At 39.6% G+C, this 288,358-nt stretch overlaps 14 protein-coding genes across 23 annotated transcripts; 8 read left to right on the top strand and 6 right to left on the bottom strand.

Annotated features, from left to right (window-relative positions):
- Positions 1–7,130: 7,130 nt before the first annotated feature.
- On the bottom strand, positions 7,131–96,927 carry plcl1 (phospholipase C like 1). The gene is made up of 12 exons (XM_086091170.1): positions 96,157–96,927; positions 37,971–38,045; positions 36,537–36,824; positions 36,124–36,402; positions 29,788–30,179; positions 25,534–26,641; positions 24,557–24,733; positions 19,802–20,164; positions 17,755–17,958; positions 14,970–15,045; positions 14,712–14,821; positions 7,131–13,350 (listed from the first exon to the last, which is right to left on the bottom strand). Exons 1-12 carry the CDS (start codon positions 96,325–96,327, stop codon positions 13,150–13,152), a joined length of 3,444 nt encoding a protein of 1,147 aa, XP_085947296.1. The 5' UTR covers positions 96,328–96,927; the 3' UTR covers positions 7,131–13,149.
- Positions 96,928–109,173: 12,246 nt separating this feature from the next.
- rftn2 (raftlin family member 2) lies at positions 109,174–125,449 on the top strand. Its single transcript, XM_086091578.1, has 9 exons — positions 109,174–109,585; positions 117,417–117,597; positions 121,054–121,162; positions 121,262–121,439; positions 121,504–121,722; positions 121,997–122,103; positions 122,309–122,412; positions 123,415–123,496; positions 123,822–125,449. Exons 1-9 carry the CDS (start codon positions 109,447–109,449, stop codon positions 124,023–124,025), a joined length of 1,323 nt encoding a protein of 440 aa, XP_085947704.1. The 5' UTR covers positions 109,174–109,446; the 3' UTR covers positions 124,026–125,449.
- A 35-nt stretch (positions 125,450–125,484) lies between these two features.
- mob4 (MOB family member 4, phocein) lies at positions 125,485–131,277 on the bottom strand. Its single transcript, XM_086091579.1, has 8 exons — positions 131,187–131,277; positions 130,565–130,627; positions 130,140–130,240; positions 128,711–128,753; positions 128,525–128,611; positions 128,357–128,436; positions 128,173–128,284; positions 125,485–126,391 (listed from the first exon to the last, which is right to left on the bottom strand). Exons 1-8 carry the CDS (start codon positions 131,244–131,246, stop codon positions 126,257–126,259), a joined length of 681 nt encoding a protein of 226 aa, XP_085947705.1. The 5' UTR covers positions 131,247–131,277; the 3' UTR covers positions 125,485–126,256.
- A 1,480-nt stretch (positions 131,278–132,757) lies between these two features.
- Positions 132,758–135,682, bottom strand: hspe1 (heat shock 10 protein 1). Its single transcript, XM_086090495.1, has 4 exons — positions 135,516–135,682; positions 133,200–133,355; positions 133,020–133,109; positions 132,758–132,941 (listed from the first exon to the last, which is right to left on the bottom strand). Exons 1-4 carry the CDS (start codon positions 135,516–135,518, stop codon positions 132,891–132,893), a joined length of 300 nt encoding a protein of 99 aa, XP_085946621.1. The 5' UTR covers positions 135,519–135,682; the 3' UTR covers positions 132,758–132,890.
- Positions 135,683–136,048: 366 nt separating this feature from the next.
- On the top strand, positions 136,049–141,572 carry hspd1 (heat shock 60 protein 1). The gene is made up of 11 exons (XM_086090492.1): positions 136,049–136,217; positions 137,115–137,290; positions 137,411–137,746; positions 137,832–137,927; positions 138,522–138,615; positions 138,721–138,889; positions 138,978–139,077; positions 139,892–140,137; positions 140,206–140,380; positions 140,499–140,677; positions 140,761–141,572. Exons 2-11 carry the CDS (start codon positions 137,117–137,119, stop codon positions 140,920–140,922), a joined length of 1,731 nt encoding a protein of 576 aa, XP_085946618.1. The 5' UTR covers positions 136,049–136,217; positions 137,115–137,116; the 3' UTR covers positions 140,923–141,572.
- A 633-nt stretch (positions 141,573–142,205) lies between these two features.
- Positions 142,206–149,986, bottom strand: coq10b (coenzyme Q10B). Of its 2 annotated transcripts, none has more exons than XM_086090493.1 (5): positions 149,822–149,986; positions 145,647–145,802; positions 144,353–144,545; positions 144,054–144,155; positions 142,206–143,830 (listed from the first exon to the last, which is right to left on the bottom strand). In XM_086090493.1, exons 1-5 carry the CDS (start codon positions 149,917–149,919, stop codon positions 143,663–143,665), a joined length of 717 nt encoding a protein of 238 aa, XP_085946619.1. In that variant the 5' UTR covers positions 149,920–149,986; the 3' UTR covers positions 142,206–143,662. The 2 variants fall into 2 exon arrangements, with proteins under 2 accessions (XP_085946619.1, XP_085946620.1); XM_086090494.1 differs by lacking the exon at positions 149,822–149,986 and adding an exon at positions 147,873–149,808.
- A 2,898-nt stretch (positions 149,987–152,884) lies between these two features.
- Positions 152,885–168,433, top strand: sf3b1 (splicing factor 3b, subunit 1). Of its 2 annotated transcripts, XM_086090910.1 has the most exons (24): positions 152,885–152,958; positions 153,467–153,642; positions 153,775–153,876; positions 154,179–154,293; positions 157,339–157,418; positions 157,499–157,711; positions 157,779–158,241; positions 158,534–158,655; positions 158,792–158,989; positions 159,075–159,176; positions 160,027–160,206; positions 160,286–160,372; positions 160,843–161,113; positions 161,189–161,334; positions 161,589–161,735; positions 161,967–162,092; positions 163,155–163,376; positions 163,441–163,623; positions 163,698–163,809; positions 163,930–164,050; positions 164,135–164,266; positions 166,195–166,467; positions 166,581–166,797; positions 167,896–168,433. In XM_086090910.1, the coding sequence occupies exons 1-24, from the start codon at positions 152,931–152,933 to the stop codon at positions 168,052–168,054; spliced, it is 3,975 nt and encodes a 1,324-aa protein (XP_085947036.1). In that variant the 5' UTR covers positions 152,885–152,930; the 3' UTR covers positions 168,055–168,433. The 2 variants fall into 2 exon arrangements, with proteins under 2 accessions (XP_085947036.1, XP_085947037.1); XM_086090911.1 differs by lacking the exons at positions 152,885–152,958; positions 153,467–153,642 and having other exon boundaries at positions 153,834–153,876; positions 154,179–157,005.
- Positions 168,434–170,481: 2,048 nt separating this feature from the next.
- On the top strand, positions 170,482–204,654 carry ankrd44 (ankyrin repeat domain 44). 2 transcript variants are annotated; one of them, XM_086091091.1, is made up of 28 exons: positions 170,482–170,955; positions 176,308–176,391; positions 177,779–177,857; positions 177,925–177,995; positions 179,758–179,958; positions 181,981–182,068; positions 183,720–183,862; positions 183,940–184,152; positions 184,751–184,829; positions 185,025–185,139; positions 185,204–185,286; positions 186,570–186,633; positions 187,867–187,935; positions 188,164–188,304; positions 191,210–191,275; positions 191,520–191,631; positions 191,698–191,769; positions 191,913–192,114; positions 192,195–192,282; positions 192,355–192,472; positions 193,853–194,075; positions 194,152–194,239; positions 195,430–195,513; positions 195,656–195,801; positions 195,884–195,966; positions 198,542–198,624; positions 198,700–198,791; positions 200,602–204,654. In XM_086091091.1, exons 1-28 carry the CDS (start codon positions 170,929–170,931, stop codon positions 200,892–200,894), a joined length of 3,207 nt encoding a protein of 1,068 aa, XP_085947217.1. In that variant the 5' UTR covers positions 170,482–170,928; the 3' UTR covers positions 200,895–204,654. The 2 variants fall into 2 exon arrangements, with proteins under 2 accessions (XP_085947217.1, XP_085947218.1); XM_086091092.1 differs by having other exon boundaries at positions 200,699–200,878.
- Positions 204,655–207,842: 3,188 nt separating this feature from the next.
- pikfyve (phosphoinositide kinase, FYVE finger containing) lies at positions 207,843–244,281 on the bottom strand. 3 transcript variants are annotated; one of them, XM_086090991.1, is made up of 43 exons: positions 244,135–244,281; positions 242,328–242,527; positions 240,288–240,455; positions 237,083–237,192; positions 234,907–235,078; positions 234,620–234,827; positions 233,815–233,841; positions 233,570–233,659; positions 230,350–230,503; positions 230,108–230,265; positions 229,065–229,176; positions 228,848–228,995; positions 228,167–228,331; positions 225,682–225,744; positions 225,463–225,592; positions 225,108–225,288; positions 224,957–225,031; positions 222,230–222,337; positions 222,020–222,160; positions 220,185–220,311; positions 219,270–220,108; positions 218,665–219,078; positions 218,485–218,594; positions 218,326–218,397; positions 217,573–217,744; positions 217,329–217,507; positions 217,118–217,231; positions 214,888–214,996; positions 214,663–214,817; positions 214,494–214,590; positions 214,368–214,425; positions 214,163–214,300; positions 213,961–214,081; positions 212,547–212,642; positions 212,391–212,471; positions 212,233–212,318; positions 212,094–212,153; positions 211,832–212,008; positions 211,614–211,717; positions 211,412–211,540; positions 210,037–210,298; positions 209,889–209,963; positions 207,843–208,229 (listed from the first exon to the last, which is right to left on the bottom strand). In XM_086090991.1, the coding sequence occupies exons 2-43, from the start codon at positions 242,509–242,511 to the stop codon at positions 208,114–208,116; spliced, it is 6,285 nt and encodes a 2,094-aa protein (XP_085947117.1). In that variant the 5' UTR covers positions 242,512–242,527; positions 244,135–244,281; the 3' UTR covers positions 207,843–208,113. The 3 variants fall into 3 exon arrangements, with proteins under 3 accessions (XP_085947117.1, XP_085947118.1, XP_085947116.1); XM_086090992.1 differs by having other exon boundaries at positions 242,328–242,524; positions 244,135–244,268; XM_086090990.1 differs by lacking the exons at positions 233,815–233,841; positions 244,135–244,281 and having other exon boundaries at positions 242,328–242,524.
- On the top strand, positions 244,042–257,924 carry sgo2 (shugoshin 2). 5 transcript variants are annotated; one of them, XM_086090997.1, is made up of 10 exons: positions 244,740–244,869; positions 245,293–245,422; positions 245,517–245,692; positions 249,707–249,781; positions 250,737–250,804; positions 250,878–251,011; positions 251,867–253,537; positions 253,613–253,702; positions 257,566–257,635; positions 257,721–257,924. In XM_086090997.1, exons 2-10 carry the CDS (start codon positions 245,338–245,340, stop codon positions 257,743–257,745), a joined length of 2,394 nt encoding a protein of 797 aa, XP_085947123.1. In that variant the 5' UTR covers positions 244,740–244,869; positions 245,293–245,337; the 3' UTR covers positions 257,746–257,924. The 5 variants fall into 5 exon arrangements, with proteins under 5 accessions (XP_085947120.1, XP_085947123.1, XP_085947122.1 ...); XM_086090996.1 differs by having other exon boundaries at positions 257,521–257,635; XM_086090994.1 differs by lacking the exon at positions 244,740–244,869 and adding an exon at positions 244,042–244,185 and having other exon boundaries at positions 251,867–253,702; positions 257,521–257,635.
- Positions 257,925–258,036: 112 nt separating this feature from the next.
- On the top strand, positions 258,037–271,968 carry c9h2orf80 (chromosome 9 C2orf80 homolog). Its single transcript, XM_086090998.1, has 9 exons — positions 258,037–258,086; positions 258,297–258,388; positions 258,452–258,533; positions 265,449–265,531; positions 266,377–266,470; positions 267,104–267,181; positions 267,256–267,343; positions 271,145–271,263; positions 271,452–271,968. The coding sequence occupies exons 2-9, from the start codon at positions 258,348–258,350 to the stop codon at positions 271,479–271,481; spliced, it is 615 nt and encodes a 204-aa protein (XP_085947124.1). The 5' UTR covers positions 258,037–258,086; positions 258,297–258,347; the 3' UTR covers positions 271,482–271,968.
- A 5,824-nt stretch (positions 271,969–277,792) lies between these two features.
- LOC147164339 (gamma-crystallin M2-like) lies at positions 277,793–279,281 on the top strand. The gene is made up of 3 exons (XM_086090807.1): positions 277,793–277,889; positions 277,967–278,209; positions 278,944–279,281. Exons 1-3 carry the CDS (start codon positions 277,881–277,883, stop codon positions 279,214–279,216), a joined length of 525 nt encoding a protein of 174 aa, XP_085946933.1. The 5' UTR covers positions 277,793–277,880; the 3' UTR covers positions 279,217–279,281.
- A 1,891-nt stretch (positions 279,282–281,172) lies between these two features.
- LOC147164338 (gamma-crystallin M1-like) lies at positions 281,173–281,990 on the top strand. Its single transcript, XM_086090805.1, has 3 exons — positions 281,173–281,265; positions 281,338–281,589; positions 281,665–281,990. The coding sequence occupies exons 1-3, from the start codon at positions 281,257–281,259 to the stop codon at positions 281,938–281,940; spliced, it is 537 nt and encodes a 178-aa protein (XP_085946931.1). The 5' UTR covers positions 281,173–281,256; the 3' UTR covers positions 281,941–281,990.
- A 3,064-nt stretch (positions 281,991–285,054) lies between these two features.
- Positions 285,055–286,322, bottom strand: LOC147164337 (gamma-crystallin M3-like). Its single transcript, XM_086090512.1, has 3 exons — positions 286,171–286,322; positions 285,856–286,095; positions 285,055–285,384 (listed from the first exon to the last, which is right to left on the bottom strand). The coding sequence occupies exons 1-3, from the start codon at positions 286,183–286,185 to the stop codon at positions 285,106–285,108; spliced, it is 534 nt and encodes a 177-aa protein (XP_085946638.1). The 5' UTR covers positions 286,186–286,322; the 3' UTR covers positions 285,055–285,105.
- Between the last annotated feature and the right edge of the window lie 2,036 nt (positions 286,323–288,358).

The raw sequence follows: 288,358 nt of genomic DNA, 5'->3' as shown, positions 1-288,358 counted from the left end.
TTAATTGTGAGTTAACTAGTGAAGTCATGCGATTAATTACGATTAAAAAAAAATATTGCCTGACGCCCCTAATTTTTTATAACCTTTTATTTAAAAAAAAAAGATTATTAAAAATTAAAAAATATATATTTATGTTTTTTTTTTAAAGAAAAGATTATTAAAAATTAATCAGGCATCAGGCGATTACAATTTGTAATCTTAATTAATCGCATGACTTCCCACGATTAATCACAAATTTTATATCTGTTCTAAATGTACAAAAATATATATTTTCTAGATTTTCATACTCTTGTTAACAAAAATGAAAAAAAAAAAAAGTTAAACTAATAGAAATAGTTCAAATGAATTTTTGACGTCTATAGCTGTCAATGGCAGTGAATGCGTTAAGCAGGGGACCCAAGTTCAATTCCCGGTCTGAGTGGCATTTTTGCAGTTCATTCTTTTCCTCTCTATTGTATTCTGCTGAAACTTAAGATGCCCTGTTGCAAACAACAACAACAACAACAAAAACAACCTTTGAAATGTATCTACAAGTTTTTGATTAAATGTGATAGTAATGGGGGTCTCATCAAAGCATTTAAGTCATTAAGTTATGTTGAGAAATGATGATCTATTTCAAAGGCAAAATTTAAAAACAAACGAAGAATCAGCAGCAAAAAGCTCATTTGTACTTTTATACAAATTTTGAGGGGTTGGGGGTTATTCAGGGTTTTTTTTCCCATGATATTATTTCTCTCTCTTATAGCATACATTACAATTACATGATATGCTGATTGCCATTTGTGTAAATTAGGTGATGACAGACAGCCAATAGTTATACTTTCCTTCCTGCGGAGTTGCCAACACAAAAATACTTTTACCCATTAACTAATTACACAACAAGAGACACCTGGGCAAGACACACATGGCTGGAGGCATTGATTGGCTGACACAAGAGGGAGGGCAGACAGGCACAGGTGGACAAGATCACTCTTAACAAGATAAAGGGAGACACAAGGAAAACGCAACAAAACAGACCACAATGGAGCCAAAAGTAAACAAGAACACACAAAAACCCTAACCAGAAAACAATCCTAAACTTGTGGACCGGTACTATGTACAGGATTGGTTTGACTGTATTTGGCCACACAGATACTGGGCAGGAGGGGGGTGCGCAGATTAGATTCCAATCTGAGCAAAAAACAGTGAGCAAAACTTTTCAATAGAGGACAGATTATTCCTAAAATTTGCCGTTTATGTCAATTAAATGCCGAACTGCAAATATTCAGGGCTTCACAGTACACATTGACAATTGCTCCATGGGCAGTTAGTCTTGGGTGTTAAAATTTGTGCTGGATGTGGCTGTTTCCAAAATCAGACTTTAATAAATTGACTGGGTTGGCTTCAACTGCCACAAATCACATCGGTACCTTACACACAAGCAAATGGTAGCTTTCATGGATAGTGTAAAAAAGTGACTCAGAGTTGGATATCAAACCTAGATCCATTGTGAGAATTCTAGTTTACAGCCTTTGTTTTCTTTACAGCCGCATAAACATGTATTTTGAAATAATTTTTTGATTGGGTGGGGGGGGGGGGGGTCTTGAGTTTGACATATGCGGCCCAGAGTGAGCAGAACCAGAGGCCATCTCACCGGAGGCCTGTCGCCTTTGTATGCGTGCGGCTGGGTGGCAAACCTCAACTTGTATACATATTTGTTCAATTGTGTGTGCGTTGCTTCCGTAATCCTGCCCGCCCTCACGCACGTGTATACAAACAGGTAGTAGGCCGTCGCCCGTCGCAACCACCGAGATGGCAACACGAGCGGTGAGTTTATGCGCGCCCTTTTCGCCAGAGGCCCTTTATAAATAAGCAGAGAGCCCTTGGAGGGGCGCCGTCGGGCCGCCTGGCTCACCTGGTCCCGACGGACGCAATCAGGACCCCCGAGCTCCCTCCCCGCCGCACCTCTTACCTTGGTGAGGAGTGGAGCGGGTCTGTGGTGTGTGAGCCTGCCTGTTGTGACACAGCCGAGCCTTGGCTCTAATTCATTAAAGCAGCCTGCTAATATAAACAGCCATTCATTTAGCTGCCTGACATTGGGCCGTCTGGACAATGTGAAGAGCCCCGATAGAGCTGCCATACACGTGTGTGTGCGCACGCGTGCGTGCGTATGCGTGCGTGTGTGTGCGTGTTTTTCCCAAGCATGCATTGAAACAAACCAGAGGGCCTATACTTCATTACTACTAAAACGGGCATTTAACAAAAATGACATCTAATCCATATACAGTGCAAGCTAATTTAAGTCAAATGCCTCTGACTTCATACAATTGAACCGACATTTCCGGGAAAACATGCTTTTAAAGTGGCAAAAACTTCACCACCTCACTTCAGTTATGATTATGACCACAAAATATCTGTCGAGAATTTAGCTGAGTGATCATCAACAGGTTTTGCTTTTTATTGGCTTCAGGTGTAAACAAGGGTGCCAAATGGGGTCGAAAAGTCATAACGACTCTGAACAAGAAGATGACATTTGTCAATTTGCGGTATTGAGATTGGGGGTTCAAAAGTAATATTATCTTTATTGGGCCCCAAATCCTGGCAGTAAGCAATAAGACTTCACACATCATCACTTATTCAACTTTACTGTTCCCTTGTTTTGCAGTAGTTAACTTTCTTTTTGAATGTATTGTATGAAAATGAATCCCTTACTCAACTTCACATTACGCTTTCATCAGAGATGTGAGGGGATCTTTTTTTTCTTGTTTTTATGTTACCTAGACTGTCTGAAATGCTTATTTATTTATTTATTACTTCTATTACTGTTGCTGCCTGTATAGTTAAAGTGGAGCTAAACATCTATTCATGCATTCTCTGTCCCTCTTATCCTCACCAAGGTTGCAGGTGTGCCGGCGCCGATCCCAGCTGACTTAGGCGCCGTCCAGACGGAAGCAAAGCCGGCTTCGTTCCTCAAACAAATCTCGTACACACAGAAGCGTTACAAGACTTGCGTGTGTCCAAAAGAAGATGCTGAGGACGTTTAACGGCTGTAATGTATATGCCAAGTCTGGAGTGGCTCTGTAGCGCAAACACAGGGAGTTAACGGAAAGCGTAGAAGAAGAATCAACGAAGAAGATGAACGGCTATTCGCCATTGTTGTTGACAGACTGACGGTTCACGCGCAGTCACGCATACGTCATCAATCTGCGACAATGCGTCGTCATTGAGCTGCGACCATTACGTCATCACTGGAGGAGTATCCTGCATATGGTGTCCAGACGGATGCGTATTGCGTAGTGCGTGTGTTGAAATCTTTCCACTCTGGAGCCCGGTTTCAAAAGTGATCGGTTTCAATGTCCGAAACCGCGCCATCATGTAGACGACCGGCCTAAATGGTAAGAAACTTGTGAGGAAACATTGAAACTGGCTTTCGTGTGGACGGAGCCGTAGAGCGAAAAGCAGGATAGACCCTTGAACCGACTAATTACTAAAACTTTTACTCCTGTTTGCTGCTAAACTATTTTTATTTATTTATTTATTCATTTGCCTTTACTGATAGGACAGCTGAACTTTGGACATTTACTTCTCTGAAATTTGTATATGTTTTACAGAAATTGTTTACAGTCACGTGATCCACGAGATCAATTTCAAGGTCAATTAAAACAAAAGGTTACTAAAATATGCACCAATTTTTCTAAATGATTGCAGATTTGGAATCCTTGTTGAATTCCCTTACCAAAAATACCTGCTTTGTCAAGATTGACCCAGCAGTTCCTGGATTGAAAGGAAGGTGGTCACGCCCCTTTTTACAGAAAATGTCACATTTATGCGGGCTGTAGCTCCCAAACCACTGCTCCGATTGACCTAAAATTTTAGATTTAGTGTTGCGCCATCACTATCAACAAGTACAGCATGTTTCATTAAAATCTAGATCTGCTTGGTTAAACCTCTGTGTCATATGCTGCTAATGTGTTGTTGTTTTTAGAATAAATGCTTTGTAGATTTAAGTTAACACAAGCAGATAAATAAGATATGCACAATTAAAAATAGAATATAAAGTTTTAACATCATGGATTTAGTTCCGTTTTAAAGGCTATCTATCTATCTAGCTAGCTAATGAGTTCTTTGCTATGCATGTCATATGGCTAGCAACACAAGTTTTGACTTTAACTTTCACTGAAGTGATCAGCTACCGCATCCTTTCTCGAGGGGCTGAGTTCAACTGTGGATGTACCTCACTCGTGGTGGCATCTGGCCCGGGGCGAGAGGACGCTGCCGCAGGACCAAGAAGCAACGTGGCCCGGCCCCCTCCAGATGCTCGCCTGCATTAGGACCCGACAGGCTGTCATGTCAACACCTACGCTAACCACATAGTTCCATCACTTCCCATCTGCTGCCCAACACCTCCTGGGGGGGATCTGACCGCCCGTCAACCGCATAAGAGACAATACTTCAGCACATTAACACATATGTGCTGGGATAGCTCTCATTTAATGGTATGACGACTGCACCATATAAGTTAAGTGTTCACATACATTATTGACAGATGTTCCCTACATGTGTTCTATAATGCAACACAGACGCTATTAAAGTACTTATCACATTAAAGCAAAAAGTCAGAGGATGAAGCAACTAATTTGTTTAAAATGCACATTAATCTTTATTGCAGTACAACTGATCTACATACAGTCTTTTCTATATTACTTGTCGTTTACGTGTCAAAGGTGACTTGGAACCTCTGCCAGGTGAATTCAGGCATGAGGTGGGATATACCCTGGACTGCAGACGGCAGCCAATCACAGGGCACATAATATAGAAAAACAGTCATTCACAACTGAAAGCAATTTAAACTTCTTTTTTTTTATTAGCCAAATAAGCATGTATTACCCGGAGGATGCAAAGTGCTCCAAATTCAAACCCTGATCCTCAAAACTGTGAGGCAGACGTGCCAAGCACCGCCCCACTGTTTAAAACTATTCTATAAAATTCTATTGACATTCAATTATAAGGAAACATAAATTATGTGATAAAATAAAGTCGTTATTAAATGGGCAAAGTTACCTTTTATGCACATTATATGACTAGATTGACAAGATTGGATGTACGACCGCCTATCTGCAACTCACTTGTTAATGTTTGGCTCTCCCTGCTGGTATGACTGAGGATAGCCCTCTGAGAGCCACTCTAAAATTGAAGGGGGAAAACAGATCCAAATGATCAAATACTTGCGTATTATTATGTATTACAAGTATATGTGGGTCACATGTATTGGAATGCTTTCAGTTTAAATGTTTTAGAAATTTTCGGTTAAGATATCAACGTAGTATTCTATTGTGTAAACTACAGCATACAACCAAGTGAACGTTATTCATGCAAACACGATCTCTAAATGAGTCTGAAGTTTATATGAATCCATTGCTGAGCGCCAAGAAAAAAAGGTTTATTGTATCAAGAAAATAAATGTTTATCACTGAAATTTTTGTTTTAACTTATGACTATTGAGCCACTTTTATGGCACCCAAGCTAACTCACCTGCTATGTCCGTGTTGCATTCGACGGATGTTCAAACTCATTTTTTTCCCCTGTAGACTTAATTGGGCTATAAAATGAAGACAAAAACGTTTTAGGAATCAAGTTTCTAACTTCTTCAAACTAGGAAGTTTGACAGCTAACGTACATGCCGTAGGCCTACACTCATCCTCCTATAAATAAATAAATTGTATTAGTAGTAGTAGTAGTAGTAGTTTTTTGTTGTCTATTCGCCGGCACGGATATCCAGAGTCATTTTAGCAGTTTTGAGTGTGTTCCAATGTGGTTCTTATCAGTCATTGCTTCATATGAAGCCAACTTTATGCTGCCAAGAATCTATCCCCACAAAATTTCTCAAAGAGGTTTTTAATGGGTGCCACCATTTGATCTATTATTAACAGCTCACCAATTCAGAGTGCATGTAGTCACCTCTGCTTTTGAACACGCTGTAATCCAACTGCTTTTAAAGAAATCTATGCCTGATCCTTCTGATTTAAATAATTATGGACCAATTTCAAAACTTCTATTTGTATCCAAAGTTTTAGGAAAAGGCGACTTTCTACCCAGCTTTTGAATTGTATGTCTTTTAACAGCCTCTTTGAGAAATTACAATCTGGCTTTAGAGCTAGTCATGGCACTGAGATAGCCCTCCTTGGGCCTCCAACAAATAAAATGACCTGCTTTTAACAGCTGATAAAGGGGAGGGCTCAGTACACATTTTGCTGGATCTCAATGCTGCCTTCGATATAATTGACCGCACCATTTTCATTGATCGGCTTAAACACTGGGTGGGAATCAGAGATAAGTTACTCTTATCTTTTTAGAGTGAACATCTGCAGTCACCATAGGCAACTGCTGCAAAGCAATTTCTATTCTTGCCTGTGGTGTACCAAATTGTTCAGTGTTATGACCAATTTTATTTTCCGTTTGCCGCTTGGCCAAATTATTAAGCGCCATAAAGTGTCCTTTAAGTGCTACGCAGATGACACACAGACCTTCCCCCGAGACAAGAGAATATCAAAGATTGCCTCTGACATCAGTTGTGGATGGCTCACAACTTCCCCCAATACTGCTCAAAGTATTAAATGTCTTGCTTACAGATGAAGCACCACCAGGCAATATATTATAAGGGCATGTGAAGACATGTTAATTTATTTTGTTGATAGAGTTAATAAAGAAAGTTGAGTATAAAGCAGTATTGGTAAGATACGAAACAAAGGAAGGCAGTCGGTAAGAAGATAAAAATCAGGTCTGAACTCTGAAGTAAGGGAAGTGGAGGGGAATATAGAAAAGCAGGTAAAAGCAACAGAAGGGCTGATGTTTAAAGATAGATTCATAAAAGACAGTTGTAATGAAACAGAAGAGAGAAATGAAGGAAGGCTAAAAAGTATGTTTCAAATAAGGATGGACGGATGGATGACTAAAAAGCGAGACTGAGGAAGGAAGGAAGGAAGGAAGGAAGGAGGTTGAAAAGGAAGGAAGGTTTATTCAATCAAAAAAGTAGGTTTCAACCAAGGATGGACGGATGCATTAATAAAAAATTGAGACAGAGGAAGGAAGGAAGGAAGGAAGGAAGGAAGGAAGGAAGGAAGGAAGGAAGGAAGGAAGGCATATTCAATCAAAAGGTTTCATCATGAAAGGATTACTTTATTAAGCCTGGAATACACATGTCTGTTACATTAGAATTCCTGTCAGATAGAAAACACAATAGCTTTTTAAAATAAAAGCAATGTCCATTTAGGTATTAATTATATTTATTAATAGCTTTTAAAATACACATCAATAAATATTTCATCTCTTTTGGTCTTCAATCTATCTTACAAAATCAAAAAAACAACATACAGTGAATGTTAAAACATTTGAGGGACCAATATTGGGTCAACGCCATCAGAAACAATGCAGATGCCACATATGTGGCATTGTAATACATCTCCAACCAGTTTACATCACAATGACGGCTACAAGTCAACTTTACGTATATATACGAACGCATGAAAACACGAATGTAACGACGCGAAGCGCTATTGGAACACACGCCTGCAAAGATAGTTAGCATCGCACACAGAAGAGAGCACAGAGAGGTTCAAAAGGTTTAAGACACATGGGAAATGCGGAAAACTCCAAATTAACAGTCAGAGTCAAAGCTTTAGCGGTTCTCTGCTGAGGTTGTGCAGGGTATCTAGGCGGCGCTCGAGCCTCGCTTCGCAGTGACTATTCATCTGGTTCTTAAGTGCCCTTAGAAGAAGTAAACACACTGGTTTTAAATGCCGGAAACGTAATGAATCAGGGAGCGCGTTCAAGTTCAGAAACCTAGCAGAAGCTAAACCTTCACAGGACTACTATTTTTATTTTATTTTATCTACAAATCGCAATTCCAGTGAAGTTAGGATGTTGTGTAAAATATAATACAATGATTTGCAAATTCTTTCACTCTTATACTCAGAGACAAAATATTGAACTAATTCACTGCCATTGACGGCTATAAACGTCACAAATTCATTTGAACTATTTCTATTAGTTTAACTTGTTTTTTCCACACTGGTTAACAAGAGTATGAACACCTAGATTTTTTGAATTGTACATTTCAAACAGATATAACATTTGCGATTAATCGTGAGTTAACTAGTGAAGTCATGCGATTAAAAATTTTAATCGCCTGTCACCCCTAACATTTAAAAATCTTTGGTTTTTTTCCTAACCCTAACCCATTTATCAAATTGATAAACAAATGATGCCTGCAACACACCGCAAAAAAAGCTGGGACAGGAGCCACCAAAGATTGGGTAAGTAAGGAATGCTCAAACACCTGTTAATTAGAAACAGGTGAGTGTCATGATTGGGTATAAAAGCTGTTCACAAGCAAGGCTGGGGTTCACCATTTTGTGAACACTTTGTGAGCAAATAGTCGAGAAGTTTAAGAAAATGTTTCCCAATGTACAATTGCAAATAATTTAAAGGGAAATCTCTGCACGTAAAAGCGGCAAGGATGAAAACCAGCATTGGATGCCAGCGACCTTTCAAACCTCAGGCAGCACAGCATTAAAATCAGGCATCATTGTGTAAAAGCTATTTCCACGCGAGCTGAGGAACACCTAAGACAACCATTGTCAGTTAACACAGTTCCATCTACAAATGCAGCCATTGGAGAAGGACTGACGCAAAGCGGAAAAGTTTCTTGTGGTCTGACGAGTCTACGTTTTTAATTGATTTTGGAAATGATGGCTTTCATGTCCTCCAGATCGTATCTGCGATGGAATTGGGACGTTTTCGTGCCCATGGCATGGGTAACTTGACTTGCACATCGGTGACACCATTGATGCTAAATGGTACATTCAGGTTCTGGAACAACATGATTCTGTTCAATCAACATCTATTTCAGGGATGTTCCTGCTTATTTCAGCAAGCCACGTGTTGCAAAAGCATGGCCTCAGTAAAAATCAGTTTTGGGAATGTTACTTTATAAAAGTAATTGGCTACAGTTACTCATTACTTGCTCAAAAAAGTAACTGAGTTAGTAATTAAATTACTTCATAATAAAAGTCACTCATTACCAGGCAAAATAACCATTTTCACTACTTGAAAAAAAAGTTTTAAATCAAGTAATTTGGATTTTATTATTATTATTTTTAATACAAGGAATTCAAATTATGTCCAGGCTATAAAGGGTGTTTTCATAGATTTTGGTGACTACAAACGTCCCTGCTTATTTCAGCAAGCGCCACGTGTTGCAAAAGCATGTCCTCATAATAAAAAGTGTGAGTGTCTGCCAGCAGTTCAGACCTGTCCCTCATCGAAAATGTGTGGCACATTATGAAGGGCAAAATACAACAATGGAGATCTTGCACTTTTGAGCAATTCAAGTTGTACATCAAGCAACAATTGGGGAAAAGAAATCCTCCGACAAAGCATCAGCAATGAGTGTCCTTATAGAGTGTGTTGAAAGGAAACGTGATGAAACAGTGGTGAACATGCCAAATACAAATGATCAGTTTGAAGATTGAAATAACTTTTTGTAGTGTACTCAATTGAAGGTTGAAAAGGATTTGCAAATCATTGTATTCGGGTTTGATTTACTTTTTACACAATGTCCCAATGCCATTTGAATTGGAGTTTGTATTAACCGGCAGAGACCTGACACTAACGTAATTGTTGACACATCTTAATGTAAGGCATGAGTGTCGCTCATCTAAGCTAATGTAAATTTATTCTGTAAACAAACACTAAAATGCGGAACTCTACATTATACATACCGGGGCAACTGGATGTTTCTGTATTTACAAGTTCACACATATGTGCATTGGACTAAAAATCAATCATGTCTTCTTTGCTGAAAAACTCACCTATTTTCTGTTTTGTGATCAAGTCAAAGCAATAAAAGTATTACTTTGGTGCCATCTTGTGGCAACTTGGTGCCAAGGTACTAATGTTGAGATGTTGAGGTCAATTCAGGAGCTTCATTTAGATGCGAGTAGTCCTTTGCTACAATCCTCTAGCAAAGAAACTATGTTTAAGTGGAGTTTCATTTAGACTAAAGTAGTGCTTTGCATCTATAAGCAATTATAAGCCTTTTTGGGAGGATGTCAATTACTTACAGATTGTCTGTTCCTATCCCTTGCGAAGAGCAGGGGACGCCTTCTACAGATTTATCAAAGACTACCTTATTTCTATATTAAATATTGACTTTGATTATTTCATATACATTTCTTGAATTGATGAATTTGATCAAATTTGTTTTAAAAAATATATATATATTTCACTCAGGGTGTGCCACTATTTAAATTGAACTGCTGAAATAAATTAATTTTTCCTCAATGTTCTAATTGACAGACACCTCACAAATGTGCCCGCTAAGCGCTAATTGCATGTGATCACCATTTGGGATGACATCAGAGCAGGGAAATCAGATGCTCATACCGCTTTTAAGACTGCTGGAGAGTCCAAAATAACGCCCTCGCTTTTGAGATCCCCAAAAATACTAATAAAACAATCATCATATAATTCAATTTGATTTACACTCTCCATTCGCTAGCTGCTGACCCTACAGTACCGTTACAATGAACTTATTTTAAAACCAGGTCAGGCCTAATTACTAAAACCTAATGCCGCCGCGACCTGTCGAAAAGACTCATTTTGCCATGTGCCTGCATGCTATAGCATATAGCCTGAATGACCCTGTCCACGTTAGCAGCCTTGAGAAGCGGACCAGGAAAGATAATACTGTGGTTTGTTTTACGGGAGCGAATGCATCATTCATGTCAAGATCGTCCACAGGGTAAGAAGATCGCCAGAAAGAGATGCTAACAACTTTTTAGGATGTTAGATATTTGAAACCAAGGCTAAACTGTCGCTGGTTTCACAACATAGTCTTGCCATTTACTTTGTTTTGATTTCTATGGCAGTCCGTCTAAGTTGCAGGCTTGTTGGGCCTAAACTATTTTGAATTCTGGTGGCCGTTGCCAAGGAGCAAATGGTGGCGCACTACATTCTTGCTATTTGGCAGCCTGTCTAGCATTCAGGGAATCCATCATGGCTCCACGGAGCAGGTCGCTCTGACCCTGCAGCAACATAACAAGACATCAACGTAAACCTGTTTAGGCCTGCGTTTCCATCGCAGAATCTGGCGATGACGTAAATAGCTTGACATTGACATAGTGACATAGTGTTTTTAGTCCCAATCTGTCCCATGGGAAATGATTTCACTTCTGAGTCAGCAAATTATTTATTTACTACTAGGGGTGTCAGGCGATTAAAAAAAAATGTTTGTAATGAATTGCATGACTTCAATATCTGCTCTAAATGTACAATAAACACATGTACAATAAGTTTTCATACTTTCGTTAACATAGAAGAGTAAAAAAATGTGAAACTAATAGAAATATGGCTGCATGTTTTAGTCATTGATACAGTAATTTCATAAGAATTAATAATATTGAATTACAATTACAAAGATGTACTGTATGTACTGTAAAAACTAGGTCATTTTTCTGCCACTTGATGGCATAATTGCATTTGTTAAACATTGGTGACAGCTCAGTGCATTTTTCTTTCCATCTAATCTTTAACATAAAGTAACTTATGAAATTAGTTACTGCAAAATTTTGACATGGCCGTGTATGCTATTTGCTGCGTTGCGACTGGAATTCCCCAAGTACAGGCTTTAGAGAGTGAGGAGCGGCGATCATTAATCGCGCATTAAAAAAATTAGAGGGATTAAAGTAACTTTAAATGAACTCAAAATGAACGCACTAAATTTGACACCCCTATTTACTACAAATAATGACGACCAAGAGGTTTGTACATTTGCCCCACAATTTCTAAAGTTTTAGGTTCAAATAGGATGAAAAAAAAACACATAACAAGACTCAAGAAGTTTGGGTTAAAAGATGACATAATAATACAAGGAAACACACATTTACACTCAAAAGGCCAAAGTTAACAACCAGGCAGTTAATGTTTTTACACATTCAAAGAGTCAACATATTTGATTAGAAAGACACAGCAAACTAATCTATCTTCTTTTCTTTTCTTTTACCCACATCTCTACTGTTGTTATTGCTACATCCATTACATACAGTGTCGTACTGATTTACACCCTGTCGCACATGTCGCAGGAAATGGGGTCATGTGATCTACACATGTACGTCGTCCGGCAAACAACCTCTCCAATTACCCATCCTCACATTTCAACCTCTCACAGTCAACATGGAAAGAACCAAAGGCCACCGAACAACCTGCACCCTGATTGGGCTGCTTATGAATACTGTGTATGCGTTTTGTTTATGCAACATGATCATCTGTGAAATGACAGTGTTCCTGACACGATGTTATTGAGTTTATGTAGGAGTGGTGAAAACACCTTAAATTTACCATGAAATGAAAATCTGGGAATATCCAGCATCCGGAACAAAAAAAATCGAATTAGACTAAGCTTCATATGAACATAGAAACCATAAATTGTATTTTTCAAATCAATCATACAGAACGACTTGGGTTCTTTTTGTTGTAATAACAGTTTGCACGGGTTCCAAATGTAAAAACAGCAAGAAAAGATCCATTCGAAACACTTATTCAGGACCACCTATAATTTAATAAATAAATGTATTAAAATCAATATAGTCTCCTTACACTACAGTAATTTAAATGCTTAAAAATTCTACATTTCATACACTTATGACATTTTCAATGCTCTTTAAAATTAATTTATTAATTTATTGTAAACCTTTATATTAAATATGAATATTTTATTAACATTTAATTCTAAAAAAAAATGTAAATAACTTTTTTTTTGCCGTTTGGCAGGGAGAAATGAGAAATTATTTCTCTTGAACCCCAGAAATGGAACCAAATGTAGTTCCTCACCTGATAAACCAGCACACACGTAATCAAGTTTTTTTCTTAAGTTAAATTGACTACCGTTCTAAATCTTAAATCAAAGGCCAACTTCAGATGCTGCCTCCTTTTAGCCTCCTTAATTCTGCGTAATGAGGAAATTGCGCTTGAGTTAGACTGAGCCTGAATGTTCTGTCAGAAAATAAAGCCGGAATTTTTGCGCCATTCAGGAAAGGCCTCTCTTTAAGATTCACAGAGTGGACTCTTACTGCACCGGATAAAGGGATACATCCCACTCAGCAAGAAACCACGTCAGACGCGACCGTTGCTGTGCGTGCTGCTTCGCCGCCCGCTAAAGTTATGAGAGGTATAGTGCAACTCGGCGGTGGAGAAAGTGGATGAGTAGGAGTTGGAGGAAGGCGAGGTGAGTCCGGAGGCCTCGCAGGCCAGTGCCACCTGCCGCAGGGCATCCAGGGAATCCATCTTGGCGCCACGGAGCAGGTCGCTCTGACCCTGCAGCAACAGAACAGGATGTCAATGTCTTCTATATGATGAGCAAAAAACACTTTTTGTACTTTTTGTACTTTTTGTCCTGCACATTCATATTTGGTTTATGTTATTAAAAATAAATCATAAAATCAAAGACAAAATACAGCATGCTTCTTTTTTTTTTGGTATCTCTGCAGTTCATCTAGAGTATTATTCATGGGACTCTTGGCTGCACCTCTGATCAGTACTTTTATATCCTAATCCTGCTTTAAACTTCACAATGTTATCCTGTTTGCTCCCCAATATATTTTAAACAGACCTCTGAGACCATTACTTGGACTAGATTACTCACAGGACTGGACTCCATTTATCACAGTCAGTCATTTGGGTCAATATTGGATCATTCAGAAATCATCAGAGAACTTCTGGAGTCATTTGGCTGCACTGGGAGAAAAGGGGGTGAATATTTACGCATGTCCTACTTTTCAGGGGGGAGATTTATAAAGAAAAAAAAAGTTTAAAATATCATATACATTTTGTTTCACTTTTAGATTTTTAGATTTGAAGCCTGAAAAGTGGGGGAAAAAAGTTCAACGGGGGTTAACATTTACGCAAGGCACTGCAACCCTGCCCTCTCTAAAGCTAAAAAAATTCTGGATTAAACCCTCAAATTTAGAACTGTGAGGTTGATGCGCTAACCACCGATTTACACAAGTTAAATTAATTACACTTTACTTAATTGTAATAATAAAGCTTTATATATCCCTCAAGGATCAAAACATATTCTGATTCTGGAAGGGAAAAAAATCTGCAGTAAAATCTAAAACTCTTGATTAGCTGAATGGAAAAAATAATTTAATTTAATTGTAATCTTATTTAGTTTTTTCATAGATTTGCAAAAATATAATTTGTGTGTTTCATGATTCTGTTTACATACTGAGAGTTGTTTCTATTATTTGACTAAATAAATAAAGATGACTTGACTTGACCCTCTCATGCAGCTAACAACAAAAATATTCTTTAATGCACCGAAAACAAAAAATGCTGCTCTGACGGTGCAAAACTTGCACTATTTGAAAAGGCATAATTTAATGGTTAATTCTCCTGATGTAACTAATAAAGTGGCTGGTGAGTGGATATTGTAAAAGGTCAGCTCTCATGCCTTCACAATGGATTCATTGTTCTAATTAAGGGGAAAAGCCAACTTCTAAGCCAAATATAGCGTTACAATCAATCTGAATTGAAACATGCTTAGTAAGAACATAAATAATTAAATACAGGTAAATAGAAAAAAAAATGACAATGTAAAATTAGAACAAAAAAAAGAGTTTCATTTGAATATTTGCGTATTGTGTGTGTTTTCTATGTGCTTATATTTGCTAAACCTTGAGCACAGTGACGTTCCAAGTGAAACTTTCTACAGCTTTGCTCAGTTTACATCCTTTCATTCCTTCCTTCTCCGCCAACCGAGACAGATCTTCGTGGAATTCCATGCCTACAAAATGCACACACAATTTAGTTATCTGTTCAGTGACTTCAGCAATTCAAAATGAGGTCTCGGTACGCTGCAGTAGTATACCGCTACAAATGCAATAATAAACATATTGTCAAAATTCTCAAAAGTAAGAATTATTATCGTTTACCTTCTTTCTGCACCTGTGCAATCCTCTCCTGGACGCCATCGGCATTCTCAATCAACTGTTTCTGGGCCGCAATCATCTGAAACCAAATATTGAGTTGAAAAAAGACTTAAGTATTGGGACAGTTGACTGTTTCACTTTCATAAAGTCAAAGCAGTCGTTCCCAACAATTTAACTTGATGTTCTTGCAACGAAGACGAGAAGGGTTTTGAGAATTTCCGTCTCAAAACCAAGAGGAAAAAAAATGTTTCGATGAAAAATTACTGAATTAAGCAGTCTCTTCCAACCTTTACTACTCAGATGCAAATTGCCTAAATGGTGGCTTTTCCATCGAAGTATAATTATCTCCACCTATGGTAAGGAGAAATATTGAGCCGCCATGTATGACAATGTGCGTAGGTGTGACAGGCCGAGTGGTGACACAGGTGGGAGGGAGGCATCCCGAGATGGAGATGGAGCAGCTGGACGCCTGGGATGCGTGAGCTTGACGAGGCGTGTGGGTGACTGCTTCACGCGTGTCATCAAGTGTCTCTCTGCATACTCAATGCCACAACAGTGTGTGTGTGTGTGTGTGTGTGTGTGTGTGTGTGTGTGTGTGTGTGTGTGTGTGTGTGTGTGTGTGTGTGTGTGTGTGTGTGTGTGTGTGTGTGTGTGTGTGTGTGTGTGTGTGTGTGTGTGTGTGTGTGGCGCGCGCACTTGTAGGCACTGAAATTTGACGTTGTACCATTATAGAGTGTCAGCCCGGGGGAAGTGTTGTAGCGTTGCAAATTTTTTTGCTCCAATAACACTGGATGGATTTTAATCACACATTGTACTGAAGTGGAATTGTGTTTTGTATTAATTAACAAATATGTGAACTAATGAGATGAAATCGTCATCATGGTTTCAAAAACTGAAGCCTTTTTCAGTCAAGGAAATATTGCGACAGCTGTGTGTTCACACCATAATACCTCATCTCGCAATTTGCTGTCTTTGTGTTCAGAACAAAGCTACAAAAGTAAGAAGCAATGTTGAAGTGAGTTGAGGTGCTTCATATAGACAAAAGTAGTACTTTACTGCCATCTTGTGGCATCTATAGGCAATTATAACCCTTTGGGAAGGGCAACAATTACTCACAGATTTGTTCTATTACCGGCAGGGCTTGGTCCCTTCCCACCATGAATTGCAGCTGAAAAATTTCCCACACACAAACAGGCCTCTGTTATGGCTCTGATACGACCTTCGAAGGTCAAAAATGTTCTACTTCATCCCAGCATTGCATGTCAATGCCTTTTATACTGAACAGCAACACAGCAAACAAGCTCTAGATTCATATTCCAAGAGTTTGTCCTCAAAGCAATAAAATAACTTCAACCTCATGTTGATGTTACACTGGCTTGTTTTATGAGAGTGTCCTTTCTGCTGTTGCCACGGTAACCACGGATCACCAATTTTAAACGGTAAATAATATCAGTGAACCAGTCAGGACACCTGTCAGGTCTCAATTAGTATCAGAGGAAGTGCTGTCACTGATTTGAAGCAAAATTATTTTAGAACCCAGACAAAATCTGTTACTGTTTAGCATGTTCGTTTATTAGACACCATCATCATCATCATCATCATCATCATCATGTATTACAACTACAGCTTAACAAACGCATGTTTAGCACTGGTTATTGTTTTACCACCACTGTCTTAAAAGCCAAAAACACTTAAAAAAAAATATATAATAATAATAATAATTAAAAAATATAATAATAATATAAAAATATTTTTTATATTTTTTTTTTAAGTATTTGAATAGTAATAATTATAATTAATAATCCCTCATATTATTATTATTATTATTATTATTATTATTATTTGAGCCTGGGAACAAAAACAGTTTTCATTGCTGCATTAGAAAAAATTATCAGTATCCTTGGGGAGCTTTACAGAATGGCTTGTGGTGGTAATAAGTGGTTCCTATGAATAAAAACTCAGTCCTGAAAAATTTAGCTCATAGATTCGTTTGTGTGAGAAAAAAGTCTCACCATTACTTTAAAGTTACAGTGTGTAAAAGTCCGCCACTTGATGTCGCTAAATAATACAATGCAGCCGAATTGCATGCATTTCGAAGCACGCACCCTACGGTGTCTCAAATAGACCAAACTTTACAAACCTGCCACCAATTATATTTAGTGTGCAAGAGCAAGCATATTGGCCAATAAAAGCGACTTGGTGGGCCAGCGTGAACACTGGCGACCGACGCCAAAACACAGAGCGAGCCGAAGTTAGCCGAAGCAGCTAACAAGAGCAGCTAACGGGAGAAGCTAGTAAAAGCGGCGACAAGCGGCTAAAGTACGAATCACAGAAGTTAGCGATGACCAGCTGCAGGCCCCAGCTGCCATCAGCCATTAGCTACAAGCACCACCAAGGGCTAACTACTTTCATGAAGTCGTCCTTCAGGTATCCGCAGCAGGGAGATGACAACGAAACATGTCAGCCTTATGTAAGGCATTATGTAATATAATTAGCGATTACTAGACCTACGAGTATATAAAAAAATACATTCATGTGAGAATTTTTTTTTTTTGCGCATAATATTAAAATTAAGAATGTTTTTTTTAAATGAATGAATTCTTACTTCACCACTAGATGGCACTAAATCTTAACACACCGTCTCCTTAAGTAACTTTAAAAGTAGAATTCTCACACTTTAAAGGCCAATGCACACTCAAGGTAAAATAAGAATTTTTTTCAAGAAAATAAATTCAAGCAAATTCAAAATACCAATTTGAACACAGGAGGAGGAGACTTTTGTACTGACCGTGTCGTATGCAGAAAGCAGCTTGCGAGTGGGCTCGGACACACTGACGAGGGCCTCCAGACACGGGTAGCCGTCCTTGAGCACCATGCTGGCCCCCATGGTGCCCTCTGGGCTCTGCAGCCTGGTGGCCAGGCTCTGGATGCACTGCTTAAGTTTGGCCACCGTGGGGAGCCCACAATGCTCCTTGAAACTGGCGATGGTGCCCTGAAAGCAACAGCAAAATATGAATAGAAAAAGAGAGTTGCGGCCAGACCAGACTAGACGAATGCCACATGCCACCTGTGTGCGAGTGTGAGCATGTGTGTGATTTGCAGCAACGGAGGCGTGACGAATGATGGACTCTTGCAGATGAGTCCACAGTGTGAATGTGCGCGTGTTATGTTAAGTGGGTGAGTGGCAGTAAGGTGGGAGTTTCCAATGTTGCTGCTATTAATAAATGCTTAATAATCATCCATCACTCATTTTTTTAAAGAATGCTTTTCACTGCTGACATTTTGCATCATTATGTAATCTTTAGTTTCATTTCAAGAACATATTACAACTTTTCCTTTCCTCCATGGAACCCCAAACTTTCTATTTGCATGTACGTGATATGTTATGTATTGCCATAAAAAGAATAAAGAACAACAGTCATAAATCAATAAAACAAATATGAATGCTAGAAATACTTGATGATCACAAATTACTTTGTAGAAGCCAACATGTGACTTTTTTAATAGTAATATAGAACACTTTTAACCATGTGCCATCTTGTTTCTGTCAAATAAAGTTACCGAGTATGAGCCAGAGTAAAAAATAAAGTTAACAATAATGGCAAGGAAAACATACAAAGGATAACAATAAGTGTAAGGATAATATAACAAAAATGGTAGGATAAGAATAAGGATAATGACAAGGATAAAAATAACAATAAGGATAATGCCATTTGTGTATTAGAAATTAAAGCGAAAATAAAGAAAAATAGCAATACCCAAAAACTAAACAAAATTGTAAAAAAAAAAAATCATTAAATGGGATTGTGTTCATCTTTGACCTCTGCCCCGCCAGACGGTCAGCCATCAAATAAGTGTTTTTTTATTTGTTTGGTTTTTTGCAAGCCAAGACGAGTGTTCTAAAGAAACAGTGTGTAGAATTTAGCGCCATCTAGTGGCGACCTAATAATTCATTCAATTTAAACACCCACTATTAATTTGTACAACATTAAAAAAATTATGTGCCGCCACATCAACATACATTTTTTATATATAGGCTATATAATTGTAGGTCTCGCAATTGCTGAATATATCACGAGTTGCGCCTCGAAGGAGAAGAACTTTGCAAACGTAGTAATTGGGCTTGCGAAGTGTGGTCTTGCTGAGGCTCCGTAATTTGAAAACGTGTTTCAAAATATCATTGCATTCTATTAGTTCACCACTAGCTGGCACTAAATTCTACATAATGTCGCTTTAAGGAAAACAATTTAATATTTTTTAAGGGTAGGTAACTTTCTACGCATTTGTCAGTGACTCTGAATCTGTGGTGTGCGTAGTAATAATACAAAAATGAGTAAATAGCTGAAATGTTAATAGGATTACATTTTGTTTTTAAGCCAGTGCATTTACTAAACAGTTTGGCTGTATTGAACAGTTGGTGACTCGTAAGCACATGTGCCTCACAATTCAGAGGTTGTGGGTTCAAATCTGGCCTCTGGCCTTCATGTGTGGAGATAGAATGTTATCTTTGTGCCTCAAAATCTTTTGTGACAATTAATGGATGGATGGATGGACGGATGGATGGATGGACGGATGGACTGATGGACGGACTTACGGATGGACGGACGGATGGACGGACAGATGGACGGATGGATGGATGGATGGATTTAAGTTTTACGTACAAGTGCAGTTGTCTACCAATGCAACCACAATTATAAACATATTGTTCAAATGATCTAAAACTGAGCATTATTATCTTTGTAAAGGCAGAATCATTAATACAGTTTAAGTACCGGCATTGGGTCTTCTTCAGTGCACTTGCACCCATTGTAGCAAAACAATGAGAGTAACTTTACCTGAGCTTCTTCCCGCAGGTCCATCACTTCTTTCAATGGCGCGCTGGCTAGTTTGAAGGTCTCATCCACTGCCTTGATCCCCGTGTTCCTCAACGTAACATACTCGCGCCCGCGTCGTCCCACCCGTCTCACCGACAGACCCCTGCGGTGGGCCTTGCCGCCCCCTCGCCGGTTGGTGACGGCCACGTGGAGAAAGAGGCTGGCGTGGGGTAAGGGCTCCCCCATCAGGCCCAGCAGGGGCACGTTGCGGTAGCCGGACTGAAGGCACTCGAACGCCACGCTGAACTGGCCGATGAAATCGTCTCCAATGAAGTCGTCGTCCAGCACAACGAAGCGGAGAAGGGCTAGCTCGGGCATGTTCACCTGGAGACGGAGGAAAAGATGTGACCAAAGATGTTTTTATGTGATCATATGCGCACGTGTGCATCTTGCAAATGAAAATTGTGACCAATCGACAAATGAATGACAGGACGTTTTGAATACATACAAAAGGATTGGAACACATTGCAGGTTAATAGAATACAGATTTGCAGCAATAATAGCTTTCGCGCTTTAATTTATTTAATAGGGTCGGGGGGGATGAATGGACTGCTAACATTCCCCTGAGGATCGCCGCTCAAAAGTGTGTCTGACTCATCATTGCTTTGGATGAGTGTTGTGCAAAATCCTAAACATGACATAATTATGGAGAAAAAGTTTGGCATTGCAAAGTCACGTACATGATATGGACAAAAATATTGGGACACATCCACCTACAGGAAGTGAAAAGTGAAGAAAATATGACGAAAAATGAATTAACCTGAATCTTGTCCGTGAGGAACTACATGGACCGTGCTAGGACATTTTCACCACTTAACTCATTCACTCCCAGCCATTTTCAAGTCAAGTCAAGTCACTACAACCCCCTTCGCTCCCAGCTGTTTTACTGGCTTTTGATTGATTTTGCAAGGTCCACAGAATATTCTGTTCTATTGCTATAAAAACATGGAACCTACCAAAAGAAAGATTAGAGTCTCTTCTTTCATCAGGATAAAATAAAGGATAGTTGTATCTGTTTCCGTTTTTGCAGCAATTAGCATTCGAATATAACCAAGTTTTCAAAGTCATTATTCGCAAACCTGTTGAAAACACTGGCAAAAAGAGCTTGTTGCAACATGGCCCTGGTTGATCTCTTATACTCTGCTGCCACCTGCTGGACGTTTTTTGTAATAACTACCATTGATTTAAGTGACCTCTTCATGTCAGAAGCTGTATCAAAGCCTTCTGTATGCACTAGCATTAAAAAAACAACGTATAAATATGTTTTGGGGAGTGAAGGAACTTTTCAACCTTAATAAAATATTTTCATAACTCTTCTGATGAAACATCGACTTAAAACTAGTTGAATGGTAGCTTTGCCATGGCCTGAAGGTTTTTTTGTATAATTTTTACTGGCACCAAGCAACTTTGAGGAGGATGGTAGGAACACTGCCACACAAAAAACTACAAATGTGCTGACTGCTTTATGGCGTACGTAAATTCTCCCTTTCCCCATTCGTTACAAAGATGGAAGTCAATTTGAATGTCGATGCACAATTACTGCTTTCCTGGCATAAGCTGCAAAACTGACATGTTTTATCTGAGACAAAAAAGAAAAATGGAAGCTACCCGGATAAAAGGACAGTCAAAGATCAACATTGGCCCGAGTTTCACTCGCTGCCGTGAGCTCAGAAACGACGCAATGCGCTTGTCCTCATGAGAAATGTGGTCTTCCTTCAAGCATAACATAACCTTTTTTTCTATATGGCGCTGCCACAATCAACGCTTTAAAAAACATATTTATAAATTTTGGGGTTTGAATGAGTTAAGACCTTTAACCATACTTCAGGGAAGATAATTCGTAATATTTATCTTTACTTGAAAAGGTTCAACCTTTATAGAAAATGAATGGACCTGAAAGATTTCCCTGAAGAATTCCACTCAAAATTGCATCTGATTGATCATTATTTTGGATAGAAGTTGATTTGATATCATGCAAAATTTCCCTCTGGGGATCAGAGAAAGATTATCTTATGTTTTCTTACTTTATTGCATCTTATCTTATTTGAGGTACACACAGAAGTATTGAGACACCTACGGAGAATTTGAACAGATTTGAGACTTCTGGAAGATGCAGGATCAGAATGTCAGTGTTAATTGTCATGCACTCGTTCTTCCACATCAAACTCATTCATCCAAGCATGCCTTTGAGTTCTTTGCATTGAGCAACCGGGTACAGGATAGTGTTGACAGTTTTACTGAATGTATGGTATGTCTGAATGTAATACTGTCGTCTATTTTGCGTTTCTGCGTTTAGCTTTGAGAGGGAGAAGAATATGGAAATGAAAGAAAAGCTTCATTGTGTGTTCATAGTGCGATCATGTCGTCACAAAACTGTGCCACGCAGAGGCTCAAACAGAGTTCCCTGTTATGTGGTGTCACTTGCCGAGCCATCGAGGCGCAGCATCCACTTTAATTACACGCTACAATAAAAGGCACGGCCCGCCGCGCCGCACAGGGGCTTGCAATATTACATTTCACACATTTCCAACGAAGCCTTCGCACTAATAAGGCGGAGGGAGAAGCAGCGGAAAAGTCGCAGAAGAGCGAGTATGCCGGCAGCGTGACTCCGTTATTGCTTTGTGTGGATGAAGAAGAGTAAGCAATGCTCGGTGGCTGTCAATTAAGAGGTGTAATCGCGCACGCAAACACAAGTCATTCATTTTAAACAACCTACAGTTTTATGTACTAACTATACATTCTGTAATGCTTTATAATCGATAACGTTTCCATGATGTTGGTTGAATTCAAGTTTCAAAACAATTTTCCCCACTGTAGACAGAGGGAACTTCTACTATATCGCAGTTCGTCATTAGCGCCCCAGCTGGATTTTGGATTATGGATTTTACAGTAAACAGGGAAATCCAAATTTAGAACTGTACACTTGCAGTGTAGTGTAGTACCACATTGTGCCGAAACATTTGGGTAGCACTGAAGCCTTGCAGCATAATTAACGTTGTGCTGTGTTTAATTCATTCACTGCCATTGACGGCTATAGACGTCAAAAATTCATTTGAACTATTTCTATTAAATTTTTTCCCACTTTTGTTAACAAGAGTATGAAAATCTAGAATTTGTTTATTGTACATTTAGAACAGACATCAAATATGTGATTAATTGTGAGTTAACTAGTGAAGTCATGCGATTAATTATGATTACAAATTGTAATCGCCTGACGCCCCAAATTTGTAATAATGTATTCTCTTTTTTTTTATTCATTCATTGCCATTGACATTTCTGTTTTATATTATACATTAGTATAAAGCTGGCAGACCTCTGTTCAATGAAACTGTATAGATTGTGTCAACATTTTGGTGTTTTAACACAATGCTTATTCACTGTTGTTTTATGAGTGAATTTTACAATAAAACATGACAAATAAAATCTTGAAGCGAGCACACTTTGCTGTTATTTGGAGAACTGTGCAGGTAAAAAAGTATTTTTCGATTCCTCAAAATGATGTTAGACAATCGTTTTATATTTCTTGAAAGCGAGAGTGAGAAGTGACAGGTTGCTAAGCAATACAATAATGTTTTTATACATTTTACTACTCTACTACTCTCACTGTAAAACCTAAAGTAAAAAAAATAATTGTACTGTAGCAGTAAAAATAGGAATAGAAATGTTGTGTGTTGTTGGCTAGCATGTCTGGTTATTTTCATACTAGTCAATAGCCTTTATACTTTGAGTTAGATGTTAGTTACCTTAGCATCTGATTGAATGAAGGTTTGAATTAATTTGTGTATTTAGCTGATATTTAATCAATTGTGTTACTCATGTTGTAATGAAAACCCAGACCGCAAAACCTTTTCCATTTCTTTTTCTTTGCTTAACATTACAATTTACAATGCGCTTGTTTACATCGAACATATTTGATGTGCTATAACATTTTTCTTTCATAAATGTTTTCTAAAGTTTATTCGTGTGTGTGTGTGTGTGTGTGTGTGTGTGTGTGTGTGTGTGTGTGTGTGTGTGTGTGTGTGTGTGGGGGGGGGTGTGTGTGTGGGGGGGTGTGTGTGTGTGTGTGGGGGTGTGTGTGTGTGTGTGTGCGTGCGTGCGTGCATGTGCGTGGGGGGGGTGTGCGTGTTGTTTATGAATAATTGTGCTTTCATCTTCGCGTTTCAAAGAGTAAGTGCAAGCAGAAAAGTAAGTAAGTTAGAATGATTGGAAATCACTCAGGAAAGGCATCTGAGGTTGTCTTGAAAAAATATCAAGCGGTAAATATGGAAACACTTAAAATTATAGCAAAAGGTGATTGCTGGTAATTTTCTCAGATGTACAAGACGTGAAGATATAGAGTCCAAACCCTCTTCACATCTCTCTACAAATGGAATTTGGGGCTTGCATCTTTTGACAAACACACAGTAATTTATGGTCTGCGTTATGAACAGCACAACTAGGACTTATAACCTCACAGCCAGAGAGCTGAAATTACTGCCAACACTGTAACTTTAGTTGAATGCTGTTAGACCCGCCCGTCGATAAATATTAATCGGCACACTGTTGCTGGCCGCCATGCGCAAGCTCTTCCCCCAGCAACAAACAACGAATAGTAATCGCTCAATATTCCTGCTCTGTCTGCTTTTATCAAGCCCATGTTCCTGCTTTTTATTATATTTGCCAAATGTATTCAGATACAGGACAGCACATTTTATGGCAATTATGACAAAGTCTTACTTGGAATTCAAAGGTCTCGTCAAAGAGGGGGTCATCCTGGTTCTGCAGCCCAGTGCGTGTGCGCTGCTCTGCACAGTCGGCAGGTACGCCGTGTAGTTCCAGGACCACATAAGGGTCAATGACCTCTCCCTTGGTGCCTGATCCCTGAGGTTTAGGTAGGTTATGTGCGCTGATAACCTGTGTGGCAGAACATGACATCAGGGAGAACAAATTGCCCAAATTTGTCACCTAAGACAAATAAACAACGGCCAACAAATAGATGCCTCCCTCTTTCTTTCACAAGAACAATTCAGCCATGCCAAGTGGAGTAAATAAAGTAACTTTATCTATGAAGCACCAACAATGCCAAAATTATAAATAAATAAATAAATAAATAAATAAATAAATGTGAAAATAAAAATGGATGTAAAAATATAATCAAAATGATTCAAAAATTAAATACAAAAACTAAATATAAATGGAAATAAAAACACAAATATATAGATATATACATAAAAAAATAAAATAGAAAATAAGAGATTCAAAAAATAAAAATAAATATGAAAATAAATGTGGAAATAAATACAAAAAATAAATATATAAATAGATTTAAATGTCAATTTGATTTCTTGATCAAATTCAAGATCAATTTGAATAGATTTAAATATCAATTTATACATATTTTTTATTTATTTCCACATTTATTTTTATATTTATTTTTGCTTATAAATATATATATACACTGTATATATATATATATATATATATATATATATATACACACACATACATAGAGAGAGAGAGAGAGTTGTTTTTATTTCTATTTATATATATTTTTATTTAATTTTAGAATTATATATTTTTATATCCATTTTTATTTTTATTTTCATTTTCATTCATTTATTCTTTATTTTGGCATTTTGGGTCCTCCATAGTTATCGGCCCCTTAATCGGAAATATGAAAATCAAGCTTTCAAATATATAAAATGGAAATAAACCTTAATGCGAAGAGTTTGCGGTGGTACACCAGGCACGCAGCCATGCGTATGAGCGCTGAAATAAGACACTTCGTCCCTCATAACGGCCGGTCGCAGGACATAGCCACACCCTCCATTTTGAGAGAAGCGACCCCTGTGAAGGTCCAGCATGGCTCCGGGGGTCTGCTGGTTTAAGGCCACGAGCTGCACGCCCCCTTTCCAGTATCCCTGCGGGTTGGGGTTACTGGAGTCCAGGCGCACCGAGCTGGGCCGCACCCTGGTTAAAGTGCGCTTGGTGAACATGACAAGGTCTTCCGGGCTCTCTGTGGTCAGCCGCCCGGACTCCCCCTCGCCCAGGGAGCACAGCGTCCAATAGGGGGTCTCGTTCACCAAAGGAGTGCCGGGAGAGCCGGGACTGTTGGGCGGCGAGTGTTGCTTGTGAACGGCTCGTTGGGCATAAAAGTGGCGGCTGTCCGTGCGAGCAATGGCCACTAGGTCTGAGAGGTCTTTGTGTAGGCGAAGCTTCCTCGGTTGAGAGGGCGGAGGCACAACCAAGACCACACCCAGATCCTCCTCACCCGGGATGGTCATCCTCCGCCCGGCCAGAGGACCCCCTCCTCCGATCTCTTCTTCCTCCTCAGACACTTCCGCATCAGATCCTTCATGATTCGGCGGGAGCTTCTTGCCCACTATTAGGACACGCCCCTTCAGCTGCTCAGGGGAGGGTAAAGTGGTGGCTCGACCCCCAAGGCTGACTGGTAGGGACTCCGGAGTGTAAAGGCGGGAGCCGAAAACTTTCTTCAGGTGTTGTGCCATTGTACGCTGCTGGGCAGGTGAGCAGCGTTGGCACAAGTACACCAAGAGCGGATACCGCGAGGTCAGGAAAGCGTACTTGTTGACCACCTCCAAAGCGGAGCGGATGGTGACGGGGGCATGGTGGGGGTAATGCTGATGATGGTGGCAAGCGATGTCGGGACCATAGTCAACGCCGAGTAGAGGCTCCCCTTCAGGGCCGTCGGTTACTCCCAACTCCAGGCAGCGGCAGCCAGACTGAAGGGCTTTGATCAGCCCGCCGAGGTCTGCTCTGCCGTGGACCTGATCATCCAGAAGGTAGGACCGGTATGAAGTGCTGAGGAAACAGCCGGCAGAATTTGTCAATCATTGAACACATTATATTACAGTAGAATTGCATAAAGACAGCATTTCACGCTAGACCGAAGCTTACCACTAAACAAGTTAAGCAACAGATTTAGGGTTATTTTTGTTTGTTTTTCGGCCTTTTAGGATAGACTTCAACATGTCGAGTGTGTCAAGTGAAACTCCCGTATACTGTATTAATGGAATAGCATTCACAAATCCACCTACGGTATTTTGTGGATTTGGTTTTTTTTCCAAACATATCCCTCATTGATTATACGACGGCCTATTAGGGCCACGTATAAAGATATATATTTTTTAGAGGACAAGGGCAATACTCTGAGAGAAAAAACTCAAAAATTTGCGACTTTATAAAGTGGCAAATTTGCGATTTTATAAAGTGGCAAATTTGCGACAATAAAACTCGGAATATCGCGAGAATAAAACTCGGAATATCGCCCCACCCTGTAAAAAATAATATTTATAAGTGGCCCTAATACGCCGTTGTAGATTAAACTATTTGGTCAAAGAAAAAAAATTATGATTTTAGCACCATCTGGTGTTATCTTAAAGTCAATGAACTATGAGTTGAGGAGTTTCATTTAAACCAAAGTCAATTTACTTAAATGGACTACTTTTTATATAGCGCTTATAACTACACCTATTGCAGCCATCTTGTGGCATCTATAGGGTTGACACTCGTGGATTTTCGCTATTCTTGGCAGAGCTCAGTTCCTGTCACCCACAAATACTTGTAAAAGACTGTAGGAACAGGATATTTCATGAAGTAGGCAGCAATTTAGCAAACTTCAGAGTCACAATATCATTTGTACAACACCAAGTCAGACTGTTTTATTGTTTTAATGTTTTTGCTTGTTTTTATTTATTTTTTTAATAGCGATGGTCGGGTGCCAATACCAGGTATCAGGTCGATACCCAAACTTATTTCAAGGTATCAGTACTCATGAGAGCAACCGATACCAGTATCAAGTGCTGTGGCTATTTTACGATCAGGAACTAGAAATGAGAAGAATAAAAAATTGCCATTATTTCATGCAATGATAAGGAAGAATTCTATATTGGTATATATAGGTTTTTCTTTCAAATTATCTGTCGCCGTCCTGTTTTTGCAAATGGCATGGATCCAAACTACTAGTGATATCGGTAGCTACTTAAGAGTTGAGTACTCGTACTGGTATTGTATTGAAAATTCCAAGTTTTTAACTTATTTTTTCACTTTCACAGTGTCAACTTTTATTGTCTGTATTAAATTAAATGTCTTATGACAGTGACATTTTTAGATTCCTTTTACTGTCACAGTTAAGGTACCGTGTTGTATTGTTGTTGTTTTTGACATTATTCACTTCTTTGTATAAGTGTGTGACATTAGAAAATATTAAAAAATCTGCAATGCCTTCACAATACACCCTTGATATTTCAGTTAACAGGATTTTGTTGTTTTAATATTTTCAGTGGTTCACTTTTTTACATTTTTATGACAGTTAATGATGTTAAAATACATTGTGTGTTAGGGATAGACCAATTATCGGCTGGACCAATTATCGGCACCGATATTCAGCAATTTGCCGAAAATCAGGCATCGGCCTTTTTTTAAAATCTGATGGCAAATAATAGATGAATTTAAAATTGTTAACGTCCGTGAAATATTGTCAGTCGAAGTTGCACATTTAGTCGTGATTCAGAGCGCGATATTTACTTTAGTTGGAGATCGCTAGTTTCTTCTGTTGCATGCTGTTTTTACCAAGTTAATCAAATCGCCGACTTTGCCGGAATTCACAGTGCACGACCTATATCATTATGTAGTCGATGCCGTATCTTCTCCTTACACCGGGGCTGATTTAAATGCTCGTCACTGGCGGTCTCTGGGACGAGATGCTACGCTCACACCGGGGGACAATATACCTCATAATGCAAAGGTAAAACTTGTTTATCATGCTAACTGATTTATTTTTACATAGTCCGTTCTATATTGAAACGCTTTGATGATGTTACGTTACTATGTTTACTAGCATGGAATAAATGACTATTGTAGTGGCAAGCTATGTGGTAATTTCATGATTATGACTGCAAGCACAAAGACGAAATCCCCCATTATTAAACAGTCAAATGCACTTAATAGTTTTGAAGAAGGTGCATTTTAAAACTAATCGGTGTGTTCCTGCAGTTGGAGTGGACGCTAACTATCTGGCTCGTTAATGTGATTTGAAACACGCAATTCGAAACCTCTATTACAATCTTTGTTAGAGTGTACGTTTACTAGTAAAATGTATGAACATTTATCATCTAATTACAACATTTATCGACTAACAAAAAATGATCGCTGCAAATCCATGAATACTTTGTGGCCAGTCCTTTCTGGTGATTGCTGCTATTAATCGACATCTTTTGTCTTCATTAGTAGGTATGCGATAAAAAGCAACATTTGGTCTACTCCTTTGTCTGTCTGTACAACCGACCGCAAAGCAAGATATGACCATTTTATAAGATAATCGATTAGATAAAGGACTTTACGCTGAGATTCAATGGTTACAATACAGGCAAGTGGCTCTTTTGCCATCCAGTGTCCCCCAGGGGGCGTTCCCATGAGGGCTGTGACATCACATGCAAAAGGTCAATACTTAAAAACATTCGAACAAAATTAAGAATTGGAGTTTGTATTTTTTTTTTTATTAGGATGCCAATATTATTATTATATATGGGCTCCAAATATCAGTTATCAGCCTCCTTGACTGCTAATAATCTGTATTGGTCCTGAAAAAAAACATACCGGTCTATTTCTATTGTTTATACAAACATTGTTTGAGGCTGACAATTTGCATGACTTAAGGAAGCATGAATTAAGAACATAAAAATGTTTAGTCAATTTCCCATTCGGCCTTCATCCCTAAAGTTCAGACTATTTTGCTGTTGTTACATTTTAATATTACCAACGGTTTACATATTTTGACACTTGAATAACCGTTATTCATGTTAAAATTGTAATTATAAATTGTAAATACAGTGTGGTTTGATGTTGGATTTACGTTTCAGTGTTTAACTTATTTTACACTTGTGGAAAAATACAGTAGCTAACTTATCTCTACAAATGTTACTAAAGTTGTGTGACGGATCGGGTACCTAATGTAGTAGTGTGACAGTGGCATGTTCATGTCCTGGCACACCCCCTCGTGCTCGGGGTCCAGCAGCTGGCACTCGGCAGACTGCAGATAGCGAGCAAAGCCGTCCAGCCCCAGCAGACCCCTCTCCTTGCCCTGTGCCGAGGGCTCGTAGCGCCTCAGGAGCTCCAGGCAGCCCTCGGTGGTGGCCAACGACAAACCCTGCTCCGTCTCCAGGAAGAGGCGCAGGTCCTGAGGGTCCAGACATTCGCGGTCCTTGGCCAGCTGCACCATCAGGAAGTAGACGTCGGGCCGGGTGCAAAGCTCGCAGTAGGCCTCCTGGAACTCCTCGCGCGTCACGTGCGAGGTCAGCTTCTCCTTGCTGCGCTGAATCTCCTTGAAGCGCAGACGGACCTGTGAGGATAAATCGAAAGATGACAAGAGTGCCATCAGTGAGATGAATGTTAACAAACTTTCCTAAACTCTTGCCTCATTCGTTCTATGAAGTTAGTTGATCTGATTAAACTTTGGTTATTTTGTTTCGCCGAGGAAATGGAAATGACCCAGATACATGGCGGCGGCGGCGTAATAATATCGTCCCTATTACTCATCCTTTGTCCTACTCGCGCTCACTCTTTAATCTCATTTCTTTTCTTTTTAACATTCTTTCTCGTTATATGCTCCTTGTGGGGGGAATCATGTCTGCCTTTCTGACAGTAGAGGACACAAATGGATGAAGCAGCCAGAGAATCACTGCCAACAATGAAAACCAATAAATTGAAGCAAAGACCATTGGAATTTTTTTTTCTCATCAAGGCAAATTCGTTGCAGAGTCGGATTTGCATCTCCTCTCAATGTAATGTGAAAAGTTGGTCGCCTCCCTGAGGAAATTACCTAACATTTGCAAACAAAGCAGGTTCATTGACCTTGTTTGATTTTTTTAGAAGGGATGAAGTTATTTCGCACAGAGATCCACAAAAGAGACACATCTGAGCTTTAACTCATTCACTGCCATTAACGACTATAGACGTCAAAAATTCATGTGAACTATTTCTATTAGTTGAAAAAAAATTCATTTAATTTCATTTTTTATGAAAACCTAGAATTATTTTATTGCACATTTATAACAGATATAAAATTATCATGCGATTAATTACGATTAAACACCCCTTATTTTTAATATATATATTTTTTTTAATTAGGCAAGTAAGGCGATTAAAAATGTTTATTGTAATTAATCACATGACTTCACCAGTTAACTAACGATTAATCACAAATTGTATATCTGTTCTAAATTTACAATATTTTTTTTTCTAGGTTTTCATACTCTTGTTAGCAAAAGTGGAGAAAAAAATGTAAACTAATAGAAATAATTAAAATGAATTTTTAACGTCTATAGCCGTCAATGGCAGTGAATGAGTTAAAAGAAGATCCACTACACAGTACAATTACTTGCACATTTTACACAGAAACCAGCAAAGTGGGATCTTAAGTAATCAACCTGTGACGTTTGCTGCGTTCAGTGTAGGAGAAGAGGTGAGAACCGTGGTAGGACAACTCGTGGCTGCTGGTAAAGTGCGCTACACTAATGGGGGATTACTTTGAAAGTTGGCAGTTTGGATTTGAAATCTATCTTATTTCTATCCCGGGACTTTTCTGACACACTTCTTATGTAATGTTTGTAGGACAGCGACCATAGGCTGTGATCCTGCACATTTTATTCATTACAGTCGTGACACACAACAAAAATGGTACAGTGTCACGGCGTAATACGATCAGATAATTAGGCATCAGTGTCGATGTCTGGTGTGACATTAAATACTTATACTTAAAATAGCCTCTTTCACATAGCAATCCTGCAAAGTTGGCACATAAAAAAGGTAACCTCTGCCATTTATACATAACCTCACAAAGCAGGACATTGCAAAACTGTTTCACACAACCATTTTTTTCATCTCGACGATAATACAAGTGCTACACTGCGCCATTGATATCAATATTTGATATCTGAAAAGTAAAAATTCAACCCAAAAAATAAAAGTGCAGCTCATTCGAGAATCCATACGAAAAAATACTTTCAGCTAAAAGATCAAAGGTAAGCTCATTAAAAGCATTGACGGAGAAAAAAGTACATGATATCAGTGGAAGATCAAAGCACTTACACCTTGAGTGATATCGCAGCATAGTGATCCTTTTTTTTAAGTATTTTTTTGTCTAGTATCCTTTTAATAGACAGGTTAGGTTTCTCCAGTGTATAGGAAGGTCCAAATATATATTTTTTTAATGCACCACATTACATACCTGGGAGGCGGGTGGATCGGAGCGTGGGGATATCATTTCCCTCTGCTCCGGTTCACCTGCTCCCAATTGTAATGCACCACACACACACACTTGTATATACACTGGGTGGGGTCACATTCAAGGTTTAGGGGTAGAGTTCGCCAGTCGGCGAGCTGGCGGACTCAGTAACAGGGGTTAGCTTTCACTAAGAACGCTGGAGTGACGACCGGGGCCTTTCCCCGCTGGGCCTGGGGTTCGGGGGTGCCGGCCGTCCTCCGGTGCACCCATCTCCCCTTCTGCCCCCGGTGTTCCGTCCCTCCACGCGGCGGGGGGTGGGGTGGGCGCGGGTGCCCTCTCCGCTCCGCTGTCCGGCCCCTCTTCGGCGCCGATGCCTGGGTGCGGAGGGTCCCGGGGGCTGGGGGTCGGGGGCTGGGGGGCTGCCGGTTGTTCGGGTTGGATTGGGGTGGATGGCGGGGGTGGATGGGGGGCGGGGGGGTCGTGGGGGGAGCGGGGGCTGTGGACCGGTGGGGTGCCTGGCGGGCCTGCAGTGCCCCGTCCTGCTGCATTGGGTTGGGGGCGCGGGCCGTGTTGGGGTGAGGGGCGCTCCTGCTCCTGGGTTTGCTCTCCGGCCGGTGGCCCTGGCGGGGCCCGGGGGTCGTCCTTTGGCGCTGCCGCGGCCTGGGGGGCCCTGAGGTGTTGCGCTTGCTCTGTCCTGACAGGGGTCGACGGCTCCCCTCTTTGGTGGAGATTTTCATGCATGCCAGATCCACCACACCAGCATCTATCGAAACTCAGACGCAATCTGCTTCTTCCTCAGGTCATTGAATCGGTGGAGGCTGGTGTCTGTGGATCTCACTCTGCTTCGTTTGTCCTTCCTTCCTTTCCTCAGTCTCTCCTTTGGTCTCTTGAGGTCTCCCTGATTTTTTGGATTTGTTGGAATTTAGATGTTTCTGGGGTTGGTGAAGAACTCTGGTTGGTGGCCCGGTGGGTGGTGTCTGGTCGATGCTGGATTTCACCTTCCTTTGTTTTCTTTGGTCCTTCCTCGGGTCTCCTGACGGCGGTGTTCGGTTTAGGTGAACGGCATGGGATTTTTTTTAATAGGTTTTTGGTGAACTAACAAATACACACACGCACATACACATAAAAAAAAAAAAAAAGAGCAATGATGATGACATTACCGAATGAACAATACTGAGCTATTTTAGAGAAAAAATAAAAAATAAATAAAAAATAAAAAATAAATAAAAGGAAGGTCCAAATATACACTTGCAAATTTTCAGCATAGTACCTCACTTAGCCTCAACATGCTGGCAGCACTGAGGTCCGTTGGGAAAAAAACAGCCAAATTAACTTTTTTCTCACCAAAAACATTAATTGACATTGAGGACACGCCCACTGAGTACTGCCAATAACATAAATTGACGTCAACTACGTTTTTTTTTTCTCAATGGGCAGCACAAAGTCTTGTGCAGCTCTGGTTTGTGAATGGGATGGGGCGCGGGGGGTGGGGGGGGGGGGGGAGGACACCCACTAACTATGGCCAGCAGATGGCAGCATTGCATCTCTTCAATGGGCTCCCGTGTATCAAATTACATGAAAACAGGGCGGATCTTAGGAAATAGAACGTTTTCAAGGATGACGTGAATGATCAAAGCATTTTAGCACAATAAATGTAATTCACAGAGCGTCACTAAACAAAAAATATTTGTGTCAAAGTCACTGTAGTGCAGAAAATGTATCTTTGAAAAAAATAAAGCTCTTTTTTTTTTCATTTTCGCTTGGTGTCACTCAAATTACCTATTTTCAAATGGTGATTAGTGAAGAACGGAGAAAGGTAGAATCATGATTTTACTAATACATACATACATACTTTTTCTAATGAAAAAAATGGAATCCAATCTTTCATATGGCATCCACCATGTTTGCGTAGTTATAGCACACAATATTCTGTTTGCCTTGAAAGATGGATGAAAAAGCTCAAAATTGGCTGGCACTGTTGGGGTTGTCTTTTTGGACAACGTCTGGCAGTAAAAGAGTTAAGAACAAGACAGAGACAGAAAACAATAATTGCCCATATTGTTCTATGTTCTTTTTGGACATGGTGCAGCTCCGTTTCTGTTATTTAAAAAAACACACATTAAATTTAACATTTACAATTATCGTAAATACAATGCTAATTTACTTTAGCCTGTATACGTGTTTTGCTTCATATGTTAGCATTAAACTAGCAGTCTTCCATTAGACATAATTAAATGGTTTTATGAACATTAAAAACACAATTCCCAAAAAGTTTGGACACTATACAAATTGCGAATAAAAACTGAATGCAATTATGTGGAAGTGCCAAATTTCAATATTTTGTTCAGAATAGAACATAGATGACAGGTCAAAAGTTTAAACTGAGAAAATGTATAATTTTAAGGGAAAAATATGTTGACTGTAAATGTCATGGTGCCAACAAATCAAAAAAAAAGTTGGGACAGGTAGCAATAAGAGGCTGCTAAAAGTCAATTGCACTTGTAAAAAAAACAGCTGGAAGACCAGTTACCACTAATGAGGTCCATTGGCAACTTGATTGGAGTATAAAAAGTGCTTCTCGGTGTCTCTCAGAAGCGAAGATGGGTAGAGAATCACCAATTCCTCCAATGTTGCGCAAAAAGATAGTGGAGAAATATCAGATGTTTACCAGCGAAAAATTGCAAAAAGGTTGAAGTCATCATCATCTACAGTGCATAACATCTTCCAAAGATTCAGAGAATCTGGAACAATCTCTGTGTGTAAGGGTCAAGGCCGAAAAATCATACTGGATGCCCATGATCTTCGGACCCTTAAACGGCACTGCACTGCAAACAGGAATGCTTACTGTAAGAGAAATCACAGAAAGGGCTCAGCAATAATTCCAGAAAACATTGTGGGTGAACACAATCCACCGCGCCAGCCGCCGTTGCCAGATGAAACTCTACAGTACAAAGTAGAAGCCATTTCTAAAGCAGACCAAGAAGCGCAGGCGTTTCTCTGGGCCAGGGTTTATTTAAAATGGAGTGTGGCAAAGTGGAAACCTGTTTTGTGGTCAGACGAAACACAATTCGAAGTTCTTTGTGGAAAACTGGGGCGTTATATCATACTGACTAAAGAGGACAAGGACAACCCAAGTTGTTGTCAGCACTCAGTTATAAGCCTGCATCTGTGATTGTATAGGGTTAAATGAGTGCGTGTGGCATGGTCAGCTTCCACATCTGGAAAAGCATCGTCAATACAGAAAGGTATATTTAGATTATAGAACAACATATGCTCCCATCCAGGCATCATCATTTTCAGAAAAGATCTTGCATGTCTCAACACGATAATGCCAGACCACATGCAGCACCAATTACAACATCATGGCTGCCTCGGAAAAGGATCCGGGTATTGAAATGGCCAGCCTGCAGTCCACTTCTTTCACTTATAGAGCACATCTGGCGCATCATAAAGGGGAAGGTGCAACAAAGAAAGCCCAAGACAGTTCAACAGTTAGAGAGACGCGTGTTAGACAAGAATGGGACAGCGTTCCTATTTCTAAACCTGAGAAACTTGTCTCCTCGATCCCCAGACGTTTGCAGACTGTTGTAAGAAGAAGAGGTGATGCCTTACAGTGGTGAAAATGAAAATTTTTGAGATTTGTTGACATCATGGAATTTAAAATCAACATAGTTTTCCCTTAAAATGATACATTTTCTCAGTTTAAACTTTTGAACTGTTTTTTATGTTCTATTCTGAATAAAATATGAAAATTTGCCACTTCCACATGATTGCATTCAGTTTTTATTCATAATTTGTATAGTGTCCCAACTTTTTTCGAATTGGGTTTGTGCATCCAATGTATATCAGTTCGATAGAAAACAGTTTTACTTTTGTTCCCTATATATCATGGAATTTTACCTACTAAAGGTGGGTTTGGATTGTATCCCCCAAGATGAAAATGGGTTGACTGTATATCATGATTGTGATGATTTGCTGTGTGATAGGAGTCAATTAATTTAAAAGACAATTACGCAGCTTTCCCATGGTATTATGTGATAGCAAATATAATTAGTCGCACCTTAGCCTCCTTGATACCAGGACAAAGTTTCACGATAGTCGAGACCGCCACGTCCTCGGACACAATGCCGTAACCATCTTCGTCCACTCGAGCAAACTCGCTCGCCAGCCACTCGCTCCTCATCTTGCTGCCCAGACTGCCCCCCATCGTTCCTCCTTCTCCCAGACCGCCAACTCCTCCGAGTACACCCCCAACAACCAAGGGGTGCGCCAACAGGTAGCGGAGGCCTGTCACCCAGATATTGGCGACGTCTGCTGAGAGTGCCACCAAATCTAGAGACTGTAGGGATGAAATTGTTTAGGTTAAAAAAACAACAACGTTTAATGATTAATGAAATACAAGTTTGACTACATTTCTCGCTGTACTTTCCCTTTAATATCCAATACATTCAAAATAATTTGTCCCGGTCTTACCTGGTAGTCCTCCCCATGAATGATAGAGAACGCGGCGTCCTCAGCCAATTGTTCAGAGATGGGCCCGTTATGCAAGAAGGTCTCGGTGCTCTTTCCGGTTCGCACCTCTCGGATGCTGGAGACGTCCAGACGGGCCCGCTCCGCGTCCTTCTTGGACGGCTCCCAGCGCAAGCAGCTCAGGTCGGCCTCCAGCGTGTAGAAGCGGCAGTACACCCTGGAGTTGGGGCGCACCTTCTTCAGCTCACATCCGCCCTGCATGAAGGCCACGCAGTCGGCCGCGCTGTTGACCTGTTGAAGAAAATAAATGGACTGCTTTTTATGGAGAGCTTTAACTACACCATGTGGTGCCCAGTGCACTTTACAACTTCTCACATTCACCCGTTCACACACCAGTGGTCGGCGCCTGCCATGCAAGGTGCTGACAGGTCCATGGGAGTAAATCGGGGTTCCGTGTATTGGTCAAGGGCACTTCGCCATCGGACCCACAACCTCACATATGGGAGATGACTACTCTGCCACTAAGCCATGCCGCCCCCATTCCTTACATTTTTTAGACGATTGAAAAGGGGTGGAAAAATTCCAGCAAATTTCTGGAAGGCTTCTGATGAATTTAAATGGGAAGTTAAGATGGGAAATTTTGTAACTATTTTTGAATTGCTAGATAATAATAAAGTAATTCATGGGAATGAGCTGGGAATTAAGGGTAAATTAATGGCAAACTACCACATTTCATACACACTAAAAAAATTAATAGATAAAAAATACCTCCCCTCAAGCTTCTCAAGCATTGTTACTCAATTCTTAAGTGCTTGCATGTAATCCGGTTGCTTTAATCAGTATTATGAAATATAATTTCCCCAACTATATTTAAATTCCCTATTGCGATCCACCCTTTAATGTTGTACATTCCTGCTCTATTACTATTTATTCCAATATAATTCTCATAAATTCCCATGGAAAGTATCAAACTTTGATCATTCCCAGAATTTTGCAACTCTTAAGTACAGCACTCATTAATGCTTAAGCCACAGCTGCCCGAAATCAACAGCATTAGTAATTGCCTAGATATTTTTAGGTTTCTGCAATATCCAATATACATTACTTCCATTTGTAGAAGCTCTTTAAACCAATTTTGTTTGTAATGATAAATTATAATTACTGTATAAAAGGCTCTATTTCCCCCAAATACAGTACAGCACTTCATTATGTCTTGATGGATATGTCAAAAGCTACTGCATTCTTAGGGATGGCAGCGTTTCCGTGGTTGTAGATGTTATTCTCAAAGAAGCTGAGTGAAAAGGTGAACTTGGTTTAAAAATTCCACATTCCTGTTCAACGACAAGATTCTCATCAAATTAAAAGATTTCACATTAAAGCGCTTAACTATGTTGCATGGTATCTGCTTGTTATTATGAAATATGGTATAACACGTACCTTCTTCTCTGAGGGCATGCTGCTGAATGACACAGTCTTCTTTCTGCCTCCGCCCACCTTCTGCACCGAAGGATCCTGGGGGAAAAAAAAAAGTGTGGTGGTCAAAATGTGTGTGCATACCTGTGTAAGCACCCAGTTTACACTGAACAGTTTCAGTTTGGTTCGATATGCTAATAGCATCAGAAAAATGTTTATATGGTATACATGGGTTCACTTTTTACAACTAAGACTGTCAAGAACAAGATTTTGAGACTAAAATGCACAATGCCAAACACAGGACATTCAAAATCATTTGTTGACAAAAAGCTGGACAATAGCCGCTTGAACCGAGAGTCCAATCAAGTCAAGGGAAATGGGAACAGAAGCAGGAAGGAGAAACACACCACCAAGACCAGTAACTAGCTAAACATCAACACTTAATCATCTACATGATCTCACCAAAGTGAGAAGGTCTCAAATTTCTGCAGATATTTAATTGTATCTTTTCATGGGACAACACTGAAGAAATGATACTTTAACATAATAAAGCTTAGCAGTACACAAGCAGTGTCAATGTATTGCTCCCTCAAAATAACTTAACTCATTCACTTGCAGCCATTTTCACTGAAGCAACCCCCTTCGCTCCCAGCTGTTTTACTGGATTTGGACTGATTTTGAAAGGCCTACAGAATATTGTTCTATTGATATAAAAACATGGAACCAACCAAAAGAAAGATTAGTCTCTTCTTTCATCAGGATTTTTTTTTATATTTCTATCTGTTTCCGTTTTGCAGCAATTAGCATTAGAATATAGCTAAGTTTCATCATTATTCACAAATCTGTTTAAAACTGTGGGGAAATTAGCTTTTTTCAACATGGCCCTGGTTGATCTCGCTTGCTCTGTTTCCACCTGCTGGCCGTGTTTGTAATAACTACCATTTCTTCAACCATTCTGAGAGGCTGCATCAAAGCCTTCTGTATGCTCTAACATTACAAAAAAAAAAGTTAAAACATTTATAAATACGTCTTTGGGAGTGTGGTAATATTTAAAATAGAATGTATTTTTACGTGTTTGGGAGCAAATGAGTTCAAATGCAGCCATTGATAGCTGGCAACAAAAGTGAGTACACCCCTAGGTGAAAACGTCGATCTCCGAACAGAAGTTTTACTTTACTTTTACCTGTGGCTTTTTGTGACATTTTTGGGGACACTTAATCAAAGGCGATCTTGTTTCTAAACGAGCTACTATGAAACATCAAAAGAGTTTTTAAATGTTCATAAATTTTACATTTTACAGTTCTTAACGTTGCTTTTACCAAAACCTGACAAAAATTACTTAGACATTGCCGATTTTTTTTTTGCTTGGGACATGTACTTTACGGTGATGTAATGAAAACGAAAGAAAAAAAGAACAACAAATATTTTCATGATCTTGTACAATTATGATTGCATCATTGACCCTGGCACAGATTATTTACATTTCCATTATTTCCTCAAGACGGCATTTGATCCCCTATCCTGCTCAGCGTGCACCACACGATAATGACAAACGGACAGGTCACAGATCAGGAATAACAGTCATTGTGTGGAACATGCACAAAGATTGGGCGGGGCTTTGTTGTAGCCAGGCAGGATGTACAATTTTCTTTTCATCTATTAATACAAAAGACACGTGGCGAGTGATGAAGATTGACAAAGTGCGTGTTAGTATTGGCTTTCACTTGGTAATCCCATTTTCTAAATTTAGTCTTTTGTTTTCCCTCCATCTTCTTTACGCATGCACATCCTTATTTAGTCGCTGACCGGATGCTTTTCTCAAAGTAAGATGCCGGGATCTTTTATTCCACTCCTTTTGGAAGCAATAATTACACATACATAATTGGTTAAAATGTTCATGAAGATTAAATGGGAACGTCATTTTCATTGCAAAAGCTAATTATTATTATGGCCTGACATTAGGGAAACAGTTTATAATGGAATGATGAATGTCGGAATTCATTGGAATTTTTAAGGAGGCACGTGAAAGAACTGAGAATAAAATTATCATAACTCACAATTGGCCATGCAAAAAATTCATTTTATGGGGAAGTCAACAATAGTATGTCAACACTAGTCTAAATATGGTATTCTGGGTGATATTGTGTTAGTGGAATATGAGTCAAGCAGCAAAATCCAGCAGTTTTTATCCGTCTCAGGGGGCGGCCATTTTGCCACTTGCTGTTGAATGAAAATTACATCACAGTTGTGTAACAAGTAACAACCAATCACAGCTCAGCTTCACAAAACAGGTGAGCTGTGATTGGTCGTTGCCTGAGGCCTGAGCAACTGTCATCTTCAGTCGACAGCAAGTGGCAAAATGGCCGCCCCCTGAGACGGATAAAAACTGCTGGATTTTGCTGCATAACTCATATTCCACAAATCTAATATTAATCAGAATGTCATGTTTACACTAGTGAGATTACAAATAACATATTATTGTCAAGAAATGTTTAAGGATGACTTCCACTTTAAGAAAAACTGTTTAAAATGATCTTTTATTTCATGACAACAAGGCTATCATTGTACGAATGAAACTTCTCAACTCACTTCAACAAAGTTCCTTGACGTTAAGATGCAACAAGATGGAAGTTGCATTAGTATGCCCACCACACTCTCAAAAAAAATTTAAATAAAATAAGTATGACCACCCCACTGTATTTGCAATGAGTGTAAACTTATGTAGATTTTATGTGCGTGTGTGTGAGTTTGTGCATGTGTGAAATGTCAGGAAAGACCATCACACTAGGTCCTGAATTTAAAAATAGGTTGATAAACACACGCTGCTCACATGTCAGCTCCCTGCACTTACGATCACCCACCACCCAGACTTTGATTGACAGCTCCATCGCAGCATGGCGGGCAAACGTCGGCGCTTTGACAACCTTCATCAGCGATGCGGTGAGGAGGTGTCAGCCAGGGGACCCGCTAATAACTGCTCGCATAGCATAATGAGCGGCGGCGCTCCTGCGGAAGCAGGTTCGTGTCAGCAAAGCCTATGATGCAATACCTGACGCTGTCAGAGAGGTATCAATTGAGTAAGATGTATTACTATGGAGGTATTTTGGAGTGGCGTACACCGAAACTGCGTCATACTGAGATTGTATCTTAATTTGTCTTTTTTCACAATAAGCAACTATGCAGGCCTATCTTGAAACTGAATAAATTATGCATTTGTGTGTCATCTTTCGATTGTATCTTCAGAGTGTGTGAAGAGGTGTGTTACAAACAGACCTACATACCAAGGTAACCTGACATTATCATCATCATCAATAATGTAATGTAAGGGAATGCACGGGAAGCCAATGAGGGCAACCTGAGAGCTGAAAAATCTGCTTTGGTGCATCTGTGTTATTGGCATGTGCTACAATCTCGAATTGTGTCAGTGTCATGTACAGAACTGTATTATATGTCAAGCAACACACAAAAAGTGTGGTTGTTGTTGTTTTGGGGACACTGCAACAGATGAATGGCATTTTTATTCATCTCAATGGGAATTTGATACACAGTCCCCTTGTTTTGTTTTGTTTTACACCAAAAATGCTTTGTGCTGTTGGGGGGGCTGAAAAAATATTTCACAGGGGGTACATCATTGAAAAAAGGTAGGGAACCACTGTGCTAAACAACTCAAATAGAGCACCTTTTGCTTGTACTCGCTCTCTTTCCAAGTGAGCAAAAGTATTGGAACATGTGACTGATGGGTATTAATAGTTGGAGGTGCCTTTTAGATCGATTGCTTAAAAATGAGATAAGTGCTTGTTTTTGGCTTTGGCTTTGACCTGTGAGAACTGCATTTGCTGTTAAACAAGCATGGAGACCAGAGAGCTGTCTATAAGAGAAAAGCAAACCATTTGGAAGCTAAGACAAGAGGGAAAATCTATCAAAGCCAAACATTAGGCATAACCATTGTAACAATTTGGAATGACCTGAAATTTATTTACGTGGTCATTAAACAAATTACACTCATAAGTCACGGAGCCCTCGCAATTTACTTTAGTTCAATTTCTGCCCCAGAATTGTATCCAATACTACTCGAACATATTGTTTAATTTCACTAAATTGCATCCGTAATTGTATCTGGATTTGCACAGAAATTTGCATAAGATTGAACAGGTGTACTTAATGTAATGTCCCAACCGAGGATTTTTTTTTTTCATCCTCTTATTTGTACTTTCCTGATTCAGTCGCCCACCATCAGCCTTTGCTCCATTTCCCATCTGCTCTTTGACTTTTCCTGCGGACAGCAACTAAGCCAACGATCAAATCGCAGATGAACAATCCAAAGAGTGAGAGAGATCGAGAGTAGAGCGAGAGTAGAGGGCGGACCAGTGGATTAGAACCCATACAAGTCCTCTTGGGACAAAAGCCGAGTGCTGTATGAGAGAGAGACTACCAGACCGTGCTCACACAGTTTCCTGGATGGCGTTGTTGTCGTGCCCGGAAATGTCAATGTAAAAATATGCGACACTCGCACACATACACACGCTCTGGATTATCAGCCCACAGCCACAACATCAATGTACCCAAACGTCCGAGGCCCTCAGCATCATCAGCACAGCCAGGCCGCTCATGCTCGGGCCACCTAAATACTCGCTGACCTGCTTTCGCTAAGCACGTCTGTCCGACCCCGTCTGGTCAACTTAATGAAAAGACGTTTTCTGGCACGCTTGCGTGAACAAAGGCAAACAGTGCTCATTGACGAGGGAACGGCGGGATTGGAAATCCATACGTTTGCGTCACCGGCATCGGAGTTGATGACGATGTTTACCAAACAAGTGAAGTTGCGATCATTCGTGCCCGCCTGAAGGTCTCGCAGAAACTTTCAGACTCGATAAATGTCTGATCTTTGTTTCCGTTCCTCAAGTTGTTGCTTCTTTCTGCAAGGCCACTGATCAATAACAGACGCTCAGGAATTCTCTAGGCGACCACCGTGAATACTAAGCAATGACATGTTGCTTGAGGATGAAATATTGTTGCCTCTCATGGAACAGTAATGATACTCCAGCATCCGATATTGAGACGGATAACATAGTGAAGCTCTGTTTTTACTTTTTGACAACTTTCTTTTTTAACTCTACCACATTCTTTAAACACATTTAAGCTAATTAAAGTATTTCTTTGTTTATGTTCTCACTCTGTTGCTCGCAATTTTCCAAAGCGACAAAGCAGGCTTGCTTTGAACTATTAGTCATTCTTGTTACTAAGAAACTTTCAAATAAATCAGAAGAGAAATAAATATAGCTTTTTTAAACACCACAATGTTTAACCAAACAAAGGTTAAGTTTTTTTTAATGCTAATATAAAAGCAATTTATACAATAGATGGGTTAACAGGAATTTAAATGGGGTCACTTTAACAAACAGATATTCACATGCTCTAAACAACAAGAGTCGGCGTTTAGTTGAGGAACTTTACTCTTCTTGCTCTTGCTATTAGGTCTCATCTCTTCCAATAAACCTAACCCTATCAAGCCCGAACCATGAAATATATGAGAGAAAATTCAGATTTTTTTGTTGAGTATTCATTAGTCTTTTTGAACAAACAAAAAAAATGAAAATCACACTTCTACATATGACTTTTGTGTCATATTTGATACATCCGGTCACGATGCTTTAAATTCGTACATTTATAACTGTCAAAAATAGAATGATAAACAGGCATATCAAATATATTAGTACTTCCAAAAATCAGAAAGAACATTTCCGGTATTGGGATTTGAGAACTCGACTCGACTTTATTTTGAACCGCGGAAAGCCTCAAAACAGTTTCTGTTCTTGTTCAGGCAAAGGTGTACTTTGCATTTCTTGCAGTAGACATAGGCAAAGTGGCCTGTGCAGAACTTGCATCTCTGTCGTGTTTGTTATTTTGGGAAATGATCAATCATGTAATTGAAATATTTTATTAGTTTGGTTGAAAAATCAAGCTTTGAGGATTACATGGCAAATTAAAAAAAAAATCCCAAATTACAGTTGACTGATTCGGCGTAAAATGACTTTATAAACCTACTGTTTAAAATTGTATACACTTTTAACACTTTCAAAAATATTGAGTACTTCCACATCATATCCACCCATTCACTTCTTATAACAGGGGTAGGGAACCCTGGTTCTCGAGAACCACTGTCCTGCCTGTCTTCCATGTCTCGCTCCACCAACACAGCTGATTTAATGAACAGGATCGTTATCAGGCTTCTACAGAGATTGCTGATGAGCTGATAATATGAGTCAGCTGTGTTGGAGGAGGGAGACATGGAAGACAGGCAGGACAGAGGCTCTCGAGAACCAGGGTTCCCTACCCCTGTCTTATAATGTTGTCTACGTAAATTTTTATCAACTTTTGCTTACCGCAACCACTATATTTGACAAAGAACATTTTCAAAATCAGGTGGCTCTCCTTTCTCAATTGTGGCGATCTTGTATGGTCGCTGGAAAAGCCATCAGCTGGGTGATTACTGCCCTCTAATGGATTATCCGTGCAATGCATGTGTCAGATCATATACGTCAGGGTTTTAATGGGGAAAAAATATTATACTCGTGAAATAGTGGGATCAAAATGTCTTGTAGTTAATATGATACGTTTGGCGTTATAGGGGTTATGTGCGCAACTCTAAATTGGGACTATGCAATATAAAAGCCCATCAAAAGCAGTACGACGAACGGGGTAACAGTTTCATCGTCATTGGCATTCAGTAGTCAGCATGAGTCCGACCTAAGCCCAAATTGCCCGAGCTTGCTGTATGAAGCGCCTCTCGACATATCACCTACATACAAGCAGAGGCTGCTTGCTTCACCATGTGTGATTCATCAGACAAGACTGGAAGTTAAAAGTCAGGCTCGGGCGGGCTCACATCCGCCCTTCAGGTTCACGTTCAGTTACGTTACCTCCCCTTGCCAACCCTGCATTGTGTCCAGCCTCAAAGCACACAAAGTACGCCGGACGTGCACAAGCTTGCATGTTTCGGCACTAAATCAAGTTACTGGAGATAACTGTAAATGTTCCGTTCCGTTCCATCTTCAATTCCGCTTATCCGGGGTCGGGTCGCGGGGGCAGCAGCTTTAGCAGGGAAGCCCAGACTTCCCTCTCCCTAGCCACTTCAGCCAGCTCCTCCGATGGGATCCCAAGGCGTTCCCAGGCCAGCCGTGAGACGTAGTCTCTCCAGCGTGTCCTGGGTCGTCCCCGGGGCCTCCTGCCGGTAGGACATGCCCGGAACACCTCCCCAGGGAGGCGCCCAGGAGGCATCCGAACCAGATGCCCCAGCCACCTCAACTGGTTCATCTCAACGTGGAGGAGTAGCGGCTCGACGCTGAGTCCCTCCCGAATGACCGAGCTTCTCACCCTATCTCTAAGGGAGAGCCCGGCTACCCTGCGGAGGAAACTCATTTCGGCCGCTTGTATCCGGGATCTCGTTCTTTCGGTCACGACCCACAGCTCGTGACCATAGGTGAGGACAGGAACGTAGATCGACCGGTAAATCGAGAGCTTTGCCTTTCGGCTCAGCTCCTTCTTCACCACAACGGACCGATACAGCGTCCGCATCATTGCAGACGCTGCACCGATCCGTCTGTCGATCTCCCGCTCTAACCTACCCTCACTCGTAAACAAGACCCCAAGATACTTGAACTCCTCCACTTGGGGCAGGACCTCATCCCCGACCCGCAGAGAGCACTCCACCCTTTTCCGACTGAGGACCATGGTCTCGGATTTGGAGGTGCTGATCCTCATCCCAACCGCTTCACACTCGGCTGCAAACCGCTCCAGCGAGAGCTGGAGATCACGGCTTGAAGAAGCCAGCAGCACCACATCATCTGCAAAAAGCAGAGATGCAATGTTGAGGCCACCAAACCGGACCCCCTCGACACTCCGGCTGCGCCCAGAAATTCTGTCCATAAAAATTACGAACAGAATCGGTGACAAAGGGCAACCTTGGCGGAGTCCGACCCTCACAGGAAACGAATTCGACTTACTGCCGGCAATGCGGACCAAACTCTGACATCGGTCGTACAGGGACCGAATAGCCCGTATCAGGGGGCCCGGTACCCCATACTCCCGAAGCACCCCCCACAGGACTCCCCGAGGGACACGGTCAAACGCCTTCTCCAAGTCCACAAAACACATGTGGATTGGTTGGGCGAACTCCCACGCACCCTCAAGGATCCTGCTGAGGGTGTAGAGCTGGTCCACTGTTCCACGGCCGGGACGAAAACCACACTGCTCCTCCTGAATCCGAGATTCAACTTCCCGACGGATCCTCCTCTGCAGCACCCCCGAATAGACCTTACCTGGGAGGCTGAGGAGTGTGATCCCTCTAAAGTTGGAACACACCCTCCGGTCCCCCTTCTTAAAAAGAGGAACCACCACCCCGGTCTGCCAATCCAGAGGCACTGTCCCTGATGTCCACGCGATGTTGTAGAGACGTGTCAACCACGACAGCCCCACTACATCCAGAGCCTTTAGGAACTCCGGCCGAACCTCATCCACCCCCGAGGCCCTGCCACCGAGAAGCTTTCCAACCACTTCAGTGACTTCGACCCCAGAGATAGGGGGGCCCACCTCAGAGTCCACAGACCCTGCTTCCTCAAAGGAAGGCGTGTTGGTGGAATTGAGGAGGACTTCGAAGTATTCTCCCCACCGATTCACGACGTCCCAAGTCGAGGTCAACAGCACCCCATCTCCACTATACACAGTGTTAATGGCGCACTGCTTTCCCCTCCTGAGACGCCAGATGGTGGACCAGAATTTCCTCGAAGCCGTCCGGAAGTCGTTCTCCATGACCTCACCGAACTCCTCCCATGTCCGAGTTTTTGCCTCAGCGACCACCGAAGCCGCATTCCGCTTGGCCAGCCGGTACCTGTCAGCAGCCTCCGGAGTCCCACAGGCCAAAAAGGCCCAATAGGACTCCTTCTTCAGCTTGACGGCATCCCTTACCGCTGGTGTCCACCAGCGGGTTCGAGGATTGCCGCCCCGACAGGCACCAACCACCTTACGGCCACAGCTCCGATCGGCCGCTTCAACAATGGAAGCACGGAACATGGTCCATTCGGACTCAACGTCCCCCGCCTCCCCCGGGACAATGGAGAAGCTCTGCCGGAGGTGGGCGTTGAAACTCTTTCTGACAGGGGATTCTGCCAGACGTTCCCAGCAGACCCTCACAATACGTTTGGGCCTGCCTGGTCGGACCAGCATCTTACCTCGCCATCGGAGCCAACACACCACCAGGTGGTGATCAGTTGACAGCTCCGCCCCTCTCTTAACCCGAGTGTCCAACACATACGGCCGCAAATCCGATGACACGACTACAAAGTCGATCATCGAACTGCGGCCTAGGGTGTCCTGGTGCCAAGTGCACATGTGGACACCCTTGTGCTTGAACATGGTGTTCGTTATGGTCAGTCCGTGACGAGCACAGAAGTCCAACAACAAAACACCGCTCGGGTTTCGATCGGGGAGGCCGTTCCTCCCAATCACGCCCCTCCAGGTCTCACTGTCATTACCCACGTGAGCGTTGAAGTCCCCCAGCAGAACGAGGGAGTCCCCGGGGGGAGCGCTCTCCAGCACACCCTCCAAGGACTCCAGAAAGGGTGGGTACTCTGAGCTGTTGTTCGGTGCATAAGCACAAACAACAGTCAGGACCCGTCCCCCCACCCGTAGGCGGAGGGAGGCTACCCTCTCGTTCACCGGGGTAAACCCCAACGCACAGGCGCCCAGCCGGGGGGCAATGAGTATGCCCACACCTGCTCTGCGCCTCTCACCGTGGGCAACTCCAGAGTGGAAGAGGGTCCAGCCCCTCTCGAGAAGATTGGTACCAGAACCCAAGCCGTGTGTGGAGGTTCTCCACACACTGTAAATGTGACTTTGTACATATTTACTGCTTGCAGACATCCTGGGAGTAAATACAAGTGCAGACATTTTGTTGTAGGTAAAAATAAGGGCTGGGAGGGAAAAAATTGATGATGCAAATACTAGTGAAATTAAGCTAAAGCAGCGGCTAACTGTTTTTATGAAGAATCCGTAAAACGATCATCAAATCTAGCGGCCATGTTCCGCTCACATTAGATGGCGTAGACAAAAATGTGTTGCAAGTTATTGTGGCCCATCTATGTAGGATACACATGGTTGTCTTTAGATGAAATGCACGGAGGTGAGGGTAAAATACCGAACCACGGCCCAACTCAGTGCCGAGTGGTGAATCATAACCAAATCTGGGTTATTTCGTTTAAATCCATGCAATGCTTGTTTAATTTTGCTTAAATAAATGCACGTTTTTAAACTAGCTAAACTAAACTTCGACAAACCTCATTTCCAATTAATTAGTTGTATAAAATGTAAATAAAATAACCACAATATAACGATTTGCAAATCATTTTCACCTGAATACACTATAAAGAAAAATATTTGGAGAATTCTAAAGTAATTTGTGCACTTTGCAGAGCCAAATCCAAATAGCGTATTAGTTGTACGCCTTTAGCTGATCATCACAGAGCAAACTGCCCTGCTCAATTATCTCCACGGGGCCTGGCAAACCAATGCTGCTGGAGTGTGGCGCTCGTGAGCAGAACTAAATCTGTAAGCAAGAAGTTTCTAAATCTGTAAGCAGGAACTTTGACAAATTGTGTCAATGAGAAGAATATAAGATGCCTGTAAAGCTGAGTCTGCTTTGATCGTTTTGTTCAACAGTTGTATTTTACAGGAGAACAATTGTATTCAAAGACCAACGAAAACTATTGGAACATTCTTTGAATCGAAATATATTTCTATTTGATTATTTTACATTAATTCCAAGAGTTTACAAACTTAGTAGAAAATTGTAGTCAAAAATGTGATTAATCACAATTAATTATGGAATATTATACGATTTAGGTATTTTTGTTTTGTTTTTTAATTATCATTTGACAGCACTAGTTGCAACACATTGCAAAAAAGCTTGGGCAGGGGCAACAAAACACCGGGAAAGTCGAGGAGTGCTCAAAAACACTTGTTTGTTTTACACAACATCCCAACTTCATTAGAATCGGGATATCTAGTTACTGCAATTTACAGTCCTGACATTTCTGCTTAAATGAGAGTGCCTACCATTTTTGTGAGGCGAGTACCAGTACTTTTCCATTGGGCCACGTTATTAATCTGTCTATTGGTTTTTGTATTGAATGTCTGACTCTTACATGATCATTGTATCAGAGGCAATCAATCAATGGGCCCCAACAGACTGGAGTTCATATGCGGGTTTGAGGGTAATACTGGTTGGGGTTTCATGAAAATTGTTGTCAGAAGTGGGATAGGCATCTGAGACATGGTTTGTTTGAAGGACCCTTGGGTAGGTGACCGTCCGCTGTGAGACAGACCCATAAATCTCACTATCGCGCCAAAGAGCTTGACTCTCTGGTGTGCATGTTAAGTGTAAGACGGATTCTAGTAGACCCAGACTCAAAGTCGGTTTTGGAATAAAAGGAAACAGAAAGTGGATGGTCAGTTGTATGTGCATCAATTCCATGTTCTAGTTCTAATCTAGACTAACAGTTATCCAAGCACAAAAAATATTCATAGTCACATTCAAATATTTGTACAGTTTACAGTCTTCTGTAAATTTAACATGTTTTTGGAACGTGGGAAAAAACTGAAAACCTGGAAAAAACACTTGAACGTGAAAAGAAGAACAAATTCCCTGAAATTGAAACCTCGAACCCCAGACCTCTAAGGCAGACGTGCTAATACGCCGTGCTCCCAAGAAAGAACATAAATTGGGCCTAATTAGACTGCACAACATGTGCAATTGTTACGATGAAGAATGAACAATTGCACTACCGCCACATTTTACAATGTGTCCTCCTTGAGAAGAGTAAATGAGGGAGATGAAAAGATGCAAGGAAGGTGCAGCGGCAAAAGGCAAGCAAGAGGTGCTGTCAAAATAAATTGAGAAGACAACAGGTCATTGTAGTGTACATGGAGAATGTCTGGACAGCAGCTGGCTCTTCACTCAGGATGAATGAGTTCACATGACATACACACACTCAAACAGACATATCTTGTTATTCGAGAGAAAATTACTTTACTAGTGGGGAAAACAAACAAACTAACTAAATGCTAAATGTTAGCATGCTTTATTAGGAACCCCTGCAAGAGTACACACTAGGGATGAACCATTTAGAAAAATAATCTAATTGATTGAGCGATTTTTATATCATAATTTAATGTGATTACTTCATATTCCCATGTATTTTCGATGTTTCGGTTTTCTTTATTTTCGCTAATTTAGGACGCTAAGAAACTGCTACTTAACTACACCGTCATTTTATGATAAACAAATCTCTGACGTTAGTGGCTAGCAGATAGCTGTTAGCATTAGCAACACGTGCCTTACTGGTAACAGTAAATGAGTTTGACAGCTGGTACCTGCCTTGTTTTCTTCTTCTTCAATATTCTGGACCAAGGCTATTTGATGGAAGCAGCCAACCAGGAAAGCGCGTGAAACCAGCCCACCAATCAGAAGCACGCGTTTCCACAGCGAAATTTGCATATACCACTGATAGTAGCTTGCTTCCTGGCTCGAGGAAGCAGCCAACCAGGAACGAGCGTTTATTCAATAGGCAAAAGGTTTGAGATGTTACACATGCATATTCAGCATAATTTTGGGATAATTTTTTTATATATATATGCCAATGTATGCATTTTATGAGCACTGTTGAATTGTTGTTGTGTTTGAAGTAAAGGCAATAACAATAATGTGGCTATAAAATAAATGTTGTGAAACGTGCTTTTCTAAAAGTAGCTCACGGGGAAAAAAAAGTTTGGAGACCCCGATCTACTTCAATTAGAGTTGTTAACGTACTAAACAGTTTGACTTGCAGTCTTTTGTGGTAAGGCAATTTTGTATCACACATTTCATACACAAGGAAATCCAATGTGCTACTTGCAGTCTTTGTCTATTAAAAATTGCATTGTACAGTACTACACTGTGATGATGATTTGAATTTGATTAATTGTTCATCTTAAGTGCACAAAAAAAGGCATTTCAAGTCATAGGTCATTTATTATATATATATATATTTATTTTTTTATAAAAAATTTGTAATCATTTATTTTAGATGACAAGGACTAGAAAATCTGATGCTATCTGGCTATCATGCTAACACTTTTTGTTGTCATTCATAGTCACTGTACACGACCGTTCACTCAACACCGTGTTAGAATTTGATTCAAATCAGAGTCCCATTAAAATTGGTGACACAAGTGGGAGAGGCCATCTGTGGTATGCCCAGTTGGAAGGAGCCTCGGACAGGTCACATGCTACTGCCCCCTCACTTAAACACAAATTCCTCATTATCCCAGCTGACTTTGGCCAACATCCAACATTGGTCACCAGCCAATGGCAAAGCAATGTGGTGACTTAGTGTATCAATGTCCCGTACTAAAAAAATAATTTATACATTTTCTGGAATACTAGTCCTCCTGAGGGTTTACGACCTGGAGTGATCGCCACCAAAGACAAACAACCAGTCACAGTCTTCAACTAATGCATGTTTTGGAATTTGAGAGGAAGGATCCAGCTAAAACCCACACAGGTCAACGTGCTGCTAGAAAATTTAGCAGAATGTAAAAAATAGTTTGCATTGAATTGCTTGTTTGGATTTTTGACTTGCAAATGAACGCTTGGTAAATGTAATGGGGAAAAAAACACAAAAAAATAACACAACAATAAAAAAAAAAAGGCCTTGTGTTGAGTCGCGATAACCTTCAACAATCTCTCAACTGAAATGAACTGAGGGAGCCAATGGAACATTCATGTGAAAATCCATTTACAGCTGTGGCACACACACACACACACACACACACACACACACACACACACACACACACACTTCAATTTCCATTCACTGAGCGACTAGTTAACCTTGTGCATAAATCACGCACATGACTGACACACCCCCTGCCAACACCTGGCCGTTGCGTAATTCTGCTCCCAATCGGATCTCATGATCTGATGCCATAAATCCGGCTAATGATCCGCAGTCACACTGGCGGCAGATTAACTCAATAGATTACCGCTACAGGCGGATGCTAATCCAGTGCAACCGTGTATGCCACCAGCAAAGCACATGAGGCGGGTGCAACAATAACATTCTGTTTTGATTGACAGCTGGATATTTGCTTACATTGTTGGGTCAAAATATTAGGAACAGCTCTCAGTATAGAGTATAATAAAAAATATTGTTTACGTTACATGCATACATTTCTTTCAGGGTCAATAAAATTGAACATTATTATCTTTGTGAAGGCACACAAAGGACGAGACATCAGCTCTCCCTTGTGTCTACAATATTTATCTTCATCTACCTCCCTCCCTTCTCGTTACTGCTCAACCGCCCCCCTCCTCCCCTCTGTCCTTGTAGATCAACTCTTTGTTATTGTCTCATCCTTTTCCTTCCCTTGCCCTTTACTTCCTCCATCACACCATCCAAGCATTAACATTCTCCAGGGAGGCCCTAAAGGGGGGGGTCTTTTTTTGGATTGTGGCCACCGAGGGGGGCCTTTCTCCCAAGAGATGACACACTTCCAAGTCAAGAGGACGTTTGTTACGTAACAGCGTCAAGCTCGTCTGACTCCACCGAGTGTACACATGAGTGGAGCGGCAGAGGGGGGTTAGGAGGGAGAAGATTAAAACTGGAATGAATGGTGATGAAAAGGAGGGAGGAAGCGGGGCAAGATTGAGGGGGAGTGGCAGAAGAGCAGAACAAGATGATAAACTATCAGTTCTAAAATACAGAATTCTGACACAATTTTGGTGCACTTGCAGTTAAATGTGTTCAGACATTCACCATTAGGGAATACAGTGGTCGCTCGCTACTTCGCGATTCAGTTATCGCGAATTCCCTATAGCGCAGATTTGTGTCCAAAATTTCTATATCAAGGGGTTTATCTTGGGTTTTACCCCGCTAAAGCGCAAATTTTTCTGAGATTATTAACCCAACCCCCCCACCCCTTAAAAACCTGGCGCCACCACCCACCCCTCCCTCTTTATTTATGCTGCTATTTTTGTTATTTTATTTACAAAGTTAAAGTGTTTAGAAGGGTGGGAACTGGGTGGCGGCTTCATTATGGCTCAGTAGAAATGTAACTCGCCCCCAAAAACAAAACAAAAAAAACTTTCCTTTTTTTTTTTTTAAACGTACTTTACTTCACTGAAATTCACAGGTGGGCATGGAATGTAACACCGACGAAAAGTGAGGAAACACTGTATAATCAGTCAGAAGAACAAATTAAATTTAAAATGAAAAAAAAAAGAAGACATTTGGATATGAGGCTACAAGTGGAAAGAGACAATGGGCCCTATTTTGCATGCCCAGTCTAGAGCCAAATGTGGTCCACACAGGTAGTCATTTGCATATTTGTGCCGTTGTGGGTGTGAACACAGCCAACTTGCTTCCGGGCCAATGGAGGTGGCTCCTCTCATTCCCTTCACAATCAGCACAGTAGAGGTCTATATGGCTGGAGTTAATGCAGGAGATCGACATTTGTAACGTACTTTTATAAGGAACTGCAAGAAGATCTCCACTTGCAGGTGTTGTAAAATTGGCCAGGAAAATCACAGATCCCTTTCATCACTTTGGTAAAGGTTAAATGACTTGTCTTCTTTCTGCTCCTTTTCATTCAACGATGAAGAATATTGTTTTATATTGTCTTTTTTTCTTTTATAAATGAATGAAATGATTGAAATGTAAAAACAGAAACAAAAACAACAACAACAAAAAGAATCCTGGTCTCAGGAAAAAAAAAGGCCAAAGTATGGAGAAAGAAAGGATCTGCTTATGATCCAAAACACACAAGCTCATCTGTGAAGCATGGTGGAGGTAATGTCATGGCTTGGGCTCACTAGTCTTTATTGATTATGTAACATATGATGAAGTTTACAAATGCATTTTGTCTGGCAATTTATAGAAAAATACATCCAAACAGGAAAAGCTACATCATTAAACAAGACAAGGACCAAAAACACATGCTAACACAACAAAGGACTTCATTGTCATTTTTTAAATTAATTAATTAAGCACAGCTTACATGTTCAAAAGGGAGTAGGAAGAAGTAAAACACTTATCAAGTCCTACCCCCTTACAAAAAAAAAAAAAAAACACAAACTTACATCATTAGGGGGGGAAAGTGGAAGACAGCAAGTCAATCACCAGACCATAACCCAATAGAGCATTCATTTTATCTCCTGAAGAGGAGAACTGAAAGAGGCTGCAGTAAAGGCCTGAAAAAGCATTTCAGACAAAGAATGAAAGAGTCAATCAGTCGTGGGCTTGATGCAGTTATTGCAAGTAATGCCACCAAATATTTCATGTCTGTCCCTATAATTTTGCTCACTTGAAAAGTGGGTGGCATACAGGCCAAATGTTGGTGCGGATCCTGATAAAGGTGAAGATATGTTCAAGCTTGACGGTGATGAAGGTACTACAAACCCAATTCCCAAATAGTTGGGACACTATACAAATTATGAATAAAAACTAAATGAATCATGTGGAAGTGGCAAATGTGTATATTTTATTCAGAATAGAACATAGAGAACAGTTCAAAAGTTTAAACTGAGAAAATGTATCATTTTAAGGGAAAACTATGTTGATTTTAAATTCCATGGCGTCAACAAATCTCCAAAAATGTGGGACAAACCCATTTTCACCACTGTGAGGCATCCCCTCTTCTTCTTACAACAATCTGCAAACGTCCGGGGATCGAGAAGACACGATTCTCAAGTTTAGAAATAGGAATGCTGTCCCATTCTTGTCTTTCTAATTGTTCAACTGTCTTTGTTGCACCTTCTCCTTTACGATGCGCAAAATGTGCTCCATAAGTGAAAGAAGTGGACTGCAGGCTGGCCATTTCAATACCCGGACGGATCCTTTTCCTACGCAGCCATGATGTTGTAATTGGTGCTGCATGTGGTCTGGCGTTATCGTGTTGAGAAATGCAAGATCTTCTCTGAAAGTAATGATGCCTGGATGGGAGCATATATTGTTCTCCAATCTGAATATACCTTTCTGCATTGACGATGCCTTTCCAGATGTGGAAGCTGCCCATGCCACATGCACTCATGCAACCCTATACAATCACAGATGCAGGCTTATAAACTGAGTGCTGACAACAACTTGGGTTGTCCTTGTCCTCTTTATTCAGTATGATATAACGCCCCAGTTTTCCACAAAGAACTTTGAATCGTGAGTCGTCTGACCACAAAACAGGTTTCCACTTTGCCACACTCCATTTTAAATAAACCCTGGCCCAGAGAAACTTCTGCGCTTCTTGGTCTGCTTTAGAAATGGCTTCTTCTTTGTACTGTAGAGTTTCATCTGGCAACGGCGGCTGGCACGGTGGATTGTGTTCACCCACAATGTTTTCTGGAATTATTGCTGAGCCCTTTCTGTGATTTCTCTTACAGTAAGCATTCCTGTTTGCGGTGCAGTGCCGTTTAAGGGCCCGAAGATCATGGGCATCCAGTATGATTTTTCGGCCTTGACCCTTACACACAGAGATTGTTCCAGATTCTCTGAATCTTTGGAAGATGTTATGCACTGTAGATGATGATTACTTCAACCTTTTTGAAATTTTTCACTTGTAAACATCTTTCTGATATTTCTCCACTATCTTTCTGCGCAACATTGGAGGAATTGGTGATTCTCTACCCATCTTCGCTTCTGAGAGACACCGAGAAGCTCTTTTTATACTCCAATCAAGTTGCCAATGGACCTCATTAGTGGTAACTGGTCTTCCAGCTGTTTTTTTTACAAGTGCAATTTACTTTTAGCAGCCTCTTATTGCTACCTGTCCCAGTTTTTTTTTTTTTGTTGGCACCATGAAATTTACAATCAATACATTTTTCCCTTAAAATGATAAATTTTCTCAGTTTAAACTTTTGACCTGTCCTCTATTTTCTATTCTGAACAAAATATTGAAATTTGGCACTTCCACATAATTGCATTCAGTTTTTATTCACAATTTGTATAGTGTCTCAACTTTTTGGGAATTGGTTTTGTACTTCTCAGAGTTCTGTGAAAATGGATGTCAGAAGAGGGGTTGTCTATCTACCGAGAATGAGTGCAGCAATTTATGGGTGCATAGAGGGAGAAGATCAAAGATGGAATTGCGATGAAAAGGAAAAACGAAGCAGATTGGTGGAGAAAAATGACAGAAGAAAATTATGAATAATGAGCACTCTTTTAGATAAAAAAAAATCAACTTTTACATCGTCCTGTGTCAAATGTAAGGCAGAATTAATCCAAAATATATATCAAGAAGGTCCCCAAATAAACTCCAGTGGTTGCTCCCACTGAGCAGAGAGAACATACACCTGTGAGTATTTCATAGACTATTGTGGGTAAAACCAGGGCCGGCCCTAGGTGATTTGGTGCCCTAGGCAAAAGTGTAGATTCTAGAACCCCACCCGTGGCAAAAAATAAATACAGAAAAATATTAAATTATTATTATTACATATTATTTACAACTACAAAATGTTTGCAAACTATGTACAATATATTTGCGAAGAACCACTTTTCAGCCCTACCGAGCCGAGAAGCCCTTATAGAGCTTCCTGAGCTTTAAGGCCTTGTAGGGCAATCACTTCATCAATGGAGTCAAATAAGGGACAGTTAATCAGTTTGCAAACTAAAATAAAACAACAGTCCAGACTGCTATCGCAGCGCTGTGTGTTCATGTGTGGGTGTGTGGGAAGGAGAGCGCAGCGAGATGAGTTGGATGTGAGCCATGTATGCTTCAGAAAAGGAGATGTTTGCTAAATGGCCTGATGAATCTTTCACACAAGACGAGGCATAGATGAAGGCAGAAAGAAAAAAGATGAAGAACAAAAAGCAGGATGAGGAAGATAAATAATTGACTGTAAGGTAATTAGATGGCAGGTGTTGAAACTGAGCGTGTGCACTGTGATGATGACAGTTTCACAACATTTGAAAGGTTTTTTTTTAGGGATAAGACCTTCCAGACAAGATAAAGGTTGAATGCTCATAAACATCACCATGCAGAATTATCAAGGTTGAGTTTCCGCAATTCAAAAAAACAAATGCTCATGTTTTTATCCTTAGCCTTTCCATTTTCCTCCCCATAGTCGATTCTCTTTTCTACCTGCGATCATGAACCCCTCTTGAAAGCTTTTGTTTCCTCGTAGCTATTATTCTTAGGCTGTTCTCTTAGCAACGTGACATATGTTAAGCATGCTTATCAAAATCCAAACTATATCAAGGTTTACTGTTAGCATGCCCGCTATAGCGCTGAGGTTTAAGCGATTGTTTTTTGGGTATTTTACAGTACACAGGGAACTGAATTTTGAGTTGTGTGCCTTCAGTGTAGCACTACAATTTGCCAGATGAGCACTAATGTCTACTTGACGAGAGTACATTATAAATAACAGGATGAAGAAGAGGCAAAGAGGGACCCCAACTAAGTGTGAGTGGTTATTCCCAGAGAGGGGATATTGTAATATGTGTTAAGCTATCATGAGATCATAAAGGAAATTATACAATTCGTTTGTACACTTTGGTGTTTAAATATTAAATTCTCCCAAGATTTATGTGTCAATTTTACAATAAACTAACTTGGAGTAACAAATGACGAAAGCACGCTATGCTTCATTCAGCATTTTAAAAGATCATTTCGACCATCGAGGAGTTATTCATATTAAAATATGTTACATGACAGTTTGCCGTGGTATACTGACTACTTTCAGCCCCCCAAAAAATGCTAACAATTTAATTCAAGCATAAGTGACAGAAGTAATCCAACAGCAAGTAATAATACAAATATATATATTTTTTTAATCTATGTCACTGCTGCATGCCCATGTCCTTGTTACGCAGCATAGCGAAACAGCCAGTCTAGCAGACAACGCCATTACTAGCCCAGACAGCAGTTATGCAATCATCTCAACAACAAAAAAAAGGGAAAAAAACAACAACATTCACTCTTCCGAGCCATGTCACAGTCACCCCCAAACACCACACTGTTGATTCTACACGTCTACTTCCACACACGGCGAATCACAACTGCTGCCTAGCAAACTCAGGTGAAGGACACTAGTTAAAACTCTGCTAAGACGTCACTCAGCGTCCCATAGCTGTCGTCACGCTGTCCTTCTTTAGAGTTGAAACAGATGCACCGGTGCCTCTGCTGGTTGCAGCCAAGTACTGCCGTTTATTTGGACTCAGTTGTTTCAAGACACAATCAACAATCAATTCGACAGAATTCTTAACAATTCTCAATTAAATGTTTTTTCTTGAATTATAAATCTATGGATTTCTACCATTGTTCTGAAACTCGGTTTCCATTTCCCATAGCTAAGCAACACAGAGAGAGAGAGACACCATACACTTTTTAATAGAAATTAGCACAGGAGACCTTTTCTGCCTCTTCTACATACTGAGAGCTCAGTGTTACATGGTGCAACATGGTACTACACTGTGACTCAAGACACGCAAATCTAACTACGGACTTGAATGTATACTGTAAAAACCCATGAAAAATATCTCCCAAAAATCTGTGATAAAATGGAGGTATAAATGATGAACCACAAAATGGGGGGAGGCTTGTCAAATAAACACACAGACAAATGAACACATCGTGCCTTACTTCCTTATTGGTAGTTAACTTATTTGCTCCCAAAAACATATAAATATGTTAAATATTACCATGGTCCCAAAAATGTATTTATGTTTTTACAGAAGGCTTTGATGCAGCCTATGACCTGAAAAGGAACCCTGACTGTGATGAATAGTTAGCTCCAAATTATTTATTTGGTTGTTACTAACATAACTGAGATAAATTTTTCAAAAATAATTTCCAGTTTAATACGTTTTGTAGAAACTTTATTTGGATGTACGCCGCCATTGTTATTTATGGCGCAACACATTACGTGCTTAGTGCATAGAATGGCAGCTGGCTCTATGCCGAGCAATGTGAAACGCCTATAAAGAAAGCAAGTTAAGCCCCGTAGCGTTCCTAAAGAAACAACATGCGATCGGGAGAGTCTGCCTTCCCCACGCCGTGCTCTCGTCATTCACCAGACGCATTGATCGTCCCTTTAGGAACGCTCCGGAGGCTTACCTTGTTTTTTAGAGGCGTTTCACATTGCTCGGCAGAGAGCCAGCCGCCATTCTACGTCACTATGCACTGAATGCGTTGGCGACGTAAATAACAATGGCGGCATACGTCCAAATATAGTTTCCACAAAATGTATTAAACTGGAAATGAATTTTGAAAAATCAATCTCATAGTTATGTTAGTAACAAGCAAATAAATAATATAGTCATTACAGTCGGGGTTCCTTTTAAAACAATGGTAGTTATTATAAAAAATAGCCAGCAGGTGGCAGCAGAGTATAAGAGATCAACCACGGCCATGTTGCAAAAAAGCTTTTTTCCCCCAGTGTTTTAAACAGATTTGTGAATAATGATGACATTTAGCTATATTTTAATGCTAATTGCTGCAAAACGGAAACAGATAGAAATATACTTTTTTTTCCTGATGAGAGAAGAGACTCTAATCTTTCTTTTGGTAAGTTCCATGTTTATATAGCAATAGAACACAATGTTCTGTGGGCCTTGCAAAATCAGTCAAAATGAAGTAAAACAGCCGGGAGCAAAGGGGATTGCTTCAGTGAAAATGGCTGGGAGTGAATGAGTTCAAAATTGATTATCTACATCAGAAATTACAGATTCCCCTCTTTTGTTTTTTAATCTATATTTGTTATTTTTACTACACTGGTGCTAGAAGGCTGCTGTCAGTCAAGCGTGAAATGAATTAAGGGAGTTTGGGGGACACTTGCATAAGGCAAATGTTTTCCTGTCCTTTTTTTTCAAAGGACAAGCCTCCATTGAGCACTAATGGCACTGCTGAAAACATAATATAATACAAGAGCAAAGACTAAACCCAAAGCCCTTTGTGCAAACTGTGAGGCAAACATCTCAACGTAAAAATGATCTGCAGGATAACCATCAGGCAAGGCACCGCACTCTGACCTCGTTTCCCACAATGAAGAAGAGCGATAGTTGCTGCTGTTCTGTGTCCTTTATTTTATTTTATTTTATTTATTTTTTTATTTTATTTTATTTATTTTTTTATTTTATTTTTTTATTTTATTTTTTCCCTGTTCTGTGTCCTCAATATAATGATATGAATTAAAACTGAGGCCTGTGGCGTTAAAATGGCAAGCAATATGAATCCAAGTGCAACAGATGGACAAATGATGTATTGAAGCCACTGCAGCTTACATTAACAGACGGAGACATTACCAGGGCCCTCAGAAACAAATGATGAACAGTAGTAGGCAACGTATTTACTGGTCAAACACTCACTAGAACTAAGAATATGATGATAAGACACAGCACATTGAAAGACAGGTGACAGGATGTACAGCTCCATGCATGCAGATGAATTGATGATATGCGCATGAACAGATTCATTACATAGCAAAGTAGAAGGATGGATAATGATGATAGGATGACGGCGCAAGGGAATCTGTACAGGGGCGGGGTATATTAAGTTTTGGTAGTTTTGCAGCCCTTTGCAACAGAGTCCACGATGGTGCATTTTAAAAATGGTGTTTCACCCTTAATAACGTTACATCATCCGCCCAGAGGTTTGCTTGGAGTTACTTATAGGCATGGGCTGATTACTGCTTTGACGGTTTACTGTGGTTTTAAGAAGTCGAGGTTTCAATAACCGGCAATACTGGCTATCACCGATAACGATCTCCTCTTTTCTTTTCTTGTTTTTTTGGGGGGGATGGGGGGGGGGGCATCTATGCAAGGCACAAAATGACTGGCTGCTTGCAGAGTTGCGCAAATGAGTTGTTGTTTTTCTTTCTTCATTTCAGCACGTAACAGATGAGGGAAGGAGCAAGACAAAATACTGCAAACTCAGATACCCTTTTTAATGCTTAATGTGCGCTGTCCCAAAAAAATAAAAAGTGCCAGTGGATACTAGTTAGTCCCAAGGACAACATGAGTAGCACACAGGTCTGTTCTACAAATAGCTCGCCAGTGATGGGACACTGTGACTTACTAAGAAGAATGAAAAAAGAAGAACGTGAACATTTATTTATTTAAACTTGACATGATAGATGTTTCTTTTGTACTAAACATTCTATATTTTGTTTAAAAATAAAACAGATTGTGTTTAATGCAAAAAAAAAAGGTTTTATTTACCCAAATGTTTCATTTTAGAGCTGTCATTTCTTTTAGTTTAATACCGTGATACAGGGTTAGGGTTTTTGCTCACAGTTATCATACCATCAGAATCTACTATGAGCCCATGTCTAGTTCCTTAACTTCCTTCTAAATGTGCTTTGCGCGCTTCCATCTCCCGCATGGACTCCAGAAAAATAGTTTCTGATTCCACCATATCAAGGACTGCGTACCTCTTGTGCGCCAATTTTAACGGGAATGACAGGAACCGCTTGGATTGGCTGTGAATCACGCCCACAACTGCCTAAACCGCATGTTTCTAACTGGGACAAGATGTGTGTGTCTGCATACCAACACTTGGAGTAGCCTGCCCCTGCATGGCAACCACTCCATGGTGTAGATCAGCATTTGCAGTAAGTCAGAATGGCTACAAAAGAGAAAATGCCATTGATAGTGTAATGGCAAGGTATTATTACACACTCTAAGCCCCATTCACACCCTGCAATTGGCTGCCAACCAGTCAACTGGGAAGAATCATCGATCACATCTGACTTGGCGTGGGATCAATTCCAGCTCCATGTGTCATTCACTGTGGTTGATTGGCAACCAGTCCAGAGCGTAGTGTAGTCTGTCGCCATCCGCACTAAATCAACCGGGACACATTCCAGGATATACAAAATGGATGAATGGAAGTTTTAATTGACTCTTTGTTATGTGGGTCTTTCCTTGTTGCGTGTGAGCAACTGTGTTATTTGTGCTTGCCAAGATGTCATCAAGGCAAAGCTAATCAAGCAGATTTGAGTTAATCATCTTCATTGTTAATAAGCGCGCCTCCAAGCGGGCCACTCAAATGACGCACGTATGGCGTGATGAATGTAGCGGTGATGGGATAAACGTGTTAAAATGATGAGAAAAGAAGGTGGGCCATGGACTTGATGGGTGGCCAAAGCGAGACGAGAGTAGGAGGCGGCCGTGCAGCATGCGTGAAATAGATGATGATAAATGCCATTCTGTTACTACCTGAATGGAATTAGAGACAGCGAGACGGAAAGACACTGCGAAAATGTCTACATGATAAAGGCAGTTGTGTTCTATTAGTTGTTTTCGTGCGCTTCTACAAAGAAGACAAGACTTCAATAAGAGGTGACGCAGCATTTACAGTACTGAGCTACCTTTAGATGAATTCACTGCATATAAATTGAAGGTCAGCTGGGATAGAATATGTCAATGGTAATGTAGTGTTTCAGATAGCTTAACTGGCATGAGATGGGATTTTTTTTTTAAATAGCCAAAGAAAAAGAAAAAGACACTCAACCTATCCTTTCTATGCTCTCTGGGCTGAAATCTTAGGAAATTCAACAATGATTGACACTTCAATGAAAGATCCTTGTCACTGTGGGAATTGTGCAGAGAGAGACAGAGAGAGAGACAGAGAGAGAGAGAGACAGAGAGAGAGAGATAATGAGAGAAAAGAGCTCCCAGCCAGTGCAGGTGTGAGCGCACGGAGGCCAAAACACCCACGGGTGGCATCCTACTGCTGATGGTGCTACACTAGGGTAATGCACGTACACACGCACACGCACACACTAGGGTTGCCAACCGTCCCTTGAAATACGGAATCGTTCCGCATTTAGACCTATAAGTACGTGTCCCGTATTGAGTTGTCACTTTGTCCCGTAATACCGTGAGAGTCAAAAATAGTCCGTAAAATGTCAATGGAATTAATGAATAACAGTAAGAATTTACGGTAAAGTTCCAAGGACCTCCTGCTCTGTGACCAATGAGCTGACAGCGCATTCATTCACGTGTATGACGAGAATCCGCTCATCTTATTGGTCGACGTAATGTTGTTTGCGGAAGTACAATCCGACCGACAGCGCAGCAGCAGTACTCCTCCGAATAAAGGCAGAAACAATTGTAAAAATACGAGAAGACTGGGATGCAAAACACATGGGTCGAGAAAGTGTGAGAAAATATCTATCAAGCGCACTGTACTGTCTGCTGCCGCACTTTTACCATAGCCCCGATGGTGGACTGACTGGCCTCAAGTAATGCTTCCAGTGGTGAAGCCGTGGAGGACACATGCGGAATACTTATCAAAGTTATCAAATTCATTCTGGACAAAATATTAACTTGTTACTGCTGAAAATGGCTCATGGAATCAAGTATCCCTTTAAGTTAAGTAGGAAAGGTTTTTGTTTGAAATATATTAATTTTCGTAAACTAATGTTAGTTTGTATTCAAGTAAATTTCTGGATAATAACTTTTACATGTGTTCATATCATTCAAAAATATGAAAAAAATGTTTCACAGACAAAAAAAAAAGCTTTAAAAAAAAAAATCACACCAGCAAGATTGAAGCAATCAGGTTAGCCGTCCTTGTCGATGAGGTGTCCCTTATTTATTTTTCAGGGAGTTGGCAACCCTAGCACACACGCACAGAACATGCATAAACATGCAAGCAAATGATGACCTTGTTGACAAAAATACAACTAAATATTACATAATATAATCTGCTTATGTAATAACAATACATATGCACACACACTGGAGACAAATGCAGGAAACAAGGTCATGTAATGCAGATGAACAGACAAACACAAGAAGCAGTATGACTAAACTTTTGAAAATTTGCAAACCAATTGTCAACAAATAATAATAATAAAAAAATCATCTGACAAGATGTGTGCACTTTGTCCAACATCGCAATCACTTAAATTCCCTGCGCGCAAACATTGCGTGACAAAATAGAAGTATTTTAAGAGCATAAAACTTGAGGCATGCAATGAAATGGAGAATGAGCTGCAGTGGCAAACAGTGTTTAGCAATCATGCCACTACCTGTTTAGCCACAAGCAGCAACAAGCTGCCTGAGATCATTGCCAAACAAGGTTCTTCAAAGTTTTGTCTACCTCCCACAGGATCATATTGTCAACACAGTCCACTTCTGAGTATCAAGCTAACACGAGCAAGCTAAGAGTCATCACTCCGGTGAACAGCCTAAATACGCAGCTTTGTCTTTTTGGTTTTATGATCTACCAACTAGAAAAGATACAACAAAAGAGATGAGATACTGCCAATAAACAGCGTGATATTGGTTTAACGTTAAGCTAACAGGCTGATATAACTCAAGCTAGCTGTCCATCCATCCATTTACTACCGCTTATCCGGGGTTAGGTCGCGAGGGCAGCAGTTTTAGGAGGGAAGCCCAGACTTCACTGTCCCCAGCCAATTCAACCATCTCCTCCTCCGGGATCCCAAGGCGTTCCCAGGCCAGCCGAGAGACATAGTCTCTCCAGCATGTCCTGGGTCGTCCCCGGGGCCTCCCGCCGGTGGGACATGCTCGGAACACCTCTCCGGAGAGGTGTACAGGAGGCATCCGAACCAGATGCCCGAGCCACCTCAACTGGCTCCTCCACGCAGAGGAGCAGCGGCTCGACCCTGAGTCCCTCCCAGATGACCGAGCTTCTCACCCTATCTCTAAGGGAGAGCCCAGACACCATACGGAGGAAACTCATTTCGGCCGCTTGTATCCGTCATCTTGCTCTTTTGGTCACAACCCACAGTTCGTGACCATAGGTGAGGGTAGGAACGTAGATCCACCGGTAAATCGCCTTTTGGCTCAGCTCCTTCTTCACCACCACAGACCAATACAGAGCCTGCATCACTGCAGACGCTGCACCGATCCGCCTGTCGATCTCCCACTCCATCCTGCCCTCACTCGTGAACAAGACTCCAAGATTTTTGAACTCCTCCACCCGGAGAGCACCCTTTCCCGACTGAGGACCATGATCTTGGATTTGGAGGTGCTGATCCTCATCCCAATCGCTTCACACTCGGCTGCGAACCGCTCCAGTGAGAGTTGGAGATCACGGCTTAATGAAGCCAACAGCACCACATCATCTGTAAAAAGCAGAGATGCTATACTGAGGCCACCAAGCCGGAACCCCTCAACGCTCCGGCTAGAAATTATGTCCATAAAAGCTATTAACAGAATTGGTGACAAAGGGCAGCCTTGGCGGAGACCAACCCTCACTGGGAACGAATCCGACTTTCTGCCGGCAATGCCCGTACTCCCGAAGCACCCCCCACAGAAATCCCCGAGGGACACGGTCAAACGCCTTCTCCAAAACCACAAAACACATGTAGAGCGGTTGGGCGAACTCTCGAGGATCCTGCCGAGGGTGTAGAGCTGGTCCACTGTTCCACGGCCGGGACGAAAACCACACTGCGCCTCCTGAATCCGAGATTCGCCAAAGTCCACACCTTTGGCTGCCGCCCAGCCTACTATGCACCCGACCCCTTTGGCCCCTCCCACCGATGGTGAGCCCATGGGAAGGGGGACCCACATTGCCTCTTCGGGCTGTGCCCGGCAGGGCCCCATGGGAGCAGGCCCAGCCACCAGGCGCTCGCCAACGAGCCCCACCTCTGGGCCTGGCTTCAGAGGGGGGCCCCAGTGACCCGCGTCCGGGCAAGGGAAACGTCTGCCCATATATTGTGTTCATCATAAGGGGTCTTTGAGCCGTGCTTTGTATGGCCCCTCACCTAGGACTTGTTTACCATGGGTGACCCTGCCAGGGGCATAAAACCCCAGACAACATAGCTTTTAGGATCATTGGGACACAAAAAACTCCTCCACCACGGTAAAATGTCGGCTCACGGAGGAGAAGCTAGCTGTCATATCAGTAAACAGTTTGTTTGATTTGTTTTCCCAATAAAATTAATAAAATGACACTGTTCACTAACTGATACATTTATTGATGTATTTTTCTTAAAAACGCTAAAAGCTAACACAACTATACATGCTTTAGCTCAGCTGTCAACAGCAAAAATCTGTTATGTGTTTAGTTAGCATGAATGTTTTTGTCTTACTGAAATAAAAATACATTTATTATAAATGTGATGATCTTTTGTTGGGCTTGTTGGGAAAGCTGCCTGTGTTTTGTAACTACGATTGAAGATGTTTATAGTGCCTCGATACAAAGCAAAATGGTGGCAAAAGTAAGGACTATTAGGACTGTGTCCTACATAAGCACCATTATTTGTCATCGCTACGACGTCCTTATCAGCTGCGAACTCATTTGCGCTTTTTTTGTACGCTTCCTCTATCTCTTCAATGCACACATGACATCTGCTATTTCTCACATGCACCATTAGACACACAAACACACATGGACTATATATAGACAATCATGTCCCACAGGAAGTCCCATATGTGAGGTGTACAAGAATGTGACACACATACACTTGTACAGCAATAAAGTCCTCCTTAATAAGCACTTTGCGTTATCATTAGTGAAGGGTGTGGCGTAACAGCCAGTCAGTGTCTTAACTAGCGAAACATTTTATAATCATTCTAAATAAAAAACAAAATAAAGTAATTGAATTACCCATTTAAGTTAACCATCGTATGTGGTTGATAGGGACAGTGCCCTTCAATCAATAGCAAAAATCCACTAGTAATTGCCGATAGATGCTACAAAATGGCATAAATTAATCAACTCACTTCAACATAGTTCCTTCCTTGACACTAAATGGTGCCGAATCCTATAGTTGCTGTATATTGCTTTCGTAAAGGAACAGCAAAGGGATTACAGTGTACTGTACATCAAAGCAATAAAATACTACACTATAACACTATATATAGACTGTCTATTACAACCCAACTAATCTCCCTCCTATTGCTTTTATTTGATTCCAGCACATCTCAGCATCAATCTACTATCATCTACATTTCATGCCACGCTCCACTTTTAAAGCTTTCTTTTCATTCCATGCCTCCCTCCATTATTCACATTGTAGGCTTCGCTCTCCTCCTTCTCCTCCTGCAGCGCGGCATTCCCAGCTGGATGTAGGGCGCATGGCGGGCAGTAATGAGAGTGCACAGCATTGTCTGCAGGAGGCTCGCATTCACAGGCCATCGTGGATCACTGTAACCATGGAAATGACTGCCACCACAGAGTCGCCATGCGCAGATGTGGCACTCTCGACGCCTCACACACACAATGCACTATTCCATTTGTCATGCCATCACCACACTAACCCATAGCGGGTACCTGAAAGATGCGATAATATACAACCAGCTCACAGATTATCATAAAGTCTTGGATCAAAATGTATTTCACATTTGACATTGTAGTGGAACCTGTGACCTCTGATGTGAAAAGCCAAAAGTCAAAACATCAACAACTGTAAGGTCAAACAGCAACATTTCCATGATGATGGTCGACATCAATTCCCCCCTCAAACAACGTGTTGCTGTTGGGCCCCTACTAACTGTCGTTGCCAGGTGGGCCCCGAGAGATGGCTGACAATGTTCCATACCAACGACACTCCAATGACACGTTGGGATTTGGAGAGCTCCCTAATTGGGTGCCACGCTAGCAGGCTTGTTGAAAATATTCATAGAGTACAACAAAATGAGGCAAACTTAAAAAGAAAAAAAAGAGGATTAAGAATTGTGAATGAGAAAAGTGGTGTTGCCAGTTTATCCCAGTCTCACCAAGCTTCAGAAAACTTTGCTACACATAATTAGCTAATATTAGACAGCAGACAAGATAATTACCCAGTTGAGACATAAAAACTTAACTATTTGAATTTTTTTATGCAGAACAGCTACAGTATATGCCATTTGCCATGTTGCAGTTTCAATTAGAGGAATCGTGTATTTTTGCGATCAAATAATGCCATCCACTATTCTGCTCTATTTTGTAAGTCAGTTACAAACAAGCTTAACATTAAAGGGGAAGTCCACCCCTATTTATTTTGACAATAAAATGTTCTACCACTAGTCTAAATATTAATATTGTGTTAGTGGAATATGAGTGAGGCAGCAAAATCCAGCTCATATTCCACAAATGTAATATTAATCAGAATGGCATGCTTAGACTAGTGAGGTCACAAATAACATATTATTGTAAAGAAATATTTAAGGTTGACTTTCCCAAGAAACAAATAAGGTCTCACTAACTTGAGAGACTACAATTTTGTATTCCATTACGATGCCATCCCTTTGAAAAGCAGAATATACTTTAAAGCCATGGTTGAGGAATGCCAATGAAATGATGTTTTTTTTTTTCAATAGTGGTGCAAAATGAACTGAAAACGATTTGCCTTGAAGCTGAGACCTTGAGAAAATTGCGGGCGGCGCTTTCAGCAGCGCTTGGGCATGTTTGCGTGAGTGTAAAGTCAGAGGACCTCTGGGATCAAGATGCAGAAATATAAAAAGACTTTAAGGTGTTTAGTAAGTACAATAATACTGCTATGAATGATGCTTTCAGAACGGGGAAACACAAAAAAGAAAGTCCTCGCCGTCTAAAGAAAACCCTTTATAGCATGATATATTTATATTGGGTATCCGCAATACGTCTGAAACATATAGAGGGTTGAAATTTCATTCTTAAAGGCTGAAAAGCATGACTGGAAACAATAACACCATTATACTGTAACAGGTTAGAGAAGCCGGAAAGCTTTGAAGTCTCTATTCAAAAGTGGATCAGAGAATGACATCAGTTATGCCACAGGTTAAATTTGAAAATAAATTTGAAAGTAAACAAGCAACTGTAGTCATGGTTCAATTCATCAGCCCCATTTCGATCCGCTTCACTTCCATGCACCAACTCTAATTCCTCTCCACATCTCACACACACACACCTTCACGCTCCTCATCATAGACTGCCCAACAGCACCACTGAACAAAACAGTTGTGTCAAAAATGCTGCCCATTCAGGTGGAAAAAACTAAATGTGCCCCATGGCCATCAAGAGGCAAAGATGAATGTCGTGCCCAAAAGACTGAAAACACTCCACACAGTGGGTCCTATCTTTGACATTACTTTGTGTGAAGTGCAGACAACTTTGGAAAATAGAAATTATGTTTTGAGCCATTACAACAAAATGTCACAATCAAACCCTAAATCAAGGTCAGTGGCCACTTCCTTCTGAGGACCATGTTCGAAAGCCTCATAATGGCGAGGTACTGTTGATCAATTGTCAAGTGTCATCTTGGGCTCATGTGTCAAAATATCCAAATGTAAACATCATGATGAAGATGCCTTATCTTAAAATACCAATTCTAATTCAACCAGGAAATTTGGATCTTCAGAAAATGACGTTTTGAAGTCCATTTGGTACAACCTCTTTAGTTTCTGATGCTGAACCTTGGTTTGTTTTTATGAAATGCTAAGCAGTGAGACGTTTTTCTTTTTCCTAAAAAAAAAAAAAATAATAATAATTTGACGACTAAATTTATCACAATAGGTGTGTGTGCATGTGTACCTGTGTATCTAGCTTGTGGCTATTTAAATGAGGTGTTCGGATAAGACCTCCATCATCAGCTGAAGATTAATACCGTATTAACATATTGGCTCATAAATGAATATTAACACATCCACCATGGAGACGCAGCATGCTAACGAGGGGGATATGTCACCTTGGGCCATCTCTGGTCGCGCAGGCTCCCCATGTTATCGACTTTAATAGGACGTCTAGACAAAGACATCCTGAAGCTAGAAACATGGGGAGGGTGGATGAGACAGGAGGGCAAATATTAATTAATCGATGGGAAAAACACTGACAATTCTAGCAATTGATATAAAACAATAATACAATAGTAACTAACTGGAATAGCCGAAATGCCAAACAAATATATGAAGTGAGCCTTTAGAAAATGATTAATACAAAAAAAATATTACAATGACAAAAGTACTGTAGAAATTCTTCACGTAAGTTATTCAATTTAGTATAATAACTAACTTATCTCTTAATATAAAATCTCAGTGGAAGTGTTATAAAATCCCAACAATATTGAAACCACAAATTCTCATAAATATCATTTTAGCACAAACCTACCAAATAAACATTTACTCTAAACTAATAATAATGAAAGCATTTACACATTTAAAACACATAAAGTACATTGTTTGAATTGCATAATAATCAGGTTTCCTAAACACGATAAATATATATATTGCTATGTGAAAAACACTTATGTCCATTTTTCCCCCCTTTTTTAATTTGTATCTTTATTTATTTATTTATTTAAATATCTATCTATTTTTAAATTTTTATGTTTTGGGGATGAAACTGAATGCAGACATCCCAAAAACGTACAAATAAAAAAAGTAATTATACTTTATTAATACTGTACATAAACCTGAGGTTTATGCATTTCAAATAAATTGGCTTTATTAGACTAATGAATATGTATCATATAAGTTTTATTTGTTAGGTTTGTGTTAAAATCATCTTTCCAAAAAAAAAAAGTACATAGGAATTTGTTATGTAAAACAAATTACATAAATCTTAAGTTAGGCTTAAAATATATTTCTGTGAGTGAAGATAGGGAAAAAATCCCCACTCCAAAGCATAAAGCACTTAAGCAGGGAATAGCGGTGCCGTGGTAACAAACAAGGATGGATGGGAAACGTAGGCTTTTTGAGACAGGGGTGACAGGCCGAGTCAGAGATGGCGAGCAGAGCTTTATGCGGCAGCGGCACTCAATAAATCAAGCGGGACTGTGAAGAACTGTGAGTGAAATGTTTACGATAGGTTGGCATAATTGAGAAGCAGACGGGTTTGAGGGGAAAGCCCAACTGTCAGTCACAGGAACACAAAACATGCTATCACCTCGGGTAAACAAAGCAAAGTGCATTGTGCATCAAAATATTCACCCGTTACTATTATTATTATTATTATTAATAATATTGTCATAATTTTCAACAGGAACAACCACCAAAGTCCGATTTCCTACTCTGAAAGTCGGAGATCTCATACCAGAGTTGGCTTTAAAACATGGTTGCAAACAGTGTAAACAGAAGATAGAAGCTCCAGTAATAATCTGTTTGTCACTTCTGAATAGCTTTTGTCACACTAAATCAGCCATATACATCGTGTTATTTGTTCATCTGTGCCTTGTTTTAAAAAAAAAATTAATGAAATATTGAACTCATTCTTCCCTTGCCTCCCTGCATTTGGGTGCTTAATTTCATGCACGTAACTCGGCATCCTCTTCATCCACTGTGTTAGAAGCTTGCAGAAGGATATTTGCCCAAAAGTTTTACAAATCAAGCGCAAGAATGGCTTTCATGGTGGTCACCATCTTGTTTTCCGACTTTGTAAAAAAACGCTACTAGCTCGGCAATGAGGTCATTTCCAGCTCAGGCTTCTGACTCCCAAAGCAAATGGAAAGTTCTGCATGTGGCACTAACTGATGTCACATTCAAATGTATGCAGTATTTCATATGCCAATTATTATAATTAACTCATTCACTGCCATTGACGGCTATAGACGTCAAAAATTAATTTGAACTATTTCTATTAGTTTAACATTTGTTCCCACTTTTGTTAACAAGAGTATGAAAACCTATTTAAAAATGTTTTATTGTATTAGAACTGTATCTGTTCTAAATGTACAATACAATTTCAATTTCTAGGTTTTCATACTTGTTAACAAAAATGTTAAACTAATAGAAATAGTTCAAATGAATTTTTGACGTCTATAGCTGTTAATGGCAGTGAATGAGTTAATGAGCAAGTTAAAACTACAAATTCTTGAGCCACAATCGGGGTTCAAATAATGGCTTCTTTCACTGCCACCTCCTGCCTCATTCTTGAAAGAGCAGAGATGGATGACAGCATAATTTTGAGTTAACATAGAGGTGAAGTTGGTGAATTACAGATGAGTAAAAAGAAAATCATTGTGTTCATTCAGTAAAAAAAAACAAGTACAATACAAACATCCACTGCGGATGGAAAATAATTTGAACCTTGCGGTAGTTGATCTACTTAGTGAAAAATTGGGTGAACTAATTTTGTCAAAACAAAAACCAACTATGACTACTACAGTGAGGAATATCATTCAAGTTCTGTCCCACGCTAACATTTCAAGCACTGTGACTAACGCACAAAATGCAAATCAAGATTACTCCCATGTGTTGCCTCCTTTTTGTAAGAACACAACATCCACACACACACAAAAAAAACTTGAAATTCCAGCTCATAGACAAACAAAAAAAGTGTTGTGATTAAAACTTTGACCTGTTGTTCTACGCACACAAAAGATTCTGCAGGGGCAGCAGACAAACATCTATAAATCCACTCATGTATACATCATACTATTGATGCTAATGTTAGTGTTTGCTTATTGAATTTAACGATATTCTTTAGCCACTGTGTCCATGGCAATTATGTGATTAGTGTCACTAGCACTGCTCCGCCGACTTTTTATCAGACAAAGGGAAGACTTGTTTTCATGTTTTACAGTCTTTGACTTTTGTTACACATATGTGACAATGAATGCTAAAAAAAAATGACGAGACTGCAAAAGGTGATTCGCAGCAAAAATTATCTTCACATTCCACCTACATCATTTGTCACGACTAGTGTTTTGTTGTTTTTATGTTTTCACATTACAGTAAATGCCTTTTAACTATATGATTTAAAAAATAACACAAATTCATATATAACGAATTCCCTTCACATTTCGCATTTATCGAGGTAGACTGTATATTGAGAAACCTGGGCTGAGGTTTCATTTAATTTTTGTGAGTGTGTTATCTTATCAAAAGCAAGGTGTAAGATGTTCCTGAAACTGTACAGTGACCTTCCTAACCCTGCATGTGGCCACCATTTGACTTTATGCTAATTAGCTTCCAATTTTCCCATGAGCACCGCAGGACGCTTTGCATGAAAGGCCTTCGTAATCAGGTTTGGGGAGTAACGGAATACATGTGCCACCGTTACGTAATTAGATTACCCCGAAAAATTTACTGTATTCCCTTGCAGTTACAGGAAAAAACATGTAATCAGATTATAGGAACATTTATTAAAAATGGGGATTACTTCGAGGGATTACAATTTCTACGATGAGAGAGAGAGAGAGAGAGAGAGAGAGAGAGAGAGAGAGAGAGAGAGAGAGAGAGAGAGAGAGAGAGAGAGAGAGAGAGAGAGAGAGCGCATGCACGCCTACGCGTGTCAGGAAGGTGGGAATGAATGAATGAACTGACTAGTCGTGTCCTCCACACGTGGGCAGTTTGAAAAAGCTTCACGGACGGGAGGAGGAAATAGCGACCGGTTTTAGCTGGAATTTACTCGGAGCGAAAGTTTAAGATGAGAGTCCAGCGGCATGCTACGCGCTGTAGTTTTTTGCTAGCTAGCCCGCTAGCCTACAACCATAATGTTAGTTACACCTTCCAAACAAATCTTCCTCCCACCAATTCACTATTTAAACATCATACACAACATATACAAGGCTAAACTTGTGACGAGGATAAAAGTTCATTTTGCAGTTAATGTCACAAATCGTCATCCTCATTGGATGACAATCAATCAATCTATAGCCTACATGCTTTTTAATTACACAAGGATTTTTGCTGTTTGTATTTGCAATTGATTTTATCATGTGGTGAGATTTACTTTTATTTTGTCTTCATGAGCATACTCGGTATTGGAGTCATCCAAAAGTAATCCAAACTAATCAAGTTACATTACTTTAATATTATAGTACTTGGATTACATTACTCACTACATTTTTTAGCAGGTAATTTGTAACTGTAACAGAATACATTTTAAAAGTAACCCTCCCAACCCTGTCCGTAATACATAACAAATATTAGCCTTAGATGAGCCAGCGTTTATAAACCTGCAAACATCAACACATAGTTTGGAAATAAACCTAACCGAGTCACCAATAATCCAGTCAGGAGTCGTTTGATAATCTGGTTGATACGCTGACAGGTCGTCAATAAAGTGCTTAAGACTCTCCGGTGTCAAAGTGCAAGAGGTGAACTCTTGCTTTAGCCTGTGTGAGACCAATTTAGCAAGAGAGTCTACTAATAGAAAAGGATTAATGACAAATCCCATTACACTTCTCGTCGTCTTCTCGACAACACAGTTGCTTTGGAAACCATTTCCCCAGAAATAACATATATGAGCTGATATAATTGAACATACTATATCTTTATTAATGATAGGAAAAGGCTCAAAAGTGTTCTTTTCTCATTCGAAGACGCCGCACCCAAGAACTAATTGGGCGGCCATTAGAGGGACTCTCACTATTCAAGGAAATGATCATGCATAATCCTGTTTACTACAAGAATGGTTGCCTACAGCAAGCACAGCCAGTACCTGACCTGGGTCTGTAGTTAATGCATGCTGGCAGGCTAATTGTGAAAGACTGTTTATAGAGTACTCTTTTTTTCCTAGTCATTTATGTTGGCACCAAAGTCAGAAGTGAAAAAAATAACCACAACATAACTTGAAGGCGTGGTTCAAAACTAGTTGTGTTCTTTTCTTAACTGTGAAGACAGGACTGTAATTAAATCCAGACAAAGCTCGCTGTCATCACCGAACAGGCTCTCACACAAATGATGTCACAAAAAGTTCAATAAACTTAAGTGAAATATATATATATATATATATTTCAAATTGTACAATTTGTGCACATGGAACCATCATGCATACCACCATGTCATATGAGTCTGATTATAAAGGAAAATAATCCACAGGAATTTACTAGTGTCCATTTTTTTTTTTATTGGTGTTAGCAAGCCTTTACTGATAGCAATTTTTGGAGCTGGAGTATCAGCAGTCATGTGAATGAAAATGGAAAGTTTAGTAAGATGGAATGTGTTAAATTGACTTATGAGTTGTAGTCGTTATGAGTCTAGCTCGTAACTCACTTTACATGTGTCACACCGCGGTGAGGTTGTTTTGTCATTTCCTGTTTTATTTTGAAAATTCTGACTCCTTTCGTTTCAGGTCATTTGCCCTTCCTCATGTGGTGTCAGTGTCAAACCTGATTCCTGATTGTGTCCACCTGTTTCCCATTACCCTCGTGTGTTAAATGGTCTGCGTCTCCCCCTGTCTTGTGCCTAAGTGTTTTCGTCAGAGCCAGTCAGTCTTGTTGTCCTGTCTCTTGTGTGAACTTTGGTTTGTAACTTTGTATAGCCACAGTATAGTTTTAGTTAAGGAGTGATATTGTTTTGTTTGTAGTTTAGACATCCTCCCTTTTGGAGCGCCTTTAGTTTAACATTTAATAGCCTTTGTTTTTTCCCTCTAAACGAGGAGTTTTTTTGTTTAATAAATATCTGCCTTGGCCTCAAACTCCTATCTCTGCGTCTGAGTCCTAAATCTGCCACGTCGTGTCAACATGTATATAAAACCAATTTAAAAAAAGTCAGTCATCTGTTCTAACCCATGCCCAAATTTTTTTTTATAATAAATAAAATAGCAGTTGTGTTGTAAAATATAAATATACAAACATAAAAAGAAAACTGGCGTATAAAGTGCAATTACTGTATCTAAGTATTTTATAGTATTTGTGTGTTGTATGTTTACTTATAAGTACATACATACATGTGTGTATATATATATATATATATATATATATATATATATATATATATATACATATATATTATATATAATATATATATAATATAATTATATATAATATATATATATAATATAATTATATATAATATATATATAATATAATTATATATAATATATATATATAATATAATTATATATAATATATATAATATAATTATATATAATATATAATATAATTATATATAATATATAATATAATTATATATAATATATAATATATATATATAATATATAATATATATATATATAATATAATATATATATTATATATATATATAAAAAATATAATATATATATATATATATGAACTTTTTTGATGACTGGTGACTCTTTTCCCAGATTTTTTTTTTTTCTTTTTGAAGCCACGTATTAAATACACTGATTCTGGAACATATAGTCAAGTTAATTTACTTACGCACACATCCATACGGTCTGTGAAAGGCCTGCTCTTTTTTTCAGATGGCGTGAGCATTTCAAAACATCTTCTCCAACTCAACATACTTTTGTACACTTTCAGTTAAGAGAGTATTGGTGATATATCTTCAGTTTATAATTCTACATATTTAAAGACATGTTTAATGACTGATAAAACTGCCCATCTCTAGGCTTGCATCATTCACATACAAATGTTATATAACTGCCCGACAAACCTCAACTCGATTTGCATATTTCTTTCAAAACTTTTCCCGTGCATAGCATAACAATTGTTGGCGCTATTAATTAGGCTACGCAAATGTGTCGCTACGACTTACCGGTATCTTTTCTTTATCGTAGTCATATGGCGCGTGTGGAGTGGTGATGTTAATGGTGCGCAAATGACATTTTCAGAGCCAAAAGTGCACACGACTGCACATCTTGTAAGCTGACTTCGAGCCTTGAAACTTGCATTATCAGCCATTGGCTAGTAAATATTGATGACCACTTGCCAAAATGAATTTTAACCCGCATATGGCGGGTTGGCAGGTGTTAATTTAGAGCCCTGCATATATGTAAGCAGTGTTAACACTAATGAGTTATGATTGACATGAAAAGTAGTCCAGAGAGGATTCGTGGATAGAACTATTTCAGTCTCCTAGTGATGTTTGTCTGGGCGGGGTCTAATCATGGTGGAGACATGGAAATTATTTTAATTAGGCCTTGATTAAACATGAATAGAAGCCCATCACTCGAGTTTGTGTGTGTGCCTCTACACTTCACATCCCATGTGTCCCGCAGTCCTCCAGTGAACACGTCATTGAGCAGTCTTTACATACGCACAAACTGAAGTTCCCCCACCCTCTTCAGACAACAAGTCAGCTCGTTAGTTAACACAACCACTCATGCATTTATTTACATAGCGTGCACTAAAATTAAACAATTGCTGCAGACGTGCAGAGCATCCGTTCCATTCGCGCCCATTTTTTTTTTATTGTGCAAATTCAGCTATTTTATTCATTTTAATGATGTAATATTTGACATTATTGGATTGAAAAAGAAAATCAATTAAAGCATGGACCAGACAATTAACTCATTCACTGCCATTGACAGCTATAGACGTCAAAAATTCATTTGAACTATTTCTATTAGTTTAACATTTTTTCTACTTTTGTTAACAAGAGTATGAAAACCTATATTTTTTATTGTACATTTAGAACATATAAAATTTGTGATTAATTGTGAGTTAACTAGTGAAGTCATGCGATTAATTACGATTGAAAATTGTAATCGCCTGACGCCCCGAATTTTTCATAATCTTGAAGTCGCGTCAGGCGATTACAATTTTTAATTAATCACACATTTTATATCTGTGTTTCTAAAAAACAAAAATCTAGGTTTTCATACTCTTGTTAACAAAAGTGGAAAAAAATGTTAAACTAATAGAAATAGTTCAAATGAATTTTTGACGTCTATAGCCGTCAATGGCAGTGAATGAGCTAAAATAGAAAATCATTTAATGTAATCATTACTTTTTAGTTTTTGTTTTTTTTTCTCACATGCAGTAGAGGGGACAGGAAGGTTCTGGCTCTCCCGCCTGCCCTGAATGCACATCCGTGATTAAAACATCATCGCCCTGCCTCAAACAGCAAGAATGTGAGGATAATTGATGCCCCCCCCCCCCCCCCCCATTTTATAATTGACACAAGATAGAGACAAAGCAACACTTATGTCTAAATGAAACTCCTCAACCCGCTTCAACATACTGTAGTCCCTTGGCACCAAGATGCCATAAGATGGTACCAAAGCAATACTGTTATTGCTTTGGCCAAAGCACAAAAACAGCAAGTAGATGAGTTTTCAACAAATACGGGGGATATGTTCAAAAATAAAAAAATGGGCAAATGTCAAGGGGTCTCCAACCCCTGTTTATTTGGTACTGACCTTGACCCTGACCACATGCTAACCCTTGCAACAGTGAAGCAAAACCAAATTTGACTTGAGTTTCTTTCGAAAGGAGGAACTACACAAACCCAGGATGTACCCTTGCTCTCGCCCAAAGTCAACTTGGATCGACTCGAGCTCACCCGCAACCCTAATGAGGACAAGTGCTATCGAAAGTGGATGGATGGATGATGTTGTACTTCATATTGAAATGTGCTGCTCCATTCATTGTGAATGAACAAGGCAGAGCAAATATCTGCTTTTCCTCTCCCACTGAATCTCAACGGTTGCTAAGGACAAGTTGCTGTTTGTGTATACGGGGGGGGGGGGGGGGTGCAGGAATGCAGGAATTTCATTAGTTCATCAGGGAAGGAAACGTCCGATCTGATTTGACAGAACATTAATGTTCACATGACCTCCAGCTAACCAAACAAAAAAACAGCACATCTGGCAATTTTGGCCAGGCACAAGTTGCCAATCATGCGGAGATATTTTGTAATAAATGCGGCTTTGTACGAATACAACACACTCAAGTAAAGCAAGAACAACCTGTGCACAGGAAGTTACGTTTATGTTGATCATAAGTGAAGACGTGCATGTTGATGTGCATGTCTTGCTGCTCTGAATATGAATCTGAATGCTTGAAAAATGATCTGTGCAATTTTTCCTTACCTTCCTTGAATGTTAAGACCACTTTAATGTGTTTGCCTCATTACAGTTTATTAACTCATTTACTGCTATTGACGGCTATAGACTTAAAAATTAATTTTCTATTAGTTTAACTTTTTTTTCCACTTTTGTTAACAAGAGTATGAAAACCTAGAAAAAATGTGTTATACATTTAGAACAGATATAAAATGTGTTATTAATTGTGAATTAAGTAGTGAAGTCATGCCATTAATTACAATTATACATTTTAATCGTACCTAATTTTTAATATATATATTTTTTATCTTTTCTTAAAAAAAATATTTTCTTTTTTTTTTATCTTTTCTTTAAAAAAAAAAGATTATTAAAAATTAGGGATACCCGGCCTTACATTTTTTAATTGTAATTAATTGCATGACTTCACTAGTTAATTTTTATTTATATATTTTTTTTAAGAAAAGATTATTAAAAATTTTGGGCTTTAGGCGATTAAAAACATTTTTTGTAATTAATCGCATAACTTCACTAGTGGGGGTTTAACTTATTTAAACACAATTGTACTTTTTTTTCTAAAAAAAAAAACAATGCTGTATAGTTACAATTTTAAAATGATGATTCTGTTCTAAAAATAGCTCACCAGTGATGGGACAATGTGTCGTGCTAAGAAAAAGAAAAACAGAAGAAGAATGTCAACATTTATTTACTTAATAATTTAAACTTAACATGATACATTTTTCTCAATATACCAAATATTATTTTATTTTTTTTATGAAATAGATTGGGCTTCATTTACCTAAATATATCAAATAAGCATATTTTAGAGATGTAATTTTTTTATCACGGTTATCATACTATTAGAACCTAAGATCTTATTCATAAAGTTTCCCAGTGTGTCTCTGAAAGTTGCTCCTTGCTGTGTAGTGTGTGCACATTTAGACCAGGCATGCCACTCGGTGGTAAACCAAAAGAGTTCAGAACAAAAACAGTTTTGCCATCCAGCATTAAAATATATATAATTTAGGTATATATTTAACCGGCTTAACAAAAATGTATGAAATGTAAAATATCGGGATGTGTATCACCTTGAGTATCACGGTAAGTATCATGATACGCATTGTATCGTGACAATACACAGCGCTTAGCCAAACCATATCATTTTGACTAACAAGACAGCTTGCTAAATGCTAGCATATAATGTGCAACGGTCAATCAAAAAAGATTTTGGAGGGAACCTATCCAACTTAATTTGCTAAATTTATTTATTTATTTATATTTTTGTACTCAGAAAAGCATTTTTGTCACCATCTTGTGGCATCAATTAGGTGGGGCAGTAATTACTTTTTTTTTTGCTTTTATAATAGGGGGTGGTAAAGTAGACCTCATTTACAAAGGCTAACATATTTTAATAATTGTATGTATATACATGCATTGTCAATAATTGTGACAGTTTGATTGGAACGGATTAGAGCTGTCAATATTAATCGATTAATTGACAAGCAATTGATTATCAAATCAATCGACAACTATTCTAATCATCGAGTAATCATTTGGAGCCATTTAAAATTGTCCAAATCCTCTGATTTCAGCATATCAACATGTAATTGTTCACTGATTTCTGTAGTCATTCATGAAAGAAGACTTCTGTGTTTAATCAAAATAAGACATTTGCAAACATCTCTTTTTAAAACAATGACTGAACTGGTAATATAATACTTTACTTTTACTTTATAATTTAATCACTATACAAATACTAAGTATGAAATAAACACCAATAACTGGTTAATAAACAGTAATCAGAGAGAAAAATGCTTTTACAATAAACTTTCATGCAAATTTAAAAGGAATCTGATTAGTCGATTAATCGATTGAATCGGTAGATTAATCGATTCTAAAAATATTCAATATTGACAGCACTAGAATGGATTATTCATACTATTTCCTATATGCCCTATGGATAAAACTGTTCTACTCCAAACAAATAGTAAGTTTTTTTAAATCATTTAAATTTGTTAGGTGAGACAGAGTAGTCTGACCCACTACCGCGAGAGCCTGTTACATCATCTCGCGTGGGTGCACGCGCGTGCATGTCTGTCAGCTGTGCGTAGCATTAACCTCGGGGTGGAGAGATCGGGGGGAACTCTAGATACTGCATGTCGGGCTTGTTTTGTCGTTTCCTGCTTCGGCCCGGAGGGCAACACACACACACACACACACACACACACACACACACACACACACACACACACACACACACACACACATCTGCCAGGTTGTCATCCTCTCTCCTCCTTCAGATTCACACGGACAGAGAGGGAGTGTGTGTGAGATGGCGGTGGTGGTAGCAAGGACACAGTGAAATGTGTTTACACACACAAAGTGGGCGGGACAGGAAGTGATTTGTAGATAAACAGCTTGTCATCTCTCAGTTGTCCTTGCCGTACTCCAACCTCAACTTTTTTTTTTCAAATCCTCTTTTATGCTTTGGTGTTTTAATTCCATGTCGCGAGCGAGGGAGTAGTGAAGGTCAACTTTATAAATCCGACATAATTCGCATTAACGTCCTAATAGAAGACAAAAACACTCGTTCATTCCCAACCTCATTTTCCTGCAAAAATGATTAAAGATCATCTGCCCACATGCCAAACACCGCATCCATCCATCTATTCATCCATCCATTTTCCGAGCCGCTTATTCCTCATATTTGCAGACCTGTACAGGACGCTGTGGTGACTTTGCAGTCCGTTCCCGAAGACGATTAGCTGATGCGAACAAATGTATTTATTTATTTTTAAACGTTGGTGAATATGTGAATGTGTCGATTTTAAGTGCGCCGCACCTTGTCCCGCCGCACACATCCGTGCCCGCCTGTGCGACTATAAAGTGCAATCGCACCGTCAGAAAATGCTCACACCTCGTTTGGTGGCGTATGTCTTTTATATTGTTCTTGGTTAAAATGGCAGCGCTAAATAAATATTTTATAATTATATTATAATTATAATTTATTATAATAAATGCAATGATAATAAAAATGTTCATAATTTTTTTTTCCACGTTTCGGTTTTCGGTTTCGGACAAACATTTTCATTTCGGTGGATCCCTAATGGCAATAGCCAGATTGATAATTGTGATTCACTCAAGGGAGTTCTTCACATGATCAATCTGAGACTGCTCCAATGTGATTTGCTCAGGAAAGGCAGGACATTTTGTACAATACTTTGAGCTGATTGGACGATGCAGCATCTTGTGCACATTTGTTTTGACCAATCACGGCAAACGTTAAAATATCGTCTTCGGTCTCGTCTTAAGGGGGGGCATGAACATCTTTACCAGATAAAAATGCACAAAGAACCTCTCGCTGTTCAACATTCAACAAGCCATTTTCACTGAAGCAACCCCCTTCGCTCCCAGCTGTTTCACTGGAGTTTGACTGATTTTGCAAGGCCCACAGAATATTGTGTTCTATTGCTATAAAAACATGGGACTAACCAAAAGAAAGATTAGAGTCTCTTCTTTCATCAGGAAAAAAATATATATTTATATCTGTTTCCGTTTTGCAGCAATTAGCATTAGAATATAGCCAAGTTTCATCATTATTCACGAATCAGTTTAGATCTGTGGGTAAATGAGCTTTTTTTCAACATGGCCCTGGTTGATGTTACGTTTTTGGGACATTTGCAATATTTATCCGTTTTTATACGCTTTTGTGAGCAAATGAGTTAGAGGAAGAGGCAGAGAAGGTCTATAGAGAATAGAGAATATATGCTTGTTTGTATTGTTGTATGCTCTTTTTGCTTGTGTTGCCGCTCTGTGCGTTAAAGTAGCAGTTGTTTGAAAGTTTAAAAATAACAGGAAATCTATGCAACTACACTGAAACAAAATGGTGTACTGAATTTACTCAATTTTATTTCATCAAGTGGTTACACACAATAAAATTATTTGGATCCAGAAACAAGTAAATGTAGAAAAAAGTCAATCTGGAACTAAATAATTTTATTTCGTAAAATTGAGTACCCTTTTTTTCAGTGTATCCAATATGACCTTCTATGCCAATTCACATTAGTTGTCAGCATTAAGATAGTGGACTTTTGCTAGATTTGAGATATTATTATTATTATTATAAGTGTCAGCTAGGTGAGAAAAATTAAAGCAAGCTCGTTATCAGGAGAACTATGAGAACGAGATAGGTGCAAAGTTTTTTTTATACAAGCGTGAGTTGATATTTGGTGTTTAAAGCAAGTGGGAGGATTAACACTATTAAAATAAACAACACTATTTAAAAAATAAAAATAAAAATGTTTTTGTATAAGTTCTCTCCACATCACAGATTCCCACCTACCCAGCGATGAAAGGCCATTCACTGTAACATCTTATTTTCAAATGAAAAATATGAATTTTTACTTATGCTAACATCAAATGTTTAACTAACTTAATAGATTATGACAAAACTTTATTATTACAATACTGTCCTCTTTTTTTCTTTTTCTTTTAATGGCCGAATCTAAGCTTGAAAAATTTGGTTGGGATGATCACTCACCTTTTGAAACATGTGCTAGGAAATACGGATGAGAATTTTAATCCATTAACTCACACTCACACTTCACTGCCATTGACGGCTATAGACGTCAAAAATTCATTTGAACTATTTCTATTAGTTTCACTTTTTTTTTCAATTTTGTTAACAAGAGTATGAAAACCTAGAAGAAAATGATTGCACATTTAGAACAGATATAAAATTTGTGATTAATCGTGAGTTAACTATTGAAGTCATGCGATTAATTACAACTACAAATTTTAATCGCCTGACGCCCCTAATTTTTATTAATCTTTTCTTTAAAAAAAAAAAAAGATTTTAAAAAATGTCTAGGTTTTCATACTCCTGTTAACAAAAGTGGAGAAAAAAATTTAACTAATAGAAATTGTTGAAATTAAATGTTGACGTTTATAGCCCTCAATGGCAGTGAATGAGTTAATGATCATTAAAACAAAAGTATGTTTATTATTGAGCCCGTAGGGTTGTACAACTGTCATGTTCCATTCGCATGAAGCTAACCTGCATGCAGGTGTACTTAATATTACGTCCTGTGATTAAGTAAAGTGATGTCCTCATACAGCACAGAAGATGCTTTGTCCCCAATAGTCAGCAGCTGTGATGAGCTGATGTGACTGCACCAGCAGCAGCATGACACCATCTCACAGTGGGCCCTCAGTGGCCGGCATTGCTTTGCATGCAAACACACACACACACTGTCATTACTGTTGACCAGTGTCCAGGAGTAAACAAATGATTGTTCTCGGCTTGGCACTGCGGGAGAGGATGTGAGAGTTTGACAGAATGTAACAAAGTGAGAAAAGGGAAATAAGGCTATGTAAACATTTAAAAGAACAACAGGATTTGGAACCAAAAATAAATAGAGCAAAATAAAACTCACAAGACAAGTTTTCGATGGACTGATCAGAAGCAGACCAAAATAAAATTCAGCACTTCAACCAAACTCCCCAAGTGTACTTTACATGCAATTCCAACTCTGATCGCTTGTATTCAACTTGTTGTTAGGTTATTTATGATTTTGTGCAAAATTTGGCGAAAAATACTCAAATTTAGACTACAGCTGAAACTAGTGCAAATGTCCCCACAACGAATTTAACCTACCTGCTTTTGCAAACATCAAAGAGAGTTTCATTATGGATATGATCTATAATGTGTTTGTAACATACTGTGGATGTATTTCCACAAATAAAGACAATTTAGTCTTTAGTGAAGACATTGGGGGTGTGGCTCTGTCCAGAATTAACCAATCACATTCAAAACCACGTTAAATGGGCGACAACACACACCTGCCACCTTTTAAAGTGTCTCTGATCAACCTGGGTGAAAAAAGCTAGTTATTCTAGTAGGCTTTTCCTGAATTTGCATTCACATTTTACAGCACAATCCGTGGTCCACAGAGCTTCCAAAGAATCCGAGGAGCTTGTGTCCAAACGCAGGAGAAGGGTACAAGACCATTTCCAAGACATTACATACACCATGAAATCATCATCATCGTCAAGTGGAGGAAATACGGCACAACAGTACCAAGAACTGGATGTCCCTCCAATATTGATGAAAACATGAGAAGAAAACTGGTTGGGGAGGCTGCCAAGAGGCTGACAGCAACATCAGAGCAGCTGCAGGAATTTTTGACAGTACTGGCTGTTTGTTGCATGTGAAAACAATATCATCTTCATATGTCTGGGCTATGGGCTAGCGTGGCAAGACAGAAGTAAAAAACATTCAAGCCTGGCTACATTTTGCAAAAACACAATTAAAATCTCCCAAACATAAGTTGGAAAATGTGTTATGGTTCGGCGAGCATCATGCAACAATAGTTAAGGTGGAGGGAATTATGAATCTGATCGAACAATTGTGAGGTGATCGGAAGAGGGTTGTACACAGGCGATGTCTTCGTAATCTCAGTTTTTTGTGCAATTAGGAAAATATTTCCACATGAAGATGTGCTAGACCGATTGACTCCTACCCCAAATGACAGAGTGCTGGGGAAAAAAGCCAAAGATTCTGTAACTAATTATTAGTTTGTGTGTGCGTGCGTGCGTATGCAACTAGGTTAGTGTAATTTTTAAATAAATAAATACATTGTCAGTTGCGTTACTAAAGTAAAGTAATTTGTCCCGTTAATGGCAAGTACATGTTAAGAAATCCTGGTCTATATTACAAAACCCAGCATTTGAACAATTGAATTGAGTTGATATCCACTGTACAGGTTTTCAAATACAATTTAGAGCCTTCATCAACGCAACATTCATATTTTGTCCGACATGGAAATGACTTCATTCTTCATTGAAGCTTAAGACTTTTTCGAGGCTTTGATTAACTTAATTTAAAGACTGGAAACAATTTGGACTTCTGTTTAGTCATATACACATTTTTGGAAACATCAAAGATAAAACTGCTTTCAAACTACTAAAGGAACAAGTGTTTGTAAACACTGAAGAGACTTTACATCAGAGGTTTCAATTAAGAATGCACAGTAAAAGACTTTTAGCGCTATAATTTAGAGTCTGCAATGCCCCGAACATATGTACCGTGGTAAAGATTAAAGCCAATTTAGACGTTCCATGACACATTTTCCTAAACATCCACTACATTAGTGTCACTGGTGAATGGACGTCACCAAACACGAAACACCCCACTGCTGCCCAACAACTTCACCCAGCCATCAAGAAGGTGCCGCATTTAAGAGGCTGTTATCTAACGCTAATCTGTGAATCCCAGAAAACTGAACTGAAAAATAACTGTTTAATATGTGCAAAGTCACCACCAGGCTAATTTAAGCAAGCGCCCATATAGAGATTCAATTGAATTATCACCTATGAAAGTAGAATCTCATCAACAGGCTACAAAAATATTATTGAACTTTTATTTATCCAGATAAGGTAATTGAGAACAGATTCTCATTTGCAATGCCAACCTGGCTAATTAGAAAAACAAAACACACTTGTCAATTAGCTTAGCTCACACATGACTTGTCAAACACATCGGCAACATTATTATAACAATCCTATTAGAAGCTAATGTTTGCAACACTGTTAGCTAAAACCAGGCTCGACATTATAAATTATTATAACAATCTTTTCAGAAGCTAATGTTTGTTTCGCTGACAGCTAAAACCCGTAGATGCTAACACTGTAGCACTGCCTACATTTCAGTGTTGACATGAGACGGCTGCTGCGGCCGCTGCATTCAAATGTTTCAGTCTTGCTACCACTTGCTTACTCACACAGTAATGCAGATTTTTTTTTTTTTTTTTAACTAAAAAAACAAAAATAAATTATGCTGATTTTTAAGCGATCGTTTTATCACGGGATTTTGCAGTATGCAGACAAAGTGCTTCTTCACGTAGTACAGTGGAACCCCGATTTACAAACATCTCAATGTTGGAACTATTCAATTTACAAATCAAACCTTATCGCAGTGTGCGAACATTTCATTCATCACTTTTGTGCCCTGCAACGCAGCCATTTTTTGGAAACAAAAACTCTGAGTGTTATTACTAAATACTTTTTTATTATTAAATACTTTGTGTTAGTACACTACAGCCTATGCAGTACGCATCCTATCAGTCTCAAGTCCACAAGAAAGTTTTTCATATTAAGGTGAAGAAAAAGTGTCTTGTTGATACTATGCTGTGTTGTATCATACTCTACCACTTGATTGATATCTGAGACATTTCAAATGTCCCTCCAACTCGTTTAATTTTTTTCCCATAATTGTCACCCGCCTGCAAGTCATAGGCCCACGCCACATCTCACCAGATGGCTTAATGATGCACGATGTTTCGATGACCATAACGCCTCCCAATACCGACCCCTCAACAGCATGATGTCATCAACATCACACTGCCCTCCTATTTGCATGAGTTGATGACATTTGAACACACACACAGATTTAAAGACACACTTAATTGCTAGGAATCTGCAAGTGACTGGATTGGATTACCATTAGTGCTTTTAGTTCAGTCTGGAATTTATTTTCATAAATGTTTTGCTTAATCTACACCCCACTGTCTAACTACCATAATAGACAGACATCTTATTACGTGTATACCTCTTGCACAATATTGTGCGCTAACCTAATCCTTGTTAATCCCACGCTATCAGTAACCATCACCACATTTGCCTGCTGGTATTTTACACGCTAACACGGCGAGCTAATTGAATGATGCTTCGCTGGCTCGCATTGATATCACAACCTGAGGCTGAGCCGAGGTGTTTAACCTGATTGAGATTAACAGTAAAGCGTGATTTATACGAGGCAAAGTGGCAGAATTTCCATCATAGCACACAGCTGTGCACTAATTACAGAATGTTTTTCACACACTGCTTTTTTTTTTTTTTTTTTATGGAGTGCAAACTCCTACAATTGAAGGGATTATGTTTTAGATTACCAATTTTTGACCAGTGAACACAAGTGGAACCAAGGCTTTATAAATCCCCCATCCTAACATCCTCATGTTCAGTATGTAAGACATTTTATCACATCATGTGATATACAGTCGCCTTCAAAAGTATTGGAACAGCAAGGTCAGTTCCTCTGTTTTTGTTGTATATGTTTCACATTAAATAGGACGTTTTGATGATTCTATTTCCTGATAAATAGTTTGCATATATCTTCTTTCAAAGTCTCACAGTGATGATGTAACTCACGACGGTCGCAGCAGAATGAATTCTGAAGTCTACAATAGCATTTTTGTCTGACAATTTACAGAAAATTGTGGAAGGTTTTAGACCGATCAAGCCAATCACCAGACCTCAACCAAATGGAGCACACATTTGACCTGCTGAAGAGGAGACTGAAGGGAGAAACCTCCAGAAACAAACTAACTGAAAGAGGCTGCAGTAAAGCCTTGGAAAAGCATTTCAAATGAAGAGCGCAACAGTCTGGTGAAATCAATGGGTCACAGGCTTGATAGAAATATTGCAAGTAAGGGTTATGTCACCAAATTCACTTTAAATTCATTTAATGTCTGTTTGAATACTTAGCTTACTTGGAAAAGTGGGTGACTTCAAACAAAAGGTATGCTCTTTCCTGAATTGTTTTAACACCGATAGACAAAAATACCATGAAGTAAAATTTGGAACACAGGACCTTTGTCTTATATTTATCTTTTGATCTGAAAATCAAATGTCTTGCTATGTCGCAAACATAAATGTTTTGGGAATGTGGGAGGAAGCCGGTGTATTTATTTGATTTTTTATTTTATTTTATTTATGTATTTAAAATTATTAGGGGTGTCAGGCGACTAAAATTTTTCATCAGAAGTTATCGCATGACTTCAATAGTTACCTCCCGATTAATCGCAAATTTTATATCTGTTCTAAATGTACAAAGTTTTCATACTCTTGTTAATATAAAAGTGGGAAAAAAAATTTAACTAATAGAAATATGGCTGAATATTTGAGTTAATGATACAGTAATTTCATAATAATTTATAAAATTTAGTTAAAATTAAAAAGATGCACTGTACTGTAAAAAACGAGTAAGGTTAGTGACAGCTCAGTGCATTTTTTTTTTTCAAATTAAGAGCTATCTAATCTTTAATATGAAGTAACGTGAAATTCTGTACATTTTAAAAATCGTTAAGTACAACTTGACCCCAGTCTCCACAAATATATGCATTATTATTAAATTTATTACTGCTAAATTTTAAGGTGGACGTGTCTGCTGCATTGCGACTGGAATTCCCCCAGTACAGGCTTTTCAAGTAAGGGGTTAAAGGAACTTTGAATTAACTCAAAATGAACTAACTAATTTTGACACCCCTACAAATTATATTTTGACACAGTTGGGAATCCAGGGGTGTGTCCGAATGTGCACCCTACTCCCTATATAGTGGCCTACTGAGGGGTCACGCCATTTTGTAGTGGTGTCTGAATGATCAGGAAACGAAAATGGAGGGCACTCAAAATTACCTACAATGCACTCTGAAAAGTAGTGAACATCAATGTTCACTCAACCAAGTTGATATAGACCACAATGCATTGCAATTATGAAAAAAAACATGGCATGAGCGACAGCGCAAGTGCGTGAATCAAAGCGATGCATTAAATATATACTAGGTAAATAATTAATTTGTTTTAGTTGAAAATATGTACAGCAAAGGAAATAAAGTACAGTTTTAAAACATTTTCATTCACAATAAATAGTCGGAAATGTATGCGTCCATGCGTCATGACTCATGACAGTTACGGTGGTCACGTGATTTGCGACGGGGAGAAAGTAGTGAGGCGGCTGTCCCAATCGCCAAACAGAATGAGGGCATTGCATATCAAGCCACCATGTTGTGCGCAACTATGTAGTGAATGAGGGGTTAAGGGACAAGGGTGGACATTTGGATACAGCCCCTGAAACTGTTGACTTTAGCCACAGGTGCTTTTAATCAACGGGTGGAGATGAGCTCGTTTACCTGCCAGGTGAGTAGAAGCACCTGTGGCTACAGCAATCTGTGGCAGAGTTTTGACTTTCTGGACCTAAATTCCCCAACCCTCTATATTGATATGTCTCCCATCATGTTTTCGTAAACATCAAACACACGTTAGTCTTTTTAACCAATCAAACAAACAGTTTTCACTGAAGCTAACGCTCATGTTTTTATTTATTTTTAAATCAAGGAGAATTTTGAGGCTTCAATGAATGTGGTTTGCTAAACAGCAAAGACATTTTTATTCTTAAAAAAACATAACAACAAACATTTGGTTTGGTAAACAATGAAGTATTCAAAGAGCATTTGAGAAAAATCTAAAACAGTTTAGTCTTCGATAAATGCATAAGCATTGCTAAGTTTTGCCTTTGATGAAGCTAACACACATTTTTGTAAACATTAAATACATATTATTTACAGTTTCCAGTGAGCCAAAACGGATTTTACGTAAACTCAAAGAAAATGTCTTCCTAGTGTCTTTGGACACATTTAGTCTGTTATTCTAACATATTAGCATATGTTTTTGTTATTATAAAAAAGTTATTAATGAATTTGTGTTATTTTCTCACACTATGATGTCACACTATTTGTGTAGCTGTTACAGCTACACAAATAATCACTGCATCAAGCCGCATCAGAACTCCCTCATCCATTCTGTATCATGGAGAACTGAGTTGGACCATTTTGATGGAAACATTGAGTGGTTTCTAGTGGCGTTGGCCTTGTGACACAGATGGGAACAGCATGAACTTGTATACTAGAAGGTGTTCATAATTCATCTATGTTACATAAACTCATAATAGTGTTCAAACATTCAGCAGAGTCTGAGTCAGAGTTGAGAAGTTTAGACTTTAGAGCACTGATGTCCAATGAAAATGATTGCAAACATTGTCGAAAATTTAATATTTAGTTATTGTTTTCCTCGGCAGCAATGGCATGATGCTCCTGATGCTGGCCAGGAAAGTGATGATGTCATGCTTCAGACAAACTTCATTCAAAGCAACTTGCTGAGGCATTTTTTTTTGAAGTAGCATGATTTACAACAAAACAAGACTCGACTGCAGATTAAACATAACCAGAACAAGCTGTTAAAGTTCATGATGATCATCATAATGATGATTATCGGGAATGTGACTTGCCTACACGTTCTTTTGCTCAATACGCAATCACTACATCCATGCAACTAAACGAGATTCTCTTTAATTTCCTGTGTTTGTGTATTAAAAGCTGAACAAACACAAGTCCGTGTGTGTGCGTGTGCATGTGTGTAGGCATCTAAAACACACGTGTTGTCATAGTAATGCGAAACCAGACCAGAGATTTTAACCGATCCTCCTCAATAGTTTTCCTTTAAAGGGCAACCGCACACATAAGAACATGTGGTAGCTTCATACACTGGAGACCAAAATTATTAGTGGATAAAAACACTTTTTTGTACTTAAAAGCTCACTTGACTTGGGTCTCTTGTGGCAAATTCACCCGCCTGCCCTGGTCGCAACTTTTCCGGACATTATTCATACCACCAGCAAATTTTGATTTAAAGTTACTTGTATTCAACCAGCATGTTTTTACTGGATTAAAAATGAAAACAAAGTTCTTGTCAAGCATAAATAATTAAAACCATCTTCAACATACTTTTTTTTTTTTAGAGTCATTCAACATACTGCTTGTACCATCTTCAAAGACCAAAAGCAGAAATGTCGTACATGTTCTGTTTGTGTGGGAAAGACATTAGCTTTATTCACCATAGATGTTAGTGTTAAATTAGCTTGCAGTAAATATTCATTAATTTCTCTGAGGTTCAAATTCAAGTTATTTAGCTCGCAGTGGACAGCCACACCTAGTTAGCATCATATTATTGATAGAACTTTAATTTTTACAATAACGACCTCCTAAAAAAAAATTGCTATTACTGTTAGCTTACTAGGCAACGCTAACCAAAGCTAACCATAGGTGGTGTGTTATTACTCTATGGTTGTTTAATGTGAACAACGCTAAGGGCAATAAAATAGCTCGTTCCACAGAAAATGTATTATCTTATCATGTAAAAGTCAGTGTAACTAGACCCCTCAAATTATGCTGCATTCGAGGATGGTCGGAAGTCGGATACATAGAGTTGTTTTTTCCTAGTTCCAACCTGAAAGTGTTCGAGGCTAAAGTAAACAACCAAAATGGAGGATAGTGACAAATAGTTTTTTATTTTGGTCCTCAAAACTTATTTTGACCTCCAGCAAACTTCTTGCAAATTTGCTTCATTTATAGTTTTCATCTTGTTTCATAAGCATTTCATACAGTTCAGTAGTTCACCGTATAATTTCATGCATGGAGACAGCAGCATATTGTCACGTACGCTGTGTTATGTGAAGTTCTGTTGAATATTTATGAATGAAGAAAGCTATCTGGTTTTATACTTGAGTAAATTGTTTTTACCATTCACGATCTGCGTTTCCAATGGGGTCACCATTGTAGAGTGACGTCACGTAGTCGGTCAGTGAAGTCAGGGTACCTTTTTCTTACGACTTTGCAAGTGGAATTTCCGAGTTCAAGGGGGCGTTCCCGTACACACAAGAATCTGACTTCCAACCATCCTCAAATGCAGCATTACTGCTCCACCTCACCATTGGAGAGAAAAAAAAGCAGCCAGTAACCAGGTCCCTATCCCGGGTGAATGAAAAAGCTGGAATCAGAAAAAAAATTGGTAAATCGTGAAGATGTCTCTTTTCCAACCAATATTGATGTACCTGTAACCCAATTTTGCTCATCAAACTCAAACCCAAGGCTACTATGCCAATAGAGGGTCATGAAATTATTTCCTTGTTATGGGCAGGGCATCTCTTAACACAACAGATGGTAGTTTTAATCCAATGTTTGGTAAAACTGACCTAACTTCTGACACAACAGTGTTGACCCATATTGTATATATACAAAATTAAAAATTAAAAAATAAAGAAATAATATTGTGCAAGGTGTTTTTCCTATACCGTGTAAAATTATAGTTCAATTGTATTCATGTAAGTCACATTTTTTGTTAATTCCCGTACATTTCCAACCATAAAGTTTCCGCCTAAAATGTAATTTTTAATTATTATTTTGTATTTAATTTAGCAATGTTAGCTATTTTGTTAGCCGTTACAAAGGGCAAAGAGAAAATTATCAGATGTGTTTTTCATTTTATTTTTATGTTGCAATTAAAACAAATTGAACACTTAATTTTTTCAAGTCAATACAATTGAAAAATACCAATTTGAACTGAAGGCTGGGAATGTGACCAGGTCAAGTTCTCCCATTGACAGGGATGTGACGCGGTATCACCTCTCAGTGGGTGCCGACGAGGCAACGTTGTCACAGATGACTGAGACCATCACTGACATGGCGCTTCTCATCCGCCACTTCCTGCCAGCGGTGCTGAGACAGGGTGATTGGTTCATATGGCTTTTGCAGATGAACAGGTTGCTGTCACGGACCGTTGATGAGAAATATAAAGACGGATGTTTGCTTTGTGTGTGAAATGAGCCAAGACGGTCGTGTACACCTGGAGTAAAAGCAGGCATCATAAATGGATCTATTTTACCAATCATGCGGAATTGTTGTACAGCGTAATCAAAACATGTTGAAGCTATGGAGGCATAAAGGAGTAAGCGCTCTCCTTGGCAGTAACCAGCAGAGGGCACAATTAATTCAGACCCAGCAAGTTTGCAGCGGCTTTTACAATGTCTGTAAAAGCCAGAATTTTATGGCTTTTCTTTTAAGGCTTTTCTGCATAAATGTGACTGTCACAAAATAAATCAAGTATATCTGGTAACTTCCCAACTTCAGAGCTGTTCAGCAAGCCGTAGTACCAAGATTGACCTGTGAGAGGCAGCACATAATTCAGTACTCATAGTAGTAACATCAGAAGAAGAAATAGAATAAGTTGGGATAATGATGGATAGATAGATAGATAGATAGATAGATAGATAGATAGATAGATAGATAGATAGATAGATAGATAGATAGATAGATAGATAGATAGATAGATAGATAGATAGATAGATAGATAGATAGATAGATAGATAGATAGATAGATAGATAGATAGATAGATAGATAGATAGATAGATAGATAGATAGATAGATAGATAGATAGATGGATAGAAAAACAAATACGCTAACCAGTATGTAACTTGCAGCAGTGTCATTTATCTCTTCTCTCCCCCGGCCTTTAACATCCTCTGTCGTGAAGGTTGCTACACTATGTATATGGAGAGCGCACGTCATGTATGAAAGCTCACAAAAGTGTAGCAGTGTAACAAATGCATTTGTTTATTCGCTGTTGGCCTCGCACGCTTGTCCAAGCAAGGGAGTTTGCTAACTTGGACACCGGCGGGAGAGAAAAAATACCCAGGTTAGCTTAGCGCTAGCTAGCAGCTGGTACGACGCAAGTGGATAGATTTAAAATTGGTCCAAAAGAACACTGTGGGTTTCGCCGTTGGCCAATGTATAGCGATGGATCCTGGAAGTTAAACTAAATTAATTTAATTTTTTTTTAAAGGAAAACCTTTCCATAGATTGACGTGGATGTGTGGATGTGTTCCCTATCGTGTACACTCTGATATGTTATCCAAAAGGTGAATTAGAGGCTTGGGACTCGCTGGTTAAATGGTCAGCGAATATCAAATGCAAATGTTAGATTCATATCCAAGCTCTCATTTACTATTCAAGTTTTTAGGGTAGAGCTCACCCACAATCCCAGTTAAAATAAGAGCTAACGAAAATGGATGGATGACAAACAATAAGCAGGTTTCTTCTAATGACGGCCCCTTAATCTGGAGCCATTTATGGTGACATGTACATCTCTGTGTCCTACTTTGAGTGTAGCTACATGAGCCAAGCATCCACTTGCTGATAAATGAGGCTGAGACATGAAGTGTAATGTTGGCAAAACATGATCCTCTTCCTCACTTGTTTACCCTACTTCTTACTCACCTGCAACCTGAGCACAGGTGAGCATGGAAAAGCATGAGGTCACCTGTACAGAGGTGAGAGCTTTGGAGCTGGACCATCAGAACATAACCAGAACCAAAGGTGGGCAACCTATCACCCCGTGGGTCATATGCAGCCAGTAATAGCATTTGATTAGGTCCACCGTTAAGAGCATTAAAACAAATAAAGCATCAAAAGGCACACAAAGTAAAGATAAGGGTTGGTAAAATGAGACCTTTCTACAAAATTTTTCGTCTGTTACCAGGGTGCATATTGGTCCCCTGGCGCAACCCTAGGGACCCACATAAAGTACAGTCATTAATCTTTAAGTCCCATCGAATCATTTTAAATTCAAAAGAAGCTAATTAAAGGAATGCTCCAAATTTGTTGCATCTATTTTGGGAGGTTAAGGCAGTTTTGAGGTGGCTACTCGCCATTTGAATCCACCTCTACCTGTCACCACATCATCACAGTCCAATAAAAAGCATTATAGCCCCATTTTGTTGCCTATAGTGCTTGTCTCCAGAACCTGTAGAAGTGGCTTTTTATTGTTTTCCTGATAAAACACATACAAGTTGGAGATCAGTGTTTTTTTTAATTAGACAGCAACCTAAGTGTGTTGTCTTATGCCAGTCACTGTCCAATAAAGAAATATGTTTGCATGTTTTGACCATTTTCCTTCCCAAACATTAAAAATAGTATCTCTGATAAAAGAGAAGATACATGTTTATTAGACGGCAACAATTTGTGTTCTCTGTCAGTGCCTGTCATTGTTCAATAAAAAGCATGTATTACCACATTTTCAGTGTGTTTTGGGGCTAAATTGTTTTTTTAGATGGCCACATACACAATTAACGCGCTCATGAGCACCTTAATCACTACATGTGACAATGTTATCGCTGTGCAATAAAAAGCAAAACACACAAGATATGGCACTTTTCCATTATTATTATCCATCCATTTTCTTAACCGCTTGTCCTCACAACGGTCGCAGGGGTGCTGGAGCCTATCCCAGCTGGCTTCGGGCAGTATAGGCGGGGTACACCCTAAACTGGTTGCCAGCCAATCGCTGGGCTCCATTATTATTATTATTATTATTATTATTATTATTATTAAAAGCTATCAAATGACACAAGATATGGATGCACGTATGTTTTTCATCAGACCGCAACATTTTAACTTTGTACCTGTCACTGTCTGATTAAATGCATGTGTTTCCCGTTTTTTGCCCATTTCAATTGAAACAAAATCAGATTTTTTTTGTTTAATAACTAAAAACGTGGATGAAGACAGCAACAACGTGTGTTGTCTAAGTCTGTGTGGGTCAGTCTTCAATAGAAGGCAGATGGTGTATTTTCAGACTTTTGCCAATTTTTATTTCTAAAACGTTTATTTTTCTGTTCTTTTTTTGGGGGGCTAAAAACACAAATTATACAACGTTTTTTGCCACTACATTAAAATAAGTCAAAAGTATTCCTAATAATAATGTGTACTTTCGACTTTGACTACAGTTTAGATGACTTATAATTAAAAACAGGTAGAAATATAATTGAAGAGTGCTTTGATATTTGAATAATTAATGGCATTCTACATAAAGCATGACCGGTATAACAAAACAAAACCTTACCGCTTTAACACAATAAAAGTATATATTTCTTACCTTTATGATACTGCTACGACGCGGTGCTGCCTTCACGGACTCCAGCAGCATGGTCTCCGGGTCCTGACCGCCCCCGCCGGCCAGAACGACACCGCTGCGCCGGCCGCGGGATACTCTAGCCGGTATAAAGTCCGGCGCTCCGTCGCTGCACGGTCCATCACGCTCGGACATGTTGAGGCGGCTCCAGTCGGTGATTTGCACGAGGAAATGAATCAACCTGTGGAAAGTTTGCCTCGGGTGTGTTTGAATGCCATTTGAATGTTCAGATATAGAAGAACGATCAAACGTGGGTGTGCACCCGCGCGTGGTCTTGAATCACGACCGCATCCACGAGCTGCCTTCACTGTTTGGGTCCTTGAACGCAACCAGCCGTGTCTGTGTTTGGTTCTTTTGGAGCAAAACCAGACTGGTGCGCTCCCCCCTGGTGAAGCGCAACAAGTCCTCCCAGTCTTCAGCGTGGGGAGGAGGGGGTCCGCGAGTGTGCGTCAAAACCCGCCCACGTCGGTCACGGTGCACTTGCAAGCGGACCCAGTCCAAATAGGTCCCGAACCCGGCGCTTGGCTAGGTCGCGTCTTCTCCGATGTCAAAGTGCACGAAGGAAACCAAGTTGAAAGAAGTAGAAAAAGGCGCGATTCTGCCTCTTCTGTGCGCATGGCCGAGATTCCACCACCCCAACCACAAAAAAAGGTGCTGCTGGTACCGACTGGGCTTCACTGTTCACGGCACCAGCGAGCGACTTTTGACGGGGAAACCGAATAACAATTGACACGCGCCCGCCTCTCCTCCTCCATTCAAGCCCCGCCCTAATGGTGACCTCAATCGTTATTGACGTGCGTTTCGACCAATGGGCGTAAGGCAAATGAGCGAGTCCTGAAGAAACAAGGACCATTGATTTAAAAAGTCACAAACTTGTTTACTTCATTGGTTAAAGCAGTGATTCCAATCCACTTTGCCGTGAGAGATCCTCAGGTGCGCCATGAGAAAATTGCACATTACTGTAATGGTGGCAAGTAATGAAGTACAAACACTATACTTAATTGTATATGTGCTGAAAAAATAGACTTATCATGTATTTGTACGTTACTGGAGTATTTATTTTTCTAGCAGCTTTTAGTCCCTATATTTCTGTCATTTCTACTCCTTACTTTGTCAAAAAATGTTAGTCAGGTGACAACATGACATCGAAAAAAACAAGAAGAAGGTCCAGAATGTCCTCTTGATTGACTAATTGTTTAGTGTGAGTCAGATTGAAATTGTTGTTAGTAATCCAAACATATTTTCTATACTGGTTTTCCTCATTGGTTCATGGATGAGCTGGAGAGTGAGCCATTGGCTTTGGGCAAGAGGCGGGGCACACCCTAGACTGGTCGCCAGTCAGTCGCGATCTCACATCTGTCACATCCGCCCCAAACATGGCGATGAGTATTAAAATTAAAGACCCAAATTATTTTGGCAAATACACGACTATAAAGACACAAAAATGGCACCAGGTAGTTATCAAACTTTACAATAATGCTCAGTTTCCCCATCAATACCTTGAAATGTACACTTTAAAAGAAAAAAAACAATTATAGGATGCACACAATTTCTAAATTATGGACATCTGCACAATCCAATACCCTATCGAAAAAACGCTTTGTGTTATTGCTGGTTAACATTTCAAAACAAACCATTTAAAATTGTAACAAGTTGAGCAGATATATATATACGGGACCTTTGGATTAGATTCAAAGTCAGTGGGGCGTAGACCGACGCCAAGGTCAAACAATCCTGAATTGAAAGAAAATACAGCTTCATAGATACATACACACGTCCTCGCGATGTCTAAATTTTGTCATTAACAATCATGCTTGATCCATACAACCGTTAAGGAAAATGGAAAAATGAATGAACAAATAAATCTTCCCACTACAGTAACTGACTAGCAAACAGAAATAAAATAACATAAAATTCTTGGCAGTGCTAACACATATTCCTGAAAGTTTGAGCACCATCATCTGAGCAATGAGCATCATTGTATGTGTCCAATTGTCTCACCTTTGACCTCAGCATTTGTTGTGTTACATCCACATCTGATAATGTCTTTGCTTCCACATGTTCAAAAGAACCCTGTACATTTTGACTTGCAGGTCCTTCCTGGACCTTTGAACCAACCCTCCACAGTCAAAATCAATTCTTTAAAAAAACACACACAAAAACGTTTTACGCAACAATGTCAAACTTAGCAGATGTATGCTTCTGTTTATGAGACACAATCTTATACTGAATGTATTCCGTACAACAGACTTTTCATTGTCTTGAACATGCAAGGAGGGATTAAATGCCTGGCTCAAGGTTGCAATCCCGACCAGGGAGGATTCCTGTACACTTGTTGACGTTGATAACGCGCAGGCTGCTTCTGCTTGACTGAGCCTGTGCCGCATCTAAAGTGGAAAATGTGAAACTCCACTACTGGCGACTCGACTGATATTTTTACATGCTTTGTATTAACATATTGAATCTGTAGGGCAAAAAACTTGTATTTCCAAATATGGTCAATTTCATATTTTTCACAAATCAATCAAAAGTAGAAAATGTAGCTGGAAAGCAAAGCTATAAACTTTCTTGTACAATTCAACCATTTGAGAAGTGTTGCGTAACTCGACCGCTTCTCGACTACGTGTGTGCCTGACGACATTATATTGCCTCAAGGTTGAAAATCTGTATGTGTTTTACACAAAACTGATTGAAAATAGTTACATTGGATGCATTTGAATAGGCCTGTTTCGTTAAAAATACATAGCTGTGTAAAATGAACCTGAAGATAGTTCTATTGGGTCAAACGTATTAGATTCTTTAGCCAGCTAAAATACCGTAAGACACTACACCAAAGGATTTGCATGTTGGAAACAATTTGGATGTACTAAGGCAAATCATTTTCATATATCTTGCTATTATTCAGTATTATTTCTGTTTTGGCTGGAAGTCTATCAAATTATATGAAAATATTTCTGACAGACATTCCATTTAATTTAGTTTCATTATATCCAGGGGCTTGTTTCGATTCGGGATATTTTTCTAGGTTTTTGGGGGGTTTGTGGAGAGGTTTCGGTCCTATTTTTTATGACTGCACGTTTGGAATAAACTTCAATCAATCAATCAATTGATCAATCAATGCAAACATCCATACTTAAAATGGGGGAGGTGAGGATGACAGGTTTTGGAAGTGCTGTGATCTTCCAGCAAGCTGATAGCAACGAGTTGCAGTACATAAACTCACCATTGAGGAAAAACAAAAATCAGATATCTTAAAGCCAATAAAGACAACTGTAACTTACAAAGAAGCATTTTGTTCTTTAATTAAGCTACAGTCTGTTGACATTTTTTGACATTCAAACGCAATATTAATTACAAGCAATGAATCAAATATTTTCACACACCATGTGGTATTAATAGAGTACATCATTGGCTAATAAAGCATATTAAAATGATATTTCTGTAGATCCAAAACAAAATGTCACTTCAGTTTTATTGAAATAGTAATGCTACTTAAAGGAGTTTGCAGTTTTAAAAAAACAACAGCTTTTGGTAACACTGTCTGTAGAATATTATTAAAATGCTCTTTTGAAAAATCATTTCTCATTTATCTTTTGCCTCTAATTTCATTTTATCATTTTAAAACATGCTATGTCTTGACAAGAAATGCCTATTATACACACACTGACTCACCCACAGCCAATTGACATCGAGAATGCACTTGCTACGTCACACGCAGGTGCCGCTGCAAGCAGACACACATACAAATAAAGTAAATATAAATAAACAACATAAAAACAATGCGGGACAATATTATTGCGGTGTGTGGGACCGGGACGTATACAACACAACTAGCTTCCAATGCCGGCCAGGAACGAGCCAAAAAAGGAGCAGACTTGTTGAATGGAAGTTGGCACATCTGGTGAAAGGACTTCCTTGTTTACAACTGTTGAACTTTCAACCAAGATAGCATTTAGCAGCCAACACAACCACCAAGTCACCAGATTGACGAGAGATGTTTAAACTTCTTTTCTTTTTTTTTTCCTGTTGGAGAAGTAGGAGTGCTCGTAGCAACCCCGGTGTAGTACGCCTCGTGAACAAAAGCCTGTGAGACACACGCAGGCCAGTGCAACATTTCGGGTTTTGTCTGAACCTTAAAAGTGTGGCTTTATATTTATTTATTTATTTATTTATATATATTCAAATTACCTTCTGGTATTAATAAAAATACAAATATGTATCATACAATACCTATAGAATATTGTAATATTTTGTCATTAATAATAATTAAAAACAGCCATGATTTCCAATCTACATATCTATGACACAGTATTGTTCCCATGGATTCCTGTCCTCGAGGGACCATTTACTAGCCTCCATGTTAAAAGATCCCCTGAATGCCTGTGAACAGACCAAAGATGTCCATTTTTAGGATTCATCCTCTGGAGAAACCAAAGATAAACGACCAAAGACATAAAAAAAGTGGGATGTATCAAAGAAGAAGCAACCAAACACTTTTTCGGGCGAACCGCAAGAAAGGGAGCTTTAAACAGTGCTTCTTTTTTTTTTTAAATAGGTCATTCAGTGAGCAACAATTTATTTATTTATTTTTTTGCTGTTCTTTAATTTAAAAAAGAAAAATATTTTGAAGGCGTGCTAGAGTGGAGTTCTCTGGAATACTTGCAAGTCTGAGGAGATATGTGTCGGTCCTTGAGCCACACAGCTGTGGAATGTGGTCAGCCAGTGAGGCCCATTAGTGTATCAAGCTCACCTCTCGCACTCCTGCGTTATGTGCTGCTAAAATACCAGTACAGTAGCTCACGACTAACATGAGAAAAAGTTTTACTCTTTTATTTATTTCAACAGAAAGCACACAAAGAAACTTGAGCTGCTCTATGAAGGAATTTGCCCAAAAATATCTCTTCAACAGCCTTGTTATTTGACCATTTATGACTAAAACATCTTCTAGTTAACAGATTAACACGTGGCAGTAGCGATTTGAAATTACATTTTCTGCATTGCGCAACTTTGAATAACAACAAGGGAATACAATAATCACAGAACGACCACCATTTAGCTAAAATAAGGTGGATGACATTGATTTATATATCAGCTAATATTAGTGTCTAATGAAAGCATCCATCCATACTTAGGCCTATATGCATTTTCTATACTGCTTGTATCGAGTCCGGGCTTCGGCCTTCCTGGGTGGAGTTTGCATGTTCTCCCCGTGCCTGCGTGGGTTTTCTCCGGGTTCTCTGGTCTCCTCCCACATTCCGAAGACATGCATGGTTAATTGAACACTCTAAATTGTCGCTAGGTATGATTGTGAGTGTGGATGGTTGTTTGCCTCTGTGTGCTTGCAATTGGCTGGCAACCAGTTCAGGGTGTACCCCGCCTACTGCCCTAAGCCGGCTGGGATAGGCTCCTGCACCCCCGCGACCCTTGTGAGGAATAAGCGCATAAGAAAATGGATGGATAAATAGACTGCTTGTCATCAATAAGGTTGCACATAATTAGATCCTATTCCATCTGACTGCTTTTGATTGGTTGGTTGATTGATTGATTGATTGATTGATTGATTAATTGATTGATTGATTGATTGATTGATTGTTTGATGGATGGATTGATTGATTGATTGATTGATTGATTGATTGATTGATTGATTGATTGATTGATTGATTGATTGATTGATTGAGTGAGTGAGTGAGTGAGTGAGTGAGTGAGTGAGTGAGTGAGTGAGTGAGTGAGTGAGTGAGTGATTGATTGATTGATTGATTGATTGATTGATTGATTGATTGGTTGGTTGATTGATTGATTGATTGATTGATTGATTGATTGATTGATTGATTGATTGATTGATTGATTGATTGATTGATTGATTTGTTGGAACGTTAGTTGGTTCACTAGCTAGTGGGTTGTTCTTTTTAATTGCTTGGTTCATTAGTCTGTTAGTTTGTGTTGTTGGCTAATACGACTCGATATTTGTTTGTTAGCAAGTTAGCTTGTTCATTAGTTGGTTCATTAGGTATTATCCAGTTTGTTATTGGGTTATTAGATACTTAGATCACTAGGTTCGTGAGTTGGTTGATTTTTTTTAGCTAGGAACAGTATTTAATTGTTAACTAATTAGTATGTTATTTCCTTAATAGGCCTCTGTTAGTTGTTTCAATAGTTTGTTGGTTATTTTATGTTAGTTGGTTTACGTGTTAGTCTGTTTGTTAGTTTGTTCATTAGCTAGTTAATTGCTAGTTGGTTCATTATAGTTGGTTAGCTAGTGAAGCTGATGGTTTGTTAGTTTGTTCCTTTGGGCATTTGTTAGTTTTTTGGGTCGTTTGTACGCAAGACATTGGCTACTGTAGTTAGTGGGTGTCACTGTGTTCATTAGCTTGTTAGTTAATTTGTTAGCTGGTTTGTTCATTTGATCAATTGTACATTGGTTGGTTCATTAGCTACAGCATTTTTTTTGCTTGGTTCTTTCTAGTTTGTTCATTTGTTAGTTAGCTACTTAAGGTCATTCCATAGAAATAACATTGATTAGGTACTTTTTTGTACGGTGCAGGTAACTGGAGCCTATCCCAGCTGACTATAGACGTGATGTGGGGTACAAGTAGGACTATAGTCACCACAGTTGACTGACATGTGCTTCAAATACCATTGAAAGATTCTGGTTGGTAACCCGGTGGGTAGTAGGTGATGTCTGGTCGGTGCTGGATTTCACTTTCCTTTATTTTCTTTTATCCTTCCTCGGGTCTCCTGACAACCTACCGACTCTAGCTGGATTCTGAAATATTCTGTTTAGGTGAACGGTATGGGATTTTTAATAGGTTTTAGGTGAATTAATGAGTACACACTCACACGCACGCACACATGCACACACACACCCGCACATGCACATACTCACGCACATACAAAAAAATTTACAATAAAAAAAAGAGAGAGAGAGAGCAATGATTATGACATGTCGAATCGGTAAGATTACCGAATGAACAATACTGAGCTCTCTCAGAAAATAAAAAATAAAAATCAAATACCAATCAATCAATTACCTAAAACAATTACATTCAAAATTAAGTGACAATATAGTTACTTCTGTAAAAACATGTAAATTTGTGTAATACATGTTTGTATCTCATGTTTTCCCACAACATTTTAAATAGTACATATATTAATACTATATGCTTATAAGTTATAGTTAAACTACAGTATTGTGCTACTAATACAGTATAAGCACTATTAGTATAGGATTTCTATGCTGACTAACCTGTCAAGGGTTAAAAAGTGGTCAATGGTCAAGTGCCCCACTGTTGAAAATCGTGCCTTGGTGCTATGCTGCCACCTTGGCGTGAAAAAGTTAAATTACTTTTGCAGGTGTATGTACTGTATGTTTGGAGGTGTGTCTGTGTGCATGATGTTCTGTGTTGTATTCCTCTTGGGGGTCTCTTCAGGACCTTGATTCAATTTTCATCTAAGAGGAAGAAAAGGTATTGCTAGTCTTTCTCCTTGCCATGTAAAACATTGCTTATTTTTATTTGACCCAGTGGTAGCTGTCAAGGCCAGCAAGTTCTTCTCTACCAGCCTAAAGACTACCAGAAGCACAGATTTGCAGTTACAACCTAAATTCTAACGTTTGTTTCATGAAATTGTATTAATTCATTGCCAACCGTCCATACTTAGTACTTGAATGAACTGACGTCTTCAAGCATTACACTTTCAAGTAGGATTGCAGGTCGTCACCAGGGTCATCATAACTTCATGCTAGTAGAGACTCAAATTCGTTTTAAACAGTGCTGCCTGTTCCTATGTCAAAAGAAAGCACCTTTCCATCACACCTTGACCCATTGACATACAGTACATAAAGGTTAAGGAAAGATTAGGAGATTTAACTTTCCAAGAAGCACCGGAGGCTGCTTATAAGGTGGCTGGCTAACAAGCCTCAGCTGGACACTGCACATGTCGGTGGTTGGCCACAATGAACTGAGGTATGGCTGGGAACAAATTGGAAAATTCCATGACATCGGAAGAGCAGGCAGGACAAATTAAAAGACGATGTGTTTCTTTAAATGGGGAGTTTATTTCCTCAAATGAAACACCAGACGTCCACAGTCAATTATTAAGAGTAAAGTGTTTTTTGTTTGTTTTTTAGGCAAGGCCTTGATTTGATATTATATAATACAACACGAGCCAGATCACAATAAAACTTCATAGCCAGGACATTCATTTAAAAAACCTTCATAATTATTACAGGACTTGTGTCATTTTGTGACAATTCTGAAATGACACTGGCACTGCATTAGGATAGTAAACCCCCTAGAACGTATAGAGAGACCCTCATTCGCAACTATCAAAGTGTATTTCTGTACTTCATTGTTTGGTCATAGTACAAAGTAGCAAAACACACCTGTCGCGACCTGCACGCATCGATTAATAATGTGCCATTCTTGTGAGTATGATGTTTTTTATTAGATGTTTTTTTCTTATTAAACAAATATTGATACTGACCTGCTCCTGATGAAGTATTTGGCACAAACACGTGCAGGTTTCTGTGATTGCAATGTATCATTAGTGTTATCAAGAGGTGGCTTAGGTCATGTAAGCCCCCACTAAAGGCCCATGTACTAATTGCATGGCCCATCACTGATCGGACAGCATGAATCTCCACAGGATTTGTTTCGACGCTCCCTGCTGTCAAGAAATAGATGGTGTCCTTCCTTCACTAGCTATGACATTAACCTGATGCAACATAATAAATTATTATTGCCTTTTAAGTAGTCAATTAACACACATGTGATCATCTTTACTACATTAGGAATAGGGATCACGTTATGATTTTACAACACCAGGGGGAGCCAAAAACAAACAAATTCAACAGTGGAGACGAACCTTCTACTCCAGCCTACCATTCATTATTTTACTTATCCATTGAGATACGGCCCCGGGTGAGGTTTTGAGCCTTTCCCATCGGACCGGACAAGCAGGGGGTATGTCCTGGACTAGTCGCCAGCCAAACACACCATACTGTCAGTATGTGATGGTAAAAAAAAGTCCATTCGATTCAACAGAGAATTGTAGTCAATTCAAATGCATGGTATTGTCTGTAGTGTTTTATTGTTGTTGATGTTTTAATCGCTGATGTGGGTGGTCGCCAGCTGGCTTAATACAGACACCATCTGCCACATTAAGATATAAATATACAGTCAGCAGGTCACATGCACGCAGTGAATATACTTTTAAGTGTTTCCTCCTACCTTCGTCTACTGTCTACCATCTACTTCATTAATCCCTCTCATCCAGTCTGCTTCCTTCTTCCTTTCATCCATTTCCTTTCTGCAAATCGTCACACAGAAAAGCAAACAAACAACATTGCAGACACAATGACTCCATGTGCGTAATGAATGCAGTTAATGTTGTTGGCCTTACTGTTACTCACCTTTATTTGTGAGCTCCCAACTGTCATAGAGAAGCTTTTGTGGGTACTATAATTAAATCAATCGATGTTGTCAGCTTGCTCAAAAACGATTACATCAAACCATTTGCACATGTCAAAGAAACTCAAACTATTTATAGAGCACCTTTCATAAAAAAAATGCAAGTCATAGTACTGTGTAATTAAAACATCCATTGTGCAATATAAAAATAAACCATGTAAGGAAAAGCACGCAAGCGGAGCTCATCCACACTGAGAGGGACGACAACCCATGGCCACAAGGACGGGTGCCATCCCAGAGACCCCTGGCCCAGATTGACCGTGGTAGGACCCACACAAGGTGTGGAGCCGCCCCAGGCCTAAGGAGAATCCAGGACGATTATTACATACTTCATTAAATAATTAGTTCATTGGCAAGTTATTTAATTTGGTTCCTTAGTTGGTCATTCAGTACTTTGTTGTTGTTGTTGTTGTTGTTGTTTTCAGAGCTTTTTCAGATACCGCTTATTATATAGTCAAGGAAACTAATATTCAATATTTGGAGCCAACATAAATTTTCACTAAAAGGGAAAATATTGGCATCAGAATTTAAAAACAAAAATAAAAATACCAACTCCAACTCTTAACATGTTTTAGCATATGATTTTGACCAACTTTTAAGATTTGAAAAGTATAATATAATTAGATTTTTTTTTTTTCAATCTTAGTCTATAGACCGCTTCATTTAAAAATTCTAACAAAAGGATTAGCGACCTCCCAGGGTCATTAGCATGTCTTAAAAAGTTAAATAAACACTTAAACAAGTTACTAGCTCTCTATTGCTTTCTATAGTATATAAGGTTTTCCAAAATTTCTAAATATCTGAAATGTTAAATTTTTACTGAACTTAGTTTTAAGTTCATACAAAAACAGAATGTGCAGAGAGTTGCCAGGGTCAGTATAATATTTTATAAAGTTAACTGAAAATTTTAACTAATAATTCACTGGATTTAACACAGATTAGTTGGTCGGTTTGATAATTATTCCATCGTTTGTTCGGTTCGCTAGTTTAGTTATTTAGCTGGTTCATTACCATGTTAGCTCGCTTGCTTTTGACTTAGCTAGTTAGTTATTTCGTTTCTTCATTCGTTTCTTGAATAAATAGCATTTACCTTTTTTTTGTCAACGGAATTTTCTCCTATGTGTTAGCTCAACTCACAGTGTCATCTTACATCATCATCTGTGAACCTGAAAGTACCTTGCTAAGTTGCTAACATAAGAAAAGATAAACAAATACATTTGGGGCCTACGTTTTAACTATAATGTAGACTTGGTTAACTTGATTCTGACTCGTTATTTTTGCACTCCCTCTGATTTTGATCTCGTCTGACTGAGAGATAACACAAGGTGCTGCGTCAAGCTGTGAGGCCACTGCACACCTCGTCGCGAGCTACTGATTAGTTAACAGTCAGTCAAAGATCAACCCTCACCGTCTGCCACTGATTGAATTACTGCTCATAAGAAAGAGGCAGATGGCCTGCAATAGTGAAGGGGTGAGGGGGATGGAGGACGATGGACCCATCTGACTGGACCACTTAACTTCAATGAGCTGCTCTGCTACACCACTTAAATGCAACTTGATCGTGCAATTTCCTCAAGGCTACCTACATGCAATGGGTGCAAATGTGCAGTCATTTGGTCAACTGATTATAGATTAAATACTACATTAATACCGGCTTTGTAGTGTTTAGGTTTAAGACCTTACATTAAAACTGTGTTATTAACTCATTCACTGCCATTGACGGCTATAGACGTCAACAATTTATTTTAACTATTTCTATTAGTTTAACATTTTTCCACTTTTGTTAACAAGAGTATGAAAACGTAGAATTGTTTTAATTGTACATTTAGAACAGATATAACATTTTTGATTAATCGTGAGTTAACTAGTGAAGTCATGTGATTAATTACAATTAAAAAGAATTATCGCATGACGCCCCAAATTATTATTTTTTTTTTTTATCGCGTCAGGCAATAACATTTTTTAATTGTAATTAATCACATGACTTCAATAGTAAAACATGTTAAACTAATAGAAATAGTTCAAATGGATTTTTGTTGTCTATAGCCGTCAATGGCAGTGAATGAGTTAAAGAGAATAACAAGTAATTAATTATTGTGAAATAAAACTACAAATAAATAAACCTACTCCTTGCAGATGCCCGAAATACACATGAATAATGGAAGGATAATTTGAAGGTGCTGTCGGAGAGATGGAAAGATAAAGACTTAATTGGTTATATTCATTAGATTTCTGGAAATATGGATGGCTGTAAGTATTCCAGATCATTTAAATACATTTAATAAAAACAATTGTTTAAGTGTTTTGTTGCTCTATAAAGTCCTGATTAATTATTTTGTTACAAGCAAAGTATGACTGACTAAATTTCCTCGCTCAACTTTTAGGAAAATGATCAATTACTGGATGATCTGCACTATTTCCAAAATAACTGTTGCCCAGAGGAGTTTTTCACTTGCATGGATGTAGCTCAACTCCTCATAGCTGATGCCATGTTGTTCTTCTTTGGACAGCAAAGTAGTTGCAAATCAATCAGGCAAATAGTTCACCCTGTTTTTCATTGAGAAACGATTATAATCACCTTTACGCAATGCACAGAAATCTTAACAATCTTCCTTCTGTTTTTCTGACTTTTATGAGATGAATTGGACAAAGCAGGAGCAGGATCCCTCATCCTGCATGAACTCAAACAGGAAGTGGATCTCGGTTCAGAATTGACAAATATTCCATGAAATATTGTGTTTGTGCATGGAAAAACAGGATGACCAGTTATAAATAGGCTGATAACAAATATGGTCACGAGGCCTTCTGTCCAGATGTGTCAAGCAGGGACAGGACCTGAGCCATCATCACCATGGAGATATGGGAAGAGGATACTGCTTCTTTCCAAAGGAGGATCTGGGGTCCAGGTTTTTAAAAAGAAAAAATGTGGAGATGAGCCATTTGCAGAGGAAGAGCAGCTGTTGGTCAAATCTGGATAAAATTATTGCATAAATATAAGTGATTTAAGCTCCAGTCCTGCATTTTCTGTAGCTCTTGTTATCATCTGACCCTGGGTGAAAAGCGGTGTGCACCCCGGTTGCCATCCAATTGCAGGGGCACATATATGCAAACAGCCATTTACGCTCACATATGTTCTTCAGTCATCATAGATAGATAATAATGCTATTTTATTTTTTTACATGGTATTTTAAGGCTAAAAATGTCAGTAAAACGTAAACGCGAAGGAATCTTCCTGCCATGTTTTATAAATCACAAAAGCGAATGAACAGAAGTTGGCTTGCGTAAAACTATAGAACGTTTCCTAAAACCCAACCTTGCATTTTAATTGCTGTAGTTTCGTCTGTAACACTGCTTTTATCACCAAAGAAGAGGCTGAACAATAACATAGGCACAAGCTGATTAACAATCGGATGATCAAATCATAAGAAGGAAGACGATATTACTTTGAAAATACGAAAAGGAAGTTGAATCATTTTTGCGCTCTTGACTGCGTGGGAAAGTTTTTCTCTGGAGAAGAGTCCACACCGCCTCCCCACGCTTCACAACCCACTCGGCAGAGGGACAAGGTACCGGATTCAGTTTGCTTCTCAACTCCGGCTTCAACTCTCTTTGTTCCGCTTCGACTGCGACGAACCCTTGCGGAAGACGACTCGGAGGATGACCGCGGCCCGTTAGTTAGTGTGGGTGCAATTTGCAAAAGAGTCAACCAAAAGAGAGGCAGTGGTCGGCCGAACTTTGGAAAGACTTTGAGCGGCTCCTCCGCTGCTCTCTACCCGCCTCTGAGGCCATGGGCTGCGGTTTGAGGAAACTGGAGGACCCCGAGGACAGCAGCCCCGGGAAGATCTACTCGACGCTGAAGAGACCTCAAGTGGAGACCAAGATGGAGACAGTCTACGATTATGTCCTCCTCGACTTCAGCTTGGAAGGTAGGCTCTGAACATGTATTTATTTATTTATTTATTATTCATTCATTTATTTATTTATTTATTTATTAATAAAGTTAAATTCACATGAAGTAATGTAAACTGTAGCATGATAACTCAAATGGGGACCTGGAGTGTTTCTCTACTGCAGACAGAAATTCATCGCAACTTTATATTCATATACTTTCTAAATTCTAGTTATTGATTGTAAAACGGCCGTCGGTCACCGCCGCGAGTACCTACCTATACCTTAAACTTCTAGTCTCATTTTAGCTGGTGTCGGTAGTATCACAATTACCAGTGCCTCAATTTGAGCCAGGAAAAACCTTGAACAAGTAAGCAGGTTTTATTATTGACACCTAAATCTATACAATAACCTTGTATACTTAATACAATTTGTTGATATATGGACTTGTCAATCAAAGCAGAGTAGATCTTAATAGCAAAAGTAGATTAATCAATAATTGGTCTTTTTTTTTCTGCCAAAAATCGGCATCGCCCTCAAAAAATGTATATAGGTATTTAATATATTCAATCGAACCTACTTCTTCTAATCTTCGTATCTCATTGTAAACGTGTACTCTGTACATGTACGGCACTACACTGCCTCTAAGGGCCACTGTGCCCACAGCAGGAAGAGTGTGTATTTATTTTCATCGATTGTTTTATATTGCAATCATTCTAGTATATTCTTAATGTATTTTGTTATTAATTTATTTTTTATTTTATTGAAGTTCTATTTAAAGTTGAGTTCTTAAGGATTCCAGGAACTTTTTAGTGTCGTACCAACACACGTTTTCACACGATAAGGCACGAAATATGACACCTGAGGTCCCAGGTTAGCCTAGTAAATCCCAAGACTTGTGAAAATAAAAATAGCATTAAAAAATAAGATAAAATAAATATGACCAAGAGATAAAGGAGATGCTTGTTCACGGCAAGAATGTGTGCAAAGATGCAGAGCGGCAAAGGTGTGGCTGTAGCTGCATGAAAATGCAAGAGGCTTGAATTTCACATGATATTTACAAGGTCATATTGTTCTTGACAAAAAGAATAGAGTGTGTAAGAATAAAGTGTTCAACGTGCTGGGATGAATGTGCATGAAGCTATAATGGTAGTTTTGAGTAGTTGAGTTTTGGTAATTGAGTAAATACAAAGTTTTGAAATCAATGAGTAATTGTTCTTATTAATCGTGATTTCAGTATCTATCAAATTAATTGTTATTATTAGTGTTTTTCATATGTGCCCAGCCCATGGCAGACCGGATTCACTAGTTTAGGTGACAAGAGCTCGTTTGCTCAGATGTCATCTCGTGGTTTTCTTCCCAGCAACAGGCTCCTTCTTTCAGCTGATGCAGAAATAGGTCAGGGAAGGTTTTCCCCGCCGAGGCAAGTACTTGTAGCAATGCATGCACATGCACACGCACTTGCATGTGCAATCACGCACACACATACTTGTGGGCATGTGGTGGTTATGCATTACAATGCAAAAATTACACCTATATTGATTATGGAATGTAATTTTGGTTATGTGTGATAATCCGGGAGGCTCATCTAGTTGCCCCCCACCAAGGCTAATCCCTTCATGTGGTCTTCTGGTGACCCATTTGGAAGAAAATGGCGTGTATAAGTAGTGAATGGGAGACCATCTTGTCAACAAGCAGGCAGACACAATGTGAGCAGACAAGAGCTTCAAAACTGGCGACTGTTTGTTGTCCTGTACAACTGTTAGAATTTCGGAAAAACAGAAGTTGCTACTCGTGAGTAGATTGTCCATTCAGTCCATCAAAATAGTGTTTTATGTGACACTGGTCTGTGGCCCAAAAATGTTGGGGGCCACTGTCAAATACTCCGACTTTATTCTTGTTGTAGTTTTAATCTATTTCCATTGACCATAATAACACGTTGTGAAGTTTCGCATGGTAGTAGTTGGTTATGATTAACAGCAAATTTCACGACATGTCTATGGTATTTACTAGGGGTGTGCCAAAAAATCGATTCTCATAAGAATCGCGATTCTCATTTAGTATGATTCAGAATCGATTTTAAATGTCCCAAAATCGATTTTATTAAAATTATTTATACTGTCTTGCCCTTGTTTGTGTGTGTCTTTATTGGGAGCACTGTTCATGTTGTACACTATTTGGCCACTTAGGGGCAGTGTGGTTCCGCTCGTTCTGATAAACTGTTAAGTTGTAGCCACATAGAAGCAAAAAGTCATGATAAAGTTGTTGTTTTTTTGCAGTGTAGGATGTTAAGATGCTTCTCTGTATATATTCCTGAAGCGTTTTGTATGAATAGTCGTTCTTTTGAGTGATAAAAGTGCCACGAGTAGTGCGCTAATTAGCATTAGCAAGTCAGACTGGAGTCGATCATGACAATTCTTTGTATATCTATAAATTGAAGCAGAAATCATTGTCAATCAAATCTTTTTTTATCTAAAATTGTTCTGAATCGATAATGGATTCTGAATCGAATCGCAGACACAAAAATCGGAATCGAATCGAATCGTGAGACAATCAAAGATTCCCAGCCCTAGTATTTACCGTCCTTCTGAAAAGTCAAAGAGCATTCTTTGGGTATTGTATCTTCGTTGACGCGCAGTTGTCAAAAACTTGGACGGATGCCGTGAACCAGGTCCAAATTCTATGCTATCCCGTCCTGTCACAATGATATAAAACCAATAGGATTTACACCAAACAGCACCATCTGTGCCTCCGTATGTGCCCGCTAGATTAAAGCCACGGTATCTGCGGCAGCCCATTCCAGTTTGGAACCACAATGAAAAGGCTGTTTTGATGCTATAGAAAGCTCAGCGGGCTGAAGTAACTTCACAGTCGAGGGCTGTTGGCAAGGATTTGTCTATTTTGAGGGTAGCTTGGTTGCTACAGAACCAAAAACTATGCAAGTACGTCCACTTTGGAATAAATGTGATCATGGCTGAGGTGCACCTGGCGAACACATGCCACAAGTGTGTTTTTTCTTCTTCTCATGTCCACAAGTCTGTACAAGAACACACGGAAACACTTTCGCTGTGAGGTGCATTTAGTTCGATGTGCCCCTGTTTCCTCTTGGTGGGTGTATAATGGGGCCAAGCTATGGGAAGATGGGTTGAATGCGGGGATGGGCTAATTGCCGCTTGTCCGCATTCAAGTTGAGAGTTAAGCGTTTGACAGTTGCGATCACGTGTGTCCTAAAAAGGCTTGGTGGTAGCGAGGAATTCAAGTCCAGATGTGGGTCAGGTAGCGCTCATCACTAAAGAAAGACATTAAAAGCAGATAAATAAATAAAAAACGTAATTGGTTGCCGTTCTTTGTTGTAATTGTTGGATCATAATTAAATGGAAAATGATTTCTATCTAATTTAACTTTGAGGACAACACCGTGTACAAAGTAATAAGGAACCATATTTGACCATTTAAGCCAAAATGAACACCTTTACGCCACACACCTCAGACAATAGAACCATGCAATTTCTCTCAGCCAATCGGAGAAAAATATATAAAGAAAATGTCATTACTATACATCAAATTATAATGTTTTTTTGGACGATTAGAGACATAACAGAAGAGCTGGCATTCATCTGCTGTTGTTGTCACACACTGACACGTTATCCTGCAATTGCATAATTACTGTAAATGTTGTCAACACCAGCATCTGTTGTCATCATGTTTAAAACACGAGTTTAAATCAACCCCTGACCACGCTCATTGCTCAAAACTTTTGTATCACAAATAATCTTTCTTCATTGAAATGAATGGAAATGCCATTATTTGGAGGAAAAAAAAAGAAAAACATTTTTGACAAGGAAAAATGGCACTCTGCCTGCAGTATTGTATTTTGTAAAAACATACAGTAATGACACATTGTAGAAAACTGAAAAGTTTGCGTATCCTGATGTCAAGCTTCAATCCCAATTGACATTGTGCAACAGGTACGTATTATATAGACAGACATAATAAAGAGAGTTTTACAACTAAATGACTCAGCAAGCTGCAGTAATATTAGTCTTTTTTTTTAACAGAGAATAAAAAAATATAATGCTTTTGAATTTTGTTTAAAGTTGGCAGTTTGTTCCAACACAGCAACATCGCCAGTGTTAGATTAACACTGAGAGTGTTAAATCTAACACTAGAAAACTGTTTATATGTGTCCACACCAATGGGTGTAAATCTGACACTTTTCAAAGTGTTAGGTTTTTCACACTTAATTAGTGTTACTCCAACACTCTATAGTGTCTACACTGGTAAACACTGAGTAGTGCTGAAAGTACTCTACAACTAGTGTCAAAGTTAAACATTTAATTCTGCCAAACTATATGTAACTCTGCTGTTTAAACACTTATGAGTGTACTGCTCTAGTACCTGTATTGAAAATTTAACTCAAATTAAACTTTACTCCGGTAAATGGTTATTCTGATTCTTTATTATTATTTCAGGCACATTTTATTCTCCACACTTTTTTCATGTGCAAAAACTACCACATAATACATACTTGCTTAAAAAATGTATGCCATCTTGGTTATATATCGTCTGATTCCACATTAATTACTGTATTGGCACAATGTAGCGTTAAATATCAACTTTTCTCCATTCATTTTCAATGGGACTGACATTGAACTTTTTCGAAGTCCCACTTTCCACGCCCACTTCCATACATGCAGCTTCTCATCATTACCAGCTCTCTGATACTGTTCAGTGGCGCACTTGGTAAAATGCATTGTCCAATAACCAGGAGGTCGCAGGTTCGAATCCCACCTTTGACTGTATATTGCAAATGTATCCATGGCAATTTTGTTAAGTGATTACATGCTAACCAACTGACTATCACAGTTCCACTTTTCTATATAAATGAATGGAAGGTACTGCATGCCTAGGTGGCGCTATTGAGGGATTCTTTTTTGCGTGTGCATTTTTCCATTGGTTATCATTAGTTCTACTTTTTCATCTAAATGAATGGAGGGTCCTTTCAGATAACACTTTTCCATATAAATTTAAACTCGCTTAAAAAATTCACGCCTTCCGGGTTCAAGTGTTCTTCATAAGCATTCAGATTAGCATTCATCTATTAGCATTCAGCATTCCCACGCAATTTCTGCAGAAATTGCACTTAGTCTAGTTTATATAGCATTTTTCCTCCTTACATGGCCCTCAAAGCGCTTTACATTTTGACTACTGATGACACGGCATCAGGAGCAACTGGAGGTTCAGTGTCTTGCTCAAGGATACTTTGACATAGTCGCACTGGCCTGGGATCGAACCCACACTCTCAGAGTCGGGAGACTACCACTGAGCTACACTGCCCCAACAACAACAACTGGATGTATCACTATTGATATGTCGACGGTGCGCTGGAAAATTGTAAAGGGTGTGGTCAATTTAACTCTCAAGGTAGTGCTATTCAGGTTACACCCAACATCCACCACAACACTCAAGGAAATTTACTCTGACAGTGTAAAATGTGTTAAAATAACACTGCTTACTGCATATTTGATCGAACACTGTAAATTTAACACGGACCGATTTGTTGTGCACCATTTACTGTTCTAATTCAAATTTTTGCTTGTAACTCAAGACAAAAAAATGTGTCCGAGCAACAACTCATACCTAAAAAAAACTGGTAACTCAAGCCCCTTGTAAGTCAAGGCACCATTATTGACTTTGGACCCCCACTGATTGTTACAAACAAAAACAAAAAAAGCAAGAAAAAAATGTCATCCTCTACAGGTAATATAAAAGCAAACGTGCAGTCCTGCAGTACCTACAAAGGTGGAATATTACTGGAACCACTGGTACATGTTTAAATGGATAGCTAGCTATACACCATAGGTAGCCTGTCCCATTTATGAAAAATGACATTTATGTGTCAGTCATCGTTTCCAGGGATGAGTGCAGGTTTTCTATAATCCCTGTCTAATCTGCTCATCTAACGGACCTCGCTGGATTATATCTGATTAAAGTCAGGATTTTGATTAATAATCTGGAGGTGATTCGAAAGCCGGCCCGCGTGCTAATCGACATTCTTGGAGCCGCTCTCCATCTTTACTGAGTGTCTGATATGGAGATAATGTCATGTCATCATATAAATGGGAACATTAGTGAGGTTTAGTGCTTTCAATTAGCATATTAGCATTAGCGCCCATTCAGTCTGTTTTATTTTATATTTTCTCGTTATTTTCAGGCCTTTTATGGGTTTATTTTTTGTGTCCTGAACTTTCACAACTCAAAGGATTGAGATATTCTTCTGATTCTCCTAGCATCATGGTGAACTTTTCATTTGCCATCCTGAGTAGCTTCTTGCCTTGTCTATAGTTTGACATATTAAAAATGGAAATAATTGTTTGCAAGGTTGTTTTTTAAAAGTTTTTTTTTGTTTGTTGTTGAAACAAACACATTTTGGAACACTTTGTGTAGTTTCTTGATCCACTTCTCATTTGCCAACATGATTGATATGTAAACAACTTGTTTTAAAGCTAGTGCTAGCGTGCTAGCAGGCTAAGGACAAAGGGTGGGGATGAAGCTATCTGAAGGGAAAAAAGTGATTCAAACAAACATATTAATTATTCTTTTACTATTAGATTTTATACAACTTGTAAATGTTGAGAAATATCAGCGTTGTGTGGTTTTAACAGAGCTGTAAGTCACATATGTGTAAGTATATTTTCAGTGACCATGGCTGGGCAATTACTCCAAATTTAATCAAATGAAGCCCGCTACACACATTGTATATTTAAATACAAGACGTGCTTCATGGACTTCAAGTCAAAGCCAAGTTGAGTTTCATGAGTTTGGCCTAGCAAGTCGAAACAAACTCATCAAAACGGACTTGAGTCGAATCGAGAATTAATCATATGACTCGAGTCCACCACCTCTGATTGGTGGACATGTTAGCATGGACGTCAACGTTGTTACCTCTGTCCACTATATGTCACTTTGGTTTCCTGGGCTGCTTGTTGCCAGGCAGATTTCTCCTCTTCACGCCTTCCCTAATGGACTCATAAACTCCATCTTGTAACTCCTGTTTTCTGCAAAATAACCCCCTCCCCCCTCAGTCCCCTCACAAGACACCTCTTGTCAGACCCCTTAAGTAACCCCCCTTCTTCACCCTCCACTTCCCCACCTCCTATCTTTTTAGCTTTTCACCCTTTTTGCCATTCTGCACAGCCTTTATTTTGTCCTTTCACTTTTTGTTGCTGTGAACAGAGGCCTCAGTGTGTTGGTGACAGGGCGAGTGGCAGCGGGATGGGAGGGGCTGTTTCCAATGAAAACACAGTATGTGTGTGTGCGTGTATTTCATCCTCAAGGGACGCGTTAAATACGGCCTTGTTGCCTGTTTTTCCAGAGTGACCCTTTAAGACTTTAGTGATCCACGTTTAACTTAAATGGAAGTAGAGTCGTAAAAGTAGCAGCTAGGGAATGTTGTTATTTTGTATCCGCCGTAATCCAGATTGGAATGGATGTTTGGTCCCGCAGGAATGTCAGTAAACTGGAGCCGTGTACTTCTGCGGGTTTCTGGTGGTCTCACAGCTGTGCAGTGGGCTCCTCAATAGTTTACGGGCATTTTCACAAAGGGGCCATGACCACTTCTTATGCGCCTCGTCGCTGACACTGACATCGACTTAAAGATGGTACGCTAAATACAAACAAAGGTTTATACAAGGATGTGGTCATGCGGTCACATATGAGCGTCACAGCAGTAGCATTTTAGCTAACCCTAAACCAAAAATCCACAATATAGCAAGGGTGCTAATCATAACAACAAAAATTTCACTGACGTTTCTTATTGTTCCTAATAGCACTAGTTAACCACCTGGTCCTGTCCCCCTCGTTGGTGCAGGTAGCCGTCCCACCGTGCAGTACGTGTCGTCGCTGGCCGAGCTGCCTCAGGCGCTGCAGCCGTACTACACGCAGGGTTACGTCCTGGCCGCCCTGCACCCCATCATCCTGTCCGTGGGCCGCACGCGCTCGCTGCCCTTCAGCCTGCTGTACCGCGCCGTCCTGGCCCGGCCAAGACTGAGGTAAGCTGACGCTCTAAAACTGGTAAAACTCTACAACTCTAAAACGAAAATCACGTGCGCACTCAGCAACAAACTGTCGAGTAAATCCATGAATGATTGATAGAGCCAGCTGCATATTTCATGCAAAGCTATGCCAGAAGGTCATGCCGGCGAGCCAGAAGAGCCTGTCTCGTTTGTCCCGGTTTCCCAGACTGAAACAGTGATTTCTATTGGCTGGAAAGACACTTGACAACATCCACCAGCCAATAGTGAGAGGTTTCACATGTCTGCACATTTTAACTCTTTGACCGCCATAAACGTTATAAAACGTCTAGCATAAACCTACGGAAGGGCGCCGAGGAAGTTAAAAGACGTTCACTATGGTTTTTTTTTTTTTTTGGAAACGGGTGGAGGAAAGCCTTGGGCAGCTGTGCTGAAAGTATCAGGCAGATCTGGTTAGTATAATGACTCGTTTTGGCCAATAGATGGCAGCGATGACTCTCTTTGCACAAGGTTGGATGGGCCGCCCACCGTGGGCGTCAGTAGAAGACGTGAGGCGGAGCTAGAGTGTTGAGGGGACAATGGCTGATGAAGCCACAATGGCAACCGGTTGCAAACAGCTCACGCTTGAGCATTTTTTTCAAAGACGGAAAGCATCGATCAATACTAAAAAGCGCATTGATGTCGACGATGATGATGACTCCGAGCTTGACGCCAAAGTTGGAAGCCTTGACGCGACCGTTATGATCACGTAGTAAGCCTCACCGGCTAAGCGCGGCTAGCGCTGCTAACGCCGAAAAACGCGCACAATAACCGACCGGGTACTTCTACACAATCGGACATTCGATCGGGCGATGAAGAGTTGTCGAAAAGCATCGACCAATGCATTGATGATGATGATGATGATGGTGAATCCCGAGGTTGACGCCACAGTTGGACGCGGCCTTTATTCTCACGTCATAAAGCATCACCGGCTAGCTCTGCTAACGCCGGAGCTGCACATGCGGACATTTTGTCGGACAATGAAGAGTACCCCGAGTCCAATGCATATTCATCGGAGGAGCGGGTACAGTCTGATCACGGAGAAGACACTGTTTCTGGACTACGATGCCACCATGAATGGAGTGGATAAAATGGATCAGAACATCTATTACCACCCGGTATAGCAACTGAAGGACATGAGGAAGCCAGACGTAACACCACCGTAACGTAACCGTAGCATGATCCTGATATTAGACTTGATGGCAACACACACTGCAGAATATACTTGCTATTCCCCGGAAAAAACGGCCTGCAAGAAAGTGGAGCACGCGAAGAGGCAATCTGTTGTGCAAATGCTGTTGCGTCTCCTTGCACGCAGGAGAGTGTTACAAAAAGAAAAACTGTCGTTGAAACATCCACATATTTGTAAATAGCACCACAGTTGCACACATTTGTAAATAGTTTGCCAAATTGTTGTCAAATTGTTACACTGTTGAATGTAAATAAACGTATTTTGCTATCAAAAAACACTTTTTCATTCTTGGTGGTAGTGTTTTATAGAAGTAAAGCACTATTTAGGTGTTTGTGGCATCATTCATGGACAAAAAGAAGTGTAAAATTCACTAGAATGCATGAAATAATATCGTTTCACTAAAAGCTTGATTTCTCCGTATTTGAGTCCAAAACAAGCGAAATCGGATTAAATTAACCATTTTCTATTGTTGATTACTAAAGAACGGAATAAGGTAGAAACAAACTTTTTTTTTCTGATGAAAGATGAAAGTCCAATCTTTCATTTGGTAGTATGTGTGTTTCCATAGTCCAAACAGAACATTTTCTGTGGACCTTGAAAGATCAGTCAAAATGCTTAAATCGGCTGGCACTGACGGCATCCCTTTTCTGAAAACGTCTGGCAGTCAAAGAGTTAACAACGTGAATATTCATTCAGCTTTAAATCAGTGTAGTTCTTTAATTTTTGAAAATTATGATGCCGTATAAGGGCCACATACAACTAATATATATATATATATATATATATATATATATATATATATATATATATGTATATTAGAGCTGTCAAACGTTTAAATGTTTTAATCAGATTAATCACATCTTAGAATTTTGATTAATCGTGAATAATTGCTTAGTAAAAAAAGGCTTTTTTATCACAATTTTCCCCCGCCAAATTTGAAGAGCACCGGTTATGTGTTAATTCTTTTGACATTTAATGTTATGAGGACGTCTTCAACATTTTTTGACCCACTGCAGACGCTCATCCTCCTTTTTCTAATCAGTTAATTACTTGCATAATTTTAAATGGAAAAAAAATTACCCCAATATTTTGACATTAACAAATATTCTAAATGTGATACGCTAACATTTATTAAATGCTTTACTTTAATGCACGTAATTGTGTTTATTGCTAAAACACAACCTGTGCTACCTTAAACGTAGCCATCCGCTGTCACGCTAAAGGATAAACTATGGTCAAAATTCATCTGCATTAATTCATGATTAATGCGATATTTTTTTGTGATAAATTAATTAGTTAATGCTTTAACTTTGACAGCACTAATATATATATATATATATATATATATATATATATATATATATATATAAGAGGGGGGTAATATTCTGAGGAAAAAAACATAATTTCATGAGAAAAATCTTGTATATTTACGACATTACAAATTGGCAAATTTGCAAGAAAAAAACTGACAAATATACGAGAAAAAAGTTGCAGTTTGTGACATAAAGTGGCAAATTTGTGAGAGAAAACTCACAAATTTACGAGAAATAAACTCACAGCTTTGTGACATTAAAAAGTGGCAAATTTGGAAGTGTTGTCCATGTAGGAATCTTCATGTTATATAGCTCCTGGTGGACAAAAGCCAGCACTTTTTCATTGAAATTGTTTCTTACTCTGCACATTTAGTGCAATTTATTCAGTAAATTATTTGGTTTATTTTAGAGTTTTGCCCTGAAAATGAGGGCAGGGAATCATTTGTGTCGTAGTATAATAAGTTACACATTGTGTAAATTTTTTATTTCACTGAGGCTTTAGCTTTAGTATTTCTTTCTTTTCTTTTCTTTTTTTATGTAGTGGACTTAAAAATGTTCTTGTACGATGTATGAACCATCAATAAAATGCAACGTTTTTATCTATATGTAAGACTTTTAGTCCAGTAAAATACTGTATAGGCAATTGTACTTTAGTGGACCATCAGAACCCAGGCGGTTCCATAGATAAATAATTTAGAAGTACAGGATACTGGGAGAAAAAAAAAAACAAGTGGTAGAATGTCTGTCCCCCATTTCTTAGGCTTGGGTTTGAATCGCGGCACTGGCCTTTACCTTGTCGCGTTAGCATGTTCTCCCTGTGCTTCTGTGTTTTTATTGTTCCAATAGGTACTCTGCCTTCCTCCCACATTGCAAAATGGATGGATGGATGTCCACCAGTTGTCTTGTTTAAAGTTGTATTGTTTTTTTAAGTCAACAGACGGCATCCATGTGTCACAGCGTGCCCGTCCTGAGGGTGGAGGAGTGGCCGCTACCCGGAGACTCGCTGACGGGCGACATTGTTCGAGCGCTCATTGACAGGGTGACGACAACAACTTTCACTCATTCAAGTTCCTCAATCAAGGAATGTTTTTTTAATGCAGTGCCATGGCTTAATACAGTTTGGCTGTTTCTCCTCAAGGTGAACAGCAGCGCCCGCGGGGGGGTCCGTTTCGTCGGCTCGGTCCTTCAGCAGGTGAGCGTGCTCAGCAACGGCAGCCGACTGCACAGTCCGAAGAGGGCCTGCCGCTCGCCCCCACACTCTCCCCCTTGCACCCCACCAGGGGACCGGGAGCTGGAGGAGAACACGTACAGTCCTGGTGAGACACGGTCAACCTCTTTGGTTCTCCAGGATTTGCACTCATCGGCATTAATTCCTCTTAGACATGCGACTTCTGGTCTTCTTCCACTCGTGGGCTCCGGGTTGCGCCCCTCTGGATTCATTGTCGTGCCAGTACCATCAGGGGGCGCTGTCCATGCGCATCTCCAGGAAGGGCCAGGTGGTGAGCGCCCTGGAGGCCGACTGGCTGGAGCTGACTGCGGCCTACTACCGCAGAGGCTGGTCACTGGTGGACTCCTTCGTCTACTGGGACACCCCGAGAGGTGGGGCCCCCTCCAATCGCCACATCGAGCCATTGTGCTGTTTGTTCAAGAGTCATAAAAGAAGGATTCACGCATAAAATTCGCCACTTCCTGTTGTGACTCCGGCTGCAGCCTCCTGTTGTCCGTCGTGTCTATTTTTAGTCGCCTTAACAACCTCACTTCCTATACCTCTCACATGAAAGTGAACTCAATCTGAGGATTTTTATTTAAAATTGTGGTCTAGAGTTCTTGTGGGTTCAAAGTGATGACAAGAAAATGATTGTTTGGGTTTCAGGCGAGCCCGTGCCACGCTCACTGGAGGGCCTTTTTGTTTACGAAGAGAAAAGCACCGCCCCTCCCGCCAACGACACTATTGTGGTGGAGCAGTGGACCGTCATTGAGGTTGGCAAATTAGTTTCTCATAATGAGTGGCATCACTGGAAGATTGTATTTCTTACGAGAACCACACTCATTCTGCTCTTCTGCATGAAAAGCGGAATTATGTTATATCATCACATACAAACAACCTTGTAATTTTATTTTCTTGGATGTAGGCAATTTTTATGTGAGTGTATGCACTCCTTGTGTTTTGTGTCTGTCTATATAGGGCTCCAGTGTGAAAACAGACTACGGGCCGCTACTTCACACTCTGGCGGAATTTGGATGGCTGCTGACGTGCGTGCTGCCCACTCCCATCATACGACATGATAGGTAACAATGTGCACATGAATAGTGTTCAACCCGTAATTAAGCACATCATACATGATGGAGGGATGTTGTACTCTATCATGCCACAAGATAGCAGCAAAGTAAAAATAACACATCAACGCCATGCTTCTTGCATGTACACAATCATGAACCCGTGTTTAAAAAGTTTATTTTATAAGATTTGTACCTAGATTTTCACCGGACGTTCCAGACCCACCTACAATAGTGTATCCTCTTCAATGACCCAAGGTTCAATTGAACTTCAAAACTGAGCATTGTTATCTTTATAAAGGCAAAAATTTTGTCTGCAGTTTTCATTTTAGTTAGTTTTTATTTCATTTTGAGTTGGGTTTTGGATTAGTTTTCAGAATGGTTCTGTTAGATTTTATTAGTTTTAGTTTCAGTATTAGTTTTCGCGTATTACTTATAGTATTATAAAAGCTCCTGTTATATAATATATAATAGCTCCTGGTCACTTCTGTGTGACCAGAGGTGGCAAATCCAGGTCCAGAAAGTATAAACCCTGCCACAGTTTGGCTTTAGCCATTGATTCTAGCTAGCTAGCTAGCTCTCTAGCAGGTAAACGAGCACCATAGGAGCTAGCTAGCTAGCACTTGGGGCTAAAGCCATACCGTGGCAGGGTTTTTACTTTCTGGACCTGGATTTGCCACCTCTGTGTGTGACACACTTTCAAACGACCTTATTCCGGTTTATATCGAAATAAATATACTTAAAATCACATTTAAACCCATCCTCAAAGGCTCGTATTAAATTAATTACAAAGGACATTGTCCCTATAATTATAGTACATAAAATGTATTTTCAGTTAGTTTTCATTTTTTAAATAGCATTTTCGTTTTTTTTTGTTTTTTTCATTAAACTAAATTGTTTTAGAATTTTTGTTTTTTGTTGTTAGTTTTTATTTACTAAAATAACCTTGCTGGTGAGTGGTATGTACAATATGCAGTACTTCTATACTAATTGTTGTCTGTTTGTGCATGTTAGCGATGGGAATCTGGCCACCAAGCAAGTCGTTTTTCTTCAACGGCCTGTCAGGAGTCAGGCAGCGGCACAGCACAGGAACCAGGTGAGAAATGTTTGACCGTCCACACTGCCCCCTGGTGGTCAAATTGGATTTGCAGCAATAAGTGTAAAACCACGTTACTGTGGTTGTAGTCTGCAGTGGTGTACATCATTATAAGAGCTGTTTTACTATTTCTAACATATTTAACTTAACAAGGTAATCAAATATTAGGAATAACCATAATAATTAATATAAATGGGTAAAATGAACATTATTGCTGGATGGGCAGACCCTAATGAGGGCAAAGAAAACGCTATTGAAAATGGATGAATGTCTTGAGGTCACCTGATAATCTAAATTAAAGGACACTTCGTGACGATATGCGCAGGTTCTGTCGGTGCACAGCGACGTGTCCAGCCGCGCCGTGAGTCGCTCAGTCAGCGGCGCCGCGCTTCGGCAGGAGCTCTCCCCTGCGGCCGGCGGCATCGGCGGTTTCCCGGTGTTCGGGGCGGGATTCCCCAGCTCCCTGTCGCACCTGGAGGAGGGCGGCTTCGACCAGGAGGAGGGCAAGGCCGAGGTGACCTGCATGTGAGCGGACTGACGTCATGAGATTCCCAGATGGAGGAAATCCACTTCTTCCGTGGCCACGCGCCTAAGAGAATTCTGCACTTTTTTTGTCTTGAACCCAAGCCATATCCAGGACATATAGAAAGCCGTTAAAGCATTTGTTCAAGAGCCAGCTTTTGGTCCATGGTCTAGTACATTCTTTATTCTCACTGGTAGGGCAAATTTTGCATAGTAGGTTAACTACATGTTACTAGTGAGGTGAAAATGTGCACTACTAGTTAGGACAAACAGCCAACTAGTTACATGGACCTTAAGCTGGATATCAAGGATATTTAATGCTAAAACAGCTTTTGGTGGGCAGCAAATGGACCGCATTCCAGATTTTAAATAGCTCAGAATCTCATTTTATATGGGTCACTTGGGTTTGGAAACAGAAAAAAAAAATATGGCCATAATTATAGTTTACCATGTGTCTGATGTGTGATGTCTTTTGTGATTCGCCCATCTGCTTTTTCCAGGTGTTGCCTAGCAGAGGGTCAATTTTGCTAGTGTTTCACATACATTTTGTATAAATGTGTAGTGAACTTAATGAGTACCAATTCTGGCACCAAGTTGTTTTTTTCTGTGTTCTTCATTATATCTTTTTGGCTTATCATAACAGATACCTTTTTTAAAACGATATATGCAATCCAAAGAAAACATCACACACAAAGTATGGAGCAGGATTGATGTGATTCCATATGGACAAGAATTTTAGCTCAGTTTCCACGTTGCCAAACCATTCAAGCTCCGAGGTCCACTGCAAGCCAATTGTTTTTGTTTAACATTAGGAGAGCGAGTAGCTGCTCTGCAGGTTTTTATTTATTGGTTTGAGACGATTTATGCACAAACATGTCAAAGTCATTCCGGTGTTCTTTTTTTCCTTGTGACTTTTGATAGGACACATTTATAGAACACATTTGCACTAGACGGACAAAAAAAAAAAAGAGAAAGTATTGCAACCATTTTGATTTGAGTGGAGTTTCTTCACCTTTGCCTTCCCTTAAAGTGGAATTTGTCACAATACGTCCACATAGTGTGCTATGCTTCCGGATGGCAGCCATGTTGGCTCAGTCTGGCAAGATGCCATTTCAGACATCTTTATCTCTAACAGTATTAATAGTATGTGTGGTACTCCACTGAATTGAGAGTTTATAGATATTGAAATCATAAATCATGGTGTTTTAAAGGACTACAGCAGTATTATAACAAGGACAAGAATGTTTATATTTGTAAATCTAAACCAGGCAACTTCAATTATGTTGCTATTATAATGAAAATACCATATAAAATTGATGTATGGATACTAAACACAAGCATTCATTCCATTTTCCTTTTTGAGTTGTACATTTGCTTCCATGTATGGATAGTGTTTATTGAAACAAATAAATGTCCCCATTATTTGTCAAAGTTTCCATTTCTGATTATTACCATTTTCACACAAGTTCCAGAATAATAAGTATTTTATTAATAGACATCATGAAAATGTCACAAACAGTAACAAAGTTTTTTTTCTTAGTTCATTTAAAAAACAAACAAAAGTGGATTAGATTAATCAAAATAACTTAATGGGGGTGACAGAAAGGAAGGTGGCGCTTGGCGGGGTGTAAACATGGCCGACGTTATGCCTTTGAAGCTGACTTTTCAGCCACGTTCGTTACAGCAAGAGTATCGGGAACACACTTGGACAGCTAAAAGTTCTTCGTTGTTCACTAACGCACAAGTCACGCCTACATTTGAGCTTTTTTTTTGTAGCCTCAAGTCTGCAAGCTAAATTACTGATTTACCCTCCACCCCCTTTCCACTGCACAAAATGGCGAGCGACACAAAGCAAAGGGCAAAAATGAAGCGGACGTAGAAAAATAACAGTGAAGCACCGTCGGAAACAAGATCAAACAGGCAAGTATTTACATTGGGGGTGGCTGTCATAGTGTGCCTTTGTCAACAATACAGATAGATCACTATGATTATATGTTGTTGATTTTTTTTTTTTTTGCAAATCCAGCTGCTCAAAAGATAAAATGTTCCCTAAAGTAGAAGTGTGGTGCTTTTTGACAAACAAGAAAATAAAACTAAAATGTCCCGCAGGCATCCTTTGCGCTTGATGCAGGTGAGGACTAAACAACAAGCAACAAGGTGCCGGGCGGGAGGTCTTAGTACGCTGTACAGTAGTGTGTGATAGATGTGTGTGCGCGCGTACGTTCACATGCGCCTCCCTCAGGCCTCGCTCTCGCCGGCCGACGAGGTGTTCTGAACCTCCTCCTCCAGGATGGGCACGATCAGGTTGTCCTTGGACATCAGGTTGTACTTCATCACGAAGCGCGTGAAGCGGTGACACAGGAACGTTTCGTTCTGTCGGCGCACAAAAAGAAAAACCTGGTGATGACACATGGTTGCATTTGGTAATACACTACTAAAAAAAAAAATTGTTGGCTTTCTGGTAAAAGGAGAAAAAACACACCCAAATATTGAAAAAAGACCAAAGGGAAAAAAAATGCAAATATGTGGGTACCGAACCACGAGTATGCATGTATGGTTGACTGTAGTTTTAGGTTGTAATGCCAACATTCACCACTAGATGGCAGAAAGTGCCTACTTTCACTTACGGCATGTCTATACTGCCCTTTACTACACAGTAAGCCTAATAATTTGTTTGCAGCTTTAGAATGATGAGCAGGAAAAACAGTACATTAATAATACAATTTTGAGGGAATTGATTTTCTTGTGAGGAAAAAAATGCACAATAATGCTTCCAAACCTTTTTTGTTATGACAGTGGATCTTTTATACATGCATTGAGGAATGGCGAGCTACCAACTGTTAAAGATTGTCTGTCTGTCTGTTTTAGTTTTTTTAATGATAAGCTTCAAGCTAACCAAATTCCCAAATATACCATCAAGAACTTAAGAGCGTAGCAAAAAATATGCAAAATGACTTACTATAGGAAACACGTAGAAATTTACCTTCCAAAATGTAATTATCGCATCAATATCGCGTTAACTTAAAGTGCCTTTAACGGCACTATCTTTTTTCAAACGCTCGATTAACGACCGCCCTTATTTGGAAAGTCTCTACCGAAGGGAATTCCAGTCATGACGCAGCAGAAACGTCCACGACAAAATTACCCAATAGAAATGCACTGTACTACACTGGAGCTAAAACGCACAATGTTTAAGGGGCAGAATGTTAGCATGGAGGAGCCATTTGGACTGTAGCACGACCACCGGTTCCCTGCTTTGAAAGAACGCACTCGGTTAGCAGTTATCAACAAGCTATGTTGCTCCAGCTCTCCAAGTGGGCTCTCATCCCAAGTGACTTGATCTTTAGATGTGGGGCGTATTTTATTCAGAAACTCCTGAAAATAGCTTGTTAAGTGTAACACAGTTGTACTCTTGGCTCACTGTCGCTTGCAGCAGAGCAGCTATGACTTGCAGTAAAGCAGCGTTACTTTACAATCAATGCGCATCCGAGAACTTAACAAAATAAAAGCATTCAACGTTGTGCAAAGGAATCACTAACACAATTTAGCAGTAATAAATTAAATAGTAATGCATATATTTGTGGGGACTGGGGTCAAGTTGTATTTAACAGTTTTTAAAATGTGCAGAATTTCACAAGTCACTTCATGTTAAAAATTAGTTAGCTCTTAATATGAAAAGAAAAATGCACTGAGCTGTCACCATTGTCTTACAAACGCAATTATGCCATGTAGTGAAAGAAAAACGACCAACACAAATCAATGTCACACTTGTTTTTTACAGTAAAGTACCTATTTTAAATTTTTATGAATGGTTATGAAATTACTGTATCAATGACTAAAAAATACAACCATATTTCTATTAGATTAACATTTCTTCCCAGAGTATGAAAAATTTGAGAGAATTTTTTTTTTACACTTTATGATAAACTTAGATATAAATTGAGATATAAAATGTGCATTTAATTTGCGATTAACCACAATTTAAAAAAAATTATCGACCGAGACCTCTCTACAACTTTCTCATTTACTGAGATGCACTTGCATATTTGCACAAAATAACATTTCCTAGTCTAACTCCAGTATATAGTAGGAGTTGTTTTTTTCATCCAACAGGTGACTACAGACCTGCAGTGTCATTTCCCAAGCAAACACACCTCATATTTGTCAAAAATCTGGCGGTGGTGGAAGTAGGCGTGAGAGAATATCCTATAGATGCGGCGACACACCGAACCCAGCTTGGCCACCGACGACTCCTTGATGCTCACCCTGGAAATGCAAATCACACCGATCAGCTCTGCAAACAAAACAAAAACATTCGGATATGCACAAGAAAGCCACCTGCTGGGGAAGTATTTGTTGCTATTGAGAAGACAGGCAGCTCCGTCCAGCGTGTGCCTGGTGTAGTCGATGGCGGGGCACTGCACACAAGTTAAACACACAAGCGACAGTTAACACGAGATGGTGAATGAGGACGGGGTCTTCGAGCGGACATAGATGTGGACTCGCCTCTTTAGGGGTCTTGTGGGCAGCGCATAAAAAGATCCACTGCTCGGTGGCCGTCATCTGCGTGCACGTGTCTGGATGGCACTCACTCTGGGAAAAACAACACCAACATCACCACAGCGCATGCGACACACAACTACACTACACAAAATAAATATTAATAACGGCAAACAGTATTCATGCACCTACCTGCAGCTTGACCGCTAGACCGTTGAGCTCCAAGCAGAACTGCCTACAGTTAACACACACAAAAAGACTTTTACTTGCAAAGCAACCATATACTGCACACCATCGTAGATCACTAATGCAGTAAGTAGGATTTACACCATAACTACAGTAAATATTTGTTCAAACAAATACAAACAGGGTTCCAACAGCTTGTGGCAAGTTAAATTGAATACCTTTCAAGACTTTTAAATTCCATTTGAAATTGAATGCAAGACCAATTTCATAATGTCCCATGTTGTCCAAAGTTGCTACAGTACTTAATGATGCACATCTGCTTTTCCCAGTTAAAAGCTGCTTTGGTGGCTTCACTGTTATGACTGCGTGATGTCATCATGGGGGTCATTCAGTACATTACTTTTTTAAGAATGTTAATTGATTTTGAGATTTGTATTTAGCCACCAATATGAATTTTTTTGATGCGATGCGGAGTTCCATATTTGGACGAATAAAATAACGATAACCAATTAATCGGCCAATAAATTACAAATATATATTATGAATAAAATAACTTCTTGTTTTGTCCTTTAACACTTACAACAATAAAGATATGTATTACACGCAGAACATTTGATTGATTTATAATATTTTAAGTTTAATTTCACAACAGAGGAGCAACGGATGTTTAAAAGTCATTTCTGTTGTAATGTGTTGTTAAATGTATATTAAAGAGTAAGTCAAGTAAAAAAAATAATAATAATCTTTGCAATATGTTCTAGGCAAACCCCACTAGACTAAAGACGGTATTTTTATTAATATTGCGTTTGTGGAATATGACTTATGCCAAATGTACCCTTTTTTTAATCCATCTCAGGGAGCGGCCATTTTGCCACTTGTTGTTGACTCAAAAAGACATCACAATTGCTTTTGCTGCTTAAATCATATTCCACAAATACAATATTAATCAGAAATGCTTTAAAATAAATCTTTAGAGACTAGTGGGGCACATAGATAGAACATATTATTGTAAACAACTCTTAACTTGACTTCCCTTTTTAGGAAATGTAAAAAAAAAAAATCGTAATTAAAAATTGGACGATTTTTGCCAATTTTAAAACTGCTAATAACTGATTATAACGGCTGGCCAATTGATTGGTCAGGACCTCATATTTACAATCATGGAATCCCTCTTTTCACATATTTACATTATGAATTTCAAAAGCTTGATTCTAATGCCAATTAAGGCCGTATTTTTAGCTTCATGGATTCGCGGGAATCCTAAAAAAACAAATAAAATAAAGTACAATCAGTGCTTGTGCCACATGACAACATATTCTTACACCACCACTGCACAAACAAGTTCATTGCACATTGTTCATAACCTCGAAACTCCGTAAGTTGAATACCTCTTACACCGAGGACTCTCCTGTAATTAAAGCAATTATGTTCATACCTGAGGTGCTCGTATTTCCACACGCCCTCATCCTGACCCTCAGGGGGCTCCAGGATTTTGTCGATATTGGAGCAATCTGAGCGGATGTTCTGCTGAATGTACTGTAACACACAAATATGACACAGAGATACAAAAAAAGACTGACCTGTGTTGCTAAGGAAACAGCATCGTGACTATGACTGATTTTTTTTTTTCCATTTTAGTTGGAATTTAAGCCATGAATTAGGATGTCATACAGATTATTTCCAACAATAAAGGCTTACAATACACAAGAATATGTTGTTTTCTCTCTGGAAATGGTTGATTCCCCCCCATTTTGTTCCATTAAAAACACACTATTGGCCTGTTTAACTTGTCTTGGGAAAGGAATTGAATGCTTACTGAATGACACAAACACGGAAATATATATATATCTGCTCACACACCTGTTGAACAGCCAGGGTGCTGTCCATCTCCTCAAATGACTCATCCGGCCAGTTGTAGAAATCCTAAAAAAAAAATAAAAAAAAGGGTTGACGTGTTTAGGTGACATAAACAATGTTTCAAAATAATACCAATACGGACACGAGATACAGTTGCTACAAAAACCAAATAGACGCGATAAATGTACAAACACGTCCATTGATAATGTGTTTACGTCCACTTATGACTCATGACGACAAAGTTAGCTTGAGGCGAGCTAAACGTCAAGCGGGCTATGACTGCTTCCTGCAAAGCTAACACGTTCGAATAAGTTTTATGTTGACAAGAGAGTGACTGCTGTTTGTTCGTTTTTTGACTATGCACACAAGAATGTTTGCACAGTCAAACCTATCGATTTAAGCGGGGGGGAGAATGATGTGGACACATCCACAAGCTAGACGGAGGAAATGCTAACTTCAGCTAGCTGCCTAGCACCAGCTCGAGCCCTTCCGACTGAAGTCAACCATCGACATTTTCGACTGAAGTGCGGCGGTAAAATCACAGCAGTCGGGGAGGTCCCGGTCTCGTCGTGTCGGTGTTTAATTTTAAGCGAAATTAGTCCCTTCCCGGTGGGCGAGAACGTACCTTTGCCTTGGTTCCAGGCCGATTCCTCCTGAGAACTGCAGTACCCTCCGCCATGACCATCTCGACAGAATACCCGGATGTGGGCCAGCCGCTAGGTTGTAGTGGCGGACAGAAGCACAATTTGACAACGTCGAAATACTTTTTATAATGATTCTAATAGTGTACTACGTTTACAGTTATTTTATTTAAATACTTGTAATTGTGTGTTACACCCAGGTTTATTATGTATTAGTTATTTCAAGAGTACTCGCTTACGACGAATTTGAACTCCATTCTAACAGCGGCGACGGTTCTGTACGTAAGTCGGAACGCGCCGCCATTGAAGTGTCGGTCAATATCTAAATGGCCTGATGGGGACTCTTTTTTGTGGGGGGGGGGGGGGGGTGAGCAGTCACACACACATATATATGGTCTCGCAGGCGGGAAGCGAACTCACGCCAACCTGCACCGAAAGCAAGTGACGGTAACCACACTGGTCTATGACTTTTATCATAGGTAAACACTTCAACTCATCTGTGAGAGACAGAATGTGGAAAGAAAAAGAAAAAACATTGTAGGATTTTAAAATAATGTATTTGTAAATTATAGTAGAAAATAAGTAGTTGGTGATTTACAACCAAACAAGGGCTGGTTTGGGGCTTCTCAAGATTTCATCCCGTGGGAACAAAATGATCAGAACGTTAAGCAAAAATCCCAGAACTATGCTGGTGAATTGACCTGCAGAGGGCTGGGACCAATGTTACAAATCTTACCAACAGTAACACACAGGGCACCAAATCCTGTGTCACCCTGCTTAAACCAGTTAATATCCAAGCATGTGTGAAGTTTGCATGATCCAGAAGAGGATTGGGAGAAAATGTGGTCAGATGAAAATTGAGGAACAGTACAGATTAACAAATTGAGGGAACAGATTAATATATTGAAGGTACAAATTAGTAAATTGAAGGTAAATAATGTGTTGTTTTTTTTTCTCATACCCTGGCATCAGGGGGGGCTCAACAGAAGACAAACTGTAGGAACCTGGCTGAGTCACATCCAATATGGTCACCACATTGACCTGCAGGCCACAAAGTAGACGTTGCGGCCATACTGGATGTGGCAACTGGGGCCTAACAGGAAATGACGTTGGCTTTACCAATAACGCTGTTTAAAAGGATACATGACTCATTTAGCCATTTTCATCAAATAAAAAAGTTGATATTTTGTCTATAATTAATTTGATAATTATTTTTCATGTACAATTAAATAATACCTTTAAAAACACATTTTGTCACTTGCTGTCGACTGAAAATGACATCACAAGTGCGCACAGCTCAGATAGCGACCAATCACACTTACCCTTTTCTGGGGTCATTACATGCAACCCGAAAACTAAAAACCTCAGAGGATTGCTCTAAAAAGTCCTTTATGCTCATAAAACATTTGTCCATTCTTTGAGTCGTTTTTTCCCCATGTCAGCCACATTTTATGGAACAGTGTAACAATATTTCACAACAGTTACCATCTTTGTTACGACCTATATGTGTGTTGTTGTTTTTAGTTAACACCAAAAAAGTGATCATGAAACAGTGTACATGAGGACAGAAGCCAATGGCTTATTTTTTATTACTGTAACAAAATGTGATTAGAATTATTTACAGTTGGCATAACATAAAAAACACAGACATGATTTCTTCTCTCTCTTCTTTGTAGCACATTCTTGCCTTAATCCACATATTTGCCTAGGATATCTCCATCGCGGAACAGGAAGTACTCCTATATGGCAAAATAAGACCATAAAGTATTAAAAGCAAGACAACTATAAAAAGATGAGGGGAAAAAAAAGCACCATACCTGATCGTCTAAGGTGACTTTAGTTCCACCATACTCTGGTAGAAGGACCCTTTCCCCGACCTTCACACTGACTGGCTGTAAATTTCCTTTCTGCCAAGAAAAACATCAACAATTGAGTTTGTTATTTTACTCAACAGCAAAACTATGCTCAGACCCTAAAACTCTTCATCATGTTCTGACCTGGTTGACAGATCCGGGTCCAATTGCCAACACTGTGGCCTGCAGCACTTTGCCTTGAGACTTCTCAGGCAGCATGATGCCTCCCTTGGTCACCGTCTCGGCCATAAGACGCTCCACCAGGACGCGGTCAAACAGTGGCAGGAATTTTCTGAAGGCCTGCAGAACAGAAGAACGAACGGAAAATTGAGTCACAAAAAAACTCTTCAAACAACTCCAATAATCAAGCATGGCTACTTAGCAGCCTGAGTAGCCTTGCCTTGTTGAGCTTGCGATTCATTCATGTGATGCCTTATGGGCTCTGCACATGGGAGGCGACGTCGCTTGCTCTCAATTCATTTCCTATGAAAGCAGAGCGACAAGGCGAAAATCGCATTCCCCCCTCCCCCTCCCCCTGGGCGACACGTGACATTCGTGCATGTGAAAATTCGCATTCTTAGACGTGCACACGTAGGCCCGCGACGCGATACTAGAAAGTTGAAACATGTTCAACTTTTGTCGCTGTCGCTTCAACCAATTGAATGAACGCAGGGCATGCTACACAGTGGGCTATCCAGCAAAATGGATGAGATAATTTTAGCAGTGTCCGACTATCATTTTGTAAAAAAACAAAACAAAAACTAGCATTTTGTATGATACGCATCCCGTGTGTTGACGAGGTTGACGAGGTTCGTATTTCGTCGTTTGTCGCCTCCCTGGTGTGGAATTTGACATGGGGGAAAGCGAGGTACGTATTTTGCTTGTCGCCTCCCGTGTGTGGAGCTCATTAGTAACATTTTATGAAAAAATAGCAACAAAAATGATGTGGGGAAAAAATTACACCTGTAGTTTAAATGTTTGAAAATCAATACATTTTAATGTATTTTTTACAATAAAAATTACTGTTTCTATAATATAACAATTTGTCAAGTCAATGCCATAAGATATTTTCTTTAAAAAATTCTCAAATTAAGCGCAAAAAATTATCCAGCAATGAATGTGAAAAAGTGTAACCTGACAAGATGCGCACCTTCCTCATTCTAGATAAGAACTTTCATGTAAAACCACAATTGTATTATTTTTAAAGATTACTTAACTCTTAATATTTCAAAATTACAATAATTTCCTTTATCTTCAAACAATATTATTTGCTGCAATACTACAGTATAGTGGTGGGGGGAGGGGGCATCTTATGGCAAAATATCTATTTTCTGTGTCCTGCGAGAGCTTTGTACAAAACGAGACAGACAACAAAAAATTGCGTCGGTTATTAGAACAAAACTACAGTATCACCCTCAATCAACATGTTTTTTTCCCAACTTTTATTGTCAACCTGCAATATGAACTTAGTGCCAAATTAATGACATTTAAACTTAAACAGCAACTTTAAGTTGTAGTCATATTTGCATACGCTCAGCTTTGGTTGAAATGTAAAAGCAGGCCAAGAGGAATCATTAACATGATGGGATGGTTGGGTGGAAGTGGGGGGAGGCACATGATAAAAGTTAGTCCAATGAAAGTCAGCTTGTCTTCATTTTGGATTTAGTTGCCAATTTGACTGAAGGAATATCAGCCAACAGTACAAGTGGTCGGCTGGGCGCTGCAGATGTTCACGTGACATTGACTCAAGGTCGTTTGGGGGTGGGGGTGGGGTAGGGGAGTTGGTTGAAGGCTATAGGGCTAATTTAATTTGAGCTGCAAAACAAGAAAGTTAGCATTTTGTTTCACAGCAGATATGCATCTATATCACTGGAATAATAAACCGTCGTGATATTTCATTCATGGTACTGCTCGTATTATACTGCGCAGTCAGATGGTTTTTATGTCACAAATAATCCCAGTCTATGGTTATCATCACGTTTTTTCCATCTTGGCTATCACTACCCTTCTGAGGGGGGGATCCCACAAAATCAGCCGACGAAAAAACAAACTTGCCCACACAATAATTTGATGTGTAGTTTACAATTAATTACTATGGAAACAAATAACAGCGTTAATAAGTGGTTATATTTTAGTTAAACACACACCGATTAACACATGGTTCATTCATTCATTCGTCCGCAGGTTACGTTACCTACACATTATGCCTCACATTTATGAGATTATCATGTTTAAACATTAAGCCTCACATTTATGAGATTATCATGTTTATTACAACGTTTAACAAATATTATGAGTCAATTGTTTCCTCAGTTGCATGACCTTGTCACTGTCTGGTTATGGAAGGCTAACATTACATGCTGCTAGATACTAGCCAGTAAAACTGTTAGCATGATAGCTAGGAGGTTTACAAACTATAGCAATATTTTTGTAATCTCTAACAGTCGTTTGCAGTCTTACCATGACTTAATTTGTGACGTCTGTAGATCGACAACGTGTGGATGGTAGTTCTCGGTAAGCGTGGATGTGACAACCTGATCAAGGAGAATTACTCCACGTGAGGAAACGTCCAGAAGGTTTAGGCGCATGCGCACTGGGTGCGACCTTAACATGTTCTGCAAAAGTAAGGAAATCCCACAATGCTTCGTGCTAAATCCAAACAATGTAATAATTTACAACTGAATATAGACTATTATTATTATAATTTCGACGATGAATAAAATTATACACCACTGTTTTTGCTTTTTAAACAATTTCCGCATTGAGCAACATTGCACAATATCAACTTTGACCTCTGTTTTTTTCCTCCAATAAACGCAGGAGAAATTTCTGGAAAGTCAGCCCTGGAACGAGCATCGACTTATTCAAACTCGACTTTTCGAAAGTAATTGAGCCATATGCTGTTAAGGTTGTCAGTTTTTATAATGTGAAATAATAATTACGATTGAATTGTGCCTTAATTTGCCTAAAGACACCCATTAAAATGGGCTTGTTATGCCAGGTATGATGTTATTCAGAGTCCGGGGCTCGCCGGCGAAGTACCCGGATGTGTGATAGGCCATGTGCACTTCCATCCAGTCAGTCCTCACCTCTAGTCGTTATATCACCTCGTCTGGCAGACGTGCCTCCTCCGTATCCGCTCCAACAACACACACAACGCAAGTAAGTACTAAAATTATTTTAGTTACCTTATGCCAACAGCTAGCAGGCAGCTACGCTGGCTCATAACGAAACAATAAATGTGCATAGACGACAAGATAAAAATGTGGCTAGCTAGGTAGCTTCACTTGCTAACATATTTTACCTCGTATCTGCAAGGGCACACGTAATTAAATGTGTGTTTCATGCTTAAATAAATATCATTAAACGTAGATAATGTCACGTCCAAGGGTCTTTGAATATCTATAATGTAGTTTGTCACTAACGTGGTAGGTATCATGCGCAGGAAGTGTGACTTTAATTTGGTGACTGATTATTGCTTTCCAGAAGGGAATGTTACTTGTACTTTGGTGGCTGTTCATCAGGCGGCGGGGAGAGATGGAGAGGCACTTATTGCGCATGCGTTCTTACTATTTGACCTTGTGACGCACGACCCTGCTCGAGGACACGTGGGTTGGGGAGTTAGCAATGTCACGTTTAGCCTAACAATCATCAGCCGGTTCAGCCACTATCTCATATATGCATACATAAGGCAGTAGACGCTGGGTTTTGTTGAGTGGGTTAATTTAAACCATGAATAAGAAGCTTAAGTATTTGTAATGGCTTCGGAGCCATTCAATTTCATTGGATGTGAATTCGAAGAGGAAGCAAAAGTACTAACAAACCAATCTATTTTGTTGTTACAAAATCTTTACGTGTAAGTTCATTTATTAATTTGATACCTTTACCAGCAATGGCCACAAGGGCCTCTTTTGTTCGTGTAGTAGAGTGGACAAGTGGACTTGGACAATGATTGTTTATTTGTACTTTGCTTCCCATCATGACTGAGCAATCACGTCATTTAAAATTTTTAATTTAGCCTATCTCTATCCCATGAACATGCCACTTCTGTTTCCGCAGACATGTTTCGTCTCCCCACAATCATGAAACAGGTGAGGCCTGTGTGCAGGACGCTAGCGCCTCACCTCACACGCGCCTACGCCAAAGATGTCAAATTTGGCGCAGACGCCCGCGCCCTCATGCTGCAAGGTGTTGACCTGTTGGCCGATACCGTCGCCGTCACCATGGGCCCGAAGGTACCATAAGATTACAGCAAACACAAATGTCAAATATAGTTGTTAGGTCAATTAGTTCAGTTTTTATAAATAAATCAAACTAGTAATTATTCACAAAAATAAGTATTGTATCTATCTCAGGGCCGCACAGTCATCATCGAGCAGAGCTGGGGCAGCCCGAAGGTGACCAAGGATGGCGTAACGGTGGCCAAGAGCATCGACTTGAAGGACAAGTACAAGAACATCGGCGCCAAGCTGGTGCAGGACGTGGCCAACAACACCAACGAGGAGGCGGGCGACGGCACCACCACTGCCACTGTGCTGGCGCGGGCCATCGCCAAAGAGGGCTTTGACACCATCAGCAAGGGCGCCAACCCCGTGGAGATCCGCCGCGGCGTCATGATAGCCGTCGAAACCGTCATCAGTGAGCTCAAGCGGCTCTCCAAGCCAGTCACCACGCCTGAGGAAATTGCACAGGTAGACATTAATGAATGAGAAGATTGTCAACGTGTTTCTTAATATCTCTTGAATAAATAAGTGCATTTTTGTTGGTGTTTTTTAGGTCGCCACAATCTCAGCCAATGGCGACACAGAGATCGGGAATGTCATCTCAAACGCCATGAAGAAAGTTGGTCGTAAAGGTGTCATCACTGTGAAGGTCAGCAACTTTTTGAAAACTTTTGGAGTATCCTCAAACAAAAAGGTCTATGAGTATGTGAGGCAGTAACAATGACCTACTGTATGAAGGTGGGATGCAATTTATATCCAAACATTATATCTGGGAGGCAGTTCTGACATCCTGCAAAGCAGTTCAGATTTAGTAGACACAAAAACTTTAAATGTCTTCACTGTTTTTTGTTTTATGCAAGAAGTACTAAAGATAACCATAACAGATTTTATGGCTTTTTTTTGTGTTTATATATGATATCATATACATGTTTTGTCTGAATATGCCAGCGATAACGTAAAGTAAATTTTAGCAAGTTCTACTTCAAACCACGGGGTTATTGGCCCTTAGTTACCATAGTTACCGCTTTTTTTTTACTGAGACATTTATTTTGAGTCAATGTTTGATAATCATTTTGTGGATGTGACAAGATTGTTCATTGCTGCTTCATTTTTTGCAGATATTTAATGTGTTTTTTTCTTACTCTATGCATCTAATAGAGCCGCTAATGTAATTTTCTTGTATGTATTTTAATGTTAATAAAAGTCATGTATTGCATAAATGGTTTCCATTGTGTTCTTCCAGGATGGAAAAACTCTTCATGATGAGTTGGAGGTTATTGAGGGTATGAAGTTTGACCGTGGCTACATCTCCCCGTACTTCATCAACACAGCCAAAGGTAAGAAGTCTGCTTTTTGAACATCAACACACAACCACGACAACACACCCTACCGTGTAAATGCCTCAAATGACATGATATTGAGGTTCAATTCCAACTGTGCAGGTCAGAAATGTGAGTTCCAGGATGCTTACCTGCTGCTCAGTGAGAAGAAAATCTCCAGCGTGCAGAGCATCGTTCCCGCTCTGGAGATCGCCAACCAGCATCGCAAGCCTCTGGTTATCGTGGCTGAGGATGTGGATGGAGAGGCCCTCAGCACCCTGGTCCTCAACAGGTCAGCTTATAAAAAAAAAAAAACTCAAGACGCATTAGATAGATATGCTCTTAAATATACTTACACTGGTGTGTTGGTCACTGTGCAGGCTGAAGGTTGGCCTGCAGGTGGTAGCAGTCAAAGCTCCAGGCTTTGGAGACAACAGGAAGAACCAGCTGAAGGATATGGCCATCGCCACCGGGGGCACTGTAGGTCTAGTTTTCTCCATTCAGTAGCCAATTCTAAAGAGAAAAAAATCTTTGGAAATTAAAACTACTCATCGCTCTAAAAACATCAAAACATTTTAAGGGGCATCTTAACTTTCATGCATGAGCAAAATAGTTTTACTTTACAATTAAAAAATATCAACTGAAACCTGACCTACTGGAAATGTTCTTAGCAGGGGTGCGCATAAGTAGTGAAAATATTAATTTGCGCACCACATTACATTTTTGTCACTGCACATTTGTATAGCACGCAAATTGCAGCTTAAATGTGGTTAAGCTAGCCTCTAATTGAAACCATGCACAGTTTATTTTGAAGTTAGCCCTTGTAGCGTGTTGACGGTCGTTCCATAGTATGAACAATCGTGGCTTGACCACTGTTCCCACATGCTCAACAAGAGAAACTCCCCCGCAAATGGTGACACTCACGGGGCAGTAGCGATGGCCAAAAGCAAAGGGGCCGCCAACTAGTAGACACTGGGCTTCATAGTACCTAGGTCTTGTTGTCAACGGCCTGTCAAAATGTCTTCATGTGGCTACTGTCTGGGGTGCAAAAGATTGGAGAATACTGCCCTAGAGAACTGTGCTAAATCAGTTGGTCAAACAGTCCCATACTGCAAGTTGGGACAAAAAAAATTAAGCTGCCTCTTGTGTAAATATGCAACCGTATATGTTATAGTAAAAAAATAACACACACTTCTGTCATTAAACCTTTGAATCGTTCGCACTCATTGAATTCTCCTAAGATCTCCCAGCATCTCGTGCCTTGACTCTGACGTGGTACGGTTGCCTTCCTCAGGTATTCGGCGACGACGTCGTGGGCGTGGCGCTGGAGGACATCCAGGCACACGACTTCGGCAAGGTGGGCGAGGTGCAGATCACCAAAGACGACACGCTGCTCCTGAAGGGCGCCGGCACACCCGCCGACGTGGAGAGGCGGGCGGCCGAGATCGTGGAGCAGCTAGAGAACACCACCAGCGACTACGAGAAGGAGAAGCTCAACGAGCGTCTGGCCAAGCTCTCAGACGGCGTGGCCGTGCTTAAGGTGCGCGTGCCGGTCAAGAGGGCCGTATGGTCGCAAAGGCCACGGTCATGAGAATGTGTGTCGTGCAGATCGGAGGGACCAGTGACGTGGAGGTGAACGAGAAAAAGGACCGTGTGACGGACGCCCTGAACGCCACGCGAGCCGCCGTGGAGGAAGGCATCGTGCCCGGCGGCGGCTGTGCTCTGCTGCGCTGCATTCCATGCCTAGATGGCATCAAACCTGCCAACGCTGACCAGAAGATCGGTTAGTAAACAGCTCACTCGTAGATGAATAGGTGGCGTTTAAAATAATTTAAAAATACCGTGGAATAAAACTGAAATAATCTGTCGTAGTCAAAGTGTTATCTTTGTTTCTCTGTCAGGTGTGGACATCATCAGGCGGGCACTGCGCATCCCCGCCATGACCATCGCCAAAAATGCCGGCGTGGAGGGCTCGCTGGTAGTGGAGAAGATCTTGCAGGGGCCCGCCGAGGTGGGCTACGACGCCATGCTAGGCGAGTACGTCAACATGGTGGAGAAGGGCATCATCGACCCCACCAAGGTAAAAATAAAATAATCTCCTCTGGACATTGTAGTTTATCCCACGGAAATGTTTTGAGCTCTTAGCGGCCGCTCCTTTCGCAGGTGGTGCGGACAGCACTGCTGGACGCAGCGGGCGTAGCCTCTCTGCTCTCCACCGCCGAGGCAGTTGTCACGGAGATCCCCAAGGAGGAGAAGGACATGCCGGCTGGCGGAATGGGCGGCATGGGTGGAATGGGCGGCATGGGGGGCGGCATGGGTTTCTAAAAGGCAACCTCCGCCTTACCTCATCCCACCTTTGTCCTTCCATGACTGTATAGACTAAACAAAATGGCGGCGCTGAGACTCTGCAGTCAGAACTCCCGGAACACGACTGACAGGAAGTTGCCACTGCAGGTGGTTAGCCATTCGACATTTACATACCTGGTGGCAGCTTCCAGGAGCAGATCCGCCTGTTTTCCATATTAGTTGATCCACGACATGCTGTAAAATATGTGCAGCAGCGGCTATTGCAGCCAAGTTTACAGGAGTGGCGCCCTCTATGGGTTGCTTTTATGTTGACGACTTCACCATTCAGGTGATGTTGCACTAACGGTTTGATGTGAGGATTTAGGAATGAGAATTATCAGTAATGTTCACTAGTTTGGCTCTGCATTGACTTCCTGCAGTGGAAATCTGTCTCAACTTCCTGTATAGTTCATATATTTAAAAGAAGAAAAAAAAGTAACACTGTTAAAAGAAAAAACTATTCTAAAGCAGAGTGTGATGTGAAGCCAGGAATGTGTTGCTGTCATTTATATTTGTCATGACTTAATTTTTTTTTTTTTTTTATATATATATGTATGTCATGGTTTTTGCGCTGCGGATGAAGCAGGTGAAGGCTGATTTGATTTAATTAAACCAATTTTTCAAATTAAGTTTTCATTGTGATTGGATACATTGCCTACAATGTAATATGACACATGAGATGGGTTTACAATACATTTGATGTCATAACTGATATAAGACCGTTAGTTGAGAAATAATGAAAAATTACCGTCATACATTTTATATGTAATAAAATGGCATACTAACCGTGATTACTTTTTTGGGGGGTGGGGGGCCATGTAGACATTAATGGTGGTCAGTAAGCCTCTCGGTATATAGTCAATATGTCCATGTAAAAGCCACAAGACTCAGATTGGTACAGTTGTATTTAAATTGGTTCACCTACTTTAATTGTATTTTGCTTAAATTGTTGCCAGCCTGATGCCTCTGTTGCAATGAATTGCTCTTTTATGGTTATCACGTTTTACCTCTTTGCCATCACTAATTTGCTGGCTTATAAAAGCGTGTGCTGCAAGACAGCTGTACATAGTTTGTGTAGAATGTGCAGAATTCAATGACGTGTGAAAGAGGGTTCGAGTCTCCTTCGAAGGACATCTACCATCCATCATGAAGGCAGCGTGACTTCATACCACAGAAGCGGGTCTATTCTCACCACTCACATAAAGCTATTTTGGTCCTGCCGCCAATGATTGGAAGAAAAATAACATACACAAATGTTTTTAGAAAAAATCTTTATACATCATGCAACTGATACATTTAACTTGTAAATATTTTAAAAACAAAATCTGTCCCTTATTCAAACAACAAAAAGACACGCACACATGTTTTCCTCAGAACAACCTGATGTGATATTTACATTTAAATAAATACATGAGCAGGTTTTACAAAGAATGATAAATATGCGAGCGGGCATACATACTGGCTTGCTTTGCTATGTTACTTAGAAAAATACAATTAAAATAAAGACTTCTTGATATTGCACATGAAACAGACTGTACAATGACGGACCTCTTGGGTCTAGCATTGAAATAGCTTTACTCGTTGTAGGTAACAGCGTGAACAAACGAAAACCGTGATAGAACAACAACGCTTGAGAACCCTTACCACATTTCCTGCCTAACCAAAACATGACTTGCAGTACTTGGGTGGGCAACCTTCAGCCCATTAGAGCATTTGATCCCGCCCACTAGGCAATTCTTACAAGCAAATCAATCGTGGACTTCTGTTGGGGGTATGTGAAAATCAGCTGGTTTGCCAGATGGAGAATTCCATGCAAGTGCAGTATACGGAGCTAAAAGTATACGGAGCTAAATTGAAAGTCTAAAGAGAATCCCAGCATCTGAAGAGGCACTTTATGTTATATATTTCTGCTTGCACAAATCTCTTTAAAGGTCTGAGGTATTCCTCCATAAGCAAAATGTCTCAACTCACTTCAACATAGTTGCTTGGCACAGAGTTGCTGCAAGAAGGCAACGAAGCACTTCTTTTTTCCCCTCAATTTAAGCTCCTCAACCTGCCAAAAATTATTATAATATTATATTATTATTATATTATTATAGCTTGGGCTTAAGCACAAAACCAGCACACAAAAAATCCAACCAATTCCAAACTGCTATTACAAAATTGCCAATCAGTGAGTGACTGGCTTTGGGGAAGGAATTTTTCTAAAGCTTTTGGGGTTTGCAAAATGCAAATGCAAAATGTGATAAGTTTTGGAGCAAGTTTATACGCTCGGCCTAAGAACTGTTATGACCCAAAAAATAAATGAAAGTCAGTGTTTCCTCCCTAAACAAACCGTCACAAAAACACATTCTATACTTTAATAATATAATAATAATAATAATAATAATTTAAAAAATCTTACTGTACTGGCCTCGCTAGGAAAAGGGTTGCCCACCCCTGTTGCACGTTGACGTTCTAAACAAATGAAACAAAAAATAATAATTGGGGTTGGTATATTTCCAGGTGGTCTCGAACAAAAGCTTTTGTTGCACTGGCACTAAATGTGACCTCCAGTGAAACGAGTCTAAATTGAAATATATGGCAACTTCACTGAAAAATTATAACATTAATGCAAAGACAGAAAAAACAAAAAGAGAAAGGCACTGGCGTTGTCAGGTAGAACGTGATTGGCTGCTTTTGTTTTCTTTTTTGTTTCCACTCCGCTGCCGTAGCGTGGCTACGTGTGGTGCACCTCGTGGAACATGAGCTCGCGCGGGATGGGCGTCTCGGGACCGTGGATGGCGGTGGCGCGGCGCTCGAACGCCGACACCATTTGCTTCACCACCTCGTCGAAGAACACGTGCGCCAGCTGCGAGTGGATGAGCGAGCGGAACTCGAAGGAGATCTGAGGGTGAAATGCATAACACATGCTATTCTTTTTCTCACAAAAACAACTTTTTAAACATGTTTTTTTTTTTGGGCTACTAGGACAGTTTAATGGCATTTCTGTTCATTTCAATGATCAACACCCCAATCCCTCCACGCTGCACCACATTACGTACCCAAAATCGCATGTTTAACTGGTTCGTATAGGCATATTAATGACGGCCATTTCAAAATGTACTCACGTCGAAGTCCACAGTGCAGGTCCGAGGGTAGCCAGGCAGGCCGGGACTGAAGCGCCAAATGGTTTCCAGGTGGTTGAACATTTTACCGTTAGAGCAGGACGCCTGGCGGGCGACAAGAGGGATGACAATTGTGTCACAGCTTTGGAAGATGGCGGCTGCTTCATTTTGTGAACAGTGCTGCCTCCACTCACAAGTTTAATATTAAACTACACTTGAATACTGTGTAGGAAAATAAAATAAAATAAGAACTGAATTAAAATGTGTTGCCCAAAGTTCAAATGACATTGCACAAAGGTTACCTTGACCAGGTGTGGGCGCACTGTGGTGACAAGGGAGGTGTAGTTTTCCGTCACTGGCGGGAAGCCCACAGTGAGTTTGGCCTTGCAGTATCCCGTCCGCTTAAAGATGACGTCGGACTTCTTGCACCAGGGAACAAAGTGGCGGTAGTCCTCCACGCCGGCCACCACTTCGTACATCTGCTGCATGGAATACCTGCACACACAAAAAATATACAAACGCTTCTTAAATATTAAAAGTCTGACATTAAATTGGAAATTGAAATGTAATTTATACAAGATGTCTGCCGTTTCTGACCCCTCCTCTCTGTCACCAAAAGAAACATGTCAAGCAGAACAATGAATATTTTGAGGCTAATATTTTTGGGATTTTGTCAAAACAACAAATACAAGACAGAGAGGACTTTTGATGGCAAAATTATTTATACTGCTCCATAACTCTGCGACACTGACTCACCGCACGGCACGATCACAATACAACACTTACCACGACACACACAAGTACGTAAATTTGTCATGGCTTTTCTCTCCCTCATATTCGACGAGATGCCCTAATCGTCACGCCCAAATCTTTTATACTCGACTCAAAAGCATTTCCAAGCCAACCTGTTGAAAAAAATTCTTGAAAAATTGGCCTACATACATTGGAGCTAGTGAATGTTTGCAATCCAATTGACGAATGTAAAAACCTGCGGCAGCAAATTTAAGACCATTTCTCACATAATATTAAAGGTATCTTTAAACATCACGTGAACAGTAAATAAAGTTTTTATGCTTGGACTCTGGAACAAATTATTCCAAGTAGAATTGAAGCTCAAGGAAAATGTTAATTTGAGTGTTATGTTACAATGGTGGGCACAGCACTGCCATGTGTTTCCTGCACTCCAGTTATGTAAGAGCCACACTGACACGCACAAGCTTCGAACCGCAGGATTGAAAGGCAAGACTGCCTCGCCCCCTTCAAATATATATTTGTCATGATTACATAACAGCAAGTGTTGCACAGAGCAGGATGCTTGTGATAAAGGACACAACTACTTTTTCACCAATTCAAGCAATCAAGCAGTGTAAGTCAATATTTATATAAAATGTGCGCACAAAAAAGTAGGATAAAGTGTTAAATAAATGAATGAAGAGAGATAGCAAACTAGTTAAAAGCCTGAGATAATTCTGTCCCAACACAAAATTCATCAGTTTTTTTTAAAAGCGGGATAAAAACGTAGCTAGAAAGGCGACGGGTGAGTAACCCCTTGAAGAAAATCCCCACTGCCCGAGCAAGCAGCTAAGAGATCCATACCCGATGATGCGTCTTTCAGCGTATTCCCTTCTCTTGGAGAAAGTGTTGGCAATGTTGAAGAAGGCGCGGGCGGGAAGGACGACACTGGGGCCAGGCATGGCGGCGCCCAGCAAGGGAGGCAGACGCGTCATCATGATGCCGTATGACGGTAGGTATCTGCGGGACACACAACACAGACAATGACATATTTATATGAAAACGTTACCGTCACCTTGGCTCACTTGGAGCGCTGACATAACACCTGCAAAGTGACACCTTGGAGTCTTAACATGCCTGTACGGATGACCATGCAGAGGAAGTTCTTAATGGAAGAATTATTATTCAATTTTCATTTTAAAAGGCACAAATACCATTTCACACAGGGTTGCTGCAGGCATCAGCAAATCGAATGCAATGCTTTTGTTTTTAATGCAACTTAAAACCAACCAACTTTTTAAAAGTTTTGTCTGAGGAGACAAAAAAGAAAAATGGAAGCTACCGGGTAGAAGGACAGTCAAGGATCAACACTGGCCCGGCTTTCACTCGCTGGCATGAGTTAAAAAAACAACACAATGTGCTTGTCCTCATGCGAAATGAGGTCTTCCTTCAGGCATAACAGTACCGCTTTTGTCCATATGGTGCCGCCATAATCAACATAAACTGAAAGTTTTTTAGTGTTGCTGTAAAGGTCTTAATTTGAACAAAATTCATTTAACTTTAAATGAGTTTTAATGACCTGCAGAAACCCTGTTCACGTTGCTTCTCCTGTGTTGCTATTCTGTTTTAATGCCACCAACATGACTAAAATGATTATCTCTGTGGGGGGGGGGGGGGGGGGGGAATAAAATCAAAAGGCTTTAAAACTGGAGATCAGAATTAAAACTAGTCTTGAGTCAAATATACAAGTCAAGGCAAACAAACAATGTGTAGCCTATTGATTGTTGTTGAGAAATACGACACGTGAAAGTGCTATGGTGACAAATATCAATCAGACAGCTCCGCAAATTGCTCCCCAGGTGCAAAATTTCAAGGAATGCAGACATATTGATGGACTTGGGGGGTTATTTTACACAGAATTTTTTTAAAATAAACAGATAAAAACTGTGTCATTGTGCTTACTCTGTAGTTCTGTGTACATGGCACTTGTTTAAAAAAAGACAAACGCAATCTATACATGTAACTTAAACAAAAATTACATGATTATTCTTGAGTAAACGTACGCTTATTTGACTTGAATTAAAGTCTCCAAACTACAAAAAGGCATTGATGGATTTATCATGGCTATTCATTTATGACTGCTTTGAATTGAGACACGTGGAAGCTGCCATGCTGTCATTCATCAAAACATGTGACAGCATTCCAGGGGGAAAAAAATAGTCAGGGACGCCAACGCTACTGGAGCGTTAAAGACGTCAATGCAAATATTATTTCCGTTCCGTTTTGTGTTGCAAAACATCTCAAACTGTCCCACTTTCGCCATCTCCTGGAGCTGTTTGCACTGTACATAATGGATCTTGTTACACTGAGCAGGTCTATACAGTACTGGAGCGTATACTTTATGTAGTTTTTATCTCAACTGAAGTGAACAATAAAATGACGTCCTTCCACAAGTCATCAAATCTGGCTGGTCATGTCCTCAATGGTAAGCTTAATATTGTTGTCAATGAGCCAAAACATCAAATCTGCTCTGTGCCAGTCGGATTGAGGCGCTGGCCCAGTCCTGCTCGATCCTGACTGGTTGAAATCTGATACACTCGCCGTGTGACCAACTCTGACGGTCAATGCAAGTGCAACATCTCAGAATAGCAGAAGGCCATCAACGTAGGACAAAAAGCACAGACATGATATTAACACATAATAGCACCAACGTCACGGTAGTGTGGGCGCATCGTTGTGTGAACTTGTTTGGGACTTATACATTCACTGACATTTGGAGTAATACATCCAAACGATTTCTCGCCTTCCATTAGACGTCACTCGAGAGTACTTCGTATTCCATCCTGGCCTCGTCTCACTTACCATGGTCCGCCGGCGAGATGACAACTTTTCTTACGGGTCTGAAGTCATTAGAATTCAATGGCAGAGTAAAATTTGCACATAAGTGACAAAGTTTCAACAAATTGTAATTTGTTTGGAATTTAAAGCTAATTTTCACATTAACAACAATGGAAATATAATCTATCATCAGAACATTTATCAGATGAATTTTGTCTGAGGTGACAATAATAATGATGATAAAAAGCCTACCTGGAGGATTTCACTTGCTGTCGAGGCGGAAGACGCGGGATTTCCAAACGACGCTGCCTTTGCAGGGACTCGGCGCTTTTTAGAAGGTAGCTTTCCATGCTCAAATAAAAAATAATTATGCTAATGTTAGCTATTGGAAAATTGCTAGATAGCAATACATAGCCATCAGCTTGATAATCCGCCTTACCACACTGACCCGACCAGCCAGGCAACACTCAAAAGTTGTGTTCTTGTTTACGAATGCTTGTGGAGCGCAGCCGTTTGTGTGTACAATAAAGAAGGTAAGATCACAACCACCGTCTGCTATTAACATACTTGAAAAACATTACAGTGCTGTACAAAGAATTTTTTTTTAAATAGCCACTGGAAACTATGTAATTCAGTCCAACTGCAATTTCACGATGAATTGCGCTTAGCCTCATGGGAAATGTGGTTCCTTCAAGGGAAATTCAAGGGAAAACAATAACACTTTTGTCCAAAGGTGCCGCCATAATCAACGAAAGCCAAATGCTGCTTTGTTCTGCTCTAACAGCCCACCATAGTGTAGAAATAAGTCAACCACTTTCTATTATAACAATAAAACACTGTTTAAGTACAGCAAACAAATCATAAAATGTCACAAAGACATCTAGATTTAACCATGACATTGCATTAGGTGTAGCGTGATTCGCATCACTGTCTGATCAGCTGACGAAAGAAAGCTGATTTTCGAGAGGCATTGATTCCATCTGGTGTTAATTTATGGATTCTACTTTATATCATGCAGATTAGAGCATGCATTTATTGGCTTTTATAGAGCTTGTTGTATCTGATGGTCATTCCGAGGATTGTTATGTAATGGAGTCGACGTTTATATTTGTTGGACATAGGGTCTATAAATTATTGTGGGGCCCTTTTTAAAGTAGGAACACTACTGTACATAGGCAAAGCCAGGAAAGTCTCTCTTTAAGAAATAAAACCCAGATGTGACACACACAAAAATGTATCCATTATATTTATTAATTGCTAGCCTAGCTGGGGTTTTTTTTTTTTGCATTTATGCTAATTTTGAGGGATCTTGCCTGATTTCAGGCGGAAGGATTCGGCGTGGGTGCGCCGCTGAGCAGCGAGACCGAAATGTCCCATCTGACCCAGTCCTCCTCTCCTATAACCCACTGCCTCGTTGGTGGCCCCTCTGCACTCGACCACCTGGTTGTGCAGCAGGCCATCTGAGTTTCTCAAGTTCTAATAAAAAAAAAAAAGAAGAAGGGAAAAAAAACGTTTGTTCATTCTCTCTATACAGCCTGGGACTAAATGGCCTGCGACCCAAAACCAGGCCACAGCCCAGGGTTTGGGGACCCCTGTTGTAGGTTTAGATGATCCTTGCATGGAATAAGTACTCTCTAGGTTAGATAGGCTTGCAGTTACACTATATTAAATTATAAAGCAAATCAAATTCCGCTTCTGTAAAACGCTAAAGTAACTATAATTGGCAATTAAAATGCTGGTTAATACATCACCACGTACAGCAACCACAAGATACTGTCCAAATATGCCCACCCAATGCCACAGTAAGTGCTACGACTTTCTGAGATCAAGATCTGTTTTCTGTGCAGGATCTCCACTTTGATTAAACTCTCTAATATCACCGAACCGATAGGAAGTTGGACCCCTTTCTGGAACTGGCGTAAAGACAGTTACAGTTGGCAAAAAAAAAATTATCCGGTGAATTCTGGACCCGGTCCACACATTATGTAAATCCTTAACTCTCAGTAATCGCATAAAGTTAACACTGGGAAATAATGCGAAGAGTTGGGCGAAAGTGCACAAAGCCTCAACAAAGTTGACGTAAACAGCTTACAGGTGGCAAAAATGTTAAACGAGGCAAATTCCAGAATTTTGCTCGCGCTCAAACAAGCTTGCAGCCAGTTTAAACCGGTTGTGTTGCGCGACTACCAAGAACACATTACCTGACATTGCTCCTGGAGCGAACGTCCCGATTGGACACGGACGGTAACGGCTTCACACAAGCGGCGATTTTTCGCAAGCTTCGAGCTCCTCTCGCCATCTTCCAAACGAAGCAGGTTTCTTCTTCTCCAGCTGAGAGCCACCAAGCGAAGAGACTCACAACAAGCCGCGCCTTCTTTCTCTAATTCCGACTCCCTATTGGTCAATTGAGTCACGTTGAGAGATTATCATTGGTTACTTGTGGTGTACGTCATCGAAGACAAAATAATACACAGCACTGTCACGAGATGTTGGCTCGTGTTGTCGCTAGGAACATGATCACTCAGTCAAGTGCACTGGACTTTTAACCTTTTTAGCCTTTTCATTGATGTAATCGATGACAAAATTCGATACATATGTCATAGTTGACAAATTTGTGACACTCATCGACGATGAAAAACAATCGAGATGCATGTTTCGCCACAGTAAACTTTTGTATTTATTTAATGTAAATGCTTTGGCCTAGATCCCAGGGAAATCTGGTTACACAAACGACACAAAACAACACATTTTCACTGATCGGCCAACTGTTTACTGCTGTGTAATTTAATATTTACTTGATTATTGCAACTTTTGTTCCAAATTCCAGAGCAAGAGAAGCTAGACCACTGCAACCTGCAGCTTTGGAGCCATATGTGGCTCTTTAGTCCCTCACCTGTGGCTTCCTGTGGATCTTTAAAATAAATAAATAAATACATAAATAATATATATATTATTTTTCTAAATGAAACATTCTTAAATTGAATAAATGGTTTAGATTAAAAAAAAGAATAATAATTAAATATTTTTAAAAAAATGTCAGAGTCCAAATTTTTAAGTTGACAGAAAGAGACAAAAGGTAAAAGAAAAAGTTTTAAAAACTACATAAAAATGTCCAAAAAATGACCATAAAATATCCAAAAAGGAAGAGGAAAAATGTCCATGAAATTGCCAAAAATGTCAGAGAATTTGAAAAAAAAACTCAGAAATGAAAACGTTTAAAAAGTATCTATAAAATGTCCACAAATTGCCAAAAATGTCTGAAATTGATAGGAAAAAAGGCAGAAAAATAGCCATAACATGTCTACAAAAGGAAGAAGAGAGCCAGAAAATTACCATAATATGTTCATAAAATTGCCAAAAATGTCAGAAATTTGACAGGTAGGCAGAAAATCTAAAAATAATAATAATAATAATGATAAAAAATAAATAAAATAATAATAATAATAATAATAATAATAAACAGATGACAAAAGGTAAGAAAATTAATCTTAAAGTTATGGATGCTGCATATTTTTCACTAGCACACTGTTTCTTTTGTCACAAAAGTGAAATGTTTTGCGGCTCTAGACAGAAAAAAATTTTGGGGCCTAAAATGGCTCTTTTGACAGGAAAGGTTGCTGACCCTGTTTGACAAACTAAACAACATTTTTATGCTGATGTCCATTGTTTAATAAAGATTTATTGGCCTTTGCATGCTTATAACTGTAGTACTGTATGTGTATGTGTCCAATATAATTTCACATTTCATAAAATGATAGTAGGCCTATACATAATTTTTAATATCTAAATCAAAGGTCTCAAACTCCGGCATGTTTGTATCCCTCCTCAAACACACCTGATTCCAAGGATCAGCTCATCAACAAGCTCTGCAGAAACCTGATTCAGATTTTTTGATTCAGGTGTGTTGGAGGAGGAAAACCTCTCAAACTCAGGTCGTTGAAGGCCACAGTCCTGCATGATTTAGAGGTTCCCCTCCTCCAACACACCTGCATTAAAAAAATCAGAATCAGGTTTCTGCAGAGCTTGCTGATGAGCAGGATGATTAGTTTTTTGGGAAATCTTAATTGGATCATTTGAATCAGGTGTGTTGGAAGGGGTGAGACATGGAAAACATGCAGGAATGTGGCCCTCGAAGACCTGAGTTTGAGACCTATGATCTAGCTCAGTCAGTGGTTCTCAAATGAGGGTATGGTACAGCAGATGCGAAGGCACATCTGGCGGTACGTGGGATTTCAAAACATAATTGAAAAGTAGCATTAATGCAAAACAACAGCTTGATCACAACAGTTGCTTCCCAGTGAAGCAATTGTCTCACTAAACGCATAAACATTCAGTTTAGTGCAATGCAATATTCAGTATTGACAGTTGGTAATGTTGTCAGTCTTCTATTTAATTGTTTAATAGATATTTATAGGTGATATATTTTTTGACAGTTTTTGTTTTTATTTAATTAAAGGTGAAGCCACCCCCAAAATTTTCTTTAAACGTTCTCTGGAGCCCCACTAGTCTAAACAGTAAACACGGAATTCTGATTAATATTGCGTTTTGAATAAAGCCATAAAATCCACCCTTGGTGGGGGGAGCTCTTTTTGCTATTTGATGCCGACATCACGGTTGCTTAGGGCCCAGATAACGACCAATCATGGCTCACCTCTTTTCTGAAGCTGAGCCGTGATTGGTTGTTGCCTGAGCCTTGAGCAACTGTGATGCCATTTTCAGTCGACAGCAAGTGGCAAAATGACTGCCCCCCTAAAATGGATAAAAACGGGTGCGTTTTGTTGCCTAATCATATTCCACAAACACAATATTAATCAGAGTGCCATGTTTAGACTAGTGGAGCAACATAGAACATATTGTAAAGAAAATGTCTGGATTAACCTCCGCTTTAAGTTAATTTCTTTATGAGAACAGTTCATAAAGGAGGACACTTATACATATTTTTATGTGGACAAATCCTTATTTATAATTTGTTCTTCCTTCCTTTTTTTTCTTTTTAAAGTAGTATAATTTCCCCACAACGTGTTCTAAAGATACCATGCACTGCAAATCGAGTCCCAAAGTTTAATGCATCAATCAGAGCACTCGTTTTTTTTCCCATTAACAAAAATGCTTTGCGCAGGTTAGGCGGTACTTGGCTGAAAAAATATTTCCCATGGGGTACATCATTGGCAAAAAGTTGAGAACCACTGAGCTAATGAACGATAAGAATGGTTTTATTTTGGTGATAAGCAATAAACGGAAGTGTCACGTTTCTCTCCTGGTACTTTGGTTGTCTTCCTGTTTCAGTGGAGAACAACCACCACCATCAAAATGGCGAAGATCGCCAAAACACACGACGGTAAAAATATTTTCAAAAACTAATTTATTCGCAGAGGTTTCCGATAACAAACGGCATTATATAACGACAAATGTTCTGTATCGAGTAAACGTGCAATTGTAGCATTTAAATATACATGTTTTACTTGTTTCAAACGAGAAACGCGACGGGCCGTAATACGACGCAACGCGGTCAGATTTAGATAATGGCGCTGGTTGCTGTCCTATTAGCCCGTTAGTACTCACACCGTCCACGTCATTTAGCGTTTGTTGTTTACGCTGTGAATCCGTCGACATTAGGGGAGCAAAACTTTGCGTCCAGCCCGAGTAGTTTAAAACAAAACATAATTTAGATAGTTTGAAGCGGTCGATGCTAACTTTAGCATCGAGGCTAACGGAGCAGTGCGACAGTTCTCGCAACACGTTGTTTGGATTTTATACAACGCGCATGTAGCTTTAGCTTAGTTGCTATATGTTTCTACAGTTTACTCCATAACTTTTAAATTGTGTATTTTCTTTATTTTGTATAGATATCGAGGCCCAGATCCTGGAGATCCAGGGGATGAAGGCCAATCTTGTGGAGGAAGGAGACGAGCAGGGAGTCGGCCTTGTTTCAACGGGATTTTATGACCAGGAAATCTACGGAGGAAGTGACAGCCGTTTTGCCGGCTATGTCACTTCCATTGCTGCCAACGAACAGGAAGAAGTAAGATGTTGTCCTCATTATTCGCATCCACAAATATTGTTCTATTTATTTTGCTCGGTGCATGGTTGGTTCTCAAGCTGTAGTCCTGGCACTCTCTGTTTATACTTATGTTGTTGTTGTTTTCTTCTCCAGGATGATGAAGAGGAAACGGCTACGAGTTTGTTGGGTCAGAAAAAACAAGGGTACCACGCTCCAGTGGCCATTCTTAATGCAATTCCTCAGTCGGATGAACAAGTATGTGATAACTAATAACTAAGATACGCATTGTAAAACGGCGTACAAATAGTCGGTAGAAAATTTTTACTGTCTCAGTTACTGTCATAATTACAGTACTGTTTTTAATTTGAATATAATATATTTAAACTGGGAGAACTAGAAGTGTTTTCTGTGCAAATACTTATGGACTACTAGTAAATTAATATGATTCAAGTAATTATTTTGTTATAGCGGTTCTGATCGTATTAGCAAATACATATAATTGTTTTAGTTGGTCAAATATGAAAAATAGTCATGCCACCTGCATTTTATTTTTGCAGTATGATCCGTTCGCGGAGCATCGCCCACAGAAGATCGCGGAGCGGGAGGACGAGTATAAAGCTCGGCGCATGCAGATGATTATCTCGCCGGAGCGCCTCGACCCATTTGCAGACGGTAAATTTTGCCTTTTTACCATCCCCGTTATGACACGGTCCCTTTTATTATCCCCCCGCCTTTTTATGTTTTTTCTGTTTATCACCGAGTGTGGTAGATGTTCAACCCTTCGACCACAATGCAGTTGCTTGCCTCCCAGACTCTATGCCTTCCCTGTGGTCAATCCTTGTTGTCTTTTTGTCTTTCTAAAATGCAATCATTTTGGACATCTTATCTCAATTGTTTGTTTGTTTTTTGGGTGCAGGGAGGTTAGGATGCTTGGTTCGCAAATAAATCCTAAACAACTAATAGGATTACCATACTTTTGAGTGGGAGAGGTGGTTAGGTGCTAGATTGTCAAAATCGTATTATTTGCCTAACAAACGTGGGTAGCAGATGGGTTGTGTGTGTGAGTCGAAGGGTTAACAATCCTGTCCGACTGCCAGGCTAAATTGTACGTTATGTAAAGTGCAGCGACATGTGAAGTTTAGCCAACAGCATAATATGCCTGACGAGTGCTCAGCCGTGCAGGGCACAGTAACTGATAGGCTGCTGTTCAGAAAGAGGGAACAGTCTTGAAGGTTTTAACAGTCGCTATAGAAAATAGGCATGGTTGTTTTTGCGCCAAAACCAACTTGAATTTGGATAGTTTGTACCGCCATTGATGGCATTCTAGGTCATAGGGAACAGCATAGCACAATGTTATTCTCAACGTTTATAAAACATAATTATGAAACTTCACTGTATGTAGCTACTAGGGGTGGGCATTGGACACATTTTTCTTGATCAACTAAAAGGGAATTAACACATATTTGTAATATTTTATTTTTAAAATTGTTAATTTTTGATGGCCCAAAAATTCTCAGGTACTAAGGGAAGTCTTTTTCAACACACTGCAATCACATTTCCACACATAGTGTCTGTGAGTGTCTTTATTTACGCAAATGCAAATATGCGTATGTCAGATAGAATGTCAAAATACATAAATGTTAATAATTGTGGCAGAATGAACTGCCACATAGCTCCCAGGATCATAAACGTAGGTACAGCATTGTAGAGTGGCCAGTTGTTACACATGATAATTAACAATTTGCATGCAATTGTTACATTAATTCAGAGTCAATTACATGCCTTTCTGTTTTGGTGTGCAACAGTCAAAATGGGCTTAAGAGTTTACTATTCATTTTTTTAGTCTTAAGTAGGGGTGTGAATTTCCTAGTACCTGGCGATTCGATTTGTATCACGATTCATAGGTCACGATTCGATACAGATTAATCCCGATACGAATATATAAATTGAGTATTGCCATTTTTTAAAACTCAAATTTAGAAAATACTAATCAGTATACTTGTACATGTACACTGTAAGATTTGTATGAAAATTTATTTATTTATCTGAAAATTCAGGCTTATAACTGAGCCACTGTATTTAACAAACAGGTTGCAGTCTATTTCATGTTTGAACAGCACCGAAATAAAATATTAAGGCTTAATGTTCCATTAATATAACATTCTTCCATGCTTAATGTGTGAATCCTAACCCTAAGTAAGACGTTTTGTTGAATATTCCCATAAAAAAAAAAAAGATGTTTAAAAATGGATTCGGCCGCATATCGAATCGATTCGAGAATTGCGCGCTGTAATATCGCGATATATTGCCGAATCGATTTTTTCTAACACCCCTAATCTTAAGTGAATCTCTCACTTCGGGACAATTTGAGGGATAGCTTTTATTTGACAACTGACTAGTTCAATTAAATCAGTGCTCTGTTTGCATCCATACAGTGCACTCTATTCTGACTCAAATGCACACAATCACAATACTTACAAATACATGTATTGTATTCGGTTATGCCCACCCCCAGTACCAATATACAGGCAAAAATCAAATGCTTTTCAACCACGGTTACATGTTTGACAAAAGGAGTTGAATTGATTTAAAAGCGTCAACAATACCAATAGGGTGAGGCTTATTAAGCCTGCATGTAGAGAGAGCAAAGAGAGCTCTGTGTACAAACGTTGTTGTTGTAAAAATATATTTTTATTTTACAAGGCTCTGTAAAATAGAAATATGTTCTCAAAGCAAATTGTGTGCCGCCATACCACAGGCCCATACTAACTGTCCTTAATTTCTCTCCTACAGCAGTACTGCTTTGCCAGTCCTGTACTGCACTCTGTTAAGGGCGCAGCAACTCATCCTGTGTAGGTTATGGGGGACACAGAGAGAACTGTGCACTTGTCAGTTTTGGTCAGGGTCAACTTGCTCCTGGTCATTGAACCCAGCTGGAGCTTCTTTTGATTCTATAAAAGACCCTTAAAATTTTTTTTACTGCCTCCTTGGTAAACTATTTGTCTTGACATTCATTCGCATTTCACTTGCTACCTTTTTACCAAAAGGGAAGTCAAGATAAAATTTTAGTTTTTAAGTAAGTCAAGCAAACGTGGCTGTGACAGTTGACCTCATTTTTAATGCAAATTTAAGATGAGCTTTAGTTCAAAATCAAGTCTTCATTTTTATTGACTTCAGATTTTTTTTTTGTCCCCCAAGAAGATACTTTGAGTTTCCTTTTTCTTCTTTTTTTGAGTGTCACAAATCAATGCAAAACAGGTGGTATACTGTTGTGTGTGAGTTCAAACCCTTTTCCAAAATGTTACTAATGGTAAAGAGAAATTTTCTAGGCTGCTTTTCTGCTGGTTGAAGTCTGACTGCAGAAGGACCCTTGGCACTGAAAGTGTACGTATTCTGAAGAGCTCAGCCCAGGACCCCCTCTGCATCAGTGATGGCTATATCCACTTAAATGAAAGCACCACAAACTTAAGCTCTGCTCGCCATGTTATCTGCTTGTTTTTTCTCATGATGCTACGTGTATGTAAGAGAGGGTAAACATGTATATTTCAGTGTAAATCAATAGGATATTCTGTGATTTAACTGTTTTTAAAAAGAGCATAATCTGTAAAGAGTCAGGGTTAGCTGGCTGTGTTTGTGTTTGGTGTGAATAACATAAATGGGTCCCGAGAGCGTGCACTAATGTGTGTCCTTTGTTCTTGTTGGTGCTCTTTCGCGCAGGAGGCAAAACGCCAGACCCCAAGCTCCAGGTCAGGTCTTACGTGGACGTCATGAGAGAGCAGAACCTTTCTAAGGAAGAGGTAAAGGGAAAAAAATTCACAATTTGCAGAGGCGATTTTGCTGTTATTGTCTTGGCTAATGTTTGTCTTTGCGTGTGCAGAGAGAGATTCGTCTGCAGCTCGCAGAGAAGGCCAAGTCAGGTGACCTGAAAGCTGTCAATGGGTCCGCTGCCAGCCAAGCTGCTGCTGCTGCTGCCGCCGCCGCTGCTGCTGCTAAACGCAAGCGCCGCTGGGACCAGACTGCTGATCAAACTCCTACAAATTCTACACCCAAAAAGATGTCCAGCTGGGACCAGGCCGACGCCAATGCTGATGTGAGTTTTGCCACACAAACATTGATCATTGGGAAGTCACGTTATCAATGTCTTTTGTGCTTTAAAGACTCCGGGACACACGCCAGCGCACACACCATCAAACAGCCGATGGGACGAAACCCCCGGTCGGCCCAAGGGCAGCGAGACCCCCGGGGCCACACCCAGTTCACGCATGTGGGACCCGACACCTAGCCACACACCTGCTGGCGCGGCCACGCCAGGCAGGGACACACCAGGTCACGCCACACCCGGCCACGGCGGAGCCACGGGTAGCGTCCGCAAGAACCGCTGGGATGAAACACCAAAGACGGAGAGGGAGACCCCCGGACACGGAAGCGGCTGGGCTGAAACCCCGCGAACAGACAGGGGGGATGAGTCTGTGGGGGAGACTCCCACTCCAGGAGCCAGCAAGAGGAAATCTCGTTGGGATGAAACACCCGCAAGTCAGATGGGCTCTTCAACGCCACTGCTGACCCCTGGAAAGACCCCAATTGGAACCCCTGCCATGAACATGGCTACCCCAACACCTGGTAAAAAAGCATTTCATTCTAAATCTCTGTTACTGTCTTCCACTAGTCTTTTGGGTGTAACATAGTTCCCCAACATTGTCACTATAGAGCCATAAAATAAGGTGCACATTATATGCAAAACCCAGCAAAGTCGAGAGATTGCCATGTCAGTGTATGCTCTCGCGCCACGGTATCCCATAGTGAGAGGATTTGGTGATGTCAGTTTCTGGTGTTAAATTTAAAATATTGCTTTCATTGCAATTGGGCAGGAGAATTGAGTCTTAAACTTCACATCCGTGTCCTGTTATTGCAGGTCACCTGATGAGCATGACTCCAGAGCAACTGCAGGCGTGGAGGTGGGAGCGAGAGATAGACGAGAGAAACCGGCCTCTCACAGACGACGAGCTTGATGCCATGTTTCCTGAAGGATACAAGGTCTGTGCACCACACTATTACATATTTCAGTTGAACAAAAAACGTATTGCTTTACCTTATGGATACTCCAGTCTTTAATAATTTAGCACCAGGGCCAGTTTAGAACCGGAGTTTGACTGTTTGTCCTTCCATGCAGGTGTTGCCACCACCAGCTGGCTACGTGCCCATCCGCACACCGGCCCGCAAGCTCTCCGCAACGCCTACCCCCATTGGTGGCATGACAGGCTTCCACATGCAAATAGAGGATCGCACCACCAAACAGATGAATGACCAACCCTCTGGAAACCTCCCTTTCCTCAAACCTGATGACATCCAGTATTTTGACAAACTGCTGGTGAGAACTGCGTCACGTGCACATAAACTGTAATCCACCCATCTGGGCTGTGTTTTAATTCAACATTTGTAAATGTTTCTTTTAGGTTGAGGTGGATGAGTCCACATTGAGCCCAGAAGAACAGAAAGAAAGAAAAATAATGAAGTTGCTGTTGAAGATTAAAAACGGAACTCCACCCATGAGGAAGGTTGGTACCGGTCCCTTTCATCCCTACCAAACTATAGAAATGTACAATTTAAAAGTGCTTTTATTGTACAGTAACCTCTTAAGTCGATAACAAACCATTCTGTGATTCAAGTTGACTTGCAAGTTCAAAATGAGAAACTTTCAAAGCAACACATAATTGCCTGTACTTATTGTTTCAACCATAAATATGCTAAAAACGATGATCCCAAAACACTTAAATACTTGAAGAGTTTGAAATTCGTCTTACATTAGCCTTGAAACAAATTTTCCCTATAGTAGATGATTTGATTTCGTTGACAGATACCAAGAAGAGCAAAGCACACACATGCTGCAATAACTCCTCTAGCATATTCCACTAAAATTCCAAGTTCCTTCCCAACATAAACATATTTTATAAATGGTCAAGAATCGATGTATCACTTCAGCATACTTCATTCACAAAATTGCTACTTTCCGCTACTAGCCAGGGGTTTGGCACCATCTTGGGGTATCTTAGGGCATTACAGAAATGTATAAAAATACTAATGTGTGAGTTTTTCACCAAAATGCAGAGTTATATTCTACAGGAAAACAGTAGACCCCGTTTGGACTCCAAATGATGGCTTATTACAAATGCTGCCTGGTCCTCTTGTTTCCTCTCACTTTGACCTCTTGAATCTCAAGGAAATTATTGCAGTTCTCAGTTGTAAATGATTTTTGCTAAATCCATCTGCTGCTTTCAGTGGAATTCCCAGCGTGCAGACTATCATGTTCTGCTGGGAGCAGAAGATAATATTCTTGTCGTCTGTTAAGAAAGTATGCTGTCATCTCCGACACAAACAGTTGTTTGGTCCCGTCTCCCTTTCTTTCAGGCGGCCCTGCGTCAGATCACAGACAAAGCTCGTGAGTTCGGAGCAGGACCTTTGTTCAACCAGATCCTACCACTCCTCATGTCCCCGACACTTGAGGACCAAGAACGTCACTTGCTTGTGAAAGTCATCGACCGTATTCTCTACAAACTTGACGACCTTGTTCGACCTTACGTACACAAGGTAGACACAACCACCTCTCAAGTACCTTTCGCAGTAAATTTCAAATGCAAAAGTGATTAACTGTCCATTTTGTGCCAAGATCCTGGTGGTGATTGAGCCCTTGCTCATTGATGAGGACTACTATGCCAGAGTAGAAGGCAGAGAGATCATTTCCAACTTGGCAAAGGTAACATTGAAGACATTTTTGAACGTTTCCCCGCCTCCTGCGAACCATTCTCGCCTGTTCGACCTGTAAGTGGTCTGATCAGGGCTAGTCGTTCGCTAGATTGACACCAGCACGAGAGCTAGCAGACCTGACTTTCATGTCTCATCTGTTCTCACTCTGCACCCGCTGGATACAATCAAGCTTTCTACACTTAAATGTTTACCTACTTATGGCAACATGTTGACAGGCCTAAATCAGACTTTGTGAAGGTTAGCCTGTTGCAGAGGTATTTTAATAGCAACATTGGTTTGCGATTGATGGAGCTGATCCCCAGTCTTCCTAAATTGGTGCATGAGAGCTGTGATAGAAGACCCCTATCCGTCTTTGCCTTATACATAAAAATTACCGATGGTTAAGGGTCTGTGACAATTGTGCTTTTTGATTGAGATCCTGAATCCTTCCTAATTGTATAACCGTCCATGTATTTCTAGGCGGCTGGCTTGGCAACCATGATCTCCACCATGCGTCCTGACATCGACAACATGGACGAGTATGTGAGAAACACCACTGCCAGGGCCTTCGCAGTGGTGGCGTCCGCTCTCGGCATCCCCTCCCTGCTGCCTTTCCTCAAAGCCGTGTGTAAAAGCAAGAAGTCATGGCAGGCCCGGCACACGGGTATCAAGATCGTGCAGCAGATCGCCATCCTCATGGGCTGCGCCATCTTGCCTCACCTGCGCAGCTTGGTTGAGATCATTGAGCATGGTCAGTGACATTGAAAAGCAAAATTAGTGTTGATGTTGTTGTTCTCTGACAAATGCTTTGTCTGTGGTGGTGCAGGTCTGGTGGATGAGCAGCAGAAAGTGAGGACCATCAGCGCCCTGGCCATTGCTGCGTTGGCTGAAGCAGCTACACCCTATGGTATCGAATCCTTTGACTCGGTGCTCAAGCCTCTTTGGAAGGGTATCAGACAGCACAGAGGAAAGGTGAGTAAATGGGCACATTACATATTCAGTTTTATTTTTGATAAAAGTACAAGATCAGCATGAAGCCTGAATGTGGCCTCAGAGTGAATTGTTGCTTGCGAGCATCTCTTTGGGGCTGTTGCTATTAGTGGAGATTAGAATAATGGCCACTAGTGCTACACTGGAAACACTAGTTAAGACGCCACTGAATAACAATTATAGGTGAGTGAGTTAAATTTGAATTAATTATGGTTGTCTTCTATTTTTGATGCCAGGGTTTGGCTGCCTTCCTCAAAGCTATTGGCTACCTGATCCCCTTGATGGACGCCGAGTATGCCAACTACTACACCCGAGAGGTGATGCTAATCCTCATCAGAGAGTTCCAGTCCCCCGATGAGGAGATGAAAAAGATTGTGCTAAAGGTAAGAAGCAAGAGTCCTAACTAATTTTATGATTACCATGCGACACATTCTCGCCTGTTCTACCTGTGTGTGGTTGAATTAGGGCTAGTAGTTCGCTAGATGAACTCCCAACATGAGAACCAGCAGAGCCGACACGTGTCCTCTCTGTTCTCACCCTGCAACTCGTTGGGGACAAGCTAAATTTTCCCAAGTTTTCCCTCTTCTGATCAGCACCTCTGTCTCTTCCTGTAGGTGGTGAAGCAGTGCTGTGGCACTGATGGTGTGGAGGCCAACTACATCAAGACTGAGATCTTGCCCCCCTTCTTCAAGCACTTCTGGCAACACAGGATGGCTTTGGACAGACGCAACTATAGACAGGTTAGTGCTCATGTAAACATAACAGCCTAGTAGTATTAAAGCCAAGTTTGCACCAAGGCATGGCTACGATTGAGTAACCTGAAGACCTTTACACACACTGCATTTGGTGTTATTGCGGTGCAGCGCACATGGACGACAGCGCCCCGGCGCAAACGTCCCCATATTTTGAATTGCTGATGCAGCAGACTTCAAGGAAGTAACAGGAATTTGCGAAAAGCATCTGGACAATATGCATTTGTTCTTGTGGCATTTGCTTATATTGAGGAGGAGATGAGTAGCAGTAGAAAAAAAGAGAATGGGTACATCCCATACAATGGGACACCACATTCATAATTATTTCCTTCGTTTCCCAATGCCATTTACTGTATAAATCTTCTAAAATTGTACTCTGACATTACTCCACCAGTTCCTTTCCTAATGCGGGCATGCATCTTTTGACATTACCTTGATGCTGCTCTCAAATAGAAAATATTGACAAATTAGGCTTCACATGATCATGATTTTTCAGCCAATCAAGTTTGGGGAAAAAACATTAACCGATCACTGATTGGAGTAATATATATATTTTTAAAAAGTTATATTACACTACGGTCGACCCCCACAGTTCGTGGAAGTTAGGTGCTGGCCTGGCCAACGACTACCGAAGCCCCACATATGATTGACAGCAATTGAAATGCATTGAAATAAATAAATAAATCTCCATAAACAACAAACAACGATTTGGCATAAAACACAAAATCACACATCCAGCAGATCAGATCAGCATATACATTGACTTTGACAGTAAGTGCAGTGTGAAAAGGCTTTAATGGAGCAATACAACAAATCAGAGACAGGCTTTTTACCTTAATTTAACTGTGCAGGCTTTCCTTCAGCTAATAGTGAAAATCTACCCAAAAAATTATATTCAATAAAATTGTATTTGCATATAAGTGCCACAAGATGGCAGCTCCCAAAAAATATGCTAATTTACCTATGCTAAACTGCAAACATGTGTGGGTGCATTGTCTCTCAATTAGCTGTCTAATGCTAAAGCTAATTTAAGTTTTGCACTCAATGCAGTTGGTGGACACCACAGTCGAGCTGGCCAATAAGGTGGGAGCCGCAGAAATAATTTCCCGCATCGTTGATGACCTGAAAGACGAGGCAGAGCAGTACCGTAAAATGGTGATGGAGACCATCGAGAAGATTATGGGTAACCTCGGTGCCGCTGACATCGACCACAAGCTGGAGGAGCAGTTGATTGACGGCATCCTGTACGCTTTCCAGGAGCAGACCACAGAGGTGAGCACAACAACGGCTGGCACGTATAAACAAACCTACTCACTGAATCAAATTTTCTTGGCAGGATTCCGTGATGCTGAACGGCTTTGGCACGGTGGTAAACGCCCTCGGAAAGCGCGTCAAGCCGTACCTGCCTCAGATCTGCGGTACAGTGCTGTGGCGTCTCAACAACAAGTCGGCCAAAGTGCGTCAGCAGGCCGCTGACCTCATTTCACGTACCGCCGTGGTCATGAAGACGTGCCAGGAGGTATGTTTGAACAGCCTCATTAGATACGTTTGTGATGTCCCCAAAATTAATTGCCGTTTGTTTTATATCTGCAGGAGAAGCTGATGGGTCACTTAGGTGTGGTGCTGTACGAATACCTAGGAGAAGAATACCCTGAAGTGCTGGGCAGCATCCTGGGAGCACTGAAGGCCATTGTAAATGTTATTGGTACGTCATCATGTTGAGCACAGTTGCTTCTATTTAAAAAAAAAAAAAAAAAATCTCCCTTGCCCTTATTTGTTGAATCCATGTACACAAATCTCTTAACCGTATTCACGCTCTTTGCAGGTATGCACAAGATGACGCCCCCCATCAAAGACCTGCTCCCTCGTTTAACTCCCATCTTGAAGAACAGACATGAGAAAGTGCAAGAGAATTGCATCGACCTGGTGGGCAGGATAGCCGACAGGTTAGCATTTCTGTACCCTAAAAGTAATCCCCGATCCCTGACATGAGGCACATCTCATCTGGTGGTTGTGTGAATTTATTCCAGGGGTGCTGAGTATGTGTCAGCCAGAGAGTGGATGAGGATTTGTTTTGAGTTGCTGGAGCTGCTCAAGGCTCACAAAAAGGCCATCCGCAGAGCCACTGTCAACACATTTGGCTACATCGCAAAGGCTATTGGGTGAGTACTGTACAAGCTGTTAAAACTCATAAAAATGCACGCTGTAAACCCTAGATGATGGGGGGGGGAAATGTGATGTAGCAGAACTGTGATATTTGGGGGGACACTAATCGTAAAGGTGGAATAATACAGGACCGTTGGTGGAAATTTGCCTGACTCTTGAATATAAAGTTCTAATCAACAAAAATAACAAATACAAAACTATTTGCATGTTAAAAATAATTTTAAAATGTCCTTTCAAATGTACATCAAGTCAAAATATACCTTGTCAGCCTGCTCAAAAATCTTGAATCTGATTTAAGTTTGCTGGCATTTGGTTTATTATGACACAGTAACTATTTGCAATAAAATACAAATGCGTGATATTCAAGTATTTGCTTAGCTAGCTAAACCGTTAAATGGACCATGCAGATGAACACAGAATCTTGTTGGGGTTGAAAATTATCATCAAATATTTAAACCACACATATATTCAGTTAACCACCCCCATCCATTTCATCTATTCTATTCTCCCAAGCGATACAGAATTATTTTTTTTATATGCCGATGCCAATTTTTGGCGGGGGGAAAATAATACTGATTACCTGTTAAATGACCAATTGATTAGCACATTACACTAAGCAAATCACCCCCCCCCCCCCAAATGCATTTCAATGGGCATTAATTATATGTGGATCTTTGTTATTTGCGGGCCGACCTGGTCCTTATTACCTTACGTTACCTAAGTGCCATGTCTCTTCTGACGTTGGCGATCATATTGCGCCAACGTTCCTTGTCTTCTGTCAATCTTATCCACTCGTTTACTGTCTGCACTCCCCTCACATCCACCAGCAGGCTGGGGGTCAACTGTAAATGTATTGTTTAAAAAACTAAAACAACAGCCAACAACTTTAATTTTCGGTTCCCAGAATGCATTTAGTTTTTATTATTATTGAGTTTATAAGGACATTAATCCTTGTCATATGTGTGTTTGTGTTATCAGTAGTTGAATGTGTGTCATATATTAACAAATTTGCTTGATTGATGTTGCACTACTTTTGTAGTTTTTTTTAATTATTTTTATTATTTTGACTTTAGGTTGTATGTTAAAAAAGGGGCATCCAGGTCAATTCCTTGCACAACTTGCATTGCAGCTCACTTAAACATTGCTTGTTGAAAAAAAAAGAAAATATTTCCTTTGTTTTGAATGACAGGTCCATAGACCTTATCAACAAATTTCATTGTATATATTCTGCCCTCCGAGTACACGGAGTACAGTTTGCCAGATAGTGAACACTCCAGTTGAAGTAAACTTTAAAACTAAACTTATAAAAACAAAGACAGTCACACATGGGTACACTCAAATATAAATCACCTTAGTTAGGTATTATTTCTCCAACATAGCTAGTTAGCTCAAAGATAATACAGTACTCAATACTCATACACAAAGACTGCGGGGAGTTGCACAGACAAGCATCTTAGCAATACTCACAGGCATAAGCTTGTCCTACGCTGCAAAAAACAACCAAACAAAATAAAAACAAGATTTATTGATGTAACTCAAGCACTATTTTCTTCTACACCTTTATGTAACTACTAGGTATATCTCAATGCAAGTGGCCAAGCCTTGTACAGCATGAACAGCGCTCCCAATAAACATAGACACACACAAAACCATATATATTTAAAGATAGATTGTTATGGTATAGATTTATGTGTAATAAATAATGAGACCATGTTACTTGTGTTAAACTGCTGTAAATCTTTGGAGTACATAAAGGTAAAAACAGTCGGCAAACATCATCCATTTGGCCGATTATTTTTGGTCGATGTTTGAAAGGTCATAATCCGCCCATTCATCATTCGGTCCCTAATTCTTATGGCTTGACTGATACTGAATGTCAAATGAGTGGATTAACTAATTGTGTTGCCATCCTCGCACTTCGCAGCCCACACGACGTCTTGGCCACTTTGCTCAACAACTTGAAAGTGCAGGAGCGTCAGAACCGCGTCTGCACCACGGTGGCCATCGCCATCGTGGCCGAAACGTGTTCGCCCTTCACCGTCCTGCCAGCACTTATGAACGAGTACCGCGTGCCCGAGCTCAACGTGCAGAACGGCGTGCTCAAGTCGCTGTCCTTCCTCTTCGAGTACATTGGCGAGATGGGCAAGGACTACATCTATGCTGTCACGCCTCTCCTGGAGGATGCGCTTATGGACAGGTAACTTGAGTTAATGTGGAGAATTGAAGATTTGCGTTTTGGGGATAGGAAACGTGGAGCGAGCTGGAAATGAACAGTTAGTAAGGATTCACTTGTGTCTTGTGTTCCTGCAGAGATCTGGTCCACAGGCAAACTGCCAGTGCCGTGGTCCAGCACATGTCCCTGGGCGTTTACGGTTTTGGTTGCGAGGACTCCCTCAACCACTTGCTCAACTACGTGTGGCCCAACGTGTTCGAGACGTCGCCTCACGTCATCCAAGCTGTCATGGGCGCCCTGGAAGGCTTGAGGGTCGCCATCGGGCCCTGCCGCATGCTGCAGTACTGCTTACAGGTAAACGGTTTGACATTACAGTTTAGTGCCAGCGATATGTTTCAGACTTGTGTGTGTGATAGGACAAAATCTGTGCTATATAGAGACCATATTAAGAAAAACTAACTGTTTGGCCCCCACCATATGCGTTAAATGCATTTAAATGTATTCAATCACGCAAAGTGTGCTTACTTGAGTTGAGGTTACTGTTACACTGATACATTAAACCAAAGAACATTAAACCTTGTGTATTTAAACACTATAAATTATATATTAAGACATCTGCTATTTTAATACCAACACATGATGCGAAAAGCTATGCCCAACCATTAGATTAAAAAAAATTCTGATATTTGGCAAAATAAAATTCAAATAACAAAAAAGTGGCCAATTAATTAAAAAAAAAACGTAATGAATAAAATGATTTATTTTTTTGTCTAAATGCTTACGGCCTTACACGCACATTTGACTGTTTTGCAATACTTAATCCGTCAGTATTTGTTTAATTTAACAAAAAGAAAACAACTTTTTTTTCTCCTTTTTTTTTGCTGTTAATTGGGGCATGTTGAATGTCATTATCAGTGTCTTATGTTGTAATTTTGTTACAAAGAAAAAAAATCTGCATTAAAATCTATTAAAAATAGCTGGTGTTGGCTAATTAAATCAGCCAGCTGATAACCAGTCAGGGCCTCCACCTCTCCCATTCCTTTTGAATTGAAAGCAGTTGTTGCTATATGAATTATTTTGTACGTCCGTCACGCTAGTGCTGTCATCACACATGATCTGACGGCTCAATTCTGTGTCGACTTCGTGACTTCACACAAAATTACTGCAATATCCTGCTTCTCTGGATACTTTGTGAAAGGCACACACTGACGAATGTTTGATCAACCTGTAGTGGGATGTCTGTGTGAAAAGCTTTCCTTAACTTGTTTTTTTTCTACTGCTAACTAATCCGATCAGAATGAATTGTGCACCCAGCTAATACATTGTTTCACCACCACACCTACTAAACAACATTACTGTTTATCTGATTCCTCATATTCTTAATGAGCAGCTAATTGTTAGATCCTGCCCAACAAGAAAAATCAAGCCTCCTCACCTATCGTGTGTTTTCAGGGTCTGTTCCACCCGGCACGGAAGGTGCGCGACGTCTACTGGAAGATTTACAACTCCATCTACATCGGCTCCCAGGATGCGCTCATCGCCCACTTCCCTCAAGTGGACAACGATGAGAAGAACATGTACATCCGCTACGAGCTGGAATATGTCTTGTAAATAGCCCCTCTCCCTCCTGCTTTTTTAATTTGTTTTTGCTGCCCCAAGTTTATCAGCCACTCTGTTGTTCTTGAGGCTCACACTCGCAGTGGAAACTGATCGTTAAAGTAGATGACATTGGGCAAAGGACATTTAGAGTCTGTACGTACTCCTCCAATAAACCGCGCCCCTTATTTTTCACCATTAGTGTTCAAATTTGGTGAAAACAGTTGTTCCTTGGAATTGTTTTAAATATTTGAAGATCTCGTACGTATTGATAGACATTCGGATTGTCTGTTCCCTCTCCGTACCTGTTTTCATTTCATGTCCCCTCTGTTCTTATGATTAGATTGTTGTTTTTATTTAACCAAATAAAAGATTTCTGTACACTTGTTTTCAATTGCGCCTCAAAAACATTTGTTGATAAAGGAAACCTAAAAAGTAAATGTTCCACTGTCAAACCATCACAAAACCTTTAAATATTTATTTTCCAAATGGGACATCAGGACATCTTTACTCCATCAAGTTCATGGTGTTTAGACACAACAAGCAGATGAATGAAGATGAGCAATGGGGGCTCTGCGGGTGACCTTCGGGAATGATGTCATCGCTCACAAGCCACAGTCTCAAAAGCCTTTTAAGTCAAAATTTGCTATTAACCAAATCCTCATTCCTCCCCAAACTTTCCGAAGCTTCATTTCACACAAGTTTCTGCAACGTCGCAGCTCTGAGAAGACATGTCAATTATTTTTCGGCACACAATATCTAATCTATCACAAATGTGTAAACTGGCAAATGCATGCATGAGCAGTCACATACTAACACACTGCAAATGGGTAAAAAAAGAAAAGACCCTCCCCCATTCCTACCCACTTCTCCCACTCACTCCTACTGTGACCCACATTCCTCCTGCAGCACACACGCCATTCAATTCTGTTCAAGTGAGGAGTGCTTGTTTTCCACGCTGCCCCTGCACAATTACCAAGATGGCATTGCACTTCCCTAAACTTCATGTTATCACACGCTTAAAACATTTGATTTGCTTGGAAGCTCATTTATCTTGTAGCAAGTAGAAGCATGCTCGCGTACACCGACAGGCCACAATATTAGGTACACATGCACAATCCTGTGACATGCGAGCCTTTATAAAGATAATGCTGTATTTTGATTTACACCTCATATAGCTGAATGTGATAACCAAAATTGTAGGAACAGCTCTCCCTCAATGTATTCATAGTATCTTAAGTATTTTATATGTAAGGTGACAGTCTCTCAGTTGTGTCGGGGATCCACATTGCATCGTTTTTGATCGTTGAATTGCCAAAGCATAAACATTGTCAATTAGGGATGCAAAGAGATGTGGAAAGTAAGTCATTTATATTTACACTCACTGGGCCTCTTTCCTAAGCACTCCTACATACAAACATAATACACTATACATATTTTGCCTTAGTTATTAAATTTTTACAGGAAAAAAAACTACTCGAGGTATATAGAGCATCTGTTAGTAAAGTAAAATATAAATATGCATAAACATCCCCTAATGGAACAAATGTAATATCAAAAATATAAATGTTTTATCATTATTACTAGGGATGACTGATACCACTTTTTTTTTTACGCAACTCATCTTAGTAGTCAGTGATACCACTCGTACTTTTGATGCATAAAATTTCCCCCAAAAAATATTTAACATTTTCCTTAAATTTGCATGAAATTAATGGTCATTTTCTACTCTATTTTCTAGTTCCTGATGTAAACAAATAAATACAAAGTTGTGGGTTCTGATACCTTGGTAACTCACCTATCCCTCATTTTTACTATTATGACTTAGTTTTGTTTAATCTTATGTATAGTACAATAAATCATGATAAAAGTAGTTATGCTATAATATTGGTATTACTAAAAATATAAATCAATAACTATGGTAAGTCCTGGATCTTTGCTTATTGACCAGCCTCTCCATTATTACAAAAAAAAGTATTAGTTTAGCTATATGATTTTTTAAATTGTGGTTTTCACTAATGTTTTGGTTGATAAGTCAATCAAAACTGGGTCTACAGTGGATTGGGACCAGGCCGCGAATAGCGAAAATCTGTATATATTGAAGCCTACCCAAATGCCTTGGAAATATATAAATAAACCCCCCAAAAATAAAAAAAAATATCTCAGAGAAATGTCCGATATGCGTATTTTCCATAAAAATATGATATATCTTTTTTTTTAAATAAAAATATATAATAAAAATAATTTGACACAATATTTGGGGTGGGGGTGTGTAAACTGATGAATTCGCGAGTACTGAACCGCCAGTATGCGGGGTCAACTGTATCTAATAAAAGTGGACAGTACTATTTACTGTAAAGTATTTGCTTCCCTTTCCCGCCGGTTGATGGCAGCAGCGAGAAGTGTGCATGTGCGTAGGTTCGTGCGTGTGTGCGTGCGCTGGGTTTGTTGATGCTGAGGAAGCCTCTTGTGCATCTAGTGCAGAGGAAGCAAGACACAACCTCCAACTTCCTGCTTTATCCTTCCTCGGGCTCGACTCGCCTGCCCGCCTTGTGTCTTCTGCACGCCGGGGAGGAGCGAGCCTCTCAGGGCACAGACAACCGAGCCCTCCGCCCTCCATGTGGATTGTTCGCGGTTGCTGCCTGGTGGAGCGAGCGAGCGAGCGTTTCGGAGGCAGCCGCAGCAGCCGGCGCCGGGCCTCGGCGGTGGCTTTTACCGGGCTCGGCCTTTTCCCATCACCGTCAACCCGGGAGACGCTTCGGTCGCGAAGAGGAGGAGGAGGAGGTGGAGGCGGAGGAAGGGGAGGAGGAGCGGACCTCGCAGCCGGCATCGCCCCGAGGTTGCAGCGCTGTCGGCGGACGTGGATGAGCCGCCGGAGCCAAGGCAGAGATGGCAGTCCTCAAACTGGCCGACCAGGTAGAGCCGCTAGCCGCAGCTAGCTTTAGCAAGCCCGCATCTAGCGAGCTCCGAGCTTCACTTTCACACGCAACCGCAACGCATTTTAACCACATTTGTATTTCTCACAATTCGGCGTCTCGTGATTTTGCTGGAAAATTGTAAATAAGTACTAATGTCACAATTTAAGCAGAACGCTGCAGCCGAATTGCAAGAGGTTGATAGGAAGTGGAGGCGTTCATGTCCTGATTTGTTTATTGACTTCTTTAATGAAGCACATAGAACCAAATTAAACTTAAGCAAACAAACCTTCCATAATGTAATTTTCTCATGATCTGCAAAATGGTGGCACTGAATATTCAGAATAAAGACCTGAAATATTAACTGTCTTGAACCATAATTCTTAAAAAATCTTAATTTTATTATAGCCTCACAGTAGTTTCTTGAGGCTTTTATTATAAAATGCATATTTATATATAAGAAAATATATATATTATTTAACACATAAGATATTTTCAAATATCTTTCTAAAAATCACATGTATTATATTAAATAGCCTAGAGTAATTGAAATAATACAGTTTTTCTTTATTACTTTGCAAAGGAGAAAATAAAATCATTAAGTGGACGATGCACCTCAAAAATGGTTTCCTGCAGTTTACAGGCTGCAACTAACGATTTAGTAATCAGTTGCAGTCGTCATCATTTGCAAAATGTCTGTTAGCAGCTTCAATTCAAAAGAAAACACTGCTTACTGAATTCATTTTTTTTGCAATGATTTTGTTCTAATAATCTGATGAATCCTAAAGTAACTTGCTGTATTTAGTTTGCAAAAATGCCGTGAAGCATTATAGGGATATAATTTAGCATGTCATATTTCTTTGCCTGAGACATCTCCATGTTTTGTGTGATACTTTCTTCTAGGGTGGGACAAAAAAAATGTAATTAAGATGTTGATTTGAATTTGATTAATTATTCAACCATACTTCTTTTTATCTAAAACACACACAAAAATGCCCCCCCCCCCCAATCTCAAATTGTGGAAATACAATTCTCAATGGACAATAGTGTAAATGTAAACCAATTATATGCACAATAAGCGTACAGAGACAAGTGTGAGGTTTATTTTCACGTCATCACATGATTCTCTTTAGCACTCATAAGCACTTAAGCACCTTAAGACCTCACCCCAAAAAGTGTTTTGAACGTGATTTTGCACTCCAGAACAGAAGCTGGAGGCATGCAATATTGCAGAACAGGTTCTAGAACGGTTCTGGTCGAACTAGCTTCTTCAAGTCTCCTATAGATATGTTAACTATCTGCTGACAGTTTTCCCCCCTAAGCCAAGTATGTCTGCTGGCATAAAAGAAGAAATGCGCAACCTACAACCGGCAAGTTGCTTATGCAAAACACAGTCCTCTCTCTTCCTACTTATATATAATAAATAAGTATATTCCCAATGCCTACTTAATTAGCTACATCTGCACCTTCTTATAGCAACAACAGTATGGTTATCATTATACTTGCAGTCAGTGTTTCTGCTTCCTGAAAGTGTTGTTTGTAATATTTTGCCTCTCTGATTATGATGATGATTGTCAAAAAATTGCTTGCAGTATGACAGTGAAAAAAAGTGGTCAATTTTGAAACCCCCCTGAAGTAGTCTAACCAAAATATTATAATAAAAATCATCATATTTTTTGTAATCTAATTAGAGATACTACAATTAATTGACAACATTAAAATTTAAAAAGATTAGCGATTAGCTAAATTTAAATGCGCAAGATCAGGATGAACAAAAGTAATTTTATAAGGTTTGTCATAGATAATAATTTAAAATAAACCGTGGTCTCCAAGTATAAACAAAAGTATTTGGACAGACAGATTTTTAAAAAATGATACGGAAATTTTTAAAATAAACAATAGTCTTTAACTCTGAGCAAAAAAAAAGTATTTGGACAAGTGACTTTTTAATAGGTAAAAGTAAAGAATGGCCTCTAAGCCGAAATTAAAAGTATTTGAACAAGCCAAAAAAAACAACAACTAAGCAATGGCCTGTAAATATAAGCAAAAATAATTAGACAAGCACATATTTAATAAATAATATAAAATAAACAACAACCTCTAAATATGAGCAAAAGTATTTTAATTGGCAGAACAAAAAACAATAATGCTAAATTTAAATCAAATAAAAATAAACAGTCAGCTGCTAAGCATGAGCAAAAGTATTTGGACGACCACATTTTTAATACAAATGATGAAAAACAAATAATGACCTATGACCAATATAATAAGACCTACAGATGATTATTGTGCAGGTTTACCTAATGAAGTGGCCGTGGGATGTAATGCCACTCAAGCAGAAATTCCTGACGCGGTGCAGCGTCATCCTTGTGCAGCAGGGCAGGAATAACTTGTCTTTTTTTTCCTTTTATGTAACTCCAAAGTGTGGGACTTCCTGTTATTTGCAGACAGCATTGCAATGTCTGATAACGGGATTCCTCAACTGAGGAGATTTTTCTGTGCTTTTATTGGTGGCTACTGGCTGGACAGAAATATTCCTTCGACTGCAATTTGACGATCCACATTCAAGAAAAAAAAAGTCAATGGTTGTTCCCAGCACGCTCCCATAATTGGGAATATAGCAGGAAGCTCAGGAAGTCATTGGCCCAGGAGCACTGGAGAGACATGGGCCAACGCAAGTGTGTTGCCGAGCCGGGGGGTGGGGGCGGGGGGGCGGTTGTTGGCGTTACGAGACAGCTAGGCCATTCCTCAGGCCTTTGAAGAAATGTGCACAAGGCGCTTTGTTGTATGGAGTAAAATGGGCCAAGCTGTGTCAGTTGCACAACAATCCAATGTGTTTACATTTAAGACTTTTATGACTTTTGGAAGTCAGCACGATGAACTCAGGCAATGTCATATGATGACGACGGCAGTGGAGAAGGGCAACGTGTGGCGGCGTAGAACGAGGTGAGAAGAAGAGGAAGCGGTTTGTTGGTGCGTTTGAAAGCAGAAGTGAAACGCACCTCCGCGCTTCCTCTCTGTTGCTTCTCGGAAGGCCAGGACGAGCGAACAGGAAGTTAGGCAGGAAGTCAAGTTTGACTGCAAGAAAATATTTGCTGCCTCCACCTCCGGGTCAACAGTTAAGTTGATGTGCAGGGATTCAACTTGTATAGGCGAAAGAAAGCAGCTTGATGTACCAGAGTTGCTATGGGTGTAAAACGCAATTTTATAAACAAAATGAAGAAACCAGCTATTATAAATAGCAATAATAAAAGATTGTTCAGCTTTTATAAGGTTAAGGTTAAATATAGAATGTAAAAATGTGGATTTTATTTCAACAAACTAGATTCAAAAAATAATTTAAAAGGAAGTTCAGAAATACGATATCCCTTTAAAAAAACATTTGCAAAAATATAACCCTTTATTGGCCACTCATGAAATTACTTACTTTTATTAGCAGTAAACTAACTTCTTTTTTGGTCCCTTAAAGCAACACTAAGGAACTTTCAGTTTATGTTGATTATGGCGGCGCCATATGGACAAAAACGGTAATGTTATGCCTGAAGGAAGACCACATTTCCCATGAGGGCAAGCGCATTGCATTGTTTTTTTTATCCTTGACTGTCCTTTTATCCGGGGAGATTCCCTTTTTCTTTTTCTCTTTTTTGTCTCCTCTGACAAAACTTTTCAGTTGTTTTGTCATCAACATTCAAATTGACTTCCATCTTTGTAAAGAAGGGGGAAAGGGAGAAGTTACGTACGCTAAAAAGCAGTCAGCACATTTGTAGTTTTTTGTGTGGCAGTGTTCTTACCATCCTCCTCAAAGTTGCTTAGTGCCAGTAAAAACAATACAGACCACCCCAGGCCATGGCAACGGTACCATTCAACTAGTTTTAAGTCCATGTTTCATGAGAAGAGTTATGAACTTTAACTTTTTTAACTTTTACTTTAACGCTTACAATAAGGATATGCATTTTTGGGGGGGTATTATTTGAATCAATGTTTGTCTTACAGTGGAAGGTGTTACAAAAAATCTGTGAAAATCAATGCAAAAAGTTAGGCTATTTGCAGACATTTTGCATTTTAACAAATATCTGCATCTGCTTTTTTACGAATCTGAAAGCCCCGCGACAACGCGCACAATGTTGATTGACAAAAATGCGTCTCGTTGCAAGCGGGCATCTCATCCAGTGAAGAATACTTGCGAACGTAGCAAATTTGGGGTTTTCATCAGAATTTGTAAGTTCACAAACTGTTTTTGCTTGTTGCAGAGAAATTTTGAACCTGTTCAGACACATTTTCACTGTCTGCAAAGATCATTTGAAACCATTTACGAACCCTAACGCAAAAACAATCAGTGAGATACAGGAAACTTTTTATTTGTGTATTCATTTAAATTTCCACTTTTCGTTATAAAAGATGATACTGACACTAGAACTCCCTACACTTTAAATTTTTCAAAATTAAAAATGTTGTTAAAATTAAGAAATTTTGTTGAAATTTTGAAAAACTTTAGGGAGTTATTTACTTGCTTAGTTTGTAATTTAGTTTAACACACGGTGATGACCCGAGAAGCTCCCTGCAATTTTTTGAAATCATTAAAAAAAAAGTTGTCTATTCTTTATATTTAAAATGAAAAGAGCAGTCTTCAAAATGTTGAAAATGTAAAAATTAGTTTTAACAAACATGCTTAATGGCATTTCAACAAAGTAATTTTTTATTTTGACGCACATATTTTCTCTTTTACTGCAAATGAATGTCGGCTTGAAATATCGGTTATCGGCCTCCTTGACTACTAATAATCAGTACTATCGGTATCGGTCCTGAAAGAAAAAAACATATCGGTCTATCACTAGTTTACTTAGCAGCCAGACCATTTCCTGTCCTAGTGATCATCAGACGTATTACTATTAATCTGTGTGCTGAAGCAAAACAAAAAAAGCAAAACGCAGTTCATAATCTTTTCGAGGTTCCGTGAGCAGAAGTCACAAGATTTTCTGACATCACACCTGATGACGGTTGCATTTGGTACCTTGCCCAATGACTTACAAGTTTGTGTGTGGGAAAAACAAGCTAATAATGGCACAAAAAAGCCTCGCAGCGCTACCAGCATGTATTTACTCCACATCTGGCACCCAGGAACGAAAATAGGGGCTTCAGGGACGAAAGGGCCCCGCGACAACGCGCACAATCTTGATTGACAAAAATGCGTCTCGTTGCAAATCTTCCCTACGTGGCAAGTCAGCTGTTGTAGCGGCGAAGGACATTTTCAATATTCTGGAAGGTCACACACAGCACGGCTTGTGTTTTCACACACAGCGTCAATCACATGAACGTGTGTGTCACGTGCATCCATTGTTTGTCGTCTCTGCAGCCTCCTCTCATCCAGGCCATCTTCAGCGGAGATCCCGAAGAGATCCGAATGCTCATATACAAGTCTGAAGACATCAACGCTCTGGTGAGGACACTTGACGGTTCCACTAAGAATTTTGACAAAGTGACATATAGACACAAGTATTGGGACTGCACCTTTATCTTTTACCTAATCAATCAGAGGTTGGAATTCTGCCCGTTTTTTTTTTTGTTGCCACAAAAATACAGAAATTTACACACACAAAAACAATACAATAAAAAAATCAATATTTTTCCATTACAAATATTAGTAAGCTCACATTGTTGGCAAAAATTCCCACACTACCTTTATGTGTCCTAATACTTATGTCCATATTGGGTTTAAGTGGAGGTCCTCTGGGTACTGTTTTACGTCTCCTTGTGGGGCCCATACACGCATGTTTTTCCAGGTTTAACTAACATTGTGGGGACCAACTTGAAATTATGGGGACATTTTGGTGGTTCCCACAAGTTCAGACCTCTTTTTGAGGGTCAAGACTTGGTTTGAAGTGGGTTATGGTTGAGGTCATGGTAAGGAATGGGGGTAGGCGATCATTTTTGATGGGTGGGCTTCGGGGATGGGGCTAGGAAATGCATCAAGTCAATGAGATGTCCCCACGATGGTACAAAGACAAGTGTGTGTGTGTACATGGATGAGAACAATAGACACTGGTGGTGACATCACTGTTATTGCCGCTTGCCATTAGTGGGCTGTCTCAGCACTGATGACCGTCTCACGATTCGATTCGATTCCGATTTTTGGCTCTGCGATTCGATTCAGAATCGATTTTTGATTCAAAATAATTTGATTGACAATGATTTCTGCTTCAATCTATAAATACACAAAGAATCGCCATGCAAGACAGAATGACAATTGGAGACATTTAAGTGCCCTTTTTTTCTTTCAAATTTATTTAAAGTTTTTAATTGTAAGGAAAGTGCATTTATCCTCATAAACAGTGTGTGGACCACAACTGCTACTCTACGGAGCTAACTATAAAAGTTTATAGCTTTTATAGTTATATTCTGCCCTCCCTAAGCAGACCTAGTTTGGCAGATAACAAACAGTCCCTCAAAAAGAGTTGCTGGTTTCAATCCGTTTATTACACTCCAGTTGAGGTTAACTGTAAAACTAAGCACACAAAATGAAGAGATTTACACACAGTGCACACTTAATTGCAAACACACTTTGTTTAGCTTGTTTCCCGAACGTAGCTAGCTCAAGGCTAATGCACAATGTAAAGCGCCATTGACTCGCTAACGCTGCACTTTTGTCACTCAAAAGAATGGCTATTCATATTCATTTTTTATTTATATTTTTTCCTGGAGAGCTCAGTTCATTCGTTAATTTTACCGATTTGACATGTCATCATCATTGCGCTCTCTTTTTTTTTTTCCATTTATTTAGCTCTAGCCTTTTCAATTAAACTGAATGCCGTCTTTTCCTGCATCAGGATGCCGAGAAGCGCACCCCACTCCACGCGGCGGCCTTCCTTCGCGATGCCGAAATCACCGAACTCCTCATCCTTTCCGGTAGGATAGCATATTCTTTTCACTCCATCTCAGTTTCACCTCTCACCTTTTCCCCTCATATGTGCAGGCGCCCGCGTCAACGCCAAGGACAACATGTGGCTCACCCCCCTCCATCGCGCCGTGGCGTCACGCAGCGAGGTAAGCACCTGTGAAGTGAGGAACAGGTGCAACCAGTCGGGGAGGTGGAGATGTCGATGTAGTGTAGATGTGATGAGGGTACGAATCCAAACAGGAAGTCTGAATCAATGACAGAATAATGAAAAACTGCGAGCATGAACTAGTATAGAACATGTGATGTGCAGTATTGATTGATTAAACGTGCGGTCAGGGAGGCCTAATTTGCATCACAAAGAGGTATAAATAAACAAATAATGATGAAATAAAAACACTTTCAATTTTATTTCTCGTGCATCTGCTTTGCATTGATTTTCTTTTTAAGCTCACTAATGTCCAAATTGCTGAATTTGCATATTTCCTTTTCAAATATATGGTCGAGCAGTCCGTACTCAACTTGTTTGAGGCTTGTAATTGGCAAGTGCCTCTTTCCGTTTCTCTTCATGTCTCCAATATAAGTATTTCAGACATTTTTAAAATTCACTCTTAATTTCCCATTGCCTCACTGATATGTTTGTTATTTGTTCAAATGTGTTAACAATGTAATTCAATTCAGTTCAATTCAATTCATATGAATGTGGTAACCAACATTTCTGAAACCGCTCTCTTTGTAAGATGCAGTGAATAAACATTGATCAAGCCTACCATTTAGTCACAATGGAATCAGTTATCACCTTACAATCGCTTATATCGCCCCCTTGTGGGCATGATAAGAACTGCATGTTTCCATGGTTTTTCAATGTGATTCGGGGATAGAGCGGAAAGTGACAAAATATGTTATCACCATGGTCTAACCCAGTGATGTCCAGACTACAGCCCGGGGGCAATTTGTGGCCTGCCATCCATTTTTAAGCGGCCCGCCGCCCGTGGGATATACTAAAAGTCACATCTGCTGCTAATACATTTGTTTGATATACTTTAGAGCTTTTGTAAATATGCAAATAAACTATTTACAATTAGACAAGTAACAACATTTTTCTTCAGAACAATGTAAAGATAATGAATTTTTTCAAGCAAAAATGTTTCCCCTCCACTTTCTGCTCTTTGTAAAGGTCCAGATTGTTAAAATATCACATTAAAGATTCCCAAGTAACTGCTTTAAAAACCGACATGTTACGACAGATTGCTTATCTTTTTCTTCTGAATGTCGAGATGGGATTCGGGTGCTGTTCAGCACAGGGGGTGATATTTTCTGGGGAATTACAGGAATGGGTCTCAACAATCCCCAAATCTAAAATCCAAATCCTAAACTATTTGCCTTATAGAAAGCAGTTACATTTTTGTTGTTGTAATTTCTTGATTGACTGATTTTCCTGTTTGGTAAATGAAAGTAAAAAAAAAAAAATCACAATGGTCTTTGAATCTTGCTATTTTTCAATTTGTGGCCATTGGAGGAAAAAGTTTGGATACTCCTGGTCTAACCCAACTTTGTCTTGGTGGCAACCTTTGTTTAAATGACAGGCTGCACCAAGCATTTCATCTTTTTTTCTTCTAAGCATTCTTACGTTACCTTATCTGATGTGGCAGACAGCATTATCTATGCTAGCAAGGTGAACGTGACTCCAAACATGACCTTAGACATAACTATTTTATTTGGGAAAAACAGCGCAGGCCTCCGACTTGAATTCTTGAAATGAAATACACGAGCGAATGACTAAACATAATAAGATTATGCATAAACACAATAATTGACAACCAAAGTGATGAGGTCTGATAGATATTAGCATTTGAACATGTTAAATGTACACTTATCTCAGTCCAAACATTCTCGTTTTTTTCCCTGCAGGACGCAGTGCGAGTGTTGATCCGCCACTCGGCCGACGTCAACGCCCGCGACAAGAACTGGCAGACGCCGCTCCACGTGGCCGCCGCCAACAACGCGCTGTCCTGCGCCGAGATCATCATCCCGCTGTTGAGCAGCGTGAACGTGTCGGATCGCGGCGGCCGCACCGCCTTGCACCACGCTGCCCTCAATGGCCACACGGAGGTACAGCACACACCTGATCTGTTTTTGTTCTTTCGGCATTCATATGCACCCACCACTCAATCCTGTTGATGTCGTGCTAGTCAATAGAGCTGATTAGCATTGCCACTGTGATGCTAAAATCCTTTTGTCTTGCTCTGAAAAAGGGAGCAGGTGTGCTATCAAGTGTTTTGTTATGAACGTTTCTGTTTTAGAACAGTTGGATTTAGGCTCAACGTTTTCAGAGAAAAATGACCTCTATTTATGTACTATGTTCAGTATATGGTCTTGGCATGGACGAGCCAGTGGATTCTATTTTGTGCTTCTTCTGCAGAACCATCATTGGCAATGTGCATAACGCAATTGATAAATAATTGTATTATCCCTCCACAATGGAAGGCGGAACTCCATTGCATATGTTGGCGGGAAGTTCCGCCTCTGCATCTTCCATCATCCAATCTCAAATGATGACATGATGGCCAAATAGTTGTGTAAAATCATTTTAATTTCATCAGAAAATGCTTTTTACAGTATGTGTGTTGTTTATTAAATTGTAGTGTCTCTTTAACTCGTTTGCTCCCAAAAAGGTATAAATACATTCTATTTTCATTTTTAACCCTGGAGAACCCAAGAACCCTTTTCTTCTTTGAAAAATTATGAATTATACATTAAATGACTGCTATAAGTTCACTGAATACCAAAATGTATGTTTTTTCAATTTTAACCTTTTTTTTTAAACTAGCTCAGAGTTGCTAATTTATCAAAATATATATATATAACATACTCCTAGGCATTCTGCAACATGATATGAAATAGATTAACAAAAAAAACAAAATTTTACCATCTGATGGTTTGCTGAGAAGATATTTTTGTTTGGATTGATTTCCAGCTCAACAAAATCTTGTCACCACCACTCTGGCTCATGTAAGTGCAATATTCATCCACTAGATGACCCCATGCAGGGGTCACAAGTGGCACTCTGGACTTTTGAAGTTAAATTTGTAAAAAAAAAAAAAAGGTCTTTGTTATTTGAGTAGCAGAATTTATAGGGGCCAAATTTGACCCCGTGGGTTCTCCAGGGTTAAAATATTTATACTTTCTATTTTCCCCAAAAGACGTATTTATATGTTGTTGTTTAAAAAAAAGAAACTTTTTTAATGCTAGAGCATACAGAAAGCTTCGGCGAAGCCTCTCAACTGCACAAAATCAGCAGAAGCAGTGGTAGTTATTACAAAAATGGCCAGCAGGTGGCAGCAGAGTAGACGAGATCAACCAGGGCTATGTTGAAAACAAGCTGATTTGTGAATAATGATGAAACTTAGCTATATTCTAATGCTAATTGCTGCAAAACGGAAGCAGATAGAAATATACTTTTTTTCCCTGATGAAATAAAGGACTGATTTTATTTTGATGAAAGAAGAGACTAATCTTTCTTTTGGTAGGTTCCATGTTTTTATAGCAATAGAACACAATATTCTGTGGGCCTTAGCAACAAACAAATGTTAATTTAGCAACAAACGGTTAATGTCGGTGTAATCACGTCAAAATAGCCGTCTACGCATGTTGTCGTGAGGCAGAAGTTCCACCTACGCGCAATACATTCACCCAATCACATGCCAAAAGCCACTCCAAAGAAGCGTTGCCTTCTGTAAATTGCAAACGCTCACTGGTGATAGCGTGAGAGAGGCAATCAAAAAATTCTAAAAATGACCAAAAGAAAGGTATAGCTTATTCATCTTTTAAATGACAATGTGATGTCCCTGCACTTAATGAATTTTTGGGGGCAGTAAAAGACAAGTTTCCCTGGATCGGTATGCCAAAATCAACCAATGAATTAAAAAGAAACATACAATAAAAAAATAAAAAAAAGTATGTATAACATTTAGGGCTGGAATGATATAATTACATTTCTATTAATTTCAACGGGAAACATTGCCTTGACTTTTGAATGTTTCAGGTTACAAATGGGATCACAGACACCATTAAGTTTGTAACTTTATTCGACAGTAATGATAATGTGTGTGAGTGTGTGTGTGTGTGTTTCAGATGGTCAACCTCCTCCTTGCCAAAGGAGCCAACATCAATGCTTTTGACAAGAAGGATGGGCGGGCGCTGCACTGGGCTGCATTCATGGGTAAGACCTCAGTAACCATGGCGACAACGGTCAGGCACACCTGGATTAATCCGTTTGTCCAATCATGAAAGACAGGAAATGAAGGAGTGGTATTGAGTTCAGGAAGTAGTGGATTTGTGTAAAAAGCCCATTACACTGCTTCAAAACATTAAAGATCCAGTAGAGATAGTTTCTCATTACATTATACATATTGGAGATAATTGCTCAAAATGTGACTAGTATGTCATACTGAATTGTGGATAGCGTTGTACTCTTTTTCACAATTACTGCTGTTGTCCGGCGTAATTGTTATATACATCCAGCTAGCTAGCAGCAGCTGGATGTTTGCTGAACATTTGAGGAGGGGCAGCTCACGTTTGTCCAGCCTACATCATAGATGGGTTTATTTATTTACATGGAAATTGGACCCTGTATAGAGTGACTAGAGAGTTGCCAAACACAACACTAGTCATTCCTGAAAATGCAGCAACAAATATGGCAAGCTTGAGCCGGGCCACCATCCCCCCCCCCTGTGCAAAGTGTGAAAGCCCCCCTAATGGGTTCAAACAACAAAATGTTTTGTTGTTGAGATTGCTGTGACTAACCAATTAGGGGATGTAAAAATGCTGATGTTATTTTAAGACAGCTATGTGGTGAAAATGAAAGCTGATGGTTAAAGAGGCAGCCCCAATGCCCGTTGCTATTATACTGTAGTATTTCTCTGGTTCTGACTGGGATGGAGAGATTAGAGCATATTACTCCAGTTCCAGAACTGCCAACTGTTATGGACTGTCCGTATTTTGTTACGTCTATAACTGAAGGCAGCCTCATTATGCCTGTAACATTGAATGTTGCCAATATAAAAATAAATGAATAAATACAATTAAATAAGTAAATCATGGGTTACATTACTTAAACAGATTGAAAACGAGCAAAAATTTAATTCTAATGTTTTTGGCTGCAGACTTATGCAGTTCTTCTGCTGGTGGTTTCGGTGACATAATGTGTCAAAGTTAGCTAGCAGACGAGCCCAATGTTAGCCAAAAGCTAGCATCTCATTCCAACGTCAGTGGCAAGGAACAAGGGCAGTGACGCAAAGTGAAGCTTCATTGCCAGATTGTTATGCCCAATAATGAGCAGGCCACAAATGTTTGCTAACAGCATCTTTATTCATCATAGAATAGAAAAATCGAGTTACTGTCTTGTTGAAATGCGGCCGTCCCATGACTCGTTGAAGCCTGGATAATGGTGAAAGATATTTCTAACAATTCATTTTTATTCTTCATATGAAAATGACAAGTGGCACAAAAAAGTTTTGCAACAAACGAACTTGGAGCCAGACCTGAGAGACAAACTAGCTTAGCGCTAGCGAGGATGAGGCTAGTAGCAACGTTAGATAGATTTAAAATGGGACCAAAGAGAAATACATCCGTTGTTCTGCCATTAGGCAGAGTACAGGGTACGACGCGGGATCCTGGAGTTAAAAGTAAGGTATTTTAAACTAAAAAGGCTAATCTTTCCGTCTGTTGCTACACTTTCCGATGTATGCTACACTCTGGCTTTGTAAACCTATGCTTATGATGATAAGTGCCCTACACTATTTATGAACAGAGAAGGCCACAATTATTTATAAGGTAAACAATTTTCAGTCCTCTGTTGTGCGCCCCTGCAGGTCATTTGGATGTGGTGTCGCAACTGGTGAATCAGGGGGCGGAGCTCTGCTGTAAGGACAAGCGAGGGTACACGCCACTACATACAGCAGCATCTAGTGGACAAATGGCAGTGGTGAAGCATCTGCTCAACCTCGCCGTGGAGGTACTGACCGCTCCTTCGCCGTTTATCGTCATCAGGTCAACCTAAATATGCTTTGCTTGTGTTTTTGTTGCGCACAGATCGACGAGTCCAACGCCTTCGGCAACACGCCGCTGCATGTGGCGTGTTTTAACGGCCAGGACGCCGTCGTCAGCGAGCTCATCGACTACGGCGCCAACGTCAGCCAGCCCAACAACAAAGGCTTCACGCCACTGCACTTTGCCGCCGCTTCCACGCACGGAGCACTCTGTCTGGAATTCCTGGTCAACAACGGCACTGACGTCAACGTGCAAGTACGATGGATGAGCAGCTTCTTTCTTTTCTATTTTCTTTGTGTCTTGAAAATGAGCCTGTTCTGAAATTTACTGTTTTTATTTATTTATTTTGTTAAATGAAGCAGATTTTTTTTTCCATACACCTAAGTGTACTTTAAAAAAATATATTTTACAGACGATAATTTATAAAATATAGAGCAGGCAAGTCCAGTCAAAACAACATTTTATTTAATTTCTTAAAATGAATTTAAAAAAAAAGTTTCATTAATATGGATTACACTCAAATTTGTGTTCAAATCTTTTTTTCTTTATATTTCTTTGTTTCATTACTTAACTTTTTAATTGTATTCTTTCAATAGATCATGTAGAATTTTTATTAAATTTTTATTAAAATCTGTACAATGCAGATATGTGGATTTTACTCAAAGTTGATTTAAAAAAAGTATAATAGGAACAAAAATGACTAACCTAAAAAAATAAAAAATCTCATCACAGCTGCTTTCTTAGAGGTGCTCGCCAAAATTGATGTGATTTTTATTTGAGTTTTTTTTTTTAAACATGATTATTTTTGGCCTATAGACATCTTTCATGACGGCATTATTTTTCCTCCCTGCAGAGTCGAGACGGGAAAAGTCCACTCCACATGACGGCGGTGCATGGTCGCTTTACTCGCTCTCAGACTCTCATCCAGAACGGTGAGTCATCCGCCTGATGTTTGTTTGTTTTCTGCGCAGAACACAGGTTGTATTTTGATTTAGAATCGCAAAGTTACTTTGTTTGTTTGTTGCATTTGATGTCTCAACATGGACCACGTGTTTTTTCTGTCTTCAATATTTACGTAATTATATATGCTCGAGTAAGTAGTTCACACATCGGACGTTGTGTTTCAGGCGGTGAGATCGACAGCGTGGACAAGGATGGCAACACGCCGCTGCACATCGCCGCTCGCTATGGCCACGAACTGCTCATCAACACGCTCATCACCAGCGGAGCCGACTGTACCAGGTATTATATAACACGTGCGCCGAGGTGAAATGTCCCTCACTGACGTGCATCCGCTTCCTGAAAGGCGAGGCGTCCACGGCATGTTCCCTCTGCACATGGCCGCCTTGAACGCTCACTCGGACTGCTGCCGCAAGCTGCTATCCTCAGGTAGTATGCCTAACGTCTTGTTGTCATGACGTGATCCCAATTACAGCTCAGGTCATAGCACTGGTTCTTTTTTCACCCATCAGTAAGCAGAATCGTAAGTGAAGCGAACTAAAGACATCCAGTTACTGGGAACCAGATGGTTTGCGATTATTATTAGCCAATATGCTATTTAGGGATTCGAGTGAAGCAGATCTCAATTTTATTCGACCTTGTGCAAGATGCCCACCAACAGTGCACACAATCTGTTAGAGTGAAGACACAATTGAAAGCTGACATTTGGGGATTTTAGTAAATCAGGCCGCAAGTGTGTTCTTCTTACTTTATTTCTAGTAAGTAGTCCGTCTGTTAAGTATATACGAATGTAGTATACTGTATAAGGTCTTCACTTAAAGGTCTAAGTTTTATTTATTTATTTATTTGTGGATTAGATTGTTAGATTAGATATTTTTTTAATGTTTTTTTTATAGAAGATAATAACAAATAATGTAATGTGTGCATTGCTACAATTTGTAATGCTGATTTCATAACAGTTCGATTTTTAGTTTGATTCTACAAGAATATTCTATAATATAATCTATATATATATATATATATATATATATATTATATTAATATTATTTATATATATTTTAATATTATATATATATATATATATATACATAGATTATATTAATATAATCTAATAAGAAGATTGTAGAATCTAAATTATTTTGTATGAAATGTAATGTTACAGTTTATAATGTTTGTTTTAATAATGTATTATCTTTTAGTAATGCCGTGATATCTTTTCTTTTAACTACTGATCTAAATACAGTGCTATTTTTGTTTATTAATTAATGGGGGACCTAGAGCAGATTATTAACATTTCATGAGAAAGGGGAAAGTGAATTGTGTTATGAGCTTGGTCAGAAAATGCCACTAAAGCTCGCATGTCCTGAACGAACCGCATGTTTAAATTTAAATGTATTTCGAAATGGCAATGTCATTAATACACAGTTAAATGTTTCTGTGTGTTTGTGCTTATTTACGTGTTCCTGCATCACGCACTCTCACCTAACCCGTTTCGTCACCACCTGTCTCACTAATGCCCGTCTCTCTTTCTCTGTCTCTCTTTGTCCCACCCCTTCCTGTCCCTGTCCCTGTCCCTGTCCCTGTTCCTCTCCCTATCACTTCGGCTGCTGCTGTATGTCCCCCCCCCCCTCCCGCTTACCCCTGTCCCCATGGGCCGCCCCCTTCAGGCCAGCGGTTTAGCATAATGTGTAACGACTCGGTCCTGTGTGCAGGCTTTCAGATCGACACCCCCGACAGTCAGGGAAGGACCTGCCTGCACGCCGCCGCCGCCGGAGGGTGAGCACCGTGTTACCAAAATGTCCACTTTCTGATCATGTTGGACAACAGTCACAAATAAAATAAAATAAACAATGCTAGGTTGGATTTACTTTCTAGGTCCAAGTGCCCAAAGCATGCGTTGCAATTTTACTATTTTCGTGTACTTTTCAAGTGAAACATGTACACTGCAGATTGAAAATAATACATGTAAGAAAAAATCTTTATATATAAATATTCTGCATATAACACATCACTACCCTGTGAATATTACGTTGCCATATTATTGTTTTACATGTTTGAGTGAACTGGTGAAACACGATCTTAGCTCATCTTACTTTAAGCAACATTAACTCATTCACTCCCAGCCATTTTCACTGAAGCAAACTCCTTTGCTCCCGACGATTTTACTAGATTTGGATTGATTTTGCAAGGCCCACAGAATATTGTGTTTTGTTGCTATAAAAAAATGGAACCTACCAAAAGTAAGATTAGAGTCTCTTCTTTCATCAGGAAAAAAAAGTATATTTCTATTTGTTTCCGTTTTGCAACAATTAGCATTAGAATATAGCTTCATCATTATTCACAAATCTGTTGAAAGCAGTGGAGAAAAGAGCTTTTCGCAACATAGCCCTGGTTGATCTCTTATACTCTGCTGCCACCTGCTGGCCATTTTTTGTAATAAGTACCATTGCTTTAAGCGTTCCTCTTCAGGTCAGAGGCTGCATCAAAGCTTTCTCTTTGCTCTAGCATAAAAAAAAAACATTTAAAAACGTTTAAATACGTTTTTGGGACCATGGCAGTATTTAAAATAGAACGTTTTTATATGTTTTTGGGAGCAAATGAGTTAAAAGAGTCATGTCATAAATTTGCTGTATTTCCCCCCACTAGTATAAACATGGTTTTCATCCATCTCAGGGGTTGATATTTAGACATTATACCGCCCTCTGCTTGCGACTGAAATTGATATCAAAGTGCCTTCGGGCTCGCATTGTGACCGTCTCAACACCATTTGTCGGATTTGGTCATATGACATGATTTGATGGTCCTGGAAAAAAATGATGGATTAAACCGCTTTGTTCTTATTCCAAAAACACAAGATTAAACAGAATACTGTGTTTAGACTAGTGGGGGTACATGGAACATATTGCCCCCCACCCTCCCCAAAAAATACCTGAATTTCCCTTGAAGTATAGAAAAAGTTAATTGAAAATATGCAAATAAATGTTTTGTTGCCTCTTTTTTTGAGTGCAGCAACGTGGAGTGTGTCAAGCTGCTCCTGACGAGCGGCGGTGACCACAACAGGAGAGACAACTGTGGCAGGTGGGATACATCGTGGTTGCCATGACGTTACTGAAGACTGAAAAAAGTGACAACCAACTGAAAACTGCTAAATAAAAGCTAAAACTGATTTAAAAAAAACAAACCTTAACGATTAGTTTGTTAGTTATTTGAATTTGACAGTTCGTCAGGCCTGCTTAATGACATCCCATCTACAGCTGCTGACACATACGTGTATGTTGGTGTTTTCCACATATGCGTCTTCCTCAGGACTTCCCTGCACTATGCGGCAGCCAGCCGCCACTATCAGTGTCTGGAGACGCTCGTGGTTTGCGGGACAGCAATCAATGCCACCGACAAGTGGGGGCGCTCCGCTCTGCATTACGCTGCAGCTTCGGACCTGGACAGAAGGTAATAGAACTGGACACTTTACTAGCCGCGTTGCCACCGCAGGACGTTCGGGTATGGGGAGGAGTGTAGGGACTTTCACAGGAACCTCCATTGCGGAGTACGACCCATTTCGCGACGTCACGAGTTCCGATTGACACGTAAACGCCATGCGACGGTTTCTCCCGCGACGGCACCCAAGCACCGCGCAACAAAAATCCCAACGAGGAAAGAGAAAAACTTTAGGTGGTTGCTGTTTTTCTCTGCTTTTTATTTTATGTACTTGGCGTGGATGGATGGTTTGAGTGAGAGGAGACGGCGTCTAGATGAGTGGAACAAAAATAGGCAAAGGATTATTAAGAGAATTGTTTTGGTAGAAGAGACTTAAGGCGAGAATGCATTATTGTCGCGCATGAAGTTAAAATAATTTTTCATACTAGATCATTTTTAGCCAATCAGCACGAAAGCCCGATCGGGAGTTTATCGGGCCGGCGGAGTACCTACCCTCGAGTAGTACCTCCCCGCTGATCCCCGTAAGTTCCTGTAAATGTGGCCAGGTTGGGAAGGCTCCTGCAGTGGAGACGCACACATAAGTGGCTGGCCCATAAATTTACCCCGAAGTTTCTGCGGTGGAAACGCGGCTACTGTGTACTCCTGTGCCATCTCCTGAAGTCTGTCAAATGTTTCACTCCAGACCTTGAACCCCAAACATGCACATTTTGTTCTTTGATTGAACTGGAATCTGTTGAGAAATGGCGAAGCTATTACGTGCTGTCAAATGTCACCATGGCTGGGGGGAAAAAAGTCGACCGAGTCGGATAAGTCGACTTCAAAACTAGGTTGACTTTTATTTTCTGCCTCGATTCGCTTCCGGAACTATGTTTGGGCTGTCCATGTTTTATACCCAAACTTTTTTTTGCAGACCTACGCAGTATCGCAATGGTGGCTGTGGTCTTATTTCTTCTGTGAGTACACCGTTTAGTGGCCGAATGGCGGATGTTATCTGTCGGCATTAAAAACTTTCACTTTAAGTACATAGCGGATTTTTATTCAAGACAATATTGAATATTGAGCTTCCCCCAAACCGTTGAAGCATTGTCTCTAAGTAACGTTTAAGACACTATTACATGTGTAATGTTGATATAATGATGTAGTGTGACTGTGAACTAAATGGTGGTTAGTGTTTATTTACCTTAAGTGGTAATCGCTTGCGCGCTAATGCTAATCACGATTGCTAAACATCATGGAATAATGTGTTGAAGCATTGTGTGTAAGTGACTTTTAAGACACTATTACATGTGTAATGTTGATATAATGATGTAGAGTGACTGTGAACTAAACGGTGGTTAGTGTTTATTTACCTTAAGTGGTAAATGCTAGCGCGCTAATGCTAATCGCGATTGCTAAACGTCATGGAATAATGTGTTGAAGCATTGTGTGTAAGTGACTTATAAGACACTATTACATGTGTAATGTGATGTACGTGTGAACTAAATGGTAGTTAGCGTTTGTTTACCGTAAGTGGTCATCGCTAGTGTGCTAATGGTAATCGTGATTGCTAACCGTTTAGCATATGCTAATCTTGTTGGTGTATAATAATGTATTTGTATAGAAGATAATAATTTGCGAGTACTTATATCCACTCAGTTCAACTTCTGTCCAACTTTAGTGGATTAACAATAACAAAATTTTTCCAAATATTGATTCTTTTTTTGTTTTGTTGAAAAATTGGCAATTTGCTCGATTAATTGTTGGAATAATTGATAGATTAATCTATTTTAAGATTTGATAGTGACAGCACTAAATGTCACATCATCATGGTGTTTTCTAATTGTTGTTGAACGTCTAACCACGATAATACACATATCATACCTGCCTGTTTCAACAGATGCAATAAATAATAATGATAATAATAATAATAATAATAATAATAATTATTATTATTATTTAATATCATTATTATTATTTAATATTATTATTATTATTATTGGGCGGCACGGTGGCTGTCTGGTTAGCACGTCCACCTCCCAGTGCAGAGGTTGTGAGATTGAGTCTGGGCTTCGGCCTTCCTGGGTGGAGTTTGCATGTTCTCCGGGTTTTCTCCGGATACTCCGGTTTCCTCCCACGTTCCAAAGACATGCATGGCAGGTTAATTGAACACTCTAAATTGTCCTTAGGTGTGATTGTGAGTGTGAATGTTGTTCGTCTCCGTGTGCCCTGGATTAGCTGGCAACCAGTTCAGGGTGTACCCCGTCTACTGCCCGAAGGCAGCTGGGATAGGCTCCAGCACCCCGCGGCCTTGTGAGGAATAAGCGGTCACGAAAATAGATGGATGGATTATTATTATTGTATTTATTTTATTATTATTATTAATAATATTAATTAGTAGGGGTGTTAAAAAAATCGATTCAGCAATATTTTGCGATATTACAGTGCGGAATTCTCAAATTGATTCGATATGTGGCTGAATCGATGTTTAAACATCAATTTTTTAAATTTATTTTCATTCAACAATACGTCTTACTTAGGGTTAGGGTTCACACGATAAGCATGGAAGAATGTTAATATTTTATTTCAATGCTGTTCAAACAAGAAACAGACTGCAACAAGTGTTTGTTAAATACAGTGGCTCACAATTATAAGCCTGAAGTTTCACACAAATGAATACATTTTCATAAAAATCTTACTGTGTACATGTACAAGTTTACTGATAAGTATTTTCTAAATTTGAGTAAAAAAAAAAATTGCAATAATCTATTTATAGATTTGTATCAGGATTAATCGTATCAAATTGAATTGTGACCTATGATCGTGATACGGATCGAATTGGCAGGTACAAGGCAATTCACACCCCTATTAATTAGATATTAAAAATGGTTGCAATAAATGTGTAAGGAAGTGTAGTAAATGTGTAATTAATGCCTTGCAGGCGGCGTGTTGCTCTGGAGCCTGAGAGTGAAGGAGTCCAAGCAGAGAGGGAGAAAGAGGCAGCACTGTGAGTCCGCTTTTCTTCAACATGACCTAAAAAAGGAGTTAATAGAGAGAGATAAAGTCAACAGTGATTGAGATATTGATTGATTTACATCTACAGGGTCTAAAAAGGCAGAGAAATGAACAAGGACATGGAAAAACCTAACAATTTTAGCATGAACAACAATGTCGTTACAAACTCAGAGAAGCAAGATTTTTTTTCTTGCCTTTCTTCAGACTTTTGATTGTTCTTCCACTCTGTTTTGCAGATGTCTGGAGTTTCTCCTTCAGAGCGGAGCGACGGCCTCGCTCAAAGACAAACAAGGATACAGTCCTGTTCACTATGCTGCAGCCTACGGACACAAACACTGCCTGGAACTGGTCAGTATATACACACACACACAGGTTGACACAGTTTGGATGCACTGACAGCATGCAACCTTGCAGCTACTGGAGCGAGACGACGGTTACCATGACGATCTTGAATCCCCCAACGCCAGGAGCCCCCTTCACCTCGCTGTGAGTCTAAATACGTACAGAGTGACTTCCTGTCTACTTATTCACTTGACTGACATAGTAGTTTGTTATTATGTAATTATAGTTGGGAAAACTGCATTACAGTGAGTCAGTCATTGGAAAATGGTCGTGTTGGCTGTATGCAGGCATACCACGGCCACGCACAAGCCCTTGAGGTTCTGCTGCAGGGGGAGAGGGAGGTGGACCGGGTGGACGAAGCCGGTCGCACTCCCTTAGCCATGGCGGCGCTGCGGGGTCACGCCGACTGCGTTCACATCCTCCTCGGCCAGGGGGCGTCGCCGCGCACTTGCGACACCCGGCACAGGCGTACCCCCGTACACCTGGCAGGTGGGCGTTAACGTTGGAAGTTGTAGCTAAGCTACAAGCTAGCTACATGCTAACATTTTGTTTACACACCGCTCTTGCAGTGATGAACGGACACACGACATGTTTGCGCCTCCTGCTGGATGAATCGGACAGTGCGGATCTTGCTGAGGCCGCCGACTGTCAGGGACAGTGAGTGTTTTGCCACACTCAAACACAAACACATACACACACACGCAACACAAATCCTGTCTGCGTGTACAGGACACCACTGATGCTAGCTGTGGCGGGGGGTCACGTCGATGCCGTGTCGCTGCTGCTCGAGCGGGAGGTGGACGTCAACATGGCCGACAAGCACGGCATGACGCCGCTGCACCTTGGTGTGAGTGAGCCTCACAGAAGCAGCTTGCTTTTGCGTTGCCATGTTAATCTAATTTTGGCAATAGTGCTCAATAATGTACAGTAACTTCTATATCAGCAATTAAAGGGGAAGTCAACTTCAGACATTTCTTGACAATAATAAGTGACCGCACTAGTGTAAGCATGACATTGTGATGAATATTACATTTGTGCAATATGAGTTATTAAGCAAAATCCATCTCAGGGGGCGGCCATTTTGCCACTTGCTGTCGACTGAAGATGACATCACAGTTGCTCAGGCAACAACCAATCACAGCACACCTGTTTTCTGAAGCTGAGCTGTGATTGGTCGTTGCCTGAGTAATGAGCAACTGTGATGCGACAAGTGGCAAAATGGCCGCCTAAAAACGGCTAGATTTTGCTGTTTAAGTCATATTACACTAACATAATATTATTTAGACTAGTGGGTGTGCACAGAACATTTCAATTTAATTCCAATTTTTATTTCACCCTTTGAAAGAAAAATAAATGAAAGGGAACAGAAAGAAGTAAAACCTGTGATATCTGCCCCTATTCTGTTAGGCTCCAGAGTACCGTTAGGTTGGATCCCACAAGCGTAGACCAGGAGAGGATACAAAAAGGTTGTTTGTTACAGAAGAAGAGATTAACTAAATAACAACAAAAGGCGCTGGTAACCGGCCAGGAATAAAAATAAAAATAAATGAACCAAAAATCGAGACATCTGAAAATCACTTGCTATAATAAAACGAGCAAGAAAGATACTATTACATGGGCGCACAAAAAACAAGACACTCGAAACTACAAACAAAAACCACTAGGAAAAACACTTGGCACACTAACAGCGAGCAAGGTGAATCTGCTGGCACCCGATGCTGTTGTTCAGTCCCTTTTAAAGTCCTTTAATTATTGATGCGCTTCAGGTGGGACACGCCCCCTCACTCGCTCACTGGAAAAACACCAGATACACAACAGAACTGAGAGCAGGAGCAAGACATGTTCAAGACAAAATTAATGACAGCAAGCTTTCAATGTAACAATTCTATAAAATAATTCAACAGCATGTCCTTGTGCTATATATATTTTTTCCAGTAATTATGAAAAAAAAATACAGATAGACTGAGATGATTTTGTTTACAATCCAGATTGTTCCACAAATTTGATTTGCATGTTAACTGGTAAAATTTCATGATGGGCTTTATATTAATATTTTAAACGCCATCAATTCATTCAATTTAAAAGTTTTTAGGTGCATAAATATGGATTAGTGTGGCCTCTGTATCCACATCCGAAAGCGACACGAATAGCACGTTCCTGTAGAAGAAAGACAGATGGGTTGGGTGTAGACTTTTGCGTTGATTTCCCCTGTAACCACTTTTTGCAGCTGCTGTGTGGCCAGGAGGAGTGCGTCCAGTGTCTGCTGGAGCAGGAGGCGTCCATCTTGTTGGGCGACGCTCAGGGTCGCACCGCCATTCACCTGGCGGCGGCAAGAGGCCACGCCTCCTGGCTGAGCGAGCTGCTCGCCATGACCTGCCCCGAACTCGACTCGCTGCCTCCGCTCAGAGATCACCACGGCTACACGCCGCTGCACTGGGCCTGCTACCACGGTGGCTGTGTGGCTTTTCGGACGATTGTCTGTGGGCTGAGTAGAGTCGTGTTTTTAATGCGTGTGTGTGTGAGTAGGTCACGAGGGCTGTGTGGAGGTTCTGTTGGAGCAGAAAGGTTGTCGCTGCATTGATGGGAACCCTTTCACGCCACTGCACTGTGCTGTGTAAGTTAGGCACTGTTGTAATACATTGTGCTGTTTTTGTGTGAATGCTGAGGATCAAGCATGCTCATCATCATTGTGTGAATGCTGAAATGATTCTTTTTTTTAAACGTATTATTATTCTCACTTTTTCAGGCTCTTTCAACTTCCACATATATTTGATTTACAACCGGGATCGTATTTTTCACATTCCACTTACGCACAGTTTTTTCACAATGTTTAATATCAAATTTTCTCCATTCATTTGTGGCATGTCAGAATGTGGATTCAAATTCAAATTTTATTCCAACTTCAATTTCACAAATAGTCTTTGTCTAAATACTTAACATCTATTGTATTAGATGTAATTTCACATTATTACGTTTTTTTTCTATATTATTCCATATTTTCAGCATTCAGTATTATATTGCATTATTCAATACAATTACATACAATGTTACAGATATTTCCATGTACACATTAGTACAATGCTTAAAGCACATGACTAGCATGTGGAAGGTCTAGGTTTGATTCCCGTTTGGAGCACATTTTAGTCTATTTCATGTAATAATCATCCATCCATCCAGTTGTTCCTCACAAGGGTCTTGTCTAACTAATTAATATCAATTATTTTTAATGTAATTTCACATTATTATGATAATAAATCATTCCACAAGTATCCCACATGCATTCAAATATTAGCATTCAGCTTTCAGCATTCACACGCAATTTCTCCATAAATTGTACGTCGAGTTATTTATTATTGTTGTTGTTATTACATTTTACTTTGTTTTTTTTTATTGCATAATGATAACCCTTTAAACGGCACTCCATTGTCATATAAGCTTTTGTGGGTGATAGGGACTGAGCTTTGCTGCAAATTTATAGCAAAAATGTGCCAGTAATTGCATGTTTTCTAATTGTGCTAGAGATGTCACAAGATGATGGCAAAGCACTATTTTTTTTCTTCAAAATTAAACTACACACCAAGATATGTCAAATTTGACTTTGGTTGCTTTGACTTGAGTGCAAAAACATTAAGTACGAGACAGATGAATTTAGCAATAAATCACAAAGGATATGTTCCTCCCCATAAATCCACAACTAGATGAATTTGCAAATACTGGACTGTGATTATGCAGGGGTTCACTGTATATGAGTAATAAAAAGTTGCAAGTTATTCCATAATGTGACGTACTTTGCCGTTTTAACAGGGTGAACGATCATGAGGCCTGCGCATCATTGCTGTTGGAGGCGATGGGATCAGACATCGCCGGCTGTAAGGATGCTAAAGACAGGTGTGTGTGCGAGTGTGTGTTTAGTGCCCCAGGCCAGACTTATTTTGCTGAGTACAGCGCTATTTTTCTTTACATTTCGGAGGGTTAACAAATGAATGGCACTTCAATTCATCTCAATGGGCTTTTCCTCTTTCTCCTTCAGGACACCCCTCCACGCGGCGGCCTTCTCAGGTCACGTCGACTGTGTCCGGGTGCTCCTTTCCCACGACGCACCAGTTGACGCCACGGACCGATCAGGTCGCACGGCGCTGATGATGGCGGCCGAGAAGGGCCGCGTCGGAGCCCTCGGTACACACGTTTGACTTCCCGTCATGTTTGATGTGTGGACAAAAGCACATTTTTGTTGATTATGTGTTTGTGTCCTTTCCAGAGGTTCTGCTAAACAGCGCCACCAGTTGCCTTCATTACACCGACAAAGACAACAACACTGCCCTGCATCTAGCGTGTAAAAATGTAAGTGTCCACAATGGGGTCTATTGTACACCGATTCCAAGAACAAATAGAAAGTAGACTAAGTGAAACCCAAAAAGTCTTAATCAGCAGGACGACGCCTTTACTTTTGTTGCATTGTGTGAATGCTAAGGCCATGCTATCTTTTAGCAACTATTAGCATTTTGTCAACTTAGAAACACTAGAAAAACACTTAACCCTAAAAGCCTGAACCATGAAATAGATGAGAGAAAATTCAGTTTCTTTGTAAATAGAGTGTTTATTGGTCCCTTTGAACAAACTTCCACGTATGACTTTTTTTAGATAGATAGATAGATAGATATAGATAGATAGATAGATTCAATGAGGATGACAATGTGTGACATCAACTGCAAAATTAACTTTTATCCCAGTCACAAGTTTAGCCGTGTATATGTTGTGTATGATGTTTAAATAGTGAATTGGTAGAAGGAATATTTGTTTGGAAGGTGGAACTCACATTATAGTTGTAGGCTAGCGGGCTAGCTAGCAAGAAGCTACAGCGCGTAGCATGCCGCTGGACTCTCAGCTCAAACTTTCGCTCCGAGTAAGTTCCAGTGAATACCGGTCGCCATCTCCTCCTTGTGCTTTTTCAAACTGCCCGCGTGTGGAGGACACGACTAGTCAGTTCGTTCGTTCCCACCACCCCGATATGTAGCAACAGTCCCACTCGCGCGAACAACCTACCAGCTGAGAGACTCACCCCTGAAACTCCATTCACATCTGTTGGCCTTGATGTATTTGAACCATGGTCTATTACAACACGGACAAGAGGAGGAGCTGCCAACAGCAAACGTTGGACTATTCTCTTCACGTGTTTGTCTACCAGAGCGGTGCATATCGAGTTGGTTGAAGCTCTCGCATCAGACAGTTTTATTAACGCACTGAGGAGATTTTTTTCCATTCGTGGTCCAACAAAACTTCTGAGATCAAACAGAGGAACCAACTTTGTAGGTGCATGTAAGGAGCTAAGGCTTACCTTAGTGGAATCAAGGGTCAAGAAGTATCTGCAAGATAGAGGATGCTCTCCTTGTTATTTAATCCACCTCATGCTTCTCACATGGGCGGCAGCTGGGAAAGGCTCATCGGAGTAGTACGACGGATTCTAGATGCAATGTTTCTACGAATGGGACCAACGCCATTGACACATGAAGTCCTGGAGACATTTATGGCAGAGGTGACGGCAATAGCGAACGCACGTCCACTCGTGTCTGTTTCTACAGACCCAGATATGCCGACCATACTGACCAAAGTATGACACCAATCAAATGTATTGAAAGCAGTTGAAGCGGGTCCAGTGTCTTGTTGTCAAAGTAGGGGATGTTGTCGTTCTTAAAGACAGTCAGACCCAGAGAAATGAATGGCCAGTGGGACTAGTTGCGAAGACGTTGCCGAGCAGTGATTGAAAAGTCCGCGAGGTGGAAGTGCGGATCGTCAAGGATGGGACGGCCAAAGTGTTCCTGCGACCAATCTCAGAGATTGTGATTTGATTCTTCTTTCAGAGACTTCTTAAATACCTCTTAAAGTTGTGTAGTGTGTAATTTGTATGTATTTTGTAGTGATATAATGTTATTATATCAAGCGGGGAGTGTGCTGCCTTTAGTTTTAGTATGGAGGGGTTAAATAGTTATTTGGTGTAATCCAGTGTTTTACTGCCACCTAGTGGTCGTTATAATACAGTAAAGTAAGCTTGTGATGCAGTTTTGTTTGCAACTCAGTTTGGTACATGCACAGACGATATAGAGCACACGGACACGCTATTACTGCTGAATACTTACTGATACGTTTCTGCTGCCAATTCTTATGTGTAGTGTAATGAAGAACATCACGTTTATTAGGCATTATTAGGCATTTTTGCTCCGTTTAGCCTTGTAGCTATTCTTGTTTAGCTCATAGCTATCTAGGGTAGCTTGTGTTAGCTTAGATATTAGAATGATGTGTGTGTATATTATTTACAGTTCTGTACGTGTATTTATGTTTATTTGTGTGTTACAGTTTTACAACTATTACAAATGACTTCACTAAAATGCAAGAAAGACAAAAAACCTTGTGTGTTTATTGGAGGACATTTAACTGTTAGCTGGCTGTCGATCTGCGCACAAGTAGACGCGCTGCATTGGACAGTATATTAGTATTTCCCAAAATCAGAAAGAACATTTCCCACTATTAATAAGTGTAGGTGTCTCTCCTTTCTCATTTAAGGCAGGGTCGCTGGAAAAGCCATCAGCTGGGTGATAGTGCCCTCTAATGGATTATCCGTGCAATGCATGTATCAGATCATATACGTCAGAGTTTTAATGGGGAAAAAATATTATACTAATGACATAAAGGGCTCAAAATGTATTTAATATGACACGTTTGACGTTATATGGTTAAGTACAGGAGAAATGTCAAATACTCCACATTTGCAGTGCCATGCTTCAGTCCTGGATGAACCAATCAGAGGACGGAAAAATGTTGATATTTGATTTTGATTGTTTAACCAAACAGTCCCACCGCTAATATAGTCAATGTTACATGCTAATCTTAATAATTTATTCCTGTATTTGATCCCATCTAGGGAAAGGAAGACTGTGTCCTGCTCATCCTTGAGAAGTTGTCCGACTCTGCGCAAATAAACGCCACCAACGCTGCGCTACAAACGTGAGTTTCTCACACCGCGGACAAACAGCCGCCCACATGATTGACGCTGCCTTTAACGACGTCGTGTCTTGTCAGACCGCTCCACCTGGCAGCTCGAAGCGGACTCAAACAGGCAGTCCAGCAGCTGCTGTCCCGAGGAGCCAACATTCAGACGCTGGATGAAAACGGTAGGAGGGACCTGGCTGGCCTGACAGGACGCATCTGCCTCTATGTGTGCATGCCAGTTTCCTATCAATGTTCACTTGAGCTTTTATGCATTTAAAAAAAAATTGGATTTCCCATTCAGCTCTTGGGAAAGTTTAAGAACTTTTTTTTAAAATCATATAAGTAGAAAGGATATCATGTTCAAGTACAGTCCGACGACAAGGTCAATTCCTTTGTTTTTGACTTTCAAATTAAAACATGGATATGAGACAAAAGTTCAGAATTCCAGCTTTGATGTGATGGCATTTACATCTAGATGTGTTCAACAGAGCATGTTTTGTATAAAGCCACCCACTTTTCAAGTGACGAGAGTATTGAAACGTGACTTAGGCATGGGTCAATATTTGATTCTGACAGTATGATAATATTAAAGCGCTAAAATTCTTAAAAACAAATATTTGGGCAAATATTTTTTTTCCCATTGTGCTCAATTTATTTGATTTTTAAACAAAATAAAGTATATGTGGTATATTAACTCATTCACTCGCAGCCATTTTCACTGAAGCAACCTCCTTCACTCCCGGCTGTTTTACTGGATTTGGACAGATTTTGCGAGGCCCACAGAATATTGTTCTATTGTTCTAAAAACATGGATCCTACCAAAATAAATATTAGAGTCTCTTCTTTCATCAGGAACATTTTTATTTCTATCTGTTTCTGTTTTGCAGCAATTAACATTAGAATATAGCTAAGTTTCATCATTATTCACAAATCTGTTTAAAACAGTGGGGAGAGAGCTTTTTTTTGGAACATGGCCCTGGTTGATCTCTTATACTCTGCTGCCACCTGGTGGCCGTTTTTGTAATAACTACCATTGCTTCAAGCATTCTCTTGAGTTCAGAGACGGCATCAAAACCTTCTGTATGCTCAAGCATAAAAACGTGTAAATACGTTTTTGGGAGCATGGTGATATTCAAAATAGAACGTATTTATAATTTTTTTGTGAGAAAACGAGTTAAAAAATGTGTGATATGTTAAGTGAATAAATCAATAAATGTTAACATTCATCTTCTGTTTTAGTTCTTCTTAGTAAGTCACAGTGTCCCATTACTGATGAGCTATTTTTAGAACAGAACGATGGGCTCCTCATGCTGTCCTTGGAGCTCATTACTGCTGACAGCCATTTTTATTAATTAATTTATATTATTATTATAGATAATTTATATTTATTTTTATCAATTTATTTGTATTTATATTATTTTTAACTATTTATTTTAAAAATTTTGTTTATATTATTTTTATATTTATCTATTTATGTATATATTATTATTATATGTTATTATTATTTTATTTATATTATGTGTTGAAAGCTTCACTTTTTAAAACCACAGTAAACCATCAAACTGGTAATCGGCCCACGCCTAATATGACTGAATATGTTTGTTTTTCGTGTTACTTTTTGAATAATGAATGAATGTGAAATGAATCACGAGCTGTTTGTGAAATCTTCAACGTCAGTCTATTTGAAGCTGCTTGTTTGTGTTTTGAGTTGACGGCTTATGCAGTGTTGCGTACTGTATGGACAAAAGTGATTTTGCACAAATGTGGTTTTAAGATTACAAAGTGGTCCTCGTGGATTAAGAAGTGCGTCCGAATACTTTTGTCCATCTATTGCATGGCTAAACTGTGCAGCCCCTCCCCCTTGTATGTTTGTGCACTGCTGAAACGCTAACACGAATGCCGCTCCGTCCCTCTTTTGTCTCCCGCTTCGCCACCTCCGCTTCCTGTCCATTTCGCCCCCCCCCCCTTCTGTCTTCTGTCTCTGTGACGCAGGTTTGACCCCCGCTCTGGCTTGCGCGCCCAGCCGCGAGGTGGCCGACTGCCTGGCGCTCATTCTGGCTACCATGATGCCTTTCTGCTCCCCTTGCAGCTCCGGCGCCCCCTCCCTTGGCGCCCTGCTGAGGCTGCTGCCCCCCAAAGCGCACAAAGACCCTGCCGCGGCCGCCGTCCCCCGGGACCCGCGCGCCGCCAGGAACCCCTCGGGACCCTCCAGTGAGGGCAACCCCTCGGGACCCTCCAGTGAGGGAACCACAGAGAACGACTCTGAGGATTCGGAAACGTTCTGACCCTTTCTGGTCACCGGACCTCTTGATGCCATCTTTCCAAGAAGAAGTTGACGCGGTTCATTTGCATGTAACCGCTTCTTCTTTTGTCACACGGGTGCTGAAATCCAAATTGACCTCGGTACTTGGCCTCTGGGTGGCGCCGCGACTCACCTCCAACACTTTACAAGCAAGAAAAAGAAGCCATTTTTAACATTATTTTGTTCATTTTAGTTGTTTTTATTGATTTTTTGGTTTGATGTACTGAATAAGCAGCTTTTACACAACAATAATAATAATATTAAAACTTCGCATTCACTGGAAAGACACACTGGGTCCATTAATGGAATATATGCTACAGAGGAGGCGGGACTTCCGACTTCCGGGTTTTCAAACATCAGCTTTGTTTCCGTTTCCGGTTTGCGCCATGTGGGCCGCGTCCCGTTACTTGCGCTTCCGCCTTTGTGGCCCTCGGTTGCGCGTTCCCGTCGACGGGTGCGAGGCTGCGAGTGTGTAGTGTCTGTCTCAGTGTCCAAAGCATTTCAGATAGCCGAGACGCCCCCTCGCAGATGAGTGGGAGCGCACGGTGGGGGTGCGAGTGTTGGAACGCGGCCAGCAGTGGCCGGAAACAGCGCTGTTGTGTAAAACCCGGAAGTCGGAAGTCTGTGGCATCTACCCCATTAAGGTTTATTACAAAACGACAGTTAATTACCTAAAACTAAATATATTGTAATATATATATTTTTTTTTTTTTGCAATTTCATGAAAATGTCACATTACAAGAAAGTCAGACTTTTACAAGAAAGAGTCATCGTATCGTGAGGAAAGCTTTCGGAGAGAATAAGGTAATTTTAAAACGGTAATATTATAAGATGTTATTTCACCAGAATAAAGTTGTTATCATTTTACAAGAATATTTGCAATATAAAAAGTTGTAGTATTATGACAAAATTACATCAAAGTAAAAAAACGTGAGAATATTGTCTGAGCGGTCTAAAACTTTACAAGGTAATGAAATTATGAGGGAAAAAAAACTATATTAGAATAAAAAGTTATATTTAAGAAAGTCATAATTTTACAAAAACGAAATTGCAACTGCAAATTTTAAAACATATATTGTGATAGAATTTTTTTTCAATTTCTAATATTACAAAAAAAATCTTTATTTTCATAATTATTGTGAGAATTTTGTGATTTAAGCAACATCAAGTAGTCAAATTACAATAAAAAGTAGAATAAAGTCGTAATGGACAATTCCGAACTTCTGGGCATTCGTATTGCCTGTGACTGAGCATACAAAGCTCTCAGAAAATCAGGCCTGAATGTGGCTGTGCGGCTTGATGTTCCAACCAGAACATGATGGAAACTAAATTATCATTCCATATTTGGACCCTGAGAATTGCAGAAAATGTGTAAAAGCAGTGAAAGAGTGGAACCAAACAGTTTAAAATGGAGGCTAACCAAGACCACAGTGTTTTGTAGTCAGCACTTCATTAGTGGTAAGAATCATTTTTGAGTGTGATAAAACATATTATTTTGTTATGTACATATTTTAGGCGTTAACCAACTTGTATCGTTATCTTTACACTCTATATGGAATAAAGCCCTCTCCTTTAGTCGTTTTTCTTAGCAACAGGAGGGCAAACAAAGTGAATGAAGAAAAAATAGGCAAAAAAAAATCACTCAAATCATCCAATTTGATGAAATTATTCACGCAAATATCCTACTCTTTGTTTAGAATATTAAAAGAGTGTAGACTGGCTGGCCAGGCTAACTCATCACAAGCTCAAAAAACCACCACAGCTACGTGCTAGCTAACATGCTAAATGCTAGTCTCGTGACGTTTTAGCTTGCATGTCGCGCATTTTAATTTTCGATTAAAAAGTCTTTACATTATTAGCATAATGTACAATATTCGGATGACTTAATAACCAAATTATATACATGTGCGATTTTGTGCGTCTTGGCTGTTTTTAAGGACATTCATCTAACGCTAAGACCAATTAAATCCAATTTCTGTTCATAACACACTTTTTGCTTCTACAGGCAGATTATTATAGTCGTCAAATGACATTTCATCACATTTTGAAATCAAAATAATCCTCACAAATCAAATTACAACAATCCAGAATGCAGTGCTTTTCAATGAGCTTGTTTTCACCGTGTAAGGCCGCCATTTTGACTTGTGACGTAAGCTCGGAATTGTTTATCGTCACAAGAGAGTAAAAAACTAAACAAAAAACATTGGTGAGAATGAAGTTGTAGCATTCCGTATTTTTACAATACGGGCATAAAATTAACAGAAAAGACAATTTGTGATTTTTTTTTTATGTCATAATTTCACAAGCATATAAAATTAACAGAAAAGACAACTTGTGATTTTTTTTTTATGTCATAATTTCACAAGCATATAAAATTAACAGAAAAGACAACTTGTGATTTTTTTTTTATGTCATAATTTCACAAGCATAATGTTATATTACAAAGAAGCAGATGTCATAAAGTCATAATTTCACGAGAATATACCGGTACTTGTATTATTAGTACAAGATAAATTCAAAATGACATGGTGAAAAGTCATAATTGAAAAGAATATCACAAGGAAAATAGTTTTATGAAAATATTGTAATGAGTGTACGTTGCTTTTATTTATTGTTTGTTACTTGAAGCACAAATGTGTAGAAAAGATTCCCAAAATGTGCGCACACTTTCCTGCTCTTGTCCACTGCTTGCATGCCGACCCTTTTGTGAATCAGGGTAGTGGAGGTTCGCCTCTTTAAAGGATACAAATACGTATTTTGCTAAAAAAACATTCCCAACTTCTCCTGACTGAAGGCTTTTGTATTTCCACGATGGTCCACAAACTGCCAGCACTTCAATGTAAAACCTCCATGTGACTACCTACCAGCAATGTGCCATCAAATGTGTGCAGTGCCTTGACGTCTCTCTCTTTTCTTTTCTTTTTGAGAAACAGAAAAGTACAGAAAAGTTCAGAGGTCACTTAAACCCCAACCAGCACATTTCATTGTCGTTATTGATTTGGCGGGCAATGTGACACTTCCAAGGAGTTTTATGGAACCACTCAAACCAATATGATTACATGAGGGAAAAAAGGAATGTGGGAAAAAGACCTACATTTGTTGATTTTACCGCTTAAGTATATTATTAGTTTTTCCAATTTCCCCCCTTTCAGTGTGGCCCTAACGCTCCTTCATTTTTGAAGGGGTTTGAAGGTAAGCATTCCCAATCCGATCACGCAAAACCAAACTACTAGAAAACAAAAAACTAAAGTTGAACAGTAAGGTAACATTATGTCCAGTCATGATGAGAAGTAGCTACAAATGTGTTTTTTTCCAGTCATATTTATAATAAAATAAATTAATTAATTGACTTTCATTTGACAGTGACAATATTTCAGTTTAAGGTACTTTTTTTTTCTGGGCTATGAGCTGATGCAAATATTTGTTGGTAGTAAAGTTCGTGGCAAGTTAAAGGCGAAACGGCCGACATTGGTACTGCTCTTTTATATCATGTTGATTTATACATCTTTGTATGACTTCACCATTCGAACACAACCTGTTTGAAGCTCATTTTTACCATTTAATTGAAGTGAACAACGTTTAATGAATGCGTAGTTTTAATACAAAGATGAGCTTCATGAGTCGAGACAATGTTCACTCCAGATGACTTTCAAAGCAGTTCCTGATGCAGTACGACCACACTTCAGTGTTTTTATATGGCAATTGTTCACTTCAAAAAATAAATGTGTTGCAGTTTTCTCACTTAATAATGTCTCTTGTGAACCTTTGTTCATATTTATTCTATACTTAAAAGTATCTTTGTCTACCATATTTTATTTATTTATTTTTTACAATGTACAGTATTTCATTAGTTCACTATGTGTGGGCCCTATCCCTGTATATATGTATATATATATATATATATATATGTATATATATATATATATATATGTATATATATATATATATATGTATATATATATGTATATATATATATATGTATATATATATATATATATGTATATATATATATATATATGTATATATATATATATATGTATATATATATGTATATATGTATATATATATATATATATGTATATATATATATATATGTATATATATATGTATATATGTATATATATATGTATATATGTATATATATATGTATATATATATATATATATGTATATATATATATATGTATATGTATATATATATATGTATATATATATATGTATATATATATATATGTATATGTATATATATATATATATGTATATATATGTATATGTATATATATATATATATGTATATATATATATATATGTATATATATATATATATGTATATATATATATATATGTATATATATATATATATGTATATATATATATATATGTATATATATATATGTATATATATATATTTTTTAAATTCCTTATTTCACTTAATTCCCAATATACAAAGCATAAAAGTTTTAAATTGTAATGATTTTCATACCCTAATGCAAAGGTGTGTTAGGAGGCAGATCTTTCCTCCACGTGTTCGTTTTCTTTCGGGTAGTGAGAATGTGGGTTATCCGAATGCAGGCTGGAGATCGATGAACAGTTGCTTCGAAGCTTTTATTTCTACAGAATATTCCGGGCACAAGTAAGTTCCAGACAATGGCTGCAGCCTCTCACAAGTGCGAAGATTTTAGAGGACTTACAACATTCTTATTCTATCTTGAAGGGCGGTACCACAAAGCCCCCTGCAAACAGCCCACCCGGAGTTCACCAGACATGAGATAAGACTTTTAAAGACATCATTCATTACACATTGACTTCAACCACAGACAATGGCCCATTGTTGTGGAAATAGAGGAGGTCCCAGTCATGACGGCACCTGGAGACATCATTCAAACACATTGACAATGGCCCATTGTTGTAGAAATAGAGGAGGTCCCAGTCATGACGGCACCTGGCAGAAATTACGATAACACTCACAAAGCTCTACTGAGGAAATAAGGAAATTAAAACAGTTATGACTAAATCTGGGCAGAAGACCCTCTTCAGGTGTCAAACTCCGGTCCTGGAGGACCGCAGCCCTGCAGGTTTTGGTGGTCTCCCTCTTCCAACACAAGCTGATTCCAATCAGCAGGATCGTTATCAGGCTTATGCAGAGATTGCTGAAGAGCTGATCATATATCAGCTGTGTTGGAGAAGGGAAACATCCAAAACCTGCAGGACCACGGCCCTCCAGGACCGGAGTTTGACACCTATGCCCTAATGCAACTCTAACTAAACTTTAGACTCTTAAGTTGTTGTTGTTACTAAAAAAAAGTAGCAAAAAAAAGGCAAAACATTGATTGTATATATATATATATTTTTTTTTACTTTAACTCCATTAAATTGGAAGTGAAGCCTTAAGGAAAACCAAAAGAAAAGTCAAAACAAAATCAGCCTTTGGGCAACTGTGATGTCATTTTCAGACAACAGCATGTGGCAAAATGGCCGCTCCCTGAGATGGATAAAAACACGGAAGGTGGATTTTGCTGCATTCCACAAATGCAATATTAATTACAATGCTGTGTTCAGACTAGTGGGAGTGAGCACATAAAACATATTACCGTATTGTAAAGAATAGGGATAGATCGATTATCGGCGCAGATATTCATCATTTTGAAGAATATAAATCGGCCATTTTGAAGAATCATATGGCCGATAAAAGATCTATTTTAAAAAGTGTTAACTTCAGGGAACTAATTACAGTGGAACCTCAGAGTTTAAACGTCTCTGAACTTGTACAATTTGGATTTCAACCAAAAAATCTGAGTAAAAAATGCTTCTGAGTTTAAACTCATTTTTGGAGTTTGAACACCCAAGCAAAGCAAGCTAAGCCGAACGTACCTTGAACACGGGAAGCCGAGTGAAGCCGAATACTCATGTTGCGGTAGTTGAGACGATGCACTGCTCATATTCGCGAGTGCATTTGGATTTTTCCACGACAATTTTCTTTGCCATGGGCCCAAAGAAAGACAACAGTGCCGGTGGCAGCAAAGAAAAACATACAGTGCTACGAACCACAGTGGAATTAGGAAGGAGATTATCGCGCAGTTGTAACTACCGTGACTACTTCTTAGCTGTTCAACAACGTGCCTGACGTTAAACAACGCACGCAAGGACCGCTTAGTCGTCTTAAGAATATGCCCAATGTAAACTACACAAACTCAGCACTGAACTAAAGCTAGCATTAACATAGCATTTATCATCCACTGATGCCATCACACCAAAACATGTAAGGTAAGGTATTTTTATTGTTTAAATACTGTACAGTGTATAAATGTAAAAAACATAAATAGAAATTGAATTAGGAATTTTCTGTTGTTGGAGCTTGGGAACGGATTAGTTGCATTTACAGTATTTCCTATGGGAAAAAAAAGCTTCGGAGGTTGAACAATTCGGTCTGTGAACACTTCGCAGGAACAAATTATGTTCAAACTCCGAGGTACCACTGTATTTTTATTTTTTATTTTTTAGAGATGCTGCTAACCCTGAGAACTCTCTGCACCTTTGGTTTTGTTTGAAATTAAAACTAAGATATAAAAATGTAATACTTCAGATATTTTATGGCTACTGCCCCTGGGAGACCTCTGAACTTTTTATGAGATTGTTAAAACACAGATGTCTACTGACTAAGATTTTTCCCCCCCACTCCAATATTTTATGAACCCTAAAAGTTGTTCAATAAACATATGCTTAAAAAAATATAAATAAAGAAAGAGCATCCTTGACTACCTACTAATAATTGGTATCGGCCCTGAAAAAATAAAATTAAATAAATCGGTCCCTCTCTAGTAAAGAACTTTTGTACTTGACTTCCTCTTTAACAAATGCTAGTTTGCCAAGCCTCAAATATGCTCAAATATAAATATTGATGCAAAAAAAAAAATGAAGACATATTCAAAGAGCAATGTTAATAATGTTTTAATAGTTACATCATCTCTGTACATATTCAAACTTTAAATTACAGTAGCAAACTATAATGACAATGTCATCAAGGGTCCACATGATAAAATAATAATTGATCTCCACAACAGTACACTCATTAAAAAATATGTTGTATGGAATGGTGACATGCTCATGTGTCAGTAATAACAATAAAAAAAAAAAATGCTCCCAGCGTGCATGAAATATTGGACCTCGTTTTGTAGCACCCAGGGAGGGAGGGGTGTGCCCCGCTCAGCAGTTGACCCCCAATCCCGTCCAGTGGTCGGGCACCATGAGGAAGTACTTGTCCATGGCCTCGCAGAAGCGGGCGCGGTACAACTCGGGCGACACCACCGTCGGCATCTTTCCTGCAAAAACACAATTATGATGATTAAAATTGATTCTAATAAGAATCGCGATTTTCATTTAGTACCATTCAGATTTGATTTTAAATGTCCCAAAATCGATTTTATTTCAATTATTTTATATTGTCTTGCCCTTGTTTGTGTGTGCCTTTATTGGGAGCGCTTTTCATGTTGTACACGATTTGGCCACGTTCTGATACACTGTTAAGACGTAACCACATTAGAGAGTAGAAGGAAAAAGTCACGCTCATGTTGTTATGCCAATAAAAGTTGTTTGGTTTTTGCAGTGTAGGAAGAGCATATGCCGGTCAGCAATGTTAATAATGTTAAGATGCTTCTCTGTAAACATTCCTGAAGTGTTTTGTATGAATAGCCGTCCTTTTGAGTGATAAAAGTGCCGGGAGTAGCGCGCTTATTAGCGTTAGCGAGTCAATGGCACTGTCAACGCACGCTCTATGACGCGCATGCGCAGAAGATCGGCCATCTTGGATCGCTAACTACGGCAAGCACATGGGTCAAAACGAAACAGACATTGCGAAGGGTACAGGACAGGTGCACTTTTATTTATTTATTTATTTAATCAAAGCAGTTCTGTACCCAAGCATATCTAGTACGAATAGAAAATATTTTGACACATACTGTAATCATAGTTTTCTGTGAAAGTGGGTATGGTTTATTTTTTTCTTCAGAACGATGTGTGATCTGGTTTATTTTTTTCTTCAGAACGATGTGTGATCATTGTCATAGTGTTTGCAAATGTATATTTTTTTATTTACTTGCAATTGACTTCTATTTGTTTTGTGAATTATTACTTTTGGTCTCGTATTTATTTTAGTTTTACATGCTGAAGTGTTTCGTGTACTGCGCATGTCATGAGCACAGAGGAGAGAGAGGTGTAACCGAGCGAGCCTGGTTCGAGAAGAGAGTTAAATAAAAGAGACGTGCTTGAATCCTGTCCTGCCGAGTCTGGTTAATTTAGCAGGAAAACGCCAGAATACATCAGAAACTATTTGTAGCCCGCCTTATACCCAGCCTCCGGAAACGACAACATCTTAGGGTTACAATAGAATAGGGGTTGAGGGTCATTTGAAACACACACACAATGCAGACTTACTGGAAATGGAATGGGGTCAAATGTAAAATGTTAATCTTAAAAACGTATAGGATTAAAAGTTACTTAGTTACTTTAAAATTCATCAAGAATCTAAGATTTTTTTTCATGTATCATTTTCCGAACGCAGTTTTGTTCTGTCATTGCCGTAGTAGGCGATCCAAGATGGCCGATCTTCCGTGCATGCGCGTCACAGATAGCGCCTTGACAAGCACTTTCCATTGTGCGTTGGCCATGAGCTAGCTACGTTTGGGTAACAAGCTAAACAAGTCCCTGCTTTAATCGTCCACTCGGTATGGTCAGTGACGGAAAATGATGAAACTCTTTTTGAGGGACTGTTCACTGTCTGCGAAAACTAGTCAGTTCGGAACAGTTCAGTTCGGAACTGTAGTCAAAGTCGGAATTGAATCTTGATTGCGAGACAGTCAAGGATTCCCACCCCTAGTGCTTAGTTACAAAAACAAAACAAGGCAACCATCCATCTTTGTTGTTTGTTTGAACTTAATTTAAGACATGAGCCAACGTTTGCCGAGCACGTCTTCAAGCGCTACCTTGACCTCCCAGAATTCCAGTGGATTTGACGACCATCTCCAGCCTTTTATCCCAAGTGAAAGTCCTGATGTAATCTGTGACAGGAGACATCTTATGAGTGTGTGACAAAAAAACAGTCGAGCGCCGCCGCTTCGAATTCTTCTTTACCGATGATCCCGACCACCAGCTGATCGGTGGCGTCGTCGCGTCCCACCAGCAGCGAGTAGTCGATGATGAGGTGGCTGGACAGGAAGTAGGCGTCGCTGTGGATGGCGGCGCGCAGCACCGACTTGCAGTGCGAGCGGATGTACAGCGGGTTGTCGTAGATGAGCTTGAGCAGGTTCTCGTCCAGCAGCACCACCTCGCAGCTCTCCTTACCTGAGTCCGTCTTCACGTTGCGGTTTCGCAGCGACCCCTTCAGGTCGAACACCTTGCAGGGGGGAGCAATGAGGACATCTGACTACTCATTCAGTTAGACTGCACCAAAACAACAACTTGATGATTTACTTTGACAGAAACTACAGGTGGAAATGAGCATTTATGCTATAACCCGGCATCTTTCCTAACTTTGCCTTGGTCAATGTGTTGCTGTGCGCTGTCCTGTTCAAATAGATGCAGAGCATAGCATAGCATAGCATAGCATCCAACAATACAGGAGTCTTGTCTTTTTCCCCCAGCATATTTTTTTAAATCAACTTCCACATACGACTTGATTTGTGTTTGATTGATAACTGATAACTTTTTAAATGATCATAAAAAAATTAATTAGTGGCGTAAGATGGGGCTAGAGAGGCAAGATTTTACAAAAGATAATTTGAATATTTCAGTACAATTTTCATACCCATAGATGATTGCAGTGGACATGACGTATTTGCGTGTCTAAACCAATGATGTCAACACTTCTGGTTCATAATTGGATCCTAGCTAATTAATCTCAATCACAAGTTGATTTGCATGATGTTCATGTTAAAAATGTTACATATAAGCTTGGTAAGTTTACAATACGTTACAAGCCATACTATCCTGGCATCCACTATAACAAATAAAAACATGAGATTAAAAAAAAAAAGTGGGAAAAGCTACAGCTCTGAAGGGGTTAACATGTATGACAAAAAGTGTTGCTTATTTTAAATTGCAATACTCCACCTTTAAAGCTATAATGCGCCGTGATTAAGTCCACGCGTCAATCAGTTCTACCCGTAACTATTTGTTCTGCCATCGAATTTCAAATTAAAATTCACATTTTCAAAGGTGTTGGTAGGATGTCAAAAGACGACCTCTGTTGATTTGACAAGCACATCCTCATCCTACCAGAGTTAATGGAGGTAATGTACTTCAAATCATTGATTGTTAAAAACAAAATGTCATACTAATGCACAAATTGTAATGAATGTGAAAGAGAATAAAACTACAATAGCTTTTGGGAGTGAGTATCAGGTGTTGGACTATTTCAACTCACAGGGAAGTCCCATCATGCTTATTAATTTATTGATTTTCACATCAGGTAGCCCCAGTAAAATATAATTTCCAACATTTGCCTTACCTGAGCCATCTTGCGTCCATAGAAAAGATTTTCCATCACAAGCAGGTCCAGTTTCTTCTCAGTGTTGTTCTGAGAGTTCTTGTAACCGATGCGGTAAACGCCGAGAATCTTCGCCAGGGCAGTCGGCCTCTGTGACACAAGTTTTAGTTTCTATTAGTCAATCCAGAGACTACGCGTCTGTTTGCTCGTTTGTGATGCACACTTTCTGCTGCGCCGCTCCGGTGATGTAGGTAAAGTAGTGAGGAGCAAAGTCCAGGAAGGATTGGACTTCCAGTCTGGGCATCTGCTTCAGGATGAAGCGGTCATCTGAAATAGAGAAGAAGAAAGATGTTTTCATCTCAAAGAGCAAATTACAATCTAGTGTCTCTTATTCAATTCTTTCTATGAAAGGAGTTATGACTTTATAGTCAGTGGTCCGACCTTCGGTGGCGTAGAAGACAGCGCCAGACTTTCCGCCACGTGCCTGCCAGTTGACGCAGTGGGACAGCGAGCGGACAAAATCCTCCTCGGCACTCTCCAAGATCTCTTCCCGCATCCTGTGGAACTCGTCGGCGTAGTAGATGCGACAGTAGAACTTGGCGTTGGCGTCTGAGAATTCTAAACAGAAGGAAGGAGAGGGAATGGCTTCAGCTTTGAATGAGTAGTATGTGGAAATATGAGAAAACAAAACAAAAAAACGTACGCAGCTCGATATGTGGATTCTGAGACTGCTTCTTTTGTTTATCGGCCACATCCGCGTCTTCTGCAGGTTAGACAGGTGAGCAAAGATGACATCATCAGCAAGTGGCAGATCATGAACATATACAAACATCAACACTCACTGAGCGGGTCGCCGTCTGTGCTGCTGCGGCTCTGCGTCGTCGACTCGCCGAGCCTGGCCGGGCTGCCCTTGACTCGGCCCTCTCCGCTACTTGACAAAAGTGATTCAGTTGACATTTCCTTCTCTAAATGGAACATCAGAATAATCGATGAAACAAACCTGTTGGCTTGTGACACCTCGTCCGCTCCTTTGTTGGACGCCTTCGACAAATCCTCCAGTGCTGTTTTGTACTCCTTGCAGCTGCAGACAGAAACAACACTCATTTAATTTATACAGTATATATTAAAAAACAAAACAAAACATATGAGTAGTCACCTGAGTGCAAAGGCGATGATTGAGCTCGGCTCTTTCTCGCACACGGCAATGGGCACCCGTTCATGTTCGTACATCAGGTAATGCTTGTCTGGGTCACTGCGAAATGGGAAGTGATCTTACACTTCAGTATTTTCGATGTCTGAAGCAGGCATGAAATATATTGAGGGCTTCAATTTGCCATATGGCTAATTTGGTTGCGTTATTAATATCATAATTCTACACAAACAGCTGTAATGTATTCATGTATTGGACTCTTTTGGACTGCGCAAACTTCAGATGACAAAAACTAAAATACGTGTTGATGAGAATAAACTGCCAATTATTATTGTAAAAATCTTAAGTATTAGAACTTAATTTTTCACTGTAGACATCAAGATGTACAATGCACCTTAAAATAAAATCTGAAATAAATCTAATCTCTTTCAATTAATTTTTTGATGTCAAATGCAAATATTTGAATTAGCCTGATTGTTCCAGTACTTTCTCAAACTTTAGCATTATTCATTTTATTTAACATCACAAATGCAAGGTTACCTACAACCGCATTTTTCTTACTTTAACTTCTCATGCATTCCATTCCAATACACAAATGTTTGAAGGCACAATTAATCATTTTGCTGCATTCCGAAGTTGGTACTACGGGTGGGAACGATAATCGTTTTAGTTTTTTTTATGCATTGGTTGTTGTATTAAAAAGATTCTGGATTGATTCTGTGGTATTCAAAATCGATTTTCAAAGTTTAAATAAAAAACTAAAAGCCACTGTTGTCTGCTGCATATTGCACTTTCAAGTATTAAAATACAGGTTACGCCAAATCAGATTGATAAGTTTAAATATGTTTTTGTAAATGTATTGTCATAGGAGAAGTTAGACATCTGTTACAGCAAATGCTACCATTGGCACTTTTCTAAATTTGTGTTGACACACTATTGTAAACCATGTTGCCTTGCCACTTTAAAAAAAGTCAAAGTGTGAAGTGTAAATCCTTGCTCTTCCTTGAGTTCTGCAATTGTTTGAAAAAGATACCAGTGTTTTACATGAACTATAAAATGTAAGCCAATCTAGTGATGTATTGGAATCCAATTATAGGCCTCTGAATCCGAATCAAATAGTCAGGTACCCGTAGATTCCCACTCCTAGTTGGTACATATTTAGTGGTAATAATAACAATATACCCCCAAAAAAATTAAAATTTATTTGTACAATGTTATTATACAGTTACTATTACATCATAAACGAAAATTGAAATCATTTCATTAAATGTCTATGATATAAGTGCTAGTTAATATAAAAAAATTGCTAAATAATTCACTTTTACATAAATCTACAATGTAATTAAAAACTATAAACATATTTGAAATTAAATGATGTGTGTTTTTTGCAGCGCCAATTAATGGTGACTACAATACTCACAATGGGAAGGGAATGGAGTTGTAGCTGTTTCCTGGCAGGAAATTTGCTAGAATAGCCTTCATGGTGGACTTCTCCTTCACCTGACTATCAGTGGAACCCAGCAAGTGTCCGTCAAACACATCTGGTGACCCCGGAAATTTTGAATATTTTAGCTCAAGGTGGTTTTAGAAACAGAATTGTAAGTTTCACTGTGTATGTCTACCTTCTGGGATGCTGACAGAGTCCGGCTCCGTGAAGGAGGGGACAAGCGTGTTCGGCTCAGCTCCAGCCTCCGCAGGCGACAGCAACGCGTTGGAGGAGGAGGAGGATGTGGATGGCAGTGTGTTGAGGTGACGGTCCTCTGTCCAAAATAACATTCATCAGGTTTACTTTGCTGAGCAGAATTTTACACCAGATCGACAGCTTACCTTTGTCGCCATTCTGCACCACCGGAGAGGGGTTTCGCGGTGAGGAGTCCAGAGTGCTCTGTCATTAAAACAAAATACGTCAAGTCGTGAGAACATTTCGTCGGCACTTGAATGCACCACACTGACCTTGCTGTCATCAGCGGTGGTCTGTCGGTGGCGGCCTGGGCTCGGGGGCACCGAGAGACGCTTGCGGCCTTTCTCCTGCTGGAACAAATCTTGCAGCCTGAGGAGGGGATGGGGGCAGGAAGTCAGCAAAATGACGTTTCAGAAATGTAGCGTTGGCCACAAATATGACCTGCTGTTCCACGACTGCAGCATCTCACAGAGGCTCTGCTTCTTCACCACTAGGGACTCAAGCACTGCCTGGAGCTGCTGCGGCGAATCCAGACCGCAGGCCTGAAGTCGCGCTTGGAGCTTCTCAATCCAGCTGCGTAGCTCCACCTCCTCCATCTGCACGCACAAATGCCACTGACAACATTAAAAAGTACTAGGAGGAAAAATAGATGGAGGAAGGACCTACATCTTTCTGGGCAAAGAGGTCCTCCATCTTCTCCTCTCGTGTTTTACTGAAGGTCTCAGTTTTAAGAGAGGTGAGGCGGTCGTCAATGGCCAAGTAGACCTGCATTACTCTGAGATCAAAGACACAAAAGACTATTGGAAGATACATCCACATTGATTTGGTGTAGTGGAATACTCATTAAGTACAAATTATTTTCTTTCTAGACATGTCTTAATTTGCCGTTTTTCGTTGGTTACGTTCCGCTGTACTGAATAGTGTTTCTTTACTACAATTAATGTTAGCTTGAAGCTGGTTTAGCATGGTTTAGCCTTAGCATGCCTTCCCCTGTAAATTATTACTTGTTCTCTTTTCGTGTTAGCAATACTTCTCAGAAGTGTTTCTTATTTGTCAACAAGGATGCGATGATTATGGACTTTTAGAGGAGCAGCTGCCTTTTATCCGGCACGCTAGCCAGTTAGCCACACCGCGGACTTGTGGAGCTGCAAAGCTAGTTTTGTACATGGGGAACAGAGGTGGCAAATCCAGGTCCAGAAAGTAAAAACCCTGCCACAGTTTGGCTTTAGGCCCTGATGCTATCTATCTATCTAGCTCCTTAGCAGGTAAATGAGAACCATGGGAGCTAGCTAGCTAGCACCTGAAATTAAAAACTCTGCCACAGTTTGGTTTTAGCCCCTGATGCTAGCTAGCTAGCACCTGCCAAACTGTGGCAGGGTTTTTACTTTCTGGACCTGGATTTGCCACCTCTGATGGGGAAGATGCAATGACCACAACAAACATTAGCACAATTGGTTGTCACATTTGGAACAATTTCAACCTCCATGAAACTAATGGGAATTGGCCGTATCAAAACACAGCCAAAACAGAACACTTGGCATCACTGACTCTTTCCAGACACCAGACAACAATTTGCTTGGGTTTTACCACAATGTCTCCAATTGGAAATAATGGAAAAATATTGATTTGAAATTGAATAAAATATCCAAGGAGTAACTGCTGTACAATTCGTGTGTTCAACATTCTAAACTGTTGTTTTTACAGGTGTGTTGACTACCAAGGTTAATTTAGTTAACTAAAACTAACAAAATAACTAAAACTAAAATTCCAAAAACATTTTCGTTAACGAAATAAAATAAAAACAAAAATGCTATTTAAAAAAGTAAAACTATTTGAAACTACATATTACATTTACAAAACGAACTAAAACTATAATTATAGTGAAAATGTCCTCAGTTTTTGTCTTTGGTAATTAATTTAATACATTAGCCTTTATTTCGATATTAACCGGAATTAGGACGTTTGAAAATTTGTCTAATGTCATCCAGAAAAGCACCTTTAGATGACATTGCATCTAGCTGACAATTTTGTGTGTTTGACTTTTGACTCCAATGGCTCACCTTGCTTGCTTTTTCATTTAATTCAGCCGAAATAGAACGCTGGGTAAGAAGTGCGTTACTTTTTTTCATTTTACCATGTTATTTATTAAATCTTGCACACAAGAAATACAAATTTAAGAAAAAACAACAACTACAGGAGTCCTCGAGTTACGGCCGGGTTCCGTTCCTACATCCTGGCGATGTAACCCAAATTTCAACTTAAGTCGGATTTCACCGTTAAAGTCAACATTTACATAAAACATTTTGTACAGTAATTTTAAACAACATATTTGCGCGACACGGAAGAGCCGGAAACAATATTTCGTGTTTCCGCACAGACATTCATTGCAGAGCGTGAGCTCTAATCAAATTTAAACACGGAAATGTGACGCACCTGACAGCGCCTGATGGCGAGCCGACCTGCTCGATATCATCCGTTGATTGATGTAACAACACAACTTTGAATAACTTAAAAATGGTGCGATTACTGTGGGAAATTAACGAAAAAAAAGGTGCTACAGACGAGGCACGGGCGGCGTAAAGTCGAAACGATGTAGGTCGCGTACGATGTAACTCGAGGACTCCCTGTAATACTAAAACTAACTAAAACTAAGCATTTTTGAAATAACTAAAACTAATAAAAAGTAACAGCTGCCCTGAAAACTAACTACATTTAAAAAGCAAAATTCAAAACGAAATAAAAACTAACTTTTATGAAATTTCCCAAACTATAATAACCCTGTTGACTACTGATAGGCTTCAGCGTCAGCGATACCACTTTATGAAGTTACTGGTGAAGACAGCCTATTTTTGTGAGAGACATCCACAATATGCTGCAGGCTGGAGGGTTGATTTACTTTTGGGAGAAATCTTTCAGGTCCTGCTGTAGGGTGGCTTTAGAAGGCCCCAGGTTCCTGATGAAAATTTGTGGACGGGGAAGACTTATCTCCAACAGCCTCACAGAAGTGTAGCTGGAAGGGAGATCAAGTGGACATTTCATTGAGTTGAAGCAGTGGATGGACGGCTTAAAGTTGTTAAAGTTGGACCAGGCGAGGGCGTATGACCTACCTGAAGGAGGCCACCATCTGGTTGTAGGAGAAGTACTGGTGGTAGTCTTTGTGGATGGAGTGCCCGCAGGGTTCTGCGTTGGCCCGCCTGGTGTACTGGTGGCCGTAGAAGTGCAGCTCCAAATATTTGGCAAAAGACATTGACCATGAGTCATTGGATAGCGGCACCACAGGGGTCACCTGAAAACGGGAGGCGAGATTAGAACACACAAAGCAAGGTTAGCTTAAAAATTATTATTAGTAACCTGTTTGCAGACGCGGCACCAAGAGTAGTTGAGAATGGTGTGCTGATAACCGGGAACTGGGGAGTCGAGCTCCTTCAGCACAATCTGCACACAGCCGTTGCCATGCACAAAGCGGCGGATGTGGTGCACCATGGGAGTCTCACAAAATATGCTGGGACACTGATAAGATGACCTGTAGTGAAGCAAAACACCAGATTGTGTTGGAAAAAGCATGTGTTGATTTTTCTTGGGCTTTTTTTGTGACAAAAAAAGGATTTGAGAAACAGATTTAATTAACGAATATCTATAAAAGTTTACTAGATGGCTCCGATCTTCAAGGGCCGGAGTCCTGCATGTTTGAGATGTTTCCCTCCTCCAGCACACCTGATTCAGATGATCAGCTCAACAGGCTCTGCAGGAGCATAATGATAACGATGAGGATGATAGTGATCCTGATCACTTGAATCAGGTGTGTTGGAGGAGGGAAACCGCCAAAACATGCTCTTGAGGCCCGGAGTTTGACACCTTTGCCGTGAAGCAAAACAAACAAACAAACAAACAAAAAAAAACACTGAGTTCAATCTTCGCCAACCGTATTATACTTGAATTTAGCAAGAGCACATCTGCAAAAATGGGGAAACAAAATGTGATATGGTCTACATAAAGTTTTTATACACTTTTAACTCATTCACTGCCAGCCCAGTTAAAAGGGATTTTTTACGTCTATAGCCGTTAATGGCACTGAATGAAGTAAACACATTACAATCATTTTACCTGAAACAGTATCTCTCCAAGAAAACACCAAGTGAGAGGTCATTCTTTCCATAGAACTCCATAGTGACAATCCTGTTGTCGACAAATTTGATGACTATTAAACTCACTAAACATAACTTTTAGTACTTGTAGTGGTTATGATGCAGTATAAGAGTTTACCAGGGGCTGACGCAGGGGTTTGGGGCATTGCTGGACTGAGCTGAGGAGCTGCTGAAGAGCACGCACAGTCGCTGATGATTGACAGGTGTAAGGCAGTCCATCTGAGAAGACTATGATCAAAACGTAGAGGCAAGATATCACAAAACTCGAAGAATCCCCAAACCATGGATCCTTCCTTACCTTAGGGGCTAAGCTCATCACGCTCTGCTTGCTTGGTTTATCATCTTCACTATCAGCCTTCACCGGAGTCTTAATGGGCGGCGACGGCGTCTCCTCAGTCCTGTTGTGACCATTCACCAAACCGACCGCACTGGCAGCATTGAAGGGGTCACTGGCTTCCCTCTGCCGAATTCGCCCTCCTTTTGCTCTGTACTCTGCCAGCATATTGGCGAGGTCCTGGCTGCAGCTCAGTTGCTCGACGATACGGGTGCTGGTGAGGCCGTGGCACGGGAGGACGTCGACGGGCTTCACTGGAGCGACGCCGTTGGTCTGACCGCCGACCAGTGAGGAGGATGCCGAGTCTTTGAGGAGCTGCCGTTTCCGGCGCCCATCCAATTCTTTGAAGTCTTTGTTGAGGAGGGGGGACAAGTAGACCTGCGGTATGGAAGGCACGTGTGAGCATGACCACAGGAACCATTTTGTCGCTGTCACATTGTTTTTGTTGAATTGTCTGCTGTTTAAGAAGTCGAGACATTTCTGGTGCTAAATCTGTCAAAATGCTTTTTTTGTGTGTGTGTTTTTATGAAGTATACTGTGTTGCTGTGATGAATGTAAAACCAAGATACCTTTTCAGGGAAGTAATCCCTGCTGGGGCAGTGCATGCCGACAGCCGTGAGGAGAAAAGGTTCTCGAAAAGTAATGAAGGGCGAGATACACAAGATGATGTCCTTCAGCTCCTGCTTGAAGACAGCAGAGATGGACTTCAGGCGGTCATCGGTCGACGTCACCTGCTCTGCCACAAACAAGCCCGTGTCGTCCTGAAGGGGGTCTCGGAACAACCTGGGTGTCGACATTTCTGATCCCTTATCCTCGGTGCTTTCCAACTCTTCCTTTTCCTGGTTTCCTTGCTCTGATGTGTTATCATCAGAGGTCCTGCTGAACGTGTTTGTTGTCAGCTGCTGATCTTCCTCCATGAGAAACGGCGGAGATACTGACAGGGGAGGAGCAAGAGGGCCAGAAAACGGTGAAGAAGTCATTGTCTCTTTGATTCCAGCTTCTTCACTGTGGACAGACAAAGTAGATGATCTTGGACGGTCCTGGCTGATTTCCATTCCAGGGGGAAATGCGTCATCCTCTAGATGTCCAGATGTTGCGCAATCAACATCAGAAGTTCTCACAATTGTGTCATGGCTCTCTTCGTCCGTCTGCTCGGCATTCGCCTCACCCTCGGGGGGCATGCCATCCAGGAGGCAGGGGAAGGAGGCGCTCTGGGCCAAGCTGGGCGGCATGGCAAACTCATCCATGAGGAAGGAGATCTCCAGCTGCGAGTGATAGGCCACGCACACCATCATCATGATGATCTCCTTCACACGGGCCAGTTCGTACTCTGACGCGCCACGCAGCTTGATAGAGCAGCCCAGGTGAATAGCGCAGCCTTCGAAGAACATCAGCGTCTTGACATCATCTGTGAGCAGGCACACATGGACCAATGTCTCACGTCGGCATTTATCTTGGCTGAAAGAGGGAAAGTAAACACTCACCGTTGGCCAGGGTGAAGGACTGCATGAAAAATTTGTGGCAGGTGCCCAGACGAGGCTTGGTAAGCAGCTGATCCATAGACATAACTAAGTCCCCTTGGGTCATTCGGCTCACTCGGTCCAACACTTGCTAAATTGAAAAAGTACAGTGAAACCTCAACTATTTACTGTTTTGCTATTCACAAATTCACCGACACACGTGGACAAAATGCTTGGTAACCCTGTTAACTCATTTACTCCCAGCCATTTTCCCTGAAGCAACCCCCTTCGCTCCCGGCTGTTTTACTGGATTCTGACTGATTTTGCAAGGCCCACAGAATATTGTGTTCTATTGCTATAAAAACATGGAACCTACCAAAAGAAAGATTAGTCTCCTCTCATCAGGAAAAAAAGAATATTTCTATCAGTTTCTGTTTTGCAACAATTAGCATTAGAATATAGATACGTTTCATTATTATTCACAAATCAGTTTAAAACTGTGGGGGGAAAAAAGCCTGTTTTAAAGATAGAGTCCAACGTTTTCATTTTAAAATAAACACTGGATGTATACACATGAACTTCTTCTCAATCAACACCTCTGGTCTTCTGTTAATGTGTGGTGGTGATTTTGTCATCAACCACCACCCTCTCCAGTCTGTATTTTGCCATTTTGTTGTGTTTTGCCATAAGAGAGCCGTTTCTGGGCGGAAAGGCAATGTTTACCCCTCCAGTCAATCACAGAGCGGGAAAGCGTGTCACTCTAGGCAGACGCTGAGTGCGGTCAGAGGCAGGGGGCGTGAACGTTGAGCTAGTATGGGTTGAGCCATGGGAGGAATCTGTTTTGAAAAAACTTTGGACTTTACCTTTAACATCGCCCTGGTTGATCTCTTATACTTTGCTGCCACCTGCTGGCCGTTTTGTAATAACTACCATTGCTTATTTGCTTCAACCATTCTCTTCAGTTCAGAGGCTGCATCATCAAAGCCTTCTGTATGCTCTAGCATAAAAAACATTTAAAAAAACATATAAATGCGTCTTTGGGACACTGGTAATATTTAAAATTTGGCAGCAAATGAGTTAATGAAAGAAAAAGCTCTCAACAATATCACAGTAAAAAAGCTGTGTAGGACCCGAGAAAGTCAAATTAACGTAGTGGGCATCTTCGGTGGACAGCAAGGTCCGTGTTATGATACATGATATGGTGCTCCGATTGTATTTTTAAATATCCCAATGGTCAAATTATTTTTAATGTTTGAGGACAACCATTATTTTTGCCAGGCCCATTTCATTGGTTTGTTAGTTAAAATGATTTTGTTGAACCACCAACCTGATTTTTATTAATTTTGTTTTTTTTTCTTTTATTATTATTATTTTTTAAACAGATTTTAAGTATTGTACTTGGCAGACAGCGTATCTAGTGGAGCCTGGAAATTTTTGATCATATCAACATCACTAAGTCTAATTTGCTACCAAGTGGTGAGAGCAAGCACAATAACTTTCCATTTGTGGAAAAAGTAATGTGTTAGCTGGGGGTTGAATGACAACAGGAGGGTCACCACTTGAAAGTCTCATTAAAATCTAATCAGGGTCCTCCTCAACATCATCCTCTGTCTCATTGACAGAAATCATTTCCTTAGAAGTAATTTTGCCATTTTGAGAGAGAAGAAAGAGCATTTTTTTTTTAAGGAGAAATCATTTAGAAGTAGTTGCATTGTCTGAATTAACCTCTGATAAATAGTTGCCCTATGACAGTCATGTTTATGCTGGGGTAGGACCCTAAAGCTTTTGGAAGATTGGTAAAATTGACTCCCCAAATAATAGGAGGGGTAACGGGAAGACCTCACTGATGAGCAACTGACCGGTTTGACGTTGATCACCAATGTGATTCCATGCTCGAGCAACATGTCCTGAGCAATACGAGACACTGTCTTCTCCACCAGCACCAGGTTTGGACGGACGTCCACGATACGCTGAACATAATTCTTCAAAAACTCTCGCTCCTGAAACAGAAAAAAATATTCGGGAATCTGGGAAATTATGGCAACAAGTTGGAGCAAACAAATACTGACCTGCAGCACAATGGGATCAATGCAAGTAAACTTAGTTTCTTCCTTGAAAAGATACTCGATTGAGCACTTCAGCAGTAGGATTTTGGGGTTCTTGATGTAGGAATTCATCTAAAACAAACAAACAACGGGTGACAAAAGTCAAATGTTGATCGTAATTTTGTACACCCAAAACTAGTGCCATATTTCATAGGCTTTCGGCTCATCCGTAACCCTTAAGCGGTATACAATAATATAATATGAATGGAATGATGGCTTGTGGGAAGGAGAAAGGTTAGGCCTATTGTATTGCCAAGCGGCTCCTCTGTGACAGTCCTGATGTAACAAATGGTGTGCAGTTAACTAGTTTGCGGAACGGCGCAATAATATGTCTTCTCTTGCAGCACGAGAAGGCATGCTCAGTTACTGCAAAACTTACTATTTTTTATTCATGGCCTGGGATTGTTTTTCTTGTAAATATTTACCGTAATAATGATGTTACAGTGGGGATCTAAAGTTTGGGCACCCCAGAAAAAAAAGAAAAAAAGAAGTAAAGATTATTGTACATAAACAAGGTACCAAATTACAGATGAGTCATTCTTATAACATGTCATGAAACGTTTTATTTCCATCACTTACACGTTCCGGATAACAGAAAACAAAATAATGGCGTCTGCAAACGTTTTCAATACCATACCTTCTACCGCCCCTTTTGGCAAGTATTACATCTTACAAATGCTTTTTGTAGCCAGCCAAGAGTGTTTAAATTATTTTTTGAGTTATCTTCGCACATTCTTCCCTACAAAAGTCTTCCAGTTCTTTGAGAATTCTGTGGTGTCTGTTGTGCACTACTCTGTTAAGGTCTATGCATAGATTTTCAATGATGTAGAGGGCAGGAGATTGGGAAGGCCATGGTAAAACCTTTCGTTTACACCTCTTGATGTAAACCAATGTGAATTTTGAGGAAGCCATCCCGTCTTTAATTTGAGCTTTTTCACAGACTTCATCAAGTTAGCATTAACATTTTGCTGATATGTTATGGAATTCTTTTTTCCTTCTACTCGTTAAAAATGGCTTTATGTTCACTGTTGTACTGGCTGCAATGGTAAATGGTACTTCATTTATTTAGCGCTTTAAGCGCCCTCAAAGTGATTTACACATTCCAATACTGCTTTATATTCACATACTGTTGACACAGCATCAGGAGCAACAATGGGTTAAGTATCTTGGCCTCAAGGATACTTCAACGTGGTCACAATGGCATTGGATCGAACCCACAATCTCTTGGGTTGCGAGACGACTACTCTACCACTGAGCATGCTTAATAGTAGGACAGAGATTATTATATTCTTTAAATTCTGTGACTTTTCTTCTCCAAACTTACTTTTGCTCTTTTGTATAAGTATATGTATCTCTTTATAGTGGAATAGCGTAGCACAACTCCAGTGTCTGCCAGTTCTTCTTGGAGGGATCGTCCAGTCAAATGTGAGTTTATTTTTTAACTTGCTTTTCCTACAATTCTGCGATCTGATTTTCCTGATATTTTTCTTGGTCTTCCAGTTCTTGCTTTAATTTCCACTGTTCCTTATGCATTCTTAACTTATTCACTCCAAGCCATTTTCACTGAAGCAAGTTAAGCAACCCCCTTTGCTCCCAGCTGTTTTACTGGATTTTGACTGATTTTGAAGGCCCACAGAATATTGTGTTTTATTGCTATAAAAACATGGAACCTACCAAAAGAAAGAGTAGAGTCTCTTCTTTCATCAGGAAAATAAGTATATTTATATCTGTGACTATTCAGAAGGGGAAAGAGCTTTTTGCAACATGGACCTGGTTGATCTTGAATACTCTGGTGCCACCTTTTTGTAATAACTATAATGGGCTCTTTGCACAAATCCATTACTTTCTGAACTCAATACCACTCCTTCATTTCCTGTCTTTCATGATTGGACAAACTGATTAATCCAGGTGTGTCTGGCCGTTGTCGTTGTGGTTACTGAGGTCAGGCACACCTGGATTAATCAGTTTGTCCAATCATGAAAAAGTGGTACCGAGTTCAGGAAGTAGTGGATTTGTGTAAAGAGCCCATTGTTTCAACTATTCTCTTCATTTCAGAGGCTGCATAAAAGCCTTCTGTATGCTCTAGCATTAAAACACACACACACACACACACACACACAAAACCGTAAAACATTTATAAATACAACTTTGGGAGCATGGTAATATATAAAATAGAATGTATTTATACGTTTTTGGAAGCAAATTAGTTAATTATATTTTCCGAACAGATGATATTGGCATCTGGCTTTATCTTCTTATAGCCTTCTCCTGCTTTGTGAGGGTCAATCATTTTCAGTTTCAGTGTTCAAGTTGTCAGCTTTCCAAAGGGGGCGGTGCATGTTAAAACTCTGCAGAGTGCCAAAACTTTTTCAGATGTCATTAATTTGTTTTCTGCTATTTTGTATGTGTAAATTATGGAAAATTTAACATGCAAGAATTTCTCATCTATAATTTGATGCCTTTTGGAGATTTTTTCCCCCATCTTTCCTTGGCTTGTTCATGCAGAATACCATTTTTTTTTTTTACCTGGGGTGCCGAAATTTTTGATCCCCACTGTATGACTGTGCAAGCATAGGTTAGAAGTAGTCCACACATTCCAACTTTGGTACAACTTCAGGCTAATCTAGTGCAATAGTACCAGACCTACATTGAAACCCAAGTATTCAGTATTAAAAAAAAACCCTGACATACCTTTTTGTGTGCGATGTTCTTCGTGCAAACAAAGCCATTTACTACAGTTGAATCAAACTTTCTCCCTCCAGGAATCTAAACACAGAGATTTGGTTCAACCTATGGAAACTAAAGTACAAAATGGCCTTATGTCGCCCACATGCTCCTTCACCTTCTTAATGTGGACTAATTGCCTGATGTCCATGTCGTCGTCTGAGTTCCGGACATCGGGCCGCACCGTCTGGACCACCTGGCGGACAACAGGCACGATGATGTCCCGCCAGGACAGCGACAGTGACTCGCTGTAGAGGAGCTGCTGCAGCAGTGCCATCATGTGACTGTGATTGGCAGAGCTGAGAAAGAGGGAATACACATTTTGTTTTAAAGTAGCTACAACTGAGCAGAATATATATATATATATATATATATATATATATATATATATATATATATATATATATATATATATCTCATATCGCCTTTAATTTGACTGTCCAGGTGGATTTTGTTGTTGCATCTTCACTCACAGCAGCCTCTCCATGGCCTTCTTTTCTCCGTTCTCCTCTCGGAGCTGGTCCAGGGAGCTGTGGTGCCAGCCCAGAGGCGTGAACAACATCTCTTTAGCTTTCTCCTCCACACGCCGGTTGAACAAGGACTCTACAAGAAACATCAAGTCACACAGAAAATGGTTGGCTTGGCTGGTTCTGAGGTTTGCATAAACTTGGATGTGTGTTGAAGGATTCTACCTTTGATGAAGGCATCGCTGATCACTATGTTCTGTTCTCCGTCCTCTGATATCAGAAATTCCGCTGAGAAGCAGAGAAGCAGAGAAGCTTGTAAGTGATTGATTGATTGAAATGTTTATTTGGAATATTTCAACATTATTTCAATACATGAATAAGTGACAATAATCAACGAAAGAAAAGTAAAATCAAAAGAAAACAGGCAATAGAAAAGAAAACAATCAATGAATATTCAAAAAGGAGCGAGAATAAGTAAAACTTATTTACTCCCACCCCTTCTCCTTAAGTAAATAATGTAACTTCCGTCCTTCTCTTACATACACACAATATATGAATTAATACATGTAAACATACACCCATCGCCTAATACATTCGTTTAACACCACATGTACAGTCCCCACCTATAAATCTACTACTTCAGTCTATTTACACAATATAAACGTAAAAAAAAAAAGCTGTCAAACTAATCAAAACAAGGAGAGAAAAAACAAACAAACAAAAAAGTAGTAACCAAAATATAAATAATACAATTATACCAACACACCTAGTAAGTGACCACTCCTCCCTCCCTCATTCTCCTATTGTTTGAAAATCCCATTTTTATACAGTCTTTTAAACTGTCTCATATTTGTACACCGTTTCAACTTCCCACTAAATCCCTTCAGTAGCCTCACCCCGCATACTGATAAGACAAACACTATTTCTTGTTGTACAAAACCTCGCTTCTTTAAAGTCTCAATGTCTCCGTACATCCTAACACTCATTATGTTTCTTAAACAGCTGTTGAATATTCTGTGGTAGTAAATTATATCTTGCTTTAAACATTATTTGTGCGGTTTGATACTGTACAATGTCAGGAAACTTAAGTAATTGTGACTTTAGAAATACTGTGTTTGTGTGATCCTTATAACCAGCTTTAAGAATAATCCGTGATGCTCTTTTCTGTCGAATATTTATTGAATGTAGTGAGGTTTTGTAGTTATTGCCCCAAACTTCAGCACAGTACTGCAAATAAGGAGAGACTAGCGAACAGTATAGTGTGGAGTGATTTACTATCTAATACCCTCTTTGCTTTATTAATTATTGCAATGTTTCTTGAAATTGTACTCCGTATGTTTGATATGTGGTTCCCAGCTAATTTTATCATCAATAATTACCCACAAAAACTTGATTTCATGAACTCTTTAAATTTCTACCCCCTCTACTTCTCTTCACCTTCATTCTACAATTTCCAAATAACATTATTTTTGTCTTCCCTAAATTTAATGATAATTTATTGCTGTGAAACCATGTTTTTAATTTGTTCATTTATTTTGTTATTTCCTCCTGTAATTGTAGTATGTTATCCACTGAGTGAAAAATATTGGTGTCATCAGCAAAGAACACAGAATGCTGTATCTTGGAAACCATATACACATCATTTATATACAAAATAGAGAGTTTAGAGCCTAATATTGACCCCTGGGGGACACCACAAACAATATCCAAACATGATGAGGAAGAATCACCCAATTTAACAAACTGCTGTCTCCTACTTAAATAACTTTTTACCCACTCAAGCACTATTCCCCTGATACCATATCGTTCTAGTTTATTAATTAATATGTTATGGTTGATTGTATCAAATGCCTTCTTTAAGTCTATGAAAACCCCTGCAGCATATTTATTGTGATCTATAGCATTTGTGATTAGTTCTATTGCTTCTATTATTGCCAGTGTTGTTGATCTATTAGACCTAAGTCCATACTGATTTTCTGCAAGGATGTTGTGTTTTTCCAAGAATGAGTCTAATCTGTTGTTGAAGAGTTTTTCCAGTATTTTTAAAAATTGTGGGAATAAAGAAACCGGTCTATAGTTAGTAAAGTGATGTTTGTTCCCAGTTTTATATAATGGTATGACCTTGGCTAGCTTCATTTTATCTGGAAACCCACCAGTCTGAAACGAAAGATTACTTATAGTCTGTATGTTAATGGTTTAGAAATGGCCTTAATTAACTTTTTCACTAGTGACATGTCAATATCATTAGAATCAGTAGATTTTTTTTTAATGACGATGTCAACTATTTCTTGTTCTGTCACAGCTTTGAAAAATAGAGAATAAGGATTTCTCTCTGGTAAATATTCTTCATAATTTCCAGTATCAGGTATTTGTTTAGCTAATTCAGGTCCCACGTGTACAAATAATTCATTAAATCTATTAGCTACTTCATCCATGTTATACTTCTCTTCATCCTCATCAATAAAATACTTATTCCTATAATATCCTTGAGTATCTTCCATGTTCCTTTGATGTTATGTTTATTATCCTCTAATATACTTGTATAATAATCTTTCTGACTGGCTCTTATAATATTAGTTAGTTATTATTTAGTTAGTTAGTTATTAGTATTTTTATATGGTGATGGGAACAACATTCATGCAGGGTTGTCTCATCCAGTCATGCTTACCTTTTAGTGAATGTATTTAACGACCTCATGCATTGAACATACCTTTTTGTTCAGCAGTGGGAGGAACATGTGGATATTTGGACTGCTTTTTAATGTGGAAGTTGACGTTGTTGTGCTCCACGTTGAGGCTGATGGAGGCAGCTGAGTCACTGTCCACCACGGACTGTGAGCTGCTGACGGACGTCCTCTTGCTATGGTTTGCAGAACCTGGACAGAAAGACAGTCACAGAGCTGAAAGTGAAACAACTAAACAATTTCCCGTTTACATTAACTTATTCTCTGCCATTGACGGTTATAGACGTCAAAAACTGATTTTAACTATTTCTATTAGTCAAAATTTAGTTTTCTACTTTTAACAAGAGTATGAAAACCTAGATTTTTTTAATTGTACATTTAGAACAGATATAAAATTTGTGATTAACCATGAGTTAACAATTTAAGTAATGCGATTAATTGCGAGTAAAATTTTTAATTGCCTGACGCCCCTAATTTTTAATAATCATTTTGTCAGGCGATAATTTTTTATATTGTAAGTAATCGCATGACTTCACTAGTTAACTCATGATTGATCAAAAAATTTATATCAGTTCTAAATGTAAATTTTCATACTCTTGTTAAGAAAAGTGGAAACATTTTTAAATTAATAGAAATTGTTCAAATTAATTTTGGACGTTTATAGCCGTCAATGGCAGTGAATGAGTTAAAGAGCGGGGGGGCACATACTTGATATGTTGTAGTCTGACTCTTCTGCAAGCTGCTCTGTGTCACTGTCGTCAAACTTGATGTCCTTAAACCAGGACGGCTCAGAATGCCCCTCCACTGAGTTGACGCTGTCGCTGTCTGGAGACGGTGTTTCTGAGAACTCTGTGCTCTGCAGACCAGATGGTCACCATCAGTATGACACGCCAGCTGAGAAAAACCACCACAGCGTTTTACTCACTTGCAGGGGGCGATAAAGGGCGTACTCGTCTCTAAACAGCTGGTCGTTGTGCGTGATGCAGTCCAGCCAGCGGCCGTCAACAAAAGCCTGGCCGATGGCGATTGCTTGCGCCCTGAAGGAGAATAAAAAACGAAAATAAATCAATGAAAATTGGATTGTCTTTGGAGAGCTTTATTGGAAAGGGGAAAAGGCCATATGACACAGGAAGAAGAGTCAACAAATTGTGCATTCAAGAGATGTTCTACATATTATAAATCAGTGATGGGCAACTTAAATGCCAGAGGAGGACAAAAAGTGTGCATACTTGTAAAATATGCCATCTTAATATATATAATTTTTCATAATACATTTCGGTTAGAAGCAAAAAAGATCCATTATCCATTCCAAACCCATACTAGCAAACAACCACATAGATTTGTTTTGGGACTGTACTTCATCTACACTTGCATTTTTTGGATTGACCTACATAGAATTCTAAATTCAAACCCTTAATGAATATACAATTTACACAGTTTCATTCTAGGCTTGGCTATCCAATTTAGACAAAATATAGTTGGATAACCTTTATGTTATCAACCTTCTCTTAATTTTATTAAAGTTTCATATTCAATTAATATTCAAATGCCTTGAAATAAAAACTAGTAGAGGATTAAACCTTAAGTCACCTTTTTACACTCAACGCTATTAAAAAAACTGTGGAAAGAGATTTTGGCTCAAGATACAAGCATAATGTATACCCAGTACAGTTTTCATAATTTTCTTACAGATACGTAACTTTTGGAGTAGAACAAATATCACAAGGCACACATGAAATTCAAAGGTTGGAGTGTTTGATGCCCTCAAATATATATGCAACTCATGTGTGTAATTCTACATAACACATTGCATGACTGTGTAAGAGAAAGTGTGTTAATATTGTTTTAACATTTATTTTTGTAGACATAGATAGAGCTTATGTTTGTCTTTCCTATATTTGAACGAAGGAAGTGACTTAAAAACAGCCTCATGAAAAGTTGTCTAACTTGACGTCGTTGACTTGATACCTGTTGGAGATGGTGCCGGTCCTCAGCAGCCAATTCACCAGCTCCTTTCCCACAATACAGTTGGGGTAGGTCCTCAGCCAGTACCTGTGGTCCTGGAACTCCATCCCCGTGTTGTTGTGGCAGATTTTCTTCCACAAGTCCTTAAGTTGCGATGAGTCCTGTAAGACAGGCAAGCCCATGGGATATCAGTGACGTCTGCACCCAGTCAGCAAACCATGTAAAAATCAGAAGTAAGTAGCCACCAGAATGTTCTTCCTTTCCTCCTCACTGTGGTCCAGCTTGGTGACACTCTTGGCGCCCGACAAGGCTCGAGTGGTGGGCGGGCTGACCGAGCTGTCGTATGACGGCACCATGGATTCAGAGCGGTCCAGAGACAGGTTAGAGACGCTGGCAGACCTGGTAGAGAACGTTCAATTTAAAAAAAAAAAAATAATAATATATATATATATATATATATATATATATATATATATATATATATATATATATATATATATATATATATATATATATATATATATCATACCAAATGAATAAAATGTCATAAAACCTTTTTGATAACTTGGTACTTTTACAGTACACATAACTGACCCATGTTGTCTCAGCTTGTGGCTGTGGGCCACCGTTTGGAGACAAATTTTATGTGGGAGAAGAGTGAAGGCAGTAATAAAATGGAGTGCTGCAGCAGTAGAAAGCAAGTAGAGATTATAGAGTATAAAACTGCAGGATCCAGCACTACGGAACCACAACAAGGTAAGGTCATGTTAGTACATATTTGTTTTTATTTCTCGCATCACTGGATACTAGGAATAATGCTTTTGCCAGCGGGAAAGCCTCCGTTTTTCATATTTTCCTCAGTGTAGATAGTGCACTAGACACTATAGCCTCGTTTCCTCCGCTGGTATCTACTCTACTCTACTCTACTCTACTCTACTCTACTCTACTCTACTCTACTCTACTCTACTCTACTCTACTCTACTCTACTCTACTCTACTCTACTCTACTCTACTCTACTCTACTCTACTCTACTCTACTCTACTCTACTCTACTCTACTCTACTCTACTCTACTCTACTCTACTCTACTCTACTCTACTCTACTCTACTCTACTCTACTCTACTCTACTCTACTCTACTCTACTCTACTCTACTCTACTCTACTCTACTCTACTCTACTCTACTCTACTCTACTCTACTCTACTCTACTCTACTCTACTCACTTTTTTCTGGTACTTCCTCCTTTGCGGTTCTAAAAAAAGTAGCCCAGTTCCAAAATGTGACGTAATTATTTTGGAGGCCAATGATTGGTTCGAGATATGTCATCAATGTGCAGCTGCGCAAACCACCACCCCTGGAAAACAGCTGCCATTAACGATGAATAGAGGACAACAATGGCTTCCAAACAGATTAATGCTTGGACTTTTGAGGAGGTGCAAACTTTTTTAACTTTATTGAATGCAGTCTTCTGGTTGCTGCAATAATCATTCAATGTCTTCTGGCTGAAATAAACAGCCACAAACCTAGCACGAGGTACAAAAAAAAAAACCATCCACACTCTCCATTGTTTTTGCCTGTGTGTGCAGTGCACGCTAGCTGCGGTCGTTTTAGCATGACGTCACTGGCAAGGTGAGGAGGGGCTCCCAGGTGGTGGCTGTGGCAGAGGAGACTCACTCCTTTTTGGTGTAGAGCAGAGTAGAGTAGGGTTGATACCGTCGGTGGACACGAGGTATATGTGCCATATGGCCAGTGTTTAATTATGAAGAAAATATTAATCACAATTATTTTTGGAAATATTTTAAATCATGGTAGGACGATCAGTTATTTTTTGTTACAAAATGTTTAAATGTAAAAAATATTAAGATACATAAAATTCTTTGAAACTACAGTCATTTTTGGACCTCAAGGCGCACCTGACTATAAGCCGCGCTGGCTAAATTTGGGAAATACTCGAGTTTGCTACACATATAAGCCGCACCCGACTGTAAGCCGCAGGTGTTTTAATGTTACCGCACCGGGTTCCCGCTACTTTCTTTTCCATACTGAGGGTGCAAATTGTCTCGCTCTCGTTCTGTCTCTCCTACTGTGTTTATGCTCACTTGGTTTGTTTTGCTCTCCCTGACGCTCTTGCGCTTCCTTTATAGTGCCGCAGCTTTGTATTAGCCGCAGGGTCGAATGCAAGTGAAAAAAGTAGCGGCTTGTAGTCTAGAAATTACTGTATGCAAGTTCCTTTTGGATGAAACAAAACATAATAGTTATTTTAAAATTTAAATAGGTGCAAATGTGTAATTTTAAACAACTTGTTTGAAAAACCAAAAATATGTACAAATGTCAAAAGTCACTGTGTGTCAGTAAAAGGTGTCAATCTGTGGAACAGCTGTTCTGAAAGTATCAAAAACTGTAGGTCACTAAGTATGATGAAAAAAACTTTGTAAGGATGGTATGATAATGAGCTATACTATGGAAAGATAATCACAGATTTATACAGCATAATGAAGTTGATGTGTGTTGAATGTTTGGTATTCTTTTCCATTGTTCATGATTTCAATTTTCTATTGGATGATTTGTGTTCTTAACCACATTATTGTACTCTGTATTGTTTTACTGCTGTTAGAATGACCAGGGCAGATGGTCTTCCTCTGAGCTCGGTCTGCCTGAGGTTTCTTCCTACAATTGAAAATGAAGTAGGGAGTTTTTCCTTACCATTGTTGCCGTTGTACTTGCTCAGAGGTTACGTGCAAGGTTACACCTTGTTGTGGAGCGCCTTGTGGCAACTTGTCTTGATTTGTTGCTATATATACAATTATTGAATTATCGATTATTTCTTCTATTTTGTAGTTAGAGGGGTAGGCACAGAAATGAAACGTTTTTGCTTCTGCCTACACCCTTTCGGTTGTATATTTATGTATGACATTTTTTTTGGGTCTTTTTGACCATGTTGAATTTTTAATTTGCCAATGAACCGAATACATTTTTCATTCATTCATTCATTCAACTCAAAATTAGTATTAATATTTATTTTTACGATGATGCAGATTTTGTAATTATGGAGTGTAATAATTGAAATTTTGATTAATTGCACAGCCCTAGTAAGTGGCTATGTTTTTAATCATGGGGGTGAAAAACATGACAAAGGTGGCCAGAGAGGACTTGACGACTAAAATGGGTCATGTACCCAAACAAAGGAGTGTTGTTTAAGTCAAATGAAAGAAATGTTTCCTCTCAAACAGTCTTATTCTTTATACCACGAGAAGTTTTAGAAGTGCTCAAATTAAAATGATTTGTATTCTTTTGTATTAATAATTGCTTTTTAACCAAGCAAAAATATAATTAATCTAAATTCTTGATTATTTAATAGAATTTTCAGTGGGATACTAGATGAAAATATTAGACAGCTGCAGCCCTTCATTCAACACGCATTTTAAACTATGATTGTCCAATTATAGGCCGACAGACCATTGACGCACCTTTTCCTTGTGGGAGATTTACCCACATCTTCTTGCAGTGTGGCTAGTCTGGAAGGGAGAACGCTCTTCTGTGTTTCTTGATGGGTCATGCTAGTAAACACACATGGAAGCGCACACACACACTTCATTATTATTTCATTTTGTCTGCTGGCTAATGGCGTGAGCATGAACAACAATTTTCTCCTCTAAAGAAAGCACTGGGCTGAAATGAAATGGAAAACAAACAAACAAACAGCAGCACTCACGTTTTTCTCATCCCAATGGGAGTTTTTCTAGGCCAGAGGAGACAGAGATCGAGAGAAAGAGAGATAGGGATAGAGAAACATTTTTTTGAGGAAGGTTGACAGAAGAAGAGGGGAAAAAAAGCACTCACAAGTACGGTACTTCGACTCAATATTAACAAAGCATGACAAGTGCGGCGACAGAAAATGGATGTATGGTTGGACGACTAGGACAAGGTCTTCCTTGTTCAGTAAATGGCTACTGAAACCAACAATGTTATTAAGTGCACAATTTAATAAAAACAAAACTTATTGAAGTTATGAAGTCTCTTTTTCCTCCTACTACAAATTTAATAACAGCCACTCAGGAGCAGGGAAGTGTGGTCAGGGTAGGCATGGGAGGCAGAGGCAATGGTGGTGTTAAAGGAACATTAAATTAACTCAAAATGAACACACTAATTTTGACACACCTAATATGAATGGAACACTTTTGTGATCTCTCCCATTTTTCATGAGCTGAATTGAAAGACAGGCTTTCCCCCAGTGTTTTAAGCCCAGTGGCCCACCAGGCTTTCTGGGCTAAGCACCAGCACAACAGGGGAGTAGACAAAGGTGTAATCTTATACAGCATTAAACTTAAATGGACACGTTTTTAATGCAGGATTTTTTTTTCAAGTGATGGCAACAGATTTTATACACAAGTGCAGAATGAACTGGAAAAGAGATGATCTATTGAGATGATCACATTGACGTTCATTATAAATCAACAAAAAATTGTATGCCAAAACGTGGGAAAAACCCGCCAGGAAGGACTTCATAATGGTTTTACCTCTGCCACGTGAGGTCTTCCTCCAGGAAGATGTTCCTGCTTGCCTTGCGTCCGCCAACGGGCGTCCGCGGCTCGCTGGGTTCCAACACACACACAGAGCAGGAAGAGTCAGACAAGACGTTCAGGTCTTCTCCGATGGAGCCCGACTCTGCTGAGTAGGCGTAGTTGAGCGCTATTTTTCGACAGTACGTACAGGCTCGCAAGTCTCCTGGGAAATGGTACAGTAACACATTCATGTTATGCTTGAGTATTAAGAGTTTTTTTCCTTCATCTGCCGTGCTGCTTACCTGTGTAGCCCATGAACTTTCCGGGGATCTCCTGGTTACAGCAGCGGCTGCAAAAAATCTGTCCGCATAGCCTGCAGTGGTGGCGCCGACGGAATGTGGTAAACTTCTCGTTACAATCGTAGCACTCTTTACATTGGCTGTCGGGCATCCAGTACTGCTTCAGGTCGCTGTCCTGGAGGGTGACAACAGCGGCGACACACCCTGTCATGACTGGATTTACACAAAACCAGGACAAGTAAACCATATGTGATGTTTAAACCATGGGCAGTGGCCTACCATCTAATTTTCTTCTCTCTCTCTCTCTTTTTTTTTTTTTTAAACCATTTCAGCAGTGATAATGCAAAGGTATGTATTTTTGGATTATTTAGCTTTTTAACTCATTCACTCCCAGCCATTTTCACTGAAGCAACCCCCTTCACTCCCAGCTGTTTTACTGGATGTTGACTGATTTTGTAAGGCCCACAGAATATTCTGTTCTATTGCTATACAAACATGGAACCTACTAAATGAATGAGTCTCCTCTTTCGTCAGGAAAAAAGTATAAATCTATCTGTTTCCATTTTGCAGCAATTAGTAGTGATGGCAAAATGAAGCTTCATGAAGCATTTGCGATATTTTTTGACTCCTCTAGATGGTGCTCTTGGTTTAAAGATAAAGGCAAGTGCAATGAAAATGGATTACATTTGCATTGCATCTTTGAATCATGAGTGCCATCTAGAGGAGTCAAAAAATATCGCAAATGCTTCATGAAGCTTCATTTTGCCATCACTAGCAATTAGCATTAGAATATAGCTAAGTTTCATCATTATTCACAAATCTGTTTAGAACTGTGGGTAAATGAGCTTTTTTTCAACATGGCCCTGGTTTATCTCTTATACTCTGCTGCCACCTGCTGGCCTTTTTTGGGGTAATAACTACCATTGCTTTAAGTGACCTCATCAAGTCATAGGCTGCATCAAAGCCTTTATGCTCTAGTATAAAAAAAACCCCATAAAAAACATATAAACACGTTTTTGGGACTATGTCAATATTTAAAATAGAACGTACATCTACAATATACTGTTGACATTAAATTGTCCACAACTTTCGGCGTAATTTTGGCCAATTGAAACCCATGAAAACAAAAATGAATTCCTTGTTTTGTTTTTTTTAATCGGAATTAACTATTACCATTTGTCTAAAATGGATTAATTCTAACCTCAACACTCTTTTCTAAAATCAACCTACACACAGATGATATCTTCCTCTAAAAGCAAGGCATCACTTCAAGAGGTCTTCAATCTCATTTTGACATTTTCACAATTATCAGACCACTTTTATCAATCCAATAACAGTAAATTCATGGGATACTGCTGTTCAAATCCCAGATTACAAGTATTTAGGTATTATTTTATCAAAACTAACAGCTAACTAGTAAAAAAATAAAAAATAAATCACACACCTGATCACTTCTGGAAAATATATTTTTGTAGATTTAAAACGCCGGAATAACCTATTCATCTCACTTCTGGAAAGAATAGCTACAAGCAAAATGAAAACCTTACCTCAAATCAACTATTTATTATCATTTATTGTTTACACCCACATAAAAGTGGGTCCAAACCTTAGACTACCTTAGACTGTGTCCTAACACAGTTCTACTAAAAAAAAAACACCCCACAGAAAACTAAACAGAAGGGGGCTAGATGCTCCATACTTTTGTATACTTATTTAGCTGACCAATTACAATACCTCATCAAATGGCTACATCATAAAGAGGAGCATCGATCTTGGCTAGAATTGGAACAGACAGGAATAACATCACATTGTCTGAACTCATTATCACTAGTCTCATCATTGTTTCAAAAACCTGGTAATTGTATCCACATTAATGGCCGGGTGGAAAAGCCTAGAAGCTACAGAATTTCAACTAGCTTGTATACGTATAATAATATATAAATATTATATATAAATATATTTAGTATTGTTTACCTTGGTGTTTTCCCCCCTACTTCCTAATGCTGGTACTTGTTTAGCTTTTTACATGTATTATGCGCATGCGGGTTGTTTTTATGTGTTCTGTGACCACAGCAATATTGGATATAAATCACTTGAAAATACATGTAAATAGCCAATAAATGGCCAGTAGTGCACAGGATTTATGTATTAAAGAGATTTTGTGGGGGATGAAAAATACCTGACTCTTTCCATCCATAATTTCCTTGAGTCGTTTCAGTGCAGTGCGAAGTTGCACAGCAGTGCGAGGGTCATGATTGCTCAGCGGTGTATCGGACTTCCTGCTGCTATCTGAAAGGTTTACCCACGCACACACATACAAACACACACGCAAATAAACCAAATGTCTTTGAAATGTATGTAAACTCGCTTGCAAATAAGTAATCTTTCCTAGTGCATTTAAAGAAGACAGGAATGTGACGGAAAAACTGCAATGCGTATTAAAGATGTGATCAGTTAAACAAAAAAACACAGCATGTTTAAGCAAAACAATCAAAACGTTAGCTTTTCAAGAAATTATTAATGCCTACATTTAGGGTTCCTAAGCTTTAAGCCATAGGTCCAAACTCAGGCCCTTGAGGGCTGCAGCCCTACACGTTTTCGAGGTTTCCCTCTTCCAACACATCCAAATAAAATTATCTGAATCATTAACAGGGGCCTCTTCAGATTCTCGTGTTTCCCTAGAAATGTTCCTATCCGAGCGAGATGACCTGGAAGTACTTTGAGGATAGGAGCATTCAAATTCTAAAAATGTTGAGGAAATGTGCCTGTATGACACCTTTAGCAAAGGTTACTTCTGACAAACCTTTACAAAAGGAAATTACAAACAATTCTTTACGGCAGCAACATTTAACCACAATAGGGCACCAACATAGTTGACAGACTAGAGAGTGTGGTTCCACACAAACAGAAATACAATTATAAACACCTTTCCATTATTTATTTGAGAACGCGCAATTCCAAAATCAATAAACAAAAATCATCAGAGATCCCAGTATTTTTTTCAATTTATTAAGATTTTGCAGGTAAACTCTGCAAGCGAGAGATTTGCGTCACCAATACTCGCCGTCGCACGATGACATCAGTTCAGAAACGTGGAGACAATTTTGTGTCCTTTCCTATGTTCGGAAAGGAAGAACTTTTCATTTCTCTTTGACATGATGACATAAAACAACAAGTGCTAAGGAACGGTGGCATAAAATTTAGGAGATCTGACTTTCCGAAGAGGCCCCAGGGCTTGCTGATGAGTTGATCATTTGATTCCCGTGTATTAAAAGAAGGAAACCTCTAAAACATGAAGGACTGTTGCCCTCGAGGACTGTTGTTTGACACCTATGCTAAGATTTGTTAGCAACCTAAAGCTGCAACATGCTAATCATAGTTATCTATATTTAAAAAAAAATACAATATTGCCTCAATTGGTGGCCTCGGTACTAATGTATAGTTATCGTAGATTTATTATGATTTAAATTTATGTTTATTATTATTATCATCATCATCGCAAAACACTCACATATTTGCCATTTGCAGATTTGTGTTATTGCAGATTGGGGGGGGGGTTAATCTGCATTCCTTTATTCCCTGAAAATCTCGTCTATAATTCGCAGGTTTTGTGCTCAGGCCAAAGCAATACTTTGGCGCCATTAGGTGTAATCTTGGTGTTGTTGTTAGGTTTAATTAATTGGTAGTGTTTTTACATCCGCGTTTTAGATCGCCAGTCTTGTTAGTAGTCAATGAATGCAACTCATGCAAAGTCAAAAATGAAAGTAAAAGTAAATCTAAAGTACTCTCCCAATGCAGCTACAAATATCTGGTGTAATCTATTTTGTCGTTACAATTTGCCTTGATTTCCTAGCATTTATTTCTATGTTAAATGCCAAAAGGTAAGTTTAATGACTTAATCCAGTTTATATAAAGTGTCAAAGTGCATATTTGTTTGTCTGTGTGGCGTCAAATCAATTTGTGCTAACTGGTTATTTAGGCTAGTATGCTAGCTAATACTATTTGAGCCTCACATGAAAGTGCCGTTGAATAATCTAATTTCTGAACATTCTTTTATGTAACCTGGATTCATGGTGTTTATCTCCGTTCTGAGTGCTTTGCTGCCATCCTGTGGCATCAAAACAAAATAACAACCACTTTTAGGGAGGCAGGAAGTGTGGATTTTCCCTATTGGGTTCACTCTATTAACCTAACACATTTTTACAAATCATGGCCTCCCCCCATTAAACGGTTGTTGAGTACAGTGGAAGCGGCCAAATCGAACAACAGAAAAGTTGTACAATTTCAACGAAGATTTATAGGAAACATACTCAAAAGGAAACTTGTGTTTTTGTGATGTCACCACAGAAGACACCAGGGACGAAGCTAGGAAATGTGTTGACAACCACAGAAAAGGAAACGAAACTTATTGCAACATAAAAAGGGGTTCTGTCTGCTCTTTTCACCAAGTACATGCTAAAGTATCACTGTCAGGTGTTGTCAAAGGGTCACTAGTTTAACTTTATTTTAGTTGTATTATTCAGTTACAGAAGTTATAATACCTCTAGTGACGATTACTAAATCTTTTTATTATTGTTGACGGTTTGAGCATGCCACAATTCACTTCAAAATTATTTTTGATTTTGGAAAAACTGGGAAGTCAACCAGCGGAACAGATTGTGTTTCACTTTAGAGGTCCATTACGCGAGGAAATACAGTATGTTTTTTTCTGCATTGAAAATTTTAAGCACGTTGCAAACCTTGAAAAATTAAGCATTTTCAAGAAATTTAAGCAACCCAGAACATGAGTAGCAGGTTAGTGAACAAACCAAACTCTAGTATATCATTGTTTTACAAATGCAGATATCACACACACTCGCATGCAATAATATAACCCAATGTGTGTGTCAGCATTGTTAGAGTCAAGCACAAAGTGCACAACAGCCCTCACCTGGCCAATCCACTGGAATCAGAAAAGACACGAGAGCCCATGTTACAGAATTTCAGACAATCCTAAGCCATTTTGAACACAAATCCATCACACCAAAGGACTATATTCATCATAAATGGTTAAGTCTGACAGCTTTTGGAGCAAATGGATATCATCAAACTATGTTCTCAGTCACCTTTGATTCGTATACAAAAGAAAAAAAAAAGTGTTTCACATGACGGACGATACAATCTGCAACTGATGAGTATCAAATGTTAGAAAGTAGTAGTAGATTCTAAAAAGTCTATGTATGTACAAACTTTTGCACTAAATCATGATTATTGATTATGAAGTGGTATCACAGTTGTTCTAAGTGAGCAGATTTGAAAGCAGTGGATTAAAAAAAAAAAAGTGAAATAAAACTTCTAAAAATGACCCGCTTCGTACAGCCACAAGCATCATTTGTGTGTTTTACCAGAGGAGGTGGATGTGCGTCTGAGGTGTTCAGAGTGTGATTTCCGCTGTGTCCTTGAGCCATAGCTGGAGTGGGAGGGGCTGGATGACCAGCTTCGGCTCTCCGACTGAGGGGAAGGGGGCGGCTCGTCCAATTTATCAGCGACTGCGGTGGCAGGTCGGCCATCCTCTATCATCACACATGTACAACAACATGCCACAAATAGAGGTGAGACGACAAATAACAATGTTCTACTTTTCTTTATAAGCAAGTACAAATATTTTAAACTTCATATCTGAAGAAACGTGTTCCTCGATAATTGAACGGCGTCTCCTTCTTCAAACTAAAAAACAAGGGAGTGACTTCACCATCAATGTTACTTTGTCACATTAAATCATATATACTGACCAGCCATTAAATTAGGAAAACCAGTCATATAATGACATCCAATATACAAAAACACTTGTGGGTCCCTATGACTGTGTCCAGCGCATGTCTAGTGCAAAGTGCAGTCTCATTGTGCATGGGTGGAGTAATTCTTCCTTTTGGTATTTTGCTAGAATAGAGCAGATAAAAATAGGCGTTTGCGACACTGTGCACTGTTGTGAGAGGGAACGCAGCCGACTTCCATCCAATCTAAGCGGCTGCCAGCTCTTCCCTTTAAATTGAGCGCACAGAGAGAATCGCGGTCTACACGGCGGAAAAATTAGCTGTAGTCAATGCAGGAGATTGGCACACGCAAAGTGCATTTACAGTAAAAGGAACTACAAGATAATCTCAATCTCCATTTGGGGATGATGTAAAGTTGGCCGCTGTGGATGGGCACTTGGAGAGCACCTTCTACCTCTGATCATGTGTCTGCGTGTGACAACTGAAAGACACATTTTTACTTTTTTGGGGGCCTTTAACTCAGTAAATATCAGATTGTTAATATAGTGGGTCACCTATTTTGCTTATGAGAGGGCCAAATTATTAAGAACCTCTGAATATTTGCATTGGATCGCATTCGATTATGAAAATGGGCCTACTAAAGTGGCCAGAGAGTGCAATTCAGCCTTATGATGTAATCAATTCCAGATGGGTTTAGACATTTATATACTGTATATATATCACCATTTGAAAACTATACAGCATATATGTCAAAATGTGGGTGTTTTCAAATAAATTCTCACGTAATAACATTTTCCTTCAGATATCTGCAACCCCTTATTGGCATCTTGAGAGAAAATTTATTTTGAAGCATGTTGTCATGTACAAATGAATGGGGTAGATACCACGGACTTCCAGGTTTTACACATCAGGGCCGTTTCCAGCCACTGCTGGCCACGTTCCCACACTCGCACCCCCACCCCTGCGCCCCCCCAAACGCGCGCTCCCCCTCATCAGCGGGAAGGCGTCTCGGCTATCTGAAATGCTTCGGACACTGAGACAGACACTACACACTCGCAGCCTCGGACCCGTCGACGGGAACGCTCAAACGAGGGGCACAAAGGCGGAAGCGCAAGTACTGGGACCCGGCCCACACGTCGCAAACCGGGACGTCCCGCCTCCTCCGTGGCATATAGTCCATACCTCTGACAACGTCAGTATTACTACCCTTGTCGAGGCAGAATTTTGGATGCAGCTCTTGTATTGGATCTTATTAGATTGTACAAGTGTATCTAATGAAGTGGTAGTAGAGTTCTATGTTAAAAGTGTTGACATAAGTGCCAAAGGAACTACTGTAAATATATATCAGCATATATTTAACAGTTTTAAATGAGAGCCAGTAACATACAGCACATGGATGGTGGGTGTGGGGTGTTATGTTACGTGACTTGCCAGATGCCGGCACTGAACCAGGAGACCATTTTACCCTCACATGACCTCACAAGACTCTGATAGCTGCCGCACAAGGTTTCTAATAACACTCAGATGCATGAGCCTCATTGAGGTTTAAAGTAATGTAAAACACACTGAGTCTAATTAAAAAAAAAAAAAAAAGAAGAAGAAAAGAAGAAGAAATCCCAATTTCCCCCCGATTTTCAGGTGTTCTCAAATGTTCTCGCTCTAGTCACTGACCTTTGTTGTTGAAGCGAAACAGGTTGACAAAGGAGCTGTATGCCGACCGCAGTGGCGGCTCATCCTGCTCTGGCGTTAGTGGCTTGAAGTGGGTCAGATGAGAAGGGCTAGTGGTTGAGATGACTGGTGGCTCGACACTCCAGTCTGATGCGGACGACGGCACTGACTTTTCCCCGGCGGCCATCTCCTGCAGTCTCCTTCTAGTCAAGAGGGCACATGACGTGAGAATGTGAGCCATCATACTTCAACAAGAATAAAAATGACTACCTCAAGACAGCATTATTTAATCCATCCATTATCCTCATTTTTGCTAAATTGCTTTAAAGGATTAACACATTGTTCATTACTAATTATAACAAGCGGCATGGTAATGGTGTGGTTAGAGCATCCACCTCAACTGGTTGACAGTTTGAATTCAGCCTTTCTATGTGGACTAAGTTGGTGGCTCACCTCGTGCTTGTGTGGGTTTTCTTCACGTACTTTGAGACTTCCTCCCACATTCCAAAAACATGTATGCTAGGTTCATTGAAGCTTGTAAATTGTCCTGTGTTAATGTGGGTGTGAATGTTTGTCTATATTGCCACACGATTGGCTGGCAACCAGTCAAGTGTGTATTCCGCTTGGCAGTCTCTAAATCAGCTGGAATAACGACCAGCACAGCTGAGTGAGAAATATAGAAAATGGATGGCTGAAATAATGATTAGAATATTGAAAAACAATTATTTAATGATATGCAACTAATTTTGAAATAATACCAAAACTATGTATTCCATCACACGTTGTTTTTCTTTAAAGTATTTATTTTGCTATCCTACTTTTCCAAGAAGGAAACCGAATGAATTGTCTTTTCGATTAAATTACTGAGTGGTTTAACAGTTGTAATAGCTTTTTACAGAAAAATACAAACATTCGCTACATTAAGTGATGAGATACATATAACAAGCGATTTATAGCTGGGGGGCGGGGGGTTGACTACTACAAACACAAAGTGGCCGCAGTCCGCTGTCCTGTCACAACTAAGGAAACTTCTGCAAAAAATCGTTCGTGACAAACGCTACGTTTACCATAACATCTGAAAATGACGTCCCTAAAATAGCAAAAATTGTTTGTTGGCAAATACCACTCAAAAATGCACAATAATTAGATGATAATGGAAAGGAATTGAAGATTATTCTCACGTTGACACTAAGGGACGATCGATTAGATCGGCATTGCAAGCTTTATATTTCAACAAGTGACAAACCCATACGTACATGCACAATTGTGTCATAAATGACCCACCTCCCCCCCAAAAAAACAATGATTGACTTACTCTTTGAAGAACTGTCCGAACATTGTACGTTATGCCATTTGTGATCATCAAATCTCGAGAAAATTACAGAAGTGCCATCACGTTCCCCGCCCTGTCATGTGACCATAACAGGCGGTAGCGTGACTGGCGTTACGGAGTACTGTATGTGTGCGCGTTTGACATCTTGAGACACAGCCAAGTATTTAACATAATTAACATACAACACAAATAAAGAATCGCTTACGTTTTGTTAGCGACACTGGCTGATAAACTTCCTTCCGTGCAATTTTCAGCTAATGCTACAAAACAGCGCAGTTGCCATCCCACAAAAAAAAATCATATTTGTAATAATTTAAATAGCGTCCCCCAGAGCGCAAAAGTCATGTTAGCTAACTAACTACTTGTCATTTGTACAGTCCTGTGCATACTAGCTAATGTTAGCATCCGATGCTAACTAGCCGGTTGACCGCAACAACCTTATTTCTCTGACACGTTCTGAACCTGCTTTCGACCTACCCATTTACTTAGGGATTAGACATCGTTGGTTGAAGACCTCAAACGAGCCAGGTATCCAAAAAAATCCATTTCATTGAACATTTTAGCCGACTCCCACACCCAAAAAGACGGCTTTGAGACACACTCTTCGTCCCACTTAACTACTGTGCGAGCTAAGTTAATAGCCAGACATTACAAGCCGAGCCAGCACAATTGAGAGGTCGATTAGCTCCGGTTGTTTTTAATTGATTTCATACAAATAAACACGTTTTTTTTTGGTGTTTTTTTGTATACGTATAGGCATAATAATAACGTGAATTAGCCCACAAGGTAAACTGGACTGGATAAGCTACGTCTGTTAGTTTTTATCTCCATCACTGCTTTAGCAGACATACTCATTAGTTAAATATGTACACTACAGCGTATTTGTACTGTAGAACAGTATTTTCTACAGCCATTATTCTGCAGAAGTCAATCAGTTTAAGCACATAACAAGTGTGCGTGCGTACTGCGAACGAAAAAAAAACACAAACACAAACGAAAACCAACTGCTTAGCCTAAGCAGACAAATCCGGGGAAGAAGTGAATCGAACTGTAGTCATTTCTGATTGGTTCCTCGCGAACGCTAAGCGGAAGCGCGGCGCAGTTTGTTAGTGTTCAAAATTTGAGGGAGTCGTGTTTTAGAGACGTTTCAGTTTTTGTCTGACATTTCAGAGGATCTACTAGACAAGTCGCCTGACTTCTAACATCTTCTGCGTGAGTCAAACACAGTTCAGAATCGTTTCAACAACAAAAATGTTGATGGCAAATGCTAACGGTAATGTCGGACTAACGTAAAAGGGCCACGTTCTGTCACTATACATTTGTGCCTACCTCGCTTATTAACTTTAACTATTTTATGGACACAATGTACGTACAGTCAAGTTGACGTTTTGATGCATCTAGCCAACAAGATATTCTGGTGTACCAAATAAGATTTACATAGAAACACCCCTGCTTGCGTTATTTTGCCGTGAACGGTTCTGATTGGTCTATTTTACCGTGTTTACAGTAGGGTGGCTGCTAGGGCAATGTTTGTCCAGTAATATTGTGTTTCCTGTCTGCAGAATCGTCACAAGCTACATCGACATACATTTTTTTCCCCAACTGCATTATTATCATTATTATGTTGTCTTTAAGGTGGCTGGATTTGTCAAGTTAAAGCAAGTTGACTCGTCTCCAGTTATGATGCAATTTAAAACAATGAGGCCTGTCAAGGCTTCCAAGAAGGATTTTGCCACAGCATCCAAGATTAAAAATAAAGTGCTCAGTGAGTTTCCTGGATTTCTTGAATGTCATAACATTTACAAGATCAAAATAGCTAAATTTTAACATTTTTTCCTTCTCATTTCTCTTGATGCCAGACACCTCATCCTTTTTCAAGGTCTCATTGAAGAACAATAACAAGGCCTTGGCTCTTGCCTTACAAGCTGAGAAGCAGAGGTGCATGCTGCTACAGACAGAGAACGTGCACCTGACAAAGACAGTGGAGTCCGTATGCTTTAATTTGGCTACCAACAAGCACAAATACAGGAAACTGGTGAGATTATTTACTGTTAACCCATGGATGTAGAGTCATTCTCAAAAGTGTTCTGAACTCTTGTCACTTGTCATAAAAAAACAGCTCAGTGGCCCTGTGGGAGAGCATAGGTGTCAAACTCCGGTCCTGGAGGGCTGTAGTCCTGCAGGTTTTGGATGTTTCCGTTCTCCAACACAGTTGCTATATGATCAGCTCATCAGCAAGCTCTGCATAAGGCTGATAACGATCCTGCTGATTGGAATCAGCTTGTGTTGGAAGAGGGAAACCTCCAAAACCTGCAGGACTGCGGCCCTCGAAGGCCGGAGTTTGACACTTATGTGGTAGAGTGTCCGCCCTGAAACTGGGAGGTTGTGGGTTCAATCCCCGGCTGGGTCATACCAAAGACTATAAAAATGGGACCCATTTGCCTCCCTGCTTGACACTCAGCATTAAGGGTTGGAATTGGGGGGTTTAGATCATCAAATGATTCCCGAGCGGGGCTCCTGCTGCTGCTCACCGCTCCCTCAGGGGATGGGTCAAATGCGGAGAACGAATTTCGCCCCGCTTAGTTGAGTTTGACAATCAGTGGTACTTTAACTTTAACTGCAGACGGTGAGGTGATGAGCAATCTCAAAAGCTCTGGGCTAAAACTGTGCCTGAAAACTTGCGCAGAAAAGTACATCTGATCGAAACCCAAAGCTTATGTGCACCCAAAAATGTTTTGATTTATAAAACAATGTGTAAACACACATACGCACGCCTGCAGGCAATTTCCCTTTATAAATGCCACACAATCCCAACCGGTGTCTGCAGCTGATTCCATGCCGTTCCCCGCCCTAATTCTGCCAATTTCCTCCCGTATTAGACATTGCAAATCTATCTCATTAATGGTTTTTGTAACAGTTAATAATAATAATATAGGAAATAGATGGATCTTCATACTGGAATTACGTGCTGTAGTGAAACTTAAGTGTATACAATGAAAACCTTTTGATTCCTTGCAATTTAATAGACAATCAAATCTATTGTAACGAGAGCATTGTCTGTTGTTGCCGCCGGCTGTCGTAGCTGCTTATCGCGTCCCGTGTTTTGAGAGCTAGGAAGCGAGGTACGTATTTCGCCGTCGTTTGTCGCCTCCCGTGTGCCGAGCTCATACCTCCACCATGATGTACATTGCATTTTTGTGTGAATAAGAATAATAAAAAAAAATTAAAAATCAACGTACATTGAAACCCTCATTGGAGAGGTCGAGTCACGGAAGGCCGTGATTATTGGGCGCTCCACAGCATGGGGATCGCGAATAAAAGCAAGCAGGCTGAGATTTGAAAAAAAAACGCCTCAGGGTTTACAGTGGCAGATTAGGTGGTGGGGGGGGGAGGCATAATAATAATAATGACAATAATAAAACTAATCTGGTCTGATATAAAGCTGAGCATAAAAAAAATAATTCACCAATTTATGGCAAAGGCAAGTGCAGAGACCACTTTACAATACTTGGTTTTCCAACTGACCTCCATGATGGAGCTATAACTCTCTTTGCCTGTAGTAATCTTAGATCCACAAACATTCACTGGTATTTATTTAGTCTATGCTCAGCCGGGTAGAGGCCATGCAGAAAAAAATTGGGCTCCAGTCCCTTATTCAAATGCAAAATAGTTTGAATCATTGTTCTGACTTTCCTCCAGAATTCCTGTAATCTGGTACAGCTCCATATACAGTGGAACAATGTTCCCTTATCCTCACCACATTTAATATATGTACCAGGTGTATTAGGGTCAAACCTATTACGTTTTTTTAAGGGTTATACACTCTCATCATCCAATTATATTGCAATAGTTTGATCTGTTTTTGGGCTTTTACACAAATTGACTGCCATTGTTCCACTGTACGTTTCTCCCCCAAATCCGCCCTCCAAGCATTTAGTTGAGCTTACATTGCGAACTGTCTGTTGAGGATTTGGCTAGCATGTTTATAATGTAGAAATAATGCCTCTTACAGAAGGGTCTTTAATTAGACCTTCCTCCAGTACACATTTCATTTTGATGAAAAGGACATAATGAGATGCAAGCAGGACGGTTGGATATTATGTTTGTCAACTGTAAATATCAGGAAATGTTGTTTTGTCGTGTGCGTGAGTACTTGATCGATATGCAAACTTTAAAGCCTGATATTAAGCAGGCAATGTGAGCAGATGCTTTTACAGGCGAGCAATTGTTGAGTAACAACTGTGAACATAGAAACAGTGGCAGATTAATCCATGCAATATACACACACACTTGAACTTTCAGAGATTAAGAGTGATTAGAAGAGCCTTTCATGGATACTATTATTAGCAAATTCCAAATTTAAAGGTTTATTCAAGGATTTTCTTAAAAAGTAGAAGCCAAATGTCCATTTGCCATTTTTTTAAAACCATGTGGAAGACTATCCTCTCAGCCATTTTCAAAGTACGCAGTGGGATCGGTGGAGCTACAACGATGGTTGGCTGTGTCCAAAGCTCACGGGCTACATGCTACAAACACTCGAAGTGCTAGGAATGAGCACGTACGTCATTATGTCACGCCCAATTCACACTGACTGCGGAACGGACGCGGAGGGTTTTCCGTACGGCCGCCGCAAGTAAATAGAAAGCATTCGAGTCTGCATGTCAATTGACACCAGCTGCAGTGCGCAAGGGATCCTGTGGAAGGTTTCCGCAAGCATTCAGTTTTTTCGGACACCGCATGCGGATTTTCCTGAAGCTGAAGAAATTACACGAGCCGGACAGGAAGTCGAGCGTTTGCATCAAGGTAGATCCGGTATGTTTAAAAATAAAACTGTTTGCGAACTCACTTTTTTGGGAGGGAAGCTGGCTAACTACATAGCATGACATGAGTTGGACATTTAAGACAAAAACAAGCTCAGAATAAATTGCACATGACAAAATATCACAAAATGTACTTACCCATGGTGGAAGTGCCAGCAATATCAATGTGACACCAGGCAAGTGTGGCTATTGTTTACCAATAGGACTCTATATACACATTTTTTATCGCGTGAACTCAACTCTCCAGTGTGAACCGAACCGCCGTGATCTTGTGGTCTGGCGGGTGCAGATTTGCGGACACGGACAGCTCACGCAACGCACGCAGTGTGAATTGCAGTCCGTGCGGCGGCCGTACGGAAAGCGCACCGCGTCGGTTCCGCAGTAAGTGTGAATTGGGTATCAGTTCGAATGGCAGGATCGAGAACCAATACGATGATACGCAGCAACAAGAGATACACCTTTAAGTTATTAACTTAAAAGGTGCATTGTGCAGTTCAATGAATGGAAATAAAGTTTTCTCGAAACGTCTGTGGTTATTGAATTAACATATGCATGGTCTGTGGAGGTTCTACATTTGTTTGCAGAATATGCACAATTTTAGGTTCAAAAATGTTGATGAACCATAGATTTGTGCGTTGTTTCACGCACATATATTTGCATACGCACGGTTGGTGAATGAAGCCCATTGTCTTTTTCTCAGCAGGTAATAAAGTTATGAGTTGCTTTTGTGAAAAACTATTGCTCGAGCAGTTGAAAAAGTTGCTAAATGCAGTAAAGTGAAAAAATCGTTACGTTTGTAACACTAACTGCTTTTCTAAACTATTAATTTAGGAAAGCACAGTTAGTTTGTTCCCTGCCATGATGTTTTTGTAAGCAGGCATTTTGGCGAGAAAGCAAATTGAGCTAAAGCCGCATACAAATAATTGATAAAAAAAAAAGAATAAAAAAAAGGCCCGAGCAAATGAACTCAAATATATGGATTTAAATCGATCAATTCTAGCTCTGTCACAGACTCGGGACAGAGAGTTGTGTTTTCTGCTTCTTCTTTTTTTAGTTCATCCTTGCACTTTTCTATATGCCATCGTAGGCAATCTTCAATGGTGGCTTTACAAATGACAAACTGAGCTGAAGTCTTGTCACGTCATATATATGAGAATGCAACTGCCACCTATTGTGGCATTCAACTTGAGTTGCAAACTCACAACAAACTTTTTCTTTTTCTTTCACAGCTCCTTATTTTGAAAAACCTTTATAGCAGCACCCTCAAACACTTGAACATGGTGGCTGAATTATTCCCTGACAACGTAAGTAGAACACTTATTAATTGTTCATGTTGATATTTTGTGGTGTGGTGTTGTGTGTGTGTGGGGGGGATCTAAATTTGTGAAGGTAGGGTATTGAATTGATTGGTGCTTAACTTCACAGTGACTTTCAAGATAGCTTAAAATAGCCAAATTCTACTGTGGAAAAAAAAAACACCTGAATGTTTAAATATAAGGTCTTAAAATTATGCAGTGGGACAAGACTGTCAGGTTTTGACGTCTTGCCTAATATTTGTGCATTCGCTAGTGTGGCCTTTGGGGTCTAAGCTTTAAGAGGAGATAATATTTGTGATGTTTCGGAGCCAGGGTTTTAAGCAAATACTGTATGAATGTGTTTTTGAGTAGTAGTCATGTCATTTGTTTTCACTCAGATAGAAGTGGTGCGATTTTAGTACAAAGCTTAAAGGATATGCATTAAAACGTTATGCATTTGGTGCATGCAGTTCCTAGGTGTCCTTTTTGACATGACTATTGTATTGTTTTGTCAAAATTTACACACACACACACAATAGTAGTAGTTGTATGTATATGTATATGTATATATATATATATATATATATATATATATATATATATATATATATATATATATATATATATATATATATATATATATATATATATATATATATATATATATATATATATAAACTTGTTATAATCATGAGCCACCTCAATATCAAGGGTGACCTTGGGGGTAGGTAGGTTGTGTGGAGCGGGGTGGGGGGAATGGGGGTGTGAGGAGGGCTAGTTCGCTCAAAAGTGGCTATATATATATATATATATCACCCTTGATATTGAGGTGTCTCATGATTATAACAAGTTTGACATCCCTCATCTAATGGGACCTAATACAGAATACTTCTATGTATGTTTTGAACTCTTTAATGTAAATGTGCAGCAGTTTAAAATGAGTTACTTTATTAAACCCCCACAGGGACTCTTTGAACCATCCGAGGACCACAGTGACCTCCCAACTGACCCCAACAATCCTCCAATTGAAAAGTAAGGCTCATTTTACATTACAATTGTCACCCCGTCTGACATCTAATCTCACTCTAACTGACCGTCCTGATAGCCTTCCAATTGTGACACCAGATCTTCCAGAAGTTTCAAAGGATTCAACGGAACTCAATCCAGAAATTCAAGTGGGCATTCTTGAACACAACATGCCTGCAGTCTTACCTCTCCTGAGCAGAAAGTTGAGCAACGGTTGGGACATGACTACGGTTATACAGTATAGGCAAACGTGTTGGGACACCTCTTAATCAATCAGTTATGAAAACCATTAGATGTTGGACTTTGTCTATCCTCTCTCTTAATTCTTCATTTTACCGAGACATATTGCACATATTGTGTTGTGGAAACATTTTAGGAAAGGTGCTTAGAGAGATGGAGATGGTTTAATCCATTAATCAGCTTTTAAGAATTATTTCTGTTGTATGGAATTGTTGAGTAGTGGTGTCATGAATTTTGTATTAAGGCACATTTCAGTGCACTACTTGGATTCAACTTGGTTACAATCAACCAGTTTTTCTGTGCAACCATTCCTTAGCTATGTGCTATGGAAAACTATGCATTGGGTCCACAACTCAAAAAAGATTGTGAACCACTGCCCTACTCGCCTCCCTGACCACAAGACCATCATAACCTTTGGAATTAACGACATGGTTAGTAGTGTAGTGGTTCACACAAAACTAATTTTGACCAAGATTACTTTACCTTGGAACTAGGACCTCTTTCGTCAAGAGTAATTTGTCAAGAGTAATTTATCAGTGGCTAAAAGAAGACCCTGCTTGGGGGTGTAGTTCTTTCGTTTAATCCAGAAACATTTGGGGCGGTGTCTGCAAAACTGATACTGATGCACATATCCATTTAGAAATTTCTGGTTCCAGGACTACAAGTATCATAAACTAAACTTCCTGGAATTTAGGCGGATATGTTTATTTTATTTACCTGCTAGGTAGAATGTCCCAATACTTTTGTCTCTGCATAAAGCATGTGTTTGTAGCTTCTCTGTTATGTCACTGAAAGCCTTGATTTGTGTTACTTTCCACAACTCCACAGCAAAAACAGATGATGAGAAAAGGTGTTCAAACCTGCAGGCACTCCAGATGGAGTCAGCCCACCAGTCCAACAGCTTAAGGGAGGACATGAATAGACTGTCAGTCAGGTGCTCTCAGTCCGGTTCCAACATGAACTCTTTGCTATGTCGACTGAGCAGCCAAACATCTTCAGCTATTAGTATTGCTGAAACACTGGGTCCTTATGCTGAAGTCAACGCTCCTTGTGATTTTATTGTAGTTGTGCCAGAAAAAAATGTAGTCCTCAATACAACAATGGAAATGACTCAAAGTAACGCTGCAGAAATTGCCATTTATCAATCAGCAGAGGAAAAAGCACTGCAGAAACCAAAATGCAAGAAGAAGAAAAAAAGTAACGTTGTTGTGTCAAATCCAACAGACAGTTCACAAGGTATGGACGGGGCACAGTCTAGTGTTAGGGAGACACAGCCGGAACCTAGTGCTACCACCTCTCACAGAGACGAGCATGCATCAGAAAGTTCTAACAGGCATCCCAAAGCCAAGTCTCAAAGTAAGTTAACATCGCGTATTCCCAAAATGGTAAATTCCAAAGTTGGCAGCTGTCAAAAGAATAAAATCACACAGTCAGCGGTGGATTCTGGTGATTTTGACTGTCCTGCCTTGGCTGATAATGTCATGGGTCATGACATATTTTTCTTTAAACCCAACGAGAACGCAAAGTTACCCACCGAGAAAGATTCTTCAGAACAAACAAGGTCAAACATCACATACAGGAAATCCAGGAAGAAAAGTAAAAGGGGCTCCTCGATCACCAGCATGACGTCAATGTTGCCACGTCTTGACCAAGAGAATGGTGGGTCAACAGTGGACCACAATGACCAAAGCGAAAATTTTCAAACTGCGGAGTTAGAGGAATCAAGCCATCCCACAGGTGGATATGAAACACAGGTCAACACTGAGTCCTCCAAGTCTCAAGGACATCCCAAGTCAAAGCGCAGAGAAACATTTGATGTATCTGTAGATCACACTGCGCACATCAGAGAACAACCAGGACTGCTGTCAAACAATAAGGACTCCACCAGGGATGTACAAGAATCCTTGGAAAGTTGTGCAACCAGAGACGGAGGTTCTGTTGCTGCCATGCCAAGTTCCTGCAAGCGTCCTTGGGTGTCCACTCAGGATCCAGGAAGCCTTCCAGTAGACTTGTATGGCAGTCAGAACCAAGATGACGTACAGGCACTAGAGGAATTCTTTGTTGCTGGGAATGAATTTCAGAAGTCCAAAAAAGCTAAGAAGGAGGTCTCAAGTATATCCAGAAGGAAGAAATCACAACAAAGTAATGACTCTAGTGATAATGCAAAGGACAAGAAGAAGAACAAACAATGTCATGGCAAAGGGATTTGTCCTGAGGAGGATGTGGCTTATCTTTCAGATCCCACTGACTCCCTTTTCTGTAATGACTTGGCGTTCTTGGATGATCCTAACCTACACGGTGAAGATAATTACATATTTAAGTCAAAGTCCAGGGCGGATAGAAATTCTAAACGGTATCGAAAGACATCCAAACTGCCTCCACCCGGCAACAGCGAGAGAAATCTGAGACAGACATTGATCATTTCTGAGCTGGAAATGCCTGCTATGAACTACACGACGATATTGTCCAAAGAGATGTCTGCAGACGATGCAGATGAAGGTGAAGCAGCTCGTCAACATTTGGGTGACCTGATCACTGATGAGATGCCACCATGGTTGAACATCTCTATTGCAGACACGGAGCCAGGCTGTGTAACTTGTAGTCCTAAACAACACACCTCAAAGATGGATGAGACCGCCTTGATCACCCCTCTCTCTTCTGTTGGTAAGTTGATAATGAACTTAGTTTAGGCCACATAAACGTTGGTATTTTTTTTTTGTGCAGTTGATCCTCGGTGCCGAAACGCAATCTCTTCCAGGAGACTGTTCAACCTTTTAACTTATTTTTTTGACTAGTTGGGACTAAGCATTGGCCGATAATACAGCTAAAAATTTTTTGCCTTTTTAAAATAAATAACAGCATTTACCCCCCCCCCCCCCATTGAACACTATTTTATTTGTAAACAAAATGTAGACTATTTGGTGCATTAAGAAATGTGGCAAAATCCAGCCATTATTATCCATCTCAGGGGGCAGCCATTTTGCCACGTGCTGTCGACTGACAATGACATCATCGTTGCTCAGGGCTCAGACAACAACCAATCACAGCTCACCTGTTTTTTTTAAGATGAGCTGTGATTGGTTGCAGTGGTTTAGTCCTGGGTGTACGCAGGTATACGGCGTATACCCACTTATTTTTCAGTCAGTTTCGTGTCTACCCAGTTCTAAATCCTCAATTTTGCGTCTACCCACTTCTGAATCCTCCTGGAATATATAGATCAGTGGCCATGACCCACTCTCCGCTGCCTCTAACTGGCTGGCCTGCACTCGCTGTCTTATTGGTTAATTAAAGGCATGAGAACTGATGCGCCTATCAAAGAAAGAGTAGGGCGGGTCATGCCGAGGACTTTATTGCTAACGCATGGGTGCCAATGCCACTCTAGTTGATTGACAGGTCGCTCCGTCTCCTGCGAGATGATAGTAAATGTGAGTGAGACAGAAATAAATAAACGTCTTTCCAGTGAGTGACAGCATGAAGGCGATCCGGACATATACTGTACATACAATGAAAACATCATTTACCGGCATGTTTTAAAGTTGTTTCCAAATAAATCATTGTTAACTTTTAAACTACTGGCAATATCACTGTACAGAGGAGGTTTTTGTCGCCAATACGTTATAGTTGATCTGTGCGTTTCGGCTAGGCTATAATGTTATAACGTTATCCTAAAGTTATCAATTTAGCCCTAAACTAGCTAGAATAGAATTATGTAGGGCAGTGGTTCTCAACCTTTTTTCAGTGATGTACACTCTGCAAAATATGTTTTCAGCCTCGTACCCCCAACCAGCGCAAAGCATTTTGGATGAACAAAACAAAACAGTGCTGTGCCATCTTGTGTCTGGTTTTAATTTGGGAACTGGTTTAAACTTTGGCCACAGTCCCGCTATGTATCGGTCAAAAAAAAAGAAAAAGGAAAGAAGTAATTGTCATAATGGTAAATAAATAATTGTGCAATAATTATCAACATAACAAGTCCTCCTTTTGGATCATGGTAAAGGTTGGTTTTCAAAACAAATAGTTCAGTTAACTTTAAATAAAAGCCCAAACTGGAAAAAGAAAAAAGAAAAAAAGATGGTTTCTTGCATGTATGCTATTTTTTAAATATATTTTAAAATCCCATGTGCCCCCTGATGTGTTTTCACGTATCCACAGGGGTAACCCTAACCCTAACACCCCGATTTTAAAATCACTGATGTAGAGAACTACCATAATTGTTTCAGTAATTGTATAATTAACCTAGTTTTAAAAGACTGTTATACCAGACTGCAAAATAAGATGAATGAAACTGTAATAAATGACAGGACCAGAGATTATCTCAGGGCCTATGAAGGTACCCCCCCCCCCCCATCCCCCCACCCCCGCCCTTAATTTATTTTTATGTCTAAGTAACGTTAACCAAGTTATCGTTTGGTTTTGGTTTGGTTTTATTAAACATATACACATAAATAAAACACATTACAAGATGAAAATATAAGTTGAAGTAAAAAAGAAAAATGAGAATAGGAAGAAAGAAAAGAGTTTATATGCTCAAAAGGGGTAGGAGGAAGTATAAAATGTATCTAGTCCTACCCCTTATTCGTTTTATGTAGATTCAATGATAAGGTTAATGTATTTCAACAAAAGAACATTTATAAACTTAGTCATATATGCAAGTGCACTTAAACATATGCACATTTGCCAGCAACATATGTACATGAAATTCATACGCATATACCAGAATACATTTATGAATCATATCCTCATACTCACATACAATTTTCATTACACTCATACCGATACATCCAAAGAAATTACAGCATATATACAATTTTAACAGCTCATGTCTGATTTAAGTAATTTTTTTAAACTTTGCTTTTAAACAATTTTGTTTAATTCAGCAAGTGACTGACATCTTTTGAGGTCAGTTCCAAAATTATTCCACAAATTAACACTTTTTACAGAAACACACCTTTGCTTAATATTTGTTCTTGTTTAGATTTTTTGGTAGACACTTGTACCCCTTATGTTAGAAGGACTCTCTAATTTTAAACAGCTTCTGAGTACTGTGGCAGAGTAGATTGTTGTGTACTTAATGCATTATTTGTGCTATTTTAAACTCAACTAAGTCGTAAAATGTCATTGTATTTGTATTGTATTTGTCATTGTATTTTTTCTGTATATTTTGATAGATTAATTATTCTAATGGCTTTTTTTTGCAGTTTGAAAACAGGATCGGTATTTGTTTAATATGCGTTTCCCCAGATTTCCACACAATAGGTCAGATATGGTAATAATAATGAACAATATAATGTGTATAATGATTTCTTATTCAGGACGTCCTTAGTTTTAGAGAGTATCCCTATAATTTTGACATTTTCCTTTAGATTTTTTTTTCTGTGTGTGACTTCCAACATAATTTTTCATCAATAACTACTCTAAGAAATGGATTTTCATACACTCTTTCTATTTCAATTGAATTTACCATAATTTTGACCTGTTGTGTGGTTTGTCTAGTAACAAAAACTATAAACTTTGTTTTATTTAAGTTTGGTGATCATTTGTTCATGTCAAAATGGGATTTTTTTTATGTGTTTAATTCATATTCCACAGTAGTCAGAAGCTGCTTCAGGTTCACTCTTGAACAGTAGAGAGTTGTGTCATCAGCAAATAAGACACTTATGAATATTTTTGAGACACAACAGATATCATTTATATACAATATAAATAATTTGGGGGCCTAGCACAGACCATTGGGGGACTCCATGAGTAATCTTCAAGTGTTTTGATTGTATATTGTTAAACTGTAAGTACTGATATCTACTATCCAAATAACTTTTCATCCATTTATATGCCAAACATTGTATACTGTATACAATAACTTAAAGTAGTATAGCCCTAACTAACTTATATGATGTAGTTTAATTTTATAGTAGATAACATATTAATGTTTACCTCACAGTAAATACGTTTTACATTACATAACGTAAGTAAAATTTAGAGTATACCCACTTCTCCAGGGACCACTACACCACTGATTGGTTGTTACCTGAGACCTGAGCAACTTTGATGTCATTTTCACTCGACAGCAACTGGCAAAATGTCCGCCTCCTGATATAAATAAAAACTGCTGGATTTGGCTGCTTAACTCATATTCTACTAACAAAATATTAACCAGAACACCATATTAAGACTAGTGGGGCCGCATAGAACATATTTTTGTCAAGGTATTTTTTTTAGGTTTGATGTCCCCTTTAAATAAGTAAATGTAAAATTTTTATTTTGTTATCATTTTTCTTAGCAAGTCAGTGTCCCATCACTGGTAATCTATTTTTAGGACAGACCAATGGGATACTCATGTTGTCGCTGTCTCGTTTCGACTAATTTGTTCTTGTAGGCCATTTCATAAAGGGTAAAACACAACACTACAAACTTGGTGTATTTACTTGGCATAAAGCAGTCATGTAGTGGCTGTGTGAGAAAGAAAATGGTGTTGTGTGTTGCAGCAGGTAGGGTCTTAACGTCAGTGACCAACACCTTTGCTAACCCAGATAAAGAGAACCAAAGGAGAAGCAGGAGATGCAAGGTCACCGTCAGTTACAAGGAGCCATCTCTGATTAGGTGAGAGCGACTCTTTTCTGTGAAATCCATTTGTGTGATAAGATGAAACACTCACTGTTTTTGTTCTCTCTTTTTTTTTGAACAGCAAAATTCGTCGTGGGGTGAAATGACACACACCATGTTCCTAAACTACAGTTTTTAAAGGCTGCCAGAAGAAGAAGCCAAACCAGTCCATCTGCAAAGACTGATTTTTCTTTCTTTACTTGATTTTTCATGTTAATGTTCATTCTTTCAAGTTGTTTTTAAATGCACCTTTAGTAAGTTTAATAAACATGTCTTGCTGACTGTTTGTGATGCGCGTGTTGGTTGGAGGCTGTTCATAAATGATTCAAATCTGCTTGTTCACCCGAGACGTCGCCTTTTGTTTCCTATGTGAAGGTCACCACATTCAGTCCGGTCTTGCTGGACAAACTGTGAAACATGTAAAGTAATTGCTGTGTACAACTGATTGGTGAGTACAAATGCACCAATGTGTTTTGCATAGGTTACTGTACTGTTTGTTATGATTATATTGTTAATGTTTTTATGTCATGTATTCTAAAGCACTGTTAAAGTACAGTGGTTGTGAAAGCATGGGTTGAGCTGAGTTTAGTATCACAAAGGACGGTGAATTGATTCTGGATTTATTTTGCTCCAGCTGTTTTTTTTTGTCTGTATCTAGCTGGCCTTTGCAGCTGCTTCTTGTTGACCAAAGAAAAGACTCCCTGCCAAAATGGAGTCAAAGCAGCTGAAAAGAAATGTTGAAATTCTCTTGTGAGTACATGCATTTAAAGTTTGAAAAGGGAGATTTTAATGGGTTTGTTTTCCTGATTCCAGGGGTGAATACATTGGACAGAAAGTCCGAGAGAATTCTTTTGACCCTGCAGGAAAAGGAGCCTCAACAGTGCTTGATGACCTGGTAAAAAAAAAAAAACGACAAACTATAATCACGCCTGTGTATTGATCACCACTAAGGTCAAACAATCCTTATTTAGATGAATTGTAAACTGCATATACCCACACTTGGCTTTTGTGTGAGCCAGGTGGAAAGGGTGCTTTAAAGACAGTGGCTGACCTTCATTTGGGTTCACTTAATATTAATAAAAGAAATGAAAGTGCAATATGCCCATTGTGGAGTCCAACTGGCTTAATTTACTTAAATGCATGTCTCAGATTAAGTGACCATGGCCTACTGCTGCTAATTGGAATTAATTATAATCGATAACAGGTGGTTTGGATAGTGGGAAGATCGAAACAGCCACTGGTGCTCTTTCAATCACTTAATTGAACAAAATTAATGATTAAAAAAAAAACACACTCACACTCAAAAGCCAGTAAATAACCAAACCTTTGTTTGTCCTCATTTGCTGACTTACATTTCCCTCAACAATCCAAGGGCCTCATTTATCAAGCTAGCGTACACATAGAAGTGTGTGTAAAGCGTCCACATGAACATTACCATGCAAAGTATGGGGTTTATCAATTTGGTTGCATGAGAACGTGCATAAGTTTATGCACAGTACAATACCTTATGATAGAACAGTGAACCTACAGATAGAATGGCTATACTGTACAAACATCACGAACAAGCCAATGTTCAACAAGAGTTTCCCAAATTTACTTGGATTGTTGTGTTTGTTTTTATTTGTTAATTTTTCCTTTTGGACAATCATAAAGAGACAATTTACAACATTCACTTTTCACATACAATTATACCCGAAAAGAAAAAGGGCTGACGGGATGAAGCCGAAGCCTATTAATTCCCGTTCCCAGAATGCAATAGGACGCAGAAAATCAAAGTGGTAATTCGTCACATATAGTTGTGTGGATTATCAAGTTGTTAATTGATATAAATGTTTGTCTTTGTAAAGGAGACCAGGTCACGGAAATGGCTCTTGTAGTGCAAATAAACGATGTCTTCAAAGGTGCTTCACCTCTCAGGGCACATTTCTGCTCAACAACTCGAGGCAGCACGGTGATACAGCAGCCGTAGCCTAGAGTACAACATGCAACTCACGACAGAAGAAGTAAACGCAGGCAGCGCACCACTTCCTGTGGGCGTCTACAAAATAAAAGGCTTTTTGCACTGGGAGTAAGAGCGCAATAAAACAAATGCCTAACACCCCCACTCGCTGTTAACTCACTGGGTAAAATTAAACATTTTCAATAAATCCCATTTCCGTTAAGACACTTTTACATTTTCTGGGTAAAACATTTTAACTTGCTTTGTAGCTGGTTTTGTCAAAACATCAGCAATCATCCTATCTGTAGGATTTACTGTATCAAATGTTTTTTTTAGATCCAGGAAAATTCCAATAGGGTATAGTTTTTAATCAATCGCATCGGTAATGATTTCCATGGATTCAGTCAAAGCTTGTCCAGTAGAATGATTTTTCCTAAAACCATACTGACTCTCGTTTAATAATTTATGCTTTGTTATAAATTTATGGGGATGTGGGGACAACTTTAGCAATTTTCACCTCGTTTGGAAACATCCCAGTCATAAATGAGAGGTTGCATATGTGAGTTAGGAGCTGTAGAATTTCGCTTATTATAAGCTTGATTAGTTTCACATCAATGCCTTGTGTGTCAGTGGCAGATTTGGCTGCGCATTTGACTGGTTCGAGAAACATTGAGTGTAAGTTCCATACTTGAGTGTTTTGAAGTTGAGCTGTGGGTATAATTTCTGCCAAGTCATGACCTATAGATACAAAAAACTTGTTAGATTTATTTGCAATTTCTTCCATATTTACTATTTTGTCATTATTAGCATAAGCAAAAGGGTTTAGACTTTTTCTTCTTAATAATCTCATTAATGATTTTCCATAACTTGCAAGTATAACTTTTGTTGTCCTCCAACAATTTAGTATAATACTGTTTATTTTTTATTTTTATTATTATTATTTTTTTTTACAAATTCTTAAAATAGCATTTAGTTTATTACGATATTTCTTGTATCTTACTTCTGCCTGTTTAGTTTTTTTGGTTAATAAATATCTTATATAAGTTATTCTTTTTTCTACAAGCATTTATAAGAGACTTGGTCATCTATGGTTTGTTTTTAGGATTTAGTTTGATATGAAATATCTTTACTGGACAGTGTTTATCATAAATTTGTTCAAGTTTGTTTATGAAACAGCCATACGCTGTATTCACACCCATTGCATCATAGACACAATTCCAGTTTTGAGTTAACAAATCATTTCTAAATGCAGTAATATTTCGATCTGACCTAAACCTCCTATAAAATGATATTACTGTGATGCCATACATAGTTAGTGAAAATCGGGAGGTGATCAGTAATGTCATTAATCAGTAGACCACTCTTTAGTCTCATTTAGCATAACATTGGTGAATATGTTATCTATTAGGGTGGCACTGTGAGTCGTAATTCTAGTCGGTTGTGTGATTAATGGGTGAAGTCCTAATGAGTACATTGTTTTAGTGAAATGTTTAATATGTGCATTTTTGTTAGGGTTTAATAAATCAATATTTATGCCACCATAGAGAAAGACATGCTTGTTGTTAATTTTAGTCAGTAGTTTTTCTAAACATTCAGTGAAAAGTTCGACCTTGGAGTGCAGTACACGGTAGATACAACTTATAATTATATTTTCACCTTTTGACAGAGAAAATTCAATCGTTATGCATTCCATAAGATTTTCAACCTTAGTCGACATATTGTTTAATATGTCAAACTTGATGTTGTTGTCCACAAACAGGGCAACTCCTCCTCCACCTTTACCAGTTCTGTTTGTGCATACCATATTGTATCCATGGAGATCGAAGTCGGATCCTTTGTTATCTTTCATCCATGTTTCAGAAACAGCTATAATGTTGAATTTCTTGTCAAACTTTTGTAAATAATTCCTGAGATTCCTGCTGATTTGTTGTATTGGTCTTCAGTGTAGTATTTGCATTTGTCCGATTTGTTGTAGAAATTTTTATCATGATCAAATATTCCATTTGTATCAGCGAAAGAACAATCCTCAAATTGGTCATCTAGATTCGGATGTGATGGCCATATTTAATTTTCATAAGCCACCAGCTCTTCCATGCTTTTGATCACCCTGGTTTTCATATCTTGTGTTTTGCAGTTTGCGGTCCAGGTTGCCACAATTTTTCCGCCTCTCTTCAGTTGACGTGACTTTCTTGCTATTTCAGCATTCTTTTTGGTAAAGTTTTCATTCAGATAGACATCTTGACCTTTCACCTTTGGGCCCTGCTTGAGGAGAGCAATTTTGCTCTTTCTGTTGGTGAGCTTCATGAGGATCATTGGTGGTTTTCTCCCTCCAGACGAAAGCGGGTAGCACTCTTGAATGTGCTGCGATTCCACTATTTTTCCCAATTCTTGCAGTTTGGCAATCACCTGTTGCTCAGCTGTTTTGTAGTCGGGATTCAGATTAGGATCCTCCGCACTTCTTCGGGCCGCAGCTTGTGCATACATGCGCGGCCTAACTTTAATCCCTGTGATGATGAGATTGTTGGTGCGTGCATTTTGATCAAGCTCGTGTCAGGTTTTCCAAGTCTGCAATGCGCCGATCTGTCTTTCATCCCCTTCACAAGTTTTTGATTCTCAATCCGCATCTGTTGGATTTCCTTCAGAAGGTTTTGTTTTGGATTTTGGATAAATTCCAGCATCTGCTTACTCATTTCGGATATGGTGCTCTCCAATTTTTGAGTAAAAGACTTTAAGTCCTCCATCTTGTCCGTTTTGTCTGCTCTTTTCCCACTAGGCATGTTGAAAACAAAACAAAACAATGGAGTTGTTCTCAGCTTGCGCCTCGGGAATGAACTCGCGGAGCGATAAAATGCGTCCTACCTCTATCAGAGCCAGGAAACGAATGATTAATTGCACCCACACTTTAATGAAAGCACAACACAGAACAAATTCAGCTACATGGACAGGAAACTATTTAATTTCACCAATGTACACGCACCATTGATTCATTGTACAGAATACTATAGCTCTGTGGTTGTGTGTCTCCAAAAAAGAAGCTGAGGAGGGCTGGGTATTTTGCGGACTGGGGGATTGCTAACATATTCCCAATCAGAAGGTAATTGCTATCACCAAGTTGTGATTGGGTGAGGGATGAAATATGTTCTTGATCGGGATGTATATGCTCTGCTGCAGTAATAAAACAAACCAATCAATCTGTGCCAAACCGCAATTAGCCCGCGGACTAGCAGTTGGGGGACCACTGGTTGTATGTGTTATTGATTTATTTCTCAAAAGTTGGAAGCCAATATGTCATTTTGCAATCAAAATGCACTTCATTCCCAAAGGGCATTAACAGGCATGAGCAGCATCATTTAAAAAGTAGCGTCCAACAAAACATAACAAAATGTCAACATGTACGCAAAGTGCAAAATCGTTATAATTTATGCATGATATTAATTACAACTTGACGTGTGAGAGGCATGATTATACAATTGACTCCAAACTGCATCTGTAAATTTCCATTTCTCCAAAATATGCATATGCATGGGTTAAAGCGTCCATACATATTCACACTTTTTCCCATCAAGTTTTTTTTTTTGATAAGTCACATACTTTGCGCAGGAAGTTGTGCATGCATCATTTAGGCCAGTTTTGTGCATACGCAAGGCACAGACTTATATATAACTGTACTGTCAATAGGACCCTCACAACTGAAGCCAGTGGGCAGCCATCTTACATTAACACTTTTACTGACAACTTCTGTTATTTTTTTTCACTGAAAACACTTATCAGTGTGTGTTTTACACTAGGATCCCTGGATGGAGTTATGAAAGCCTCGTAAAGAGCATACTTCACTGTTAGCATTGACCTTTCACAGTATATCATCTCAATGTCGTGAATCGTGACTCAAAGAGGTTAGGTTTACATTTTGCAGCAATTTTTTTCCCTTATGGGCTTTATTTTCACTTGATTGTTGATAGCTTTGAACACATAATGCAGACAAATCTTCAATTAACCATTATTGACACTCAAAGTATATCATGTGGAATATTTTATGAATAAAATAAATCGAGTAAATCCTGTAAATCAGTATGAAAACACATTGTGACTCACCTTTGGTAAATCACAAATGAGAATTCCCTGTTTCAAATTGTCTGTGCCCAATTGACATGAATTAACTAATGAATAATGACTTTGATGTTTTAAAAAGCCACCTGTTATCCCCTTTTCCTTTGTCAAAATCGTGAAAACAAAGGAGCTTGTGAAGACATCAGAAGTGCAATTATGGATGCATGGAACTGTGAACCATGAACCTCCAAAGACCTGAAAGTTAACCTGGAACAGTTTGGGATCATGGTTTCAAGAAGCACCATATGCCACACACTGAACCGAAAACAGGGCTTCATGGGCAAAGACAATTCCTGAGACAGACATAAAAAAAAGAATGGCTAACCTTTGCTAAGGAGTACCTGGACAAATCACAATTCTTTTGGGAAATTTTTCTGTGGACGGATGAAACAAAAATAGAGCTTTTCTGCAATGGTCTTCCAGCAAGACAAAAACCCAAAGCTCAAATCCAAAAGCACACAGGAATGGTTAAAAAGCAAAAATAAAATAAAAAATACTGTTTTAAAATGGCCAGCGATGACTCCTGATCTCAATCGGATAATCTGAAAATCTTTGATATGAGCTGAAATGTGCCATTGGGAAAAGAAACCTGTAAACATTCAAGAGCTTGAACAATTTGCAAAGTACGAGTGGGGGGAAATACCAGCGGAAAAGTGCAAGAAGCTTAGAGATGGCTACAAGAAACGTTTGGAAGCTGTCATCACTGCCAAAGGGTGTGCAACCAAATATCAAAGAGGGGTGCCATTATTCCTGCACATGCAGTGTTTTCTATTTTTTCTTTGGAATTATCTAAGTTGAAAAACAATTTTGCTGAATTACTTTGGACATCCATTTAAAAGGTCCCGATGATATAAAATTGGTAAATTTCCATTGATTTCTGAAGATATTGTAGAGATCATGCAAAAAATGAAGGGGAGCCAATAACAGTGAGCAGGACTGTACACTCTCTGTGATTTGTCAGTGAGGAAATCCAGAAGCCACAGGAGCTGGTCATCCAGATGGAAGGAGGAGAGTTTATGGGCCAAGATGTGAGGCTGAAGGGTGTTAAATGCTTAAGAGAAGTGGGACAACAGCCGAGCTGAGGTGGTAGCGCAGCCCAAATGTTTGTGGAGCGATGTCAATTTTGACATCATCGACACCTCGAGGCTAATTGTGCAAACTGGAGAGGATCCATAAGTGAATGTGTTAGTTTTTTCCCCCTCAAGTCTTGAAGTATTTTTCTTAGTAATGAAATGTACATGTATGTAGTGCTTCTCCCTGATCTATTGGTATAATTGTAAGTCATACAAGGTGACATTTCCCCTGTAAAGGAAGAAAATCATGTGAAAATGCCACAGAGAAATCAATGTTTTCAGGTTAGGCGGCCTTAGTGAGTGGCAATGTAAGATGGCCGCCGGTGGCTTCACTTCTCTCAACGGAGAGTAAGCGGCATTGACAGTGCAGTTATATGTATGTCAGTGACATGACAGCGTTTAAACAACGCTTTTTTAAATGTAGGTACACATGATTGAACATCACAGTTAATATAGTGTCGATCAATGTGTGGATTATGACTGACTGTTTTGTAGGCAAGAATCATACCCGCACCTCACATGCACAATAGTTGTTAGCAATACAGCACATGAAGCTTTAACAGACTTGATCGCTACTCCACTGATTTCGTCTTGCGAGGGTGCCTCCTGTAATATATGATGAATACTTTATTGATTATTTTAAAACAGTTTTGTGTCTTTGATACATTTTGCATTTTTATGCATATTTTAGGCTCACTACGATCTTGCCATCAGCGTTGCGGTTTGCTGGCTGGAGGAAGACCAGGGATCCAAACGACAGGACAAAGATCTCATGTAGGGCATCTGACATCTTGTTGACTGACCTTGTGAATTATTTTTAAAACTTTAAAGGAGACATTTTTTAAAAAAATAATTTTAAACTGTTATATACTGTATAAGGGTTACATTACATTATATAAAATGTTTTGTGACAATATTTGGTCAAATTACACAAACGATAAAGATTTATAGCACACTTGACATTCATTTCATACTCTGGTTCATATCATGCCATTTTATAGGAATAGTTCTGTCTCATACAAACATGGCGAGTACAGCTTTCATTTACATTGACAACCCAAGGTCGAGAGAGTTAGGCCCTGTGACAAAGTCTATTCAGTGTTGCCTAACGCTCTAGCAATTATTTTTTTAGAATAGCAATAAGCAACAAATCTTGGAACTTTATGGTGTTTGTTGAGACTTCCGCCACAGCCACGGACTTGAATATGATTGACGAACAAAATGGCCCCGCGAGACTGAAGTTAGAGGGCAGCCATCTTACTTTGCCACTTTTACTGACAACTTCTCTTTTTGCCGGAAACACTTATCAGCATGTACCGTTGTGCCCCTCAATTGCTCGTTCCTGTTGATGGGTGCGAGTATAGAACATTTAGAATCACGTTCTTACCAATGAAATGTGCATGTCGTGTTTCTCTCAAATTTAGTGGTACAACCGTATGCCATACTGTGGCATTTTCGCTGTGGAGAAATCAATGTATTAAAATTAGGCAACTTTAGCAAGTGGCAACGCAAGATGGCCACCGATGGCTTCACTTCTTGTTACGGCAAGTAGGCGGCATTGTGAGTTCATTACTGTATACATCCGTGGTCCACCACCACTTTTCCCTCATTCAACACAGTGGGCGGCGCCAAATTCCAGGAAACTACCGAATATATGGTAATCGCTTGGCACGTGAGGCCATGATCTTGTCATCCTTCGCAGGCATCATCATGGTAAGCAGCATATTCATGCACACTTCATAGACGCAATGAATTAACTGCAAATCAATCAATCAAACCTTTATTCATTTTGACACTTCCGAGCCTACGTCATGACTCACAAGTCAAAATGGCAGTCAACTCTGTGAACGGAAGCTCTCAGCTCATTGAAAAGCATTGGTCTGGATCGTCGCAATTTGATTTTGGAGGAATATTTTGATTTCAAAATGTGATGAAACGTTTGAATACTATAATAATCTAGTCACCGGCAAAAGCAATACAATATGTTTAAAGGAAGCATTTGCATTGCGCAAATATCAGAAATGCCTGGATGTTTGAAATTGTCAATAGCACCATTTGTGACCATTAAAACTATACAGCAGGGTTCACCAACTCCGGTCCTTGAGGGCACCTCATCCAGCATGTTTTGCATGTTTCTCTCCTCCAACGTTCAAACTGTCAGGATCATTATCAGGCTCCCGCAGAGCTTGATGATGAGATGGTAATATGAATCTGGTGTGTTGGAAGAGGAAAACGGATCAGCGCCATCGAGGACCGGAGTTGGTGACTCCTGTTATACAAACATTGTGGAAGCCTTCATGTTGTAGTAACATTAGCACTGTGTGTGACCACCTGACCTGTCTTCAGAGCAGCCTGCCAGTGGAGGAGATCCTGGCTCTCTACAGCTGTAAACCTGTTGCCTCCTACCCTGACACACGCTCCAAGGTACCAACAACACATGATGAAACACATACATATCCACCATGACAAGTTCACTGCATCTGTTCTATGATCCCCAGGCATCCATTGTGTGTCCCTTCACGCTCTCTTACCACCCGCTGGCCATGCTGAGCTCCTACAAGGCTGTGCACCACTCCAGGAAACACAGTGCGTACATGGATTTTGTCTGAACTGAAACAAAAGATAGAAATGATTGATGCATCACAGACTAGTTACCATTTAATTATGCCCCTAGTGGCTGGGAGCTGTACAGGGGATATGTTGGCATAGCACTGGGATAGGTAAGTTCGGTCCTAGAGAGCCGCTGTCCTGCATGTTTTCGGTGTCTCCTGCCTCCAACCCAGGTGTTTCAAATCATCAGCTCATAATTACGTTCTGCTGGATCCTCTCAGCTGTATTCAAAACATGCCGGACAAAACATGCTCTCTAAGACCGAACTTGCCTACCCCTGGCATAGCATGACATTGTGTTGGTGTCAAATGTGAATAGGTTAAGCCTCAGAAGTGTGTTTAAAGCTGCTCTTTGTAACAATTTACCCCAAAATCTCTTTACAATAGATTTTTTATTTGACCATTTATGCCGGAACCGGGGTTATTATAGTTTTGGAATTTTTCATTTTAGTTAGTTTTTATTTCGTTTTGAGTTTTGTTTTTTAAATTTAGTTTTAATTAGTTTTCAGGGTGGTTCTGTTAGTTTTTATTAGTTTTAGTTATTTCATAAATGCTTAGTTTTAGTGAGCGTCAGTATTAGTTTTAGTTTTTTTCTTTTTTTTAAAGTGTGCACAATATTTAAAAAAAAACACCATGGGAGCAACGTCATCTGAAGATGCTTTTCTATTGGCTGCTGCTAGATGATGTCACTTTTGTGTGACACACTTTCAAATGTCCTTATTCCGGTTATATCAAAATAAATCATCCCCAAAGACTCATGCATTAAATTGATTACCAAAGACTAAAACGAAGGACATTTTTGCTATAATTATAGTTAGTTTCAGTTTGTTTTGTAAACATAAAATTTAGTTTCAGTTAGTTTTAATTTTTTAAAAAGCATTTTCGGTTTTATTTTATTTCATTAACAAAATTGTTTTTTGGATTTTAGTTTTAGTTTTTTCGTTAGTTTTAGTTAACTAAAATAGCCTTGGCTGGAACATCTTCTAATTCATCAGTGTCAAACTCCGGTCCTGCAGGTTTTGGATGTTTCCCTTCTCCAACACAGCTGATATATGATCAGCTCATCATTAAGCTCTGCATAAGCCTGATGACGATCCTGCTGATTGGAATCAGCTTGTGTTGGAAGAAGGAAACCTCCAAAACCTGCAGGACTGCGGCCCTCGAGGACCGCAGTTTGACACTTGTGTTCTAATTAACACCTTAGTTGTTCACAATGAGAACTCCTGCAAGCCTCTGGCCAATAGTTTTCAGACTGGATTCGGGTTCGAATTTTGCACCCTCTGTCTGCGGATGTGACGACATGTTCGCATTGTCTACATCAGGGGTGTCCAAACTTATTTGTTTGATGGCCGTATACAAAAAAATGGACGGATGTAACGTCCACTCAGAATTTATTTGACTTGAATATATTAAACATGCTAAAATAAATTAAGTAAGCTATTATATATTGCTTGTATTTTTGGGTCAATTTGATCAACTCAAAAATAGTTAAAGGTTTTTCCAAATGTTGTGGTGGCCCACAGCCCTGTATTACAATAAACTAGATACACCCCTGCACTGAACAGCAACTGAATCCCATCTCAACATTCAAAACCAAGGCAAGAGCAAACTGTTGTAAGCTTCTACTTTAAAATTGGATTAGATTTATTTACCAAAATGTTTTGAAGAGTAATTGTGTCAGTTGTAAATAATTTATTTATATCTTTGCATATTTATAATACAAATTAATTATTAGTTGTAGTGGCACCTATTTTTTTCACACCCTTCCCTGTCTATCTGCTAAACTCAACCCTACTTTTTTAAATTGTATTTTATTATTTTTAACCTAACTTTTCAGGCCATGTCAAATGTATTTTATGTAATTTTTTTATTTAATTTTTTTAATATGTCTATAGTAGCTTATATGCCATGGGCCTCTGGAAAATCAATGGCAGGCTGCAAATGGCCCCCAGGCCGTAGTTTGGACACAGATAGTGTATATGAAGAAGGGTGTGTGCAGCTTCATGTTTCAGCCACAGGTGGCAGTAGCGATTACAAATTAAAGTTTCTGCGTTCAGCAGCTATAAATGTATACATGTACAGTCAGTAACTAAGTGCATTTCTAAAGTGGCCCTGAAGTGCAAAACGCAACATCAAATAACACAACAGCAAAACAGCAAAAAAGAAACAAAAACGGCAAATAACACAACAGCAAAATTAAAAAAATGACACAAAAATAACTAATCGTAACAGTAAATAAAAACAAACAAAACGCCAACAAATTAAAGAAATACAAAACAGAAACTAGTCACAACGATGCACACAAAAAGCTCATCACGACAGCAAATAAAAAAGGGCAAAAACAAAAAAACTAATCCAAACGCACCGCTCATCACCGGCTCTGCCAGCTCCAAAGTGTGCTGACATCTGATAACTTTGTATTACGCAATCGAGACTGCTGCGCCACTGCCAAGTCATAGAAATATAGCATAAACAGTACACATATTAAAACCTAACCGTATTTATGTAATTCCGTTATAGACCTGTGGATGGATCTGTCGTTAAGGTCCTGAGCAGGTTGCCATCCAGTATGTCATCTTTCCCTCAATCCTGACTAGTCTCCCAGTTCCCAGTGAAAAACATCTCCACAGCATGATACTGCTACGACCATGCTTCACAGCAGGGATGGTATCAGTCAGGTGTTGAGCAGAAAAAAAAGGAAAAAAAAGTCAGGTGTTGAGCAGAAAAAAAAGTCAGGTGTTGAGCAGTACCTGGTTTACGCCAAATATGACACCTGGCATTCATGTCTAAGAGTTCAATCTTTGTCTGTGTTTGTGCGGTAGAGATGATTGTCCTATAGGAAGGTTATCCTCTCTCTACAGAGTCCCCCTGGAACTCTGACAGAGTGACTATTGTGTTCTTGGTCACCTCCCTGACTATGGCCCTCCTCCCCTGATTGCACAGTTTAGACAGGCGGCCAGCTCTAGGAAGAGTCCTGCCGGTTCGGAATTTATTTAATTTACGGATGCACCTCCTCAAAAGTCTAAATATTGATCTGCTTGTAAGTCATTATTTTTTTTCCTCTCTTCATCGTTCATCGTCGTTAATGGTGGCTGTTTTTCTGGGGTGGTGGTTTGTGAAGCCGCATATTGATGACGAGTGTCTCGGACCAAACATTGGCCTCCAAAATATTTACGTCACGTTTTAGAACCGGGCTACTTTTTTCAGAACCACAAAGGACTAGGTACCTAAAAAGCTAGTAGAGTAGAGCCGGGTAGATTCGTTGGTGGAAACTGGGCTTTTGTTGATTAGAGTAGATACCGTCGATGGAAACAAGACTTAAGATTAGATTACTAAAAGAATGTAGAGCACAATAATATGATTTCGGAAAAATGTATTATGATTATGATTATGAAATGCTCTCAAAGACCTTCATTATTGGAATGACAACAAAGAAAGATAAAAGAAAATATATTTTTAACCTGGATTTAAAAGCATTTATATTTGGTGATAACTTGAGTTCTGTTTGCAGCTTTTTCCCATTTGAATGCAGCATCACAGGTAAATGCTGATGCACCATGTTTGCTTTAGACTCTGTGCTTCATTAATTTACCTGAGTCTGCTTACCTCAGAACCCTACGGGGCTTATATTACATCAGCATTTCTTGAAAGCCATTCATTGATTTATCAACCAGAAGCATTATTTTCAAATCTACAGTATTCTAGAGGTCTTTATTTTAATTTTTTTAACTGCATTGTATCCTCCATCTAAAGATCAAATCTTTTGTCCCTTCTGCAGATCAAAAGTTGAAAAGATGGCTGTCTGAGAGGGCAAAAGCCAATGTTCCCAACAGACCCGTCCCAGCGCAATCCCCAACCTCGTCATCACTCTCCTCTTCAACCCGCTCATTCTTCAGCGTGAGTAGCAGTTTTTCCTTATCAGGCTGATCAGCTCTCCGGGATGAAAACTTGATTAGATGACCTCATCTAATCAAGTCTTTATTTAATCAAGTCACTCTGGGTCTGATGTTTGTCAAATCTCACTCTTGCCACCTGATGGATTTAAACCACCAGCACTCCTCACCTCTGCTCTGGTTTGACCTCAGGTGGACAGTGAAGGCGACAAGAAGAGCTGAGGCGTCCCCAGTGTCTGTGCATGACTGACGGCTTGTCATTATATACGTAGATACCATAGATCAGGTGTGGGCAACTTCAACGATGGAGGGGACCACAATTTTTTAGTCAGTGCTTGACCGCACACTTACCTAACCAGATGTATGACAAGAATATAATTTTAAATAAGGACTAAATATTTGCATGAGTCTGTTTTTTATTTTTATTTGAACCAACAAATACCATTGAAACCACATGTCTATTATACCATAGATTGATCCTATAGGAAGATACCACCGATAAATAAATTCTATTGATACCATATTCATAGGAGTCAAACTCTGGTCCCCGAGGGCTGCAGTCCTGCATATTTTAGAGGTTTCCTCTCATTAAGCTCTGCAGAAACCTGATAACTATCCTGACTATTTGATGCAGCTATAATTGAGGAGGGAAACCTCTGCGGCCCTCAGGGACCGGAGTTTGACACGGATGACTTAGGTCAATACAACTGATTCCATTGACATATTAGAGCAAAGTGGCACACCTGGTTGAAATAATTTGTGTTTGCTTTGATCGTGATATTCAAATAAATTGACATTTCAATTAAAACAATTTTTTTTAATATTTATTTGAAAGTATCAAAAAGAATGTTAGATAACCCTTGTGTAAAATAATCTTACAATTTTGTAATGTGACAATTGTGTGACTGCAGGATCTTATGTTAAAATTCATTGAAAATGAAATAATAATGGATAGTGAAGCAGTCATGTCATACTGATCATATAACAATAAAAGAGGCTAAATGTTTGTCAGTAGGGGGGTGTGAATTGCCTCGTATCTGGCGATTCGATCCGTATCACTAGACATAGATCACGATTCGATTAGATACCGATTAATCACGATACAAATATATATAAGTCGATTATTGCGGTATTTTTTTAAATTCAAAATTGTGAAAATACTAATCAGTAGTGATAGACAAATGAAGCTTCATGAAACACTTGTGATATTATTTGACTCCTCTAGATGGCACTCTTGGTTTAAATGGGCCAGCTAACCAAACAGACAGACAGACAAATGAAGCTTTATGAAGCACCTGTGATATTTTTTTGCTCCTTGAGATGGCACTCTTGGTGTAAAAGCTAACCTCAAGTAAGATGTTTTGTTGAATATTTCCATCAAAAATTGATGTTTAAAAATCGATTTGGCCGCATATTGAATCGATACGAGAATTGTGCACGGTAATATCGCGATATATTGCAGAAACAATTTTTTTTAACACCCCTACTTGTCAGTAATTTGCCTGCTAGGTTCTTTGCAGTGATGATTCATGCACTTCGTTTCTATGAATGGGTTAAAATAGTTGGCAGCATTCCTTGGACAACCAGCTGAAGTTGGATTTAGTAAAAAAAAAAAGAAGAAGAAAGAAAAGTCTTTACTGAGCCTCCACTATAAAACCAAACCATACTATGATCCTGCGCTTTGTGAAGACAACACTGCCTGCCTGCACAGCACTCTGCGGCATTGATAAGCAAGGTCCATTCCCATCATTTTCTCATTTTGTCTGCTTTAGTTTTTTCAATCCTTAATCATAACTTTTGTGTGTGTTGTTTTTACTACCTTCTAGCTCTTTGAATTGTATTGTAAAAAAAAAAAAAGTGCATTACAAATGAGAGAATTTGTATTGTTCTTCATTTAATGGGACCCAATGTATAAGAATTATAGGGGGAGTATTTTTATTAACACATATTGTTAAACGCTTTTTAAATTAATTTTGTCATATTTTTTAGCCATCCTGAATTTTTTTTTTAAATCATCATCACCAAAATAAGTCCCATATCGCGACACGCTTTCTTGATATTTTATTAATAACTATTAGTTCATGCACAATTTGTAAATGTTGGGAGGGCAGTGCACCACCAGATGGTGCTGTTCATCTAAATAAGTTTCAGAGTTGTGTGATTCATTCAACATTGACCAATTTTGTTTTTGTTGGTTTATGGACCAGTGAAATTTGCCTTTACCAACAAATAAACGAGCAGTGTTGTTGATCTTGGTTTTTGAACCTGGCAGCTGACTAAATGTTATCATTAGTGAAGTTTTATAATTAATAATTGTTTTGTGAGGACATCAGAATTCTCCTTGTATAAAAACAGTTTTTTTTTACCCTAGTTGTGTGCAACAATTTTTCCTTCATATGAAATCAGCACAATTTATTGTACTGTACATATAAGTTGTCGGCACACCATCATTTTCCCTTTTCAAATTCTATTTGTCATATTTGAGGTATTCCCACATGCTGAGTGTCTTGTGGTATTTATCTAGAGTTCCATTTACATGACAATCCTTCCACCGTGGCAGGATGAATCTTATTGACATGACCAACGAGGAGCGCCACGTTGGCCTTTCCGGGAGTCATGGTTGTTTTGTGGAAACGGCACGACACCCAGAGAGGAGAAAAGACTCCTGCGGCATCTCTGCTGATGGCGGGCTGGGGTTCGAACAACAAGCATGATATATAAGCATTGAGCTCCACCAACAAACAATCACAGAGTGACACCATCAATATGGGGAAGGTCTGATTTGTTTCTGTTTGTCATTTCATTCTGCAGATAATCTTATTTTTACAATTATGTGTTTTTCACTCCAGATTATCTTCCAGGAGGACAGGAACTTCCAATATGTCCGATAAGCGCTCTATCCCTATATAATAGTATCTAAGATAAGCCTATATTTAAAAATATATCCACCATAATAATTTTAGTGTAAAATTAATTGTACAAAAATTTATAATTCTTGATTCATCGCTTGCGTTGGAAGTTTGTAAAACGTAAAACTGATCTAATTAAAATGAGATCATTTATGTTATAACCTAATATTTGTCATGTTACAACATGAACCTTAAATTGTGAAAATCATGTTAAAATGTGAAAATTCTTAAGTTTAAATATGAAAATTATGTTAAAAAATTAAATGTTGAAACATGACAGAAGGTAAAAAAAAAAAAAGAAGAAGTTAAAACCTGATACAATTGACTTTGACTTCAGTTCATTGACTGAGTCCTTAGTGTCTTTTATAAATCATAGTTATTAGCAACATAAATACGTCATGCTGTTCTATAATATTGTAAAAATAAAAAAAGGTTAAAAGTGTTATGTTGTGATGTATGATTTAAAAAGAAAACCTACTCAGTGGTATCATCACTGACCTAACCTCGCCAGCCAGATTGATAATTGTGATTCACTTGAGGGAGTTCTTTACATTATTAATCTGCTACTTCACTAGGCAGACCCAGAGCCGTATATAGAGAGAAGCTGTGTCCGAATGTGCACCCTACTCCCTATATAATGCCCTAGTGAGGGGTCACGCCATTTTGTAGTGGCGTCCGAATGTCCAGGGAGCGAAAATGTAGGGCACTCAAAATTACCCACTGCATTCTGAAAAGTAGTGAGCATCAATGTTCACTCAAATGGGTTGATATAGACTACAATGCATTGCAAGTATGAAAAAAACATGATGCGAGCGACAGCGCAAGCGCGGAAATCAAAGCAATGCATTAAATATGACCAATGGAAATAATTAATACGTTAGTTGAAAATATTATGGTGAGGAACTGACCTCTCACTGTAAAAAATCTTGCAGCCATTATCTTATTGTAGCTTAAGTGCATAATACGATTTCACACAATGTTTTGCATGTTATGTTCATGTTTCATGAATAACTCTTTGAGGTGAGTTGTTCAAGCAAAAAGGTCAAATTTGAATATATGAACTTGACTTTTATTGTGCTAAGTTCACAAAGTCACAAAGCCATATTAAAGCGCTGCACATAGAGTGACTGAAAGTTACATTTGTTATACAGTATATAGAATATTATATGGTCTTTAGTGGAGTAAATCAATATTTTTATCAACACTCTATCATACTCCAAGTTAAAAAAAGAAAAAGTTCGCCAGTCACCCGTGTGGCCAGAACTCATGTTATGTTGAAACAATTTATATTTATAAGTTATGGACAATTTATAATTTTGTTTGCTTCATTTGATCAAACATACATTGGTATATGCAAAGCTCTTAGTGTGTCATGTTGAATTTTCAAGAAAAGACTATTATGTTAACGCCTTTTTTTTTCTTTTCTTTTTTTAAACTGTGAGCGCTGGTGTTGGATCTAAATATGAATCCATAATACAAAATCAGCCTGTATTTTTTTGATGTAAACTTTTCTGTCCTTAGTCATCTTTTCCAGGTCCTGCCGAACTCAAATTCCCTTCCGTTCCCTTGTTTTCGGCATTAAGAGCCTGCTTTGTGTTGTATTGACTTAGCACCATCTGGTGGTTTTTTATTGCCAAAGATCTGCGCCTTACAAGAGGCTGACATGTTTTGCTGCCATCTTTCTGCTACGGATACCTGAAGGAGAAGAACTTCGTGAACATAGTAAGTGGTGTGTGTGCTTCCAAATTCACGTGCTGCGAACTTAGGTTGTTCCATTCATTAGTTAACTAACCATACAGTTAAAAACACAAAAACAAAAAAACTAACTTATTTATTAATTAATTGGGTCTCAAAATTATTTTATTTTGAAAAGTGACCTGATTCTTCTTATTACATCCGTCCATGACAAACTCTTGACATATGTCCAGATGCTAATTATCTCGGCCGTGCAACACTAATATTAAATCCAAAACCTTATTCATGATAAGTGTTACCATAGTGAGTATATTAAAGCATACATAGTGGATTTGCGCTGTTGTAGCATTTTATTGTCCCAGGGTGATTGTTTCTCAGGAAACCAGCATTACATTAGTCAGGAAAGTGGACCATTGGTCATTATGAGATTGAGAGTTGGAAATAGGGCGAACCTGCTATTTAGGTAATTGATGACCCCCCAAAAAGTTTGTAATTGCTGGATACCACATGATGGCAGTAAAGCACTTTGTTCTGTTCGACAAGGCTGTGGTCTGACTAATTGAAGCTCCTCCCCACACTTCTGCATGGTGTTTTTCTATTACACGTTGCTTGACATGAGCACAAAAATAACAAATAGTTGAGTTTTTCAGATAATAATGGAGGAGTCGTTCCACCCCCCCCCCCCAAAAAAAATTGGCAAATAGTCTAATTTACAAATATGCAGTGATTTCTTGTATATTGAAATGAGGGATTCATGTTTGTGAATGACCCACAACATTTTCAGGATGCTCTCATGCCAGTTTAAGAAAATTATTGATGACTCGAAACTGAATAAGGTGTTTGTTTGTTTTTTGGCTGATATAAACTCCGAATGAAATGTGTCAGATGATCAATTGATCGGTTGGGTATCCAAAGCAATCCATTGTCTATTGAATCCTAATAGGGGATACAGTACTTGAGTTTATTACTGGAAATATAAGTACGTGGAACATGTTTTTGATGAAAAAAAAAGAAAAGATATTGTTTGAACAATACATTTAAAAAATACCCCGAGAATACTTAAAATTTTTCATATGTGATGTCATGTTTAAATTTGTGTGAATGCCCACAGCCGTTAGCACAAGTATGACAAGATCCGGTCCTCGAGGGCTGGAGTCCTGCAGGTCTTGGATATTTCCCTTCTTTGACACAGCTGCCTTGTTGCCTTTTTGTTAAACTAAATAACTTTTTGACTGCATCCCTGCTTGGATTTCACCTTCCCTGTTATTGGGTCCTCCACATCCCAAGTTAACACCATGTAGCACCACATATTGCCAATGATTTTTTCATAAGGCACATTTTGGGAATGTGAGAAGAAGTGTAGGGAGAACAGGCAAACGCCACGCAGCCAGAGTGGAGCCCAGATTTGAACCTGAATCTCAGAACTGCGAGGTGGACGTGATAACCATTATTCACTGTGCCACCATTTTATACATATTTTTTTTTCTCATGGACATTAGAATAAAGTTTGAATTTGTATTTCACATTATTTTGGGATATTATGTTCTCGGATTTTGATATTTCTTACAATTTTGTACTACAGACACATAGCCTAACTTACAGTATATTTTGATATCTTAAACTTTGTACAATCCCAACGAGAATCCTTGACGTCCTGTGTATTAGCTTGAAGTTCCTACAGTGTGAACAGCGAGTGGCTCCCTGCGCTGTTATGCAACACATTAGGCGTGAACAGCGTTTTTCCATATTGTTCTGCCTCTATTGTCCACAGGATGTGTGGATACCATACTAGTCCTTTCCTTTGTCCATCAACGTCAAACCCTGTTAATTATTTATTCTCTTTTTGTGTCAAATACAAATCTATATTTCTCACCCCATGTCGTGGTCCAACAAAAAGGTGCACATGTGCCAGCAGCGTTCATTTATAACTAGCAGAAGATTTGAATAACAATGCTTTGTTTGTGAGGAGGTGCTATAAAAAGCCCTGGAAACATGAGAAATCTCTCCAATAGACACCATGGGCAAGGTAGGCTCTGCTCCGCACGCATCAAACCACATGTTAGTTCTTTGTTGGTCGTCACGCAACCTCCCATCTCCTGACAGATCATCTTCTACGAGGACAAGAACTTCCAGGGTCGCAGCTATGAGTGCAGCAACGACTGCACGGACCTTCACTCCTTCTTTAACCGCTGCAACTCCATCCGGGTGGAGAGCGGTTGCTTCATGATCTACGAGCGAGCCAACTTCATGGGCCACCAATACTTTATGAGGAGGGGAGACTATCCCGACTACCAGAGATGGATGGGTTTCAGCAGCTGCATCCGCTCATGCAGGATGATTCCCGCAGTAAGAGTCGGAATGCTTGTAGTTCTTAAAGCTCGATCAGTCATTCCGATGTTCTCGATTCTGCTGGAAAACTAGACTAGTCAATGTGATGTCTGTTGTTCTGCCTCCAGGGTAATCATTCCAGTGTCTGTCATTTGGCCTTTGCTTTCCATATATAAAAACTAGATGGGCCAGTGCGATGTTCATGATTCTGCTTCTGTCTTAGATTTTTAAAAGATAGATCATTCTTTCTGATGTCTGAAATTCAGCCTCTGGTTTCTGTTCTGAAAAGTTGGACCTGTCGTTCTGATGACTACGAATGCACCTTTGGTTTCTGTACCTAGAGCTAGACTAATCATTTCAATGTTCATGATTAGACCTCTGGTTTTTATTCCTAAAAGCTAGACAGGTCGTTTCGATATTACCGATTCTTTAGACAAAGCTTTCAGGTTGCTGACTGTGATTCTGCCTTGGGTTTCTGTACTTAAAGTCAGACAGATAGTTTCAATGTGCATTTCTGTATTGGGTTCCCATATTTAAAGATAGGCCATTTGGACTTCTGCACCTCTGCCTCTGGTTTACGATTACAATGTCTGTGATTACATTTCTAGTGTCTATACTTAAACATGGACCGGTCGTTCATATACTTTCCGTTCTTCCTATGTCCATGATCCTACCCTTCATTCACATTACTTAAAATTAGTCATTCTGATGCCCTCGCAAACCCAACTGTGCCTTCTCATGTGATCCCGCAGTACCGAGGCTCGTACAGATTGCGTATCTATGAGAAGCCTGACTTCAGCGGTCACATGATGGAGTTCATGGACGACTGTGCCTGTGTGTCCGACCGTTTCCACCACCGCCATATCTACTCCTGTAACGTCATGAATGGCTACTGGATCTTCTACGAGTACCCCAACTTTCGAGGGCGCCAGTACTTCCTGAGGCCTGGCGAGTACCGGCGGTACCGCGACTGGTGCGCCACCTGCGCCATCGTCGGCTCCTTCAGGAGGGTCACCGAATTTTAGCCATCAAATGAAAGCCTTGCTGTAAATATCAAACGCTTTGTTTATTAAAGATGTCGGATTTTTAACTGGCCTTGTAATTGCTTTCTCCTTGATGTACATTGGTGTTTTTTTTAAGTCATTGGATATACAGCCTTACAATTGATCTATCATTGATTATGTATTTAGCTATAGATCATGTCCTATAATACTGAAAGATTTTTACTGCTCATTTTAGCAATACAAAACAAAACTTCCTTCTGTCATAATAACTAGGCTTTTGCAGACAGTTTTCTCTTTTTCATGTCAATTAACTTGAACCATTAAAAGAAACATTCATAGTCCATTTACTAATTAAAAAAACTTAATGGAACAATATATTCTTTTTTAAAATATCTATCCTTTTAATATGATTGATATTTTGTAGTTTCGCTAATTGCACTATATTTCCACTTGTATAATATACTGAACACTACTAAGAGATATTTTCTGTCCCATCTAAATGAATAAAGAAACAAATCTTTTTACATTTTAACACTGGAATATTGGGGGGAAAGGTAATACGTGTGTACTGTATTTATTTAATAATGATAATTAATACAATAGTATCACAATAAAAACAACATTAAATCAAATCTAATCTCTAATAACATAATTTAAAAAAGACACAGATAATGGTCTAAAGAAGTCAAAAGTCTAAAAAAGGCATTGTGTTTTCCATATAACATTGTAGTTGGACATTGTGACACGACGTGGCAGATTTAGGACTCAGACACAGAGATAGAAGTTTGAGGCCAAGGCAGAAATTTATTTTAAAAAAACCTCCTCGTTTAGAGGGAAAAAACAAAGGCGATTAAATGTTAAACTAAAGGCGCTCCAAAAGGGAGGATGTCTAAACTACAAACAAAACAATATCACTCCTTAACTAAAACTATACTGTGGCTATACAAAGTTACAAACCAAAGTTCACACAAGCGACAGGACAACAAGGCTGAGGACTGTGACTGGCTCTGACGAAAACACTTAGGCACAAGACGGGGGAGACGCAGATCATTTAACACATGAGGGTAATGGGAAACAGGTGGACACAATCAGGAATCAGTGTTGACACTGACACCACATGAGGAAGGGCAAGTGACCTGAAACGAAAGGAGTCAGAATTTTCAAAATAAAACAGGAAATGACAAAACAACCTCACCGCGGTGTGACACATTGAGGGTAATCCGTTGGATGAATAATGACTTATTAATATTTTTTTGTCCCAGTAACATTTGCATAAATAGAAAGTTTTTATTGCTAATTGATATTCTGCTGAATTTATTTGTGGTTCCATAAATTGTGCTAACTCCAGGGGGCACAGGGATGAAAATGTAGAAATCAAAGAATATACATGGGCTTTCCGACACTGCGGCCCGCCCACCCGCCCCTTGGGATCTGCTACATTAACCCGTCTTCCCACTCTAAGTGTTATTTGTTTTTATACACAAAATAAAAAGATAACATAAACCATTTTAAACAGAAAAATTAGCAATATAAGAAAAGGTACTGTACCCACAGGATTCATATGGACCTTTATTTATTCATTGTGTGTGCCTATTTTACAGAGGTGTTGAAAGGGATGCGTGGAACAATAAAGTTTTCGTGAAAGTTTAAGGATGAAGCATACTTAGTTACATTTATTTACATCAAGTAAATGGTGATTACTCCCCACACACACACACCGATTCCGGTTCTATGAGTTCATCCGAGAGGCGCTGAACGCTGCGCTCTCCCCAGTGGCCGTGATCACACCATATGTGCAGAAGCTTCTGACTGAGCGAGCACGCACAAAGCCCGCGTGCACACATAATGCAGGCGATTCGCAGCCAGAAATGTATGGATGGAGAAGCATTGTTACGCATTTATAGGCCCTGTTCAGCAAAAAGTCAGTCTGCCGATTCATCAGCTTTGTGCATTTGAATAACAACGCGTCATGGCCCCGGGATTTTGTATAAAAAGGCCTTGGAATCGTGGGGTTAGCAGAGCAAGTTGAACCCTCCACTGGGAACTACCTAAACCACAACCATGGGCAAGGTAAAGATATTCTTACAAATTGTTGCACTTCTTTAATGGGCAAAGCAAAAATGCCTCTGTTTCATTTATCAGATCATCCTTTTCGAGGAGAAAAACTTCCAGGGCCGCTCCTACGAGTGCCTGAACGACTGCCCTGAGCTGACCTCTGTTCTGAGCCGCTGCCAGTCCTGCCGGGTGGAGAATGGCTGCTTCATGGTCTATGAGCGCTCCAACTTCCTGGGTAACCAGTTGTTCCTCAAGAGAGGAGAGTACCACGACCTGCAGCGCATGATGACTATGGGAGTGACCCTGGACTCCATCAGATCCTGCAGAATGATCCCCTCCGTAAGCAACTAACCTGAATATTACGAGCGTTACCATGCCAGACATTGGTATTGACGCTTGGAATTTGAATTACAGCACAGAGGCCAATTCAGAATTAAGATCTTTGAGCGAGAGAACCTGAGCGGTCAGTCCCAAGAGCTGCAGGAGGACTGCGACAACATCATGGAGCGCTTCCGCATGAACGACATCCTGTCCTGTCAGGTGCTGGAGGGTCACTGGCTGCTGTTTGATCAGCCCAACTTCCGTGGCAGGATGATCTACTTGAAGCCCGGTGAGCACCGCAGCCTGAGGGAGATGGGCCAGAGCGGCATCAGGATCATCAGCTTGAGGCGTATCACTGACATGTGCTAGAACTATGTACTCAGCTTGAATAAATAAAAACAATGCCTTCTTCATAAGTACCTTTGCTTGTTTGGTGTTCATTCAGTCGCTGGAATCTCCCTGTAGACCGAAAAACACACCTTATTCAACTGGTGTGCATCTATTTGTTCTCAACACCAACTTATGTTATTGTCAAGAGCACAGATATCAAGACTAAAGCTTTGAGCAGAGTCGCCCCTCTGTGTGGGGTGGCCGAGAGAGTATATGAACAGGAATCATCTGGGACCTTCTTCCGCATCAGGCAGAAAAGGCGGTCCACGGTAGGCTATGTACTCGATCGTTCTGGCATCCATTAAATTGTTCAACTGACAATATACAGTCTTCTGGGAGTTACTGTTAGTATAGTGTTTAAGGACCGGTGAAATTTTGCGTCAAACTTTATTTGCCTTTCCATTACTACCAGAAGAATTGATGGAAGTGGCCACCTCTGTCACGACATAATCAACTTTAATACTGAAGTTGTTTTCAACACGGGGTATCCAATTCATCAGACTATTCTTATGCCTAAGGTGCTTTTGTTTTGTTAGCAAGGTAGTTCAGATGGGCACAGCAGTCAGGTCTTTAATGTCTCAGTGAGGAAAAGCTGAATTTAAGAACTGAGATAATTACACTGACTATGTTTACATGCCATCACGATTCAGGTTAAGGTCACAATTCTAGCTTCTGACAGATTAAGCATAACCTGTTTACATGCGTGAGTAGACAGCGTAACTCCCTAGACTTGCTAATGTGATTGACCCCCGTCTAAACAGCAACGCACGGACAGCACAATGATAAATAGAAATCCGGACATTGACGTCACATGTCCCAAAATGAGCCAACCATTTTGGCAACACAGAAAACACGTGTGCCGCTTTGAGTAAACGGCAAACAAGAAGAGGCAAAAAAAGGATCAAACATTCTCCAGGCTACCAAAAGAGGAACCAATTTGTAGCCAATGGATCACAGCAGACGGAGGATTTGGGATCCTCCGCATTGCTTGTGTAGCGATCACTTCATATCAGTTGTGTCAATTACTGAATCAGTTTGTCGTGTAGATGTAGCACAATTGTATAGTTATTAAATGAAGGCGAAAGATGTGATCGGGCACTTTGTACATGGTGGCTGAATCAGCAGACGCTAATTTGCCTGACTTCAGGCAAGTTACCAAACGCAAAATGTATGGGAAATAATCTGTTTCGTTCAAATAGATATCGTACAGTTGAATTTAATGAATGACCAAACCCATAAAGACTTTTTACGGCATAAATGACGGCGGCGGCCAAATTAGCAGATGCTAAGTTGCTAACGTACCTAAATAACACTGCCAAGACTTGAGTGAAACTGCTAACTCCGATGGCATTTTGACTAAACATAAAGGGCAAATATTCCACGTAGCAGCGTCACCGAGTTGAAAAAAAAAGAAGCCCTCCCAATACTTTATCGTCAGTCCAATCTGTCCCCCTCACGCATGTATATCATGTGTTTCATCAAAGTGATTGTCAATGCTCTTGGGCGGAAAGTTGACGGATAAACGCTAGTTTTATCCCTCCTCGTCAATGTAGTCCATTAATGCGGCGCTGCCACTTTCCTGCCACAAGGGGCGTGTTCAAAGACGTTCATGTGACGTCCGGATCTCTATACAAGTCCTCCAACAATAACGACCAAATTGGTCGTTTTACCTCGCACCAAAATAAGACCAAGTTTCACGTATTGTAGTTTAGCGACCTCTATGAGCCATGTTGAATAGCGTAAAAATACAAAATCCAGTATCGAACTCAGCCCATTTGATTCAAAGAAGAATGTTTATCTCACTGAGCTAACGGGCCATGAGTGAATTTAGTGTATTTTTTAGTGTTGTTGGTTAATGGTTGGAGTTAGGATGAGGCTTTCAGAAAGGTAAAAAAAAAAAAGAAAAAAAAAAAAGGTTGTACAGTACACGTCACGTCTTTACATGGGACACTAATGGTTGAGATTAGGAAAAGGCAAAGTGAGGTTGTAGAAAATTACAAAAGATGTAGTGAACACTAACAAAACATGTAGACAACAATTAAACAATCACTGGCCAAGTACCTCAGTGAGATAATCACTCGTCTTTCGACCAGAGGGGCTGGATTCGATTCTACCTTTTGGCTTTAGCGCTATTCAACATGGCCAATAGAGGTCGCTAAACTAAAACACGTAACACTTGGTCGTAATTTAGCACCTTTTCAAAACGTCCTATGTGGTCATATTTATTGGATGACTGTTTCCTATAGACAAAATTTCCGCTTCTTTTTTAAATTAATTTATTTTAATTTTTTTTCCTCTGGAGAGCTCAGTTCATTTGGTAATTTTACCGATTTGACATGTCATCATCATTGCTCTTTTAAAAACATTTTTTTTTAATTATTATTTTTTTATTAATTTTTATTTTGTATGTGGGTGTGTATGTGCATGTGTGCGTGCGTGTGAGTGTGTATTCATTAGTTCACCTAAAACCTATTAAAAAATCCCATACCGTTCACCTAAACCAAACACTTCAGAATCCAGCCAGAGTCGTGAGGCCGTCAGGAGACCCGAGGAAGGACCAAAGAAAAGAAAGGAAAGTGAAATCCAGCACCGAAAAGACACCACCCACCACCCACCGGGCCACCAACCAGAGTTCTTCACCAACCCCAGAAACATCTAAATTCCAACAAATCAGGGAGAACTCAAGAGACCAACGGAGAGACTGAGGAAAGGAAGGAAGGACAGACGAAGCAGAGTGAGATCCACAGACATCAGCCTCCAACGATTCAACGACCAGAGGAAGAAGCAGATTGTGTCTGAGTTTCAATAGATGCTGGTGTGGTGGATCTGGCATGCATGAAAATCTCCACCAAAAAGGGGAGCCGTCGACCCCTGCCAGGACAGAGCAAGCGCAACACCTCAGGGCCCCACAGGCCACGGCAGCGCCAAGGGACAATTTATTGACTGCAGGTAAACGCGGTCATTGAGGAAGACTCTTACTTGATGTACAGACATTAAGGAAATGTGATCGTTTGAATATGGATTAACATATAATCACATGGCGATATTAATGCTGGAAAAATATCAATATGACATTGCAATGACAACAGCAAGTACATTTAAAGTGATTTTTATTTAAAATCTTGTTTTGCTGCACAGTTGCTTCTAAGAACAGGAATCCATGATGCGCTTCATGCTCATGAAGCGAGTGCCGCTCATGCCCATGTCCCTGAAGCTCCTGTACTCGCCAGGCCTCAGGTAAATCATCTTGCCCCTGAAGTTGGGCTGCTCAAAGAGCAACCAGTGGCCATCCAGCACGCTGCAGGACAAGCATTCACTCATACGAAGGCGGTCATTGATGTTTTCGCAGTCCTCTTGCAGCTCGTTGGACTGGCCGCTCATGTTCTCCCGCTCAAAGATCTTGATCTTGAATTGGCCTCTGTGCTGTGGGTTGAAACAAAAGAGGCAAAAGTCAGCAACACACTCAATTTTAAATGGATTGTTGTTTTAAGTGGAAAATTGATTTACAATTTGGTACAGTGGGGTATGAAGCTAGTCAAATCTTCTGGGTTTGAATTTTGGTATGTCCTCAAAGTGTTTGTATGGGCTTAGCTTGGGTAATCTGGTTTCATACCACATTTTAAAAACATGCATGCTAGGTAACTTGGACTTAAAGTAAATGTGGCAAGGCAGTATCTTCTTATATACTGTTCAAAGAACTGAGGCTCAAACTTAAAACCACTGGGGACAACTCTTCCACCTAAGCCAATCCACACCTTCCCTGACAGTGAATGATTGTTGCTTAGATATGCTCTGTGATTAATTTGCGACCAGTCCAGAGTGGTGCAGATGCCCAATTCACGAATGACCCTGAACAGATTAAGTGGTAGACATTGGATGCCTGTGATACAGTACCATGGGGATCATGCGGCAAGACCTGATGCAGTCACTCATGCCCATGCGCTGGTAGTCTGAGTAGTCGCCCCTCCTGACAAAGAACTGGTTGCCCATGTAGTTTGTGCGGTCATAGACCATGAAGCAGCCACTCTCCACTCGGCAAGAGAGGCACCTGGTCAGGTAAGAGGACATGTCAGCGCAGTCACTGCTGGTCTCATAGGAGCGACCCTGGAAGTTCCTGTCCTCGTAGAAGATTATCTGAAACCCAAGCAGTAGTAACTGATTAGATTGATTGATTCTCAAATAAAACTAACTCCCACAATGGAGATTTACCTTGCCCATGGTCATGGCTGCGGTGGTACGTGTGGAAGCTCAAACAGACTGCTTAGTTTTCTCCATGTCACCCAGCTGCTTTTATACCTGACCTCGTGCCTGAAGCATACATGACCCCATTGTGCAAAGTCCTGACAGGGCAACATGCAGCGGTGGCCCCATCGCGTGCACGGCTGCAATTGAAAGAGACCTTTAAACGCATCGTGATTTGCGGTGGTAGCAATTGTAGCGAAGAGGCCCCATCGTGTTATTGTCTACACTGTTCAAAGGCAGAAAACAGGTTTTCCACAAACAAAACCCTCTTAAGCATCACTCCATCAATACATTATTATAAGCATACATTCTATAAAACAAACAAATCCCATATAGAAATAATTGAACTGCTGTATACAAACTCATTTTAATGGACATGAGTATGTGCAAACTACTCTTAAAATGTATTATATATTATAAAGTGTATTACTACTTGTAGGCATATTATAGTCTGTGAATGATAATGTGTTTCACTAGTTCTATTGCTTGTGAAAACAACAGACGGAATTCTGAAGTTGTGTGACACATGACTGATCAATGACCATATATAAATATATTATTTTAGAGGGTGGGTAATATTCAGAGAAAAAACTATATAAACGTACAAATTTGCGACTTTATGATGGCAAATTTGCGAGAGAAAAAAAACTAAAAAATGTACGTTAAATAAACGCGCAAATTTGTGACATTATAAAGTGGCAAATTTGCGAGAATTTTTTGGGTAAACTTATGAGAAATAACCTTTGTGAGAAAAAAAAACCTCTCAGAAACTTGCGAGAAATACATAGCAGAGCTATTGACCTTTTGCATGTGACGTCACAGCCCTCATGGGAACGCCCCCTCGGGAACACTGAACGGCAAAAGAGCCACTTGCCTGTATTGTAACCATTGAATCTCATACAAAGTAAAGTTCATTATCTAATTGACTATCTTATAAAATGGTCATATCTTGCTGTGCGGTCGGTTGTACAGACAGACAAAGGAGTAAACCAAATGTTGCTTTTTATCGCATACCTACTAATGAAGACAATAAATGTCGATTAATAGCAGCAATCAACAGAAAGGACTGGCAACCCACAAAGTATTCACAGATTTGCAGTGATAATTTTTTTGCGAAGTTAGTAGATAAATGTTGTAATTAGTAGATAAATGTCCATACATTTTACTCGTAAACGTACACTCTAACAAAGATTGTAATAGAGGTGTCGAATTGCGTGTTTCAAATCACATTAACGAGCCAGATAGTTAGCATCCACTCCAACTGCACGAACACACAGCTTAGTTTTAAAATGCACCTTCTTCAAAACTATTAAGTGCATTTGACTGTTTAATAATGGGGGATTTCGTCTTTGTGCTTGGAGTTTTTCACTCTGGAGCCGGAGTCATATTCATGAAATTACCGCATAGCTTGCCACTACGATAGTCGTTTGTTCCATGCTAGTAAATATAGTAACATAATATCATCACAGCGTTTCAATATAGAACGGACTATGTAAAAATAAGTCAGTTAGCATGATAAACAAGTTTTAACTTTGCATTACGAGGTATATTGTCCCCTGGTGTGAGCGTAGCATCTCGTCTCAGAGACCCAGCCAGCAACAAGCTTTTAAATCAGCCCCGTTGTAAGGAAAATAATACTAAAAGACTAAATGTGCAACTTAGACTGACAGGCGACCTTCGGTTGAAGTAATAGATTCCATGGCTCTATGGGCAATAATAACTTTTAATTTATAAAGTAACAGTCGCTAAGTCGCAAAGTCACTAAGTCGCTTCGGGACACGTCCACTTCCATTCAACAATCATTTCCTTCCGCCATCCGTCATAGGGCAGTCACGTGATCACGTGATGTCGGTGCAAATGGTCAATAGTCTGGACGTGGTGCTGGCTTTTGTCCACAAGGAGCTAACCTGAGAATTCGTTGGTGGTTAATGGAAAACTCTTAATAAAATGAAAAGGCAGGATGGAGACGTATTTCTTCTTAACTCTTTGACTGCCAAGCATTTTCAGAAAAGAGAACATGTGGATGCCAGCTGATTTAAGCATTTTGACTGATCTTTCAAGGTCCACAGAAAATTTTGTGTTTGGACTATGGAAACACAAATACTACCAAATGAAAGATTGAACTCTCATCTTTCATCAGGAAAAAAAGTTTGTT

This window comes from Leptonotus elevatus, chromosome 12 (assembly GCF_054856555.1).
Source record: "Leptonotus elevatus isolate MCC_2025b chromosome 12, RoL_Lele_1.0, whole genome shotgun sequence".
Taxonomy (NCBI): Eukaryota; Metazoa; Chordata; class Actinopteri; order Syngnathiformes; family Syngnathidae; genus Leptonotus; species Leptonotus elevatus.
The sequence above is the reverse complement of the archived record's forward strand: the minus strand, read 5'-3'. Positions and strand labels throughout refer to the sequence as shown.

What these genes read in the sequence shown, in the direction of transcription:
- plcl1 (XM_086091170.1), bottom strand. Translation starts at nt 96,327, where the DNA reads ATGTCCGAGCGTGATGGACCGTGCAGCGACGGAGCGCCGGACTTTATA. An exon ending in CGCAAACTCTTCGCATTAAG is followed by an intron (nt 24,734 to 25,533) that starts GTTTATTTCCAT and finishes TCTGCCACACAG; the next exon opens with GTTATCAGCGCACATAACCT. An exon ending in GGAACGTCACTGTGCTCAAG is followed by an intron (nt 13,351 to 14,711) that starts GTTTAGCAAATA and finishes CTGTTGCTGCAG; the next exon opens with GGTCAGAGCGACCTGCTCCG.
- rftn2 (XM_086091578.1), top strand. Translation starts at nt 109,447, where the DNA reads ATGGGCTGCGGTTTGAGGAAACTGGAGGACCCCGAGGACAGCAGCCCC. An exon ending in GGAGAACACGTACAGTCCTG is followed by an intron (nt 121,440 to 121,503) that starts GTGAGACACGGT and finishes AATTCCTCTTAG; the next exon opens with ACATGCGACTTCTGGTCTTC. An exon ending in CCCATCATACGACATGATAG is followed by an intron (nt 122,413 to 123,414) that starts GTAACAATGTGC and finishes TGTGCATGTTAG; the next exon opens with CGATGGGAATCTGGCCACCA.
- mob4 (XM_086091579.1), bottom strand. Translation starts at nt 131,246, where the DNA reads ATGGTCATGGCGGAGGGTACTGCAGTTCTCAGGAGGAATCGGCCTGGA. An exon ending in GCACCCTGGCTGTTCAACAG is followed by an intron (nt 130,241 to 130,564) that starts GTGTGTGAGCAG and finishes TGTGTGTTACAG; the next exon opens with TACATTCAGCAGAACATCCG. An exon ending in AACAAATACTTCCCCAGCAG is followed by an intron (nt 128,285 to 128,356) that starts GTGGCTTTCTTG and finishes TTGCATTTCCAG; the next exon opens with GGTGAGCATCAAGGAGTCGT.
- hspe1 (XM_086090495.1), bottom strand. An exon ending in GACCCGGATCTGTCAACCAG is followed by an intron (nt 133,110 to 133,199) that starts GTCAGAACATGA and finishes TTTTCTTGGCAG; the next exon opens with AAAGGAAATTTACAGCCAGT. An exon ending in AAGTCACCTTAGACGATCAG is followed by an intron (nt 132,942 to 133,019) that starts GTATGGTGCTTT and finishes TTTGCCATATAG; the next exon opens with GAGTACTTCCTGTTCCGCGA.
- hspd1 (XM_086090492.1), top strand. Translation starts at nt 137,117, where the DNA reads ATGTTTCGTCTCCCCACAATCATGAAACAGGTGAGGCCTGTGTGCAGG. An exon ending in CCGTCACCATGGGCCCGAAG is followed by an intron (nt 137,291 to 137,410) that starts GTACCATAAGAT and finishes TATCTATCTCAG; the next exon opens with GGCCGCACAGTCATCATCGA. An exon ending in AGCACCCTGGTCCTCAACAG is followed by an intron (nt 138,890 to 138,977) that starts GTCAGCTTATAA and finishes GTCACTGTGCAG; the next exon opens with GCTGAAGGTTGGCCTGCAGG.
- coq10b (XM_086090493.1), bottom strand. Translation starts at nt 149,919, where the DNA reads ATGGCGAGAGGAGCTCGAAGCTTGCGAAAAATCGCCGCTTGTGTGAAG. An exon ending in CGCTCCAGGAGCAATGTCAG is followed by an intron (nt 145,803 to 149,821) that starts GTAATGTGTTCT and finishes TGTGTCCCGCAG; the next exon opens with ATACCTACCGTCATACGGCA. An exon ending in CCTGCACTGTGGACTTCGAC is followed by an intron (nt 143,831 to 144,053) that starts GTGAGTACATTT and finishes TTTCACCCTCAG; the next exon opens with ATCTCCTTCGAGTTCCGCTC.
- sf3b1 (XM_086090910.1), top strand. Translation starts at nt 152,931, where the DNA reads ATGGCGAAGATCGCCAAAACACACGACG. An exon ending in TTCGACCTTACGTACACAAG is followed by an intron (nt 160,207 to 160,285) that starts GTAGACACAACC and finishes TTTTGTGCCAAG; the next exon opens with ATCCTGGTGGTGATTGAGCC. An exon ending in TCCAGGAGCAGACCACAGAG is followed by an intron (nt 163,377 to 163,440) that starts GTGAGCACAACA and finishes TTTTCTTGGCAG; the next exon opens with GATTCCGTGATGCTGAACGG.
- ankrd44 (XM_086091091.1), top strand. Translation starts at nt 170,929, where the DNA reads ATGGCAGTCCTCAAACTGGCCGACCAG. An exon ending in GCACTGGGCTGCATTCATGG is followed by an intron (nt 182,069 to 183,719) that starts GTAAGACCTCAG and finishes GCGCCCCTGCAG; the next exon opens with GTCATTTGGATGTGGTGTCG. An exon ending in AGGGAGAAAGAGGCAGCACT is followed by an intron (nt 191,276 to 191,519) that starts GTGAGTCCGCTT and finishes TCTGTTTTGCAG; the next exon opens with ATGTCTGGAGTTTCTCCTTC.
- pikfyve (XM_086090991.1), bottom strand. Translation starts at nt 242,511, where the DNA reads ATGGCCGCCGGGGAAAAGTCAGTGCCGTCGTCCGCATCAGACTGGAGT. An exon ending in GTCCTTCACCCTGGCCAACG is followed by an intron (nt 220,109 to 220,184) that starts GTGAGTGTTTAC and finishes GCCTGCTCACAG; the next exon opens with ATGATGTCAAGACGCTGATG. An exon ending in CTCTGTCAGCATCCCAGAAG is followed by an intron (nt 214,082 to 214,162) that starts GTAGACATACAC and finishes CGGGGTCACCAG; the next exon opens with ATGTGTTTGACGGACACTTG.
- sgo2 (XM_086090994.1), top strand. Translation starts at nt 245,338, where the DNA reads ATGATGCAATTTAAAACAATGAGGCCTGTCAAGGCTTCCAAGAAGGAT. An exon ending in GATTAAAAATAAAGTGCTCA is followed by an intron (nt 245,423 to 245,516) that starts GTGAGTTTCCTG and finishes TCTTGATGCCAG; the next exon opens with ACACCTCATCCTTTTTCAAG. An exon ending in CACCCCTCTCTCTTCTGTTG is followed by an intron (nt 253,703 to 257,520) that starts GTAAGTTGATAA and finishes TGTGTGTTGCAG; the next exon opens with CAGGTAGGGTCTTAACGTCA.
- c9h2orf80 (XM_086090998.1), top strand. Translation starts at nt 258,348, where the DNA reads ATGGAGTCAAAGCAGCTGAAAAGAAATGTTGAAATTCTCTT. An exon ending in CGACAGGACAAAGATCTCAT is followed by an intron (nt 265,532 to 266,376) that starts GTAGGGCATCTG and finishes CATTCAACACAG; the next exon opens with TGGGCGGCGCCAAATTCCAG. An exon ending in GCACCACTCCAGGAAACACA is followed by an intron (nt 267,344 to 271,144) that starts GTGCGTACATGG and finishes TCCCTTCTGCAG; the next exon opens with ATCAAAAGTTGAAAAGATGG.
- LOC147164339 (XM_086090807.1), top strand. An exon ending in CATGCAGGATGATTCCCGCA is followed by an intron (nt 278,210 to 278,943) that starts GTAAGAGTCGGA and finishes GTGATCCCGCAG; the next exon opens with TACCGAGGCTCGTACAGATT.
- LOC147164338 (XM_086090805.1), top strand. An exon ending in CCTGCAGAATGATCCCCTCC is followed by an intron (nt 281,590 to 281,664) that starts GTAAGCAACTAA and finishes TTTGAATTACAG; the next exon opens with CACAGAGGCCAATTCAGAAT.
- LOC147164337 (XM_086090512.1), bottom strand. An exon ending in CTTGCCGCATGATCCCCATG is followed by an intron (nt 285,385 to 285,855) that starts GTACTGTATCAC and finishes TTCAACCCACAG; the next exon opens with CACAGAGGCCAATTCAAGAT.